Source organism: Aotus nancymaae, unplaced genomic scaffold, assembly GCF_030222135.1.
Source record: "Aotus nancymaae isolate 86718 unplaced genomic scaffold, 86718_ANA_hifiasm-v0.15.2.pri h1tg000003l, whole genome shotgun sequence".
Taxonomy (NCBI): domain Eukaryota; kingdom Metazoa; phylum Chordata; class Mammalia; order Primates; family Aotidae; genus Aotus; species Aotus nancymaae.
Window position 1 is genome coordinate 393,380 of NW_026988414.1, and position 203,485 is coordinate 596,864.

At 48.7% G+C, this 203,485-nt stretch overlaps 2 protein-coding genes across 19 annotated transcripts; one reads left to right on the forward strand and one right to left on the reverse strand.

The window, feature by feature from the left end:
* The first annotated feature begins 14,958 nt into the window (after positions 1-14,958).
* RAPGEF1 (Rap guanine nucleotide exchange factor 1) lies at positions 14,959-171,748 on the forward strand. 17 transcript variants are annotated; one of them, XM_021674091.2, is made up of 27 exons: positions 14,959-15,026; positions 97,752-97,891; positions 98,466-98,579; positions 105,306-105,484; positions 110,072-110,228; positions 118,191-118,279; positions 119,265-119,417; positions 119,838-119,961; positions 120,423-120,606; positions 122,277-122,777; positions 126,777-126,979; positions 129,509-129,667; positions 143,952-144,209; positions 145,023-145,115; positions 146,931-147,019; positions 150,199-150,310; positions 152,197-152,272; positions 156,285-156,369; positions 158,397-158,489; positions 159,385-159,570; positions 160,393-160,477; positions 160,565-160,659; positions 162,356-162,434; positions 164,356-164,457; positions 166,025-166,122; positions 168,240-168,368; positions 168,970-171,748. In XM_021674091.2, the coding sequence occupies exons 1-27, from the start codon at positions 14,966-14,968 to the stop codon at positions 169,118-169,120; spliced, it is 3,795 nt and encodes a 1,264-aa protein (XP_021529766.2). In that variant the 5' UTR covers positions 14,959-14,965; the 3' UTR covers positions 169,121-171,748. The 17 variants fall into 17 exon arrangements, with proteins under 17 accessions (XP_021529766.2, XP_064232873.1, XP_064232884.1 ...); XM_064376803.1 differs by having other exon boundaries at positions 129,512-129,667; XM_012457937.3 differs by lacking the exon at positions 14,959-15,026 and adding an exon at positions 43,338-43,591 and having other exon boundaries at positions 129,512-129,667.
* Positions 171,749-182,870: 11,122 nt separating this feature from the next.
* Positions 182,871-194,810, reverse strand: PRRT1B (proline rich transmembrane protein 1B). Of its 2 annotated transcripts, none has more exons than XM_064375555.1 (4): positions 194,786-194,810; positions 188,789-189,297; positions 187,361-187,504; positions 182,871-186,049 (listed from the first exon to the last, which is right to left on the reverse strand). In XM_064375555.1, exons 1-4 carry the CDS (start codon positions 194,808-194,810, stop codon positions 185,900-185,902), a joined length of 828 nt encoding a protein of 275 aa, XP_064231625.1. In that variant the 3' UTR covers positions 182,871-185,899. The 2 variants fall into 2 exon arrangements, with proteins under 2 accessions (XP_064231625.1, XP_012313304.2); XM_012457881.2 differs by having other exon boundaries at positions 194,771-194,810.
* Between the last annotated feature and the right edge of the window lie 8,675 nt (positions 194,811-203,485).

The window sequence follows — 203,485 nt, forward strand, 5'->3', positions numbered from 1 at the left end:
CAGGTGTGCACTGCCACGCCTGGCTAATTTTGTTTCTCGTATTTTTATTAGAGACGGGGTTTCGCCATGTTGGCCAGGCTGGTCTCGAACTCCTGACCTCAGGTGATCCACCCTCCTCAGCCTCCCAAAGTGCTAGGATTACAGACATGAGCCACCATGCCCAACCAAAACATTTTTTTTTTTTAAGAATGTGCTTTTGTGCATATACATGGGGTCAACTCATAGCAAATAACATTTTCCAAGCTGCACTCCCAGGGGTTTCCCTGAAGGATTCTGAGGGAGTCACTGATTTGGACAAAGCTGAACTCTGTGCCTTTACTTTGCTGATGTGTGATGCTCAGTGAGACGAATGGGATATTTCGACTAAGGAATCCCCCACGTTTTCCCCCTAAGGAGCATTTCTCAGGGCTGGTGTTCAAGGGAACATACTCTGGGAAACTGGTCAGGAAGTCTCTCCACCAAAATGTTAACAGTGGTTATCACAGAACTGTGGGATTCGGAGTGATTTTTACTTTCTCCTTCTAACTTTTTCTGTTAACAGAAAAAAAATCTGTAACAATGTTATTCAATTAAAAAACTAAAAAGGGCTGGGTGCAGTGGGCCATGCTTATAATCCCAGCACTTTGGGAGGCCAAGCAGGGTGGATGGCTTGAATCTAGGAGATCGATACCATCTGGGCAACATAGTGAAACCTTGTCTCTACAAAAAAACACAAAAATTAGCCAGGTGTGATGACGTGCACCTGTAGACAGGAGGATCACTTGAGCCCCAGAGTTCGAGTCCAGCCTGGACAATATAGCAAGACCCATCTCTAAAAAACAAACAAAAGAAGTAACAAGTGTTTCTGTGACAGGGAGAGGGTGAGGGTGGGGGCCACAAGGTGCCAGAGGATAGAGAGGAGGCATAGGAGCAGGAAAGAAAGCCCAGCTGGCCAGAATCCCCAGGAGGAGGGGAGAAGCAGAAAACACACAGCACCTGCAGTTCATTCACAGGAGGGGAAGCAAGGAAAGTAGGGAACAAGCCACACAGGGCTCCACAGCGCCACCCGGTGATGGCGAAGGCTTCATCCACAGCACTCAGACCTCACTGTACTGCCAGGGAAGGCAGCAGGGTTCTAGGGATGAAGAGCTGGTCCTAATGCCACTCACATTGGGGCTGGGGGGTCAGGAAGAAGGGATGTGAAGTCACCTGTAAGGCTGTTGGTGGTTACATCCTGGAGACTTCAAAGAGATTTTTTACTAAGTCCGCGTGTAGAGGAGACTCTTACTAGTTACATTCACAGACCACGCTTTTTTTTTTTTGAGACAGGGTCTTGCTTTCTCCCAGGCTGGAGTGCAGTGGCGCAATCATGGCTCATTACAGCTTTGACTTCCTGGGCTCAGATGATCCTCCTACCTAAGCTTCCCAAGTTGCTGGGACTACAGGCACACTCCACCACATCTGGCTAATTTTTTGTATTTTTAGTAGAGAGGGGGTTTCACCATGTTACCCAGGCTGGTCTTGAACTCCTGGGCCCAAGCAATCTTCCTGCCTCAACTTCCCAAAGGGTTGGGATTACAGGTGTGAGCCACTGTGCCCAGCTCGCTCTTTTGTCAATTTCTCATTTATTTATTTATATCCTCCTTGTTCTGGGAGAAGTAAAACAATTAAGCATGTCTCACAAGTGCTCATAAAAATAAGATAAGAGAGTATAAAATTAAAAGCAGTTGGCAGAAGAGAGCAAGGCTGGGTGCCAACCAGAGCCAGCAACCAGGCATCTTCTCGCCCCTCCTCGCTATCCAGGTGAGCACGAGGCCTTGTTGTTCTGGAATTCCTGGTGGTGGGGGCAGGGAGAGGAATGAAGCAGGAGCTGGGGTCAGCAGGCAGCGCCCCAGCCGGGTGGTCCAGAACAGGCTCTCAGATACATCAAGTAAATGCATATTTAACACTGAAAAGTCCAGATGGCCCCAGGTTTCCACTGATAACTCTCAGGCTAAGGAATTGCTGTTGAGACAGAGCTGAGATTTCCAGTATTGAGATTTGTGTGATTTAAGGGACCAGGGTTGTTGGGGAAGGAGACCCTGCAGAGGTAAAAAGCCAGTCCTCAGAAGCTGGCTTTCCCTCATATCCATTAGGATAGCTGTTATCAAAAAGCAGAAAACAGGCTGGGCACGGTCACTTACACCTGTAATCCCAGCACTTTGGGAGGCTGTGGTGGATAGATCACTTGAGGTCAGGAGTTCAAGACCAGCCTGGCCAACATGGTGAAACCCTGTTTCTACTAAAAATAGAAAAAATAGCTGGATGTGGTGACATACGCTTGTAGTCCCAGCCATTCAGGAGGCTGAAGCAGGAAAATCCTTTGAAACTGGGAGGCGAAGGTTATAGTGAGCCGAGATCATGTTACTGAACTCCAGCCTGGGTGACAGAGACACTGTCTCAAAATAAAAAAAAAAAAAAGGCAGAAAATAGTGTTGATGAGGATGTGGAGAAAATGAAACTCTTATGCACTGTTGATGGGAATATAAATTGGTGCAGCCATTGAGAAAACAGTACTGTGGTTTCTCAAATAATTAAAAATAGAGTAATCTGCCAGACGTGGTGGCTCATGCCTGTAATCTCATCACTTCAGGAGGTCAAGGTGGAAGGATCACCTGAGCCCAGGAGGCTGAGACCCAGCCTGGGCAACATAGCGAGACCCTGTCTTTATAAAAAAATTTAAAAATTAGCTGGGTGTGGTGGCACACACCTATAGTCAGTCCTAGCTACTCAGGAGGCTGAGGCAAGAGGATCACTTGACCCCAGGAGGTTGAGGTTACAACGAGCCAGGATCATGCCACTGCATTCCAGCCTGAGCAACAGAGTGAGACCTTGCCTCAATTAATTAATTAAGGCTGGGCATGGTGGCTCACACCTGTAATCCCAGCACTTTGGGAGGTGGAGGTGAGTGGATCACCTGAGGTCAGGAGTTCGAGACCAGCCTGACCAACATGGAAAAACCCCATCTCCACTAAATACAAAAAATTAGCCAAGTGTGGTAGAGCCTGTAATCCCAGCTACTTGGGAGGCTGAGGCAGGAAAGTTGCTTGAACCTGGGAGGCAGAGGTTGCAGTGAGCTGAGATCATGCCCGTGCACTCTGGCCTGGGCAACAAGAGCAAAACTCTATCTCAAAAAAAATTAATTAATTAAAAATAGAATTATTATATGATCCAGAATTCTACTTCTGTGTGTATAGTCAAAGGAATTGAAAGTTAAGTCTCAAAGAGATATTTGTACATCCATGTCCATAACAGGATTATTTACAGTAGCCAAAAGGTGAAATAACTGAGTGTTCATTGATGGACACATTGATAAACAAACTGTGATCCATCCATCCACGCAAAGGAATATTATTCAGCCTTGAAAAGGGAATGACACTGTGACCCATGCTGTGACAGGGAAGAACCTTGCGGATGTGTGCTGAGTGAAATAAGCCAGTCTCAAAAGGACAAATACTGGATAATTCCATTGAGATGAGGTGCTAGAGTAGTCAAATTTGTAGACACAGGATATAGAATGTAGGTTGCCAGGAACCAGGGAAGGGGAAAATGGGGAGTCAGTGTTTCATGGGGGCAGTCTCCATTTAAGATGATGAAAACGTTCTGGAGATGGATGGTGGTGATGACTGCATAACAATATCAGAGGAGAGAGATCCAAGATGGCTGATCACTAGCAGCTCGGGATTGTAGCTCTCAGTGAAAGTGCAGAGAACGAGAGGATGCCACACTTTTAGACGAATTTTTGTTGCTCACGAACCAGGAGATTCCCAGTGGAGGAGCCCACGGGTCAGCAGCGTGACTCTTGTGGCCGGTGCGGCAGTTCTTGGTGCAGAGTGAGCGGGACTGGGTCCCCTTTTGGCTGATGTTGTTTGGATCTCCGGGAAGGCACAGTTGCCTGTTCAGCTGATTGAAGGACGGACTCAAGAAAGGAGCTAGACCGGAGATTCCCGGGCAGAAAAGCACCATCAATCTTAAGACCTCTGTTTTGGCCGGCGCAGTGGATTGCTCAGATTTTGGCACTGGGAATCAACAAGTTGGACGTCCACTCAGAGACCTAGTTTGAAAGTCGGTAATCACAAAGATGACAGGTGGATAAATTTACAATGATGGGAAGAAACCAGCGTAAAAAGGCTGAGAATACCCAAAATCAGAATGCCCCTCCCTCTACAGGGGATCACAGTTCCTCATCAGCAACGGAACAAGGCCTGATGGAGAACAAGTGTGTTCCATTAACAGAAGTAGGCTTCAGAAGGTGGATGATAAGAAACTTCTGTGAATTAAAAGAACTTGTTCTATCCCAATGCAAAGAAACTAAGAACCTTGAAAAAAGGTTTGACAAAATCCTAACGAGAATAGACAATTTAGAGAGGAATATAAGTGAATTAATGGAGCTGAAAAACACAACACAAGAACTTTGTGAAGTATGCACAAGTTTTAACAGTCGAATTGATCAAGCAGAAGAAAGGATATCAGAGGTCGAAGACCAACTTAATGAAATAAAATGAGAAGTCAAGATTAAAGAAAAAAGGATAAAAAGGAATGAACAAAGTCTCCAGGAAATATGGGACTATGTGAAAAGACCTAATCTACGTTTGATAGGTGTACCTGAATGTGACAAAGAGAATGAATCCAAGCTGGAAGATACTCTTCAGGATATTATTCAGGAAAACTTTCCCAACCTAGTAAGGCAGGACAATATTCAACTCCAGGTAATACAGAGAACACCACAAAGATATTCCTCAAGAAGACCAACCCCAAGGCACATAATCGTCAGATTCATTAGGGTTGAAATGAAGGAGAAAATACTAAGGGCAGCCAGAGAGAAAGGTCAGGTTATCCACAAAGGGAAGCCTATCAGACTTACAGCAGATCTCTCAGCAGAAACCCTACAAGCCAGAAAAGAGTGGGGGCCAATATTCAACATCCTTAAAGAAAAGAACTTTCAACCCAGAATTTCATATCCAGCCAAACTAAGCTTTACAAGCGAAGGAAAAAGAAAATCTTTTGTGAACAAGCAAGCACTTAGAGATTTCACCATCACCAGACCTGCTTTACAATAGCTTCTGAAAGAAGCACTACACATATAAAGGAACAACCAGTATCAGCCTTTCCAAAAATATTCCAAAAATATATCAAAAAGTAAACAGCATTAACATAATGAAGAACTTACATCAACTAATGGGCAAAACAGCCAGCTAGCATCAAATGGCAGTATTAAACTCATATATATTATTAACTGGATAAAAAGCCAAAACCCATCGGTATGCTGTATCCAGACCCATCTCACATGCAATGACACACAAAGACTCAAAACAAACGGACAGAGGAAGATTTACCAACCAAATGGAGAGCAAAAATAAATAAATAAATAAATAAAAAGCAGGAGTTGCAAATCTCACCTCTGAAAAAATAGACTTTAAAGCAAAAAAGATCAAAAGAGGCAAAGAAGGACATTACATAATGGGTAAAAGGATCAATGCAACAAGAAGAGCTAACGATTCTATATATACACGCACCCAATACAGGAGCACCCAGATACATAAGACAAGTTCTTAATGACTTATAAAGAGACTTAGCCTCCCACACAGTAATAGTGGGAGACTGTAACATCACATTATCAATATTAGACTGATTAACGAGATAGAAAATTAACAAGGACATCCAGGACTTGAACTCAGATCCGGAACAAGTAAACTGAATAAACATTTATAGAACTCTCCACTTCAAATACACAAAACACACATTCTTATCAGTACCATATCACACCTATTCCAAAAGTGACTACATAATTGGAAGTTAATCACTCGTCAATAATTGCATAGCATGTCATAGGTTTAAATAAAATATTGGTTAGCTGCTTGTTTGTTATTTTCTTCCCTTATTCCTTCCTGTCTCCATTGTTAAGCACAATTATTGGCATAAAAGAGGTTTTCAATTCCCATTTTTAGACTGCATTCTAGCCTGGGAAATAAAGCAATACTCCCATTCTCTCTCCCTCTTTCTCTTCCTTTTTCTTCCTCTTCTTCATTCTTTTTTTTTCTTTCTCTCTCTGTCTTCCTTTTTTTCTTCTTTAAAAAAAAAATAAAAACAATATCAGTGTACTTAATGCCACTGGACTGTACACTTCAAAATGATTCAAATAGCCAGGCACAGCAGCACGTGCCTGTAATCCCAGCTCTTCTAGAGACTGAGCCAGGAGGATCACTTGAGCCCAGAAGTTTGCGGCTGCAGTGAGCTATGATCACATCACTGGGTGACAGAGGGAGACCCTGCCTCCTCAGAAAAACAAAAGGTTGGCTGGACAAGGAGGCTCACGCCTGTAATTTCAGCACTTTAGGAGGCCGAGGTGGGTGGATCACGAGGTCAGGAGATGGAGACCATCCTGGTCAACATGGTGAAACCTCATCTCTAAAAAAAGGGGGGAGGTTAAGATTGTAAATTTTGGGGGGTTTTTGAGACAGAGTTTCGCTCTTGTCACCCAGGCTGGAGTGCAATGGCACAATCTCAGCTCACTGAAGCCTCTGCCTTCCGGTTTCAAGTGATTCTCCTGCCTCAGCCTCCCAAGTAACTGAGATTACAGGCACCTGCCACCGCGCCCAGCTAATTTTTGTATTTTTAATAGAGATGGGGTTTCACCGTGTTGGCCAGGCTGGTCTCGAAATCCTGACCTTATGATCCACCTGCCTCGGCCTCCCAAAGTGCTGGGATTACAGGTGTGAGCCACCATGCCTGGCCTAAGATAGTAAATTTTATGTTACGTGTACTTTATCACAAGGAAAATTTTTTATTATTAAAAAAAGTGGTTGATTTTCAAAAGGGTGCCTCGTGCTGGGAACTGTGAGCCTAGCAGCTGTTACAGGGATATGAGTGGGAGCGGAAGCCTGGGCACCCCTGAAACAGGGATGTCCAAGAAGACACCGTTTAGTTTTGTTTTGTTTTTGAGACAGGGTCTTGATCTGTCACCCAGGTTGGAGTGCAGTGACGTGATCACAGCTCACTGCAGCCTTGTTCTGGGCTCAAGTGACCCTCCTGCTTCAGCTTCCTGAGTAGCTAGGACTATAGGTATGTACCACTACACTTAGCTAATTTTAAAACTTTTTCATAGGACAAGTTGTCTCCAGGCTGCCCAGGTTGGTCTTAAACCCCTGGGCTAAAGCAACCCTCCCATTTCAACCTCCCAAAGTGCTGGGATTACAAAGTGAGCCATACAACCTGGCCAGAAGGCACTCTCTGCTAGCAAGTTCCTTGTCTCTTAGCTTGCTAAAAAGATCTCCCTGATCCAAATAGCTCCTGCCCCAGATAAACTAAGAGTGAGTATGAATTCACTCAACATGTGTTCACTGAGCAGCTACTATGTGCCAGGCCCTGTGCACAAATGTGCATATGACAGACACTGTGCTTGTGTATCTTACACTATGCTAGGGGAGATACTCAACCCAAGAAATTCTAGAACAGGCTCAGTGGGTCACACCTGTAATCCCAGCACTTTGGGAAGCCAAGGCAGGTGGAACACCTGAGGTCAGGAGTTCAAGACCAGCTTGGCCAACATGGTGAAACTCCACCACTACCAAAAATACCAAAATTAGCCAGGCATGGTGGTGCACACCTGTGGTCCCAGCTACCCAAAAGCCTGAGGCAGGAGAATTCCTTGAACCCGGGAGGCGGAGGTTGCAGTGAGTCGAGATCTCACCACTGCACTCAAGCCTGGGTGGCAGAGTGAGACTGTCTCAAAAAAAAAAAAAAAAATTTTAAATGGAGATATGACCAAAAAAGGGCACACCTGGATGATTCCACGTTGTCACATTCTCAAAGATGCAACTCATCTAGAGTGACAGAAAACACGGCCGTGGTTATCTGGGGCTGGTGGTGGAGGAAGTTTAGGGACCCAAAGACAAGAGGAGACCCTTGGGGAAATGAAATGTTCTACATCTTGAGAGTCAGCGGTGATTTCATCTGTGTAGACATCCGTCAAAATGCATCATGTTGTATACTTTCAATGGATGCCGTTTACTGGCCATAAATTAGACTCTGCTTGATAAAATATTGTTTTGGTTGAGTGATGAGCTAAAGTGATAGGTTTCTCGTTCTTTCTTTTTTCCTCCAACGCTGATCCTTCTGCATAAAGTGATAGGTTTCTCAAAGGTCACCTTTAAAGTGAGCCCTGGCCAGGCACAGTAGCTCATGCCTGTAATCCCAGCACTTTGGGAGTCTGAGGCGGGTGGATCACGAGGTCAAGAGATCAAGACCATCCTGGCCAACATGGTGAAACCACATTTCTACTAAAAACACAAAAATTAGCTGGGCATGGTGGTGTGTGCCTGTAGTCCCAGCTACTCAGGAGGCTGAGGCAGGAGAATTGCCTGAACCCAAGAGGCGGAGGCTGCAGTGAGCCGAGATCGCGCCATTGCACTCCAGCCTGGGTAACAAGAGCAAAACTCCGTCTCAAAAAAAAAAAAAATGTCATAAGTGTGTGCATGGGGCCGGGCACAGTGGCTCACGCCTATAATCCCAGGACTTTGGGAGGCTGAGAAAAGAAGATCACCTTGAGTGCAGGAGTTTGAAACCAGCCTGGGCAACATAGTGGGACCCCTTCTCTATAAAAAATTTAAAAATTAGCTGGGCAGGGTGGCGCACACCTGTAGTCCCAGCTACTCAAGAGGCTGAGATCGGGGGATGACTTGAGCCTAGGAGGTCGAGGCTGCAGTGAGCCAAGATCACACCACTGCGCTCCAGCCTGGGAGACAGAGAAGACCCTGTCTCAAAGGAAAAAAAAAAGCGTACATGGATATATTTTTAATAGAGAAAAATCTGGAAGGATGTACATTAAACTGTTAACTCTCATGAGTGAAAATGGGACTTCCAGTTTCTATATTATATATGTATTTGATTTTATTTTTTAAATAATGAGCACATATTTCCTGTGAGATTTAACAACTTAAAGAATTGTAGAATGATAGTACATTGCAATTTTCTTTAGACTTTAAGCAAATAGAGTTTAGAATACTAAATGTTCACTAGGGGGCAGAAGAGATGCGTGTATGTGTGCGCTCGCTGTTTGCGTCTCATTCTACCAGGTTACTGGCACAATTTCCCCACCCAGCAGATCATCTGTAAGGTTTACAGACGTGTTTAAGGCAATGACAGCACCCAAGCCTCTCGCACTAGTAGACATCAGCTGTGGACCCAATCGTCTGATATTTTCCCCACTTTTTGTTTACTGTGGTAAAATACATATTACATAACATTTGCCGTCTGAGGTTTTTCCTTTGTTTGTTTGGTAGTGATGGGATTCCACTGTATTGCCCAGGATGGCCTTGAACTCCTGGGCTCAAAGGATCCTCTTGCCTCAGCTTCCTAAGTAGCTGGGACTACAGGTGTGCACCACCCCCAGGTTACCTTAGTCATTTTTTTTTTCTTTTTTGAGACAGAGTCTTGCTCTGTCGTCCAGGCTGGGGTGCAGTGGCACAATCTCAGCTCACGGCAACCTCCACCTCCCAGGTTTAAGCAATTCTTCTGCTTCAGCCTCCCGAGAAGCTGGGACTACAGGTGTCTGCCACCACGCGCGGCTAATTTTTGTGTGTTTTTGGGGGGTTTCACCACATTGGTCAGGCTGGTCTCAAACTCCTGACCTCAGGTGATCCGCCCTCCTCGGCCTCCCAAAGTGCTGGGATTACAGGTGTGAGCCACCATGCCCGGCCTACCTTCGTCATTTTTAAGTGTATAGTTCTGTAGTATCAAGTGCACTCGTGTTGTGCAGTCATCACCCCCATCCATCTCTAGAACTCTTCATATCTTGTAAAGTTGGAACTCTGCCCCTGTTAGCCAGTGCCTCACCATAGTCCCATGTCCCCAGCCCTGGACAACTACCAAGTTACTTTCTGTCTCTCTATAGGAATGGGGTAGAATATGTGACCCCCAGGCTTGGACATAACTACAATATTACTTTCTCTCTCCATGAATTTGACTATTCCATTTTAACCTGACCCTCAAGGCTGTGTGGTTGCCTTATGGGTCATTATCAAAAATGTGTCTGTTTCATACCGGCTTTTGAGCACACAGAAATGTAAGAGGTCTTCTAATTGGCCTGAATCCCAACTTGTGAGAAAAAAGGCCAAAGCTACCATGAAGCTGATCTGCTGCCTGTTCTGCTAGAGTCAGCCTGAAAGATCCCACGTTTAGATAGTGGAGAGATGACCCAGACATCTGTCCTGGTCTTTCCTTTGTGTGTGTGTCTGTGTGTGTGTGTGTGTGTGTGTGTGTGTGTGTGTTTTAATTTTACAAAGCTACCATAAATCAATTTTTTTGTTTTGTTTTGGTTTAATTTTACAATGTCCTGGCCTTTCCAAGGCTCTCTGTGGACATCTCCCCAATTTTATGGGCACAGACACCAGATCAGGATTTAGCTGTTTGGAGGCCAAAGCAGGAGGAATGTGGTGGCCTCATACTCTCTATAATAAATAATGAGCAAAATCCCCATAAAAACATAACATCGGTCAGGTATGGAGGCTCATGCCTGTAATCCCAGCACTTTGGGAGCCCGAGGTGGGAGGATCACCTGTGGTCAGGAGTTCGAGACCAGCCTGGCCAACATGGTGAAACCCTGTCTCTACCAAAAATACAGAAATTACCTGGGCATGGTGGTGCACACCTGTAATCTCAGATACTTGGGAGGCTAAGACAGGAGAATCACTTGAACCCAGGAGGCAAAGGTTGCAGTGAGTCAAGATCGTGCCACTACACTCCAGGCTGGGCGACGGAGTGAGATTTTGTCTCAAGCAAACAAACAAAATGACATCACTGATCCTATTTAAAGCCACTGAAACTTTTGCCCTCTCTATTTGAACCTGCCTGGTGCTCCAAATTGAAATGAATATCTGCACACTCAGACAGCACAGCAGGCACCCCCCAGCTGGAACATTCCTCATAGCTGGTTTCCTGGAAGAGTTGGTTGAGACTTGAGAGCTCTGCCGGCAAACCCCCCTGAAGCTCTTGGAGACCAGCATGTAAGTCTTACTGTTTTTCTCATAAGGCCCAATACACTAAAGACATACAGTCTATGCGGATTGAATTGAATTGAACCCAAGATCAAGCATATTTGTAAAACACTGTGGGGAGAGGATATAAAGAGAAGTTTGAGCTGGAGAATTTGTAGTACAGTGGTCAAAACACGAGCTTCGAGTGGCTTGAGCCGTGTGAGTTCCAGCCCCCCCACTTACTAGAAATGTGTCTTCATGTCTCCCCCTCAGTCACGTGGAGTTATGAGCCGTGGAGGATGCAGGTGTACGCCCAGGCTAAGCCCTCCTGTGCTGAGAACTGAACCCGCAAGTGTAGACTCTAGCAGTTGTGTTTGTACTGTGTAACCCCCCCACCTAGCCAGACCCGATTGGACCAGGGGTGGACCACTGACCCCAGCTGGGCCAATTGGCTCATCTCTCCTGGAACCTAGGTTTGGATTGAGCATCCTTAGCAGGTCTGGTCTGACTGCTGAGCTGGGGGAGGAAGCGGCCTGGGGGTGTGTGGGAAAGTGATTGTTGTGTGCAGTTCAGCTTCTGGCAAGGTGTTGAACTTCCTGCCCTTTGGTTCTACCTAGGAGACATTTGTCTGTTTTCCAATAAATTCCTCTTTGCCAACATTAAGTGGTTATCTACAACACGTGACCAAACAAACACTCTCTTATCTAGATCCCGCCCTCCCAGGATTCTAGTAAGGATCGAGGCAGTGACTGAGCAGGGGCCAGCCACGGGCAGCCCTCCAAAAGCATCAGCCCTCATTCCCATGACTCCTGTTAGTAATGGATTCACCTCTCTCTCTGATCTACAACGGTAATGTAATGAAGCAATACTCTCCGTTCACAGGGAACGGGCAGTGGTGTCTGGCAGTTCAGTCAGGTGCATTCTAACAGATCTGATCAATCCAAGCTGAGGTGGGCCCGGGACCACGAGCCTCACTCTGGCTGTTTTCTACCCTAGTCTCGTGGAATTCCTGTCGTCTGAATAGCTGAGTGTTGTCTGCAAATGCAGGAGGACGTGGTGCTTTTTGCAAGGGCCCTATCTAAAACAGGCTCTGTGAGCAGGCTCAGGCCCACTTTGCCGTTTCCTCCACCTTCCACCGTGGAGTCTGATGACCTCATGGAGGGGCCACCTGGCTCACCCCATCCCTCCCCGGAATGTTGGGAAAAAGGCTGACAGCACCTAGCCAAGTGTTGACTGAGCCCTTCCCTCTGCTGGAGTTGGTGCTGCAGCAGTGCAAGAGCCCAGCGTGACCCTGTATTAATAGGGTGTCATTTTCTGTGTCCTACAATTTATTTTGGTTTTAGATACAGCTCTCATTCTATTGCCCAGGCTGGAGTGCAGTAGTGATTCATAGGTGTGATCACAGCACACTACAGGCTTGAACGCCCAGGCTCAAGTGAGTCTCTTGTCTCAGCTTCCTGAGTAGCTAGGCAGTTCCACAGCCTCTGCTCCTAAGCTTTCTTACAATTGGCACAATTCCTAGGCTGGCCAAGTTACATGTTCTTTTTTTTTTTTTTTTTTTTTTTTTTTGAGACAGAGTCTTGCGCTGTCCAGGATGGTGTGCAGGGGTGCAATCTCAGCTCACTGCAACCTCTGCCTTCCAGGTTCAAGTGATTCTCCTGCCTCAGCCTCCTGAGTAGCTGGGATTACAGGTGTGCACCACCACATCCAGCTAATTTTTGTATTTTTAGTAAAGATGGGGTTTCACCACATTGGTCAGGCTGGTCTCAAACTCCTGACCTTGAGATCCGCCTGCCTCGGCCTCCCAAAGTGCTGGGATTACAGGCTTGAGCCACCACGCCCCGCCACCAAGTCACATATTTTACCCCATTTCTGCAGTCATTGGCTTGGGGATAGACGTGTGACTCAAACTGAGCTAATTAGAGTCTGCCATGGAACAATGAGGAAAGAGATCCTCTTTGTCCATTTGGGTTGTTAAGCAGGCAGGTGACAGGCCCAGGACTGCTGGTGCCCAGCTTCACCCTTTGCCACCTTTTAGAGAGAGATGGCCTGAGGATAGAGCCAACACAGAAGACCAATGGGCTTGTTCCAGAGCCTGGGGTTAGCTGCATTTGGACCTAGCTGTATACCTGGTTTACTAATTATGATCTTTCAAAAATTCCTTTCTTGCTCTAACCAAGCAGGGCTAGGTTTCTGACAGTGAAATCAAGCATCCTAACCAGTACAGGAAGCTGGTCCTGCTGGGGCATGTCAGGGAAGGATTCTGAATAGAAGTGACAGTGAAACTGAGAAGTGAAAGATGACTGGGACCAGCCAGGTGGAGAGGAAGGGAGAGAACATTCTAGACAGTGGGAACAGCTCATGAGAAGGCTCCAAGTTGTCAACAACTGGGCTTTTGGAATCCAGTTGCTTCATTACCTTGTGTGTGTTCTACTATAGCTGTAAACATCTTTCATGAATAGCCTTTATTAAATAAGACCTGTGACCCCGATTTACCATAATGTCCATTTGCAAAGTACTTGTTTGCAAATCTCTTGTCATTGGATATGTCATAATTTATTAAACATATTTGACTTTGTTCTCACAAACCCCTGACTGCACTTAGTATTCATGCAGTCTAATTTTCTACTTTTCACCCAGAATTTTGGACTTAAAATATTGACTCTTCTCAGCTCCGAAGTCTAGAAGGACTGGAGGCAGCACTGAAAGTGTTTCGGAGTTGGGCCTCGGGCCAGGGGCCAGTTTTGCCTGGTGATGCAGCTGCCAAGAGGGCAACAGGGCCACCCTTGCTCAGGGCATCCATTCATCAGCTGGAAGAGGGAAATTAATTTGGCCTCCCGAGTAGCTGGAACTATGGGCACGTGCCACCACGCCCAGCTAATTTTTGTATTTTTAGTAGAGACAGGGTTTCACCATGTTGGCCAGGATGGACTCGATCTCTTCACCTCATGACCGGCTCGCTTCGGCCTCCCAAAATGCTAGGATTACAGGCATGAGCCACTGTGCCCAGCCTGCACCCCTTCTTAACTGGAGACCCCACACCAGGGCCTGGGAGTGGCCTCATAGCACCTCCTGCCAGCCCAGAGACTCCAGGCCGGGTAAGGACTCCATTCTGGCATCAAAGGTCTCTGCGGGCCCAGAGTCCATGCCAAGGTAGAGGATGTATTCCCCACCTCCCCACCCCAGCCCCATGCCGATGGCCAGGGCCCAATTCCATCAGGGAAAAAAAAGCGAGGTGCTGCTGGTTTGGGGGAGGGTCAGGACAGGCTCCCAGTCAGCAGAGCTTGTTGAGTGCTGGTGAGGGTGAGTTCCTTGGCGTGGAGCCTTTGGCCCACAGGGGATGCTGGGTCCGGGATGATGGGAGGATGGGGTTAGGCGTCCGTTCCACGTCTTGGGGTGGAAAATCTGGCCCCGCAGTGGTCTCTGTGTCTCGGATGAGGGGACAGGCCAGGCTCTGGGCAACTGAGGGCCCTGGGTTGGAGCTGTCAAGTCCCAGGCCTGGACCTGGTGACTCGGGTCCCACAGCAGAGGAATGCGGAGTCCCGGGTGGAGTCGGCCCCAGGCCCCGGCGTGGGGACTCCGGCTCGGCAGAGGGCGCTGCGTCTTGCGCCTCTCGCGCGAGGCTCGGGCGGCTCCGGGCGGACAGGGGGCGCTGTGGCGGCGCGGCGGGAGCCCGGCAGGTGGCGCTGTGGGCCGTGGCCGCGGCCGAGGCCCGGCGGGCGGGCGGCGGCGCGGCGCTGCGGCCGGCTCGCGGGCCGGGGGAACGGCGGCGGGCGCGCGGGAGGCGGAGCGGCGGCGGCGGGCGCGGCGGGAGCGGCTGGGCCCGGGCGGGCTGGAGCGCGGTCGCCGAGCGCAGGGCCGCGGCCGCGCGGAGCCCGCCATGCCGGCGCGGGTCTGAGGCGTGGCGAGCCAGGGCCGAGGCGAGCGGCGGGCGCGCCGCCCCTGTCGCCCCGCGGCGGCCCGGCCCGGGCCCGATGAGCGGCGGCCTCGGCCTCCGGCGCAGCCCGGAAATGTCCGGCAAGATCGAGAAAGCAGGTGAGGAGCGGGCGCGGGGCGGCTCCCTCCGGCAGGGCCGGGCCCGCGGGCTCCGCTGCTCCACGGCCGAGCGCGAGTCCCCCGGGATGCGCGGCCCTGCGTGCGCCGGGGCGGGGTGAGGCCACCGAGGCCTCGCCGGGGCGCCCGGCAGCTTCTCTTCCAGGCCCATTCCCGGCCGGGCGCAGGGGAAGCGGCCGCTGCGGGGGCGCCGGGGGCCGGGCCGGGCGGGGCCCTGTGACCCGGGGTCGGGCGCGCGAGCCGCTCCGCGGTCCCCGGGAACTTCCGAAAATGGCTCGAGCCCCGGGCAGGGGAAGAGCCGCCCGGGCCGCGTGCTGCGGCGGCTGCGGAGATCCGTGCCCGGCCTGGGCTCGGCGCTCGGAAGGTGAGCCGCGCTGAGCTGTAAAATGTGTCATTTCTTATGAGCCTGAGTTTAAATTTAACCAGAAGCGTCCACTTCGGTTGCTTCAAAGGAAGCAGGCTGGATGTGTGGGGGCGTTTCGAGGACGCAGTCAAGTTTCCCCCCAACCCTCATCAAGCTCAGACGGGCAAGGAGGGCAGGTGGGGGGCCGGTGGGTGTGAGTAGATAAATCTTGATGCAGACCTTATCTCTTTGTGTGTTCCTAGAAATCTCGGGGAGTTGCCTTCTGAGTCCCTGGGTTTGCCTGTCCTGGGAATAGAGCCTCCAAAGATTCAATGACTGTTATGCATATGAGACCCCGGGCTTCATTAGCCTGCGGCACCTTTGGAGTCCAGATGCGAATCCTTGGGTGTAAGGTGAGGTGGGCGGGTGTTCCGGGGGTCCTGTACTGAGGGCATGGCCTGTGGTCATAACCCAGGTACCAGGTTAGCTTGGCGGCTGAATTAGGGAAAGTAGATTTTTAGAGAGCTGCCAGGGAGGTCTGTGGCTTTGATTGTGGAAGTTGCTTATGTTTCCCGGGTTGAGTATGGGATATTTCTGTGGGCTGCACCCCTGCAGCGTACCCACGAGGCAATGTGACATTTACAGGCTGTGGTTGAAGCACAGAAGGACGTATTTGTAGGCTTTTTTGTGGGTTTAGTATATATCTGATTCTTAGTACCTAAAATGCATTGCTTCTTAAATTTTTGAAGCTCATCTGTGGGAAAGAATATGGTCCCAGTTTTACAGGCTCACAGAGGTTCAGTGAGTTCCAGCTGTCTAGCCAGCAAGAGGGTAGCAGGTGGGGTATTGATTCCTGGGCCCTCTGACCAGAAGCCAGGGTGCTTTTCTCAGGGGCAGGACACTTGGATGCAGGTGCCACTTCAGTGAGGGTATTTTTCTCACTGATCTGGAGCGCCCACGGCCTTTCCCAGTGACCATGAGTCGCCATCCTGTACACCTGCTGCTCCAGAAATATCTTGGATTCATCCGTGCAGCATTTCTCAGGAACTTCTTATATAGTGTCTCATCAGAATGTACTGTTGTGAAACTTAGATAACTTATTTTATCCAGTTGCACTGGGCTCTTTGATTATAAGAATATTCGACGTTCATTGTCAAAACTTGGAAATCATGGAAAAGTAAAATGAACTGGATTGAAATATCATCTGTGAGCCCGGCACAGTGGCTCACACCTGTGATCCCCACATTTTGGGAGGCTGAAGCAGGAGGATCGCTTGAGGCCAGGAGTTTGAAAAAAGCGTTGGCAAAATGGCGAGACCTCATCACTACTTAAAAGCAAATGCTGTTTTTTAAAAAAGGAAAATGTTATCTGTCATCCCATGAGCTGCTTTCCACAGCCCAAACCGCTGGGAGTGAAATGACACTTGATTTGCGTTCTCTGCTGTTTGGGAGAAAGACCTGAGGCCAGTTCATTTCAGTGTAGGTTGTCCTTGGGCCTTCTCTGGCCACCGCCTTCTGCTAGGGGTTGTGGATGCAAGTGCCTGCTCCCAGAGAAGCTTGTCTGGCCTAGCACAGTTCCTAGGCTACCCCAGGCTGCCAGACCTAGTGACCGTGCTGCCATGGACACAGGTGAGAGAGGGGGCGTCATCAGTGCAGGAACGAGGAAGACTTTGGAGGGGACAGTGTTTGTGCTAGGCTCTGAAGAGAGGGCTGAGTTACCCCTGGTGGAGACGGGAGAAAGAGGAGAGAGGGGAAGGGGCTGACCAGGGGCTGTGAAAAGTGTGGAAGGAAGATGCATTTTGTGAGAAGCAGAAAAAGTAAGAGAGTTCTGAGATTGTCAAGACCAGAGTTGGGACCTCACCTGGAGATTGGGGATCACAGATGTGCTGCTGGCCAGGGGTCCAGCCTCCTGAAGGTCTTTTGCTGCGGTTCATAGGAATTATAGCAAAAGATTACTCCAACTGCCAAGGAGGACTGGGACCCACCTGGAGTGAGGATGACCTTTCCTAGTGGTCTCTGCTGGTCATTCTGAGTCAACTTCCCTCTGCATTTCAGAGGGAAACCTAACGACGAGATTTCATTAGGTTTCTGTTGGAGTTTTTTAAATGGACCTCCCACTATTAAATCTACAGAGGAATATTTGATTCAGAGGAGAGGCCCTTAGGTGAAGTGGTGACAGAGCCTGACACCTGGCAAACAATTGTTGTGATTAGAGTTTGACTGTCTTCTGTTGTCTCAAAGCAACAGAAATATTGCTTAAATATGTTCATAATCTTTTCTCCCTGAAAGTAGAAGGACCACGTTTTTAGGTCTCAGTGCTTAAGGCATCCAAGATTTTTTGGGTGAGCAGGAGACCCCTTCACATCCTGTATGGTGTGCGGGTCCGGCCTGTTCCTAACCCCGCCTCCTTGCCTTGCCTGATGCCTCCTTGGTGTGCAGGGCTGTCCTTAGCCCCTGGGGGAGATCTTTTGAGTCATTACTGCTTTTTGGGATGGGCATGCTCTTTCTCATGCAGCAGTGCCTGGCTGGGGCAGGCCCTTGAGAGGTTCACCCATACCTATGTACATCCTCAGAGGACACACCAGGTCATAGGCCTTATGTTCCATGGTCCCAAGTGCCATGGGGAATCAAGACAGTCTGGGCCAGAGGGTGGCACAGGGACAACCTGCTGGGCTGGTAGGGGCCTGTCAAGTGAGGCCTGGTGGAGAAAGGTTGAATTTGGAGGGCCAGGAAGAAGCCGGGGTGCCGGGGAGGCTTTTCTAAACTCCACAGCGCTTCCAGAGATGATGAAGAGGTGGGGAGTAGAACAGAGCTGGGTGGATTAGGGAGCACCCGGGATGAGCTTGTGAGCAGGCCTGCCCAGAGGTCTTCCCTAGGAGCTGAGAGGGACTTGTTCTGGAAGACCAATGGGAGATGGGAGATGGATGCAACTGTTTGGAGGCTGCTTTGGAGAACACATGAACATGGTTCTGCTTGGGCAAGCAGCACTGTGCTTCTGTTTGCTCATGTGTCTTTCAGTAAAGACACCGAATGAGGCGAGTTGATACCCTCGTGTTTGTGGAGCTTACATGCAGACTGGCAGCTGCGGGCTGGATTCAGTCCACAGAGGTATTGGGTTGGACCTGTAGGTGTTCTTGAGGAAAAAATAAAAAGAATCGATGGTCAATATTGAAAAATCAGGAAGTTACTCAAAAATCTCAAAAACCAGGTTCCTGGTTCCCTGAGCCCTTGTCCCTGCCTACAAGGCAGCTACGGGCAGGAGTCAGGTGGCGGCCACTCCCATGGAGCCCCTCACCACTCCCACAGCCAGCCACACCTCCGACTGCCTACTTGGACTTTTGACCTTTGTGTTTGCATCCCCTCCTCGGAGAAATGATTCACGTTTGTTTGTTTTTATCTGGACTTGAAAACCTTTGCCCCATCCCTTCATTGACTCATTACTCCATCCTTCATTCATCAGGGATTGAGCACTAGCTCCGTCAGGCTCCATTCAAGGCTCTGGGGACTCGGTGGTGAACTCAGCAGATGTCCCGCTGCCTGCCCTGAATACAGGCTTCCTCTGTGTGTCACAGGGTGAGCAGGAAGGTTGCCAGGGATCAGATTTGTAGTGGGGAGGGATGGTCAGGAAACTCCTATGCTCCTGTGACAAGATGGAACTTAAGGTGAGAGGCAGACTGTGGCTCCAATTAGCTGGGCACAGGCAGTGGGGTAGGGAGTCTCCTGGGGTGGGAGCAGACTGAGGCTGTCTCAGCTGGAGGGAAGAAGGTCCTTGGACTGTACATGTCAGTCAGTCGCTCATTCCTTTCTTCCTTCAGTGGCTTCACTTATCACCTGCTTCATGGAGCAACCTCCTGAGGGCCTGGAGTTGTTCCAGTTCTTGGGACACAGCAAAGATCCCCACCTCCTGGGCCGTCCCTTCTAACTGGGCCGACCATAAATTAGGCAGTTTTGTATATATATTTTTAAAGTCCCTTGCCTCTCTCTCTGTGCTCCCAGCAAATCCCAGGCTGTCTGGGAGTTTCGTCATTTACCGGGGCCTCCTGCCAGCGCTGTAGCTCCCACCACCTTGGAGCAGTTCACTGGGGCTGGTAAAGTGGTTGCAGGCTTGCCCAGCATGCTACCTGAAGACAGAATAAATATGGTGTCTCACACTCAGTGTGCTGTGGGTTCAAATGTGTGAAGCTGCTTTTATTGTAAATTGAAAAGAAATTTACAATGACTGCATTTGTAGTAACATTTTCGTCATGATGTATTTTCTCAGAACAGATACTAAGAATACAAGCCCTATCATGTGGGGCTGCACATTTTCGTGGCCTAAGAAAGAGGTCCTCTTAGATTGGCAGTCACTGTATTTCAATCAACTTTAAACTCTTCAAATTTGTACTTCCTTTTCCCCCCATAGTTAGGAATTTTTGTGGTCAGAGTGTATTCAGTCAAGCAGTGCAACATTTTGATGGCACCTGCTCCTCCTCCTCTTGCTCACCTGTTTTAACACTTACTGAGTACCTCCTCATTGGCAAACACCAACCGACGCCTTGTGGCAGGGAGCCAGCAGTAACCTGTCCCTGGAGGCCACAGTCCAGGGGTAGAATCAAAACAATCTTGAACATTTCTGCAATTTCCAGTGGTTTTCAGAATGTATTTATAGACTACCTCATTTGATTTCATCCTCCACGACAGTCTGGGGATGAGGGCAGGGGTGAGTATCCCTCTTTTGTCCCTGAGGGCAGCTAAGGCCCAGGGAAATTTAGTTGCTTGACCAAGGTCACGCCCTGGAGAAGTGGAGTGGGGAACCAGCCCCCTTTCTTGCCTTTACAGAGCACTGGTTAGAACCTCCCTGGTTGCTGGAGACCCAGTAGCTTTCTATCTTAATTCGTCTTCAGGCTTCTCAATCTCTTTTCTGATCTTTGAAAAAAAGATCTACCAGCTAAATTAAGGGAGGCCCACTACAGTCTTTAGGCTGCATGTGATACTCATAATGCTAATCATATTAACAATGCTGGAGAGAGATAAGAAATAGCACTAACGCCAGTTAAATGTGTTTTTAGAAAAAATCAACCACAGCAACCCCAAATGTTTCCTGGTCTCCAGAGCAGCTGTTGGCAGAGGCGGTTTGAATGGGATTCCTTGTAGCCAAGAGACCTTGTAGGAGGTCTGCAGAGATGAGTCATGTGTGAGCTTGCAGAACAATCATCTCCCAAAGTAGCCCAGATCAGAGATTGCCTGGAGTGCTAGGCTGGGTCTTACCTCAGCCCAGCTGAGCATGTTCTCTGTAGCCAGGATAAGATCACGCTCTGGAAAGAGGAGAGGCCTGATGACCTGCTGCCTGCTCCACCCTGCAGCTGCCTCCCTGCCAGGTCAGGTGTTCCTCTGACTCGTCACCCATCTTGCCCTAAAGGCTATTTTGTGAGTAAATAAATAAAACCCACCATTTGTGAATTATTAAGGCATCTGTCATCCAGCAGGCCAGTCATCTTAGTTTCTGGTCATGTGTTTGAGACAGTCTGGGTTGTGTCCTTAGGTGATTCGTCCCCTTTCCTGGGGATTATTTTCTTTATCAGTGCCAGGAAGGAAGGAGTGGGGCTCTCAAGTTAGTGCTCCTCTGTTTGTGTTTTTAGGCTCCAGACCCCCACCCCTTTTTTTAATTTTAAGTTCTGGAATACATGTACTGAAAGTGCAGTTTTGTTACGTAAGTATCACATGTGCCATGGTGGTTTGCTGCACCTATCAACCCATCATCTAGGTTTTAAGCGCATGCCTGACTGCAGGCCCTTTTTTATACACAAGAAGGCCTTTAGGTAACCACCAATAGGGAAGCCAGTTTGAGCGCAGTCCTTCCTGCTTAGCTGTGGCCCGAGACTCTTCCTTGGACCCTCCGCCCCAAATACAGTGTGAAAACCCACTTCCTGGATGCTCTCACGGGCTCCTCTACCAAAACCAACTTCCTCTGGGCTCTTTGTGCCTTCTTTTCCTCTAACAGAGAGTAAATTCCATGGAAATGCCCCAGATCAGTGCTTGAGTAGAATGTTTAACTCATTCAAAATCAAAGCCCTGGTTTCCTTTCTGCAAGTTAAAAATCAACAAGTGTTAAACAGATCATTAGCTTAGTGAGGGAGTATGCCTGTCTACCACCGTGGTGCCATTACAGTGCCCTGAACACAATAGGTGCTCAATAAATATTTACTAAAAGAATGAGTGAATCGAGTTAATATTATCATAGAACAAATTTCAGTTTCTGGTTCCATATCTCAGCTTATCTTTAGATGTAGCTTATTCTGGTTTTAAACAGCCGATTAGGACGTTTCATGGTGCATTAATCGGACCAATATCTGATCAGTGGTGCTCAGTTAGTTGGGGGTTCTGTGTTAACGATATACCTTGGTCAGTGTTTTCCTGTAGTCCTCTGAAAATTAATGAGGTTAGGATCAAATTCCGAGAACACCGCTGGGAAAACTCTAGGACACCATGAAGGCTAAGCCGCCACTTGGCTCTGACGCTGCATCTGTTGGTCAGTTGATGTTCTTTGAGCTTTCACTTACACGACTGCCTGGTTCTGTGGGATGCGCAGGAGCAAAGCGCTCTTAGGCAATGCTCATTTTGCCCTGTGTTTACAAACCAAGTCATGTGCCAGCTCTGCTCAGCTTGACACTTACAATGAGCACCATCCCAGGAATCCCGGTCCCTACTTGTTATTTTTTTTTCAATTGGCCTTTGAATGAGATTTAGGACTAGCTTCCTGCAGCATTACTCTCTCTTCCTGGGATGACTGTGCGGTGTGTGCTGTCTGGGCCTGGGGCACTGGCTGTTGTGTGCCTCTGGCTCCCCCTTCCTTCTTTGTCCAGGGGCATGGGCAGTCTTTCTTGCTACTTCCCCCTCCTTCGTGAGCTAAGAGACAGGGGAGAGGCTCACCTGAGTGTATTAGAAATCTGCTGTCTGCTGGTCACAATTCCTCTTTCTCCTGCTTTCTTCTTCCAGGCCGTAGTTTGAAAGACAAGTGACAATTCTTTGAACCCACGTCCCACCCTGCAGTCTGGACTGCTGCTTCCCAGAACACCATGACTCCTGTAACAGCTTAGACCTCTGTCCCCATCAGTCCCTTAGCAGCAGGCTTTCTCTTTGCTTTTCACTGGCTTGCTGGAACCACACAGTGACTTGACTGCATGTTAAGTTTTGTGCTCAGACAATTCTGCAGTGTTTTTAAAGCGTAGAAATGAAGCACTGAGCACAGGATGCTGTGTGGTTTGCCCAGGGCTGGGTTCAGAGGTGTGGATTTCAGGCATTTGCCCTATAGCTTTTTAAAATTTGTGCCATTGGTGTGGACCTGACAGATGCAATTCCCAGCCACACGCTATTGTTAAAAATGGAGCAGGAGGCCAGGCGCGGGTGACTCACGCCTGTAATCCCACCACTTGGGGAGGCTGAGGTGGGCAGATCACCTGAGGTTGAGAGTTCAAGACCAGCCTGACCAACATGAAGAAACCCTGTCTCTACTAAAAATGCAAAATTAGCCATGCGCGGTGGCGCATGCCTGTAATCCCAGCTATTTGGGAGGCTGAGACAGGAGAATTGCTTGAACCCGGGAGGTGGAGGCTGCGGTGATCCGAAATCGTGCCATCGTACTCCAGCCTGGGTAACAAGAGTGAAATTCTGTCTCAAAAAAGAAAAAAAAATGGAGCAGGAGTGTGAAGCTGGCAATATTTGAGAGAAGGAAGGACATGGAATTTGAAGAGAGGACAGCTGACATCCAGTGGAATGTGACCGTGTTAAATAGCCACTTAGCTGACCCCAAACAAGCAAACAAACAGAACCCCTGGTTGGAAACAGTGGTTGTATTTATTTGCTGGTTATCACATGCACCCATCCTCCGTCAAGTGATGGTTCTAAGTAAACAGATGGGTGATTGATTGTGCATGGGGCATGGAATTGGCTTCTCTCAACCCCTCCTTTAATCATAAAAATAATAGCAGTAGCTGATGTTGATCAGGCACTTACCACGTTCTGTACCAGGCTCCTTTCTGTGCATTTTACACTAGTGGTTGCATTTAAACCTTACAATAGGAGAAAGGTACTGTTACTGTCCTTGTTCTACAGAGGAGGAAACTAAGACACAGAGCTTTTCTGGGAGATCTGAAAGAGTTAACATTTGCCCACAGTCATATACTGAGTTGGGGCAAAGTTAGGACTAAAGCCTATCTGACTATTCCCTATGCATCTATATTTTCATTGATTCGGATAGTATTCTCTTGGGCTATGTGCCTTGGGTGAAAATGAGCCTCTGCGTTTTCAGGGACCCCTCTGCCACAGAGATGGCTGCTGCACTAACAGGACACCCTATCATCCTGAGGGGTCCTTGGGAAGACTGCTCTCCTGCTGGCTGTCCTGCTGGAGTTCACCGGCGGCTCCAGAAGCCTGACTTCTGGCTTTGACCATGGGCAAATTGCTTGTTTCTCTGAGCCTCAGGTGCCTTTGTTGTTACTTGGTGGGGTGGATCAACCCACCCCAGAGCCCTTTCTAATGCTGGTTCTTTGTGAGTCTAGACTGTAGTATGTGGGGTGGACGTATTAAGGGTTGTTTTGATGATGGTTTTTAATGGCAGTAAATGTTGGACAGCACTTTACTCATCATCAAAATAGCTTTTGAAACACTTTTGTACACAGTTTCTTTGTTGTTTTGGGCTTTGCTAATTTGTTTCTTATCATAAGGTATTGGAGTTGCACAAGATTTTTCCCGGATGAGGACAATGGCAGCTCACGTGTATTATTTCCGTGTGCCAGATACATGTATGATTTAATTAATTATGTTCTTATAAAGCGTCAGCAGTGGCAGGTATTGTGCCCATTTGACAGTTGAGGAAAGGGAGGCATCAAGAGGGAAGTGACTCGCAGAGTTGGGTGGTGTATTGCTGAGAACTGGAGTTTCACTTCTCTTCCCTTCCTGGGGTCTAGGGCTGACTTGGCGGTACCCCACTGCTTTGGAATGTACTCTGGGGTTCCCCTGGGGCTTTCCAGCCTCTGGGCAGGACTGTTAAGGTGGCACCACATCTGTCTACAGATTTACAAAGAAGCCTCTGGTTTCTCCATTATTGAAGTGGTTTAAAAAGTACATTTGCTGAAAATATCGCATGAGAATCTGCTTTGGAGAAACTTTCACAGATGGCACAACAGTGGGAAGTGTCCCTTACAAGTTAAAACAGTTCCATCCACCCACCCACCCAACACTGGCTGTCACTGAGTGTCAAGCAGCCTGCCAGGGCAGAAGAGGGTACTGAGAGGGCTGAGGCATCAGTGCCCTTGGGGAGCTGACAGTCAGCCACCACCTGTGTTGTATGCAGGAAACTTTTGATCTTGGCTCTCACACCCTCACCCATGTTAGAGGTGGCATGAGGCTGAGCTGGGAGGTGGGAGACCTGCCTCATGCCCCCAGGTCTGGACCAACCCTATCTCTCCATCTGTGCAGTGAGCCAGTACAGAGCAGTGACTGAGCGCCTGTGCTTAGGGTCCTCTAGCTGTGGCTTTAGATACCAGTCCTCTGTAATTGTTCTGGGATCTTGGGCATGTCACCCTGTCTTGTCTAAGCCTCAGTTCCTTATCTGTAAAATGGTGAAAATCCTAACAGCACCTACCTTATGGTATTGAGGGAGAATTAAATGAGATGATGTGCATAAAGCACTTTATCAGAGTCAGGACACACAGGTGCTCTGTAAACCTTAGCTTTTGTTCTCTCCTCAGGTCTCCTTCTGCTCTAAAGGGACCATTTCTTTGAAAATGGCAATCTGGTAACTAAAATTCAAACCTCAGCACTCACAGAGAAGGGGAGTTCCCTGGTTATTGAGGTATTTCCTTAGGCTGGTTTGTTCTTCTCTCTCTCTCTCTCTCTCTCTCTCTCTCTCTCTCTCTCTCTCTCTAAGAAGGCTGAAGTCCAGGGCGAAGGTTTTTACAATTAGGTAATAAACATTTGAAGAGATCACTCATAGGAAGAGTAGAGGGCAATTCATTTCAGCTATCTGTGTCCCAGTGCATGCAGGTAGATCAGGAGGCCCTGATTGTAATTAGAGGCTCTCTGGAAGGAATGGGCCTGTGCTCGAAGTCTGTGGTGTCTGTCAGAGCCACAGCAGGGCTGATCCACCAACAGGAGTATTTTTGGACCTGTCCCAAGAGACACCTCCCCAGTTTCTCTTTGCAGGATGACTCTTGAGGATTAATTAAATCATCTCCATTCAGCTCTGGAGGTGAAATGATCACAGGGTTGCTTTTGTGACAGTTAAAACACCATAAGACATTCAAGATCCTCGTGTATAAGTAACTTACAAATTGCATTGAGCGCTGCAAGCAGGGGCATTTCATACCCTTTATTTTTCTTCCTTGATTAACTTTCACAGTTAAGATAAATTCAGAAATCCTGTCGTGGTGTTCTGAGTCTTCCTTAACCCCTGCTCCCCTGGGAATTTCTGATACGTGAAAGTAAATGTGTGTAGTCTCCTTGCAAATTTGTCAGTGCAGCTAGCATGAAGCACAGTGCTATTTGCAGAGAGACCAAAGCCCAGTCAACCCTTTTCACTTTCTGTGTCATTTGGTCCTGGAGCTACACAACCTCTCAATTAGCATAACCACACTAATTTGTGCTTCTGCCTCAGCTTGTCAGGAGTGCCTTACAAATATTAATTCTCTGAGCTCATCAGAAAACCAAAGGCACAGATCAAAAGCGTCCTTTTCTGCATGATCTGTCCTTGTTTTTTCTGTTCATGAGGAGCTTTCTCTATTAATTACCCTAAGTATGCAATGTTATAGAATGAAGCTTTTATATTTGAACAAGATAAGAATTGGGCTAAGGACCTGGATTACAGGGACTCGGGCTAGGGATTGCCCATGCTGCAGGGTGCCAAGTACCCTGGCCTCAGCTTGGCAGGAGAAATGCATTTACTGCTGGAGGAAATTCTGTAGGCTAAAGTCATGGGGAGTGTGAGTCATGATCTCCCGAAATGCTTGGACCTGTGGCATCTTTGGGCAATGAAGAGGGAACCAGCTTGGCACTGCCACAGAAATACCGTGTCCCCTGGGGCAAGCCAGGATTCCTTCCTAGACCTCTGAACCCCACTCCATAATTTGAGAGCCTTGAACTGGAACAGAGGTTCCTGAGCTTTTTCAGATCATAGGTCTCCCGAGAGTCTGATAGAAGCTCTGTGGACCTTGTCCCCAGAGAGAAAGATTCATTATGTATGGACATGTTTCTGCCAAGCCGTAAATTCCCACTACTGTGTGATAAATGAGAATTTGCAAATACCCAGGGTCTTGGAAAGATCAAATAGAATTTTTGTTGTCTGAAACAATCAGGACTTAGTTCAGTCAGATCTGAGCCCAAGTGATAGTAATTGTGCATTCCCGGAGTTTGGTGAGGATTCTGTGAAATGGGGCTTGTTAGTTGCTGGGTGTAATGCCTGCATGGATAAAAGGAGAACTTTTCCCTTATGGGTGAGGTTTAAAAATTTACATAGAGTAAAATTGATGTTTTGGGGATATATAGTTCTATTTTTTGTTTTTAATTTGTGATGGGGTCACATTGTCACCCAGGCTAGAGTGCAGGGTACAGTCACAGCTCACTGCAGCCTCGACCTCCTGAGCCCAAGTAGTCTTCCCACTCAGCCGCTTGAGTAGCTGGGACTTAGTTGCACACCACCATGCCCTGTTCATTTAAAAAATTTATTTTCATAGCGACAGGATCTCCCTATGTTTTCCAGGCTAGTGGAGTATAAAGTTTTGCGCATTTTCATACGTGTAGATTTGTGTGACCACTACTACAGAATGCAGGCCAATTCCATCACTCCAGGGGAAAAGCCTTCTTGCCGCCCCTTTGTAGTCACACCCTTTTCCCACACTGGCAGCATGGATCTGCTTGCTTGCTTGCTTTTTTTTTTTTTCTTGAGATGTAGTCTTGCTCTTTTGCCCAGGCTGGAGTGCAGCAGTGCCATCTCAGCTCATTGCAACCTTCCCTTCCCAGGCTCAAGCAATTCTCCTGCTTCAGCCTCTCAAGCTGAGATTATAGGCACCTGCCAGCCACCCCCTGGCTAATTTTTGTATTTTTAGTAGAGATGGGGTTTCACCATGTTGGCCAGGCTGGTCTTGAATGCCTGACCTCGAGTGATCTGCCCACCTCAGCCTCCCAAAGTGCTGGGATTACAGATGTGAGCCACCCTGCCCGACCAGCATTGATCTATCTATACCTATATATACCTATATATATATTTTCTATCTATACCTATAGATTTGCATTTTCCAGAATACCATGTAAATACAACCATAGAATATGTGTGATTGGCCTTTTTACTCTGTACTGACTTTGAGATTCATCAAGTTGTTCTTTTGATCACTGGTTCATGCCTTTTTATTGCTAAGTAGTACTCTATTGCATGGACAATAACTGCTTATCTGCATGAGAAACTGACCTTGGCTAACTGTATGTCTGTTTGCTAGAAATAGGCAAAGATGGCACAGGACCAACAAAAAGCAACTCAATTTTTAAAATGGGCAAAGGACTTGAATAAGCATTTCTCCAAAGGAGATATACAAATGGCTAATAAACATGTCAAAATGTACTCAACACCACTGATCACTGGGGAAGTGCCAGTGAAAACTGTAGACAGAACTGGGTGCAGTGGTGCATGCCTGCAGTCCCAGTCACTCGGAAGGCTGAGGTGGGAGGACTGCTTTAGCCCGAAAGGTCAAGACTGCAGTGAGCTCTGATTGTATTGCTGCACTCTGGCCTGGGTGATAGAGTGAGATCCCAAAAAAGAAAATTAGCCAGGCACACTGGTGCAAGCCTGCAGTCCCAGCTACTTGGAGGAGGAGAATTGCTTGAGCCCAGGAGTTCTGGGCTGTAGTGCACTGTGCCCATTGGGTGTCTGTACTAAGTTCAGCACCAATATGGTGACCTCTGGGACTACCAAGTTGCTTAACGAGGGGTGAACTGGCACAGGCTAGAAGTGGAGCAGGTCAAAACTCCTGTGCTGATCAGCAGTGGGATCACACCTGTGAATAGCTACTGCACTACAGCCTGGGCAAAATAGTGAGACCCCATCTCATTCATTCACACATACATATAAACGTACCTAAGTACGTAACCTACCTACCACAGGGAGATACCACCTCACACCCATGAGGATGGCTGTTTTCAAAAACATAGAAAATAGAGCTTGTGGATAGCTGAGCAGGTGGAGGCTCCTGAAGGTGGCATACCCAGGGAGGGCTTGGAAGCTCCGCACCCCTTCTCACAGGGCCTGCCCAGTGCATCTCTTCATCTATGTCCTTTGTAATATCCTTTATAATAAATGGGTAAGCATGAGGCAGATGGAATTAACAGACTGTGGCTGCTGTTTTTAAACCGGGTTGGCCAATATCTGTGTGTCTCTTCAGAGGATGGGCTGTCTTTCTGCAACAAGGGAGAACAGAATCACAAGATCTTTTGAAGGGACCTTGATATTTCCTGTGGCAGATTTCAGTGTTGCTGGTCAGAACTCATTTCATCCATCAGGGTTGCTGTGGGCTTTCCTAATTATCTTTAGTCTTCCTTGGATTTACCAGGCCGTGGATGCTGAAAATAACAATCCTGGTGTTTTAGGAGAGGAGTGAGCTTTTCCCCATGAACCCTGTGGGCACTCTGCGACTTCATATGTATATATGGCCTTCCTGAAAGCATGTGTGAAAATTGAGTATCAAACCTGTATCTTAACAATGCACACTCACTGGACACTCACTCAACTGGACACTCACAGTCGGATGAGTTATCTGAGTAAGGATGAAGATCTATAGTTTTGGCATGTCCGCTGAACTCTGTCTTCTCTCGACAGTAGGATTTTATGAAACTTATGTTTTTCACTAGTATCAACTATTCCATTTTCTCACTTTCACTACTTTTTATAAAATATTAATGGCAAAATATAACAAAGCAGTCAGACTCTTTCCACAACAACAGTCACTGCCACCACAAGAAAAACACCCCACAGAAAATAAGTGTTGTTGAGGATGTGGGGAAATCTGAACACTTGTGCACTATTGGCAGGACTGTAAAATGGTGCAGCCTCTGTGGAAAACAGTATGGCGTCTCACCAAAAAACTAAAAATAGAATTACCACGTGATCCAGCAAAGTATATCCCTACCGGTGTATACGCAAAAGAAGTGAATGCGGGGTCTGGAGGGGATGTTCCTGCACCATCTTTGTAGCAGCATCATTCACAACAGCCAAAAGATGGAAGCGACCCAGTTGTCCATGGATGGGTGAATGGATAAGAAAAACGTGGTCTGTTCATACGTGGAATATTATTCAGCCTTAAAAAGGAAGGAAGTTCTGACTTATGTTCCAACGTGGATGGACCTGGAGGACATTATTCTAAGTAAAATAAGCCAGTCACAAAAAGACTGATTGATTTCAGACCATATGATTTCACTAGACACAGAGGTGTGTACACTAGACAAAATTATAGCAACTGAAAGGCGCTGAGGTGGCTGCCAGGGGCTGTGTGGAGGGAGTAATGGAGACTGTTTCAGTTTTGTTTGGTAGAAAAGTTCTGCAGATGGCTGCTGCTGATGGTGGTGGCACATTATGAATGTTACTTATTACCACTGGAGTGTACACTTTAAAATGATTAAGATGGCAAGTCTTATGTTATGTGTATTTTACCATAATTTTAAGAATTTTCTGTGGATTCTAAATATTTTTCAGTGTTTATATAATTACATTATTTAATCTTAAGTATCTTTTTAAATTTTTTGTTTATTTATTTGAGATGGAGTCTCACTCTGTTACCCAGTCTGGAGTGCAATGGTGTGATCTTGGCTCGCTGCAGCCTGTATGTCCTGGGTTCAAGTGATTCTCCTGCCTCAGCCTCCTGAGTAGCTGGGGCTACAGGCATGCATCACCATGCCTGGCTAGTTTTTGTATTTTTAGTAGAGATGGGGTTTAACTATATTGATCAGGCTAGTCTTGAACTCCTGACGTCCAGTGATCTGCCAGCCTCAGCCTCCCAAAGTGCTGGTATTACAGGCATGAGCCACCATGCCCGTCCCCCCTCCTTTTTTAATAGAGATATTGTTTTGCTCTATTATCCAGTCTGGAGTGCAGTGGTGTGATCATGGCTCACTGCAGCCTCAAACTCCTGGGCTCAAGGAATCCTCCTGCCTCAGCCTCCCAAAGTGCTGGGATTATAGGTGGGAGCTGCTGCACTCAGCCCATGAAACTTTTAATCCAGGGCAGATCTTACACCTCTGGATGGGGACCCAGTCATCTTGAACCTGGGCTTTTCAGCTGTGCTGGGTCCCTGCTGTCCCCTGGCAAGGTTCCATTCCCATCAGGGGCTGATGGAAGTCCCTGGGAGCCTAAATGTCTAGTTGAGCTCCAGCCTCTGGTGGTGATGTAGCTTGGCACATAGTGCTTGGCTCACGTCGCTGTTAGTAAAGACTCTCAGGCTCTGCAGTGGCTTCCCTCCGAGGGCTCTGCCTGGATCCATCAGCGGCACTTACTCTCTCCGAGTTGACAACACAGATGGCACTTACTCCAGCGCTGTTTGGCAGGATTCCAGGCTATCGCCACATTCTTGAGAAGGTATCACTGGCTTGGGGGAAGGGAAAAGAGAGGATGATCTAGGCAAAAGCAAGATCAAGTCCCTCTCTGAGAATTTTCCAGCCTGGCAGGCCCTGTTAGGTGGTGTGGTGCCACTGTGTGAGTGCGAGTGCCACCTGGAGATGGCCATGATAGGGTCGCTGTTCCCACACGTCTCTGTACGAATCTGGGTGATAACCAATTACCTTGGGGTTTTTAGACGCTAAGGTACCAACACATGTAAGACATGTTATTGATTTAATGTCTCTCAGGAAACAAAGGAGAAAATATATTAGCAGGTGGGTTATAAAACACACCTTGATTTCAAAAGTGAAGCTGTGAAAAACTACAGTACCCAACAGAAAATGATTTTGAGACCCCTGGCGGATACCAAAATCCGCAGATGCTCAAGTCACTGATAGAAAATGACATAGTACTTGCAGATAACCTATGCACCTCCTCCTGTATACTTTAAATTATCTCTAGATTACTTGCAATGCCTTATACAGTGTAAATGCTACATAAATAGGTGCTATATCATCTTATTTAGGGCATATTGACAAGAAAAAAGTCTGTACCTGTTTAGTTGTAGACACAACCATCCATTTTTTTTCCTTAGTATTTTCAGTCGGTTGGTTGAATCCACAGATGCAGAACCCATGGCTACAGAGGGCCAACTGTATATGACTTAGAATCAGGGAGACACAGTATAAGCCACTGACCCATCTTCGAGCTGATTTCTTAGGCACCTGCTATGTACAGTCAGTGGCAATTGATGCTTGGAACATGGACAAAGAAGTCAGGGCTCCTGCCCTCATGGAGCTCGATGTGACTGGGTCCAAGTGCACCCCTCCAAATGAGACTTAGCCATTGACTAAAGGGTTGGACTCTGGACTTTTCTTGTCAATGCACCTCTATTCTGGCCTCTCAGTTAGATATCTGGACACCAGAGGAAAATTACTATGAGGATCACCGTGCTGACAGAGCGCGTGACAGATGGAGTGATGATCACACTTCCCGGCTTCCGCCTGCTGTCCTGGCATCATTATTAATAGAGCCCTCCCTGCCCCATTCGAAGTGTCCTGGTTTGGATGGGAAAACACTGAGGGAGTGATCATTGATATCTATTACATTCCACAAATTTGCATTGGAGACGGTCTGGGTTTGCAGAGAGAGAACTGCCTCAGGTCCACAGCCTGTTCTAACGCAGGTCAAGCCCATGGAGTCTGCGGGAGGGTTGGTGGGGTCTGGCTGGAGCTCCATTCTCCCATGGGCATCTGCTACTTGGCATGTTCCAATCACTCAGCTCCCAGAAGCATCAAAATCTGGGATGGTTTGGTTCAAGAAACATAAACATGCACATACAGCAACCAGAGCACAATTTTATCCTAAGGTAAAAATCAGATCAGCCAAATCTCAAATTGGCATTTTTTGGAATGGGTGGAAAGGATGTTAGTATTTTTGTCAATTTAAGTTTTATAGAGAAAGTTGGAAAATAATTATATAGGGATATTAGTCTTGGTTAACTTGGACGGAAATTTTTTTTTCTGTTGCTATGGAAGAGGTACAGGCATAGGATTTTTCTAAGAAGTTTCATTTTTTTATGCAAGTGATATACTGTGGAAGGAGGTTAAAGGAAACAGCCAGAAAGACAGGTAGGAAGCTTTATGTTTGTCACAGATTGATAACTTGTGACCTGTGATGTTGGCAGGTGTTGCTGACAGGGTCATCAGGGGCCAGGTGGTCACTGTCCTGAGGACCTGCCGGGTACCCAGAATGCTGCCTGCCTGTTTGGTGGCTCTCAGTCATTAGCACCTGGAGGTTACTGGGCTCCAGTGCCTGGTTTCTGATTCAGTAGGTCTGTGGTTGGGCTGAGAATGGGCATCTCTAGCAAGTTCCCAGGTGACACTGCTGGTGGAGGTGGGAGGTATCTTTGGAACCACCGCTCAAAGTCTGGAGAGGAATTGGAAGGGTCCTAGGGACTTGACCTATGAGATAAAAGTTTGCCCTTATAATGATGATGATGATGATGGTTATGATGATGATGACGACGTTAACAAAAAATGTCTGTGCATTGACAGGTGCTGTGCTACATGTATTTAATCCTCCCAGCAGCACTGGAAGGAGGTAACAGTGGCCTCATTTTACAGATGAGAAAACTAAGGCCTAAGGCTAGGCATGGTGGCTCACGGCTGTAATCCCAGCACTTTGGGAAGCCAAGGCAGGCAGATCACCTGAGATTAGGAGTTTGAGACCAGCTTGGCCAATACGGTGAAACCTTGTCTCTACTAAAAATACAAAAATTAGCTGAGTGTGGTGGCCCGTGCCTGTAGTCCAGCTACTCGGGAGGCTGAGGTGGGAGAATCACTTGAACCCAGGAGGCAGAGGTTGCAGTGAGCCAAGATCATGCCGCTGCACTTCAGCCTGGGGGACAGGGTGAGACTCTTGTCTCAAAAACAAAAAAAAAAAGGAAAGAAGAAAATACAGATGCATGGGGAATAGTCAGATGGGCTATTCCCCTAACTGCCCCAACTCAGTATATGACTATGTGCAAATTTTAACTCTTTTAGATCTCAAAGAAATGCTCTGTGTCTTAGTTTTCTCCTCTGTGGAATGAGAACAGTAACAGTACCTTTCTCTTATTGTGAGGATTTAATGCAACCACAAGTGTAAAATACACAGAAGGGAACCTGGTACTGCCCATGCAAAGTACCTAATGAACATCAGCTACTACTGTCTCTCTGGGCGACAGAGCGAGACTTTGTCTCAGAAAATAAAAAAGGAGAAGGCCCTGAAGGGTTTATGTGACTTATCCATCTGGGTTGAAGAGCTAGGTTAGGAGAGCTAGGCTGAGAGCTAGTATTGAAACAAACACTTATCAAATGGAGAAGTAGCTTAATAATACTCCCAAAAAGACATCACAGACTGAAGATGATTCTGGTAGTATAAGTACATGTGAACAAGAAAGTGTTGACCCTTCTGCTTCCAGTTCATGCTTTTTGTCGGCAGAATTGACAGGGAAAAACAACAGCGATCTAATGGTCCCTGACAAGAGATGGCGAGAAGCCGAGCAGCAGGAAGAAACTCTTTGGTGAATCTCACTCTGAATGTATATTGTGCCTTGGGATATTAGCTGATTAATTTGGGTGACATACTAGACATCGTGATAAGCAACACATGTACAAACTAAGCATCCAGAACATGAAGACAAAACTAAAATTTTGCCAGGCTCTGTGGCATGTGCCTGTTGTTCTAGCTACTCTGGTGGCTGAGGTGGGGGAGGATCACATGAACCCAGGAGTTCAAGTCCAGCCTAGGCAACATGGTGAGACCCTGTCTAAAAAAAAAACAACAGCCCCACAGCCTCTAAAATTTAAATTTTATCTGAAGTCACGCTGTACTTACGTGAGTAATTTTAGAGCATGAAGTATAATTGCTTACAGGGCTTCATCTCAGCCCTCTTTTTCAGGCTGTTTTCTCTCCTGAATTCTCCATTTGGGAACAGGCAATCTAGTCCCGTGGGTCGAAGCCAGCTAGCTCAACACTGGTCATTCTCAAACGCATGTTTCCAGCCCCTCTTTAGGACTTGATGTGCCTGAACAAGAGCTCTTGATTCTCCCCTTCACTCTCTGCCTGGTGACTCCTCTCGGCTTCCCCCATCACAGTAAATAATGCCATTTTTGACCCAGTTGTTCAGGCTCAGAAATCTTGGTTTGGATGAGAAAACAAGAGAGTGTCCTTGCCTCCTTCTCCCAGCACACATCCAGTCCCTCAGTAATCCCCCGCGATTTACTCTGGTAAATCCTGACCGGTCCCTCTCGGCACCTCCTCTGCTGACCCCTTACTCTAGGCCACCACCATTTCTCTCTAGACTGCCCGGTACGCTCCTTACTGGCTTCTTGGTTTCTATTCCCGACTCACAGCCGTCCATTCCGCATTCCACAGCCAAAGCGTGAACTGGATCACATGGATCCTGTTTATGATGATCGTCCAGGGCTTCCCCACACATTTGAAGAGATCTGAGGTCCTCGACGTGGCCTGTGTGTGCCCTGGCCCCTGGCCCTTGGCTCAGTCCCTGACACCTCTCTCTCCTGTTGCTGTGTCCCAGCCACACTGGCTTGTGTGCTCTTCTTCCAGGTGTTATTTGGCCTCAAAGCCTTGGCACTTGCCATTCTCTTACTGGAACATTCATTCCCCAGATACTGTAGGGCACCTGCTGAGAAGCCATGGACAAGATTCAAAGGCTGCTGGCGCCACCGTTTGCTGATCATGTGACCTGGGAAAAGTTGCTCACCCACCTCCTTTTAAAAATCAGTTTCTCATTGATAAGATGGATCCTGTGGCAGGGTTGTGTTGAGTTCATGCTGGGCAGTACTGAATCGTAAGCACTGGGGAAGCATGAGCTCCTCTTCCTGTGTCCTTCGCTTCCTAACTCCCTCATGTCTCTGTTCAGATGCCACCCAGAGAGGCCAGCCCTACCCACTGGGCCCAGAATAGCAAACAGGGCTGCCATCACTTTGTGTCCCTCACCCTGCTCTTTTTCCCCCTTTAAATGTAGCATTTATTTGCTTGTTTTTGGTGTTGTTTTTTTTTAGTTTTTTTAGAGACAGAGTCTTGCTCTGTTGCCCCAGGCTGGAGGGCAGTGGTGCAGTGTCGGCTCACTGCAACCTCTGCACCCAGGTTCAAGCGATTCTCCTACCTCAGCCTCCCGAGTAGCTGGGACTACAGGCATGAGTCACCACACCTGGCTAATTTTGTATTTTTAGTAGAGACGGGGTTTCCCCATGTTGGTCAGGCTGGTCTCGAACTCCTGACCTCAGGTGATCCATCCGCCTCGGCCTCCCAAAGTTCTGGGATTACAAGCGTGAGCCACTGAACCCGTAATATCTTGGTTTTTAGTAGAGATGGGTTTTCACCATGTTGTCCAGACTGTTCTCACGCTCCTGAGCTCAGGCAATCCGCCTACCTTGGCCTCCCAGAGTGCTCGGATTACAGGTGTCAGCCACTGCGCCCGGCCTATTTGCTGCTTTTTTATGATTTTCTCCCTCATTGGGAGGTAAACTCCCTGTGATGATGCTCACTAATTTTTGTTGAATGGTTAGTGAGTATCCATTGGGTATGGACTCCAGACCTCTTAAGGGAGATGGGTACATTTTACAAGCTTGAGGAGCACAGCCAGAGTGCAGGCTGTGACTGTGTTCACACTTGTGCAGCTCAGTGCAGAGGGCCATCGGCAGTGAGCGGCTCTGTCAAGTTCTTCTGGAGGCGGGGAGTTGTAAAGGGCAGGAGGCACCACAGCCTGGAGGCTGAGGTCGGCAGCATCAGGGGGAGAGGGGCTGGAGTCTTCCCCAGCGCGGGCATTGCCTCTTCCAATACTGTCATGGTCCAAGTGAAGCAGAGGCTGTGGGACCCTCAACACTTGTCTTTGAGAGTCCACTGGATGTTGGCTGTTAGGTTCCATTTGACTCTCTGGAGAGGAGGGACGTGAGCTACAGCACAGGCAGGCAGTTGCAGGGCTGTGCAGTGTCCAGTCTTCTTGTGAGGAAGTGGGAGATGAAGGTGGGAAAGGTAGTTTGGGGCCAGACTCCAGAAGGCTTTGAATGCCAATCCATGCACTGAGGACTTCCACCTTTAGTATTATAGGAAGCATCAAGGAGTTTTTATTTTATTTATTTATTTATTTTTTGATGGTTTTAGAAGGCTTTAGTTATTACAGGAGTAGAGAGAAGAATATTTGTGCTTTTGAGGTCAGGGAAGATTTGATAGAGGGCTGGCATTTCTTTCTTTTTTTTTTTAATTGCATTTTAGGTTTTGGGGTATATGTGAAGAACATGCAACAGTGTTGCATAGGTACACACATGGCAGTGTGATTTGCTGCCTTCCTCCCCTTCACGTATATCTGGCATTTCTCCCCATGCTATCTCTCCCCAACTCCCCAAGGAGTTTTTATTTTTTATTTATGTTTTTGAGACAGGGTTTGCCTCTGTCGCTCAGGCTGGAGTGCAGTGGTGCAATCTTGGCTCACTGCAACATCTGCCTCCCAGGCTCAAGCCATTCTCCCACCTCAGCCCCCACCCCCAATGCCCTGAGTAGCTGGGACTACGGACACACGCACCACCATGCTTAGCTAATTATGTTTTTCTTTGTTTTTTAGGGATAGGGGTTTTGCCATGTTGTCCAGTCAGGTCTCAAACTCCTGGGCTCAAGTGATCTACCCCTCCTCCCTCCTAAAGTGCTGGGATTACAGGCATGAGCCACAGTGCCTGGCCATATCAGGGATTTGGGAAGCACTCTCTGTACATATTTAGACTTTCCCCCAAGTCTTCCACATTTCTCCCTTTCCCATACTGAAGGCTATGTTTAGTTCCTGGCTGAGTCCTGACTTTGTAAAGAACAACAAGTAAACAGCTTCTTCAGAAGGCTAGATGCTGAGCCCTGATTGCCCTTCAGTGAACCAGCCTTATCCATGAAGTTACTTGGAAAGCCAGAAGCTGTCTCATTGGAGGTCATTGAAATTTGAAGCAAGGGACAGGTTCTGAGCCCCTGTGTTTTGCAGATTAGGTTAGCGCAAGAAAGATGGGCTGGGTGTCTTTGCAGTTCATTTCTATAGAGTGTCATTCTAAGTCTGCCTGGATAAAGAAACAAAGCAGCCTCATGTGGGATCCATCAGCAGTGGCCAGTGGGAGTCAGCATTTGTAGTTATTGACACATCTCCTGCAGAATTGGGCGGTGGGCTAGCTGTGGGAGAGCACTGCACTGGGAGTCGGTGTCTTGGGGCCTCTAGGCTCCTGTGAAAGGTCTTTTTTCTCTGGCCCTCAGTTTCTCCATTTTGTTATAATGAGCTGGGCTAGCTCAGTAGTTCTTAACCTCTTGACCTCCTTAAGTTCTTAACCTCCTTTAGACTTTCGTGAAAGCTGTAAAGCCGTAGACCTCTATTCCTACAAAAATGAACACACATGGTTTGCCAACACCTTAGGAACCCCCAAAGCCCACGACACAAAACCCTGGATCTGTAAGGCCCTGTCCCATCCAACCCCTGGCCTTCGCCTGGGCGTGTACCTCCAGCTACACAGTGCCTTCATACATGCTGCCCTTTGCCTGGTCCAGCTCTGCTCACCCTTCAAGTCTCACCCTTACCTGACTTCCCAGATTAGATTAGGTCACCCTGCTAAACATGCATCTCCCACCCTGAATTTAGAGCTGATCACAGTAATAACTAAGTGATTCTTCGTGCACATTATCCGACCCTCCCCAAGCTCCATGTTGGTATTTGTTGAATAAATCTCTGAGGCCCCTCCAGATATGACGTTCTGAGACTGATCTGTGAGTTTGCAGATGTATCATAAGAGAGTCCCTGAGCTTGTATTTCCTGTGACACTTGACATGTGGTGGCCTTTGCCTTCGATGATTTCCTCCTGGACTGGACAGGAGAGTCACTTCAAAGCAGTCTAGGCCAGACTCGGTGGCTCATACTTATAATCCTAGGACTTTGGGAGGCTGAGGCTCGAGGATCACTTGAGACCATGGGTTTGAGACCAGCCTGGCAACCAAGCAAGACGCTATCTCTACAAAAGATAATTTAAAAAATTAGCCAGGCATGGTGGCAAGTGTATATATTCATAGCTAGTCAGGAGGCTGAGGCAGGAGGATCGCTTGAGCTTAGCAATTGGAGGCTGCAGTGAGCTGTGATTGCACCACTGTACTCCAGCCTGAACAACAGAGGCTCTGTCTCAAAAAAAAAAAAAAAAAAAAAAAAAAGGCAGAGTCTAGAGGACCCAGAAGATAGAGAGTCTGACCCAGACTTTCTGCCTCAGTGCTCTGCTGGGCCTGACCTCCAAGCTGGTCATCGCCTTTGTTTATGTTCTGGGCTGAGCTGGAACTCCTACTTGGAACATTCCCACAGTGCTTGGCGCTTCCTCTTATTGTTGTATTTTTCTCCAGGAGGGAAGTGACCAACATCAGACTTTCCTCCCAGCAGACAAATTCCATACACAAAGCTTTGTGTCAGCTACCGGGTACCCGCCTGAGAGCCCAGCCTCTGTTTCTTTGGTTCTGGGTGGGTGAATGTCCACATTACAGGGAGCCACCAGCCCTTCCCTTCTGAGCCATTTCTATCTTAAGAAAAAAATCGCCTTCAAGAAGTGAGCAACGCCTTGAAGGATTCTGACTTAGATCAGAGTTCGTCTGAAGCCAACAGCCCCTTGCATGTAGGGGCAGGCATTCCTTTAAATGTTTCATACTTCAGTGGCGGCAATATTACCTCCCTGGCTTATGTCGTGTCCTACAATCAAAATATCATTCCTTCTGTAGTCCAGCTACCTGGGAGGCTGAGGCAAGAGGATCACTTGAGCCCAGTAGTTCGAGGCCAACTGGGCAATGTAAGGAGGCCCTGTCTCTTAAAAAAAAAAAAATCCTGAGGTACAGATATTTGTAAGATAAATTTTATTTTAATTATACTAAGAGAATGAATTATTCACTAGAATATTGCAATGGATCTTACTCTGATATGGGGGAGAAAATCCCTAGTGAGGGTAAATAATTTTTTTCAATGTATTGTATCTAAAGCTTAGAGATTTATAGATAATAATAATAAAAACATCAACAGTAGCTATTCTCATTATCTGCTGTGTACCAACAAATTTTAAACATCTTTATTTTATTTTATTTTTTTAAAGATGGGGTCTCGCTCTGTGGCCCAGACTGGAGTGCAGTGTGCAGTCACAAATCACTGCAGTTCTGACCTCCTGGGCTCAAATGATTTTCCTGCCTCAACCTCCCACATCAGCCTCCCACGTCTAAATATCTTATTTAACCTTTAAACTGCCCTATGAAGTAGATAGTATAATTGTACACATGAATGTATGTGAAAATACATGCGGAGAGGGGAAGATTCTATCTCATAGTTGCTCAGCTAAGAAGGGCCCACACAGATTCAAACCAGGCCAGCTGGCCTTCAAAGCCAGTTCCTTCACATTGCCCTCCTGCCTCCTCTGGTCATGGGGAAATGGGCAGCAGAGGTTTTCCTAGCCAAGGATAAAGATTTGGGAGCTGGATCTGGCCTTCAAACTAAATGTCCAGCCTCGATCCGTACCCTTCTCTGAAGAATCTGTGAAATGGGGGAGGGGCTAGTTGGAGGAGATGTTCTTGTGAATCTGCTTGGGTTTTACAGAGATGTGGGGTTTGTAGTAGTCATACGTGAAGGAGTGACCTTAATAACACATGGTCAAATCGGGTCTGATTGAAGGCAGTTCGTACAGCCACAGCATTCTCTACATATTTGTGCAAGGCTTGGAAACTCATCACAGTGGCTGTGCAATCAGCCTTCTGCTTCTTGTAACAGCTCACTTTTGATTCTTCCCATTTGTGAAGAATCAAAAAAGTCTTGTGTTGTCTCCCTGAAATGTGGGCTGGAGATGGGTCACTTGCCCAGATTGCAAGCATATTGGTCTTGGGGGATGGCTCAATTTTTTTTTTTTTTTTTTTTTTTTTTTTTTTTGCTTAGTCTGGTACATTGCAGAAGGGATGACTATGACTATAAAAGACACTTTCTCAGCTGGGGATTAGAGAGGAATTCTTAAGATTAGATTATTCTGTTCCTCTCTCCCTGAACAATTCCCATTGGAATAAGTGTGTGGGCCAGGGGGATGGGCATGATTACCTGAGAAGTGATTGGACCACAGGGGTCAGTCTTGTTTCAGAGCTGTTCTCTCAGGGAAATGTCCAGTTCATGCTAAAGTTTCGTTTATAAATTAGTTGTTTGGAACCTAGGGTGCATTTTCTCCTGGAAACACCATCACGAATGTGTTGGCCCCCAGCTAAGAAACAACAGAGCACACACCAGAGCCCAGGTTCTCTAACTGTGACCCATTGATCTGTGTGTGCACAGGCACTGAGAGGAGCTGCCCCAGGCACGGCTGCTGACTTCAGGGGCTTCGCACACTGATAGGGAGGAAACTCCAGGGCTGGGGAGGGGTGGGGAAGTGGAGGAAACAGCGCCTGAGCTTCCCACACCCTCTGACTCTTGCTTGGAGAGGAGAGTTTACTTATGGATTAGAAACTCTTGGCTAACACATTCCAGGGGGTCGGGACAATCAGTGTGTGTATGTTGGGGATAATTCTCATTGGTTTATTTCATCACCTATCCACCCATTTGTTCAACAGTTATTAAGTACCTACTGTGTACTCGGTATTCTGCTGTGCAACTGTTAGGTTTCACGGGACCCCTCTGGTGTTGTGGGGGTTCCCTGTGCTTTGTTCCAGTTCGTGGCTGCAGTTTAATCTGGGGAGGAGCCTGGGGGCTCTGTGAGGGAAACGGGGAACCTCTGCACGCGTGCTCTTTCCTGCTGCCTCACTGGCGACGGTGTGACAGACACGTGCTATTTGCTTTGCCAAGTTTGGAATCTGTGACTGTGATTTTGCAAAAATTGTCTCTGTATTGGTAGATCAAAATAGGAAGCCTTTCCTAAGTGAAATAGTTCGTATTTTCATACGAAAATAGGTGGACGTGCAGTGGCTCACATCTGTAATCCTAGCACTTTGGGAGGCTGAGGCAGGAGGGTCACTTGAGGCCAGGAGTTTGAGATCAGCCTGGGCAACATAGGAAGACCCTGTCTCTACAAGAAACTTTAAAAATTAGCCAGGTGAGGTGGCATGCACCTGTAGTCCTAGCTCCTTGGGAGGCTCAGGCAGGAGGATTGCTTGGGCCTGGGAGGTTGAGGTTGCAGCAAGCCATGATTGTGCCACCACACTTCAGCCTGGGTGACACAGCAAGACCCTGTCTCCAAAAAAAAAAAAAAAAAAAAGATAAATATTCACCAAGGACTTCCTGAGTTTCAGGCAGCATGCTAAATACTTCACAAATGTTCTTACAGCTGAGGAGGTGGAATTGGAATTATGCCCAGTTAACAGATAAGGAAACTGAGGCTGCTGTGCTCAGCTGGCAGAGCCAAGGGCAGAGCCAGGATGTGCACTCAGGTGTTTTGGCTCCAGAGCTTGCATTCTTTTTTTTTTTTTTTTCTTGGAGACATAGTCTCGCTCTGCCAGGCTGGAGTGCAGTGGCGTGATCTCAGCTTACTGCAGCCTCCACCTCCTGGGTTCAAGTGATTCTCCTGCCTTAGCCCCTCCATGTAGCTGGGATTACAGCATAGTGCCACCATGCCTGGCTAATTTTTGTGTTGTTAGTAGAGAGGGTTTCACCATGTTGACCAGTCTGGTTTTGAACTCCCAGCTTCAAGTGATCCACCCACCTCGGCCTCCCAGAGTGCTGGGATTACATGCATGAGTCACCTAGCCCGGCCCAGAGCCTGCATTCTTACCCATATTATGCTATGGGGATTCTTTTTTTTTTTTTTTTTAGATGGAGTTTTGCTGTTGTTACCCAGGCTGGAGTGCAGTGGCGTGATCTCGGCTCACTGCAACCTCCGCCTCCTGGGTTAAGGCAATTCTCCTGCCTCATCCTCCTGAGTAGCTGGGATTACAGGCACACGCCACCTTGCCCAGCTAATATTTTGTATTTTTAGTAGAGGCGGAGTTTCACCATGTTGACCAGGATGGTCTCGATCTCTTGACTTTGTGATCCACCCGCCTCGGCCTCCCAAAGTGCTGGGATTACAGGCATGAGTCACCTAGCCTGGCCCAGAGCCTGCATTCTTACCCATATTATGCTATGGGGATTCTTTAGGAGTTTTTATAACCTCAAACTCTGGGACTGAAGTAAATGAAATCTTTTCATCTACCTCGGCATTGTCTTCCTTTTTACCAAGAATATATGATTGATTTCATTCCCTTCTTTTCTTCCAGAAAACCCATTGTTCAGAATTTATGTAGTGTAGCCCTTTCTCCAGCAAAATTGTTCCCCAAGTGCAGTGGAAGTCTGGAACTTGAGGTTACAGATTCTTCGCTGTGTTCGTCCCCGTGTTTTCTTCTGTGGAGTCTGAGGTGTAGCATGTGTTTTGATGTTTTGTTTTGTTTCGTGTTTCCCTTGGAAACACAGTATTAGTGAAATCAGCTTGTTTTCTCTGACAGTTCTTGTTGCGTGGTGCACACTGGTCTGAGCATGGGACTCTGAAATAGAAGGTGTGGCATAAGGGACTGTGTGAAAATGTTTCTCCTGGCATGCCGCAGAATGGTTCATTTATGACTTTCAGCTTTTTGATCACCTGATTCCCCACTTCTCCCATGGGGAAAAGTGGTATTAAAAGTATTTTGAAATAAAATTCACCCTCCGAGCCGCTGCTATGCTGATGAGTAATAAAGTGTCAAAAGAATGCCGAGGAACAGCTTCTTAATATAGACCATTACTGAGACGCACCGGTAGGGCGATAACAAGCCTTTTCTTCTGATTTCCTCCCTGGAGCCAAAGGGATTTTGAAAGGCAAAGACTGTTCACAGTGAAATTCCTCAAGCTTCCCTTGTGAGGGCTGCATGGGCTCTGGTGCTGGGTGGTTTGGGATGTCCAAGAGATGATCCCCTTTCAGCCAGTGACTCGGCCCTCAATTGCCATTCAGGAAAGACGCCGGGCTCGGGAGGGCCCTGTGATCCTCTGGCTTTAAAATGGGCAATGCTATTGAAAAACAGAAGCCCTTGAAACGAAGCCATCTGTACCCCTGGAAACAAGGTAAGAAAGCCCTGGGCTTCCTTTCCAGGAAGAAGCAAGGAGGCAGTCTCCTCTGAGAGACTGGCCGAGCCCCAGAGCCGAAGTGCCTGGGGAATCACCTTCCAAAGCAGAAAGCACTGGCAGTCCAACATGGTTTCAAGAAAATTCACAGTTCTCCTAAGGAATAAGGTGATTCCTCTCTCAATATGATGGCTTGGTTTGGCTGAGGGTTTAGTTCAGCTCGAGATGTTTCATTCAGGGCAATATGTGTCTATTGAAAATACTTACTTTTTATGAAATATGCCAAGTCAGCTGCGTGTAGGGGCTCACATCTGTAATCCCAGCACTTTGGGAAACCGAGGCAGGCAGATCACTTGAGGTCAGGAGTTCAAGTCCAGCCTGGCCAACATGGCGAAACCCTATCTCTACTAATAATACAAAAATTAGTCGGGCATGGTGGTGGGTGCTTTTAGACCCAGCTACTCAGGAGGCTGAGATGGGAGAATCGCTTGAACCTGGAATTTGGAGGTTGCAGTAGCTGAGATCATGCCACTGCACTTTAGCCTGGGTGACAAATTGAAACTGTCTCAAAAAAAATGAAATAAAGTAAAATAAATATTCCAAGTTAAAGTTTTGGTATCTAGGAGTTTGAGGCTTTTGTGATATTTTTGGTTTAGAGAATGCTATTAACAGCTTTTAAATATATAGCACTTCCAAAATTTCCAAAGTACTTTCAAAGTACTTTCTGTAAAATCTTACATTTATCCATCCTGGACACCCAGGAAGTGGGACAGCAGCCTCTCCTAACACCTGCTCTGTCTCTCTAGGGCTTGGGTTCATGTCAGCTGGAGGAGGAGGAAGTTGGCAGGGCCAGAGAGCAGTGCAGTGGTGCATTTGGGAATCCAGGACCTTTAATAGTGTCTCCATGCATGACAGTCTTCTGACCCACTCAGCGGCCTTTTTTCATAGTTATTGACTTATTGACCCAGGAGGCTGGCCGGCCATCAGGCATGCCAGAGATGACATGTGCGAAACTTCGCCAGGTCTTTCCTCCTCTCGCCAGAAGAAGTTGCAGTAGCATTTGATCTGTAGCAAGACAGTTTGTTCACAACTGCATATATTATAGATGTGTTTATGAAAAGAAAAACTAGCTGGAAGAAAATTCATGGAAATGTTAAGAGCAGTTGTTGTTTGTAAAATGATAGATCTTTTTCTTTTAATAAAAGAAGGTAGGTTGGATGCTAATTTACTGTCAGGTTCAAGCCCTTCTGACTGTCCTTGAGTCATTCTTTTGTCTGACATGTTACTTTGGAAAGGGTACTCCTTAGCATTCCTTGATTAGATCCTGGTTTGAACAATTAAAGACAATGGGGGGACAGTTTGGAAAATTTGAATATGAACTCCATGTTGGATTAGAATGAGGAACTGTTGCTCATGTGATTTTGTGTGATATGGTTCTGAGTCATGTAGGAGTATTTGCTTTTTTTGAATAGTCATGCTGAAATATTTAGGGGTGAAGAGCTATACTGTCTATCATTTACTCTCTAAAATCATAATCATTCTCTGGTTTTCTCTGTGTACACCTTAATAAATTTGTATGCCTATTCTCCAATTAAAAACAATACTGTAATCTTAGCACTTTGGGAGGCCAAGGCAGGCAGATCACATGAGGCCAGGAATTTAAGACCAGCCTGGCCAACATGGTGAAACCCTGTCTCTACTAAAATACAAAAATTTGCTGGGCTTGGTGGTGCACATCTGTAATCCCAGCTATTCAGGAGGCTGAGCCCTTACGCAAGAGAATTGCTTGAGCCCAGGAGGCAGAGGTTGCAGTAAGCTAAGGTCATGCCACTGCACTTCAGCCTGGGCAACAGAGTGAGACTCTGTCTTGAAAAAGAAAAAAAATATAAATAAAAAAATAAAATGGTTCAGTAAAATATACCGTATAAATAAATGGGGACCTAAGATAAGCAAAATGGGATAAGTTTAACAAGTGTCAGAGTCCAGATCATCGATATATGAGATTTGTTATACTTTGTTTCAGTATTTTTACACATTAAAATAAAGAACCAGGCCGGGCCTGGTGGCTCATGCCTGTAATCCCAGCACTTTTAATAGTCATACTAAAATAGTAATACCACCTACTCAGGAGACTGAGGTGGGAGGATTGCTTGAACCTAGGAGGCGGAAGTTGCAGTGAGTTGAGATTGCACCACTGCACTCCAGCCTGGTGACAGAGCAAAACCCCCGTTTCAAAAAAAAAAAAAAAAAAAAAAGAATCCCAGGCCACCAGCATGACCCTCCCAAGCACTTTGGGAGGCTGAGGCAGATGAATCACGAGGTCAAGACCAACCTGGCCAACATGGTGAAACTCCGTCTCTACGAAAAAATGCAAAAAAATAGCCGCCTGTAATCCTAGCTACTCAGAAGGCTGAGGCAGGAGAATTGCTGGAACCCGGGAGGCAGAGGTTGCAGTGAGCTGAGATTGCACCACTGCACTCCAGTCTGGGCAACAGAGCAAAACTCTGTCTCAAAAATAAATAAATAACCAGTTCTGACTTAGTCGTAGTACTGTTTCCTTCAGAATGAGCTTTAGCAGACACTGGTATTTACTGAAGCCGACCAAGATGCAGCACGCTTCTGAGTTCAGCACCGTGTGGGCTGGTATCTCCAGCCACCCAGGAGAAAATCAGCGTTGATCCAGCTACTTAAAAGCACCACTTTTCAGATAGAAATTTAATATATTTACTTACTTTTGGATTGTCTCTGGTTCTCCTTCGAAAACCATGAGTTAAAACATCTGAAAATTTTCATTGAAAGCGGCTGGGTGTGCAGACAAAAAGAAAGGTTTTATGTTTCATTTTGTTTTGTTTAGTTGTGTTCAGTAATTTAAATGAGAGGAGTGATAGGACCACTGTTGGTGATTTCAAGATCCCCAGTGAATTGGAGATTAAAAAAAAAAAAAAGAACAGAACAACTCATGGCCCATGGTTTTTTAAATCTTCACAGGTCCCGTTAACCAGGAGCACATCTTTGGCACATAGTGTTTTGTTTATTTGGGCGGATGGACCCAGGGACTGAGTTTGTCTCCCCAGTTCAAAGTCTGTCTCAGAAAGAAAAGCCATTTTTCATATCGTACCATGCCCTGCTGAGGAGTCGAAATAACAGGGCTGGGGAGGGGTCCTTCACAGTTGTTCTGTTTGTCTTTGTCTTGAGAGGTTGCTTACGTTTTGGAAATGGGATTATAAAACAGTGTTTAGGAACTGGAATTAAAGATTCCCAGTAAGGCTGGGTGCGGTGGCTCACACTTGTAATCCCAGCACTTTGGGAGGCTGAGGCAGGCAGATCACTTGAGCTCAAGAGTTTGAGACGAAGACCAGCCTAGGCAACATGGCAAAACCCCATCTCTACCAAAAATACAAAAAATTAGCCAGGCATGGTGGCGTGCATATGTAGTCCCAGCTACTCAGGAGGCTGAGGTAGGAGGATTGCTTGAACCTAGGAGACGGAGATGGCGGTGAGCTGAGATTGCATCACTGCACTCCAGCCTGGTGACAGAGCAAAACCCCCATTTCAAAAAAAAAGAATCCCAGGCCACCAGCATGACCCTGATCTGCATCCCACATTCAACGTGGTTGTGAAATCTTGGTGGATGAATGCTCGCCCCAGGTTTTAGGGCAAGTAGCACTGTCTACTTTAGGGACAAGTACATGGGAATCCCAGGCATATCATCATGTGGATTTGCTACAGGCAGTTGGGGCAGCCCAGGCCGGCCCCTGATTTCTGCTGAGATGCCCCTGTGTTAGGTGCTCCGGAGAATAAGACTTTAACCAGAGCCAAAGATGGTTAAAGGAAGGCAGGCCCAGATTGCATTCCAGAGGCGAATTTAAAGGAAACTGTTAACTGCCATTTAGGTCATTTACGTGTGCTTCCATGTCATACACCTAGGGGGTTGAAAAGCCTCAGAGGCAGAACGCCAGCGTGAAAAACGTGAATCTCACAGCCTCTACCTGCTGTCGCCCTATAGAGTACTTTATGCCTGCTAGAGAAGCTAGACAGTGCGGGACTTGTACCCGATGAGGGGACCATTATGCTGTCTGACTTGTGGTTCTGGTTTTTGTTTTTTGATAGCTCTCAGGACAAACCCCAAACATAAGAAAATGTTTTTTACAATAATGGATGCTTTTCGTGGTCCAGGAATCTGACTCATTTGCATTACCATAGTGAGTTTTAGCAGGCCCCAAACAAAAAAAATTAAGATGAGAAGTGGGATGAGGCAGTGGCTCAAGTGTGATCCTGAGAGTTTCAGCCAGAGTTCTGTCCCAGCCTGCTTTCCGACCTTGAACAAAGGCATTTTCTAATGCCAAATGCTCTCACTTTCCTTGTCCACAGTGGCCTGTTCCAAATGACTGTATCGTATTGTGTTGTTTAATTCACATCCATGGGATTTTTTAATTGATCTGTTTACCACTTGATTGTAAACCACCTAAGGGCTGGCAGTTGTGGGGTTCATTGTTTTGTCCTCAGCACCTGCACAGTGCCTGGCACATGTGCTCTCTGTGAGTGCTCCCTGGCTGCAGTGTTGCCGCTGGTATAAAGGAGGGTAGGCATATGCAGGGTGCACAGTGCACAGTGGACATGCAGTAAGTAGTAGTTACCAGTGCCAGCAGGTGGATTTGGGACTTGGAAGGTGGCAGGTGGTTATTTGGGACCTGGAAATGTTCATTCTTAGCCTTTCACTGCCCAAAGTAGAAATACTGGAGAATGAAAATAGGTATAGTATACCTTTCTCTTTCCCACAGCAATTCTGAGTTTGCAAACAGTAAATACATTGATGATTGTTCAGTTGCAAATATTACTTCACAAAAGCCCCTCTTAAAGAGTCAACATTTAGTTGTTGATTCAGACAGCTGGGAGAAACTGAAATTTAGAGCTAAATTGAACTTCTCTGGAATAGGCTTATAATCCTGCCCTCCCAGAGGCAGGCGGGCAGGCGGGCAGGCGGGCAGGTGGGGCAGGCAGACAACCTGGCTCTTTTCCTTCCTTTCTTTCCTTTTGTTCCTTCCTTTTCTCTCTTTTTCTCTCTTTCAACATAATTTGGAGAATTGCTCACAGTATTCATTTTGGCTCATGGGAGTACAGCACTGACAGAAGTTTCCTTGGGAATTAAAAATTGCAGCAGTAATTGCAAATTGAATTGTTATCTCCTTTAAAAATCCCAGCAGCTCGGGGCCATACTAGCCTGGTAAATGGAAATGTTAATGATTTGCGTGTTTGTACACAGTGTGGGTGTGAACGAATAAAATTAACACCCTTAGTAGAAGAGCTGACTATAAAAAGCTTCAGCCTGCAGACCTTGGCGGACTGTGGGGTTTGCTGTGCTGGCAGCAGATTGGCAGGCCCAGGTGGGACTGGGGGCGGGAGGGTGAGCTGAGGATTTGCCTCACTTCTGAATGCCAGTGTTTGCTCTGCCATAGGGGCAAATTTAGAAATGTTTGGATTCCAGTCAGCAAAGGTGTTTAGACTCGCCTCTGCATGCTAGATTGTGAGGTAGCATCTGGGGCAGCTGGATGCTCGTGTGCTAACTAATTAATATTGATCTGGAATGCATACGGGCTGGGTGCTGCAATAACCACAGGCTCAGTGCCTTCTAGCTAATAAGTAAGGCAAGACAAATTACTTCACATTTCCAGGCCTGTTTCCTGATCTCTAAATGAGATTAATAATAATGCGTACTCTGAAGGACTATTGTGAGCACTAAATGAGATAATTCACAAAAGGGATTATAGCCCTTAGCGTACAGTGAGCATTTAATGAATAATAGTGATTCTTGTTATCATGCATAACATAGTAGAGAGAACCCTGGATTTACCAGGTCCATGGACATAGATCATAGGACTGGCTTCATCGCAATCCCAGTGGCTGTGTGAGTTTGGGTAATTGTCCACCCGTTTCCTTCTCTCAGTTTAAGGTATCACATGCCTATGGTCTTGAAGGACCCCTTGCGGGCTGACCATCAGCATTGGTCACTGGCTTTCATATCTGCAAGCTCCTGGAGCATTCAATACCTGCTTAGATGTCATCGGTTTGGCGGCTGAGCTGAAGGATCACAGGAGTGCTCTTAATTGTGTTGAATTTCTTTGAAAATTTCTTTTGGACTCTGAAGCCCAGATGCCAGGGTTGGAGTCTTTGTTCTCCCACTTTCTAGTTGGCTGACCTTGGGCAAGTTACTTAATTTCTGGGCCTCAATTTCCTTATCTGCAAATAGTGCCCACCTCATAGGGTGATGTGGATGAAGGAGTCTGTACATGTGCAGTGTTAGAACAGTGCCCGGCATGCAGTAAGTATTCAGTAAATGTTTATTATTGTTACTACTATTAGGTCACATATAGAGAAGTTACGTTTAATTTTGGTTGAAATGATGTTACATTATTAAAGAAAAACATTGCAACAAATGGACAAGACAAGAAAATGCATGTTGAGTGGCTAAGCCTAAAAGACATAAAAGAACAGGCATGATGGCTCACACCTGTAATCACAGCACTTTGGGAGGCTGAGGTGGGAGGATCACTTGAGCTCAGGAGTTCAAGACCAGCCTGGACAACATAGTGAGACTCTGTCTACAGAAAATTTTAAAAAATTAAATAAAACTAACTGGGTGTGGTGGCACACATGCAGTAGCATGATCATGACTTACTACAGCCTCTGCCTCCTGGCCTCAGGTGCTCCTCCCTGCATTCCAGCCTGGGCAAAGCGAGACCCTGTCTTAAAATAAATGAATGAAAGAATGACCTAAAACATAGTGAGCCAGCAAAAGTGTTAGTAGGTGTCATTATTCTTTTTCAGAGCTGCTGCACATTATGCGTATTTTTCAGAGTTGTCATGTGCAAATAATTTTGTTTTCTTCTAATTTTATGCCTCTATGTGGTCTTAATAGCTGAACTGACTGTGACATTCCATCATGTTACTGTTCCATAACTTATGAAATCATTTACCTGCTGTTGAATATTGAAATTATTTCCACTTTTTGCTGTTGCAGGTCAGATAGCAGTAAGTAGCTTCATTAATACAGGTTTGTGATTCTGTTGGATGATTTCCTTATGATAAGTTCCCAGTGTAAAGTTCCCAAGCCAGGAACATAGAAATAGCTTTAAGGATCTTGCCTTGTTGTTTTCCAAAAGCAATGCATTTCATGAGTGATGCATGAATTTACCAGTTAGTCACAAGCACATCGGCATTTGAAATATTACCGTTTTGAAATAATTCCTCTTGTCGAACTTAAACTACACTTACAAACACCATTTTGATGAATTATCTGATGGCCTGGGACTCAGAGAAACGGTATGAGAAGTTCAAAAGCCATTATCAGTGTTAAGAATCCATTTTGTTATAAAATTCTAATTTCCCACAGTCATTTGCTTTGAGCTTGACTCACTCTCATTCAAGTGCTGAGTTTCATAGAAAAGAGAAATGAGGCTTTATTTAAGTGTACCCAGTTACCATCACAACTTTTATCTTCTGCCTCCCAGAGAGCAATGATTATTAAATACTTGAATTTCTTCACATGAAAGAGACAGAGTGAGCCGAGAAGTGTTATTAACATTGTTAATGTAATGCTTACTTTAGGCAGCGTGACTAATGACCCTACAATCCCTCTTCCGCTGCGCTTCTGTAGAGGGCAACTGCTTATGTATGACGAGAGCACCAGTTCAGTTGTTAGGAAAATAGAGACATTCAACAGCTTGCTGGGAGGGCTGTTTGAATCAACAAGTGCAGAGCGTCAGGATGGTGGAGTGAATGTAATGGGCAAGGCCATTGGTTCATCAATGACGTTAGAAGCCATATTGGGATGTAATCATAAACTGGTTCAGGGTAGGAGAGAAAGGTAAACAAAAGATTATTTAACATGACTTTGGAATCACATTGACACCTTGAGCTAGAATAGAAGAGTAAACATCTCTCATCATTCCCAATTTTGCCAGTGAAGACACTGAGGCTTATAGAAGTGAAGTAACTTATCTGAAGCCCTGAAGCTAGTGTGTGGCTTTGAGTCTCCTAAGTTAGGATAGCAATATAACAGTGATATAATAATGCGTGTAATAATATAAAACCATACAACATACTGTATATATTATGATTTTATATTTATATTTACATGTTACAGGATATTCAGTACATTGTATATGCAATCCATTATGTATTGTATCGTATGTAATACGTGATATGATACAATAATATATGTAACAAGGATACAATAATGACATATTGGGATACAGTTTTTTGATAATGCCAGTGGCTTCCTGTTTGCTAGGCATGCCACTGAAAGGTCTGTGTATATTAGGAGCTTCCATTTGGGAGCAGTTTTGACATTACTGTAACTAAAGTGTCCCAGAAATTGTTTTTTCTTAAGTGAAAGATCAGATGTTAGAAACTCTAGGTGTGACAGAATTTTTCTCATGAGAAGTGTGGGTGTAGCTTTGGGTGTGGGTAAGAAAAGGGAAGGAAACTTCATTCTGTCATCAGATATCTCCAAATTTAGAACAATATCTATCCTTAGCCATTGGCTTTCAGATATGCTTTGCCCTGGGAACATGCGTAAAATACATTTCCGTGTATGGCTATTTCTTTCCCAGCTGTATAGAGGATGTCACCATTATTTTAGATAATAACCATGGCCAGTGGCCACTTTATCTCTAATTACTTTTCCAATCACTTTTCGCTGATTGCTTCTAAGGTGCACTTGATGTCAGATGTCGCTTTTTGCTGAAATACCTGGGTGACTGTTTCAGGGGGCCTCGTGGACTACCAAGGAGTTTGCCCCCAGGGGTTGGTAAACTTCTACAAGCGCCAAGTCATGAATATTTTATGCTTTGCAGGGCCAAGAACCAAAATTAAGACTATTATGTAGATACTCATAAAACCATTTAAAGTGAAATCATTTAAAAATATGAAAACCATTCTTTACTTGCAGGCTACGAACAAGCAGCCTACACAGACAGGTCCTGGTGGACTTGGGCTGTGGGCAGAAGTTTGCCAACCCCTGACCTGCAGTGTGGCTTTGGTGTTCTGTCATTCTTACTCTAGAAACCAGAAGCAGGTCACTCATCAGTTTAAAAAGGTCAAAGAATCTTGTGATTTACAGGCCAGACAGCACTGAACCATGACTCCCCAACTGCCTTGTGTTTGATTGGGGTTGCTCAGCGCACCTTGCAGCTTGTCCATCACACACACATTCAGGTCTCCGCCTACGCAAATGGAGACCTCCTTCTCCTTCTCACCACCGTAATAAGGAGAAAACAGACAGTGGAAGGTTTGTAGAACCTCATGATTGACTATAGAGGCTTTCAGTATTTTTCCTTTGCCATTAAATGGGACACTGTACTAAAAAAATTCTATTGTTTCTATATTTGTTCATTTATTGATTGGATGTTCATTCATCCAACAAATGTTTATTGAACAGGTCCTGTGTCACCACTGTTCTAGGCACAGGGGATACCTTAATGAGGAAAATAAGACATCTCTGCCCTCTGGAGTTTTTAGTGTACATATAAACATGTAAAATACGTAGGCTTTTGGATGATAGGCATCATATAGAGGAGGCAGTGAAGGACAGGATGTCCAGGGCCTGGGAATGTGGTTGTTAGTTCTGTGTGTGATGCAAAGAGAGGGTGATGAGAAATAAGGAGCAGAAGCCTGCGTTGCAAATGTCTGGGCAGCAGCACTCCAGAGAAGGAAGAGCTGGCGCAGAGGTCCTGAGCTGAGAGTGTGCGATTAGGGCAGAGAACACTGGAGACCCATGGCAGATGAGGTCAGGCCTTGAGGTGACTGTAAGGACTTGGAAGGGAGAGCCAGTGGGATTTGCTGAGGGGTTGAATATGGGGTGCAAGAGAGAAAGAGGAGTCTGGGACGACCCTGGTGGTTTTGACCTGAGCATCAGAAGGTTGGCTTTAGAAGCAGAAGAGCTCCAGTGGCACAGATTGCGGGGGACGATTGAGGGCTGTGTGGGTACAGAGTAAGTTTGAGGTGCCTGTCAGAGATCTACAAGGAGATGGCTGTTAGGCCATTAAAATCTGGAATATGAAAATCTGGAGTTCAGAAAAGAAGTGTAGGCTTTTTTGAGAGTTGTTGACATAAAGATGGCGTTTAAAGCTATGAGACCAGGTGACATTACCAGCAAATAAGTCAGAGAAGAGCAGGGGCCAAGGCCAGAGCCCCAGAGCACTCCAGCATTAGGAGGTGGAGGAGATGAGGGAGCAGCAGCAGAAACCTGGAAAGACCTTCCGGGAAGGTAGCGAGGAAGCAGGAGATGGTGTCCAGAAGCGAACTGCAGAAAGTGTTACTGAGGAGGAGGCAGAGAGGGGGCTGCGGTGGCGCGTAATGATGACTGGGTCGAGTCACATGAGGACCAAGATTTGACCTTGGGATTCAGTAACATAGTGGTCACTGGAGACCTTGACAAGAAGTGTCGGTGGAGGGTTGGGTGTGAAAATGTAAAACGATGAGCGGAGGAGAATTGGCCACAGGGAGCATGGGCCGCTCTTTGAGTTTTGCTGGAAGTGGGAGTGAAGATACAAGGTGGTAGTTGTTAAGGGTATTGGGGTCAAGGGAAAGTATTCAGTAAAGGGTGAAATAATGGCAGGATTGAATGCTGATGGGAGTGACCTGGTAGAGAAGGAAACATGGCTCAAGACCAGAAGAATTGCCGGACAAGAGAGAAGTCCTGATTATCAGCTGCAGTTCATTGAGTATTACTCCTGTCATTGCTGGCAGATCACCCCGGTATTTAGGGAGCTTACATAGCAACTGGGCACCTAGTTTACACTTATGCAGCTGGCAGTTCAGGCTGGGCTGCTGGGCTCCTGGTCTTGCCTACGGTCCCTCAAGTGTCTACCATCAGCTGCTGGGAGGGCTCATCCCTGTGCCTCCAGCAGGCTAGCCCAGGGTCCCTCCCCTGGTGGGGCTGTTCACCTGGAGGCCAGCAGGTTTCCCAGGGAGTGGGAGCCATGCAGGCCCCAGGTCAGAAGCAGCACAGTCACCTCCACTTCATTTCATTGGCTAAAGCAGGCCACAGGCCAGCCCAGATTCAAGGGGGAGGGAGAGAGAGAGACCTGCTCCCTCCCACCTACGGCCGTTCTAACAGGAAAGAGCAAAGTCATCTTGCCAAGCTGTGGATATGAGGAGCAGGGAATCGTTTGGCCATTACTGTAAACAATCTGTCACAGCTGTCTGTGAGCTAAGCATGTTGCTTTTGATTGTCACAAGAGTTCTTTGGGGTAGGTAGTATGATTTTGATTTCACAGATGAGGAAACCAGGTCACTGAGCATCCAGTAACTTGCTCAAGATCATGCAGCTAGTAAATGGCAGAATTGGGACCTAAACCTGGTCTCTGACGTCAAAGCCCCTTTCTTCCCTGTTCTCCCTTCCTGTGAGTGTCTGTTTACAAGGGCAGACTAGAAGGCCCTTCCTCCCTTTGCTTGTTAAGCATGGGAATAATGTTTTTGCGGATGATTATTATCTCATAATCAGGGTGGACTGAGGGAGGTGATCATCTTGTTGTGGCTTGCATGTTTACTGTGTGGGAATTGGACAACTGTATTTATTGGAATCCCATTGAGGTCACAGTGGTATGTTTAATTAGGGCTTTATTGACACAGATTCATGTCTCTGGTCTCAGCTGGTCCCTCGGTGCCCTTTGACAGTCCTTGCCCTTGTCCTTGGTCAGCTGACTCTCCTGTCCAGATAGTCACACACGTTCCCCTTCATGCTCCACTTTGTTCCAGGCCTCTGACTTCCTGTCTTCCTTTACCCTGGCCCCTCTCTTTCTGTCCCTGACACAGGGACACTCAGCCTCTAGTCCAGGTTCCCTCTGCCCAGGTCCTCTTCCCTCTAGAACCTGTCATAATCAACTGTCTTTTCAACCAGCTGGACTTCAAGCTTTCCAAGAGCAGAATCCAGAATGTGGAAACATTTGAATTAGCATCAGGGAACTTTGACTGTGCCACTGGTTGTATAGCCTTGAGCAAGTCCTGTACCCTCAGGTTCACGAATCTGTGAAGAGTGGACACATTGAGCCATCTCCAAATCCATTCAGGGAGAATTGAGATCTCTTTATGTCCACCTAGGAAACCCTGGGCCGAGAGCCTAGTTCTGTGTGCAGTAGCTGCGGGGTGTCCTGGGTGTAGACCTAACAACCCTGCAGTTTGCTGCAAGAGCTGCAGCCTTCTCTCTGCCCTCTCCTAATTCACGTGTCAAAACCTTGCTGCCCCCAGAGCTAGAGCAGCTGCCAGCCACTTACTCATTTAGGAAAGCAGGAGGCAGGTCCTGTGCTGAGTCCACAATCTCAGCAAAGATCTCAGTGAAGGTGTGTTTTAAAACTCTTTGGTTAGAGGGAGCAGATCAGTGAGCAATTAGGTTCAATCACCCATTTCAAGTCTCTTAGACCTTTCTTATATAGAGAGCCTGGAGCCATGCCCTTCTTGGAGTTCCTGGGTTGGGATCCCAGCAGGCTGAGTGGGAGGGAGGGAGGGAGAAAGGATGGAGGAGAAACCTGGCCCAGCGGAGGGCTGCTGTCCCTGCTGTGCTTGCAGCAAGCTGATCTCAGGCGTGACATTCAGGTTGCAGAGTTGCTTTTTATTTTTTTATGTAGTTTGCTAAGAGAAAATAGTCATGCTACTTATGTGTCATGTAATCTTGGGGCGATTACTTAATTTCTGTCAACCCAAATTTGCTCATCTGTAAAATGAAGGCAACTAATTCCACCTGCCTCAGCGTATGAGGCGTGAATGCAAGAATACCTGGCAATACTTGGCATAGAGTTAGCCCTCGATAAATTTCAGCTATCATTGCTGTAAATTATAACACATTCATATTTTGTTGTGTTTAAATTGTAAATCGTTGGTTAAAGTTTTTTTGTTTTGTTTTTATTTTTTTGTTTTTTTGAGACAGAGTCTTGCTCTGTTGCCCAGGCTGGAGTGAAGTGGTGCAATCTCCACTCACTGCAACCTCCGCCTCCCAGGTTCAAGTGATTCTTCTGCTTCAGCCTCCCAAGTAGCTGGGATTACAGGTGCACGCCACTACGCCTGGCTAATTTTTGTATTTTTAGTAAAGACGGGGTTTCACCATATTGGCCAGGCTCGTCTCGAACTCCTGACCTCAGGTAATCCATTTGCCTCTGCCTCCCAAAGTGCTAGGATTATAGACATGAGCCACCGTGCCCAGCCAGTTAAAGATATTTTTATTGTCATGATAGCTCCATACTTTTTTTTTTTTTTGCTTCTTCCAAATTCATGTTGAAATCCTAAGATATTTTTATTGTCATGATAGCTCCATACTTTCAAGATGCGTCCTTGTAGTATTTCTTATTCATTTAGTCATTCACTGAGTTTGTATTTATCAGTCATCTACTTATAGACAAGAAACTGTTGATTATTATCTTTCTGTTCAGGTTATGATGAGCTGTTCATTTCTTAGCATTTGCCACTATAATGGCTACAGTTTGCTGAGCACCTGTCTCAATAGAGTTGTTCATTTGGGAGATTCTAAAGTCAGAGCATAAAGGGAACATTGTACAGAGTCAGAATTAGCCTTGAAAGATTCCTTAAATCATCTGCAAGTACAGTGTACATCAGAGGTCATGAAACTTTTTCTATAAAGACCATATAATAAATATTTTAGGCTTTGAGGCCACTCACATATGCTTCTTTATTTTCCTTTTTATAACGCTTTAAGATGTAAAAACCTTTTGTTAGCTCTGGGCCCTTCAAAAATAGGCCTTGGTCTACACAGACAGACTGTGATATGTATGTCTTCTCAGGGATGGCCCAGGGATCGCCACCTCCTGGTATTCACACGCAGGTGTCATCCTCTCCCTCTCTGGATCAGGACTGGTCCCGTGACTAGTAGAACACAGCAGAGGTCATACAAGATGTTGGGGCTTCCACCAGCCTGTCGCTCTTAGATCCCCTCCTCTAGGGGAGACCAGCTGTCCTGTGGTGAGGCAAGGCCACAGGTGAGGATCTGTGGCTCCAGCCAGCAGTCCACAGGGAAAGGAAGCAGCTCTTCCAACCCCAGTCAGGTCTCGGGTGACTGCAGCTTCATGAGACATCCTTCTGAGCCAGAACTACCCAGCTTGTGTCAGTCACTCTGCCTTTCAGGTCATTAGGGAACGGGGGGATGGTGAGGAATTCTAAAGAATGCCTGCTTGCCTGCAGAGTTACATTGATTTTTTATTTTTTATTATTACTAAGTGTCTGTGCTAGTTATACTTGTCAACAAATCTGTTTATGGAGAGGACGAGATGGGAATGTGTCATCCATGGGTGTTCTCATTATGCATTTCTTGGCGTTTCCATCATTCCAGCCAGAGAGAGAACATTTCCCATTCAGCAGATGGCTGCATGTGGACGTTTAAGTTTCCTGAGGGAGTGATGCACCCTGGGTGAGCCAGACATTGAGGTACACCACTAAGTCCCAGCAGCAGCCCTCACTAAGGTCAGGATTGGGGACTAAATGTCTAGCTTGATCCAACTCGCTCCTGCTTCCACTGATACCCAGTGTGGCCTCTGCTGTAACACAGCAGTGTGCTTGCGATCTGGGGAGAGCTTTTGCTTCCACATCTGAATAGCTCCCGATGTCTTTGCTCTTTTTTGGTTATGCCAAGAGGCCCTTCTGCACTAAATGGCTCATCCATGGGCAGCTGCCATTGACCTCTGTTGCATGGCCTGCTTTGGGAAGATGAGCTGGGTCAACTGGTTTTGCCTCAGGTATTTGAACCAGGACTCAGAGAGGCGTTCTAATCATTGGCAGGCATTTGAGCTAAAGTCTTACAGAATTGGAGCCAGGCAGTCTCTGTGTGCTTCCAAATTATGAGAGAGTAGTAACTCAGAAGAAGCATGTTCATGCATTTAGCTAATAAACATTGATTAGGCACCTGTTGCATGCCAGTCTTGTTCTAGCCACTTGGGTTACAGATCTCCTCATGAAACCAATATTCCTAGTAGGGGAAAATAGACAAACAGTCAACATTATGCACTGATGAATTGCATATAAAGAATGTGTGAGGGTAATAAGTGCTGTAGGAAGGAGGATTAGGGGGGCATCAGGAGTTCCAGGATTAAGGAATCAGGTTGCAGAGTTAACATAGGGTGTCCAGCGTGGCCTCATTGAAAGGTGAGATCTGTGTCAAGTCTTGAGAAGGTGAGGGAGTTGGCCAAGCAGTTACCTGGGGCACAGGCATGCCAGGCAGGGGGACGAGCTGGGTATTGAAGGAATAGCACGAGGCTGGAGTGACTGGAGCAGAGTGAGCAAGAGCGTGCCAGCCTTGGGGGTCATTGCAAGATTACATTTCTGTTTCAATTTAACTGAACAAACCTTTGAGCACCTACTCTGTGTCAAGTAGTATTTGGCACAAAGCTTTTCAAACCTGGGTTTCCCATCTGAACCACAGAACACAGAACTCTGTGACTATATGCTAAGCTCTTCCAGGACTGGGACACAGCTGGTGCCATTCTGGGTGTGTGGGAGAGAAGTTCATTCAGTACATCCGATGCGTGCCCTAGGGTATTAGGCCTTATTCTCTGTTGGAACCCTGATTGAAAAAGGCAGAATTCATCTACCCCCAACCTCTGCCCCATAATTACAGACTAGTAAATACTATGAAAGATCATAGCTGAGATCTGAAGGATAAATCAGAGTTAACTAGGTGAAATGTGAGGTGGGCACTTGGGGATGGAGAGGATACTGTCTAGGTGAGAAAACAGTGGGCAGAGACCTGAGGCAGAGGTGGGAGAAGGGGTGAGATGCCTGAGTTTAAGAGCCTGCCAAAGCCTTGAGTTTAAGAGCACTTAAACTCCACCTCAATAAGCTAAATAGCCATTAAGTGTTTTAAGTGTGGTGTGTGTGTGTGTGTGTGTGTGTGTGTGTGTGAGAGAGAGAGAGAGAGAGAGAGAGAGAGAGAGAGAGATTGAGAGGATGTGAGATTTGTGCTTTGAAAAATTGATAAGATTGCCCTGGCTGCAGTGGGAGAACGCCTTGGAAAGGCAAGAGTGGAATTGGTAGGCTGCCTTGTATTTGCAAGCAGAGGATGGCAGCTTGGATAAGGTTGGTGGCAGTGGGACAGAGTCCCTGGATATTTGGAAGGTAAAATAGAAAGAGGACATGGGAATGGATGGGATCTGGGGTTTGAAAAGGTATTGTCAAAAGACAACATTACAGTAAATTTAAAGATCTGAATTGTCTTTTACCTGTGATTCTAGAATTGGGCAACAGTGGAATAGAATGAGTGTTCTGATGGGCCAGCAGAAGAGGTTGGTTTCATAGAAAGAAAAGGACTGGGGGAAGCAGAAACATAAAATAAAAAGCAGATTGGTTGTTTCAGAGTTATTTCCCTTAGAAAAATTAAAGCAGAGGGGACTTTCTTATTGTGTGAGCTACAACTGGCCTGTTTGGGGAGTTGGCTATTCTCTCTTCTGATTTCTGGGAAGGTCAAATAAAAATCTTGTTTTGGCTTAGTGCTATGGAACTTCAGCTTGAGTGACGCCATTTTGGTTTGGTCTATTGGGTTTATTGCAGGAGCTCAGTTCGAGCCAATGACCTCCTCTAAAATGAATTTAACAATCTTTCCCTTTTGGTCATGCTCTCACCTAGGAGACAGCATGACCAAAACTTAGGGCATCAGTGCTATTCTGTCATCATTATTTTGGGGTTTGAGTCTTAACACATCATTCACAGGTGTCCTCATTGTCATGCATTTCTTGGAGTTTCCATCATTCCAGCCAGAGAGAGAACATTTACCCTTCAGCAGATGGCTGCATGTACACATTTAAGACTTTTTTGAGAGATACAGTGCACCAGGGAGACAACTATTGTGGCTAATGACTTGTAAGGATGATAATACCAAGAGTTTGGAGTATGCCTCTTAGCTGGGGTCCCCGTGAACCAAACTGAAATCATTTAGATCAAATAATGAGCCAGATGGGCAATCTACCTGTTTTAGCCAAGCAGCCTGTTTGTTCTGTTTATCCGTGTGCAACAAGAAGCATTAGCAACTGTGCAGATTATTTCCTGTTCAGCTAGAAGGTAGCATATCTGTTACCTACCATCCCGTGGCTAGGTTTGGCATGACAGATCCATTGTTTCATCAAGTCTCTGATTGTGCAGTTCAGCAATATAGCATTATTCTGCCGAGTGAAAAAGGTAGGCATAAGCAAGGAATAATTAAGAGGAGTAAGAGTCTCATTATGTTAAAGAATCTTGTTCTGATGTCTTGGCAAAAGCTGTCCACAGCATGAAATTGTCAGCTTCTTGTCCTGGTTTGCAGTTTGAGTGCCTCTGATTATAACATCGGATATTTGGGTGAACTCTGTGTGGCCCACGTATCAGGTATGAGGCTTGTCCCTTGTAATGTACATGGAGTTGTCAAGCTCTAGCTTATAGGGCTTTGGGGCCAGAGCAGTTCTTGTTCATATTTGGAGAGTTGTAGCCAGATGTTTCCAGATAGGAAAGTAGAAGAATTCCAGATCCAGTCCAGTCTACAAGTAGTAAAAACTCAAAAACAGTGAACAGGGCTACAATCTAATAACAGGTATACTGTAGATTTTCTCCTGAAACATAATTTTTCTCTGTACAGTTACCCTCATTTCTACTAAAGATAATCAAAGCAAGCTGAATTTTTTTGCAAAATAAGCTTAGTCTTGTCAAATTTGACCTAATTATTTACACAACTGCAGTAAGACTAGTGATTGGTCACAAAGTTTGCTTTGCTGGAACTTTGGATAAGAAATCTCATATTGGACTTTTAAACATAAATATTTCCATTTTTGTTCATAAGAGTATAACTTTACCAAATCGCTGAAAGCTAATAGAAGGAAAAAGGGGTTTTTTTCAGTCTGAGAAATAAAACACCAGCAATGTGTCCAATTAAGAAACTTAAAAACCCACAATTATTATTTATCATTTTATTCAGTCTTATGTAATTAATTTTTGTTCTACTTGATCCTGGTCAGTAGTTTCACAAGCCTATCAATTTCTTTATTAGAGTTCTGGAAATTTTTACCCAGTCCAATGGTATGATCTTAAAGTTTTCAGAGACCTGTTCTTGTCAAAGTCCTTTCCATCCTTACCATGAATCTCCTTGAAAACACATTTTGGGCCGGGTATGGTGGCTCATGCCTGTAATCCCAGCACTTTGGGAGGCTGAGGCAAGTGGATCACGAGGTCAGGTGTTCAAGACCAGCCTGACCAACATGGTGAAACCCCATCTCTACTAAAAATACAAAAATTAGCCAGGCGTAGTGGCACATGCCTGTAATCCCAGCTGATCAGGAGGCTGAGGCAGGAGAATTGCTTGAACCCAAGAGGTGGAGGTTGCAGTGAGCCGAGATTGCATCACTGCACTCCAGCCTGGGCAACAGAGTGAGACTTCATATCAAAAAAAAAAAAAAAGAAAGAAAGAAAGAAAGAAAAGAAGAGAAAACACAATATTTTAGGATTATAGTCGCTTGCAAAGAGCATTGAGAAAAGTATCAGAATAAAGCAATTAACTGGATAACAAGACTTAAAGCAACCATGATTAGAGATCTGATGAGAGTTCATTAAAATAATGATTCAGTTGACAAGGAAATTTGGTTGTTTCTGTGTCATACAGCAATTTAACATGATAACCAAAATTATGACTGACAACATATCTGATGATCAGTTAAGCCTAATTGGAGTAATGTCTGTCTTTTTCAAGGTGAGAGACTCATCCTTTGATGTTTTCTGCTAGCCCAACTGAGAAACCTTAAAGTGAATTTGAGGTCGGAGAGACTTAATCTAAAATTTGATTTTGGGAAGTTGTAAAAAAAAATGTCAAAAAGTGTAAAACATTTAATTAAAATAATATCACAGATCATTGTGGAAATAACAATTATTCATTTAACCAGTAATAATTAAAAGACTTGAGAAGCAAAGTAAGTTACATAGTTGTCAAAGTAAGTTACATAGTTGTCAAAGGCAAATAAAGTTAGTTACATAGTTGTCAAAGGCAAATAAAGTAAGTTACAAAGTTGTCAAAGGCAAATAAAGTAAGTTACAAAGTTGTCAAAGGCAAATAAAGTAAGTTACAAAGTTGTCGAAGGCAAATAAAGTAAGTTACAAAGTTGTCAGCCAAAATTTAGCTCTTTTAATATTGAGAAGACACACTTTTCTTAAGTAATCAAAGGCCTAATAAAAGAAAACACAAAGCACAAGACAAGAAATTGTCTTGATAAAACACAAAATATTTATTTCCTAAGCCAATTACCTAGAAGGAAAGAAAAAGCTTTCACTATTTCTTATTAAGCATACATCAATACTCCAAGAAAGCATTGAGAAAAACATCAGAATAAAGGAATTAACCATAGATAACAAGACTTAAAACAACCGTGATAACCTCGTGTTAACAGAGAGAACCAAATTCTGTTTTGTATTAGCATCTTTTTATTTTACTTATTTATTTTTTCAAGACAGGGTCTTGCTTTGTCACCCAGGCTAGAGTGCAGTGCACAGTCTTGGCTTACTGCAACCTCCACCTCCCAGGCTCCCACTTCTGCCTTCTGAGTAGCTGGGACTAAGACGTACACCACCATGCCTGACTAATTTTGTATACTTTTTTTGGTAGAGATGAGTTTCTGTCATGCTGCCCAGGCGGGTCTCCAACTCCCAGGCTCAAGCGATCTGCCTTCCTTGGCCTCCCAAAGTGCTGGGATTACAGACGTTAGGCACCATGCCTGGCCCATCAGTGTACTTTTGATATTAATGCTCAATTTTTAGGAAAAAAAAAAGTTTTAGAAAAAATTGAATGTTATAAATGATTTTTTTAAAATTATAGCTTGATCAAACATAAACTTCCTTTCACAAGATCAATCTTCCACAAACCTTTTATAATTTCCTAATCTATTCCATTTTTGTCCTTTAATGTTCGTCTTTCTCATTTTGGAACAACCATCACTCTACTTTAGAAAGAAAAAAAATTACTTTCTCTTTCCCTTAACAAAATCTCATACTTTATAACTTCCTATTTAAAACATATCTTTTTTCCCTCACATACAGAGTTATTTCCTTTCTTCTAGTTTTAATGGTCATCTATTAATTAGATTTTTAACTCTTAGTAACCTTAATTTCTATTGAAAACTAGGGAGTGAGCAAATGTAAACTGTTTTATATCAGCACTTTGTACATGAGCACCATTTCTTAACTTTTAGGAACATGTGTCCTAATAATACAGTTTTTTCATGTTTATTCACAGACCCACAAGACCTACATATACTTAATTTATACCATATAAAAACAAGATGCCAAAATACATATACTTTACATTTATATTCAGCAATTAATGTTTCAGTATTTTAACTTATTTAGAAATAACTCAGACCTTTCGTAACTATTACTTAATTTAACATGACTTTGAGATTTCAAGTTACTGAAAAGGATTTTCGAAACTGTGATTTAGCCCAGGTGCAGTGGCTCACACTTGTAATCCCAGCACTTTGGGAGGCCAAGGCAGGCAGATCATGAGGTCAGGAGATTGAAACCATCCTGGCCAACATGGTGAAACCCCATCTCTACTAAAAAATACAAAAAAATTAGCTGGGCATGGTGGCACACGCCTGTAGTCCCAGCTACTCGGAAGGCTGAGGCAGGAGAATTGCTTGAACCCAGGAGGCAGAGATTGCAGTGAGCCGAGATTGTGCTGTTACACTACAGCCTGGGCGAAAGTGTGAGACTCCGTCTCAAAAAAAAAAAGAAAAAAAAGAAAAGAAAAGAAAAAGAAAGTATTTAATTCATCTATAAACCTTTATCCCATTTACATTCACCTAATTTAGTTATTCTTAATATTTATGCTGAAATGTTTCTTAAAACAAATCAGTGAAGGAGTTCAGGAAATGCCATTCCAAAATATGTCGCCTTAGTATATTGCTCACTTCCAGCTGCATGTACTTGAAATATAACAAATGCAAGGAGAGGCATTCTCCAAACTCCTCATCGCTGCCCACAGACAGATTTTCCAGAAGAACTCAGCTGTCATTAGTCCCTCCTCTGCCCCATCATCTGACATTATTTTACTTTTGTTGACAAACAAGACAGGTATAAAAAAATCACAGAAGCAAAGAAACAGAAGTTAAACATTTTTTAAAAATTTATTTCAAACTATTAATCTTTTCATTTTTGTTCCATCACCCTAAGCAGTTGTTAGCTAGGCAACCCTGAATCTGTCCTTCCAAAAAGATGACCCTTGGATGAAATGAGGTTAAAAATTGATGTCTCAGAGGCATAGAATTAAACACCATTACTTGTCAAGACAAAGAAAGGGGTGAGGTAGGAAGCGCAGTTAAGACACAGTGGTCCGAGGCGAGGCTTATTATTTGTTTATTTTAATGTTTATTTTGAGATGGAGTTTTGCTCTGTGGCCCAGGCTGGAGTGCAGTGGCGTGATCTTGGCTCACTTCGACCTCCACCTTCCAGGTTCAAGTGGTTCTCCTGCCTCAGCCTCCCGAGTAGCTGGGATTATATACTACACTCGGCTATATTTTAGGTAGAGACAATTTTGCCGTGTTGCCCAGGCTGTTCTCGAACTCCTGGCCTCAAGCGATCGGCCCACCTTGGCCTCCCAAAGTGTTGGGATTACAGGCGTGAGCCACCACGCCCGGCCACAGGCTTGTTATTTAGATTTGAGTTTTGCCTTCTGCATTGTAATAGTTTCTAGTGATTCGGGGTACAGAGAGGCGGAGCCCTTACAAAATGGAGATTTCCTTTATAGATGTAAATTTCTTACAGAGTTTCAAAATAGCCAGCTGAATACCAGAAATGTAGCCTCTTGTACATTTTATTTATAAAGTGAGTCAAGGATGCCACCAGGTTTCTGGCTTATGTTAATGGGTAGTTAACATCCACTGAGATCAGAAATACAGATGGACACTTGTTGCTGTTTATTTGGTTTATGTGTAAACAGTGAACTGTGGTTCTTTTAGGGCTTTTTCCATTTTTATTAACCACAAGAGTTTAAACCATTGACTGGAGGTGTTCACAGACTCAGAATAATTGACTTCAGTTCTTCCCAAAGTTTTTAACTTGTGGGATTTGGGGTTTTTTAAAGGGAGTGGCTTGGAGGGACAATTCTGCACCTTGAGAGAGGTCTCCCTTTTGTCTGGCACAGCAGTAACTGTGCACAAACTAACCTTGGAAATGAGCTGTGGCTCATTTTTCTTTCTTTTCTTGGGTACTTGGGCTCCTAATGAAAATGCTTCTCATTCAGAGGCTTCAGGAAGCCTCCATCCATGAGCGACTCCCATGATTTCCAGAAGAACTGCTGTGCTATGTATCTTCACGTGGGTAGCACACATTCCACACAGCCTGCAGAGTTTTTTTATTAAGCTATTGGGACCCATGTGATGGTAGAGTATCAAGATTGACAGATTAAGTTTCCATTTATATAGAAAATTACATGAAAATTGATTTTTTAAGGCATGGGGGTGGAGGATCCTGGGATGTGTGGCATGGAGGGAGAGAAGATTGAGCATTAAGTATTTGTCAACTACATGTAAACTTGTCCTCCTTGGCACCAACCTAAGGGCTGCTCTGAGTTCTAAAGGAATCACAGGAGGCTGGTTGTACAAGTGGTTGCAATGCCTCCATGTGTTTCCTTTGCTTCTTCCAATTAAAAGCCAAGGATCATCTCACTCTTGAGTCATTTTAAAAACTGAAATCTAAGGAAAACATACTCAGTTGAGAACAGACTTTTAGGGAGGAGTGAATGGAAATTCTATGCAAGGCTGAGCGTGGTGACTTCTGCCTGTAATCCCAACACCCCAGCAATTTAGAAGGCCAAGGTGTATGGATCACATGAGGTCAGGAGTTCGAGACCAGCCTGGCCAACATGGTGAAACCCCATCTCCACCAAAAATACAAAAAATTAGCCAGGCCTGGTGGCGTGTGCCTATAATCCCAGCTACTTGGGAGGCTCAGGCAGAAGTGCTTGAACCTGGAGGTAGAGGGTGGAGGGTGAAGTGAGCTGAGATGTGCCTGCCACTGCACTGCAGCCTGGGTGACAGAGCAAGACTCTGTCAGAAAAAGAGAGAGAGAAAGAGAGAGAGAGAGGGAGGGAGGGTGGGCGGGAGAGAGAATGCGAATGAATATGAATAAATAAATTCTATGCAAGTTACTTCATTGGCCACTCAGAAACATTACTGATTGATTATGAATTGAGTCTGTTGTCCAGGCTTGCCTTCTCAAATTTTCCAGTCTTGTCAAGAAGCCAGAGGCTGGTATTGATTTGATTTAACATAATGGATCCTATAGGTATTTTATTATCTTCGTATGGTTTTTATTACTTTGCAAGCACCTCAACCGTTGTAATGTTCACTTTATTTTAGATCTTCCCCTTCATCAAAACTCCATTAAAGTTCAACTAAATCCTTACAGTATGAATATGTAGTTACATTTAAGTATTATGAATGTAAAGTGCTTGGGGGCTAAGAAAACATACCCTGAAACCTGGTATCCTACTTCATCAGCACATGTTAATGAGGACTTTCTAAGTCTCTGGCTCTGTGCTAGGCATTGGGGATACAGCAGTGAGCCAAATGGAGGCTTTGCCTGCCTTTTCCAGGAGGCATCCTCTCAGTGCCTGGTGGAAAACAAAGGCAGTAAATGTAACCTGCAATACAGAGAGGTGAGTGCTGTGCAGAAAGCTCTGGCCTAATTACCCAGTTTAGGAGGTCAAGGAAGGTCTGTGGGAGAAGGTAATTATTCAACCAGAGAGGGAACCCAGCATCTTGTGGACGGCCTGGATGGTGACTTTGTGTTGATTTTGGCAACTTCTTGTGTGGCTGCCCAGTTGTGTAGCGGAGCTGCATTCCGTACAGGTGGTGGTAGCGGGGTGGGTCTGCAAAGTCCATGCAGCACCGGTTGCCGATAGTCAAAATCACACAGAGAATCCTTGTCGGAGACCAGCAAAGCCATTTGTCTTTTCAGTGTTGGAACAGAATGCTGTTTCTTAAAAGCGGGGCTAGCAAACTGGCCAAATAGCTGGCTGGCTGTTTTTGTAAATAAAGTTTTGTTGGAACACAGCCATGCCTCTTTAGTTACATATCATTGGTGCTGCTTTCTCACCGAAATGGCAGAGTTGAGCACTTGCAACAGATCGTATGGCCCACGAAGTCCCGTGTTTTTTTATCTTGCCCTTCAAGGAAAGTTTGCTGCCCTCTGCTTTGGAGCAAATGAAGGAATTGGTTTTATATTCAGGTACTATGCTGTAAAAAGAAAATCGTTATCTTTAAACACCATAATCCAATCAGTGAGGTGAGATATTCACACCCCAGAACGCATGAAGGAACTGAGGAAGCAGTCATGTCACCTCTTCATCTGACTCTCACCTAGGATCATAAGCTCTCTGACTAAATCGGAGAGTGATTTCGCTAAAATGTGTCTCCTTCCTCCTTTCCCTGCCCTCTGTCTCTCTGTCCAAATGCATGCAACTGAATTCGCCTGCATTTACTCCATAATCCACTGTATGCTCCTCCTCCTCCTTTAATTGCAGTGGGCAGGTTGATGAGAAGAGAGCAGAGATAGGCTTCATTATGTGGATGAGGCACTTCTTCCAACGGAAAGCTACAACGATGTCTAGTGATTCAATAGAAAAAAGTGGTGAGAGAATGAGTTGTCACTGTGACACACACAGTTAAGCATATTGAACCCCCATATCACTGTAACTCTCCATACTGGATTCACATTGGAACTGACTGTGCAGTCTCAAGAAGACATTGTCCTTATCATCCATAAATTAGCATTGTGAATCAAAATTTGGGGATGAGAGTTAGTTTTAATTGTGTTTAGTTATAACTGTGGTTTGATTTTATAGTTGTAAAGGGGCTGGATGCATATGGCAGACTTTAAGGTGACCCCTAAGATTCTTGCCTCCTGGAGTTGACACTTTTGTCTCATTGTCTCCCCTGGAGTTGGATGTGACCTGGGATTCAGCTTCTAACTCCTCTTCCCAGCTGACTCCCTCTGTGCCATTCTTCCTGGCTAGCTCTGAGGAAGAGGCCCCTGTGGCAGGCAGCTGAAGGTGGCCTCCTGCCTACATCCAGCAAGAAACTGGGGGACCTTAGTCCAACAGCTTCGAGGAAATCAGTTCTTCTGCCCACACCCCGAGTGGGCAGCTTGAATGAAGACCCTTCCCTGGGGGAGTCCCTGCTGTGCAGTACCCTCATTGCAGCCTTGCAGGGACCCACCTAAACTATGCTTGGACTCCTGACTCACAGAAGCTAGGAGAGGATAAATGTGTGTTGGAAGCCATTCAGTTTGTGGACCTCGTTATGCGGCAATACGAAACATTTAAGGACTTACACAAGTTGTTACCAGTACTTATTTCATGTTATTAAAATCCGAGCCAAGTTAGATCACGTTAGGATGGGAACATCTGAATCAGCCTTGGTGAGCTTCTAATCCACTGTTCCCTTTTTCTTCCTATGACGCAAAGCCAAAAGTGACTCCTGGGGTCCTTTTTGTCGCACTGACAGGTTTCCTTGGTCATAGCGGAAGAGAGGGGTATCCCACATCATTTGGTCCAGTGTTCTTTTACAGAAGAACATGTGGAGGACAGGGGCTGGCCCCTTGGGCTTGTCCTCCCTGAAGTCAGCTGCAGCTTCCAAGGAGGTAGCATCTTGAGACATTGTATAATCCATCCTTTATACAGCTGCTTATGGGCCCCCCACCCCTTGTCAATAATGAGTTCCCCATTGGGAGCCTGATTCCTCGTGTGAGTTTCCAGTACCCTGGGGACATATTTGTCCTAGGATTCTTGTCATGTCTTCCCCCCACCCCCAGTCACTGCTGCCTCTTAGCCTTTGCTTCTCTGGGCTGAGGAATTCCTGCGTTTTTGATCTGTCCTGCTCCTGCAGGCCTGTTTTGTCTAGCTACTGCCCTTCTAAACCATATCCAGTTTCACTCATAAAAAGCAGGGGAAAATGGTCAAACCAAACCCTCCAGTCTCCCCTGTGCAGCCCTGGCTCCCGTTTCATTGTTGGTTCTCTGAAGAAAGGTGCTCTGAGGAGGGAGAGGGCTGCCTGTGCCCCCGGCGCCCCCCTCCCCATCACAGAGGCTGGCCTCCTGGTATGTTATTTGATTGGGTATCCTTTTGCACCCCTGAAGTCCTGCTAGTACTTGCAGTGCCAGCAGTCCCTGTGGGCAGGGGTGTGTGTCACGCCTTAGTCATCAGCACTTCAACCACTCTGAGGGGCAAACACAGCTCAGAGCTCAGTGTTGATGTGACCACCATCTTACTTCTGCCAAAAATAGATGGGGAAGAATATATTTCTATTAAGTTCTTGAAGGGTTATATCTATATTAAGTTAGTGCTCCTGAAAACGACACACTGGGCTATATCAGTGGTTTAGATTCTGTAAGAAATACGTATTGATATAAAGTTATCAGACTGTTGATTTTTTTATAGAGCACAAATATTAACTCGTTATTTGAAGAACATCATAGATCTTGTAAAAGCAAAGTTGAAGACCAGATTCACAGTTACTTTACATACTTCTTGAAATTCTTTCTGGAATGTTGTACTAGGAAAAGTCCCTCTTCTGTTAAGTTTATTTACTTTCTTTTAATGGACAAAATTAACCCATCTTATTTAGCTTTTTACCTTTGCCACTAGGAAACTTAGAGCCAAATGAATACAACTCAGTTGTAGTAAATCTTGAGTTCTGAGCTTCTGACTCTGTTTGCTTTTAAAGTGTCTTATTCTATGTGTTTAGTGTTGCCTAAATAAATACCTACCATTACCGGAGGGATTGCTTTGTAACTTTGCACGTTAGTAGCTGTGTGGTTTGCGTTGACCTCGATTCTAAGCAGAAACAGCTGTGTGTATTAGGTGAGTTGTTTTAACTAGTGCAGAGAAGAGCTTGTTGACCTGTGCTCTGGGTGAGAACTCTGATTTCTGCTTCTGCTCGAAAGGGTCAAATCCCATGATGTAGTTTTTGGGAGAATTTAGTTTTGGCTTGGAGTGAAACTTTGCGGGTTTGGTGCAGACCGAGACTCTTGTTAATGCGGAGCTCTGCGGCAGCTGGCTGCTTGTTTGTCTTCTGAGCCTGTTTCGTTTGCCCTCACTGGCCTGCTTGGGCAGAGGAGAGAGGAAGAAAAGCTGTTGGCAGATGTTTTTAGCAAAACCTTTAAGCGTAAGGGAGGAAGCTAATTTTAGTCCTGTTTTTAATATTATGGTAGTTTGGTTGCGTCTTTCCTCTTAGGGTAGAGCGTTTTAGCTTTTGTTTTTGCTTTTGCATTTCCTGTGTGTGTGTCCTGAAGCAAAATGGACTGCTAAAAATGTTACTTGGTGTTTGTTATTTTGTGCCTAGAATAACATTCAAGACCCGTGAGCACTGAGAGTCACTAAAATAGTTTTAGGAGAAAGGAATGTTATCTGTGTTACTCTTCTGTATTTCCTTCTAGAAATTTTCCAGTTGACTTTCTGTGCTTCTGTTAATTGGACATAGATAATCTCTTTCTTTCATCAACAGCAATACAGTAACATTTTATTTACTAGCACATTGCATCTCTACTTGTACGCAGAGCTCTTTAATTTTAAAAGTACAGTAAGTTTTGGGAGAAGATCATGGCTAAAGAGGAAAGTTGCTGGAAAATACAGTTGTGCTGCTAACCCAGTCAACAACCAGCCAGCAAGCTGTGTGCACATTCATTGTGCCGAGTGCTTAAACACAAAGCAGACATGAGTTTATTCCCCTGGTGTCCCCAGTTCCTAGCACATAGTAGAAACTTTGTAAATACGTGTTGGGTAAATGAAGTCAGCATTACAGGTAGGAGACGGTAAGGAAGGATGGTTTATAAAACAATCAAAAGGGACATCAGCTAGGCCAGTGGTCTTCCAACTTAGTGTGTATTAGAATCACAGGGAGAGCTTGTTAAAACAGATTGCTGGGCCTACCCCCAGAGCATCTGCTTCTGTAGGCATGGCATGGGTCCCAAGAATTTGCATTTCTAAGAAGTCTCTGGGTGAGGCTGCCACCAATGCTGGTTCAGGACCACATTTTGAGAACCACTGACTAGGCTAATGCCTGTGGAAGAGAAGAGAGGCTTGGAGAAATGGTGTTTTGCCTAAGTGACAAAACCAATTAGTGGCTGAACCAACACAAAAGGCCAGGTCCTCTCACTTCCTAACTTGGGGACAGAGAAATGTATTCTGATGTCCCAACTGGCAGTCTGCTATGGTAGTGATCACATGCCCCGGTTTCTTTCTTGGGATTTCATCCCAGCCTGACAACCTTGGGACAGAACAAGAGGACAGGAGGTTTTTTCCAGGTATGTGTTAGCTGCACCAGCCACCCTCTGTGACTGGATGGCATCTGCTGCCCATCAAAGGAAGTGGTTGGATTGAGAGCCAAGTTAAGTCTTCTCATTGTTTGGCAGTTGTGTCCCCAGATTTTCTTGCCTATCTTGGAGATCTTAGCACAGCCAGGGTGCTTGGGGTTCAGCTGCCTTGAAGGAGAGTCAGTCCCTCACACAGGTGTTTTCCATGTCCCATGGTGGGCACTGAGATTGGGGTAAGGGGAGCACACTGAGGGACCCTTCTTTTCCTCACTGCCCTTGCCCCTTTCTTGAGGGTGTGCTGGGAAGAACCCCCAGCGGGTGCCCATACCTCAGAAGATGCTCAGTTTGGGCAGAAGGAGGTTCTTGTGGCCGCCTCCTGTCCCCGTTTTTCTTTTCTATCCCTTCCATTGCACTGTTGCTGTCCACCTACCCATTCTAAAAGACATGGCCGCTGTCTCCACTTAAGGAAGGCACTGTAGGGTCATGATTAAGACTGTGAGGCTAGCCTATAATTCCAGCATTTTGGGAGGCCGAGGTGGAAGGATCACTTGATCCCAGGAGTTCAAGGCTGTAGTGAGCTACAACCACACCACTACACTCCAGCCTGGGCCACAGAGCGAGATTAAAAAAAAGACTGAGTTTGTTGTCAAACTGAGCAGTCCAAGTTCAGGCTGTTTCCCAATCACTGTGACTTTACACCTAGTTCTTTTCTCTGAGCTTTAGTTTCTTCATCTGCAAAATGGCAATTAAAATAATGTCTGCCTGTCAAGGCTGGCGTATAGTAAGTGTTCAGTAAATTACAGGCTATCCTTCGAGGAGCAAGAGGTAGACTAGCTCCTGACTAACCTTTGCCTTAAATTCCTCTTCTCTACCCTCACTTCCCAGGGGCTCTCCTGATACTGGGGCAGGATAATGGTGCGTGCATACTTTGGGTTTTGCCTTGTGGCAATTTACCATAAGACAAGGTTGGGGGAGTTCATTTTTATCTAAACGTCAGGACCACCGTACATTAGTTATTTGTCTCTTAGTGGAAGGTGGCTTGTGGGTGGTTGGCTTCTCAGCCTGTTGGGGACCATTTTTACATTTCTGAATTAATCCTTTCTCATGGCTGGTGAAACACATTGTGCACCCTGTGGACGGCAGGTCCCAGCACCCACAGGAAGCCTCCGGACCCTCTGCTCCTGCAGAGCCCTCCTCCACATCCTCGCCCAGCCCCTGGCTCTTGCCCTACCTAAGTCAAGACCTCTGTTTAGCTGACCCTGCTGGGCTGGGGCCTTCCAGACATGCTCATCCCTCGGTCCACACCTCACCCCCACCAGAAATACAGTGCAAATCCAGCCGAGTGCAGCAAATCTTACCAGCTTCCATTTAAGCCAGTTTCCTCCTGGCAGTAGCACAGTTGCCACCACCCTCTGTGGAAAGGGCCGTGACGCTTGCCTTCTCTGCACTCCCTCCCTCCCAGCTGCTTCTCTACAACCCCCAGTGTCCCTGCACCTCCCAGGAGTCTGCTTCGGGGAACTGGGCCAAGGTTTAAGCATTCACCTTGGAGAGGCCACCCCCACCCCTCTCCCCAGACTTGGTTGAGGGGCTTTGGCCTCACTTGTGTAGCGATGCTTCAGGTCTGCTTTCCCAGTGCCTCCACAGGGTTTCTTGCTCTCTGAGGAGTTGAGGGGACAGGACAGAGGTTTTCCTCAGCAGGCAGCCAGCTCAGATTGGACTTTCCTTCTAGGGATCCCTCTTCAGACTGGGATGGTGGGAAGGCAGGAAGGCCATCTGAACTGGAGCAGGTGAGCTGTGTCAGGGAGGCGGTCACCAGACTGGACTCTACCCCCAGTTCCCACCCCCACGTGCCCACCAGGCCCAAGCAGCCAGAGCTATAGCCCTGGCCAGTGAAAATGATGCAGGGGAACATTTTTTCCTGAGCCAAGTGCAGAGACCTAGATCTCCTTGTATCTGAGGGAGAGAGACCACAGTGGTGGCTTCTCACAATTTAGGGAGCTAGACCAGGGCCTGTTCATAACATAGAGGTCTAAGCTCCTTTTCATGTCAGGTTGACTGCTTTGGGTAAGAGGCCAGAATTTTAAAGCGAGACAGTGCTCTGCAAGCCGCCTATTGCAGCATTTCGGACTGGTCTTTCTGTAGTTGGTGTTGGTTCATTGCCATCAGAAATGAATGTTGAAAGTGGCAAGCCCATTTGAAGCAGTCCAGATTTTAACCAAGTTTCAGGACACATAGTTCTGTGCTAACATTTTTGTTTTGATTAAAAATTTAAAAACACTGCTCTCAACCCCACCACAAAGAACACGAAAATATTATTATAACGAAGCTAGATATTTCTCAATCCCTGCTCTGTGGTGGTGCTGCAATTTGTAAAGCAAGTTAGAACCAAAAATGCTTTAAAAGGTGACTTCAAACAATACGCATAACTTTCTGCCCCCATAATTCTGCTTTTTACAGAGTTAGAGACTCTTTTATAGATTCCGTCCAGGGATTGTCATGCATTTGCAAACACATCTACTAGCTCTCTGAGTTCCATATTTTTATTATCAAGGGACCCTTAGATCTGAGCACATGGCGACTGGCAGACACCAGCTGCAGAACACAACTGTCTGTTAGGAAACAGGCCGTGATGAGTACACGGTGGGCCCTTCTGCCTCGTGGAAAATGAAGCGGCATGTTTTTCTTCATGGTCACTTGGTGGCTCTCGGCAATTTCTGACTCAACACCACTGGGCTTTCTGCTGGCCCCTCCTTCCTTCTGTGAGGGAGGGGGCTTTTGCAGCCCCACACAGATGGAGCTGATAGGAATGTCCTGCATACTAACCATCTGGGGAGGACCTGTGCTTTGGGTCCCAGGATCCTTAGCAAATTCCTTTCTCTTCCAATTGATTTACAATTGGTTTACCTGTTTAGAAAATTCAAGGTCCATCTTTTTTTTTTTTTTTTTTTTTTTGAGACAGAGTTTCGCTCTTGTTGCCCAGGCTGGAGTGCAATGGCGCGATCTCGGCTCACCACAACCTCCGCCTCCTGGGTTCAGGCAATTCTCCTGCCTCAACCTCCTAAGTAGCTGGGATTACAGGCACGCACCACCATGCCCAGCTAATTTTTTGTACTTTTAGTAGAGATGGGATTTCACCATGTTGACCAGGATGGTCTCGATCTCTTGACCTCGTGATCCACCCGCCTCAGCCTCCCAAAGTGCTGGGATTACATCAAGGTCCATCTTAAATGTAAAAGGTGGTTATCATCTTAGAATGTCCTCAAAGAACTTTAAAGATACTGCTTTCCACTGAGGACACGGTTCATCCACAGGGCAGGGTCAGCAGTGGAGTTGGGACCCCAAACTCTAGCTTTTGGGCCTGCTCCTAGCAGAGCCAGCCCCTTAGGCCAAGTGGCATGGTGCCTTTTCACCCAGTCCTGATTTGGGACACACTGATGTTTCAGCCCCTCCCTCTTAGAAATTCTGATTGGAAAATCACTGTATCTACTCTGTATTCCCATGAGAGAGACAAAAAGATTTTGTTTAGATTTGCTTTCTTCTGATTGCCAATAGAAACATGTGTGGGTTTTTTTTGGGGGGTGATGTGCTTTCTTGGACCAGACGCCAGGTCATTCTGACCCACCTCCCTCCTCTCCTGAGGATCACTGACTTAGAGCAGTTATTTGAGGGCAAAAAGCACTTTTTTTTTTTTTTTTTTTTGAGGCGGAGTGTCACTCTGTCATCCAGGCTGGAGTGCAGTGGCGAGATCTTGGCTCACTGCAACCTCTTCCCCCGGGTTCAAGCAATTCTCCTGTCTCAACCTCCTGAGTAGCTGGGACTACAGGTGCACACCACCATGCCCAGCTAAGTTTTGTAGTTTTTTTTTTAATAGAGATGGGATTTCCCCCTGTTGGCCAGGATGGTCTCAATTTCTTGACTTCGTGATCCACCTGCCTAGGCCTCCCAAAGCACTGGGATTACAGGCGTGAGCCACCGTGCCCAGCCAAAAAGCACATTTTTTCCAGTACAAAGTAGGTGCTACACAGTCTACAGCCAAATATAAACAAGCAAGCCCTGAAGCAGAAGGAAGAGCAGGGGTGGGTGGTGGCTTTGGCCCCCTGGTTCTTATGTCTGTCTCTCCACCCATGCAGTAGGGCTTCATGAGATACTGACTGACCAGTGCTCTGAGCCTTTTACCAAAAGAGCCTGATTCAGCTAAATTTCCTTGGTAGGGGTGACTGCTTAGTTGGAATTTGGTGGCTGGAACTGGTGATCACCCCCTTTCCCCCTACGTGGGTCGTTTCCGGGTTCAGCATTTACAGATTTGTTTCCCAACCAGGAGGGACTTACCCTGAGGAATGTTCTGATCTGAAATGAGATTAGAACTTCCCCTGCTGTCGAAGTCAAAGGGTCCCACCTGCCTGTCACTTCCCATGTGCCCTTGGCTCTGCCGGGCTTGCCATCAGCCCCTCCCCATCTTTGGCCCGAGATGTGGAAAATCTTAATAGCTCAACCTGTTCCCTCAGACCTTTGTCTTCAGAAACTGCTTCTCATACTGTAGTGCTGCAGGGCCACCTGGGGGACTTGTTAAAGCCCGGTGTCCTGGGCCCCTTCCCGAGAGACCCTAGTTCATCAGATTCATTAGGTTTGGGCCAGGCTAAAGAGCTGGCATCTGGACCCCTCCCACGTGATGCCGATGCCGCCATCCGATGCCCAGCCCTCTCTTCTCAGCTGAACGAAGAATGAAGACACTATGTTGTCCTAAATTCAATTCAGTGAAATAGCAAACAGTGGAAAAGTAAAATAGAATTTAAATCTTTAGATTTTTGATATATTTTGTGTACTTGGTTGTAATATAAAATACGTTTCTTACTGGGGTCGAAAAGGTTATTAGCCTCTGCCTTAACTACTTCTCCTTCTCTGAAATGACCCACCTGTGCCTTTGCACCTGTGCATGGTCCTTAGTTCCAGGCTCAGGAGGGGAGGCTAACCAGTGTCTTGGCAACTTTTGGCTAAGGGCTAGGTTTGCGGTCTTGACCACCATACATGACCCCTAATCTACAGCAGCACCTATTGGCCCAGTGAGGGGGTTTCTGCACCCCACACTCCAGGGAGAAAGGTCTTCAGTGTTTCAAGCTGGTTGTGACTGCAGTAAGTTTCATGAAACGATATTAGGCTTAATGCATGGCCTCTGAGATTTTCTGTTTCATGTTTTCATCTATGACATTGATTTGGGAAACTGCTGAATGGGTTGTACATTGTAAACGTCAGCAATGGGAATAATCCACAAATCCACCCCCTAAGTGGCCAGAACCAGTTCCCACAACTCTCCAGGGTGCTGACCTCCCCTGCCCTACACTTTCACAGCCAGACCCTATGCCGTCTACCAGACTCGGTTCTGGGGCCTCCGCTCATGAACTTTTCCTGCATCTCACACAAAGTGACCCCTGTATGTCCCCAGCATTCGACTCACCCCACAGTGTGCCAGAGCCCTGGGTTTGTGGCTTGACTTCCTTGTCAGCTGTAGACCACCTGAATGCAGGGCCTGCATTCCTGGGCCCCCCGAAACCCCCATGGAAGCAAAGGCCCTGCGTTGTCAGGCTGGTTGGAGGCGCTTAGTCACATTGCACCCCAGTCTTGCAGGCGGACCTAGAGCCTGGACTTGGTTTTTAATTTTGTTTCAAGGGGAAAGTGTGTTCTGACTTGGAAGCAATTGACTCGGAAAAGACAGATCTCTGCTTTGCCTCTCCGCCATGTGGCCAATGCCTCCTCCCCAGCGGGCTGAGATGTAGGCCTTCAGACAGACGGCAGGAGGCTGCCTCCTGTGGGAGGATTTGGGCCTTTAAAATAGAACTTCCATTCCAGGAGACTTAAAGGATACAGCTGCTGACGGAGAGCAATGGAAAGTGAGATTCCCTCTTGAAAAGCGAGCACGGTTTCCTGCTCTGAAGATTCTAGAATGAAGCAACTGAGTTTTTAAAGTTAGGTTGCCCCGATTTTTCCTAAGGGTACTCCCTGGATAGTGTGGGGTTTAGAGAGTGTTAAATGAGAGAGGTAATTTGGGGGGAGTTAGAGGAATGCTATTTGGCTGAGTACAAGATCCAGGGAAGGGGGTGACTGCCTTTTAAAAGCACTTGGTTGAGGAGCCTCTTTAATCAATATGGCGAGGCCGTTTTGTAACTGATCACAGACTGCTAAGGCATAAAGGTGATGAGAACGGGAGGCCTTTCTGACTTAGGAAGATGCCCTTCCCTGCTTTCTAGCCAAATGTCGGCAGTTCCAGGCATCACTGAAATATATGTTCTTCCCCAACCCATTATTTTGGGGGTTGTTTAAAAATAGTGTCTTGGTTCCACCCATAATCCCACCTCCCAAGTTGAGTGAGCCAGTGTGGCGTCTTCCTTGAGGCCAGGAAACTGTCGCGAGGTTTTGCGCTGAGAGTATTTTTAGCCCAGGTGCTATCGCAGCCACAGCTGGAGGTCTTTGATGTGCGCCTGCTGTGAACGAGCCATCTTTCCTGCCCTTTTCCAGAAGGGTGTGATTCACTTTTACAAGCAGTGCTGGCCAGAAAGTCTTGTCTTCTGCTCTTGCAGTGACTTGCTCCCCTGGCGATCAAGGTTGTGAACACACTTAATAAACAGCTTATTTGCTAGGCTTTGACTTCAAAAGAGGGAAGAAGAGCCTACCCCAAGATTGTGGCATCTGCGTCGTCGGAAGCCAGGGTGGGGACAGGGTGGTGGTGATCCTAGCCAAACCCAGCGTCCCATGCTGAGTAGGTGCTGACTTAAGTGGAACACTGACCCGAGGAAATAAGAAAATTCCCCCAGGGACAAGAGCAGACATGAGCCCTCCTTCCTCTGAACTTGGCTTCTGCTTTGTTTGAACCATCCTTAGGGTACTTATTCACCCCTCCCTCTGCTAAATTAGACCATGTGACTGGTGTGTGAAGCAGAACTGATTCAAATCCGGGGTCTGTCACTTACTCCTCAGCCTCACTCTTCCTGTCTGTGGCATGAAGACACTGGTACCTGTATTGGAGGGTCACACTGGGAGGCTTCAGTGAGACGAGGCCTGTTCAGCACCTGCCGTGGTGCTGGGTGCTCGCTACACAAGAAGGGGTCCTAGTCATTGCTGTGCGACCATTGTCATTGCTGCCAGCTCCACGTGAGCAGGGCCTTGTATTACTCAGCACCTGATACAACCCACTGTAATATAGTGGGGGCCAATACATTCGACTGGACATGAAGTGTATTGAATTTTAGGCTCTAAACCATTGAAATTCTGGTTTTGCCTAAATGAGCAGGACCTTTGATTTTAGTCCCAGAACCTCAAGGGCCCTCAGGAGCCTCCCGTGGGGATTAGGCCAGTAACTCCACAGTAAGAGTTGGCAGCTATCAGTAGCATTGCGGTGAGCTCTTCTATCCTGGCCCTCTGCACACTTGGGTGTCACGTCAGAGCTGACTCAGGAGGAGGAGAAAGGGTTGAGGGAGGCAAGTTGATGCTTTCTCAGCCAGTTCAGAGGAAGGAGCCTGGATTGCCCTCGTTTTGGTGGTGGGGGTGGGGGCTGGGTGGTAAACTGGGCTTCCTTCTAATCCTGACACCTTGCAAGTACTCAGCGTGGAAATGTTTATGGAGTGAAGGGGTGGATGAATGAGGATGCCACGCAGTGCCTGCCCTGCACTGTCTGGTGCAGCCTGCTTCCCTAAAGTGATAGGGAGGGAAGGGACTTTTCAGGTGACTCCTGTCCCTTCACTGTCTTCTTTCTCTGCCCATGAGCTCCTGCTGCAGTGTCCCAGGCTGCTGGGGATTATGGCTGCCAGTTCCTTTCCCTGTTGTCTGGGAGATAAATACATGAATATGTGCTCACTGACAAGTGAAAATGTTGTTATTCCTCTGGAGGCCCAGAGGATGGCCTGACGAATTGTGAGTTCTCAGAGTCTCTGAGCAGGGCTAGTGCAGCAAAGGTGGGCTGGTGGCCGTCTGCTGCTCCCTCCTGTCCGCCGTCCCACAGGGCTCCATCACCGTGGCCCAGACCCAGCTAGATAGGCCTTCCCGCCCCCGGACTGGCTGCTTTGCTGGTGGCACTGCACCGGAGAGCAGGAGGCTGTGTCCCCAGCGGAGCACTGTTGGAGTGCTGAGATGGCGTGCCGCCTCCACCTGTCCCTCCCAGGCTGGCAGCCGTCCTAACACGCAGGTTCCTCTGAGCCAGGAGGCTGCCCCAAACAACTCCATCTAAAAGACCAAGGCCGGGGGCGGGCTCTGCCTCCAGGAGATGAGATGTGCCCTGGCCTCTGCTCTGTGGTTTACTCAGAGCAAACTGTTATTTTACCATCACTCTGTTTTTCGTTTTGTCTCTGGAAGTAAAGCTGAGAGATGACTAACTCACATCTCAGGAAGCCTGTGAAGGCTGTGGTTTTCATCTCTAGGTCAGTGCCTAATGGTGATGGAAAAGAAACGCTTCCTTGGGAGTAGGCCACCATGGACACAGGCCGCCTTGAGTGGTGCTGGACACCTGCTGGGGCCGCATCACCTCATCTGTGAAAATGGGAGGGGAGGGGAGGGAAGGTTTAAACTTAACCCTGTGACAGTGGCCAAGGTCCGTGACTCCCCTGTGACTCGGTCTCCTCATCTGTCAAGTGGTATGATAATACCTCCCTCTGGTGTTAGCATGAGGACCGGGCATATGCCTAGAGCTCCCCACATGTTAAAAGCCCTACTCCTGGCTTAAATTGTAAGTTTTTAAAAGTCTAAATTTTTACATCTAATTTAAAAATTTCTGAGGGGAAGTTTAAAAACAACCGCTAATGATTTAACCACTTGATTGGGTTTTAGGAGGGAAGCTGCTCTGAGTCCCGGAGGCTTTCCTGGCAGGTAGGGGAGGGGCACCCAGGATATCATCTTCAGGCTTTGTTCACATAGAAAAGTTTACCTGACAAGGGCTATGGCTTCTGTTTCAATCCTATGAGACACTTAAGTTACTGGAATTTTTCTCTATTTTTAAAGCCAGTTATGTTAAGAAATAACAGCTTTTTACTCAGAATAAACTGTTATTTTACCATCCACTAAAGATGGTGGCATTTATCCCAAAGAGGGGTATATCTCTGAAATATCTGGTGGCAGCAGACGACATTTATAAATGTTTTAACTGAGTGCCAGGACTGGGCTAAGTGACTGTATGTGCAGTACTGTATGATATCCTCCCAACGGTCCAGCGAGGTAAGGATCACGCTCCCATTTTATAGCAGAAAAGCACGAGGCCCAGGGAGGCTAACTGACTCAGCGCCACACAAGATGAGGGCCTTTCCCTTCCATCTGAGACATGAGTGGGGCAGGAATACGTGGGTAGACTGTTGTAAGCCCGTGTAGAGATGATGAGCCCCGCTTCTGTTTGCCACCATCTCATAGCCACAGGACATGGCAGTACCCCCTGAATGATCATGGTCCCTGCCTTCAGAGAAAATCAATTTGCATTGTTGGGAAGCTATGATCGTAGAGATTTCTTCCCTTGAAACAACAGAAGACTGCCTCTTCTTCCATACATTCCATCTCCAGACCTTGCACAGCGACATTTCTTGAGGCCATTGCCCAGCAACCTCTGTCCCTGTACCAGGTACCATGGAGGAGGAAAAGGGGTAATACATCTGTGTAGGAAGAGGGTCCCCTCCATAGCCTGGGACTCCAGTGCTGCCCTGAGCCCTGCCCAAGGCGAGCAGAAAGCCACCTGTCACTCGGTCTCCTCATCTGTTGAGTGGCAATAAGAATGCCTTGGCAGGGCGCAGTGGCTCTCACCTGTAATCCCAGCACTTTGGGGAGGCTGAGGCAGGTGGATCACTGGAGGACAGGAGTTTGAGACCAGCCTGGCTAACATGGTGAAACTCTATCTTTACTAAAAACAGAAAAATTAGCCGGGCGAGGTGGTGAGCACCTGTAGTCCCAGGTACTAGGGAAGCCAAGGCAGGAGAATCACTTGAACCTGGGAGGCAAAGGTCACAGTGAGCCAACTTTGCACCACTACACTTTAGCCTGGGTGACAGAGCGAGACTCTGTCTCAAAAGGAAGGCGAGCAGGAAGCCACCTTCAAGACTTCAGCACACCACCCTGAAGCAGGTAGATCCAACCAGGCCAAGGCTCTTTTCAAGTGACGGCCCTCCCTATCATAGGGGTGAGGGCCCAAGCCATGTGTCTAGTCCAGCAGCACTGGAAATGTGGCCATTGCCATCTGAGATGTGCTGAAGTGTAAAATCCACACCAGATTAATATGAAAGAAAAAGAAGGTAAATAGCTCATTAATTGATTTTATATTACATGTTGAAATAATACTTTAGATAAATAGGGTTAATTTAAAAATATTTTTAAGGCCGGGCACAGTGGCTCACACCTATAATCCCAGCACTTTGGGAGGCTGAAGCGGGCAGATCACTTGAGGTCAGGAGGTCGAGACCAGCCTGGCCAACATGGTGAAATCCTGTCTCTACTAAAAATATAAAAATTAGCAGGACATGGTGGTGCACACCTGTAATCCCAGCTACTTGGGAGGCTGAAGCAGGAGAATCACTTGAACCCAAGAGGTGGAGGTTGCAGTGAGCTGAGATTGTGCCACTGCACTCCAGCCTGGTTAACAGAGTTAAGACTCTGTCTCAAAAAGAAAAAAAAAAGTGTTTTTTTTTTTTTTACATATGTAAAAAAAATTACATATGTGGTTCACGGTGTTTCTGTCGGATAGTACTGGCCCAGAGAGTCCATCATGCTTTAGAACCTAGAGGAGGAAGGTGAACAGTGTAATCTTTCTTGTCTGTTTCCTGGAGGTGGCTTGAACAACAAACGTTCTAATAACCCAGGCTGAAGCATCCCACCAAAGAAAGTTACTGATCAAGTTGTTTCTGACTCATGTGCTTGAACTGCTTAGAGAATTATATTAAAAAATCCATATAAACCATCCTATCTTCATCTCTAATCTGATATTACCCTCTGGTGTAGATTGAATGTCATAGCTGTTCGTTGTTACAAGTTTCATTCATTGATTCTTTTATCTGTGTTTGCTAACAAGCACTTATTTATTTATTTTCATGGTGTGCCAATTATTGGGCTAAGTGCCAGCTTCCAAAATGAATGAGATTTGATCCTCTCATTGGGGTCTCAAAGGACTAGTAAGTAGAACCCTTTTCTCTCCCCTGAATTCTGAAAGTTGAAAAAGAAGACAGTAAGATAGATAGATGGGGATCCAAATAACTCCTTGATTTCTGAAGCCTTGCTTGAAGGATGCAGCTTGTTCTAATAGCCCAGTGAGCTTTCCAGTATTGAATCCCAGGATTAGACCAACATGACCCAACCACTCATAGTGGCTTTGCGTTTGTCAGACCTCCCCACATGGGGGACATCAGAAAACAGGCTTACCATGGAGGGCCTACTCTCAGAGGCGGGGGGGTTGGTTTGGGTGGCACATGGCTGGGTGCAAATCACGCAGGGCCTCTCTGAGGGAGAAGAGATGCCATCAGAGGGTTTCAAACAGAGGGGTGAGGGCTAAGAGCAGGGGACAGTTAGAAAGCCATCGCAGTCATCCAGGTGAGGAATAAAGATGGCCCTGGCCAGGCTGACTGTGGTGCAGGTGGTGAGAAGTGGTGGATTTTGAGTATACCATTAAGGTAGAACTCACAGGATTTGCCAAAGGATTGCAGGATGGACTCGAGCGAGAGAAGAATCAAGGATTTAGACTTGAGCTGCTGGAAGGATGAAATGTCCTGTTTACCAAGATGTGGTCAAAGCAGGTTTGGGAGGAAGCTTCAGGGATACACAGTTTTGGACTTGTGTTTGAGCTGCCTGTCAAATGTCCAAGGGAATCACCAAGAGCTTGTGTGTATAATGAGACCACTCAACAGACCACTCAACAACGAAGTAACCTGGCCCTCTTCTCTGTCTACACATGTCCTTGAGGGTCTCCACTGGTCTTCTAGCTTCCTTTATTTTAGTTTTTTTTTCTTTTTTTCTTTTTTTACTTCAGCTAGCACTGGATTTGCCATCTAACTTCCTATACTGTGTATATGCCAACAGCTCCCAAATATATACCCCTAGCCTTCATCTAGCTCCTTCACTCCCCTTGAACTGCCTGATTCAGGCTCCTGTGGGTGTCTAATATGGTATTTGTAAGAAGAGGAAATAAGGATGGATATACTACTTAGTTCTGTGTAAATAAGGGATAAACCAGAAGTTAATTTAGTTTTTTGACTTTTGAACTGTATAAACGTGTTACAAATTCAAAAAAAAAAAAAAAATCCTGAAACCAGGCGAGGTGGCTCATTCCTGTAATCCTAACACTTTGAGAGGCCAAGGCGGGTGGATCATCTGAAGTCAGGAGTTCAAGACGAGCCTCGCCAACATGGTGAAACCCCATCTCTACTAAAAATATAAAAATTAGCTGGGCATGGTGGCAGGCACCTGTAATCCCAGCTGCTGGGGAGGAGGCTGAGGCAGGAGAATTGCTTAAACCTGGGAGGCAGAGGTTGCAGTGATCCGAGATCATGCCACTGCACTCCATCCTGGGTGGCAAAGCAAGACTGTCTCAAAAAAAAAAAAAAAAATCCTGAAATTGAATATCAGTAGAAACAAACCTAACTCTGTATTTAATGATAATATAAGCCACACAGAAAAAGGAATTAGAATATCTTTTGAACACAGTACTTGCTGTATACCTGTCATAGGATATATTCTAAGGACTAAAGGAATTGCTAAGAGGTCTTGAACTTTTACCTTTAGTAGTTGTTGATAATGATATTGGTGTAGCAATTTTGAAGAAATTTTGTGTTTATTGTAGGATAAAGCAAATGAGTAGATTGATGATATTGGAAACCAGGGTTCTTACTATGGTGAAAGGGAGCTGCAAATATGGAATCGAGGAAGAAGGAAGAACCCAGTGGTGTTGACTTGCAGTAGGAAATAACAGTATTAAGTTATGACTAAATATATATATACACACACATGCACACATACACTCGTATTTATATATATTTACTTTATATATACGTGTGTGTATATATATGTATTTCTCTCCTAGCTGTGTCTACCGAAAAGACATAGAAGAGTGACATCCCAGTGGCAATGAGCACATCTAATGTCCAGGTCTTGTTTTCTAAATACCACTCCCCACCAAAAGGAGCTAGGGCTCATTAAAGAAATGGCAGATTCCAGGCTGATTTCATTGAGAAATGAAGTAGGGAAGGTACAAGGTGATTCTGGAGCTTCTTTTGCATCAAAAACCAAAGAAGTGTTCAAAGATTGATGGAGACTCCTCAATAATACTGGAGATGTGTTGAAAGGGCTCCCTCTGGCCAGGTTTGGAAGTTTGAACACCAAACGGCATAATTATAATAGATTATTACACACTGAATAATAAGTGAACAACCAGGTTCACAGTGATACCAAAAAAAGTGAGGGGTGGGGGCCTATTACTTATAAAGGAATGCCAGCCAATAAATAGAGAGGAAAAATTTAAAATCACCAATGTGTAACCACCAGTAAAAGAAAGATTCACATAAGGACCATCAGTGGATGCCAAACTATTCAGTGAAAATTTGTTAGGGAACAAGATGCTTAAAATCTCAAATTACACTACAGATTACTTATTAGTTACAAAGGAGAAACCGTATCATTGCAGTGGAGACATTTAGCAGATACCACCTTCACCAAGTGATCAAACTTAGCATTATCAATAACTGATATGGTACAGTAGAAAGCACATGCCACCCATGAACTAGTTTTACCAAACATGTATTACCTGAATCTCATGACAGGGAACAGGCAGATCAACTTACGTGGGACCTTCTCCAAGACAACTGGCAGGCTTTTCAAAATAGGTCAGCGTCCAAAAGCCAGCCCCCTCCCTACTGCCATCAGACTAGACAAGGGAAGTTGGAGAGACACGACAACCAAATGTAATGTGTGTTCCTTAATTGGATCTTGAATTAAAAAAATAAAAGCTATAGAGAACATAATTGGAGAAATTTGCTTATGGAGCAAATATTAATATTATGTCAGTATTAAGTATCTTGAGTATGATAATGGTATTATGTTATTTATGCAGGAGAATGTCCTTGTTCCTAGGAGAGAGACAGCTGGTAGTATTTAGAGATGTAGTGTTATAACGTGTGCAACTTTCAATTGCTTTGATAAAAGAAAAATCAATTTGCATGTGTGTATCTGTTATAGTGAGAGAATGAATAGGGAGGGAAAGCGAACATGGTAGAATGTTAACAGTTGGTGAATCTAGGTGAAGGGTATGTGGACATTTGCTTCATAATGTTCTTTCAGCACATCAATAGTTTGATTTTCTTTTTTTTTCTCCCCAAAATACAATGTTGGAACCAGGCGTGGAGGCTCACACCTGTAATCGCAGCACTTTGGGAGGCTGAAGCAAGAGGGTCACTTGAGCCCAGGAGTTCGAGACCAGCATAGGCAACATAGTGAGACCCCATCTCTACAAAATGAACAAAAATTAGCCAGGGCTGGGCGTGGCGGCTCACACCTATAATCTTAGCACTTTGGGAGGCCAAGACAGATGGATCACTTGAGGTCAGCAGTTCAAGACCAGCTTGGCCAACATGGTGAAACCCTGTCTCTACTAAAAATACAAAAAACATTAGCCAGGCATGGTAGTACGCACCTGTATTCCCAACTACTCAGGAGGCTGAGGCAGGAGAATCGCTTGAACCAGAAAGGCAGTGAGCTGAAATCATACCACTGCACTGAGACTCCATCTCAAAAAAATTAAACAAAAAGTGGCCCATGCCTGTAGTCCCAGCTACTCAGGAGGCTGAGGTGGGAGGATCACATGAGCCCCAGAGATCATAGCTACAGTGAGCTGGGATCATACCAGTGTACTCCAGCCTGCGTAACAGAGCAAGACCTTGTCTCAAAAAATGTTGGGGGAAAATAAAGAATAACAGGAAAGGAATTGTAGACAGCGTATAGCCAAGTCTTTCAAATGGTTTTGCTATTTAGAGAAACAAATGTGGGAGTAGCTGAAGGAGAAGGTGGGCTGAAAAGGATTTGGGTTTTTCAGATGGGGGAGATCTACCGTGTGTATGTGCAGACATGAAGTGACACACAGCAGAAGGAAACCTGGTGGTGGGGAGAGGAGAGAATGGCTGGTGCAATGTGTTGAGTAGGCCGGGTGGGTGGGGCCTCACTGCACAGATGAGATGCCCAAAAATTCATTGACTGAGTATTGGTTTTAATTATTAGGTTAACCTCATGAAATAGATACTATTATTAAAAATATATTGATTCAATCTTGGTTAAACATAAAAAATTATAGGATTCTATTGTATTTATATTAAGTTCCTAGAATTTTTCATACAGTAAGGGAGAAGAGATGGAAAATGTTTATTTACTGATGATTTAAGATCCTAAGAATGTATACATTTATGTAGGTGTTATCTTTTATTATTTTTACAAAGATGAAACAAAAGTTTCCTGAGATATTCACAGGCTCTTCCTGAGATAGTCAATACAGTATTCTTTGGGAAGATATTCTTTCTGGAATATTCATGGGTAAATACCTTTGTTTGTTTAAGGGAATGGAATTTCCTCAAGTTGTAAATGAACTTTACAGTTTTTAATCTGACCCATATAAAAATCACGTGGGTGCTGTTTCAGAAGAATCTTAGACCTTTTTTTTTTTTTTTTTTTTGAGACAGAGTCTCACTCTGTCGCCAGGCACCAGGCTGGAGTGCAGTGATGCGATCTTGACTCACTGCAACCTCCGCCTCCTGGGTTCAAGCAATTCTCCTGCCTCAGCCTCCTGAGTAGCTGGAACTACAGGCGCACGCCACCACGCCCAGCTAATTTTTGTATTTTAGTAGAGACGGGGTTTCACCATGTTGGCCAGGATGGTCTTGATCTCTTGACCTCGTGATCCGCCCGCCTTGGCTTCCCAAAGTGCTGGGATTACAGGCGTGAGCCACTGCACCCGGCCAAGAACCTTAGACCTTTGTATCTAGTTTATTTCACCTTTTATAGTATATTCCAATGAATATACTATACATCAGAAAGTGCATACACATATCTTGGCCAGGCTCGGTGGCTCATGCCTGTAATCCCAGCACTTTGGAAGGCTGAGGCAGGCGGATCATCTGAGGTCAGGAGTTTGAGACCAGCCTGACAAACACAGAGAAATCCCATCTCTACTAAAAATACAAAATTAGCCGAGCATGGTGGCGCATGCCTGTAATCTCAGCTACTTGGGAGGCTGAGGTAGGAGAATCGCTTGAACCCGGGAGGTGGATGTTGCGGTGAGCCGAGCTCACACTATTACACTGCAGCCTGGGCAACAAGAGTGAAATTCCGTCTCAGAAAAAAAAAAAAAGGAAAAGAAAATACACAAACATATCTTAAGTATATAACTTGCAGGATTTTCACAAGTTGAACACACTGGTACAGCCAACTCCCAGATCAAGAAACAAGCCATAAACTGTCACCTCAGAAGCCCACTGCCTCACGTCCCCTGCCACTTAACCACCCCACTACTTCCCATTTGAGTGTGGCTTCTCTCTACATTCATGAGAACCATCCATGTCATGTGTGTAGATTGCATGGTATTCCACTGTGTGAAGGTGCCACGGTTCACCCATCCTGCTGTCGACAGGCATTTGCGGAGCGCTGCTGTGATACTCTGGTACGTGTCTGATGGTGAACTCACACAGGCATTCTTTGGAGTGGAGTTATTGGGCTGGAGAGGAAACATGTTCAGCCATAGTGGGTGGCTGTCAGTCAGCAGCAGGGGAGAGAGTCCCCTTCTCTTTGTCCTCACCGATAGTGTTCCCTGTTTTTCTTTTTTTTTTTTATTATTTATTATTTATTTTTTAAAGACGGGGTTTCACCATGTTGGTCAGGCTGGTCTTGAACTCCCGACCGCCCGCCCACCTTGGCCTCCAAAGTGCTTGGATTACAGGCATGAGCCACCACGCCTGGCCTTTTTTTTAAATTTTATTTATTTATTTATTTAGTGTTCCCTGTTTTTTTCCTTTCATCCATTCTGGCATGTTTGTGGTGGTAGCTCTGGTTTTAATGTACTGCTTCCTGATGAAAATGTCATTGAGCACCTTGTTGTATGTTTATTGGCCGTTTGAATGTTGCCTTTTGTGAGGTGTCCAATTCTGAATCTCTTTATAATGCTTACCAGTTATACAAGTAAAATGTAAAGGGTGACTCTGTCAGATCTGAACCCAAATCCAAGGCAAAGCTTGGTTTCCTGCATAGGCAAATAGGCCCCGGGGCTCAGACTCCCTCCTGTGCCTCACTCCTTCTGCCACCATCCAGGGCCCCACTCTTTGGGGCAGGTACTGCTGGCAGCATTCAGCTCAGTGAGGGGCAGTTTGACCATATTGCATCAAGCGCCCCGTGCTCATCCTCTGGACCTAACAACTCCATCCCTAGGAGTCTGTCTCATCTCATCATACGAGGGTGCAGACAGGCCAGGAGGGTGTTTATCAATGCAGCATTGTTCGAAGAGCAGAAGTTAGAATCTATTCAGTTGGGGGCCTGACTGCCTAAATACACTGTGGTCGCCGTCCAGCAGAGCATCATGCAACCATTAACTGCACTCACATGGGAAAATGCCCACAATGGCTTGTTGTTTAAAAAACACAATGTGAAGGCTGGTCACGGTGGCTCACGCCTGTAATCCCAACACTTTGGGAGGCCAAGGCGGGTGGATCATGAGGTCAGGAGATTGAGACCAGCCTGGCCAACATGGCGAAACCCCATCTCTACTAAAAATACAAAAATCAGCCAGATGTGGTGGTGGGCGCCTGTAGTTCCAGCTATTCAGGAGGCTGAGGCAGAAGAATCGCTTGAACCTGGGAGATGGAGGTTGCAGTGAGCCAAGACCACGCCATTAAACTCCAGCCTGGATGACAGAATGAGACTCCATCTCAAAAAAAAAAAAAGGTGAAAAAAATAGTTCTACTGTATGTGGAATTATGAGAAATTTTTACCTTCTACATTATATATTTTTACAATGTTTGGATTTTTATAATGAGATTGAAAAAATTTTTAAAAGATAGGCTTAATATTTCCATTAGCAGTGTCATAAATATCCAGCAGACTTCCTGAACAATTGGGTAGTAGGAGTGGATTTTCATGGCAAAAGACCCTTTGAAATTGCAAAACTTCAAATATTGTTTTCCCTCTGTTTTAACAGGAATAGTTCTATATTAAGTAAGACAGAGGATCTTTTTAATTTGAAAGTCGTTAGAAAAATATAACTCCAGGTTGCTTTTGGCTTGACTAGACTGGGGTTATTTTTAGCTTTTGCCTTTTTAAGTGTTGGCGGAGACCTGGTGAGGTTATCACATGACAATAGTAGCTGCCATTTGTTAAGCATTTGCTATATAGCAGGTCGTTGGCTACACGCTTTACACACTGGTCGTGTTTAATCCCCATTAACCTGGGGAAGGAGCTGAGTCTGTGACTGTGCCTTTTCTCTAGGTGAGGAACCGAAGGCTCAGGTGAAAAACTTGCCCAGGTTAGTGGCCGAGCTCAAGTTAAAACAAAGACACACAGGCCTGGCATGATGGTTCACGCCTGTAGTCTCAGTACTTTGGAAGGCTAAGGCAGGAGGCTCACTTGAGCCCAGGAGTTCAAGACAACCTAGGAAACATGGCCAAACCCTGTCTCTACCAAAAATATAAAAATTAGCCAGTCTCATAACCTGATCTCAAGATAAAATAAATAGATTTAAAACACAACAAAAACAAAAAAACACAGACTTCAACTGTGCTGCCTGCCACGCCCACAGCCCTCTGTCTCCATCTTTATATCACAGTCCACAAAATCCTAGACAAGTGAACTTTTAAAAAATCTGAAATCCTCATCTTTAAGAAAGCCCTTCCTAATGTCCCCAATCACACCACCACTCCGTTTGTCCTTTTTATGCATTTGGAAAATGGAGACTGTGGATTAAGTAAGTGATCTCTAAATCCTTCCCATTGCTCTACTTCTGAGCCCAGTATAACATAGGGAATGAGGAATTAACAGCCACAGCATTTCTTAAGATTGGCTGCCTCAAAGTTGTCCCCCTTGCCCTTGACTTTGTGATCCCGTGTGTAGTTGATGTTTAGAGACCCACCCCCATCCCTGGTGAGAGATTAAGCTGAGACAGAAACCACTGCTAAGTTGGGATCCCAGCTGCTGCTACAAGTGACACAGAAAGAAGGCCAGTTGATAGCCACATTTGTCAGCAACAGGCAGAGACCGTCGTTAAGCCTGGCCGAGGGGCAAGTTAAAAATCTAAGAATGAAATGCTGGCACTTGGCAGACCACTTTGGAAGAAATTGGGTTGGCTTTGGTGTATTTTTATTCTGTTTGGTTTTCTGTTGAGACATGATTCTGTGAGCAGGCTACATCCTCTCCTCCAGCCCATCCTCTTTCTCTCGGTAGAGAAGGACATCCATCCGACAGCCAGATCTGCAGCCTGCGATGGTTGCCCAAGAAAGTGGCCACTGTTGGTAACATCACAGTCATTTATACAGAAATTGTTTGTGAGCTCATGTAAGCCACCCTTCCTCTGGAAGAAATGACTAGCAGATTAGTCATTGGGAGTCTCTGACCTCGGGGTAAATGCCACATAGAGCAAGAGTCTGAGGCCTCATGTTCCTAAGTTCAGGTGAACTGGAAGTTGCTCTCACAGATTGAATAGATCACAATAAAATACACCAGCTTATGGCATTTCCAGGTGAAGCAGGACTTCTGTGTCCTTGCTTAGACATGGCCATGTGGGAAAGTGTACGTGTCTGGCAGCCCCAGGTGCTGGGAGGAATATGGAGTAATTTGGACTCTCCTAACCTTGCTAGTGGGACTGGAAAGTGGGAGAGCCACTTGGGAGAATCGTTTTGCAATATCTGTAAGAATAAATGTGGCATATGCCCTACAGTGCAGCAATTCTGCTCTTAGAGGACTCTTGGCATGTGTTCCAGGAGACATATATGAGACACGTATGAGCAGCATTGTTTATGAAAGCAAAAATGCTGGAAGCAACCCACTGTCCACTGACAGGAGATCAGATAAATAAAGCTGGGATTGAATAAAGCACTGCCTGCTATTGAGTAAAAAAAGCAAGAGCGTGAGAATCTTTACAATACGCCATCACTTACGTAAAGTTCACAAACAGGAATTACAGTGTATATGTCGATAGAAACTATCCTGAAAAGTAAGGGATGGTGAGTCCGAAAGTCAAAGTCAGGCTGCCCATAGGGAAGCGATGTGGCTGCAGAGGAGTTCATGGTGGCACCAGTGGAATCCAGCTGCTTCTCGAGCAGCACCGTCCAGTATGCCAGTCATCAGCTCCGGGGACTGTTTAAATTACACAGTTAACTCACAGTTTGGTGCCTCAGCCACAGCAGCCACGATCAGGCCTCAGTAGCCACCAGTGTCTGTTGTGTTAGACAGTGCAGGTACCAGCCACCTCCATCGCTGCAGAAAGTTCTGTTTGATAGGCCAGATAGTGGATGCATGGATTTTACTCATTCTCTATAACTTGTATATATATTTGCATGAAATCTTTACATTTTTTGTTTTCATTTCAGTTCTAGAGAATTACTAAAAAGGCGCATATACAAAATATGCAGTGTAACTCCCTAAGTGTAAAAAGCAGGGGAATAGCAAGAGAGTGGTCGGTGACACTGCCTGAGATGCTGGAGTCATGTGGGAGCACTCCCTTCGCATCCCCCTCCACCCTAGATGGTTGGGGCAGGGAGACTGCGTCTGTCTGTCTGTGTGTCTGGAGCCGTTGTTAAGATTGCCCTAACAGCAGTGTTCATGTGAGGTCACATGTGTTTCCTCCCACCCTGCTGTCACAAGGCATTAAAGAACCTCCTCAACACTCAGAGGCATAGTGTGAATGACCTTGAAAATCACCTGAAACCTGTGCTGCTAGCCCAAGGTTTCAAGAAGAAGGTGACAAACATACTGTTCTAGTTAGTGCTGTCCTCGATTTCCATCGTTGAGAAGGTTGGTTGTCATTTGAAAGATGTCTTCTCTCTGCCTGATTTATGGCTTCTTGTGCTAGACGTGGCTGCTCTGAGGCTGATACCCTGAGGAGGGAGATTTATTGGTAGGTGCTGACATGGTTTCCAAGCTGTGCCCAAGGCAGACTAGAATTGTGAGTGCAATAATAAACCTCCTGAGTTCCATCAACAGCCCATAGGCAGAGGTGCCCTTAATTGGTCCCTGCCCTTGCATGAACTTGAAAGGATTTTTTGGTGATCGACCTCCACACCTCAGTTGTGTACCCTAGTTCCGCCCTGATCGTGATGGTGCATTTGTGAATCTTGCCAGCTCCTCAGCCCCATGCCTGCCCAGACAGCATCTCATGTCGGCAGACAGTGGAGAAAGCGGAAGTTGGCTTACCCAGCCTGAAGATCTTTGACCACCAGAGAACCCGTGCATCCTGCTCAGACTTCCCCATTTGTGTCTGCTGTCCCTGCTTTTGGGCTTACTTAACAGGGTAGAAGTCGCATGGATTAGGAAATTGCTCTGACAGCCCATCTGACTTGGGAACCTGCCTGGTGAGGGAAGAGGACACTGTGGAGCCGCTATCAGAAGACATGGGGTAGAGACAGCGGTAGGATCCATATGCAAGGAGGCAAGTTAAACCAAAGAGGGAAATAGAGTAATAGGCTAAAGGCCAGACTGAGGCTCTGGTTCAGTGCCAAAGGAAGAGAAGAGTGAGCATTCATAAGGTCCTTATTTACTCAGGATAGTGAGTTAAATGTTCAGTGCTGCAGAATAACTAGATGAAGTTCTGGAAGCAGTTGGGAAGTAAGAATTAGAAACTGATGAACCTTGCTTTGCCTCCAAGCTCCTTGTGTTGAGCAGGCACCATGTGCCAGGCATTTTGTGAAATACCTTACGCATTATCCACAGTCAGTATCTCATTTAACCTCTATCACATCAACCATCTCAAGAAGGATAATGTTATCTCACCCATTTTCCAGACAAAGGAAAGATTTAGAGATGATGTCTAAGTATTTTAATGCAAGCATTCTGACTCCAGTGCACATCCCTCTTTAAAAAACTTTTTTTGAGAGATGGGTTCTTGCTACGTTCCCCAGGCTAGTATCTAGTGGCTGTTCATAGGCATGATGATAGCACACTACAGTCCTGAAATCCTGGACTCAAGCAGTCCTCCTGCCTCAGCCTCCCAAGTAGCTGGGACTACAGGCATATACATCACCAAGCCTGGCTACCAGTGCACGCACTCTTAAGCACCACATGAAGGATTAGACTGTTCACATAAGTGTTGACGTATAAAGAAGGAAGTATAAACTGTAAATGGGACCCACCTTGCTTGGGTAGGGAGAGGAGAGCTGGAGAAGTCATGCCATCCCAGTTTACCTGAATGCCAGGGATGACTGCTGGCACAGGAGGGCTGCTGTTGAGAGCCTCCTGACCCTGTTGAGCTGGTCCAGGTGAGCTAGCCAGGTGCAGCAGCTTCCTGTTGATTTGTGGCCTCATTTGGGGACTAAGACAGGCTTTTTGCAGCTCTGCCCAGCACACAGCTGTGAAGCTGTTTGGTTTGACCACAGGTGAATGCGGGTCAGGCCCTGGCTTTCTCTCTGGTGCAGAATACAGTGGGTGCCTAGGTAATTTGGAAAGGGTAGATAGTTTATCTGATCCTGCCTGGCCACCTGGAAGGTCTTTAACAAAGAAATTGTACTTTGGGCTTGTTAAGTCACCTGCAACAATAGTAGACACAGTGAGAGCCCTGTAGTATGAGACACTATACTGTTTATTCTGAGGGTTGTTTTGGTTTGTTTTGTCTCATTTTCTTCTACTAAATTGCTGAAAAAAACTTGACAGAGGGAGTGCTTTTTATTTTTAAAACTCCAGGTATTTATTTTTCCATTGCGTAGGACAGTGTTTTGTTCCTTAATTTTCTGCCAATTTCAAGTATTTTCTGCTGTTACTAAAAGAAGCCATCTTCTTCCTGGGATGTTTTTGTTGTTGGTTGATTTGTTCATTTGTTGAATATGTGTTTACTGATTATCTTCTATGAGCCAGCTACCGTGTCAGCACTGGGAAAACAGATGTGAACAAGACAGGTACAGTCCTCAGGGAACTTGCCCACCTCCCCCGCCACCTTTTTTTTTGAGACAGGGTCTCACTCTGTTGCCCAGGCTGGAGTGCAGTGCTCACTGTAGCCTCTAACTGCTGGGCTCAAGCAGTCCTCCCGCCTTTTTGTCATTATTTGAGACAAATAAAAACAAAAAGTTAACTGTACAAAAGCCTTGGGCAGGCCCTTTCGGAGGTGTTATAAAAGAAGGCATCGTTATTACGGGAGATGATAGCTTCTTGTATGTTACTGCCCTGAAGACTTTCCAGTGGGACAGATGGGGAGGTCGAAGACGGTGATACTGATGCTCATGGCCCTGTAGACCTAGGCTGATTAACGCCTTCTGTCTTCGTCTTTAATGAAAAGTTTTAAAAGTAAAAAAATAATTTTTAAAATAGAAAAAGCTTAAAGAATAAGGACATAAAGAAAGAAAATATTTTTGCCAACCTGGACAATGTAGTGAAACCTTATTGCTACAAAAAGTTTAAAAATGAGCCCGGCATTTTGGCACTTGTATATAGTCCTAGCTACTTGAGAGGCTGAGGCAGGAAGATGCCTGAGCCCAAGAATTCAAGGCTACAGTGAGCTGTGATCACACCACTGCACTCCAGTCTTAGCAATAGAGTGACACCCTCTCTCAAAAAAAGAAATGAAAAATATTTTATACAGCTGTAGTATGTGCGTATATTTTAAGCTATTACAAAAGAATAAAAATGTTTTTAAAAAATTAAAAGTTGCCGGGTGCGGTGGCTCATGCCTGTAATCCCAGCACTTTGGGAGGCCGAGGCGGGTGGACCACGAGGTCAAGAGATCGAGACCATCCTGGTCAACATGGTGAAACCCCGTCTCTACTAAAAATACAAAAAAATTAGCTGTGCATGGTGGCGTGTGCCTGTAATCCCAGCTACTCAGGAGGCTGAGGCAGGAGAATTGCCTGAACCCAGGAGGCAGAGGTTGCGGTGAGCCGAGATCACGCCATTGCACTCCAGCCTGGGTAATAAGAGCGAAACTCCGTCTCAGAAAAAAAAAAATAAATAAAAAATAAAAGTTTATAAAATAAAAAAGTTACAATAAGCTAAGGTTAACTTAGTAATAAAGAAAATTTTAAAAATCCATTGAGTATATGTTAAATGTGCCATAGTTACGAAGTTTACCTTGGTGTAGAGTAGTGTCCTAGACCTTCACATTCACTCACTGATTCGCTCAGAGCAGCTTCTAGACCTGCAGCCTCTATTCATGATAGTGCCCTTCACAGGTGGAATTTTTAATCTTTTATACCGTATTTTTACTGTACCTTTTCCACATTTTGGTATGGTTGGATACACAAATACTTACCATTGTATTACAGTTGCCTGCAGTACTCAGTACAGTACCATGCTGTACAGGCGTGTAGCCCAGGAGTAGTGGGCTATACCATATAGCCTAGGTGTGTAGTAGGCCATCCCATCTAGGTTCATTTGAGTCTCTGTGACGTTTATACAACCAAGTCACCTAATGATGCATTTCTTAGAACTTATTCCTGTCCTTGAGCAACGCATGACTGTTATTTTCTTGTATCCTGTGGATTTGTTCACTTTTTTAGTAGTAGTATTTGCAGTTCAAAAGTTGTTAATTTTGATGCAGTTCAACTTTCTATTTTTTATTTTGTCACTTGTGCTTTTGGTTTTGTATCTAAGAAAGCATAGTCAAATTCAAGATCACAAAACTCCTGTTTTTTTTTCAGAGAGGTTTACATTTTTAACTCTTACTAGGTCTGATCCAGTTCAGTGTCAAATAGGAGTGGCGAGAACAGATGTCCTGGTCTTAATTCCTGATCTTTGGGGCAAGTCATTCAGTCTTTTACCACGGCCCAGAGGGTTTTAAACAAAACCTTACTTCTAGTTCTAGTTCAGTCACCGCGGCCAACTCTGGAGCCTTGCACATGTCACTTGTTGCAGTTCCCTGAATTAAAGAATGAAGAGGTTGATCCAAAAGGGCCTTCCTCGCAGGTTGCGGTGAGCCAAGATTACACCATTGCACTCCAGCCTGGGCAATAAGAGCAAAACTCCATCTCAAAAAAAAAAGGTGGGGGGGTGTTTCCTTTCCAGTTCTCACATCCTGCACAACTATGATTTGACTGGGTGTTCTTTATTCTTAGCCAGCTCCCTTGGATGTTGGTTAGATCATCACGCAAACTCTGTAAGGACACTTGGGAATATTTGCAAGTTTTCTTTCCATATTTATTTGGACTGCCTTTGATTTCCACAATTCTCAGCAACCCGACCTTGCTGAAAATTGCAAAACTTGAAGCATATAAGCAGAAATGTTTTGTAATGGATCCATATGTCCCTTCTTTTGAAACTCTGAACAGCCAAGAAAAAAAATGAGTTTGGGGACATTGCTCATTTCCACAAATGGTCAATGGGCCATGCGCGGTGGCTCATACCTGTAATCCAGCACTTTTAGGAGGCTGAGGTGGGCAGATCACGAGATCAGGAGATCAAGACCATCCTGACCAACATGGTGAAACCCTGTCTCTACTAAAAGTACAAAAATTAGCTGGGCATGGTGGCGCGTGCCTGTAGTGCCAGCTACTCAGGAGGCTGAGGCAGGAGAATCGCTTGAACCCGAGAGGCGGAGGTTGCAGTGAGCTGAGATCATGCCACTGCACTCCAGCCTGGCGACAGAGACTCCATCTCAAAAAAAAAAAAAAAAAGTTCCATGAACCGTAGCTTCTTCCCACTCCTGTCTAACAGTCAGTACCCTCTTTGTTTTCAGACTCTCAGCGTTCTCATCTCTCTTCCTTCACCATGAAGCTGATGGACAAATTCCACTCACCCAAAATCAAGAGAACACCATCGAAGAAGGGAAAACCAGCTGAGGTGTCCGTTAAGATTCCAGAGAAGCCTGTGAACAAAGTAAGCTGACTCTCGCTAGGTGTTCTCCTGGCCTCACCTGCTTCAAGCAGTGTGAGTTTATGTGATTTGTATGTTCCCTCCCTGGGGATTCAGCTTTCAGTGCATCATACCTACTTCATAATGTTCTATGGGCAGGACCTTCGGTGTCCTTGTAAAATAAGAACCATTAGGACGGTGAGTGCTTGCCATATTAGTCAGCCAAGCTCAGTTGGCTAGGACAGTTCTCCTTTTCCAGCTGTGTCATCCTCTGGGCATTTAAAACAGCTCAGCACATCATGTTCACACCCGAGGCTGCTGCTTCCCTGCCCTGCAGTTCCCTACGTTGCCTTGGCGCACACTCAAACACAGGGAACTTTGCGATGTCCAGAACCTCCGTCATTCAGCTTTAGGGCCTGTGTTCTGAAACGTGCAAACCCCTTGAGACCCAGCCAAAGACGTCCTCAAGAGTTAGTGGCCTCAGAAGGCCCAGTCGAGCCAGATATGTTGAAACAGCTATTGATTTTCATCAACCCCTCCCTTCAGCCTCAAACAGCCATTTCAAGCTCTGTAGGAATCCAGGTTTCCTCTCTTCCAGGAGGCAACAGACAGATTTCTACCAGAGGGCTACCCTCTCCCCTTGGATCTGGAGCAGCAGGCAGTAGAATTTATGTCCACCAGTGCTGTGGCTTCCAGGTCTCAAAGGCAGAAGGTCAGTGTAACATTAAAAACAACTGGGTTTGCCTTGCCTTCTACTGCAGAATCCTGGTCCATGGTTTTGGGGATGGAAAAAAAAATCTATTGCACTATTATTATGTTCAACTGGGTGGTGACCATGGGCTGTTGTTCAGGAAAGAATCCAAGGGACCTTGGATAAAAGTGAGAGTTTATGCAAGGTCCCATGATCTTTGGAGGGAGCTTTGTGGCAAAAGCTCAGGGATTCTTTCTGGGGTTGGTTTGGGTGTGCTGCTTGGGTCCAACGGGTTCCGGGGGATGTGGGCGAGTCTCATCTCAGGACCAGCTGTTCCTTGAATTGCTAAGATGATCTGAATAGTTTAGAAGGGGAAAGGCTTCTGAAGCCTTAGAGTGCTTTCTTAGCCATCTCGCAAGGCTGGTGGAGTGCAGTGAGATCGCCACATAACCAAGTGCCCTCAGAGTCACGGACACCTGTGTCCCTAATATTTATTGAGCCTTTTCTTGGCCCAGTGCTGAGTGCTTTACACGTGTCCTCTGACTTATCTTCATAGCAACCCTGACACGTGAAATCTTATTTTGCCAAAAAAGAAACTGGATTTATAGAAATACTAAGCATTTATCCAAAGTCACACAGCAGAAAGGTGGTGAAGTCAAGATTTGAATGCAGGCTATCCAGTGTCAGAGTCTGAATTCTTGAGATGCTACATTTCCTCCTTATGAAAGACAGAATTTTTAATATCTCACAAATTTAATTATTAATCCCAACTCATTACATAAAAATAAAACTAGGCCAGGTGCAGTGGTTCACACCTATAATTCCAGCGCTTTGGGAGGCCACGGCAGGTGGATCACCTGAGGTCAGGAGCTCGAGACCAGCCTGGCCAACATGGCGAAACTCCATCTCTACTAAAAATACAAAAAAAAAAAAAAAAAAAATTACCCAGGCATGGCAGCAGGTGCCTGTAGTCCCAGCTACTTGGGAGGCTGAGGCAGGAGAATCACTTAAACCCGGGAGGCGGAGGTTGTAGTGAGCCCAGATCGTGCCACTGCCCTCCAGCCTGGATAACAGAGTGAGACTCCGTCTCCAAAAACTTAATAAATAAAGCAAAAATAAACTTAGCAATGTAATAAAACAAACCTTGTAAACAGATATTCTTAATTCTTTAGTAATTATCTGAAGTATAATTTATATGTAGCAGAACTACCATCACAGCCATCAATTTGATGCAGCCGGTAAACGCTAGCCTGTTATTTAAATACATAATTCTTGAATTTTGCAATTCAACTATTTTTGGTTTTTATGTTGACCAGCATAATATCTTACAATTTTAGTTAAAAGTGGAGGAAAATAAAGGACTTAAATCCAGAAGTCTTTTTTTCAAAAATAGCTTTTCCTGCCCCCTCTTTTAACAAAAGGTGGCTGACAAGCAAGAGGGGAATAGTCAGTGTTTGCCAGATTGATCTAAATTCCAGATTGAAGAAGAGTAATACAGTAGATCTGGTCTGTGTCACAGTTATTTTTTATTACAATATGTTTAGTAACCTCTTCTAGCTGAGTTGAGTATTAACTACAAGGAGAGTGTAATTGTCATCCAACACTAGTCCAGGCAGTTTAGAGTAAAATGATTTACTAACAACTTTGTTCTGCTAGTGAACTCTGATATGAAACTGTTCAGCCACTCAATTCTTGGGATTTGCCCCCCTCTTTTGTTGTTGATGTTGTTATCATTGGTTTTTTGTTTTTTTTTTTGTTTATTTTGAGACAGAGTCTCACTCTGTCGCCCAGGCTAGAGTGCAGTGGTGCAATCTCAGCTCACTGCAACCTCCGCCTCCCAGGCTCAAGCAATTCTCCCGCCTCAGCCTCCCGAGTAGCTGGGATTACAGGCACCCACCACCATGCCCAGCTAATTTTTGCATTTTTAGTAGAGACGGGGTTTTGCCATGTTGGACAGGCTGGTCTTGACTCCTGACCTCAAGTGATCTGCCCATCTCATCCTCTCAAAGTGCTGGGGTTACAGGCATGAGCCACCACACCCAGCCGGGATTTTCTCTTTATTTGTTTTTCGAACAGATGTCATGGAGAAAAATTCAGTGCTAAAGTACCCCGTATTTAGTGGGGTGCCTGTAAACCCCAGGGACCATTTGGCAATGTTTGGAGACATTTTTGACTGTTGACATAGGAAGGCAAAGCAAATGTCATTGGCTTCTAGTGGGTAGGGGTTGGGAGGCTGCTAAACATCCTACAATACACAGGACAGCTCCCCCACAACAAAGAATTCTCTGCCCCAAAATGTCAGTAGTGCCAAGACTGAGAAACCTATTCTGTAGCAAGGAGCTGTAGGTGTGATCTTCCCCCAAGGAGGAATGCTATCCCCTTTTTGGTCATTGCCCATTAGGAAGGGTTGGATGATTCTGCTCTGTCCCAAGCCACCTGCATGGGACAAGTAAATGCAAACCTGTTGCTTCATGGAGGCCCATGGACAGAACCAGAAGCATTGAGAAACCTGCCAGAGCATGTGGACTTAGAGGATTATGTCCAAGAAACCTTGCAGTGGGTCTGTCATCTGCTGCCCTCACTTATTATTCATTAGCTCACTTACCACTTAGGAAGTGACCACATCCATTCTTACTTCACTTCAGGTCATATGCCTGGCTTTCCCTGCTCAAATATGAGGGAAATGGAAGTGCCGGGAGATGAAAGTACAGATTCAGATACGCTACCACTTCCCGAGGGGTCCTCCTGGCCCCAGCCCTGTCCTGGGTGGTTTCACACATGCTGTCTTACTTACTCCTCACCATAACTGCATGGGGAAGCTTTTATTATTCCCATTGTGCAGACAGTGTTGGCCCTGGTGCACATTTTCTTAATCAAAATCGATTTTTCTCACTATATTCTGTTGTCTTCACAGACTGATTCCATATTAGCAGTCTCTTGCATCTTCTTAGTGAATTTAAAAATTCAAAGTACATTGCAATGAACTTCTAAACTCTTTTGCAACATTTTAACAAATCTAGCAGTGAGCTGCAGTGTTAAAGTGGTAGAGAAAATTTAGCCACATACTGGGAGTCCAAAGGTAATTACAATCAGCAGCGAGCAGGGGGTCCTGGGACGTGTCAGTGCCCCACCTCTGAGGGCATTTGAACAGAGGTTGGGTCCAAGGGCTCTTGAGTGGATTCCTGAAAGCCTTTCCCTTTCAGCTCTTCAGATCTTAGGATGAAATAGAAGCGGGGAGATGCTGCCGGACAGCCTGGTGGCAGCTAGTGATTTGGAGTTCTCTTTTTACTAGGCCTCACTGTTCTGGTCTAATGGAGAGGAATAATGTTGCATTGCCATTTTTTTTAAATACTGCAATTATAGTTTTTTATCATACTGATTGTGGCATGTCCTCCCGCTCACTCCCTGGCTTAACCCAAATTTTCATGGTACACCGTCCTATAGTGTGGAAATGAGGCTTGCATTACTGTGGAGGAGGGTGGCACCAGGGCTGCAGGTGGGACAAGGAGTAACAGGGCAAGTTGGGGTGTCCCAGATGCTGCTCAGCTGTGGGGAGAGAAGTATCTGGAGAGGAGGGCCAGTTTTCCTCACCCTCTTCCCCGTCTTCTGTGGCAGCACGTGACTGTGGAGCCACAGCCTGGGCATCAGAATGAGCATGGCCCACGAGGCGGAAAAGGCAATGGGGGTTTTCTGTCCACCTCTGCCATCTGGGTCTTATTTTACTCGTATGTAAAATGAGGTCTTTAGACCAGGGGATCTCAAGTAAACTTTTTTATTTCAGCACATTTCTGATCTGGTCTTTCTTTCTTCTCCTCTCCGTCTCTCCAGGCTCTGGACTCAGATAAACCAAGTTCAAATTCCATTTCTGTCCCTACCGCTGTGTGGCCTTGGGCAAGTTGCTTAACCTCCCCCGCATCCTGCCAAGCCTCAGTTTTCCCACCTGCGAAATAATAGTATCCACTTAACAGGATGGTTGTAACCTTTAAACAAAACAGCCTACATAAAATACCTAGCACAGTGGGTGCCTCGATGTCCCCAGTGAGTGACAGCTGTGATCTGGCTTTTCTCCCCTTTCAGATGTTTCCATCGTAGGTCCTCTTTCTTTGTTTTGTTATTGGTAGGTATATGGTCTCTGGTGTTGCACTAGTGCCTGTTAAATGTTGTGAACTACTCCCATATGCATTCTCCTTCAGTCCCCCCAGTTACCTCTTTAGTTACACAGGGAAGATGTTATTCTCCCCTTTTTGTGGGTGACAAGCCCAAAGCCCAGCAGTTGGCCTTGTATCTAAGCCATCCCCAGACACAGACAGCCTCATTTAGTTTCCAGGCTTATGTGGACCAATGAGGCAAACCCATTCCCCACAGCAGGATGGGTGCACAGGTGATGAACACACCTACCCTCAGGTTATGCAACGAGACAGTTGGTCAGCAAAGCCAAATATGGAGTCCCCACTCTGAACCAGTGCTGGGTGTGGGTGTGTGGTTGTGAACTCTGACTGCTTGCTGCATTCACAAGGAGCCTGGTTTGACAGCTGAAGGGCTGGAGAATGCACAACACCCAGAGGCCATTAATTCTGGGAGTGGAATCTCAGTTAATGAAGGCAGCCTGGCTGTGCTACATTGTTGGCTCCTTTAGGAGGAACCCAGGGCAGCCTGACTCTTAAACGGCTGATGTGATCTCTCTGCAATGACAGAAAAACTCTCTTCTCTAAAGTGCCTTGCTGCTTTCGAGTGCCTCCCATCTTCAGATTAGCCACTTTCTCCCCAGCAAACCTGATGACACATTTTCTTCAAATGTTTCCTGTTCCTTACCAAATTTCATCGTTGCTGGTCCAACACTTTCTGATGTGCTAAGGTGGCAGTGTTACTGCCATAGCCTCTTCTTGCCTGGCTAATCGTGGCTTTAGGCACATCTGATCTACATCTGATCTGTTGGCACCACGAACTCCTTCATACTCGGGTTCCTCCCTGCCCCAGGCAGGGGACATGAAGCAGAGAGCTCTTGTCCATGAGGTGGAGAAGCAAACACCCAGCCTCTTGGAAACAGACGTAAACAAATCTGTCAGGTAGTGAAAAGAGAAATAAAGCCAGGGTGCAGGACCCAGGAATAGGGGTGAGGAAGGGACACTTCCCCCACCACTGGAGAATTGTATCTTACGGTGTGTAGGACACCTTCTGGGAAAGACCCGATGAAAGAAATGACTGGGTCTTTTGCACATTGTCTGATTAAAGTAGCTACTTACTTGGTGATACCATCCATTTATATATTTTTCTTTTGATACTCGCATGAAATAAAAGCCTCCACTGTTGAACTTTTTTATATTTAAAATGATATTCTGTACTTTTAAAACTTTATTTTATTTATTTAAATTGAGACGGGGTCTCAGTATCTTGCCCAGGCTGGTCTTGACTCTTGGGCTCAAGTGATCCACCCACCTTGGCCTCCCAAAGTGCTGGAATTACAAGTGTGAGCCACCGCACCTGGCCAACCTGCACTATTTTGGAAGAAAAGAGCTAGTGTTCAGAACCACAAGCACTTTTTATTAATTTCTACCATTTGTTTGTATATGCATATTGTTTAAATTACCTTTTTCTAGAAATGATCTTCCTGCCCTCAGTTGTTTCTGTTTACATCCTCTGGACCTCTGAGAGCTTGCAGGTGGCTATTTGCCTCATACACACCCCTCCTAATTTGTCCTAGACATGTAATCGACTGCTTGAGTACATTGTCCATTTGGGGATTTATCCATTCCGTACACTACTCTTTTTTTTTTTTAAAGGACAGCCTCCCAAACCAGAACAGTTCAGAGACTCCATTTCTGTAGATTACTCTGAGCCTCCTTCTCCTGCCAGCCAGCTGAGACCAGGACCACTGACGTCAGGGCAAGTCAAGGGGAAATTGGAGAGAACGAAAGGGGTGTATAGACCCACCAACTGGATCCAGCGCCTCCCGTAGTCAGGGAGAAAAGCCTGGGGCTGTGGCTTCAACACTGGAAAGTGCAGGGCTCTGTATTTTATTTCTGTCATGTGGGCTTCTCTCAGAAGCAGAGGGCCCATGAGTGCTGTTAGCACCCACTGCATGAGCAGTGATTGACTCTTGAGAATCACTGTCATCTGCTCTGGCTTTTCCCCCTTTTCTCCCCAAATTTCCTGCCCCTTCTAGCCCTGGGAGCTTCCAGGCCCTTTATGAGTAGCGTATCATTTCCTTGAGTGGGGGCTTCACGGGGCTAAACAATCTGGGAACCTAGTGAGGAGTCCTGAGGGAATGGGTTTCGGCCCCTCATGCCCCGCACCGGTCTTACACAGTCCCTCAGATCTTCAAAACAAAAGCCTGGAGTTTCTGGATGTGATTTACAGGATCCAGATGGACCATGGGCCTTGACTGCTGCTTCTCCAAGTCATCAGCAAATTAGTCTTCATTCTACTTAACGGGGTTAGTGGTGGTACATCAGTGTGACTGATGAGGACAGACAGGAGAAGTGGTTTCTAAGACCTCAAGGTCCGGGAAGGGAATTGAGAAATTTCTGAATGACCTTTCTTGGTCCAAGCCCCCTTCTTCTTCCTTTAGCTCTGGCCTCTGTCTCCTGATTGCAGTCCTTAGAAAAATGATCTGGCTTGGTTTCTATAGCAAGAGCCTTTCTATTCCCCTCTAGCTCAGGCTGGTTTAAAGAAAATGTTCCTTTATTTTTTTCAAAATGGCTCCCTTTCATCTCTCTCCTCCTCCTTATGCTTGACATCTCCTTTCAGAACCTGAGCTGGCTGGAGGAGAAAGAGAAGGAAGTTGTCAGTGCCCTGCGCTACTTTAAGACCATTGTGGACAAAATGGCAATTGATAAGAAGGTACTGGAAATGCTTCCAGGGTCAGCCAGCAAGGTGCTGGAGGCCATCTTACCCCTGGTGCAGAGCGACCCTCGAATTCAGCACAGGTGAGTGGCTCTGAAGTCCTTGGCTGTGTCAGAGCAATGGAAGCCTTAGAGGCATCTTGGTTCGGGGGCACTGAAAACTCAAGGTTTCTAGGAACAGTCAGGAAAAGGACTCCATTACCCCTCCTCCTTCCCCCAACCAACCCCCTCACAGCTCTCCCTTGATGCCATCCCAAAATTGAGGTCACTGTTACTCCTGAAGCCCAGGACACACCTCTGCCATCCCTACGGATGTGGCCAGAGTCTAAGTTTGTGGTCATTTCTTTGCTTTAGCTCATTGGCAGTAATCACATTGGTTTGGATACATTTCTCCTGATGCCCCTGAGTCACCTAACATGTCCACTGGATCCTATCAGTGTCCAGCTGCTTAGATGATTAGGTCAAGAGAGGTAGGTAGGGAAGTCTCTGTTAGAGCTCGGGCAGCACAGCACTTAACTGTGTCAAGCCAGGACACCTCCCAAACACGGAGCCTGCATTCAGTGGGTGTGGCAGGAGCTTGTTTGGAATGAAACTCTTTGAGTTTTTGTTTGGAATGAAACTCTTTGAGTTTCGTTATCTATCAGCTGGAAGCTACTGTTTCCAGTCATCGCCAGAGGCCCAGAGTAAGGAGCACCAGCAGGGCCTCCACCTGTATGAGCCTCTTCGCAGGCTTCACTGTCAGGGGCCGGATTACAGGCTGAAAAGTTAAGAGTTTTTTTAGTACCTTAGACCTCGGGGATTACACAGCAGCCTGGAGGCCACACACAGAGGTGAGGAAGCACAAGCTGGGAGAGAGAGAAGGGACCCTATGGACCATGCCATTTTTAGTGTTATTGGGTCCAAGCTGGCCTTATCCAAACAAGCCTCCTGCAGGGAGCTTTAATTGGTAGGTTTAAAGCAGTTAGGCATGAGTTCAAGAGGCGAGGCCTGTGACTAAGAGGCGGTTACTTGAAGTTCTCAGGCAATTGGTCTGTTTAAAGGAGCAGTAGGTAAGCCAGGAGCCAGCCTACTGGCAGGGAGAAAGGCCTGTACGTTTCTCTCTGGCCACCAGCTAGAGCTAGTCGGGTGGGATGTAGTATTAGAAACCTTGTTGAGGGTTCGTGAGCCCTACTTCTGGTATGAGAAAGCTAAACATATTTTAAAACCGATGCTGAGGCAACATAAAATTACAAGCACTCCCTGCAGGGGACATGGAGCCAGCCTTTGCCCCAAGAAGCTTTTGTTGGGTAACGCTTTTATTGCTGGAGTGCACTTTCCTCTTAAAGGTTAGCTAGCAGCTTGTCCTGTGTTTATTGTTCAGTACAAAAAGAAAAGCAGTACCAAATGTAATCTTAAATGAAAGCCTAGCAGGAGCTTTTTCTGAAGAGGCTGGCGCATTTTTTGTTTTTCTTCCATGGTACCTGTTCAGGATAAATGCTTCTCTGTCGCAATTCCCCAAGATGACTTAGTGTTCATTTAGCCCCATGAGGCTAAGCTTTTATGAACTGCTTTCAGACTTGGCAATGAAGTTCATAGTTTTCTTCTTCTGGGGGATAAAGCAAATAGTGTCTTTATTTACAAGAAACTCTCTGCCCTGGGGCTTCCACCCTGGAGTTTCAGCTGACCCGTGGAGATTCTGGCCTTCTGGCCAGAAGCTCGCTGGTGCTGGTTGGTGAGGGGGATGGAGCAGGGCGTGCCTGTCTTCACTCTGTCTTTCCCAGTCAGTCCAGCGCCAGCTTGTAGAAGGGTTCAGTGCTGGGCTCCTGGGAGCGAATGTGCCTGACATCCTGCCGCGGTCAGATGTGTAGGTGGCCTTGTAGAAAATGTTCTTTTGGACCTAGTTTCAGGTGATGGTCTCTACCTTGGAAGAGTTAAAGCCTAGTTGAAACAAATCAGCTCCCTCTGTTCTATGATAAAGCACGTATTTTATGGTACATAGAGGAAGCTCTGTTGGAATTTGAAGAAGGGAGAGTTAACGGGTGTTGGAGTTGGTCTGATGGGAAACCTCCTGGATGAGTAGTTACTGGAGCCCGACCTGAGGGAAAGGCAGTAATTGGATTGGCAGTGGAGGCAGGAGAACAAGAGCAAAGGAACTGAGGCCATTAGGCCTGGTGTGTCCCAGGGAGGGGAGGGCGGCCCTCGGGCAGTCATGGGCAGAAGGTATACGTCCTAGAGCGTGGACGAGACAGGGAACAGTGGGAAGAGGGGACTGATCGCTTCACCCTGCACCCTCAGGCACTGAGCCTCTTTGGGAGAGTCCGGGATAGTGTCCCCTGGACCCTCACACCCAGAGTATGTTGCTGCTAGGAGTGTTGCTTCCCGGAGCCAGGGCTCTGCTTGCGGGTCACCTGCAAACCCTGGGTGAGAATTGGTCAAGTCACATGATAATGGCAGGGTTTTTTTTATCTGTTGAGGGGGTGGCTCTTAATTGACATTGAATGTTTATAACTATTTCCTAGAGGAGAAAATGGGAAGTGCCTGGGTGTGGCTGTAAGGACTTGTGAAATATGGTTTGTTTTCTGGTAGTCCTTTAATCCCATTGAAGGGGTTTTCCTTCTGAAGTTCTTCCGGGCTAGCAGTGGTAGTTTTTTGATCTCCTGCAGTGATTGGAAAGACTTCCTCAGATGCTCCTTTTAAATGCTTTGCATTCTCTCTTTCCTCCTTAAGTGCAGTTTGTGAGCTGAAGGTCCTTTCCTGTTTCTTAGGCGGGGCCGGTCCTTGCAAGCAGGCCCTTTGCTGCGGTAATCTGGGTTCCTGGGACAGTGATAAGCTGACCTCAAACAAGCAGCTGGCTCTTAGCTTGAGCTGTGAATGGAGGATTCTCCTGGGTGAGGCACCACCCACAGGCCCATGTGAGAGCAAGAGTGACAGTCTTCACACACGGAGGGCTTTGCTCCATTGTGGAAACGAGCCAGCAGCTGCGCCTCAGGTGGCATTTTTATAGTCCTCAACCCTCCTTCTTTCTTACATCTTAGCCCCTTGACACAGAAATATTCTGCTTCTAAGCTAATGACGGGAAGGCTGAACATAATTCCAGCACCTCCAGGGAAACATTAGCATCCAGTGCGGATAGAAAGGAAGTAGTGAATGAAAGTGTTTCCCTGCTTTCACCCCACTGTTGCCAGCCCTGTAACAGTGAGATGCTTTCTTCAGTGGAATCTTCCAACAGCACATCAGGGGAAGGCAGCAGGCTTCTTTCAAGAGGCCTCACCTGGCCTTGCGGGAAGCAGAGCGAGGTCCAGCTGTAGAAGCACATTCCCCTGCAGGATGCGGTCAGCCCTGGTCCAACCCCAGGAGAGACTGCAGGCTTTGTTTTCCCCCTCCATCCTCTTTCCTAAGAGAAAAGTTCCAACAACAAATGCTTTTCACCCTTATCGTCTCCTGAAACAGCCCAATCCTGCTTTCTCAGGGCTCCTTTGGGAATGTTGTTTGTTTGTTTCTGATGGGACTTGAGAAGTTTGCTTTCATTCCTGCCGACCCTTTTCTCCTGTTGGAACATGCAGAGTGGAACACCTGGCTAAATGGAAACTTTAGATCCCTTGCAAAAATTGTTTCCTCCTTGCCTGATTCTGAAGAGCTTCTCATTAAAGCACTGTTTGGTTCACGTTTTTGTTTTCAATGGCTTTGTTTTTAGAACCTGTTTTAATCATACTGTACAATAATATATATTTTCCTCAAAGTTATATCTTTGGCTCCTAAATGTCTGCATCATTTTGGGGTTTTGGGGTTTTTTTTGGAGTAGAGGAGAGTGCAGCACATACATTTTCTGTATTTTTGTTCTTCACCTGTTACATGCATAATGTTTGAAATGGAAAAATAATCTTTTCCATAATTCCTAGGGAAAATTATCTTTAGTTATTTAAAAATATGTGGAAGATGTAGAAATTCTCCATTTAGCTGCTACTGTGCAATCATTGAGGCACTCGGGGTTTCTGTTTGTGGGTGCTGGCATCACAGTGTAGCTGGTAGTGTGGTGCCACATACACACACACACACTCACCTGCATTCCCACCCTCATGTCCCCACCTCTATTACAGGCCCCTTGCCCCTGATTTGCTATTCTCAAAGTAGTCTTTATTCATGCGCTCCTGATGTTTCATGGTTATAGTGCAGAGGATGACGAAGCTGGGCTTGTGACGGAAGAATTCTAATAAACTACAGACCTGTTTGAGCTCATGACTGTTAAAATTCCACAAACCTGTTGGCTCCTTGTGGCACATCTGAAATAGATTTTATTCTGATTCTTAACAATAAGTATGCACTGCTTGGACCTAGTCTAGTGATTAGCAGCTAGAAGGAGGGGAAGATGGGGCACTCCTTGAGAGATGTGAACAGAATCCTGTAGTAGGATTTGAAGTTTGAAAAAGCATCTTAACTATCGTGGTAGAATTTTTGTAATGTTATATTTGGGAAATGAAACAAATTTTGTAATGCAGATTAGAATATAAAGCTCCACAAAATCTTTGTTGGATGTAAGGAAAAAGGCTCATGGGAGAAGTTTGCTTATTAAAAGGCAGTATGGATTTTGCAAAAAGAAAGACGGAGAAACACAGCCTGGTCACTGAGAAGCTGGTTCTGTGCTAAGCAATGGTCATGCTTCAGGTTTGTTTTCCATTCTTCTCTTCCCTGTAGCTCAGCCCTCTCTTCCTGCTATAGTCGAGTGTACCAAAGTCTCGCCAACCTCATTCGCTGGTCTGACCAAGTGATGCTGGAAGGTGTGAACTCAGAAGACAAGGAGATGGTGACAACTGTGAAGGGGGTCATCAAGGCTGTCCTGGACGGAGTGAAGGTACCGCTGCAGGTTCCAGACAGTCCCAGTCAGGAACTCAGAGCAGCCTGCCTCATGGTGCTTGTCACATTAGAGCTTGCTCCTAACCTTAAAACGTTAGAATGTCTTTCGATGTCTCTGGTGTTGGTGTGCTTTATCCCATGACTACTTACTTCTCTCGGGACTGGTGCAAATGGCTTTTATAGAAAAGCTGCCCAGAGCAGTCAGCCCTTACTGAGCATTGTATTAAATCTTCAGTGAGTCTTCGTAGCATTGCGCTGGTGGGCATGCTTGCCAACTAGACAAAATGCAATGGAGATCATTTTCACAATGACTTTAAGCAAAGCTTCCAGTATGTCAGCACTACCTTTTCATGTTCTGGAAACTTCTAGGATTCTTGGTAGAAAAGCAGGAGTGAGATGAGTAAGAAATAGAACTTTCTGTATTTACTTGATATCCATGATGTGATCTGTGTATTTGCTATCCAAAGAAGTCAGAAACAGCATAAGAAATTATGAATCACAGTTAAGATGGGAAGCAAAGGCCATAGAGGGTCTGGAATTGGGGTCGGGGGACAAATCCTAATAGAGAAAATAAGTCCTGGTGGATGAGGAGCAAGACAGAATGTTGGACATGAAACAGGTCAGGGCCTTTGGGTCAGGACCAGGGCTGTGGGCAGAAGGACAGTGGGCACCAGGACCCTGCTGTTGCGTGTGGCCATATAATATAGTAGAAAGGGGGCTGACCTCAGCCCCTGGCTAGATTTGAATCCCAGGTTCACCACTTGCTAGTCTATGAACTTGAACAATTTGCTCAACTGCTCTACTCCTTAAGTAACTCATTCATAAAATAGGTATAATACTAGCATCATACATCACAGGGTTATAGGAAGGATTGAACTAGTCATTACACATAATGCTTCTAGAACAGCACCTGGCACATACGGAGCAGTCAGGCCTTAGCTGCTACTTATTATTAATTATGTGGTGCTAGATGCATCTTTGTAAACACATCTCTTGGCTTGAAAAACCTGTGTCTCCCTCCTTTCTAGACTCCTCAGTCCAAAATCATAGCGGAGGTATTTACCCCAGGTCAAAAAAAAGTTCCTTCCCTACTCAACCAGGCTAACAAATTCCTGAAAGCTGCCTCCTTGGCCAAACATTCCCCAGCCACTCTGGAGAGTAGAATAAGGACCCTCAAAGGGCTTAAATTACAGGGAGAAGCTTAGAAAGCATTGCTCAGCATTGCAAATTGCTCCAGAATTAAATATGTGTTTGCTAGGACGTCTGGGTGGCCCTCCACCCCCAGCAGCATTTAAGGGGAGGCTGACGTGCCTGCTGGAGCCATGGAACTCATGTAAAGGGGACTTGCCTAGATGACATCAGTATTTTCCTCTCAATGCCACCATATTCTCTTTTTTTTCTTTGAGACAGAGTCTAGCTCTGTCACCCAAGGCTGGAGTGCAGTGGCGCAATCTCAGCTCACTGCAACCTCTGCCTCCCGGGTTCAAGTGATTCTCCTGTTTCAGCCTCCCAAGATGCTGGGATTACAGGCACATACCACCACACCTGGCTAATTTTATATTTTTAATAGAGATTAGGTTTCACCATGTTGACCAGGCTAGTCTCAAACTCCTGACCTCGGATGATCTGCCTGCCTCCGCCTCTCAAAGTGTTGGGATTACAGGTGTAAGCCACCTCGCCCAGCCTCTCCATGTTCCCTGCATTCCAGAAAGTTACTAGTATCTCTTTAGGGCAGTGAGACTCAAGGGTGTAGCCCAGGGTGGCTGTGGTGATCAGATCTGATGGCTCTTTCCAGAATTTGGAGGACAGGCACATGTCATCCTGTCTGGTCCTCAGTAGCACGTTGGCATCAGCAGGGCCGAGTGGGATGTGGCCTGGGGCTTTATCAGCAGCCCTGAGTCACTCTGGCTCACCCACTGCTATTCCTGTCGAGGCTTCTGAAAATGCCATTATTGAGAATTGTTATTTTTCAGGTAACATTGTTAAGGTTTCCTTATATCAAATTGATTCTGATGAGATGTTCACAGCAAGTTAGAGCAGCCAAAAAAGAGGAGAGTGAGTTTCCACTCATAAAGCTTTGTGACAGTCTCAAGTACGTTTCCTCTATGGAGTCACTACAGCACCACTTTGTTAGTTGAAAGGCATGTATGAAAGAAAAATTTCCTTGATTTTTCAAAGTGACTGGGACAAAAAAAAGAGAGAGAAACCTTTAGATTATGAACCTGTCAATGTCAGAGGGAATAACTTTTCCACAATTGCTTTAAAAGTATTTTAGCTAGAACAGAGATTCTCTAGGTGAGAAGCTTTACAAATTCCGTTTTGCTTCATTTATTCAAGAAGCATTTAGTGAGAACCTTCTATGTGCCAGGCAGTGAGAGATAATCGGGAATATGAGCAAAGCTGTCACAGACCCTGCCCTATGGAGCTTACAGTCTAAGTGGGGAAGGACCCTAAACACAGGCACACCATGTGGTACAGCACTACCAAGGGAGCTGGCACATGGTGAGATGAGAGTGTGCGATGACCTTCCTTTTTCGGGGTGGTCAGAAACGTTTCCCCAAGGAAGAGACAGGCCAGTGTCTGGAGGATGGTTAGGAGCTGCCTGTGGCTGGAAGCTTTTCAGGCTGGAGTCATTACAGGCAGCGAGAATGATTGAGACACTGTGATGTTGGTGTTTGTTGTTATTATCTGATAGTAATAACAGCTAACATTTATTGGGTGCTTTTTGTATGTTATCCGAACTTAATACTCATGACAACCCTCCATAGTAGGCATGAATGGCTGCCCCTTACCCCTTTCATAGGTGTGAAGACTCAGAGACGCAGGCTCAGGTAGACCAGTAGTCAGTGCCAAGGGTGTGTGATTCCCACCCTGCCTGCTGCCCCACTCCCAGCTCCTCCCTGAGCTGCCTTCCACGGGAGGACAGGATTCTCTGTGCCCCCACCTCCAAGCCAACTGGCTTCCAGCCTTTCTCGCCATCTCCATCAGGCCTGAGACACCTTATAAGCCCATGCCCTGGTGGCATGAGAGAGCCTCCTTCAGCTGGAAGGGACTGGAACTGTGCAGAAGGGAATGTACTCATGAAGATGTCGTCACCCCACTTGGAGGAGGGACGTTGGACGTTCCTTTACACTGACTCACCATTGTTTAAGTAACTCATTCAGTTGTTCAAGGGAGTCTTTTCTTTTCCTTTTTTTTTTTTTTGGCCAAATGATTGAAAACGTGTTATAAAACAGGATGGCTTTGGTTTTGTCCCTGAATGAGTAGTAGCATTTATCATTTAAAGCCCCACATAAATGCCACTTGTTCAAGCTGTATAACCTTGGACACGTTCCTTCCCTGAGTTTCAAGTAGGTTTTATAATATTTACCCTGATGATCTGAAGAAAGATTCTGTAAGATAAAGTATGTAAAGTACCTGGTAAGAACTAGGTGACCAGGAGGCCGTGGGGAAACAGTGTTACCTAGAGAAGTGTTCATTGCTAACGGCTCACAGTAACCAGTTTTTGACAGTGATTATGGCTCTTTTCCAGGTAGTCTTATAATCTCAGGTAAAAGATAGACCCCTGTCACCTGGCTCTGGGGCCACTTTTCCACCAGGAACCCGTAGTTCAGAGCTGATTGTAACTCTTGGAGGAAGGATGTCTGAGGAGTTTGAAGACTCTCACTTTTTTCTCTGAGAACCACACCCAGCCTAGCACCCATGCTGGGAGGCTGAGCCACTCAAGGTCAAAGAGATATCCCAGTATGACCTTTTGAAATCAGTTCCCCGCCTCTTCCCAACTTCACCAGTTAATTTCCTCTCTTAAGTGAGCACCAGAGCTGTATTTTAACTTGTCGATGGTCATTTAAGCCTTTCCTTCTCTATGTTTATTTTCCTTTTTTTTTTTTTTTTTTTTTTGAGACAGAGTCTTGTTCTTGTTGCCCAGGCTGGAGTGCAATGGCTGATCTTGGCTCACCGCAACCTCCACCTCCCAGGTTCAAGCGATTCTCCTGCCTCAGCCTCCTAAGTAGCTGGGATTACAGGCACATACCACCACACCTGGCTAATTTTTATATTTTTAGTGGAGACAAGGTTTCACCATGTTGGCCAGGCTGGTCTCAAACTCCTGACCTCAAGTGATCCACCCTCCTAGGCCTCCCAAAGTGCTGGGATTACAGGTGTGAACCACGGCGCCTGGCCTGTGATCATTTTCAATATGAATAAAATGAACATGGAAATAAAGTATTACATATTTGGAGAGATACTTTTCTAAATACCATTTTTGACTTTTGAAGACTGATTTTCAGTGAACCTGTCAGCAGTTTACAGTCACTGCTATAGACATATAGTCTAGAGTAGTCTCTTCCAGTTGTTTTTTTTTTTTCTTTTCTGAGACAGAGTCTCACTCTATCACCCAGGCTAGACTGCAGCAATGGCACAACCTCTGCTCACTGCAGCCTCCACCTCCTGGATTCAAGTGATCCTCTCACCTCAGCCTCCTGAGTAGCTGGGACCACAGGTGCATGCCACCACATCCCACTATTTTTTTGTATTTTTTGTAGAGACAGGGTTTTGCCACGTTGCCCAGGCTGGTCTCAAATTCCTGGGCTCAAGTGATTCATTCACCTCAGCCTCCCAAAGTGCTAGGATTACAGGCATGAGCAGCCATGTCTGGCCTTTTGCAGTGTTTTCTAACTTGTGCTTCAAGACAATTAAAAAGTCTGACGTCCCTCTCAAAAAAATTCTGCCTTCAGTAAGAGGTGTTGGGTCATGCCAAGTTATAAATGGTCAACTTTCAATGAGATTGGGGTGTTAGCACAGTAGCCAGATATGTGCACATGTTAAGATTTCTCCTCTGTAATAGTTAAGGCAAGTTGAGACTAAAGATCTTGTGTTTAGGCAGGAAAATGAGTGGTAAATTTAAAAAGCAGCCCGCCCCTTTTATACGCTTTACAAGCCTAGGCCATGCGAGCTGGCATTAGGGAGCATCACTGGGATCGTGACGTCCTCTTTGAATTCAGGTGCATGCCTGCTCATGTGTGCCTGTCATTCCAGGATTCTTTTGCCATCATTCACTAGTTGAGTTCACAGCTGCCTCTCCAGAAAGATGACGATCTAATTATAATTGCTCATGAATCAACGAAGAATCGGGAATGTTTTCCTATATCAACAGATGCAAACAACGCAGACTTCTCTCTGTTCCTTTTGCCCTGCTTGTAAAGAAGAGTGAATCTGAAAGTGGGGCGTCCAGGGCACTGTGTTCCGGCACCCTTTAACTCGCTCCGAGTCTGTGATGCTCTTCTTTGGGGCCTAGCATTGTGCTTTCAAGAATTGCTGCCTCTCCCACCTTCCTCCTTCCTGCAGGCGATAGGGTGCAAGGGAGCTGCCTCTGTTCTAAGTGCTGTCTTCACTGATTGTGTGGTCTCTCATCCTCCCTCTTGTCCTGTTTGTGATCATCAGCTAGATGGCTGCTCCTTAAATATTAACTTCTAAATTGTGCTAACATGCAAGTATTAAAGTTCTCCTTTCTTGCGAGTACTTGTCTTATAGAGATTTTGCTTCTCCACATTTCTTCAAGAATAGGCATTTGAATGGGGTAACAACTGTCGCAGAGTAGGGTAACACTGAACCTTCTTCTGTGGATATACCTGGCTGGGTGTGGTGGCTCACACCTGTAATCCCAGCACTTTGGGAGGCCACAGTGGAAGGATCACTTGAGCCCAGGAGGTTGATATATGCATTTAGTTTTGAATAATTATTATTTCAGAAGTAATATATGTTCATTTTAGAAAATTTAGAAAATAGAAGAAAAACAAGATGAAGGTGTGTTTCATAGCTGTATTTTTTCTGTTGCATATGTTCTTGATTTGGCTTTGTTTATAAAACATGCAGTGTGTACCAGCATATCACCTAGAACTGTTTTTCCACTCAGTGTATTATAGCATCTTTTCATGATGTAGCATGTATTTTTGTTGTCACTTTGTTTTTAATGACAATGTGATGGCCCATTGTCTGGTTCTATCATGACTTGTATAATCAATACCTATTATCAAATATTTAATTGTGGGATATTGAACTATTCAAAATTGCCACATGAATGATACATAATCTTATGTATATTCTGTGATGACCATCTTCTGTGGCTTAATTTTTGCATACATTCTTGACATTTTTCTTGGGCAAGATTCTTTTTTTAAGAGACAGAGTCTTAAGTCTCTTGCCCAGGCTGGAGGATGGTTGCATGATTACAGTTCACTGCAGCCTCAAATTCCTGGTCTCAAGCCATCCTTCTGCCTCAGCCTTGCAAAGTGCTAGGATATTATAGGCATGAGCCACTGCACCCAGTGCAAAATTCTCTTAATGCAAATATTTAAGGCTCTTGATACATACTGATAAGTCATCCTCTAGAGAGGCTTTCTGAAGCAGTGCTCCCACCTACCATGTCTGGAAGTTTCTATTTTATTACCATCCCAGGTGGTGAATCTCTTATTGACCATTGGTATCTAAATTTCTTGTTTGATCTTTTTTTTTTTGGCATGTTTATCTTTCTTCTAGTTTTTGTGTTTTCAAAAGAACTCTTGCACTAGGAAGGATGGTAACTGACTCTTTGCCTTATTTGCAGCATATGCTGCCATTTTTGTGTGTGGTGCTTTCTGAGTCTGGAAAGGCTTGGCAGCCTTTGGTTCAGGGTCTCTGGTTGCTGTGTTGCCCACTGGCATCTGCTGCCACCTCCTCTGTAACTTGGAAACAGCTTCCTGCTGAAGCCTGGAAGCCCCTCATCACACACACGCAGGCCCTGCCCAGATGTCCATTGCCTGGAAGGTGGAGGGAGAAGTTGTGGCGCATCCACACGTGGGAACACTGCCGGCAGCGAGCAGCAGGAGCCTCATCCACACAAAGCACAGCCATTATGCCGAGCTCAGGGGATGGAGCAGGCAAAGCTGTGTGGACAGGAAGTGGATTGGCGGCTGCTGGGGCTGGGGATCTAGGAGAATACAGAGAGTTTCCTTTTTGGGGTGATGAGAAGTCCTAAAATTGATTATGTTGTCACACAACTCTGTGAACAGACTAAAAACCACTGAATCATACACTTTAAATGGGTGAATTTGATGGCATATGAATTATATATCCATAAAGCTGTTTTTAAAAAGAAGATGGACATAAAAGTGTGTGTATGATATGGTTCCATTTATATCCAGTTCTAGGACAGGCAGAAGTAGTCTATGATAACAGAAGTTAAAAAGCCATTGGGGTGGGACAGACTGGCTGGAAAAGGTGATGGAAGTGTTCTGTGTGTGTTTGTTTTTTTTAGTGCGCTTACTTGGGTATATGCGGTTGTCAAAACTCATCAAACTGGGGGCAAATGTGCTAAGAAAGAAACACATGGGCCCTGATCTCTTCCTTTTTTTTTTCTTTTGCTATGATTTGGAAAAGGCTGGGGTTTTTTTTCTGTTTTTCTCAGTTAATGGTTCTAAAATGATTTCTTTGCTGGGTTATCTCACCTTAACTCCTTCTCCATTGACAAGGATCCCAACCAGCCCCCTTCAGCTAGCAGCTCCACCATACCTGAGGCCAGCTCGCCTTGGGAAACCACCCAGGGCCATCATTGCCTTCAGAGAACTAAAAACAGAGTTCTTCCCCAGCAAACAGACTAGGAATCTGTTCTGCTGGGTATTTTAATTTGTGTGAAAACAATCATTTTGAGACTGTGGGGTTTGCCATTTCCCCTTCCAAGAGGAAGTGCCTTTACGATTTTGAAACTTCTTGACATGCCATGAAGGTACTTTTGGAGACCAAGGGACATTTGGAAAGTCATGCAGATAACCTCAGGCAAGTGATACTTGATTTATGGTACATGGGAAATCTACAGACACAGAAATGAGACTCAGCAGTAGAGGACAGACAGCACCTGCCTGCTTTCTTGTGGAAACTCAGTGGTGACGAGAGCTTTGCTCATTGCCTTTTTCTTGTCGGGTAGGAGCTGGTCAGGCTCACCATCGAGAAGCAGGGACGTCCATCTCCGACGAGCCCCGTGAAGCCCAGTTCCCCTGCCGGCAAGCCTGATGGGTAGGTGATGACTAACCCTCCTGTTGTGGGGGTCACGCCCAGTGGCAAATTCTACACTTGACATGGATAGGGCCTGGGGGTGGGCAGCACAAGGGTGGGCTGCTGGAGGCCCATATTCTTTTTTCTGGGGTGAGCAGTGTGTGTATGTTTCACACAGGCTTGAAGTATTACCCCATCTCAAGTTTCCTCTTCAGGGTGATTGTTTCCAAGGACTGTGTGTGAGCGCGTCCAGTGACACACACCAGTGCTTTTGCTGGGCAGCTTCGTTTCATGATTATAAAGAACTTTAATGGCTTGGGCTTGGGGGCTTTGACTTGAGAGCACTCTTGCTTGATCAAGAGTAAACTGAGGGGGTGACGTGGATGCTTTTTAGGGTTTATATCCATTTCTACTCCAACCTCCTAGTAAAAATAGAAAACATAAATTTGGAGCTTTTTTTTTTTTTTTTTTTTTTTTGAGACAGTCTCTGTTAGCCAGGCTGGAGTGCAGTAGGGCAGTCTGGGCTCATTGTAATCTCCTCCTCTCAGGTTCAAGCGATTCTCCTGCCTCAGCCTTTCAAGTAGTTTGGACTACAGGCATGTGCCACCATGCCCGGCTAATTTTTGTATTTTTAGTAGAGACGTGGTTTCACCATGTTGGCCATGCTGGTCTCAAACTCTTGACCTCAAGTGGTCCGCCCTCCTTGGCCTCCCAAAGTGCTGGGATTACAGGTGTGAGCCACTACTCCTGGCCTAGAGCATTTTAGAGAGTCCTTAGATCATCTTCAGATGAGGAAACTGAGTGCAAAGTTGGGGGCACAGCCAAGCTCCAGTAGCTCATTAGCAACTAAACCAGAACCCCAGAGCTCTGTATCCAGGGAGCCTGCTCCTTAGTCCCACCTCACTCATCGTGTTCTCCCTGGTCACATCCTCACCCTCTCAGGGCCTGTGTATGCTCTGTCCCATCTTTGACCTTTCATAACCCTGAGTTCTTCCCAATTCTCCAGCCCGGCAGAGCTCCCCCTGACAGACCGAGAGGTAGAGATCCTAAACAAGACGACCGGGATGTCGCAGTCAACCGAGCTCCTCCCAGACGCCGCGGATGAAGAGGTCGCGCCCCCCAAGCCCCCTCTGCCTGGCATTCGGGTGGTTGATAATAGGTAATTACCTTCCTGTTTGTCCAGCACCTCCATGGCAGAATGAGCAAGAAAGGGAGGAAGGTAGGGCTCGGGCCCTTGCTCCTTAGCACTAGGGGCTTGGCCCTACTTGGGAGGCTGACTCCGGAGGTGGCCCCACCCCGCCTGGCCCTCCCTGGCCACACTGAGCTCTCCTGAAGGCTTCCTTGTGGCCTCAGCCCAGGGACACCTGGTATGATTTATTGTGAAAGGAAAAGAAAGGATTTTTCTTTTTGGTTTCATTTGGTATTTACAGGTTTTATTTTGGTGGAGGGGAGTGGGCAAGAGTTGAAGTGTGAACATTGGATGTGGAGAATCTAGTAATGAAAGAACCCCACATCCTGTACCCCAGTATCGCTTTGGTGAGTGTGGTTTGGTCTGCCTGGACGTTTTGGTCTGTTTCAGTCCTCCACCGGCGTTGCCACCCAAGAAAAGACAGTCGGCGCCATCCCCTACCCGAGTGGCTGTGGTGGCCCCCATGAGCCGAGCCACCAGTGGCTCCAGTTTGCCTGTTGGAATCAATAGGCAGGTAATGCAGCCCCTGTTCCCTGCATGGGAAGGCAGGGGAGGGGGTGGGGGTGTTCAGGGATTTGGCTCCTGGAGCTGAAAGAAACCCATGGTCTTCAGGCTGGTGTTTGTCACATCGGGGGTGTGAGACCTTGTACCCATCCTTCTCTCTCCGGGACATGGTCATAGTTCCCATATGGGTATGAGGGTCAGTGCAGGGAGGCCAGAGGCAAAGACATCTCCTGGGGACAGCTGGGCCACAGCTGACCCCAGCCCCAGTGCCCTCCCTGGCCACACCCCCCACAAACTCCAAATGGCTGCTTCTCAACTGTACGTGTCCTTTGCTTGCTGACATCAGAGGTGGTTTCTGAGTTGGCCTGCTAGTATTTCCTCCTCTAAGTAAATGCACCAGTTGCCTCAGCCCTGATCTCTGCCACTGGTTCTCAGAAGTGACTTGGCTTTGTTTCTCTTTTTCCACTTGAGGATTTTGACGTTGACTGTTATGCACAGAGGCGACTGTCAGGAGGCAGCCACTCGTACGGTGGAGAGTCGCCCCGCCTGTCACCCTGCAGCAGCATAGGCAAGCTCAGCAAGTCGGATGAGCAGCTTTCCTCTCTGGACAGGGACAGTGGGCAGTGCTCCCGGAACACAAGCTGTGAAACACTAGGTGAGCCGCCAGCGTCCTATTCCATCCTTCTCTGTGGCTTCTTTGGGGCTATACAGTCCTGGGTGGGAGTCCCAGGTCATGCGATCATTGATTGCGTGACTTTGGCCGACTCATTTAAAATCCGAGCCTCAGCTTCCGCATCTGCAAAACGAGGGTAATAGTACCTGCCTCCCAGGGAAGCTGTATAAATGAAATTACAATGTAAAACCACAGCCTGGATATTCAAGTGGTAACTGTTGTTACAGTTCATCTGTCGGTGTGTAATTTGACTCTCTTTACCAAAATTAATAGCCATTTGTGTCAAGAGCTTTAAACGAAGGGATGAGGGGCCTGACAACACTTGACAGAGGCTGAAGGTGAGGAAGCTGCACGAGCCGGCCGTCTCCTTTCGGTGCTGAATGTCTGCTGGGCAGGGGGTTTAGAGAGCAGGAAGCTGTTCGTATCCTGTGAACTAGATATTTCCACTTATGAGCATGTATCCTAGGAGCATAATCAGAGATTAATAGCAAGATTTCACTGGTAGGAAATCAGATGAATTATGGTACACTCATTTGCTGGAATAATCTGTAGCTATTAAAAATCACTCATATTGATAACTAGAATACGTACGAGACCATTTACATAGTATTCACAATTGTTTCTCTTTTTTTTTTTTTTTTGAGACAGACTCTCACTCTGTCACCCAGGCTGAAGTACAGTGACGCAATCTGGGCTCACTGCAACCTCCACCTCCTGGGTTCAAGTGATTCTCCTGCCTCACCCTCCCAAATAGCTGGGATTACAGGCATGCGCCACCGTATCTGGCTAAATTTTTTTTTTTTTTTAGTACAGATGGGGTTTTACCATGTTGGCCAGGCTGGTCTCAAACGCCTGACCTCAGGTGATATGCTTGCCTCAGCCTCCCAAAGTGCTGGGATTATAGGCGTGAGCCACTGCACCCAACCAATTTTTGTATATTTAATAGAGACAAGGTTTCGCCACATTGGCCAGGCTGGTCTCAAACTCCTGGCCTCAAGTGATCAGCCCACCTCGGCCTTGCAAAGTGCTGGAACAACAGGAGTGAACCACCACACCTGGCCCTCAGTTGGGCTTTTTAAAAAAGGAATCCCAGAGGCAAAAAGGGCATTTAAGGAAATACATCAAAATGTACATAGAGGCCGGGCACAGTGGCTTATAGCTGTAATCCCAGCTATTTGGGAGGCCTGAGGCAGGAGAATTGTTTGAACCCAGGAGGCAGTGGTTGCAGTGAGCCGAGGTTGCAGTGAACCGAGATTGCAGCACTGCAGTCCAGCCTTGGCGACAGAGCAAGACTCTGTCTCAAAAAAAAAAAAAGGAAATAGAAAGTACAGTTAGAGTACAGGATTGTGAGTGATTTTTATTTTCCTGATGTAATTTGCCACTGCTTCTGTAATGGTTGTGTATTTTTCTTTTTATTTTTTTTTAAGTAAGAAATGTAAAAAATATAGAAAAGAATAGCAAAACAGCCATATTCCCATCTGGTTTGCTTTTATAATCAGGGAGAAGAATGAAGAATATAACATGTAAATATTAAACCCTGGAGACAGGTCTTTGTCACTCACCTGTGAGCCAGCTGGGGAGAGGTGGGTGGGCCTGGCTGCTCCTGCGGGGCCTGTGGCTAACAGGTCTTTTTTTTCCTGTTGTGACTGCAGACCACTATGATCCCGACTATGAATTCCTCCAGCAAGACCTCTCTAATGCAGACCAGATACCTCAGCAGACGGCCTGGAACCTTAGCCCGTTGCCAGAGTCCTTGGGGGAGTCTGGGTCTCCATTTCTTGGCCATCCTTTCCAGCTGCCTCTTGGCAACCATCCCCAGCCAGACGGAACACTGGCCCCAGGGCAGCAGACAGACATGCCGCCTGCTCTTCCCGAGAAGAAGCGCAGGAGCGCAGCCTCCCAGACAGCGGACAGCTCTGGCTGCAGGGTGTCTTTCGAGCGGCATCCCTCGCAGTACGACAATATCACTGGGGAGGACCTGCAGAGCACAGCCCCAATCCAGCCCGTCACCTACGCACCCTTCGCTGCTATTTTCCCCTTTCAGCATGGAGGTTCCTCAGCCCCTGTAGAATTTGTGGGTGATTTTACTGTGCCTGAATCAACGGGTGATCCAGAAAAACCACCTCCTCTACCAGAGAAGAAAAACAAACACAGTAAGCTTTTGTTGCACCATTGTCAGGAAGTGTATTTTATAGCCTGAAATGGCAGCATGTTTTATTTCAGCATGAGACCAAAATCAAACCAGTGGTTTCATTATTTCATAAAAGATAGGCCAACCAGGTACGTAGACACTTCTGGGAGCCTGGTTTTGTCATTCCAGGTGATCGTTTTTAAAGCCTGATCAGCTAACCTCTCCTTTACACTTTCTATAAAATCTCAGGCCTGGTCTCCACAAAGCCCGAGGGCTTCTCCTCTTTAGATGGCAGCAGTTGACCTTCTGGCCTGATCTCGGTGACAGAGGGGAACGAGTTTCCTGGTCTGCAGGACAGCCTTGCAGCCGTATCTGCATGGAGTGAGGTGGACATGTGAATTTCAGCAGAACTTAACCTAGTGTCCAAGGAGTGATGTCTTAAGGATCCCTGTCTAGAGCACGCTGTCCTCTGTTCATGCTCTCAGAATGACTTGGAAGCTGAGATTGCCCTGCAGGAGTAATTGAGGACACTTCTTGGATCAGACATTTTAATATGTGATATTATTGGAGCCCAGGGGTGGAGCTGAAATTTTGAATATTTTCCAACTGTAAATCTGCCATAAAAGTACTTAAGGAGAGTTCTAGAAATTCTGTTTTCTCCGAGCTCCCCTAACTGCTCCACACTTTGGGGAGTTGCCTGGCTCTCTCTGCCCCCGCCCTCTCCCCGCTTCACTAGCATAGTTCTGCTTCCATTTTCTTGGCAGCACAGCTGTCACCGTTTCAATGTGTGTGGCCACATTAGCCACACAACCCCAGGCTTCCCTGGCCTCAGTTGACACATCCAGCAGAGAACTTCTTTGAACTAGAAATGGAATCTCTACTCCAAATTCCCAAAATGAGAGCATCTGAGCCAGCCTAGAGCTGGGCCCTATTCTCAAAGAAGGGAAGACCTGGCTTGGTTAAATCCAGCAAGGATCACCCTGAGGGCTGGCTGCGTGGTCCACAGAAGGCGGCGGCTACGATGGTGTCATGCATTTCCCAGCTCCTGGGTGGGTGTTACCCAGCTTGTGCGATGGCTTCAGCAGTGTGGCCCCCTAGCTAGAGGGGGAGCTGGCTCTGTGGGACTAATGATGTCATCCCCATCTGTCGTGTACATTTGCTCATCAGAAACCAGGGCTCCCGCAGAGGGGTGTGCAGTGGCCATGCTAGAAGCATTTCCTTCTCTGCCCCTCCCTTTGCATGGACAAGTGTTTAAAGAGCTGTTGGCCTCCCCCTCCACCCCTGTTATCTTGGGCAGCATGCCATTCGGGCTCACCCCTTTCCTTCCCTAGGGGAGGGGTCCTCTGAGCTCAGATACTGGGCAGGATAGCATCCTTGCAAATGCAGCAGATGCCAGAGAGCCTTCCCCTTCCAGCCCCTAGAAGAAGTGTGGGCGTTGATCCTCATGCAGGGTCTCTAGAGAGGAGAAGGAAAGGGAGGGGTAGCCATTGTTTCCTTTCAAGCAGTCTCAAGTGGCTGAAAATGCCTATTAATTTAGGCCACCATTTTGAGGCTTTAGCTCATTCATCAGTGTCTCCAGCACTAGAGCCTGCAAACCTATAAGAAACTCCCGAGCTGCTGGTGTGGCATGCCCTGAGCTAAAGCTTCACATGCCCCATCGAAGGTGGTCCTGACAGCCACCTGCAAGGCAGGCCCTTTTAGCTCTGGTTTCATAGGTAGAGAAACTGGAGCATAGGTAGAGGAACTGAGTATTGCCCAAAATCAAGGAGCAAGTGGGGCACAGATCTGGGACTAAGAGCGCAGCCTGAGTTGTACCAGCCTGTTACGCTTCCTTGCAAGCCGAGGAGGGAGAAGGGATTTTGCCCTCCTTCCTTCAGATCCCATTCAGTTTTCAGTGTTGACCCCTATGCAGGGGGTGGTCTTCTCTGTACCCTGTGAAAGAGCCCCAAACTCAAGGCACCCTGATCCTCAGTCCTCTGACTGCTCTTCACTCCCCAAGGGGACCCTCAAGCGACATTGTGGAAAATACCTCACAGAATTGCTTTGAGGGAAAGAAGGAAAGAATCATCACCCTGGACATGTGGCTAATGCTGGCCTGAGTTCGTGCACATTCAGTCCCAACGTCATGGCGTGTCCTCATCATTTGGGATGCACTGACATCACGAGAGTCCCCAGCCCCTCTTGCCAGGGGCAGCCCCGTGAGTCCCTTGTGCCAGACAAGCCTTGTGATCATTGTCTGCCCCCTGAAATCCCCAGTCGCAGGCCCTGAGCACTGGCGGCTGAGCCTTCCCGGCAGTGCTGGCTGTCTGGTCTCTGGGCTGCCACCGGGCTGCTTTTGAAATGGACCAGGTCCTCATTTCTAGAAGGCTGGGAACATCACTGCTATTCTGTGCTTGGCTAGCAGGTCTCTACAAGGACTTCAACATCAAGAGTTCAGAAAGCCCTCCTGAATAGATCACAGTTTCACAGAAGTCAGGCAGAGGTGGTTGTGTTTAGTCTTTTTTTCTTCATAGTTCACTGCAGCCTTGAACTCCTGGGTTCAAGGGATCCTCCCACCTCAGCCTCTTCAGTAGCTGAGACCATAGGCACATACCAACATTGCTAATTTTTTTCTTTTCTTTTTTCTCTTTAGGGATAGGGATCTCACTATGTTGCCCAGGCTGGTGTCAAACTCCTGGCCTCAAGTGACCCTACTGCCTCAGCCTCCCAAAGCACTGGGATTATAGGCATGAGTCACTGTGCCTGGCCATGTTTAGTCTTTTTAGGGAGCAACTTGTGGGTACTTGGGATCACCTTCCTAGGCTTGCCTCTTCCTCTGGAGCCTGGTGATGTTAGTTGTGCAGCATTAAAGAGGTAGTGTGGGGCTGGGCATGGTGGCTCATGCCTATAATCCCAGCACTTTGGGATGCTGAGCCAGGTGGATCACCTGAGGTCAGGAGTTCGAGACCAGCCTGACCAACATGGCGAAACCCTGTCTCTACTAAAAATACAAAAATTAGCTGGGCATGGTGGCGTGTGTCTGTAATCCCAGCTACTTGAGAGGCTGAGGCAGATGAGTCACTTGAACCCAGGAGGCGGAGGTTGCAGTGAGCTGAGATCACGCCATTGCACTCCAGCCTGGGCAACAAGAGTGAAACCCCATCTCAAAAAAAAAAAAAAGGAAGTGTGGGACAAGCTCAGGGGGCTGTGAGCTGCCCTTTCAGTAGCAGCAGCTGACCCCAGGGGGAAGCATCTCTTCCTGTGCATCTTTTACAACCAAGTTCTGCTCGGTGCTTGTTGGAGCTAGTAAGAAATTCTTTTTACATATTCTTTTAAATAAAAAGGTGACTTTGAACCCTTTTCTTCAGTGACACCACTCTCCCCTGGAGAGGGAGCATCAGAAAGACACCCCTGGAGAGAGAGCATTTCCTGTGTACCTAGACCCCCAATGCAGCTCAGGGAAGAAAGAAACTCCCTACCTCTGTGACTGTCTTCCTCAGCTCAGTGTCTGGCCTTCCTTGATCTGTTGACTAGTTTAGGTTTACAGAGAAGCCTATGACTTTGTGCTTATTTGAAGATACAAAATTTAGCACTGCAGAGCTGCCACTTTTTCTGGGCGTCTGAATGTCAGCTCCACCTGGCAGGTGCTCATGGCACTTGTGTCCTGCCCCGAGGGGAAAGTGCCTGCTCAGGAGGTGGCTGAGACCTGCCGTCCCTGTGCCCACCACGTGCTCTCACTCGAGTCCCGAGTTCGCATTAGGGTTCCCCGTTGGCGTTGTGCATCTGCCAGTCTGGATGTGCCTCCTCTGTTAGCACATCAGAGTTTCATTTCACTGTCTGAGAAGTCCTCTGCACTCCATCTAAGCACCATCAGACAGTTTCATTTCACCGTCTGAGAAGTCCTCTGCACTCCATCTATTCATCCCTCCCTGAGGTGCTTTCAGTGGAAAGCCCCCTAGCTGCTGTGGGAAGAATGTGGGGTCGGGGCTCCCTGCCGTGACAGCCCCCAGCCCTACTGCAGCTTTGTCCCTCGGTTTCACAGTGCTGGCCTACATGCAGCTGCTAGAGGACTACTCAGAGCCGCAGCCCTCCATGTTCTACCAGACGCCGCAAAACGAGCACATCTACCAGCAGAAGAACAAGCTCCTCATGGAGGTATATGGCTTCAGCGACTCCTTCACTGGGGCGGACTCTGTGCAGGAGCTGGCCCCACCGCCTGCCCTCCCCCCCAAGCAGCGGCAGCTGGTAAGTGGCACCCTCCTTTGTGACCAGAACTTCCGATCCTAGCAGATCTCTAGGAGCCAGAATGACCCTCCTCGGGGGCAGGGTTAACCCTCCTCGCAGCCGTGGCAGGGCCCTGGGTTTGGGTATGGAAGGTGCTATCTCCTAAGCAGATGCTTTCTTTTCCTCCTGAGATGCTCACCAGCAGCCCAGCTCCCACTCCGCCACCTCCCCACCCTGGGGTGCAGGGACCTTTCTTTTCCAGAGCAGCCCCACGCAGCAGGGACAGGCTTGTACTCAGGGTGTTTGCCCTCTCTGCTGACAGTCTCTTATAGTTTTTTTTTCTTCTTTGGCTTCAACATAGACCTCCCAGAAAGGAGGGACTCAATCAAAGCACAGGGCATGGTCTGTGCACAGCCATCTGTGGACTTGATTGGCATAATGGGCCTAACTGTGTAGAGTGACTTACATCCCAGCCCTGGCCGGGGAGGGCCCAAGGAAAACAAGCACCATTGAAGCAGAGGATGGCTTTAAACAGAGCCACTCTGTTCCAGACACGTCACCTCCCTCTTCTAGAAAACACTCCTGTGCTGAGGACTCCCGTGCACGTAATGAAGCACGAGTCAGCACAGAAGGCAGGCTGTTCCACCACGGGCACCCTGTGAGGCTCCGGAACTGCCTAGGCACTGGGCGGGTGGGCAGATCAGGGATGCTTGTGGCTTCTCTCTTTGCTGCCAGTTAATGCATGTGGAGGGCCCTAGTCAGGTTTGAGAATCTGAGCCTCCTGTCCAGCCTTGCTCCCCAGGGAGAGTGCACCCCACAGGGAGCTCCAGGCTTGTTCAGAGCTTCCTGGACTCCTGTGCTCTTGTGCTGGCCAGTCTGGTGAGTTCTACCAGGAAGGGACTGGTGTGCACTGGGCCGTCTTTTAGCCATTGTGAGAGGACATCAGGGACCATCTGATTTTTCTGGGAGGCAGCTGCAGACTGGAGGACAAATGTCCCTGGGTTACTCCGTATAACTGAGCCTTCCTACACTCAGTAGGCTCTGGCTGACCAAGCAAGCTGTTTGGTTTCCACTCAAAAACCAACTCAGCCCCTTCAGAGGTGACCATGTCCAGCAGAGAGATGCCAGGCTTGGAGGTGGGAGTCCTGGATTCCAGTCCTGCCGTTCATTAGCTGTGTCACACTTGATGCGTTCAGGGTCTCAGATCTTCACCTGCCCTGCCCACCCCACAGACACAATTGAGAATATGAATCTCACTTGCTCTGAAGACGTCTCAAAAAGGGTCTCCACCATGGAAACATAAATGCCTCATTTAGAGACCCCTTGCCAAAAATGTTTGGTTAAAACCGTTGCCAAGCGCCAGGACTGGTGATGGCACATGCCTGTATTCTCAGCTACTTGGGAGACTGAGGTAGGAGGATCACTTGATCCCAGGAATTCAAGACCAGCCGGGACAACACAGCGAGACCCTCTCTCAAAAAAAAAAAAAAAAAAAAAAGCCATTGCTAAGCCAGATGTATTGAAAGTATTTTCAGCCCATTGCCCATCTTTGGGCAGCTTCTGCATGCTGTGGAGTCCACAGGCTTCTGAATATTTGAGGAGACACCTCTAGTGAGTGCCTGGAATCAGAACCTATTCTACCACACCTGCAGGGCAGTAGTGAGCTCAGCCCCCGTAGACCTGTTAGGAACACCTGTGTTGAACACCTCCCCAGGTAAGCACCAAGGCTTCCATCTGGCTCTACATGGTCCTTGCCACAGCTCCTGGCATCCCCATTATAAATAAATTGAGGCTGACAGAGCCAGAGAGCCTTAATCCAAGCCCACAGCTAGAAACAAAAGACCTGGGAGCCACGCCCAGCCCTAATGGCAGCCCAGGCATACCACCTAACAGGCCCTGCCAGCTGCTGGTCACACCCTCTCTCAAATGCAGATGCAGGAAGCGTTATCCACACTTCACAGACAAAAATGATGCTCATTATACACACCTGTTGGCCCACGTACAGTGTGGTAGGCAAGATTCCAGGTGCTTCATACATATCCTATTTCATCCTCCCAACAGCCCCGTACAGGAGGCGCCAGGGTTACCCCTGTTTTACAGGTGGAAAACCTGAGCGGAGACCTTTAAGTAGTGCCCAAGGCTAAATAGAAATGGCGGGGTCCAGACTCAAACCCAGGCAGCTGGAACCCCATCTTGAGTTCTGAAGATGTGTGAATGACACATGGATCTGCTCCCCACAGAGGAGCAGCTCAGAGTCCAGAGTCAGCCCACGTCTGTGTGACCCCAGCCCCCTCACCTCCTCCTACCCAACCTGCTTCCAGTGGATACAATTTCAGGATACAGTGGAAGGAAGTGAAGGAGGGTGACCTTTCGTGCAGATAGGCTTCAGCAGCTGGTTTAGTCCCTAAACTGAGTCCAGAAGCCGTCCCTCTCCAGGACGTCCCTGCGCAGATGTGGAGAGCAGCCTCCATGGCCTTTCCCTGCACGTACCTGACTGTTCTCTGCTTCTCTCCCTCCTTCCCTGCCTTCTCTCTCCTCCCCTCTGTCCAGCAGGCCTCCTGTGCTGCTGCTTCCTTCTCCTCTGTCTCCTACTGTGTCCAGCAAACTAAAGTGGCCTTCACCCCCGAGGACGGCAGTGCCGCTCAGGGCCTCAGTGTGTCCGTCTCTAACTCCTTTCTCAGCCGGCATGGCAGCTTGCCTGTGCCCTCGGTGAGTCGCTTCCTGCTGTTCTTTACTTGGAAACACGTGAACAGGGCCATTCCTTGGTTGCATGTGCCTCAGCCATGTGTTCTGCTGTCCTTCTGCGGGTCCCTACATAGATGGGAAGGTTATAAATAGTTGGTCCTCTGGGGCCTTAAAGACCATGAGACATGTCCGAGTGAGGCAAGGGTCGGCATGGGAAATGTGAGTGGCCACCGCGGGAGCATCACCAGTCTGGCATAAAGTGACAGAGACATTTTGGTCTCTTTATCCCGATCTCTCTTTGGGCCTTGGATTGGGCTACTATGTTCCAGGATTAAAAAGGAATATAGCCAGGTATGATGGCACTCACCTATGGTCCCCCCTCAGGAGGCTGAGGCAGGAGGATCACTTGATGAGCCCAGGAGCTCAGGTCCAGCCTGGGCAACATAGTGAAACCCTGTCTCAAAATAAGTAAATAGAAAGATAGATTAGATGGGTATGGGTGGGTAGATATATTAGATGGATGGGTAGACGTAGTAAGCCAGGTGAGGAGAGCAGGCTTCACCAGTGCGTGATGCTTTGACTTTGAGGGCTGCATTCGTTTTCTTTTGCTGCATAACAAACCATCCAATACTTGGTGGTTTAATACAGTAGTGACCATTTGGTAGCAGGATGGTTGTCCTGCTCTGGCCCAGACCTGGCCAATTCTGGCTGAACTCACTGACATCCCTGGGACCTGAGCTGGGACAATTGGGCTGATTTGGCTGTGATCCATGTGGTCTGTCACCTCCATCAGGCTGGCCTGGGCTTGTTCACATGGCAGTTGGCAGGATTCAAAAAACAAACAAACAAACAAACAAATGGAAGCATGCAAGGCCCCTTAGAGCCTGAGCTCAGAAGTGGTATGGTGCCTGTTCCATTGCAGGTGCGCAGTTAAGTGACAAGACCAGCCCAGATTCAGGGAGCAGGGAAGCTGGTTCTGCCTCTTGATGGTAGTTGCTGCTAAGTCATGTTGCACAGGGACGTGGATCTAGGAAGGGAAGGGGGTGCAGCCATTTGTATAAACAGTTTACTGCTGAAGCCTGGGGCCACCGACCCTGAAGTAGGCACAGTATTTCACTGGCGTCTGCAAATGTCCAAGAACTTAGTGGCCACCGTTCTCCCTTCCGTCTGTTAGAATGAAACTAAGCACAGGGGAAGGAACTCTAGAATGATTTCGAGTCCTGCCTGAAGGACGTTTGGCCTTGGATGGTGCACTTCTCCCGCCATGGCCCCCGCCAAACCCGCTTCAGCATCTTCCCTTTGGGACTGGATTTTACCTGCCTCGTATTTTGTAATTGTGAGAATTAAGTAAAATTATATGAAATGGCCAGATATGTAGTAATCTTAGAAAGCTTATTACTGTTCTTGATCTCATTACCTTAGTAATAAGACTCCTGGATCTAGTCTTGTTCTGCTTCTAACTTTACACATGAGAGTTGGGCAAACGGCTTAACCTATTTGGCTTTTTCTCGCCCTCTATAAATGATGACTTTGGACCGGGTGGCTTGTAAAGACTTATCCAGACTCAGGTTCCCAGTTTGGTTTTGTCTAGTTTCCATCTGTGCCCAGGGTGGACAGTCTACTGGGTACTGAGGCCTCACACCTTAGAGCCCCCAACAGCCCTACACATGCTGGGGAGGCGGCCTCCCCTCACCCTGCTCTGGCCACACAGAAGCCCCTGGTTTCCTCAGAGGCACCTCTGGCAAGCTCCCTTCACAAATCTTGAGAAACTTGGCCTTTGGACAATCCTGGCTCTTGACTGAGCTAGGTTTTTGTTTTCGTTTTTTTTCCCCCTTAGAGTTTCTACAGTATCCCTTTTGAGCAGTTAGGGGTTAGAGGACTATGAATGAACTGGACTGTTGGCTACAAAATTAAATTTGAGGGCATTTTAATTAAGTTTGGTTATGAATACGTCATAGTTTTTATCCCTGGGACATATAAGAATCTTAAGACATCTTATATCTGAAATACTGCATTATTAGTAACAAGTCCACCAAGGAGCCCGAGGGGAGGACCTAATAAGGTGCTTTATGTCATTAAAAGGAACATGCCTCAGGAACCATTAGTAATGGCCAGGTGTTTAGGACATTCGACATCCAGTATGCTGAAACCTCAGAGAAGTGATTTAGTATAATGCCAACATGTTCTTCATCTGTCCTTTGGTTAAATTCTAAGATGAACCCCAGACATAGGGCTTTGGATTACTATCAGAGCAGAAATTATTCCTGAATTTCTTTGTTCCATTGCTCCTGGGCCTGCGTCATTTGTCCAGCATGGAACTCTGAAGGAGTGCCCCTTGGAAACACAACAGTTGTCAAATCTGAAGACACCTCATCTGGTTCTTGGGGCAGTGGACAGTTATTCTACTAAAAGATTCTAACCACTGGAAACCTCTTGCCAAAGGAATTTGTAGGGCATAAACCTGTACTGAACAATTTAAATGGAAGTGGATACTGAGAAGTATTCTCGTTCACTCCTCCCCTGATCCCTGGGATGGGTTTAATTCAGCAAGCTCAGGACATCAACTTTTCCAGGTCAGGTTGCAAAAGGCATGCAGCTGAGGAAGATGGCCCCGGCCAAAGCAGGGCTGCAGGTCAGCAGGTGGAGGAAGACAGGCACGCAGCCTGCTGCAGAACCAAAGAACATTTGCGCACATACATTTTAATTAATTTTGGGTCTGAATACGTCATGGTTCTGTTGTTGTTGTTGTTTTGGGGTTGTTTTTTTTTTTTTTGAGATGGAGTCTTGCTCTGTCGCCCAGACTGTAGTTCAGTGGCGCCATCTCAGCTCACTGCAACATCCGCCTCCTGGGTTCAAGCGATTCTCCTGCCTCAGCCTCCAGAGTAGCAGGGATTACAGGCATGCACCACCACACCCAGGTAATTTTTTATATTTTTAGCAGAATGGGTTTCACCACATTGGCCATGCTAGTCTTGAACTCCTGACCTCAGGTGATCCACCTACCTCAGCCTCCCAAAGTGCTTGGATTACAGGTGTGAGCCACTGTGCCCAGCCACATCATGGTTTTTATCCATGGAACATACGGGAGTCTTAAGACATCTTGTATGTAAAATACAAGTTCACACCACGTTAAGGCACACATGAGAAATGACATGAGAGTTGTAGTCATAGAAACCTTGTGGTTGGTGGATCAAGGACACAGTCATGGGGACTAGGGGTGGAGCTTGAGCTGTGGCTTGAAGGACAGTTGGGATTTTTAGGAGATAAAGGGGAGAGAAAGCAAATCAAAGATGTTCCAAGCAGAGGTACCTGCCAGAGGCATGGAGGACAGGAAGTCCAGGGTCCATTCAGGGAGGTCATCTCAAATGTAAGCATTTAGAATAAGGTCACAAGAGGGATGATGACAGCCAGCCCTCCCCTGTCTCCCCAGAACCTCCACTCCAGGGAAAGCCAGCCTTCCCCACCCGCAGGCTCTGCCGGCCTTGAACTCTGCCGTTTCTTGGGCTTCTCTCTCATCAGCACCACACACGAGTTGGTCCCAGGGGGTCCCTCCTACCATCCCAGTCTGCTTGGCCCTTCATTCATTGGAGGTGTTAGCTTCTGCTCCCGAGACTCCCCTCTTGCCTGACTTAGGCCTGGACCCCAGGAGACTTTAACACAAACAAAACTCCAAACCTTGACACATGGTCTCGGGGGCATTCAGACCACCTTGTAAAAGAAAGGTGTCAAGAAGAATATATGCATGACTGTGAGGAGGGAAAGATGTGGAGAGGTGGGTGCAGCCTTCACGGTGCCCCCAGGCTGTCTCTGCTGTCCTGATTGGGCCAGGCCCCACGCCTGCCTGCTGTGTGGGGGCGTGGCTCTGTGTCTGAGTGACGGCCTCACTATCCCTCCCGGAAGTAGCGGTGCTGTCTGTGCTTTCTCCCTGGACTGCCCTCCGGGCTCTTGCTCCCTGGGCTGCCTGCTGTATTCTCACGGTGGCCCTGCCTGGTGGCTGCCCATTTCCCTTCTCTGCCCCACTCCTTCCCACCTTCCACGGCTGACTGCCACGGCCCTCTTCTCTGCATGTCCCTTCTCTGGCTTGCATTTTCTCTGCTTCTGCACATATTGAAAGTTTTAGATTAGGTTCCTATTCACGATACCCTTGAATACAAGATATGCAGAATCTCTCAGTAACTATTAGGGCTGCCCGTGTCCTGCCAGTGCCGCAGGGTTGGCATTGGAAGAAACAGCTTCCTCCATTCCCCAGCTGCTTTCTTATATGTTCTTTTTTTGCTAACTGAAAGTTATGGGTACTTACTCTAAGAGATCTATTTGGGTGCTAGAAATCTGTTGAAATATTTCTTTACTATCTTGGCTTCTGGATAATTAAAACTGCTAGCAGACCCAAGTTGTGAGTAGAAGTTATATTGAAATGCCTATAATAACTGTCATCTGTTTTTTTAAATTAAAAAAAAAAAATTCAGGCTAAAAGAGTCAAGTGTTTATCATCTTGAGGACTTTAATTTTTTTTTTAAAGGGTCTGCAGAGCAGCTGGCATCCCATTTTAGGCAAAACAGTCGTTTTCTGAGATGGGCCCAGGTTTCTGTGCGTCAGCACATGTGCTCTCAACAGAAGGCCTGAGCTTCATGCAGACGCTTGGTCCCTGTGCCACAGCATCCCCTCAGCGGGAAATGCCAGGCCAAGCTCCTCAGGACCTGTGGCAGCCTCCCTTCACTCTGCCTGTGCATCTGCCTCTCACTCGCTCGCTCACTCTTGCTCTTTCTCCCCCACCGCCAGCCTCCTAGCCACAAACTGTCCCCGAGGATGAGCCATCACAGAGACTGTGGGCACTCTAATGGGCCTAAAGGCCAAACAGGAAAGGGGAGGAGAGGAGGAGGAAAATGGAGTGGCCCACGGGAGGGAAGTAGAAGACAGTCACATGGGGCTCTCGGCACCTACTGGAAAAAATAAGTTTCTGCCATCCTGGCCTTTGTCCCTTGGTACTCCCTGATGGCATCTTGTCTTACTGGCTTCCTGTCCTGGTCAGAGCTAGATCACACTGAGAGAAAAAGAGCAGAGAGCATCTGTGGCAGAACCCAGTAGCCAGGGGCAGGAGAGGCGTTTCTCAAGGCTGTCCCTCCCTGGGGGGTGTTGGTGCACAGGCCGGTCTGAACCCCCACCTTGCACGGTCTGCATGGAGTGCTCCTCTTTGGGGGAAAGGACAGTGCCCTGTCCCCATCTTACAAAGCCTCCATGAGGCCTCTTCCTCCCACTGGTGCATGTTCCTCCGTGACCTGGCATAGCTCAGTATTACGTGAGTGCTTCAGGCTGTTTCACACTGCTGACTCCTAGACTCTTCTCCATTCTCAGGGGTTTAGCAGCACAGTATAGTCTACATGTCTGTACCTTTAGGGGTGTAGTTTACCACTCCTTGCCCTTAGGGGTGTAGTCTACAGTCCATGTCCCTAGGGGTATAGTCTACCAGTCCATGCCCTTAGGGGTGTGGTCTACAGTCTGTGCCCTTAGGGGTATAGTTACCAGTCCGTGCCCTTAGGGGTGCAGTTTACCAGTCCATGCCCTTAGGGGTGTGGTCTACAGTCTATGCCCTTAGGGGTGTGGTTTACCAGTCCATGCCCTTAGGGGTGTGGTTTACCAGTCCATGCCCTTATGGGTGCAGTTTACCAGTCCATGCCCTTAGGGGTCTATTCTACAGTCTGTGCCCTTAGGGGTACAGTCTACCAGTCCGTGCCCTTAGGGATATAGTCTACATTCCGTGACTTAGGGGTACAGTCTACCAGTCTGTGCCTTTAAGGGTATAGTCTCCCAGTCTGTACCCTTAGGGGTAGCATCTACCAGTTCATGCCCTTATTGGAGAGTCTACAAGTTCATACCCTTGGAGGCAGAATCTGCAAGTCCAAGGCAGTCTCCACAGATCTCCAGCTGTTTGCATGTAGGCTTCTCTCCTCACCAGACCCTGGGCTCCCTGAGGTCAGAAATTAGTCCCCATGCCTGGCACCTAGCAGACAGGCAGGCAGTGCTCATTCACTCTTGTCCTGCCCCTCTTCTCCCCATCCCAGCACGTCCTGCTGATACCACACAGGGCATTAGCCTTGGGCAGCCTGTGGCCACCCGCTTCCTCCCCACCCCCGTGTCTCACCTGGATGGCCACTGTGGCTCCTGACTGGCCTTCCTGCCTCTGCAGTCAGAGGCCCTCCCCGCTTCTCAACCCTGCAGCCAGACTAAAAGTGTCACCACATCCCTGCAGCACCAGGGCCAGCTTCCCTGGCTCTTCTGAGGCCCTGGCACTGCTCCTCCCTACCCTGCCACAAGCCTGTCCCCCACATACCTCCACTGCCTTCCCTTATCCCCTCCCCACATACGAGTTTCTCCCTCTTGCACACCCTCTTCCCCACCCTGTTTTCTCCTTACTTGCTGTATGAACCTAAGCACACCACCCTGCCCCAATGCTTTGGGCCTCCCTTTCCTCATCTGCGAAATGGGAGGGCAAGGTTGTCATAAGGACGAAAACACACATGATGTAGTGTGTGATGCAGAACCAGCATCTCATGAAAAGGGAGGTCTTAGCATCAGATCTGTCACCACATAGGGGAGGCCGCTGCTTTCCTGTGTAATGCTGCAGTGTCCTCAGAATTGCACTTCCTCTGAGGGCAGGGGCTGGGCTGTGAACTCGCGGCTGTGGTGCAGCCTAGCCTCTGGTTCCCATGTAACAGATGCATTAGTCCCAGGCTCTGACTGAGAATCCATTTTCTTCCTCATTTTCCTTCTCTACTGACCTGAGGCTCTGGCTGCTGTGTCTGGCTTGAGACTTTCCCAGGTAGTTCCTGTCTGCAGCGCCCTTGAAACAGTTTGGCTCCTGCAGTGCGTTCCCCCTGCGCTTTTCCACCCTTCCTGAAAGACCCAGTGCTGCTCTGAAGTGTGAAGGCTGGATTAGATCCCACTCAGCGTGACCCGGTCTTGTGGAAGGAGGTACATGCAGACCAGAGCCCTTTTCAGGTCCCTGCAACCCTCAGGGGATAATGTAGAGCCACCCGTAGAGAAGGGCCCAGCTCTGGAGGAGATGGGGTTACCTCCTGAGCCCAGGAGCAAAACTGCCTTGCCTTACTGTGGGCAGCAGGAAGTGTGCCCATCTCAGGAGCAGGAACGGTCACAGCCCTGACAGCAGGAAGAGAGCCTAATGGTGCCTCGCATTGGAGGCTTTCAAATGCAACCACTCTGATGCAGCTGTTTCCACCCCCTGGTTCTAGACTTGGAGAATCTTTGTTGTTTACAGCCTGGCATTTTGGATGGTCATTGCCCCCAGACCAGCTTCAGGCACATTAGTGTCACTGTAGCACCTGGTCGTGGCTGTACTTCTGACTCCATCTGTGACTGTCAAACTGTCAGGTACCGAAAGGACCCCCATTCCTTGCGAAGGTTGTGCGCTGACACGCACCCCAAGGCCCAGTTCCACGTCCAGCGCCTCTTGCCTTTACCTCCATGTCGGGCTGCTGTCTGCCTGTCGAGGGCCTTCCTTACTACTCTGTGATCAAATGGTTCTAGAGATGGAGAAGCCAGGAGAGAAAAGCTGAGCCATTTGTTCCAAGTTAAGCTAGAGCCAGGGTAGAATCCAGATCCCCATCATGAAAAATATAGTGTTTAACATTTTTGAACTGCTTAATTACCAAATAAATTTTGAGACCTCATAAGGCTCAGTCAAAAGAAAAGTGAGTAGGCTGGACGTCGAGAGGCGTGTACTTGTCCTTCACGTTCTGACAAGTTGCAAAGTGTAGCTACAGGCTCTAAATAGAGTTCTAAGAATAAGTGTGAATTAGAGCCCCTGTCGGCCTGTTGAAATGCAAACTGAGTAAAAATAGTTGTCAGACTTCTAGAACTGAATTGGAATCATTTTTCAATCTGTACTAAATCTTTCTATAAAGGGTTGATGCTATTCAGATCAACACTTAGTGAATTACAGAGCATCCTGGAATGTATTGGAGGTTTTTGCAAGAGTGTAATTTGCCATGAGGCCATTGGCCAAAATGTAGTATTTTCAAGGGAGATAATTGTGATTCAGGTCGCAAAAATATGTCACATGAGAAGGAACTTAATAAGGAACTTTTACATTCACCCATCTTCTCCCAAGCAACACATTTTTGTTCTTTTGCATCCATGTTTTCTTAGGATAATCAAGTGGTTTTAAAAAGTAAACTCCATTAAGAAGTTTATTTGAAAAGGAAGAAGATATTTTTTGGACCCAACATAAGACTAATGTGGCCCTTCTTTGATGAGAAGAGTGCCATCTTATCATTCACACAGTGTGACCCACAGGACTGCCTCCTTACCAGGACCAAAGACAAAACAGTCTGTAACAGATCTCAGTTCAGGTGCTGTGGCATTGGCCTCAGAATCTACCACTTGGCTTTGGAGCTCATCTTTTGACACTATGTAAAGTGTAGTTATTGTTATAAATTAATACAAGGTCATCAAAGAAGAGGAGTTGCCCCTGGGCCTGAGGTAGACCCTACCAAAGGAAGGTAGACCCTGCTATCAACCAGTAGTTAATTGGGACCATAAGGAAAGAGAAGACACAGCCAGAAGTCTCCCTAACAGTTTGCCAAGTGGAGTCACAAGGAGTGTTACCTAGCACCTTTCCTGGTGCCCGAGGGTGTCTTGGGAGAGGTCATACTTCATCTCTATAAGAATCAAATCAGATGAGCTTTTCTCCCCAGGCAATCATGTGGGTGTCATCAGCAGTGAAAAGCTCAACTTCTTTCCAGAAGAGATAAATTAGGCCCCACACTGTGGGGCTCACAGTCCCTGGTTGAAGGACGTGTGTGCTCTGAGCCCAGCCCCAGTGCCGAGCTGTGGCTCCTGTTGATTCTCCACTGGGGAAGGAAGCCCAGACCACACTAGAAAAGCAGCTTCCCCTGAATGTGTTTTCTCACAAATGAGGGCTAAAAATTTAAGCCTGCAAACCAGCTGTCCAGTAGCTTATCTGTTTTGCTAAGTAGCATCCAGAAATTCTGAAGTCATAAGCCTTACTTGAGCCAAGATTATGCAGTAATGACCAATTTCTGGCAACTTCTTTTCTTCCCAAACACTTCACCATGCCAGTGAATCCATTCATTTACATGATCACATTTCCCTGTAACTGCTGGAGCTGACAGTTCTCCAGGGCTTGGAGCTCACGTCGCTACGGAACAGCAATTCTGATCAAGGTCCCTCGGCCTGTGTCCCTATCCCTCAGCTGCTGATGAGCAGTCGGCCTCCTCTGGCACACCGTCTTCCTGATCAGAGGAATGAAGTGGAGTGGCTATTATACTGAGGACTCAGAGTTGTTCCTTTAAACATCTACTTTCCTGCTGGGCACAGCGACTCACGCCTGTAATCACAGCACTTTGGAAGGCTGAGGTGGATCACTTGAGCCCAGGAGTTCAAGACCAGCCTGAGTGACACAGCAAGACCCCATCTCTACAAAATCAAAAACATTAGTTGGACCTGGTGACATGTGTCTATAGTCCCCCCATCTAAGAGGCTGAGGCAGGAGAATCGGTTAAGCCCAGGAGGTTGAGGCTACAGTGATACATGATTGCACCACTGCACTCCAACCTAGGTGACAGAGCAAGACCCTGTCTCAAAAAAAAGGAAAAAAAAGATCTTTCCTGCTTTCTTGCCAAGGCAACACAGGGCCCATCCCCAGTCCTTTTTCCATGCCAGGACTATAAAAGACAGAAGGTGTCACTGAAAACTGGTGCCTTTTCTAAGGATTTTACTTGTGAGAAAAAAAAACTAATGCCTGGCCAGCTTCAAGCAGGTTTGCCTTTTAATGAATTGACCACACGCTCATATATGAGGTCATCAGCCTCCCACATCGTTTGGACTCTGGGGCCTGGTGGCGTTCAGGGGTATGTTTCCAAAGGAGCTGGTTACTGTTTCCACCTTTCCCCTGCCTGTCCTTCAGCACCCTGGCCCATGTGCCTCTCTCTACGTCCTGGCCTGTGTATCAAGTCTCAGTTCATTGGGCTTTGCATTCCTGGCATCACAAAGCACTCAGCCAAGGAACTCTCTGAGCAGAATTGGTGAGGCTTTACCCTGAAGAGCTGTGGGATTGCATGGCTAGGGCCTGTCTCATGTCCAGGATACACCTCAGTATTTCAGAAAACATGAACTGGTTGTGATATCAGCCATCCCCACACCACCTCTTGCCAGCTATGTTATTAGGCACGTGGTCTCCCCGCCCAGCCTCAGTATTTTCATCAGTAATAAGCCTCGTAAGGCACTGTGTGTAGGTGAGCTGATACGATCCATGCCTAGCAGGAAGGATACAGTAGGAGTAGTTGTTCTCGTCCTCATGAGCCAGTCCCTGCTGTGTTCTGACTCACTGTGTGACCAGGGCTGACATTGGGGGCCAGGCACTCCCTCTCCTAACTGGCACCCCTGGATCTTCTGCAAAGTTTGCAAGTCTCAGACAGGCAGCCATTCCTGTTCTAAAATCCTCAGCCCAAACAGTCTTATTCTGGCTATAAATAAATGTTCCTGCTGCACAGAGAGCAGCAGCTCATCAGAAGCAAAGCCGGGCACGAGCCAGATCCTAAAATAAACTGCAGGCTGTGGTGAGGTGGTGTTTCTGTGGAATGGCCCGCCCTGCCTTTCTCCTTGCCCTGTGGGTAAGTGTGATCATAAAGTGCTGGAAGTATTCCTCTGGGGAATCGGTAGAGACCGGGCCTGTTGAAAATGGTGTGACATGAGTCCTGATGCAGCTCTTGGCATCCACAGAGCCCAAGGGGCACAACAAGGGCTTCACGGTGATCAGAAGGCTCTCCCTGTGTCTCCCTGCCCCATGAAGGTACCTTTCCGGTTTGGCTCTTGTCCCAGCATGACTGCATAGCTTGAATACCAGAGCATGAGCTCAGAGCTCTAGAGGGAGGGCCAGGGAAGGCCAGGCCAGGCCCCTTTGTCCAAGAGAGGCTGACTCTCCTTCTATTCTCCTTGGTAGCTGCCCCCTCCTTGGCAGTCCACAACCCTGGTTGTTTCCCTGAGCTTCCCTCCTCAGTGCCTAGACCTCAACCCATGCAGTGGGCGAAGTTTGTCTCTTATACGTCCACACTCAAAACTGAGACACTGCTGTGAGTTGGGAATATTCTAGGAACCTTAATTAATAATACGGTGCCTAGAATATGTATTAGGCCCCTACTAAATGCCCCAGCTCTGTTATTTAGAGAGTTCCTGGATTGTTTGTAGGGCAGGAAAGGAGGACTGATGCTGCCCAAGAGGTCGCCCACACCGGCACCATGTGGAGGATTTGCATGCAGTGCTCAGCATCTCACAGAACATCCACAGAAACCTTATGGAGAGGGGCTGTTGTTTTCATCCCCGTTTTAAAGATGAAGAGCCTGAGCTGAGGCTCAAGAACTTCGGTGGCTTGTACTAGGGTGCACAGGCAGAGATGTCATGAGAGGCACCTGGAGAGCGTGCACTCAGCAGCTACCCTGTGCTGTCTCCTGGAAGAGGCACCATGCTGTGGGAGTCTGCCTCTGACCTTGTTGAATTAAAACCTGCTAACCATACCACGTGATCAGTTGGGAAGACACTTCTCCAACTTGGTACGCTTTGTGATGACACAGAAGCCATTTGTGTATGTGTAAATCAGATGCTCAGTTATTGCAGGGCATGTGGAAGCACAAAGTGACTTTACATGGGAGCACTGATGAGGATGTGTCAGGACTTCAGAAGGAGTTGGCACTGAGCATGCCTCTTAAACTAGGCAGCAGCAAGGCAAGGTGAGAGGGCTCTGGTGAGCAAATCTCCCAGCAGTGTTTGGGTGTTGGGAACAAACATCTGGCAGATCTGAGAATTTGGGCTTCTGCAAAAGATTGAGCCACTCCCTGAAACAGTCATGCAAGGGTTCCCTGAAGGCAGCCTCCCGGCAGCACGCCATCCCAGCTCTCGGCCAAGGCATCCTGCTCACTGTCCTCTGTGGACCTTCCCAGCCATCGAGGGAGCCTTGCTATGTGCAGGCATCCTCCAGAGATGCAGTGGAGAACCCAGAAAGCCAAGTCCTTCACCCCAGTGCCATCCCAGGAAGGCCCAGAGTGAGCTCCCAAGCCTGCAGCGTCATCCTGGGTAATTGGTGTGAACCACTGAAGTGTTGCATAGAGCCTGCTGTGAGGGCTTAAGTGAAGGTGGCAAGCCAGGGTGTACTAAGCAGGATGTCTGCCCCCTGAGCTTCTCCTAAAGAAGGATATGAAGGGAACTTCACTTGTGGCAGGTACCCAAGTGTTCAGTGCTGGTCACATGTATGATACTTCCACTGATTCATTCAACCATGGTTGAGGGTTGGCCTTGAGTTTGTAGGTTAGATGGGGTAAGCAGTTGTGTAATTGGTGGTGAGTGCTTGGGGAAGATGTCATGGATCTGGTTTGAGATCCAGCAGCCACTGGAGCTCATATGAGAGGCGGGAGGAGCTTGATACTATGGTCAGTGCAGCCAGGAAGGGCCACAGCTGTACATACAGGTGGAAACGAGAGGGTTGCATGTCCCTCAAGTTGTAGTAGCTCTTTGTACAGGTTAAAGGGTAGCTTTGCCCAACTGCTTAAGGGCCAGGCATGGTGACTCACGCCTGTAATGCCAGCACTTTGGGAGGCTGAGGCAGGCAGATCACTTGAGCTCAGGAGTTTAAGACAAGCCTGGGCAACATAGCAAGACCCCGTTTCTACCCCAAAAAATAAAAAAATTAGCCAGCTGTGGTGGCATGCACCTGTGGTCCCGTCTACTCAGGAGCCTGATGTGGAAGGATTGCTTAAGCCCAGGAAGTCGAGGCTGCAGTGAACTGTGATCACACTACCATACTCGAGCCTGGGTGACAGAGCGAGACCCTGTCTCAAAAGAGAAAGCAAAAAGCTACTTAAGGATGAATGGCTTTGACCCCTTGTTAGTTTAAAACTCCATTTTTCTTCCTCTTTTTCCTCTTTTCCATGGATTCTGAAAAATCTCCTGCCACAGCAAACACAGAATGTTTGAGTGAGTGGCATGCACATTTGCATTGGGCTTGACTTTCCTCACGTCCCAGTCTCTGTAGTGGGCCAGTGAGCCCAGCAAGGTCTTTGTTTTGTTTAATTTTGTGACTCATTCATTCACCCATATCTGCAAGGACTCTGGACGTGGCCGCCCACACTGTGCTCTCCCGGCTCCCCTTGATGGTAGCATCATGGTGGCAGACCTTTGTAGGACACAATGATATCACCTCATTAGGTTCTCTCCATGTGATGGTGGCTAACCAGCAGGCCTAGAGCTCCTCTGTCCCTCCTTCAGCAGCCAAGCCCCAGCCTGGGGTGCTCACTGGACCTCAGAAGCCATGGGCATTTGCTGTCACTTCTCAGGACAGTGTCCGACTTTCCTGTCTGATGAGAATTTGAGAATTGATGCCTTGTGGCTACAAGGTGGCATCAAAGGTGTTGTGAGATCACATTTGTTTTTATTGTATTTTGTTTATTTGAGACAGGGCCTTGCTTTGTCACCCAGGCTAGAGTACAGTGACTCAAGCTCAAGCTATCCTCCCATCTCAGCCTCCTGAGCAGCTGGAACTACAGGCACTTGCCACCCCCAGCTCATTTCTGTATTTTTTGTAGAGATGGTTTTGCCATGTTGCCAGGCTGGTCTTAAACTCCTGAGCTCAAGCTATCCACCCGCCTCGGCCTCCCAAAGTGCTGTGACTACAGGTGTGAGCCACTATGCCCAGCCTACTTCATTTGTTTAAAAAAAAGATTGGGTCAGAGAGAAAGAGACTCAGACATCGTTAGCATGTAGGTAGTGCAGTTTTCCAACCATGCCTAGAGTTTATGCCCCTCCTTTCCAAAAGCATTCAAGGTGGATTTCAATGTTTAAAGGTTGTAGTGTTTGACTGTGAAGGAATAAAACCTGAAGATTCATCCAAAAGATTCAAAATGAGTAATTACAATGACGACATCAAATTTAGCCATGAGGCTCCTGAGCGGGCAATTCAGCGATGGGTCGCGCAGGCTTTATTTTCTGTCGCAGCGAAGCATGTGGCCCCTCAAGCCATTCTCTGTGTCGTGCTGTTTTGACAACGCTGAGGACAGCGCTGTTCACTCTCCAGTCTCAGGGCCCTTCTCAAGGAAGGAGGTGCTGGGTGTGGGTACCACAGTGGCCCGAGGACCAGGGGTTGCTTGGTGTGATTGGTGGCTCCTGTTAGAGTTACTGCAAATGGCCTGTCACTGCTCAGCTACTGCCAGTCTAACCACTTTTTCTCTTTTCTGTTTTCTTCCTGTATTCTCGTTTTTGTTTGTTCTCCACCTGGATTCTGTAGTATAAGTCTGTGTTTAGGTCCTACTCCCAGGATTTCGTGCCTCACCACCAAGCTTCCGTTCCGCCTTTCCTTCCACCTACCTCCTCTTCCTCTCCACATTTCCCACCTGTCCACCAGTCCCAGAGCTCTGACTTAGCCGTGCCAACCATAGCCGGTCCACCTCCCAGCACCGTGGACGGGCCTCTCTCGGCTTCTCAGGAGAGCAGCTTTCATGGGAATACTGTCTGCCTTCCTTCTGAAACCTCTTTCACTGACTCGGTGAGAACTCGGCGCGCACACACACACACACACACACACACACACACACACACACACCTGCACATGGGGCTACACGTTTTTTAAAAAGCGATTTCACTGTTCCTGAAAGACACTGCCTCCCCTTCACTAGCAGTCAGGGGTGCCACCGGCACATGCCTGCTGGCAGCATGGCTGGACTGACAGCTACCGAGGGTCACAAGGTGCAATGGTAGCCCCTCTGCTTCTAGAACACAAGGAATCTTCTCTACAAAGTTTCATGAAACTAGGAATCTGATTTTCCACAAATGGATTAGGGGCCATTTAGAGAGGAAGTTCTCAGATGCATAAGATACAAAATGCTCCTAGCTTTCCCTTTAATTGTCTGTTTTTAGGGAAAGGTACAAACCCCTTTGTGAGTGTAGAGGTGACAGATTCGGGGCAAGTGTCTGTTGGGTTGCACGTGGTGCCGATGACAGAAGCCTGGTTTCCGGACTGTTAAAGTACCCATAGCGCTTCATCTAACTCGGAGAAATGCTGCCCTGCAGATCGGAGCAGACACACGGATGGGGCAAAGGAAGTACAGGCAGCGGGACCCCTGAATCTCCACTGCCACAGGGCCGTCTCTCCAGGATGATTTGGCCCCGGACACCATTGGAGAAGCAGCAGTAGGAGACTCAGGTCCCTTCTAGCGCAAAGGCGAGAGCTGGCCAAAGCAGCTTTGCTGTCTGTGCCTGGGGAGAGCAGAGTGCAGGCCGTGGCATTCCCCTGGCCAGCTGTGAGGGCTGGCTGGAGGGCCTGGCCCATGTGTCTTTCCTCTCGTCCTGTCTCCCCCAGAATGAAAACGCCAGTGAGGAAGCTGGTGAGGGTGAATACGTCAATCTGTATTCCTCTGGCCAGAGCAGCGAGGAGCTGGCTCCCCCTCGAGGAGTAAGTAACCTCGGGCGGCCTCCTGCATGTGGCCTGGCCTGGCGGGGCTTGGGCCCTGCCCTCCCGAGGCCGCTTCCCCCGCACCTGCTTCCATTGGGCTGAGCCCCCTCCTGGTTGCCAGCAGACTGGGCTCCCACAGGCTGGTGGGAGCCAGCTCAGCCCTTGGGAGAGGACGTGGCTTCCAGGTGGAGGTCTGCCCTTTGCTCCTGCTTCAGTGCGTCTGGCACTCATCAGAGCGTGGCCAGATGCGTCTTCTAGAAATCCTGGGAGCAGCATGGCATGGGCCCCGGCTGTGATTCCGGTTGCTTTCTCCGGGGTTCCTTCCTCCCTCTTCTGGTGTTGGCTTCATTTTCCATCCCTCATATAGAGGGAGGGACTCTTCTCCCCATGGGGCCTTTCAGACCCTCATCTCCCACCTCCCCAGCATGTCCCATCGCTCTAATGCTAACTGCTTCTGAGGAAGCGGGATGAGTCTGGCCCATAGCCCCTGCCATGGCTATGCACATCCTCTCCTGAGGGAGCCTCAAGGTACCCGACGTCAGCACCCTCGTGACGCTACTGCCCCAGCTCCCAACCATCAAGGTACAGCAGTTCTATTGAGCAATCCACTTTCCAAGTTTTGCTTCAGCCAAACATGAGCAAGTTCAAAAGCTTCAGAAATTGCTCTCCTCACGAGCTCAAGTGGGACAAGTTCTTGAAGGGAGGCCCATGAGGGCTGGAAGACTCCCAGTGATCCACCAAGGCCGGACCCCACCCATGAAGAGCTTGGTCACACCTGTTAAGGTGGTTCTCTCAGCAGGATCCCTACGGGGGTTCAGAGGCCCACACAGAGCAAGCCCTGTTTCAGGCATTAGTAAATTGTAGAACATTGAGGAGTGTTCACTCCAGTGGGATTTGCCCTTGTCCGTGGGGGCTGTCCCCTCTGCTGACCTGTGCCTCTGGCACCACCCGGCTCAGCCTCCCCATGGTGAGTCCATGCCCAGGGAGAAGCTGGCTTTGCACAGCTCTCTCCCTCCACCCATGATGCTGCCAGGGCTCACTGGCTCCTCATCTCGAAAAACTCTTTCTGTATTTGTGCTGCCCCAGTTCACCATCAGGTCTTGGCAGCAGACCAGGGATGCTGGAGGGCCATGTTGTCACTGAGCAGGGCCAGCCCAAGGACCCAGGAGGAAGTGAGTCTGCTGCGGGAAGAGGAGACTGGCATCCCTGGGCCTGAGCAGCTGGCCTTGGGGTACTGAACCCGGTTGAGCACTGCAGCCCTGAGGACTTCTTTAACTTTCAATTGGCAGAATTTGGTTCATGACAGCAGGGCCCAGTGGTTAAGGGCACGGGCTTTGCAGGTAGATAGCCCTGGGTTCCAATCCAAGCTCTGCGGTTGACGAGCTGTGTGGTCTTGGACAGGGTCCTTGACTTCTGGCCTCTTTGTCTGTGCATGGAGCGGGGACGATGGTGTTAGCTCACTGACGAAGTCAAACAAGGAGAAGCAGGCAGAGCCTTGAGCCCAGTGCCTGGCTGTGCTCGTGTGGAGTGGCTATGGTGACAGTCCTCTTTGAGGAGGTGTTTGAGGTGGCTTTGCCTAGGTTGGCAGCTAACATGTTCCAAATAGTGGCACCTTTCACTCTCTGCAAAGGCCAGATGCTAGTCTCAAGGGCTTGTTTCCTGTGGTTAACAGCATTCATCGTTAATTCGTTCACATCTCAGATTGCTCCATATGAACTTGCACTCCACAGCCACTTGCAGGCAGGAATGCTGGGAAGACAGAGCAGCCCCGCAGCGGGCCCCTGTCCAGAACTCAACACCCACTCCTCTTTCCAGGAACCACCAGCTGGGAAAGATGGACATCCCAGAGATCCCATGGCGGTCGGCAGCGTCCCTGGGAAGGATAGCAGAGACGGCAGTGAGAGGTAAGAAGTGGACCCAGAGGAGCTGGGTCCCCCGAGAGCAGCACGTCCACTCAGTGAGGCCTGCCTGAGTGGCCCCTCCCAGCTGGCCCCTAGGCCTGAGGGTGTGTTTCAAGTTGAAACTCTTTCTTCCTTCTCTTGTTCCCTTTTTTTGTTTTTTAGAGACAGGGTATTGATCAATCACCCAGGCTGGAGTGTAGTGGCACAGTCACAGCTCACTATAACCTTGAAACTCCTGGGCTCAAGCGATCCTCCCACCTCAGCCTCCGAGGTAGCTGGGACTACAGGCATGCACTACCACGCCCAGCTGATTATTTTAATTTTTTTTTTTTTTTTTTTTTTGAGATGGAGTCTCGCTCTTGTTGCCCAGGCTGGAGTGCAATGGCTCAATCTCGGCCCACTGCAACCTCTACCTCCCGGGTTCAAGTGATTCTCCTGCCTCAGCCTCCCGAATAGCTGGGATTATAGGCGCCCGCCACCACGCCTAGCTAATTTTTTGTATTTTTAGTAGAGATGGAGTTTCACTATGTTGCCTAGGCTAGTCACTAACTCCTGGCTTCAAGCAGTCCTCCCACATCAGCCTCCCAAAGTGCTGGGCTTACAGGCATGAGCCACTGTATCTGGCCCTCTTCCTTTTTTTTTCAGATTCTCAAATAATACATGCTGAGGGTAGAAACTGTTGAAAAGCATAGAAAACTGTAAGAAAGCAAGGAAAATCACTAATAATCCCACCCTTCAAAGGCCTTCACATCCAGTTTGCCGTTACTTCTTGATCGTTTGCACCTATATCATCTGCCTTACAAACTACCCACCAGTGTCTTGTCTTTTTTTTTTTTTTTTTTTTTTTCTTGATCTTGGCCTCTTTCAAGTTGGTAGGGAATGTAAAAGACACCCCCCTCCACCTACAAACTTATCGGGGACATTTCTGGACATATGTATGCATATTGTGTTGTAACAAAAATGTCTTGTATATCTTAATTTTTTGCAGCCGAGATCAGGAGCTATGCATTGCATTTAGTCGTTATAGCTCTTTAGTGTCTTATAACATTTTTTCAATATTAGCGCAAACCAAACCTGGCCAAGTGTAGAAATATGTTAGTAAATTTCCCCAATATGCACTTGTAAAATACGATGTGTGGGAGCTGCAAATCGGCCCTCCCACCTTCAACTTCACATTGACTTCGCTGTGTTCCACATGTTCAAGCTTTTCTTCCCTCTTTAGGTCAAGCTTTAGCCACCTCTGGGGTCCTCGGTGACCTTAGAGCAAGGGTGTGCCCTCTTGTCATTATCAGGGCTCAACATGAATGCTTCAAGAGGCAGTTAATAAAGATAGCAAAACAAAGAAAAATCAATGAGAAAGCGTTGATGGGGACCTGTTGAAGAGGGCCACCTGCCCAGACTGAGGTTTCCCCAGGTGTGAAGCTAGGAATGGTGAGGTTTCTAGGTTAATACCTGGAGCGGGGTGTGCGGGCCAAGCAAATGCAGCATGGGAGTGTGCCACCAGCTTCACTGGACCCCAGAGTGTCATCTTCAGAGTCCAACATGGTTCTCGTGAAAGAGAAGGATGAACACTTTGACTGCTGAGAAACAATTGTGGGATGTTGTCCTTCCACCAGGGCCAAACCACAGGCTGGACATTGACGAGACGTGGAGCAAGGTTCTTCACAAGACTGGGCAAGGCCCACTCTGACCCATCCATGTTCTTTTACTGAAGGCACTTTTTTTTTTTTTTTTTTTTTGAGACAGAGTCTCGCTCTGTTTCCCAGGCTGGAGTGCAGTGCTGCAATCTTGGCTCACTGCAGCCTCCACCTCCCAGGTTAAAGTGATTCTTCTGCCTCAGCCTCCAAGTAGCTGGGATTACAGGACAGCACCACCACACCCAGCTAGTTTTTGTATATTTAGTAGAGACGGGGTTTCACCATGTTGACCAGGCTGATCTCAAACTCCTTGACCTCAGGTGATCTGCCCACCTCGGCCTCCCAAAGTGCTGGGATTACAGGCATGAGCCACCGTACCTAGCCTAAAGGCACATATTTTCATATCTCAGATACCTGGGGTTAAAATGTGACCTATGTAAGACTGGCCAGAATAAAAGAGGAATGTGAAAGAAAATGCCAGGGGAAAACCAGGCATATCTGTAGGCACAGCTTCCACTCCCCAGAACACCCTAAGCTGGGAGACACATCTTGGGCACCCCCAGCCATCCCACCTTCCCCTCTGTGGGGAATATCCTCTCCCAAACTTTAGCCAGCAGCTTAGGCTCCATGCTGCAAGCCTCAGCTCACCATCCCATTCCAGAAGGCTCCCGACCTTTAGACGAGGCCAAACCCCCTGCTTGTGCTCCTGGTACTCTTCTGGGCTTCCCCTCTCTCTGTGCTGCCATGATCACTTGTTTTAAATTCTGTCTCAAAAAAAAAAAAAAAAGACAGGCACAGTGGCTATAATCCTAACACTTTGGGAGGCCAAGGTGGGAGGATCATATGAGTCAGGAGTCAAGACCAGCCTGAACAACACAGTGAGACCTTAACTCTACAACATGGACAGAATTACCCAGGCATGGCGGCTTGAGCCCATAGTCCTCACTACTTGGGAGACTAAGATAGGAGGATGGCCTGAGCCCAGGAGGTCACTCTAGCCTGGGCTACAGAGGGAGACCCTTCTAAAAAAAAAATACATAAATTCTGTCTCCTGCTGGACTGAACCCTCAGGGACTAGAAGCTATGTCTGCTTGGTTCACAGCTCTTTCTTAGTGCCAAGCAAAGGGTCCTGTGGTGAGTCGGTCCTTGGAGAGGACTTGGGGAGCAGCCTCAAGAACAGTGCAGCTTTCTCGCGCATTCTGCTTACCCCTTTGCTCTTCCTCTCCCTAAATGCTCTGTGCGGTGGGCCTTGGCAGAGAGTGGCTGAGACCGTCACAGTTTAATGGAGCCTTTTTGTTTTCCCAGCAGAATCACTTCCGTGTACAAATGGGGCATCCGAGGCAGCAGGAAATGTCCTGTGTATGGCCACACAACCAATCTGTAGCAGAGCTGAGGATCCAGTCCATAGTGATGTAGCTGCCATCGGGGCAGGCTTTTTCGGGGAGCAGTTTCGAGCCCGTGCACAGACCAGCACTGCCTTGGCCTCCAGGCCTCAGGAGCCAGGGTCAGTTTGACACTTGCAACACAAACCACTTCTCTCTGCAGGGCCCCAAAGTCACCAGATGCTCTGGAGTCGGCTCAGTCAGAGGAGGAAGTGGACGAGCTGTCCCTCATTGACCACAGTGAAATTATGTCCAGGCTGACGCTCAAGCAGGAGGTGAGGACTTCCCAGGCTGGGGTTTGGCAGCCTGACCCCACAGAGGCGAGCACGTGGGGCTGAGGGGAATGTGATCTTGTCACAAGCAGAACAACCCCAGGAGGCTTCGAGACCAAGTCTCTCAATGCCCCTGCTGGGCCTCTGGGCTGTGGGCTCTGGAGGGTAGGTTCCAGGGTAAGCATGCCGTCTCCTTCTGATGCTTCTAGAAAGTGATCTTAAACAGGTCAAGTTCTGCAGCCTCTGTAGCCTCAGTTGCCAGAACTCCTGAGGGGGTGGGGATGGAACCCAGGTAAATGCTCTGCAGACAGAGCCTGCCTATGGTCAGCCCTCACTAATGGGGAACTTTTTCTGTTGTTGAAAAAATAGCCCCACTGTAGCGTCAGCCTGGGAGGTGTCTCCCTGGGAGGCCAAGGCAGGGGAATGGCTTGAGTCCAGGAGTTCAAGACCAGCCTGGGCAACATAGCGAGACCTAGCTCTTTGAAAAAAAAAAAAGAAAAGAAAATTCAGGCCTGAATGCTGTGGATTCCCTGGTGCTATGCCTTGCCTGTAGAACCTTGTTGGTGAAAACAGGGCCCAAACCTGTGACAGTGAAGAGGAAGCGGGACTGAGAGTGCCCTGCCTCTCCCTCCTGCATGCAGTTCTAGAAGTGCAAAGAACAGCTTCATAAAGCAGCCTTGGCCTGCACCAGGAAGCAACTGTTTTGGGGCTTTGATTTGATGACACACGGACGAAAGGGCAGATAGCGCCCTCTGCGCACTCCCAGGCAAGGATACACTGGCTCTGGCCATGGCAGGGATTAGGCCAGGAAGGTGTCTGCACCTTGGTCCATCACACGCAGGCAGGGGAGGTGGTGGTGCTCACACGGCTGGGCCCTCTGCAGAGAGAAGTATCATTTCATGATCCTTGCCATTAATTTCTTCCTTAAAATCAGGTCAGAGGCATTGCCCCAACTCCTAAGGGTAAACACAAGACAATCTCAGATCTCTAGAGTCAGGAGATAAAATAACAAAACCTAAAAATAAAAATGTGGGTGAGTCTCGGAATGTGTGCCACAGCAGAGAGGGCTGGTTCCATCCAGGATTACAGAGCAGGGAGCATTGAGGGGCCGGGGTGGAAACAGGCCTGGGGTGTTTGTCCTGGACCTCCTTTCCTGGCCCTGGTCACAGCTCTTTTTGGCTCTACACTGGGTGGCAGAAGCCTCTGTTTGCCCACATGGAAGCAAGACTTGCTTCCTAATAGGCAGGTGGGGTTGGTGGAAGATGTGCAGTGTCAGATGTCATTGAATATCTCTGTCTCTGTGATGCTATGCTCTCCTCTAATGAAGGGCCTTATGGAAGAACCTGTGCCCATGCAAGCAACTTCTATTTCCACCTGGGGAAACGGATTTAGATTTAGGGCAGCTTGCTGCAGTTTTGGGGAGCATGAGCATGCTTAGAAATGGTCCTGCTGCTGCCTCGACAGGCATCCTGGGCAAGGCTGAGGACTATCTTGCCTCCCTCCCCGCCCCCCATGGAGTCCTACCTCACCTCTGACTTGTGGTTTGGTGAGCAGGGAAGGATGGATGGTGCTATGTCCCCTGGCCCAAGTTGTGTGCTCAAAACAGTGACATGTCCTGGTGCCTTGGTGCCAGGGCAGCTTCCAGGCCATCCAGTTCCCAGACACGGTCCGATTCGTGCCTGTCACCAGGCATGAGGTGAGGTTGGAGGGCGCCCCTGGCATTGCAGCTCAACCACACTGCTCCTGGGGCGAGGAGCACAGAAGGAGAGGGGACTTGGGGTCCCTGCAGTGCAGCATCTTTGTCATCTCATTCCTGCCTGTTTCTTTCTAAACTGACTCTCTGAAGGCCATACTCTGCCTCATACTTTCCCGGGCTGTTTTCATTACAGGGTGACGACGGGCCGGACGTCCGCGGGGGATCTGGGGACATCTTATTGGTCCATGCTACTGAGACTGACAGGAAAGGTAGGGCACCTTCACCGCAGCGGCCTTTGTCTGTGTCGTGAGCTCACTAGATGGCTCGTCCTGCCCCGGGTGCCACTCGGCCTCCCAGCACTGTCCTGTCCCCTCCTGGCAGCCAGCCCTGAGCAGGTCTGATCAGCAGTCCTGGTACGCCTGAGTCAGAGCAGGGAGAGCCCACCTTGGGAGACAAGTAGATCACGTTCAACTCCAGGCATGCATGGCGTCCATCCTCCACTGGACATCTTGACTGATGGCCTGTCACCCAGTACTACTAAACTTAAGATAACATGCAGGTACCTTTTGATTCCTTTCCTGACTGCTGAGTCACTCTGTTATTCTAGACTATTAGACCGGACTTCACTCACATACTCCACTAGGAAATTCTGGAAAGTTTCTTCTGTCCAGGAACCTTTGATTCCATAGCAGCAGCATCAATTTCACAACACACAGCTGCCCCACCCCACCGCACATTCAGCGTGGTGACTGAGAGGACTAGAAAAGCGGGGAACGTCCCCTAATCCCTAAAATGTCCTGCTGGGTGGACTCAGAACTGCCATTCCCAGTCATGTTCTGGAAAGGAGGCGCCAGTGACCTGGTAGGGGGCGGCCACCGCACCCTTCACTGCCTGCCCTCGAGGGGCCAGCGCCACCCATCCGGCCAGCCTCTCCACATACTGCTTCTCTTTCTACATTAAAAAAAAATTATTTAGGGCCGGGGGCGGTGGCTCACGCCATAATCCCAGCACTTTGGGAGGCCAAGGCAGGCAGATCATGAGGTCAGGAGTTCAAGACCAGCCTGGCCAACATGGTGAAACCCCATCTCTACTAAAAATACAAAAGTTAGCTGGGCATGGTGGCAGATGCCTGTAATCCCAGCTACTCAGGAGGCTGAGGCAGGAGAATCGCTTGAACCCAGGAGGCAGAGGTTGTAGTGAGCCGAGATTGTGGCATTGCACTCCAGCCTGGGTGACAGAGTGAGACTCCATCTCAAAAAAGAAAAATTATTTAAAAGATGATGTAAGAGCAATGGCGAGGTAAATTGTGGAGGGAATGAAAACACCCCCACCTCGAAACCCTAGCCCAGCCCGTTTCATTTCTGTAAAGGACTCTGTCCCTGTGTTTCCACAACAGGTTTCCCAAAACATGTGACCCAGAATGATTCGAGGAATTTCTGAATTATGAAACTAGTACTAAAAATATGTTTACACTGCAAAAAATTAGAGAAAAAGAAGAGATGGCACTGTCCCACCCTCCTGTCACTGTTCCCTCACCCTTTGTGTGTTCCAGCCAGGGCGGGGCCCAGACCTGGCGACACTGCATCCAGCTGCAGCTGTGCGATTTCAGGCTTGGAGGGCCCTGGGCTTCTCGGCCTGAGCCAACTCCACTTGGTGAAGGGGGAGTGGTGCCCCTTGTGCGGATTACATGCGGGAGTGCGAGACCTGCCCGGCATGTCAGCGGTGCTGCGGGCGTGATCAGCACCATCCTGAGCACAGCGCTTGCTTGGCTTCTCTGCAGTGAATCCCCTCCGCGCCTGACACGTGGGGCTCCATCCTAAGCCGGGCACAGGAGCGACTTGCATTTCTTTTTTGTCCAAAGTGAAGGGCCGAAAAATGGGAGCTGGCTTCAGACCTCTGCTCCAAAGGGTGAACTCCACTGTCCTGTTGGGTGCAGCCACCTGTGCCCAAGGCCAGAGTGGGCCCCGAGACAGGACAGCCCAAGAGGCTTCTGGCTTTTTTTGGAGTCTCACTGTTGCCAGGCTGGAATGCAGTGGCACAATCTCAGCTCACTGCATCCTCCACCTCCTGGGTTCAAGCAATTCTCCTGCCTCAGCTTCCCGAGTATCTGGGACTACAGGCATGCGCCACCATGCCCAGCTAATTTTTTGTACTTTTAGTAGAGACGGTGTTTCACCATGTTGGTTAGGATGGTCTCGATCTCTTGTCCTTGTAATCCTCCCACCTCAGCCTCTCAAAGTGCTGGTATTACAGGCGTGAGCCACCATGCCTGGGCGGCTTCTGGCCTTTGCTGGCTGGACCTGCTGAGAGGAGGCTCTGTGACGGCGGGAGGTTTGCGTGATTTTATTAGCAGAAGGGTTGGAGGCTGCACAGAACCAAGGTTGTACCTGGGAAGTATTATTGAGGCAGAAGCCATGGCTCCACTGGGAGGGGTGAACCACCTTGTGGCTGGTAACAAAGCTCCTTGGGTGGGTGCTTCCTACAAGCCAGAGACTGCACCAGTAGCACAAATGGCTGGGAGCCCCCGTGGCTCAGGCCAGTGGAGCCCAGCCTGCCAAGCAGGGCTTAGCAGGGAGAGGCCGTGTGGGGGTGCTTCGTGGTCGCACGGCTCTGCTCTCAGGTGTCAGGACCTGCATGGGAGACGGTCACGTCAGCCTTGAAATCAGGCCTCAGCTTAGATCCTGTCTTTGCCTTGGCCAGGCCTGTCACTTAGCCCCAGAGCTTCCGATTCCTTGGGAGGAAAATGAGGGACAATTTTGGGACTGACTTTTAGGGCTGTCACAGAGAACAGGTGAGCCAGGGAACACAAAGTGCTCAGGGCTGTATTGAGAGTCGTGTGAACACTAGAGGGGCGACACTGACTGCCCATCCCAGAAGCCAAGCTCTGACCCATCTGCCATAACCCAGGGCACAGCAGATGGGGGAGGGCTCTGGAATTGGGCAGATGTCGGCACAGACCCTGCATGCAGGCCGGGCCACACTTGGCCTCATGACCCGGCCACACTTGGCCTCGTGCCTGGGCTCCTCCTCTCTCGGTGGGGTAACAGTCCTTTCTGTCTTCGTGGGATTGCTCTGGGCATTGAAGGATGTGGCATGTGTTCAGGGCGTGACCTAGTGCTCACCAGTGAGTCCCACGATGCACCCACAAAAGCCGGTCAACTTGGACCCTTTCTTCCAGAGGCAGGTGTGGGTCCGTGCTGGTCCCATCTCTGCTTCCTTGCCCAGACACTCTTTGAACAAAAATCCAAGCTTGACAGTTAACTGGGTGGGTTTAGGAGCCCAGTAATGAGCCCGAGCATGGTGCAGATGGGCCCTCCTGTGATTCCCAGCCCTGAGCCTCTCATTAGCCCGGGCTGTACCTCTTCAGCCTATCCTTAGGACTCAAAACGTGGAATTTCCCCAGATTTTAGTGATTGGACCCTACCATTTAAAAGTCTGGCCAGGCACAGTGGCTCACACTGATAATCCCGACACTTCAGGAGGCTGAGGTGAGTGCATCACTTGAGGCCAGGAGTTTGAGACCAGCTTGGCCAACATGGTGAAACCCCGTCTCTACTAAAAATACAAAAATTAGCCAGGTGTGGTGGTGTATGCCTGTAGTCCTAGCTACTCGGGAGACTGCGGCAGGAGAATCACTTGAACCCAGGAGGTGGAGGTTGCAGTGAACCAAGATCTCACCACTGCATTCCAGCCTGTGCAACAGAGTGAGACCCTATCTCAAAAATAAATTTTTTTTAAGTACTGCCTAGGATTTTGTTTCAGGATCCTGCTGACAAGTTTGAACAGATGATTTTCTTTGTGTCCATGATGTCTAAGACCCTCCGAAGCATCAAGCCTTAGGACAGGCATTGCCTCTCAGAGTCTAATCCAGGGGTGGCTTCTACCTCGAACAGGCATGCCGCCAGGTTTTGATGTCTAAGGCAGGCATCACTTATCAGCCTAAGTGCCCTTTTCCACTGGGGTCAGAGTTGGCCTCAGCTCCCACAGCACAGTTCCCCAGGTAGCACATGGGTAGAAAGTGCCCATGAGATAAAACCCATTCCTGTTTCCCCTCTCTGATCTGCCATTCTGCTGTGAGAGATGGACGGAGAGAACGTGTGACTTCTCTGGGACATGCAGGCAGAGGCACCAGAGTGAGTTCCCAGGACCTCGGCCCCCTCACCCGTCGCACTCCCTGTGCCGCCTCCTCTGCCTCTCTCAGAGCAAGGACTCAAATCCAGCCCGGCTCCCACCCCCAGCACTCTGCACCCTGATGAGCAGCTTCGTTGCTTTTCCCTCCAGATTTGGTGTTGTACTGCGAGGCCTTCCTGACCACCTACAGGACCTTCATCTCCCCAGAGGAGCTCATCAAGAAGCTGCAGTACAGATATCCTTTCCTGCCTGACCCACAGCCCCTGTGCCATGGGCCTTTAGGAGAGAGAGGGGCCCTCTTGTCCCTTGGTCCTCATGGGGGAAGCCGAGCAGCATGTTGGGTGGCAGCGTGATTGAAGTGGAGACAGGAGCGCCATGCACCAAGGTTCCCACCCCTACCCTCCTGCATTCCAGCTTTGAGCTCAGGCAAGTTCTTCATCTCTAAAAGGGCTGAGTAAAATGATGTGAAAAGGCTGGAACATAGTTGTGGTCATTGGATGATTCTAAAAAAGAATTAGGAAGAACAGACATGCCCCAGAATGAGAGGGAGCGAGTGTGCCAGTCCCACAGAATCCTCCATGGTCTGCGCCTGCAGCTTCTCAGAGCTGAGCCCCAGGGCATTGGGCACAATGGGTACCAAGACTCAAATAGACAGCTCAGGGCTCAGCACAGCCCCTCCCCCACAGCAGACCCTGCAGCTGCCACATCCACAACTGGAATGGGTTCCTGTCCCCAGATCTACCCCATGGGCCCATCCTCAGTAAATGTCACCCTCTGCAGTAGTGACTGAGGAGGACCCCAGGGGCTTGGAAGGACCCACTTGTATGGCCTGTTGTCTCTTCAAGTCTGAACCTGCCCTCCCTACAAGGCTGAGCTGCAGCTGCTACTCCTGGAGGGCAGCCTGGGTCGGCAGCTCTTCAGCCACCTCTTAGCACATGGCCCACGGTTGCCATCTACTGGGCAACCGCCACTACCTGGGGCAGGAAGTCCGAGTCCTCCAGCGCCCCCGCCCCTTCCTGTATGCCCGGAGCCTTCACTGCTTCTCCACTTGGGGTCTCCTGCAGACCTCTTGGCCTCCTGGTCTCTCCTCGTGGTGACTTTAGAACCCCTGATCTATCAAGATGGACATGGACACCTTCCATTGGCGGAACCTTGGAGCCCTGGCAGGGTCTGTCACTCAGAGTGCCTGACTCAATGAATAGCTGTCACTCACATGTGTCAAGGATTTGCTGGTCAGGTGCTTTCACCTAGCTCTATAACCATTTTGTAATACTTTGTGTGTGTGTGTGTGTGTGTATAAAATTACCATATTATACATGGGACTACTGCTGTATAACTTCCTATTGTGTAATTGAGGAAACTGAGGCTCAGACACGGGAAGGATCTGGCCCAAGTGACTGCTTGATGGGAGAGCGGCCATACGCTACTTGGCCCCCTGCTGCCAGTACTCAGGCTCTCAGCCTCTGCCCGGCTCAGCCATCATGGAAATGTTGCAGCATCAAGGTCTGGGCCCGGCTGACTGGCAAACCTCCCGTGGTGTGAGCCAAGCCACTGTCCCTGGTATGTTGCTCTGTCCTGAACCCCATGACATGGAAGGTCGTGGATCGCTAGAGAGTGAGGAGGAGAGTGTCGGAGAGGTCTGGAGAGTCATTGGTGAGCTCAACAGCCCAGCAGGAAACCCTGACCGCAAAACAGAGCCTGACCTTGGGGCATGAGCTGGAGATGGTTGGGTGCTTTAAGAGCTGCCCTGGAGACAGGCAGCTGATGCGGAGCCTGCTGCAGCTTTGGGAGGAGAGGCCCAGCCCAGTGTCAAAGAGGTGACAGCTCCCCTGCAGAGCCCAGGGAGGCAGCCTCAGGATGGAAACTCACAGAAAGACTGGAGGAAGACACTTCTGGCCTGCACACCTGCCCCGGGGCCTGGGGTTTTGAGGGTGTTTGCTTTGGGCCCACCATTCTCTGCCTAAGGCTCAGCAAAGCATTCTCCACAGGTCTGTAATCTCACGGGCACCTCAGGGTCCTGGACAGTGCAGCAGAGATGGCCCGGCAGAAGAGGGCAGCAGTCAGGGGCATCCCTGTGCTCAAATCCTGGCTTTGCAGTTCTTCCACTGCACTAGTCCCATGCCCTCATTTCTGGATGCCAGTGCTTCCCACTCAGGGAGTCGGGCACATTGTAAGCACTCAGCAAGTGGTCGCCAGGAGTCAGTCTTCCACTCACACCACCCCCAGGCAGCTACGCGGCTATTTCTTTAACCCGTGCTCCACATACGAGAAATTCTCTCCCTTCGCTGACACATTCAAGAAGCGCGTCAGCAAGAACACGTTCTTCGTGCTGGTGCGGGTGGTGGATGAGCTCTGGTGAGTGCTTCACCCTTGGGTTCCTGGGGGAGCCAGTGGGAAGGCAAAGGCTTCTTTCCACCTGCTTCTCCTGCCCACCAGCTCTGGGCAGAGCTGGCTCTTGCCTGCTTTGTCTTGGTCCTTTGAGAGAATGGCTTGTCCCCAATAGACCAGGGTGAGGTGGGTGAGGTATCTCTCTAGTCCAGGCCCTGGATTTCCTCATGAGGTCCCTCCTGGACCCTCAGGAGAGAACCCACCCCACCCACCTGCTCCCATGGGTGTCTCAGGACCAGTCTCCAGCAGGCCATGCTCTCGACCGCCAGCCACAGTGGAGGCTGCGTGGAGGCTGGAATGGGGGAGGCCGCCTCTCCCATGCTCCTCAGCGTTCCTGTGGCTGGCCATCTGATGGGCACGGCACTTGCCATATCCGTTTTGCTAACAAATCTCCATCAAGCGGGCTGCCTTCCTCCTACTGGGGAAGATGACCACAGTCAATGGCCGTGCAGCTGGGAAACAGCCACGTGTGGACAGTGCTTAGCAGGGCAGGTTGGGGAGCATCCCTCAGGCATCTAGTCTGAGAGGCCAGAAAGTCTTGGCATCTCATCACCCAATGAGAGCAGCAGCTCCCCAGGGTGGGATTCGTGTGGGACTTGTCTCTGCAGTCCAGGCCCCGGCAGAGTCCCTGGCGCTTATCCACTCTGAGGCTCAGATGGTTGTTGAGTGCGTGGCAGGAGCTTATGACCTCCAAGAACGCAGGCAGCCATCCCGGGCTCTCGTCTCCTGCTCTCTTCCCATGAGAAGTTTCCCAGCTCTGTGCCGGTCACAATCACATACGCTTTGTATATCCCGAGGCAAAGCCAGACTCTGCCTGGGCCTTGCATTCCTGCCCTTCACCTTGTGCCCTTTGGCCCTTCAGCCTGGTGGAGTTGACAGAAGAGATCCTGAAGCTGCTGATGGAACTGGTCTTCCGCCTGGTGTGCAATGGGGAGCTGAGCCTGGCCCGTGTGCTCCGGAAGAACATCCTGGACAAGGTGGACCAGAAGAAGCTGCTCAGGTGTGCCACCTCCGGCCAGCCCCTGGCGGCCCGGGGAGTAGCAGCCAGGTGAGGAGCCCTCCTCTCCAGCCCCGCCTCTTCCCCAGCAGCCATGCCTTTCTCTTTTTACCCTTCCTCCCTGCCAGCCCCACAGCCCCATCCCGGATCTGCCCAGGCCCTTTGATGATACCTTAGGGACAGCCTCATGGGTTCCTGGGGGCTGGGCCTCTTCTCCAGGAGGCACATATTGGGTGGTGATCCCCTTGTTGCCAGGAAGTGGGCAGCGGGGCAGGGGGCTTCATAGGACAGGGCAGGGGTGCACACGCCCTGGGCTATGGTCACTTCTGGGTTGTCCCAGCACGAACATGGCCATGGTTGATGCTAGCCCAGCCGCCCTGGGCCACCCTGGCCATCCCTAAGAACCTGCATAAAGGTTCCTGTCTGTGGCCTGTCCCCTCTACCTGACTGTCATTTGCAACTATAGATGTCTGTTGAGTAGTGGGCTTCTCAGTGAGCTAAGTTTAGCCTTCGTTTCTTTGGCACCCTCTCTGTTCTTGCTGGCCACCCGGAAGCAGGGTCCAGCTGTGAGTGAGCATTCCCTGGCATCTCAGCTGTCCATAAGCTCACGAGGGAAACTCAGGCTCCTGATTCCAGAAGCTGCTGGACACATCCGGCAGAAATGGGAGAGAAAGGCAGACAGTGCCATCCCAGAAAGAAGCATGAGGCCCATAGGGTCCTAGGGAGCCCTTTGGGGCTTTCCCGCCCCATAGCCTCCACGCTCCTGCTGTCCAGAGAGGCTCTCCTGCCTTGACACCTGCAGCCCGAGCCTGCTCAGCTCTCCCCACTGCCCTCCCCACCCCTGACGGCTCTTCTCATGCCTCTGTCTTCCAGGCCAGGGACCTTGCATGACTTTCACAGCCATGAGATAGCAGAGCAGCTGACACTGCTGGATGCTGAGCTCTTCTATAAAATAGAGGTAATTTATAGTGGTCCCTGAATGAGAGAAACCCCATCACAGGAAAGCTGGTGGCTCCACCTCCATCTGCCTTCTTTCCTTTTGCAGATTCCTGAGGTTTTGCTTTGGGCAAAAGAGCAGAATGAAGAGAAGAGCCCCAACTTGACCCAGTTCACGGAGCACTTCAACAACATGTCCTACTGGTAAGAGGCGCCCAGCGCCAAGCCTGTTGCTCTGGATGGCGGCACGACTGGATGGGCTCTGCGTATTCCTCTGCAGGGAGCTTGAATGGTAGGGGAAGGAGCTGCCTCTTTCATTCCTCTCAGCTCCTGGAGGTCCCGCGAGCATTCACCATGAACAGTCGGCAGAGGACAGGGCAGGGACGGGACAGGGCTTGCTGGAAGTGGCCACCTGGTCGAGGAGGCTCAGCAGGGAAGAGTGTCAGGGTCGAGGAGCGATGTCTGCTGTAGGTGGTGCTGGGAGGGGTGTCAAGTTTGCCCTCCTGCCCTTGTCACTGCCAGGCCATGTCAGATTGATGCTCACACTGGCTCTGCCTGACAGAGAACACTTAGCAAAGGAGTGGGTTCTGTTAGTGTTTGTATTTAGTCTTTATTTCTTAAAGCAAAATGAATCCCAGTAGTGTGTTTATAAACCAGAGCTCTTGTCTCTTCAAGAGGTGACAAAACCCCCACAGCAGCTCAGCGTCAGGCAGGACCCCTCAGAGCTCGGCAGCTGTGCCACGCCCACCCGCCCACTCTTGCCGCCGCGAGAATGGCTGATGTATTTTAAAGGCCCGGAGGTTGTCTCCCCTTTCCCTGCCTTCCCCCCACAGCACGCCATCCTGGGGAAAACATGTTTAGCTGTGGCAACCAGACATCCAGTGTAGGGTTTTGCCCAACAGGATGTGGTTTCTGGGGCAGACGGAAGCTACGCACAGCCCCAAGCCTGGCTCTGACACCAGCCTCCGGCCGGGTGCAGGAAGCTCAGGGGCACACTCCACAGGGCCTGGCTGCACAGAGGTGCAAGTGTGGTGGCTCATGCCTATAATCCCAGGACTCTGGGAGGCCGAGGCAGGAGGATCACTTGAGCGTAGGAGTTCAAGACCAGCTGGGCAACATAGAGAGACCCCCTCTCTACAAAAAATTAAAATTAGCGAGGTACAGTGGTCCATGCCTATAGACTCAGCTACTCTGGAAGCTGGGGCAGGAGGATCAGTTCAGCCCAAGAGTTCAAGACTACAGCAAAATATATTCACAGCTCTGGGCAATAGAACAAGACCCTGTCTCAAAAAAAGGAGGAAGCAGCCATGCAAAGTGTGGCACCTCCTCCAGGTGACCCTGGTGGTGGCCCCTGGGAAACCACAGGAAGGTGAGGCCAGCGTGACGTCCCTGCTGCACACATGGCACAGATGAGACTGGCCTTTGGCTTCGGTCTCAGCTTTTGGTTGCTACTAAGGTTCTGAGAGCTTCCTTCCCTCGTGGCTGGCAAAGGTGACCTCTTACCTCATTCACCAGCTGGTCTCCCCAAGCCAGTCCTGCACCACACAAGGAACTTTCCCAGCCCCCTGCTACTTGGGGTCCATGCTCATCAGGAAAAGCTCTGCTTTGATCCTCCCGCACTCCACCTGCAGATTCAAAGCCCCCTTCAGGCCTTCACCAGATTTCCTTATGGTCACCAGATTTATTGTCACCAGATTTCCTTATGATGTCTTGTCTCTGTCCCGGGATGCTATGAGCTCCTGGAGAGCAGAAACTATGCCTGGGGCAGGCTGCAGGTACTCAGTAGGGGTGGGCTCATGGCCACTGGCATGGGGTCGTACAGGTCCTGTCTCCACCAGGACCCCTGGGGCCTGCAGGGACCGGTCAGCTCAGCTGTTTCTTTTTCCCTTGCTCCATGCAGGGTCCGGTCAATAATCATGTTACAGGAAAAGGCCCAGGACAGGGAACGGCTGCTCTTGAAGTTCATCAAGATCATGAAGGTAATGGTAGCCAGGTCCTCCCCAGACCCCCATCAGTCCCTGCATGGGGAGCTTGGGACTGATCTGCCCTCCCTTCTGTCTTCCTCTCTGCCCTCCCTTCTGTCCTCCTCTCTGCCGTCTCCCCTGCCCTCCCTCCTGCCCTTCCCCCTGCCCTCCCTCCTGCCCTTCCCCCTGCCCTCCCTCCTGCCCTCCCGTCTGCCCTTCCCCCTGCCCTTCCTCCTGCCCGCCCTTCCCCCTGCCCTCCCTCCTGCACTCCCACCTGCCCTTTCCCCTGCACCCCCTCCTGCCCTCCTGCCTGCCCTTCCCCCTGCCCTCTCTCCTGCACTCCCGCCTGCCCTTCCCCCTGCCCTCCCTCCTGCACTCCCACCTGCCCTTTCCCCAGCCCTCCCTCCTGCCCTCCCGCCTGCCCTTCCCCCTGCCCTCCCTCCTGCCCTCCTGCCTGCCCTTCCCCCTGCCCTCCCTCCTGCACTCCCGCCTGCCCTTCCCCCTGCCCTCCCTCCTGCCCTTCCCCCTGCCCTCCCTCCTGCCCTCCTGCCTGCCCTTCCCCCTGCCCTCCCTCCTGCCCTCCCGCCTACCCTTCCCCCTGCCCTCCCTCCTGCACTCCCGCCTGCCCTTTCCCCTGCACCCCCTCCTGCACTCCCGCCTGCCCTTCCCCCTGCCCTCCCTCCTGCACTCCCACCTGCCCTTTCCCCTGCCCTCCCTCCTGCACTCCCACCTGCCCTTTCCCCTGCCCTCCCTCCTGCCTGCCCTTCCCCCTGCCCTCCCTCCTGCCCTTCCCCCTGCCCTCCCTCCTGCCCTCCTGTCTGCCCTTCCCCCTGCCCTCCCTCCTGCCTGCCCTTCCCCTGCCCTCCCTCCTGCACTCCCGCCTGCCCTTTCCCCTGCCCTCCCTCCTGCCCTCCTGCCTGCCCTTCCCCCTGCCCTCCCTCCTGCCCTTCCCCCTGCCCTCCCTCCTGCCCTCCCTCCTGCTCTTCCCCCTGCCTTCCCTCCTGCCCTCCCGCCTGCCCTTCCCCCTGCCCTCCCTCCTGCACTCCCACCTGCCCTTTCCCCTGCCCTCCCTCCTGCACTCCCACCTGCCCTTTCCCCTGCCCTCCCTCCTGCCCTCCTGCCTGCCCTTCCCCCTGCCCTCCCATCTGCCCTTCCCCCTGCCCTCCCTCGTGCCCGCCCTTCCCCCTGCCCTCCCTCCTGCCTGCCCTTCCCCTGCCCTCCCTCCTGCACTCCCGCCTGCCCTTTCCCCTGCCCTCCCTCCTGCCCTCCTGCCTGCCCTTCCCCCTGCCCTCCCTCCTGCCCTTCCCCCTGCCCTCCCTCCTGCACTCCCACCTGCCCTTTCCCCTGCCCTCCCTCCTGCCCTCCCGCCTGCCCTTCCCCCTGCCCTCCCTCCTGCACTCCCACCTGCCCTTTCCCCTGCCCTCCCTCCTGCACTCCCACCTGCCCTTTCCCCTGCCCTCCCTCCTGCCCTCCTGCCTGCCCTTCCCCCTGCCCTCCCATCTGCCCTTCCCCCTGCCCTCCCTCGTGCCCGCCCTTCCCCCTGCCCTCGCTCCTGCACTCTCACCTGCCCTTTTCCCTGCCCTCCCTCCTGCCCTCCTGCCTGCCCTTCCCCCTGCCCTCCCTCCTGCACTCCCACCTGCCCTTTCCCCTGCCCTCCCTCCTGCACTCCCACCTGCCCTTTCCCCTGCCCTCCCTCCTGCCCTCCTGCCTGCCCTTCCCCCTGCCCTCCCATCTGCCCTTCCCCCTGCCCTCCCTCGTGCCCGCCCTTCCCCCTGCCCTCCCTCCTGCACTCTCACCTGCCCTTTCCCCTGCCCTCCCTCCTGCCCTCCTGCCTGCCCTCCCTCCTGCCCTCCTGCCTGCCCTTCCCCCTGCCCTCCCTCCTGTCCTTCCCCCTGCCCTCCCTCCTGCCCTCACAGCACCACCCCTCTCTCCGCAGCACTTGCGGAAGCTGAATAACTTCAACTCCTACTTGGCCATCCTCTCCGCCCTGGACTCAGCGCCCATCCGCAGGCTGGAATGGCAGAAGCAGACTTCAGAGGTGAGTGGCCTTGGGGCGTGGGTGGAGGGAAGCTGGTAAGGGAGCACGAGCTGTGGCAGAAGGTGCTCCAACTGGAGTGAAGGCTGGGGCCTAGGCCCCTGCTCTGCCACCAACTGCTGTGTGGCCAGGACAGCTGCCCTCCCACCTCAGTTTCCTATCTCTGATCCCCAATCTTCAGGCCCCAGGGGGCTTCGAGGTTTGTTCTGGGGTGATCACATTCTGGTGTTCTGCTGCCACCCAGCAGGCCCATCCCTGTGTTCCCGCTTCCCCCGTCCCCCGGCCTCCCTTCAGCCCATCCTTCTGAAGGGTCTGCTTCAGGCCAGGCCCTGCTGGATAAGTGCGAAAAGAAGGGTGGGCAGGTAGGCCAGCCCGGAGGAAGTGTCACTCATGCCACCGCCCATAGCGGAAGAGGAGTTTCCTGGGAAGGGAAGAGAATCAAAGGGGATAAAAGAGTGCGCAACCAGAAGTAGGTGGGGGCTCAGCACCCCCAGAGACAGGAGGAGGCCAGGGGGCCACATCCCCGGAGAAGACTAGCTCTGGGTCACAGGAGCCTCAGGAGGCCTGGTGAGGCGTGGGACCTTTATCCTGTGGAGGGAAATAGTATTGCAAATGGGGGCAAATAGCTTTGAGTGTCAGCCAGGCCATCCAGGGGTCGTGTCAAGGACCCAAGTTCAGGCAGGCCACCCAGAGATTGTATCACGGACCCAGGTATGACCCAGGCCATTCAGAGGTTCTGTCAGGGACCCGAGGGTCAGCCAGGCCCCCACCTGGGGGTTGTGTCGGGGACCCAGGCCACCCAGGGGTCATGCCAAGGTCCTGATTGTCAGCCAGGCCACCCAGGGGTTGTGCCAGAGACCCCAGTGTCAGCCAGGCCACCCAGGGTCTTCTCGTTCAAGGCCATGTTCAGGGATGGTTGTAAGCTAGTGTGTGTGGAGAGGTGGGAAATTGACATAGCCTCTCTGCCTGGGGGTCCTGAGGAGGCAGCAGTTCAGGGAGAGGCACCTAACAGGAGAAGAGTCTGGAGAGGGGCCTTCTGAGCAGGGGCAGGGCTGGCTGAGTCTCCTGGGTGGCAGCTCCCCGCCCCTCCAGGAGGAGAGAAACCGCCCAGCTATGCAGAGGGCGAGGTTGCATGCTGTCTCTGCTTGGTCCCCCGAGTGCAGGGCAGAGCAAATGCAGCTCCGAGCCAGGAGTGACGCTACTCAGTGTGTGCCTGAGAGGCTTCTCTGGCCGCACCACCTATAGGGCCAGGCAGGAGCCCATCTTCCAGGACGTCATGCACACATGGATGCTGACTCCCCAGGCACAATGAGTACCATGGGGTGTTTCTCCACAAAAGGGCCTCAGGTCCCCCTGTGACCAGGGGTTGAGCTGACACTCATTGAAAAGGACAGAATCCCTGCCAGCCAGGGCCTGGGCCCAGGCCTGCACCTGCCTGGGTGTTTGCGGGTGGTGGGACCTGTGGAGGTGGACAGAGGGTGGGTGACCCTCCAGTTAGCAAGGAGGACCAGGGCTCTGCCCCAGCATTGCGCCGGCACTCGCTAACCCCCGTCCTGTCTTGTCCTGCCAGGGCCTGGCTGAGTACTGCACGCTGATCGACAGCTCGTCCTCCTTCCGAGCATACCGGGCCGCCCTCTCGGAGGTAGAGCCTCCGTGCATCCCATACCTGTGAGTAGCAGCCCCTCCGGGCCCCCAGCCCTGCCTGCGTTTGCCTCCGTTGCTCTGGGGAAGATCTGTCAAGCTCCCACAGAGAAATCCTAATTTAGGGGTTTCCAACAGAAACAGTTATACTTCTGTTTTACTTTAAGCTTTAACAGTAAAATGTGCTTCTTGTAGTACAATTTTAACACAAAAGGAGGGCTCTGGTGAAGCATACAAGTTCTCCTTCCCCAGCCGCACTCTCATTTCCTTCTGTTACCTGCCCGTGAGCATGTGCCACCATGCTTGTGGCAGATGTGTGGCTCCTCTCCCTACACATGGCATCACATGGTATTCCAGTGGTCCCCACACCTGGCTGAGCATTAGAACAACCTGAGGATCCACAGCCACCCAGGAACCTCAAGAGCCTTTGTGTAAAGAAGTTCAGAAAGTGCTTCCTGAGTGTGGACCATGGGATGGAGAAATACGTGTTTCATAGAAAAGGAACGTAGCTGAATAACCAAAGCCAGTGTCTGTTGCAGAACTTACAAGAGCCTTTAGTATACTAGTAAACTCCGAGACTCTCCAAGATACCAAACGCTCAGCAGCATCCCAGGGCTGAGTGTTCAGTGGCACTTCCCTTATGGTTAGGGCTGCCCTCAAGGCCTCAACCCTCAGAGATACAGATCCCCAGGCTTTCTGCTCCGAGCGCTAACAGTCTTCCCACTGTGGCCCCACATCTGCTCCCTCAAGCTGAGTTCTCCCTGAGTGGAGGAACTGCCCTCATCTTTTCTCATCTGGCCTGAAGGCCTCTGCGGTCAGAAGCACCTATTAAGTTACTGCACTTCGTTTGTTTGTGACCGAGTCTCACTCTGTCACCAGGCTGGAGTGCAGCGGCATGATCTCGGTTCACTGCAACCTCTGCCTCCTGAGTTCAAGCAATTCTCCCACCTCAGCCTCCTGAGTAGTAGCTGGGATTACAGGCGTGTGCTACTATGCCTGGCTAATTTTTGTGTGTGTGTGTTTTTTTAGTAGAGATGGGGTTTCACCATATTGGCCAGGCTGGTCTCGAACTCCCGACCTCAGGTGATCCACCTGCCTTGGCCTCCCAAAGTGCTGGGGTAAAAGGCATGAGCCACCGTGCCTGGCCTGTTTATTTGTTTAATAAAGACAGGATCTTCTGTCAGGCAGGCTGGAGTGCAGTGGTGCAATCATAGCTCACTGTAGCCTTGAACTCCTGGGCTCAAGTAATCTTCCCACATCAGCCTCCTTAGTAGTGGGGATTACAGGCATACACCATCATGCCCAGCTAATTTTTGTATTTTTCATAGGAATGAGGTCTTGCTCTGTTGCCTAGGCTGGTTTCAAACTCTTTTTTTTTTTTTTTGAGATGGAGTTTTGCTCTTGTCATCCAGGCTGGAGTGCAGTGGTGCAATCTTAGTTCGCTGCAACCTCTGCCTCCCAGTTTCAAGTGATTGTCCTGCCTCAGCCTCCCTAGTAGCTGGGATTACAGGCATGCAACACCATGCCCGGCTAATTTTTTTTGTATTTTTAGTAGAGATGGAGTTTCACCATGTTGGCGAGGCTGATCTTGAACTCTTGACCTCAGGTGATCCTCCAGCCTCAGCTTCCCAAAGTGCTGAGATTACAGGTGTGAACCACTGTGCCTGGCCTAGCTGGTCTCAAGCTCTTGGGCTCAATCCTCCTGCCTCAGCCTCCTATAGTACTAGGATTACAGGCATGAGCCATCACCCCCAGCCTACCACACCTGTTGATAAAAGGAGATCTCTGCCCCTGCCTCCTGGTTTGAGCTTTGTAATTTTTTTACTGCTCATGCGTTGCTTTAGCAGCCCACAGCTCTGCCCGTGTGGGTTGAGCCCTGGCAGCGATGTCTCCCTCAGGCTCCTCATCGGCTGCACTGGCTTCCGAGGGGCCCAGCAGCTGCTTGTGGAGCCAGAGGCCAGAGGCCGTGAGGCGGGAGCTCGTTCTGGGAAAGACAGACACCCCAGACTGGCTCTTTGGTTTGCTCTGGGATGTGGAAGCAGCAAGGGCTGGAGTCATGTGTCAGGTGCTAGGACTCGCACTGAGCAGCTGCCAAACCAACCCCTCTCCGTAGCAGTAATGGGCTTCCTCACCCGTCCTCCCAGGGGGCTGATCCTGCAGGACCTGACCTTCGTCCATCTGGGAAACCCCGACTACATCGACGGGAAAGTGAACTTCTCCAAGCGGTGGCAGCAGTTCAACATCCTTGACAGCATGCGGCGCTTCCAGCAGGCGTGAGTGCCGCCCCGGGACAGCTGGGCAGGGCTGAGCCCCAGGTCACATGCAAGGAGGGGCAGCCTGGGACACAGCAGGAGGGGGATCCACAGAGGACCCAGGGCCCTCCCACCTGCTGAGTCCTGGCCCTTCCAGTTTCTGCCAGGATGACTTGAGAGCATGCCCACCAGGCTCTGTGCCAGGGCTGGCCCTGGGCCTGGGCCCCATGATGGCACAGCTCATCCTCCCATTTTACACACCAGAAGCTGGTGCCCCCTTTGCTATGAGAAGGGCCTGACAAACCCTGGCCTGCCTGACTCAGGCACCAGAGCTCCCCCAGAGCGGTCCCTGGCATGCATTGTTGAGGGCAGTGGGGTCACCTGGGGCCCCTTCCCTGTGAGTAGCTCAGCCTCAGGGCCCTATTTGTGCTCCATGTGCTGGTGGTGCCATCTCTGAGCGCTGGTGTCCCCCTCTGTCACATCGGCTAATGGCAGCCACTGCAGCATCCATTTGCTTCGAGGCTGTGGGGATGGTCCCCGTGGCACCATCCAGGAGGGCAGCGCCATCGGGCCGTGCAGCCCACACAGCTGCTCACTGACTGCTCCCCATCCCCTGCACCAGGCACTATGACATCCGGAGGAACGACGACATCATCAACTTCTTCAATGACTTCAGTGACCACCTGGCTGAGGAGGCCCTATGGGAACTCTCTCTGAAAATTAAACCCAGGAACATAACAAGGAGAAAAACAGACCGGGAAGAAAAGACCTAGGAGCAGCCACCGGGATCTAGGAGAACGCTCGAGGGACGCGGGGGCGGCTCCCAGACCGGACAGGACCTTGGACCTGTTAGGCGCACGGCAGGAGTCCCAGCCTCAGAGCCACGAGGCTGGCCAGGCCTCAGCGGTGCAGTGCCGGGCCGGAGCTGGAGCCTGCTGGCCGCTTCCTGCCTCCTTCCTCTGTGGGAGCAGACCCGTGGGCCTCGGTGCAGCCAGTAGGCAGGTCTTGTTGCCGATTTGCAAACCAGTGGTTTTCTGGTTTGGTTTTGTTTTCTGCTTTCACTTCCATCTCTCCCCGCTTGCCCTCCTACCCACTCCCCTCCAGGGAGAGAGCAGCAGAGACCTCATCAGCAGACCAAGGAAGTGGCGAGTCCTCCCCCTCCCTAAGCCTCAGGGTCCCTGAATCCTCTAAAATGGCAAATGAGTGGAGGCCTTCCAGGGCAGGCTGTCCTCCAGGGGCCCTGGAATGAGGGAAGCTGCTGTGTGGGCAGAAAGCAGAGTAGACTGCGGAAGGGTCCTTTCACTTGCCGTTTCTGCTTCCGATGCATGGAGGATGGTGTGAGCTTTTCAGCAGGCCCAGAAAGGTACGCAGGTGACGCCGTAGCAGCCCCGCAGCTGGTGCTCTGCACCGAGGTACTGGCGCCAGCAGGGCCTCCCTTGCCCGCCTGTGAGCAGCAGTGTCTGTCATCTTGTGGCCCCTTACCTCCCACCCCGCCACTGCGCCTCTCCTACACCATCTAGGGAGCTGAGGAGGCTGGAGTAAGGGAGGACTTGATCATCCAAGAAATACTTTTTATTGCTGGGAGTCGTCTGAACCTCACCAAACTGGGGCCAGAGCTGAGCTCCTGGGGGAGTTAATTCAGAGGGGAGAGGCCTGCCACTCCCTCCTCCATTGCTCGCTGTGTGCCTTAAACTCCATCTCTTGTCCCTCCTCATCCCATGGCCTTCACTCACTCCCTCCTTGCCCCATCCTGGGCTGGCCCTCGGGGCTTCTCGTCTGGCTCTTTCAGCCAGTGCTGTTAGTGCCCCTGGGAGGGAAGGGCATCCCTGAGGCACCGGAATGGTGCAGGCACTCCTCAGGGTCCAGGGAGGCAGAGGCCTGGCCGCGGAGGAGCCTCCTAAGGTGGCAGCTGCAGCAGGCGGCCCTCCCCGCATGCTAGACCATCTAACAGAGCAGATGCTCTTTCCATCCTCCTTGTCAAAACCATTCTCGCTGCTGAGGTTGACAATCTGGGCAAGGCTTGTGGGGCGCTTGGCAAACAGAACCTGCCCTGTGCCACCAGCTCCGTGGCCTCCAGCCTGGGCCTGCGGGCAGGGCACTGCGGGAACCCAGACGTGCTGCCCCAGCCCATGCCTCCGGGTCTGCTTTGCATGAGAGTGCGTGCTTGTCCCGGGTTTGGGACGTGGTCAAGTGAAGAGCAGGGTCTAACTGTGCGTACTTAGCCTAGTTCAAACGGAACAAAGGAAGAACGCAGAAAGCAACATCTGTTGATCATTAAGGTTTTCTTTAAAACAACCATGTCACTTTGAGTCCTTCGTGGGTTTTTGAACAGCATTTATCAAGAAGAAAATGTGGGCTTCTTCCCCTCTCCCGTGTTTTGTTTGTCCTGTAGATGGACGGAGGAGAGCTGTGATGCAGCAGGCGGGACCCCCTCTGGCAGCGGCCCTGCAGGGCCAGCCGGGACCTGTCACTTTATTATTTAAGGAGTGTGTGTGTAGAGTCGCTGGCTTATTAACAGTATTGTGTGTGGGTTGGGTTTTTAGTTTGTTCCTTCTTTTAAAAGTCCCTTCATTTCAATCCTTGCCTCTCTCTCCCCTCCCTTGCCCAGCTCTGTTGAATGCTGCTGTGCGCGTGTGAGGGCCGCTCTGCACACAGGGCCCTTGGGTTGTGCGAATTGAAATTCTCCCTGTATTTGTGAGTCGCCTGCGAATCCCCCTCTGTAGCACAGGCAATGCCAGTGCCAAGCTGCAGCCCCCAAAACCAGGCCTCTCACCCCAGCAGCAGGCGGGTCCACAGCTCTGTCTGCCTTGTTCTCGGGCTTGAGCCAGATGGAAGCGGGTTCACCTTCCCTGAATTCAGAACACCACCCTGTGCCCGGCCCTGGTGTGCCCATGCAATTCCCCAGGCCCTTGTTGGGAGCCCTTGGTGGTCTGAGCAGCAGGGCCCAGGCAGCATGTGGGCAGTGCCCAGGGGCTTCCTGCGTGAGGACAGCGAGGTGTGTCTAAGACTTATTGATGACAGGCATCCCCCTGCGCCCCCTGCGCCTGGCCCTGGCACAGTGCTGCGGCCTGGCTGTGGCTCGTCTGTTCCTTGGGGGGCCGGGTGTGTTGTGGGAGTCAATCTTCACAGACAGACATGAGCCAGGCAGAGGACTCGTTCCCTGCAGAGGTCAGTCCTCACCTGCAGGTGTCAGGGGTGGGGGCCGAGGAGGGACAGGCACACACCATATCTGACCTGAACCTGATTCTGAGGAGTGTCTCCCGCTCCAGCCCCAGGACCTCCACAGGGTTATATTGTAATATATGTGCCCAGCTAACCTGTCTGATGGGTGGCATCTTCCTGCAGACGTTTCAAACATGTAACTTTTATATGAAAAAAATAAATGGATGAAAGCTGCCCGATGCCATGTCTGCGCCGCAGCTGCGTGTGTGCAATTACAGCGACAGCCCAGGCTGCTCCAGGCTGGCCTCGCTGCACAGACAGGGCTCCTGGGAGACTGAGGGTCATTCAGCACCATTCCCAGGCCCACTGGCTGCCGTTGGGGTAGTTGTGGCTGAGTGAAATGGACGTCACCAGAACCTTCCCTCCTAGACCTTGTGCCCTAGAAGCATTCAGCTGGGCAAAGAATTGCTCATGCCTGGAGGTGGGTTCATACCCAAGAGCTCCTCGCCCCAGTGTCCTGGTGAAAAGGCATTCCTTGGGTGGGATGCGGGGGCACAGGCCCTAGAGCTACTCGCCAGGGCCCAGAAGCACTGTCTTTACGGCGTGCCTTTTGCAATGTGTCCTCTGCTACCCAGGAGGCAGTGCACAGACTCAGGCCCAGCCCTGGTGGGAAGCAGCAGAGCCTCTGCACCTACAAGGACTGAGTGAGGAGGCCCTGGGGATTCCAGTCCCTTCTCTGCCCGGAGGTGTGCTGTGTCCCCTCTGTAAAGCACGGGGCCCAACGGCTCTGGGAGGCCATTCACCATCTCCCCATCTTCCTCGTCCTCCCAGAGCCACCGCTACACCACGGCCCACCCGTGCCCCGGCGTTTCCAACCTAGCACCTGAGACCAAGCACCCGGGCATAGCCTCCAGGGATGGTGGGGGTTGGGCCCAGCCCTCATATTCACGCTGGTCCCCAGTCTCCAGCTTTCAGCTCCATGTCAGCACCTGGGGAAGCCCAGGAGCTCTGCATCTCTACCTGGTCGTGCAGAGGTAGGACCTGGTGAGGAGGAGGCATCTCCCCTCATGCACCCCAAAGGGCAGCAGCTTAAGTCTGTCCCTTTAAAGGGAGGGGGGCCAAGTATTCCTGGGCTGATCACAAGATCTGATAGAAGGGACCCCAGCATCAGGTAAGCATCCACCACCCCTCAGTTTTTGGCTGAGCACCTGTGTACCAGGCGGCACCTGAAGCTTCCATGAACCTCGAGGGTGATGGAAGCCCAGGTTCTCGCCTTTGTTCCTCACATCCTCGATGCTCAACCACTTATGCCTCAGGCTTATTATCGCTGTTGTCCGATTTGACCAATGAGTACGCAGAGGCCTGAGAGCGACCAGTCCCCTCCTGAGTCCTCCACCCCCATCCCTCTCCCCTGCCAGCAACGCCAGGAACCTGGTCTGGCCCCAAGAACCCCAAAGAGCAGGAGGTGATGTGCCAGGTATGACCTCAGGCCTCAGCCTTTCCACCAGGGTTGCAGGGCAGCAGCTGCTGCAACCCACCCTGGTCTTTGGTGACCGGCAGACCTCAAGGTTCACCAGGGAGCCGCCACGGTCACTGAGGAAACACCTTGACTTCCACCCCACCCCAGAGCATCCCCACCCAGGGCCTGAGTATGCCTGCTTAGCCAGTAACCCAGGAGGCTCAGATGCCTGCTCCAACCAAGAGCTGTGGTCCCACCTAAAGTGGGCCCCCCACAGTCAGCAGTCTGGGTCCCGCCCCCAGTGGTGCAAGGCTGGAGAATGGGGTATGATGGCTGCTTATTGGTACCCCAGAGGGATGAGAGACAGGCCCAGCATTCATTCAAACCATATTTTTCATTCATTCACTAGGGGTGCATTATTTAGGAAGAGTCAAGGTGGGGCTTGGGCCACTGGAGTCCCTCAGTGACCGGCAGCAGTCTGGGGGAATGTGGCCTTGGCTGCAAAGGACTGTGTCCTGACTCTGCAGCTGATGAGCAAAAGGACCCTGGGTAAGTGCTCTTCTCTGCTTCTCAGTTTCCCCAGCCAGAAGAGGGGTAATACCTCTACTTCCTAAGGTCTCACAGTGTCTGGTGAGCATTTTTGGGTACCAAGCCCTTTGAGACTGCTTTACCTCATTCAGTTCTTTCTCTTAATTGAAAAATCACACAGGCCGGTGCTATGGCTCATGCCTGTAATCCCAGCACTTTGGGTGGGCAGATCACTTGAGGTCAGGAGTTCAAGGCCAGCCTGGCCAACATGATGAAACCCTGTCTCTACTAAAAACACAAAAATTAGCCGGGTGTGATGGTGGGTGCTTGTAATCCCAGCTACTCACTCAGGAGGCTGAGGCAGGAGAATTGCTTGAACGTGGGTGACAGGGGTTGCAGTGAGCTGAGACTGCACCACCGCACTCCAGCCTGGGTGACAGAGGGAGACTCCGTCTCCAAAAAAAAAAGGAAAGAAATAGGGGAAACAACATAACCTTGACACTGAATCAAGACAAGAATGGTACAAGGTAATTACAAGTCAGTCCAATTTGTGAATACTGATACAAAACTTATAAAATCATCTTAGCAACCCCAAACCAGCAACGCATAACAGTTCTTCCTGACCAAGTTGAGCTTATCTCAGAAATGCAAGGATGGAATAATTTCAGCCAGTTAATGGATTAATGGATGTCACTGACCCCATGCTAGATGCTGCTGCTCCACACGGCTGGTTTGCGTCTCCTTCCTGGGCACACAGGACTACACTTCCCAGCCCCCTGCCTGAGATCTGAGAGGCAGACACGTGTCACTGTGCTGTGGGCATTTAAGGACTGTTGTGCAGGTTCATACTTACTCTTTCCTGCCCCCAGTACCCCTGGAGTCTGGGTGTTGAGATGGCAGAGCCCCCCAAGCTGGGGGAGCCTGGACAGGGACCACCCCACTCATCCTGGCTGTGTTTGCTTGATGTGAATGAAGAAATGAAGCCATGGAGACTTCAGGGTTTATTTTCACAGCATGGCCTCACTTCCCCCAAATGTACCACATTAACAAATTAAAGGAAGAAAGCCATAGAATCACTGCAGTAGTCACAGAACAGCCTTTGTTAAAATCCATCCATTATTTTTATTATGAATAATAAAAATTTAGGGTTTCACTTTTGTCACCTAGGCTGGAGTGCAGTGGCACAATCTTGGCACTGCAACCTCAGCCTCCCAGGCTCAAGCGATCCACCTCAGCCTCCCGAGTAGCTGGGACTACAGACACGCACCGCCACACTCAGCTCATTTTTGTATTTTTTGTAGAGACTGGGTTTTACCATGTTGGACAGGCTGGTCTCGAACTCTTGAGTTCAAGCGATCTACTCACCTTGCCCTCCGAAAGTGTAGAGATTACAAGTGCAAGACACAGGCCGGCCAAAAAAAAACCTTTTTGTTAACTAGAAATAGAAAGGCTCTTTAATTTGATAAAGGTCACCTTCCAAAATCCTATATAGACATGCATAATTGTGAAATATTCAAAGTGCTTCTTTTAAAATTAGAAACGAGAAAGATCCCACTAACATCTTGTCTATTCATTGTACTGGGATCCTTGCCAACGTTGTAAGAAAAAAGAACTGAGAAATAAACAAGAAAATCTATCAAGTTCGCTAGCTATACAACCAGATAAAGAGTTAAACATATTCCTGGCCAGGTGCAGTGGCTCATGCCTGTAATCCCAGCACTTTGGGAGGCTGAGGCAGGCGAATCACGAGGTCAGGAGTTTGAGACCAGCCTGCCCAATATGGTGAAACTCCGTTTCTATTAAAAATACAGAAAACTAGCTGGGCATAGTGGTGGGTGCCTGTAATCCCAGCTACTTGGGAGGCTGAGGCAGGAGCATTGCTTAAACCTGGGAGGCAGAGGTTGCAGTGAGCTCGATCACGCCACTGCACTCCAGCCTGGGCCACAGAGTGAGACCCTGTCTCCAAAAAAAAAAAGGACATTCCTATATACAATCAATAAGCAATCAGAAAACGTAATCCTTTTTTGTTTGTTTTTTGAGGATTTTGGTTTGTTTTCTCTGTTGCCCAGGCTAGAGTGCAGTGATGTGATCATAGCTCACTGCAGCCTCAAACTTTTGAGCTCAGGCAATCCTCCCACCTGAACCTCCCAAGTAAGTCAGATTACAGGCACGTGCCACCACACCCAGCTGCAAAAAATGTAGTTCTTAAAGGCCCCCGTTTATACTAGCATCACAAATCTTAAGGTCCTAGACATAACACCAGCAAAAGATGTATGAAATAGGCCGGGCGCGGTGGCTCAAGCCTGTAATCCCAGCACTTTGGGAGGCCGAGGCGGGTGGATCACGAGGTCAAGAGATCGAGACCATCCTGGTCAACATGGTGAAACCCCGTCTCTACTAATACAAAAAATTAGCTGGGCATGGTGGCGCGTGCCTGTAATCCCAGCTACTCAGGAGGCTGAGGCAGGAGAATTGCCTGAACCCAGGAGGGGGAGGTTGCGGTGAGCCGAGATTGCGCCATTGCACTCCAGCCTGGGTATCAAGAGCGAAACTCCGTCTCAAAAAAAAAAAAAAAAAAAAAAAAAGATGTATGAAACCTTTATAGGAAAAATGGTAAGATTGTATTAAAAAGCATTAAAAAAAAACCTTAATAAATTGAGAGATGTGAATGTTTGTGGATAGGAAATTTAACTCTCTGGGAGTTTTTTGGTAGTTTTGTTTGTTAGTTTTCTGAGACAGGGTCTCACTCCCGTCACTCAGGCTGCAGTACAGTGGTGCGATCTTGGCTCAACTGCAGCCTCAAATTCCTGGGCTCAGGCGATCCTCCCACCTCAGCCTCCCCAGTAGCTGGGACTACAGGTGCATGGCACCGTGTCCAGCTAATTTTTTTTTATATGTATATTTTTAGTAGAGACAGGGTCTTGCCATGTTGCCCAGGCTGGTTTCAGACTCCTGGGCTCAAGTAATCCACCTGCCTTGGCCTCCCAAAGTGCTGGGATTACAGGGCATGAGCCACCATGCCCAGCCAACTTCTGTAAAGATGTCACTTCTCCCCCAGATAATGTATAAATTCAAAACTATTCCAAAGGAAATCCCAGAAGGACTGTGTGGTCCTTGATGAAGTTAATTCTAAAATGTGTTAAGAAAGAATTTCCACTCTGGTAATGGCAGATGGGGCAATTCCACCCACCTGTCCTGCTAGGAAAGCTTGATCCGATTTTAAAACCCTGCCTGCAGCCAGGTGAGGTGGCTCTTGCCTGTAATCCCAGCACTTTGGAAGCCTGAGGTGGGTGGATCACTTGAGGTCAAGAGTTCAAGACCAGGCTGACCAACATGGTGAAACCCCATCTCTCCTGAAAAAATACAAAATTAGCCAGGCATGGTGGCACACGCCTGTAATCCCAGCTACTTGGGAGGCTAAGGCAAGAGAATTGCTTGAACCTGGGAGGCGGAGGTTGCAGTGAGTTGAGGTCTCACCACTACACTCCAGCCTGCGCCACAGGAGCGAAACTGTCTCAAAAAATAAAATAAAACATTATAATATAATATAACCCTGCCTGAAGTCATCAGAGAGCTAGGAGAGAAGGAGGAGTTGCTGGGCCAGGATTCAGGAAGAGACACAGGGAGGGAGGCCTGACACTGGGAGCCAGGTAATGTTAAGGACATCTGACAATTCCAGATGAGGTGGCCGAGAAACTGAGCAGCACATCAGACAAAAGGGTAGTGAGGGGGAAAAGGGGACAGTCCAGAACTCACCAGGCTTTGAATGCACCCATACCTTCTCCGGTGACTTCTCAATCCCAGCCACGGATGAGTTTTCCTCCTGGGTGCTCACCTGTAGCCCTAGAGTATTTGTTAGCATCCACAGTTTCTCCTCTTTTTGAATTATTCTTTATATTAACCTTTTCCCATTAAAAATTACTGTCTGTCTCCTGATCAGTCCTTGACAGGAAAGCATCAAGCCTTGGGTTCAAGAAGCCTATGAACCCCAAACAGGATAAGAAGAATACACCAGCCGGGTGCAGTGGCTCATGCCTGTAATCCCAGCACTTTGGGAGGCTGAGGTAGGTGGATCATGAGGTCAGAAGATCGAGACCATCCTGGCCAACATGGTGAAGCCCCATGTCTAGTAAAAATACAAAAAAATTAGCTGAGCATGGTGGCGCACACCTGTAGTCCCAGCTACTCGGGAGGCTGAGGCAGGAGAATTGCTTGAACCCAGGAGGTGGAGATTGCAGTGAGCCGAGATCACACCACTGCACTACAGCCTGGGCAACAGTGCGAGACTCCATCTCAGAAAAAAAAAAAAAAGAAGAAGAATACACCAAAGCATAGCATGGCTAAGCTTTTGAAAACCAAAGAGAAAAAGAAATCTTTAAGCAACCATAAGGGGAAAAAGGGCCTGTTACCTTCAAAGGAGCCACAATTAGACGCCTCAACAGAATCGATTGAGGCCAGAAGATAAGGGAATGGCATCTTCTTCAATGCCGAGAGAATAGGACCACCATCCAGAATTCTGCACTCACTGAAAGTACCTTTCAAGAATGCAGGCAAAATAAAGATACTGTGAGATGAATAAAAACAGAAAACTCACCACCGCAGACCCACACTAAGCAAAGACTAAACTGCCTCAGGCAGAAGGAAAATGATCCCAGATGGAAGATCACACTTGCAGGAGAGAATGAAGGAGCAACAGAAAGAGTAAACAGGTGGGTAAATGAACAGTCGCCGTGTAAAACAGCAACCAGCCTGTAATCCCAGCACTTTGGGAGGCCGAGGTGGGCGGATCACGAGCTCAAGAGATCAAGGCCGGGCGCAGTGGCTCACGCCTGTAATCCCAACACTTTGGGAGGCTGAGGTGGGTGGATCACGAGGTCAAGAGATCGAGACCATCCTGGTCAACATGGTGAAACCCCGTCTCTACTACAAATAAAAAAAAAAAAATTAGCTGGGCATGGTGGCGCGTGCCTGTAATCCCAGCTACTCAGGAGGCTGAGGCAGGAGAATTGCCTGAACCCAGGAGGCGGAGGTTGCGGTGAGCCGAGATCGTGCCATTGCACTCCAGCCTGGGTAACGAGTGAAACTCCGTCTCAAAAAAAAAAAAAAAAAAAAAAAGAGATCAAGACCAGCCTGGCCAACATGGTGAAACCCCGTCTCTACTAATATACAAAAAGTAGCTGGGTGTGGTGGCGCACACCTGTAGTCCCAGCTACTCCAGAGGCTGAGGCAGGAGAATTGCTTGAACCCAGGAGGTGGAGGTTGCAGTGAGCCGAGATTGCGCCACTGCACTCCAGCCTGGCATCTGGTGACAGAGCAAGACTCTGTCTCAAAAAAAAAAAACAGTGATGAAAATGTCTGGTCATGGTGGCTCACACCTGTAACCTCAACACTGGGAGGCTGGGGCAGGTGCGTCACTTGAGCCCAGGAGTTCAAGACCAGCCTGGGCAACATGGCAAAACCCCATCTCTACAAGAAATCGAAAAACTAGCCAGGTGCAGTGGTGAGTGCCTGTAGTCCCAGAGCTACTGGGTAGGCTGAGGTAGGAGGATCACCCAAACCTGGGAAGTCCAGGCTGCAGTGAGCCATGATGGCCACCACCGCACTGCAGCCCGGGCAACAGAGTGAGACCCTGTCTCTAAATAAATAAATATTAAGTTACAAGTACAGAAAAGTTGAAAGTAAAATTTTGGAAAAAGATATACTCCGCAAATAGGACCACCAAAAAACCCAAAGCATAGCTCTATTAATATCAGAAAAAGCAGATTTTAAGGCAAAAGGCATTGCTAGAGTTACAAAGGGAACACTTTGTAAAGATACAAATTATGCTCAACAGATTTAACAATGTCTAAATTTGTATACACCTAGTTAATTACATGTCCTCCAAATACGTAAAGCAAAAGCTGACAGTATTAGCAGGAGAAATGGATAAACCTGTGCTCCTAGTGGGAAGGGCTAACACACCTCTCTCCCAGACATCTGAGGAATAGAAAACGTCAAATCTTACACAACACTTCCAAAGGCGAAAATCAGAAATGTTTGCAACTTTTGTGATGAGACCAACATAACTATGACACCGAAACCATAACAAGAATGAAAATTACAGTCCAATTTCACTCGTGAACACAGTGCAAAAGTCCTAAACAAAATTTTAGCAAACTGAATCAAGTGATATATAGAAAGTACGGTAATACATGCTCATCAAGATGAATTTATTCCAGGAATGAAAAGCTATTTTAACATTTGAAAATCAACATGTTACCAAATTAATGGAATAAATTTGATAATTTTCTCAGTATACATGAAAATAAAATTCAGTATCCATGCATAATTTTTTAAAACTCTTTGTAAACTAGGAATAGAAGGGTACTTCCATAACCTGAAAAAAGAGTCTGTTTTTTAATAAGGTGAAATGTTGAAAGCCTTCATTTTGAGACTGGGAAAACGACAAGTTGCCTTCTGTCAGCACTCCTATTCAGCATTACACTAGGGGTCCCAGCTAGTGCAATAAGGCAAGAAAAATACCCAAGGTGGGCAAGAATTGTAAAAGGAAGACAAGGCCAGGTACAGTGGCTCACGCCTATAATCCCAGCACTTTGGGAGGCCAAGGCGAGCAGATCACAAGGTCAGGAGTTCAAGACCAGCCTGGCCAACATGGTGAAAGCTGGTCTCTACTAAACACACACACACACACACAATTAGCCAGGCATGGTGTCGCACACCTGTACTCCCAGCTACTCGGGAGACTGAGGCAGGAGAATCGCTTGAACCTGTGAGGCGGAGGTTGCAGTGAACCTAGATGGCACCATTGCACTCCAGCCTGGGCATCAGAGCAAGACTCAATCTCAAAAAAAAAAAAAGACAAAAAACTCATTATAAAGAGACAACATTATGTATATAGAAAACCCAACAGAATCTACAGATAAATGATCAGAATTAAGAAGTGAATTTGGGGCTGCGTGCAGTGGCTCACACCTGTAATCCCAGCACTTTGGGAGGCTGAGGTGGGCAGATCACCTGAGGTCAGGAGTTCGAGACCAGCTTGGCCAACATAGCAAAACCCTGTCTCTACTAAAAATACAAAAATTAGCTGGGTGTTGTGGAGCACACCTGTAGTCCCAGCTACTTGGGAGGGTGAGGCGTGAGGATCATCTGAACCCAGGAGTTGAAGGTTGCAGTGAGCCAAGATGGCACCACCCCACTCCAGCCTGGGCAACAGAGTTAGACTCCATCTCAAAAAAAAAAGTGATTTTGGGGCATGGTGGATCATGTCTGTAATCCCAACTGCTTGGGAGACTGAGACAGGAGGATCACCTAAGCCCAGGAGTTTGAGGTTTGAGGCTGCAGTGAGGTACAGTCACACACCACAGTACTCCAGCCTGGACAACAGAGTGACACCCTGTCTTAAAAACAAAACAAAAAAACTTGCAACATAGGGAGACCCCATCTCTAAAAATAAAAAGTTAGCCAAGTGTGGTGGCACACATCTGTGGTCCTAGCTCCTTGGGAGGCTGAGGTGAGAGGATTGCTTAAGCCCAGGAGGCTAAGGATGCAGTGAGCTGTGATCACACCACTGCACTCCAACCTTAGTAACAGAGAAAGACAATGTGTCAAATATTCTTGTGCCCCATAATGAAGTGTGATAGTGGCACAAGAATAGACAAACACAGCCGGGCATGGTGGCTCACACCTGTAATCACAGCATTTTGGGAGGCCAAGGTGGGTGGATCACGAGGTCAAGAGATCAAGACCATCCTGGCTAATGTGGTGAAACCCTGTCTTTACTAAAAATACAAAATTAGCCAAGCATGGTGATGGGCACCTGTAATCCCAGCTATTCGGGAGGCTGAGGCAGGAGAATCGCTTGAGCCTGGGAGGCAGAGGTTGCAGTGAGCTGAGATTGTGCCATTGCACTCCAGCCTGGGCAACAAGAGCAAGACTCCATCTCAAAAAACAAAAAAAAACTGAGAACATTTGATCAGATGACACCATTAAGAGTGAAAAGGGATAGAGGCTGAGGCGGGATAATTGCTTGAACCCAGTAGACGGAGGTTGCAGTGAGATCATGCCATTGCACTCCAGCCTGGGGGATGACAAGAGCGAGACTCCTTCTCAAAAAAAAAAAAGTGAAAAGGGAAGTTACAAAGTGAGAAAGGGTGTTTGCAATACTCTATCTAAAACATAGGACTCATCCCAATTACATACAGAACTGCTCTAAAACAGTCTGACATAAAAATGGCACAAGACTTGAACAGGCACTGCATAAAAAGAGATATCCAAATAGCCGATAAACATGATAAAAGGCTAGGCCAGGTGCAGCGGCTCACACCTGTAATCCTAGCACTTTGGGAGACCAAGACAGGAGGATTGTCTCTATAAAAATAATTTAAAAATCAGCCAGATGTGGCAGTGCACACCTGTGGTCCCAGCTACTTGGGAGACCAAAGCAGGATTGCTTAAGCCCAGGAATTCCAGGTTACAGTGAGCTGTGAACACGCCACTGCACTCCAGCCTGGGGCAATGGAGAACCTTGTCTGTATTAAAAAAAAAAAAGCATGATAAAAGGCTAAACATTGTTAGTCATCAGAGAGATGCAAATTAAAACCACACTGAAATGCCCCTACACACATCCCAGAAGAGTTAAAACGTAAAAGACTGAAAAATACCAGGGGTCGATGAGGATAGGGAGCCGCCGCCAGAACATTCATTCATTTCTGGTGGGAGCGCAGAATGATGCAGCCAATTTGGAATGTCGCTTGGCGCACCTTGTTGGTTTTTAATGTTAATATACTCACAGCCTATGCTCAGAAAGACCTTTTTTCACCACTCTCTCAACCACATGTGAATAATTCTAGGAAATATTTTAGTATCTCTTAAATCAGGATGCACTCTGATGAAGTTTTCTCTCAGCCGCACTCGACATTGCAGATTTGCATGAGCTACCTCCCCAAACAGTTTGCAGCTACATTATCTGCTAAATGTCTGTCTCCCATGTTGGACTGCTAGCTCCAGGAAAACAGACCGTCTTCTTCATGACCGTGAATCCTAAAACTTGTAGTTCTGGGTCAAAAGCCACGCATATTTTTTGTTATGTTTTCTTTTTCTTTTTTTTTTTTTTGAGACAGAGTTTCGCTCTTGTTACCCAGGCTGGAGTGCAATGGTGCAATCTTGGCTCACAGCAACCTCCGCCTCCTGGGTTCAGGCAATTCTCCTGCCTCAGCCTCCTGAGTAGCTGGGATTACAGGCAACGTGCCACCATGCCCAGCTAATTTTTTTTGTATTAGTAGAGACAGGGTTTCACCATGTTGACCAGGATGATCTCGATCTCTTGACCTTGTGATCCACCCGCCTCAGCCTCCCAAAGTGCTGGGATTACAGGCGTGAGCCACTGCACCGGGCCTTGTTATGTTTTCTTTACACAAGACATCCTATTTAAAAATTCAGCAATGCGTTGCAGAAACCCTCCCCATCACATTCTGTCCCCAAAGGCAGCCACTGTCAGTAATTTGGAATAAATCCTTCAGACCCTGTTCTTTGCATGCATATGTCCATAGGTATACGTCCATGCACACATGACAGGAACATTATATGTATATAAATAATAAATGTACAAGTCAATAGTGATAAGCAGTTAAAAGTGCAAAAATTTTAAATTCGTTCCTCTCATATACATACTTTTTTTTTTTAAGATAGGCTCTTGCTCTGTCACCTGGGCTGGAATGCAGTAGCATGATCACAGCTCACTGCAACCTTGACATTGGGCTCAAGTGATCCTCCCACCCAGTCACCCCTGTAGCTAGGACTACAGACCCATGCCACCATACCTGGCTTTTTTTTTTTTTTTTTTTTTTTTTGTAGAGATGATCTCGCCATATTTCCCAGGCTGGTCTCAAACTCCTGAACTCAGGCGCTCCTCTCACCTCGGTCTCCCAAAGTGCCAGGATTACAGGCATGAGCCACCATGCCTAGTCCACACATACATTAGCAACAGATACTATCCGTCCCCTTTCCATTAAGATCATGGCAATACATATCCACCAGTAATAAATGTGAGAGTCAGCAATCCCTCTGCAACTCCAGATGTGTTCAACTTTTCTAATTCTTTCACAGTCCAGTGGGTAAAAATCCTATCTCATGTTTTAAATCTGCATGTCCCTGATATATAGGACTCAAATCAATCAATCTTTCCCTCTATGGTTTTCTAGATTTTAAGAGGCCTCATGTTGCCACACTGCCCCAGCACCCTGAAGTTACACAAATATTTTCCTAAGCTTCTGTTATGATTAGAGCTTCATTTTATACTTAGCTCTTTAATCCACTAATCCATCTTGAATTTATTTTTGCATACAATGTTAGAATAATTATTTTTTTCCAACCAGATAGCAACTCTGCTTATTAGGAATCTTCTTTTACTCAATTAAAATGCCATTTTTAGCAAGTGTTAACTTTCCACATGTACTTGTAATGTTTTCTAGATTTTCAATAATTTTTCACTGATTTAACTCTGTGGCAATGTTGCGATTTTGATTATTATAGCTTTATGGTAAGTTTTAATATCTGGTGAAGAAAGTCCCCTCTCATTCAACTTAAAAAAAAAAAAATTAGCAATCTTTGCATATTTTTCCTTCCAATTAAAATTTAAAATCATTTTTGTCATTTTTTTAAAGCTTGGTTTTCCTGCCAGAATTGTATTAAATCTATCTAAAATATCTATTAAAAATAGATATTTTTATATCTTCTACCCAGATATTTTGTTCAGGTTTTTTGAGGGGGGGGTCTTTTGGTATTTTTTTTTTATTTTATTTTTTTTATTTTGAGATGGAGTCTCACTCAGTCACCCAGGTTGGAGTGCAGTGGTGTGATCTCAGCTCACTGCAACCTCTGCCTCCAAAGTTCAAGCAATTCTCCTGCCTCAGCCTCCCAAGTAGCTAGGATTAAGGCATGTACCACCATGCCCGGATACATTTTGTATTTTTAGTAGAGACGAGGTTTCATGAGTTTGGCCTGGCTGGTTTTGAACTCCTGACCTCCAGTGATCCACCAGCCTCAGCCTCCCAAATTTCTGGGATTACAGGCATGAGCCACCACACATGGCCTTTTGGTAACTTTAAAAAATCATTTTCTTAATTTGGTTTCCAGATATTTTTGCTAAATTATTCCTAAATTTTACTGTTATCACTATTATAAGTTGAATTCTAAATTTTTCCAAGTTTACATGGTTATTACTACAATTGCTTTTGTGTATTTATTTTATATCCAGCCACTTTACTGAGTTATCTCTAACTATTCCATGTTTTTTAATTGACTTTTGGATACTCTAGCTAGGTAAATCATTTTGTCCCTTCTAATTTTCATACTACAAATCTCACTTTTTTATTTTTTGCATTAGCTGGAACTTCCCAACAATGTCAGATAATACAGACACTCGGGGGCATCCATGTCATGATCCTGGTTTTAATTCCTTTTAGTAGTTTTGATAATTTCCCACTTACTTTGCTGTTGGTTTGAGTACCAGCTTTGGCATCACTGGGAAGCTCATTAGAAATCTAGACCTCAGGCCCTGCCTGCTGAACTGGAATCTGCAGTCTCCAGGCTGCTCGTCACTCATTTCCTCATGCCTGCCTCTCCAGCTTTCTGGAGCGGGGCTGGGCTGAGTTGGGCCATTCTCCTGTTTCAGCCCCTGGTGCCAGGTTGCAAGCAGCACACCATGGCTGCTCTGAAAGCAATTGATTTAGTTTAAGCCGTCAATCTTGTGTGGCTCAGCTGGGGGTCCCCTTCCTCCTCTCTCTCTGCAATCGTTTTTTTATTTGTTTGTTTTTGAGACAGAGTCTCAGTCTGTCACCCAGGCTGGAGTACAGTGCCATGATCTCAGCTCACCGCAAGCTCCGCCTACGGATGGGGAAGGGGTAGGGGAACAACCAGGCAGGAGCCACCATGCTCCACTCTCCTGAAGGGAAAGATAATACTGACAGCCCCATCGCCTAAGCTGGGCTGGAGGTTGTGGGGAGGCAGTGGTTGCAATGTCCTTCCAGATGGCTCTGAAGACAGTGAAGGCTTTGGTTCCTACAAGGGCCTCCCAGGGGCACAGATGAAGGCAAGTGTCTAAAGAAGGCCTTGAGAGGAGGCGCCTCTGGTGGCCCCCTATCCCACGACTGGGGCCGGGCTCTGGAGATACCTCGGATTAGGACAGGGACTGGGCTCCGGTGGGCCACCTGTGGAGGCTGAAGAGGCTTAGGCCCAGCCACAAGTCTGCTGAGGGTTGCCAAGCCCGCCCTCCTCCAGCCCCAGATCCCCTCTGCAGGCGAGAACTGGCCACCCACAGGGATCCAAGTCCAGAGAAAGGGTCTGGCCCAGCCAGTTATCCCTGGGCATCCCTGCATCCGACATCCCGGCGGGAGCCACAGCCTCAGGGAAGGTAGAGTGCCACCACCACGTAGATGACCCAGCTGGTGGACACGAAGACCCCAAAGAGCAGGCTGAAGAGCACCAGCGAGCGGGCCTTCCGCGAGGCTTCCTCAGCCTGGGCCAGGTCGCCCCTGCCCAGGGCTGCGCGGGTCTGCAACAAGACAGGGTGGGAGAGGGTGGTAGGACAACCAAGGAGCTCCCACTCCCTCCCAGTGTGACTGAGGCCCAGTTCCACAAACTGAAACACTGACACGCTGAGAGGTTCAGGAGCCTGCCAGGCCCACAGCTCGAAAGGCGGCAGGAGTGATGGCAGTGGCGGCCGCCAGCTCTTGGGTGCTTGTCATGCCCAGCACTGACGCATGCCCTCAGCTTCAACCTCTGCCATCCTCGCAGCAGCCCTGAGGCTGACCCCACTTTGCAGATATGGAAACAAAGGCTCAGAGAGGTTAAGTGACCTACCCAGGGTCACACCACTAGCGGTGGAGCCAGAATTCACCAGCAGGTGAGTCCCATCTCTGAGCTGTCCTGAGAGCTGCCTTCTGCTTATGGCTGGGAGCTTGAGCAGCAGAGTGAAGCCAGGCCCGAGACCAGGTCCACCCTCAGCACAGGCTTCCAGATGCTTGCTTGCTTTTTTTTTTTTTTCTTGAGTTGGAGTCTTGCTCCGTCTCCCAGGCTGGAGTGCAGTGGCACAATCTCAGCTCACTGCAACCTCTGCCTCCCAGGTTCAAGTGATTCTCAGCTGGTGGTGTGCACCCTCATCTCTCTGCTCTCCATCCATCCATCCCTCTATTTGGTCATCTCTTTATTAGGCCCTGGGGATTCAAAGATGCCAATGTGATGACACTCTAATAGAGAGTGTAGAAGTAGGGCCAGGCCTGGTGGCTCACACCTGTAATCTCAGCACTTTGGGAGGCCCAGGCTGGCGGATCACAAGGTCAAGAGATCAAGAACAGCCTGGCCAACATGGTGAAACCTCATCTCTACTAAAAATCCAAAAATTAGCTGGGCATGGTGGCACATGCCTGTAGTCCCAGCTGCTTGGGAGGCTGAAGCAGGAGAATTGCTTCAACCCACGAGGCAGAAGTTGCACTGAGCCAAGATTGCACCACTCTGCACTCCAGCCTGGATGACAGAGTGAGACTTACCTGAAAAAAAAAAAAAAAAAAAAACCCACAAGCCCCCACTGGAATGGGCAGCATGTTGGGCCTTATCAGTCATTCACACCTTTACTGCAAATTGTTTTGGCCAAACTTCCCACAGCACATTTTGAGTAGTTGGGGGCAGAGACAGGAGGGGCAAGGACCCCACAAACGACTGGGCTCTGACTTCCCAATTCCCACGCCTCTCCAGAGGGAGAAACACCAAAGACGGTGTGGCTGGAAGAGGGGCTCTGTGGACTCCTACCTGGGCACCACTGGCTGCGTGCCAGAAGAGGCTGTGCCAAGGCCACCCCCATACCTACCTCATGGGAGTACACGATGGCGATGAGGCCAGTGAGCAGGCAGCAGAACAGGGTCACCAGCACTGACTCCATCATGTAGTCCTTGGGCAGGGCTCTGTGCTCGACCGTGGCAGGGCCTGGCACGCCAGCCATGGGGCCATTGTACTGTGGGGGCAGAGCCACAGTGGTGAGGGAGCCGACCCAGCCTCGGGACAGCAGAGTGAGTGAGAAGGCCAGCCAGGCCGGGCAAGCTCAGTCACTCGGTCCTCCCAGTCCCCACCCAGTGAGGCTGCAAATCACAGAGGAGCCGGGTCAGGGTGCCCCTCTGCCCTCTCCCTCCTGCACCCCTGGCCATTCAGCCCCACCCCCCCCCCCCCGGAGTCTTCAGTCCTGCCCTCTACTATTGGCTCCATCCAGGGTCCAGCCTCCGTGGCACTTCCATCCTCACGGGGCTCACAACCCCATTCTGGGAGACCTCCAATCTTCCCACGGGCAGCCCAGGATTTTTGTTTGGTTTCATTTTTATTTTTATTTTGGAGGCAGAGTCTTGCTCTGTCACTCAGACTGGAATGCAATGGTGTGATCTCAGCTCACTGCAGCATCGACCTCCCAGGCTCAAGTGATCCTCCTGCCTCAGCCTCATGAATAGCTGGGGCTACAGGCGCCTGCCACCATGCCCAGCTAATTTGTTTTTATTTTTAGTAAAGATGAGGGCTCTGTTGCCTAGGCTGGTCTGGAACTCCTGAGCCCAAGCTATCTGCCCATCTTGGCCTCCCAAAGTGCTGGGATTACACGTATATGAGCACACCCGGACTGTTTTGTTTGTTTGTTTTTGAGAGGAGTCTCGCTCTGTTGCCCAGGCTTGAGTGCGAGATCTCACTGTAACCTCCACCTCAAGCGATTCTCCTGCCTCACCCTCCCAAGCAGCTAGGACTCCAGGTACGTGCCTCCATGCCCGGCTAATTTTTGTATTTTTAGTAGACCGGGCGTTTCACCATGTTGGACAGGCTGGACTCGAACCCCTGACCTCGTGATCCAGCCACCTCGGACTCCCAAAGTGCTGGGATTACAGGTGTAAGCCACTGTGCCCGGCTGTTTTGTTTTAAAGGAAAATCTAAATCACCTCCTGCCCAAAGTCCCTGGGGTCCCTCGCCATGGGTCCCACCTTCCTCCCCTCCCCACCAAGCCAAACAGGCCTCACCATCCCCAGAACACCCAGTCTCGGCCCCTCCGCACCTGTGCGGCGCTCTCTGCCCAGGGTGCCCGTCCTTCTCTTTCCTTAGCCCTCCTATTCATCCTCCAGAACCCCGCCCAAATGCCCCCAACTCCAAGGAGCCCCCGGATTCGCCGGCCCCCACGACAGAAGTGACCTCTCGGCCTCCACACGGGCGCCCGCGACCACGTGCAGACAGCACGGAGGGGAGCGCGCCCAGGGCGGCGGCCACTCACCACGGGGAAGGGGAAGGCGGCCCCGGGGGGCGGCGGGAAGAGCGCGGGCGGCGTGGGCGCGGCCGGGTAGAGCGGGGCGGGCGGCGGGAAGAGCGCGGACGCCGTGGGCTGCAGGAGCACGGGCACCTGCGGGAAGGGCGGGTACAGCAGCGGCGCGGCCTTGGGGTCCGGCGGCGCGTAGGGCGGGGGCTCCTCCACGAAGCCGATGTGGGGGGCGCCTCCGGCCACCGCCTTGGAACCAGGCCCAGCCTCGCCTGCCGCCTGGGCCGGGGCGTCCTCCCGGGCGGGCTCGCTGCCCCCTGCAGCCCCAACCTCGCTGGGCGCTCCTTCCTCGTCCAGGGGCCGCGGGCGGCGTGGGAGCTGCGGGAGCGCGGGCTGCGCGGGAATCCGGGGGTCCTCGGGGGCGGCAGACTGCGCGGGAATCCGGGGGTCCTCGGGGGCGGCGGGCTGCGCAGGGCCCCGGGGGTTTTCGGGGGTGGCGGGGCTGCCGCCCCCTTTCGTGTCTGACCCTAGAAAAAAATGAGTCTGCTGTGAGCAAGAGGCCACTGGGCTAGGTGGGACCCCTCCCCTACCCCAAACAGATCTTCGAAGGACGTCGCTGGTCCCAAAGCTCCCATGAACCAAGTGCCCAGGCCTCTGCAGCTGGGCCTCATAGGTTATTGACCCAAAGGGACTAGAAAACAGGCCCAGAGGGGCCACCTGCCGTGCTGGGGTCGTACAGACCAAGCAGCCCATCTGGGTGGGAACCCAGGCTGCTGGCCCCGCCCCTCCCCGCGCTGCCCCTCCCCCTTTCTTGGCAGATGGCCTCTACTGGGAGGTAGTTTCACCCCCAACTAAGGCCCTTATGTCAAAGCTAATTGGACCAGAGAAGGAGAATCAGCCCAGGGAAGCCCCTGATTGGCTGTCCTGAGATACACCTCCACCTGGGGGTGGCTGACCTGAGGAGATGAGCTGAACCAACTAGATTCTTGGCTTGGAGTTGTAGGAGAGGGCTGAGGTGCCCAGGAGCTGCCAAGCTATAGCTAAAGTAACATGGTGGAGACAGGAGGTCACACTGAGGCACTGAGAGAATGGACACCAGAATATACGGGGCCCAGCAGCTTGAAGCCAGGGCTCAGAGCCCCAAAGCTGCCCAGCTGCCTTGCTCTCAACGCAGGCCCTGGCCTACAGCACCCACAGATGAGCCCTGGTGGTGCTTGGTCAGGTCCCACCAAGTCCTTAAGGTCCCCGGCACCTCCTGAGAGCATCCTGACCAGCTGAGTACCCGAGGGCCTCGGGCAAGGGTGCAAGGAAGGCCCTGGAAGAGAATCGCAGGGTGGGCTCCCCTGACCTGGGTGGGCATTCAGGCCTCACCACAGGAGTGGGCAGCCCAGAGCCAGGGGTCTGGCATTTCCTAAGTGTCCTTGAGGGTTACAGAAGGCAGAGGGATGACTGAAACAGACATCACAAGGACATCTCAGTGGGAGTGAGAAGACCCTTGCTGAAGTCCCCCATGTGTGGAAGCAGGGATCCTTGCCAGAGGTATCCTAGTGGCAGGGAATGCGGAGCCCCTGGGCGCTTCCTGCCTCAGCCCCCTCCCAGCAGCCAGGGGCTCACTCATGGCCCCCGCTCCCCATACACCTGCCATGCTGTTTATACCGCCACACCTTTACCTGTGACGTTCCCGCCGTTCCTCCACCCCTTGGATCTGGGCTTGGCCATGTGACTTGCTTTGGATAATGGGACATTGACAAACATTTTGTAAGCAGACGCTTTAAAAACCTTTCTCTCCAGGTTAACAGGGGCTGAGGCTGGGGAGTTAGTGTTTCATGGGTGTAGAGTTTCTGTTTGGGAAGATGAGAAAACGTTCTGAAGATGGATGGTGGTGATGATCACACAACAGTGTGAGTGTACTTCATGCCACCGAGTTACACTTAGAAGTGGTTAAAATGGTAAATTGTATGTTATGCATATTTAGCACAATTTCTAAAAGTCTATCTCTCCAGATGATGACAACTGAGAAGTCTAGACAAAATACAAAAAGCAACCATCTAACCGGGAGCGGTGGTTCACACCTGTAATCCCAGCACTTTGGGAGGCTGAAGCAGGCGGATCCTGAGGTCAGGAGATCAAGGCCAGCCTTGCCAACATGGAGAAACCCTGCCTCTACTAAAAAAAAAAAAAAAAAAAAAAAAAAAGTTAAGTGGGCATGGTGGCGAGTGCCTGTAATGCCAGCTACTTGGGAGGTTGAGGTAGGAGAATCACTTGAACCCGGGAGACAGAGGTTGCAGTGAACCGAGATTGCATCACTGCACTCCAGCCTGGGCAACAAGAGCAAAACTCCGTTAAAAAAAAAAAAAAGCGACTATCTGAGGTCACTGAAAAGCAAACAAAAGCTGGCAGGTTGTGGAGTGGCATCAGAACTTGGAGAAATGGGCCAGGCATGGTGGCTCACGCCTGGGAGGCCAAGGCGGTCAGGAGTTTGAGACCAGCTTGGCCAATATGGTGAAACCCCATCTCTACTAAAAATACAAAAAAAAAAAAAAGAATTGGCTGAGCATGGTGGTGAGTGCATGTAATCCCCGCTACTAGGGAGGCTGAGGCAGGAGAATGGCTTGAACCCAAGAGACAGAGGTTGCGATGAGCCCAGATCACGCCACTGCACTGCAACAGTGAGACTCCATCTCAGAAACCAAAACAAAACAAAAAAATACAGAGAAACGGACTTCCAGGGGGTGAGTTTTCTGCTTTTCCCCTCTCATTGCCCTCGCAGCTCAGAGCACCAGCGCCGGACCGCACTGGCAGCAGAACAGGAAAGTAAAAGTTCAGTAGAAACCCTGTCGGCCAGGCACGGTGGCTCACACCTGTAATCCCAACATTTGGGAGGCCGAGACAGGCAGATCACAAGGTCAGGAGTTCAAGACCAGCCTGGCCAACATGGTGAAACCCTGTCTCAAAATACAAAAATTAGCCTGGCATGGTAGTGGGCACCTGTAGCCCCAGATACTCAGGAGGCTGAGACAGGAGAATCGCTTGAACTCGGAAGGTGGAGGTTGCAATGAGCTGAGATCCTGCCACTGCACTCCAGCTTTGACAACAGGGAGAGACTTCATCTCAAGAAAAAAAAAGAAGAAGAAGAAAGAAAAGAAACCCTGTTATTCCAACCAGATGGACCAGGAAAGAAAAGGGCTTCCCACTCTCTGCAGAGTGACAAGAGGGGGGCAGTCCTAAAAGAGACAGAGCTAGAGAAGGGGGTCCCCTGATTCTATGTGTGAGCTGGGGTGACCACCATATCACTGTCTGCCCAGGACTTTCTTGGATTTACTGTTGAAAGTCTCACATCCTGGGAAACTCCTTAGTCCCAAACTGGGATGGTTGGACTCCCTAGAATGAATTCACACACGTCTTGGGCTCCCGGCTGAACTGCATGTGCAGGAGACAAACCCAGACCAGCCTAACAAAACTCCGAAAACTGACCCAAGTTTGGAAATGCCACTCATAGCAGGTGAAACAGAACTTGTGGTCTGAAACTAACCAGCCTGATTGCCAGCTGAAACCAAACAAACCCACCTTCTCTGCGGAATTGTTAACAGGACTAAGAATCTACACAACATACTATTCACAATGTCCAGGAGCCGAGATCGTTACCATACAAATGTGGAAATTTGACCAATGCTCAAAGGAAAAGACAGTCAACAGATGCCAACCCTGAGATGACCCGATATTGGAACTTTCAGAAAAAGCAGCTGTTATGACTATACTCCGTGAGGGCAGACGCGGTGGCCTCCTCACAGGAGGGTGCGTGAGCTGTGATCGAACCACTGCACGCCATCCTGAGCTGCAGAGTGAGACCCTGTCCTCCCCAAAAGGGAGGGGTGGCATGTGATAAACTTTCTGTGCCTCCATTTCCTCATCTGTAAAGTGAAGATAAATCACAGTCATAATCATTTTTAGAGGTAAACATGGCCGGGCACAGTAGCTCACACCTGTAATCCCAGCACTTTGAGAGGCCAAGGTGGGTGGATCACTTAAGGTCAGGAGTTCCAGGCCAGTCTGGCCAACACAGTGAAACCCCATCTCTACTAAAAATACAAAAATTAGCCAGCATGGTGGTGGGTGCCTGTAATCCTAGCTACTTGGTAGACTGAGGGAGAAGAATCCCTTAAACCTGGGAGGAGGAGGTTGCAGTGAGCCGAGATCGCACCACTGCACTCCAGCCTGGGCAATAGAGCAAGACTCAGTCTCAAAAAAAAAGGCCGGGCGCAGTGGCTCATGCCTGTAATCCCAGCACTTGGGAGGCTGAGACCGGCGGATCATGAGGTCAGGAGATTGAGACCATCCTGGCCAACATGGTGAAACCCCTTCTCTACCAAAAAAAATTAGCTGGGCGTGGTGGTGCGTGCCTGTAGTCCCAGCTACTGGGGAGGCTGAGGCAGGAGAGTTGCCTGAACCCAGGAGGCGGAGGTTGCGGTGAGCCGAGATCACACCACTGCACTACAGCCTGGGCGACAGTGCGAGACTCCATCACAAAAAAAAAAAAAAAAAAAAGGCCAACGTGGGGCCAGGCTCTGTCCTGAGAGCTTCGCTTCCTTAACCCGGGTCATCCTCGGTCGCGCTTTTGTTTTTATGCTCCCCATTTTACAGATGAGGGAACCGAGGCTCCCAGCAGAAAACCTGGGTCTCAGTGAGTCAGCTCTCCACCCGAGACAGGTCTCTCGGGGATGCTGTCCCTGCCCCAGCTATCATAACAAAAACCGCAGTTTCCCTGGATCCCGCCAGGGCAAATACCTGGCCCGATGGCGCGGAGATAGGGCCGCAGAATAAATAAATCTGCTGGCGGCGCTGCCTGGCGGGGGCCTCGGGCGGGTTCTCGGGTTCTCAGGCTTTTGACACCTGAGCCTCTCCCAGGCATTCCAGCTGGGAAGTGGGGTCCGGGCTGCCCGCCGGGGCAAGTGCTCGAGGGTCTGGGGGAAATCCTAAGGAAATTCTGAAGCGGGGCTGGGGGGAGGAGTCAGCACCCCAACATCTCCAGGAGCTGCTTGCAGATGGAACAGGGTGCCCCCATTCCCAGGCTCTCGACATCAGCCGGGCTGGGGAATGCGGGGACGGGAGTGCGCGGGACTGTGCAGGGGTCCCGCTGCCACCGCCCCACCGCCCCCTGCCAGCCCGAGACTCCCAGGGCAGAGATGAGGTCTCGGTTCCCTGTCCCCCGCACCTTCCAGAGCCTGGCTCCTGGGGCTGGGGGACGTCGGGTTGGTCGAAGCCTTGGCCTGGACCTCTCTCCAGCTCTGCCCCACCCAAATTCTCTCGGTCCCCGTCCTCAGCTCTCCCACTACATGCTCTGTCTCCACCCCACCCTGGCCAGGGTCGCCCACTCCCCTGCTGCGAGGACTTCAGCCTGGCGAGGACGGTGAGTGGAACTGCCAGAGCGGGGACCGGCGGGAGGGGGCAAAATGCTCAGAGAATGAAGGGCCGCGACCCCCTCCCCGACTTGCTCGCAGGGGCGCCCCCAGAGCTCCCAAACTTTCCACAACAGCTTCCTGGACCTCCCCAGCCTGGCTCAGGTGGGGTGTCATGGGTGGGCCGGGCATTCTCCCCCGTCTTGCTGCTGCTGGCCTCCCGGGAACCACAACCCAGGGCCTGGGCCCGCCATGCCTATCCCTGCGCCTCCAGCACCTACCCCACAAGTATCTTCCCCTACATCCCCTCCAGCACCCGCCCCGCCGGTATCTACCCCCTACACTCCCTACACCCCCTCCAGCACCCGCCCCTCCTGCACCGGCCCCGCCGCTGTCTTCCCCCTACACCCCCTCCATCACCTACCCCTCCAGCACCCGCCCCCCTACACTCCCTACACCCCCTCCAGCACCGGACCCGCCTGCACCTGCCCCTCCAGCATCTGCCCCTCCAGTACTCGCCTCACCTGCGCCTGCCCAGCCTGCACCTGGTCGCCCAGCACCTGCCCCACCTGCACCTGCCCCGCAGGCATCTGCCCCGCCATACCTGCCCCTCCAGCACCTGCGCCTCCAGCTCCTGCCTCCATGGCCCGAGCCCGCGGCAGCTGCGGAGGCTGAGCGGCTCGCTGGCCCTGCGCCTCCCGTCGGGCCGGCTCGGCTTGCGCCGCGGGATCGGGTTTCCTGGTGCCTGCCGCGCGGCCGGTTAATAATTGACTGCCTTGTTTGCCCACGGCTGGGTCAACAGTCGCTCCCTGGCGCCCTGCGCTCCGCGGGACCTGACTCTCCTCCTGGCAGGGGGAGACTCCGCAGGGTTGTGCAGGGCTGGAGGGGTTGGGGTAGGAGGGGGAGCCAGCCAGGTAGGACTAGAGAAGTCAGGGTGGCACACGAGAGGGCCCGAAAGGCCAGCCAGCCAGCGTCAGACAATGAGGAGCGGTGGGGACTTGGACACCTGGACGGATGTGACCTGCACGGAGGCGGAGTCACAGTGGCTGTGGCTTTCTTTTAATTTTCCAGCAAAAGAAGCCAGAAATGTCGGTTTCTGTGTGGAATCTCTTTTGCTGTTGTTGCCGTTTGTTTGTTTTGAGACGGAGTCTTGCCCAGGCTGGAGTGCAGTGGCGAGATCTTTGCTCACTGCAACGTCCACCTCCTGGATTCAAGCGATTCCACCGCCTCAGCCTCCCTGGTAGCTGGGATTACAGGTGCTCGCCACCACGCCCAGCTAATTTTTTATGTTTTTGCCAGAGACAGGGTTTCACCATGTTGGCCAGGCTGGTCTTGAACTCCTGACCTCAAGTGACCCACCCCCCTCAGCCTCCCAAAGTACTGGTATTACGGGTTTGAGCCACTGCGCTCAGCCATGAAATCTCTTGAGTTTTTATTGTTGTTTGTTTGTTTTTGAGGCGGAGTTTCGCTCTTGTCGCCCAGGCTGGAGTGCAATGGTGTGATCTCAGCTCACTGCAGCCTTCACCTCCGAGGTTCAAGCGATTCTCCTGCCTCAGCCTCCTGATAGCTGGAATTACAGGCGCCCACCACCACGCCTGGCTAATTTTATATTTTTGGTAGAGACGGGATTTTGCCACTTTGGCCAGGCTGGTCTCGAACTCCTGACAAGTGATCCACCTGCCTCGGCCTCCCAAAGTGCCGGGGTTACAGGCATGAGACACCTCACCTGGCCAAAATCTCTTCAGTTTTAAAAACATTTGTGTGGGATTTTTATTCTCTCCGACTGGAGAATCTGAGGCAGGTCCCAACCCAACCACCTAGAAATGCTAGAGACACACACCAGCATGCCAGGCAGTCTTTTATGTTCGTAGCTGAGCTCCCAGGTAGCCAGGAGAATCTTCAGGGACTAGCAATGAAGATGGAGGGACAGAGATGCCCAAGAAGTGTGTGCCCCCAGGGGCTTCGCTCTCAGTGTCTCGGGCTTGAGTTTTCCATCCAGATATGGACAGGAGGTGAAGCCTTGGGTCTGTGAAAGGGAGTTAGGATGAAAGAGATGAACAGAAAACAAAATCTGCCCATGGCTCACAGAGGTGACAAGGAAGCTGGTGTGACGCAGCCTGGAATCTGATTGTGGAAATAAAATCTCCCTGGGAGTTGTAGCCCTGGGCCTGTTCCTCACATGAATATGGGGTTCAAATTCAGCCTATCTGGTAGTCTAGATGCCCTTACACTAAAAATTGTCATTTAATTGGATACCTCTTTGTAGCAAAAAGAAAAAAAAATTGTCATTTAAAAAAAAATTGGCTCTAGGAAAGAGCTCTGGTTCAAAGCAAATGTAAAACTACTCTGGTGAGACATGACCCTCATCCAGGCTGACGTGATTCCCACGGAGGCCCAGCACGGTGGCTCAGCCTATAATCCCAGTACTTTGGGAGGCCAAGGTGGGTGGATTGCTTGAGCCCAGGAGTTCAAGATTAGCCTGGCCAACATGACGAAACCCTGTGTCTACAAAAAATACAAAAATTAACCAGGTGTAGTGACGCACGCTTGTAATTCTAGCTATTTGGTTGACTGAGGCATGAGAACTCCTTGAACCCAAGACGTGGAGGTTGCAGTGAGCTGAGACCATGCCACTGCATTCCAGCCTGGGTGACAGAGCAAGACTCTGTCTCAAAAAAAAGAAAAAGAAAAAGAAAAAAGAAAAAAAAGAACCCAAGAAAATTTCCCAGAACTAAAGGCCACAAATCTTCAGAAAGAGGTCACTGAGGGCCCAGCATAACGGGGGAAATACCCTCCAAAGGGACATGATTGTGAAATTGCAAGATTCTAGGAGCAAAGAAAGATTCTATAAATGTCCACAGGAAACAAAGTCAGTTTTATCCACCAGATCAAGAATCAGAACGAAATGGAATTATCAATGGGAATATTGAGGCCGGGTGTGATGGCTCACCCACCAAAGTGGCAATCTCAGCACTTTGGGAGGCTGAGGCAAGAGAATTGCTCGAGCCCAAGAGCTCGAAACCAGCCTGGACCACATAGTGAGACCACATGTCTACAAAAAGTAAAAAATAAAATAAAAAAATTAGCCAGATGTGATGATGTGCCTGTGGGTCCCAGCTAGGCAGGAGGCTGAGGTGGGAGGATTACTTGAACTAGGGAAGTCAAGGCTACGGTGACTGCCGTGGAGGTGCAGGTTGCAGCGAGCCAAGGTCGTGCCACCACACTCCAGCCTGAGCAACAGAGTGAGACTCCACCTCAAAAGCAATAATAATAATAACAATAATATGATGGTGAGCACATGTTATTATAAATTTTTCTGAACCCAGAGAATGTATACCAAGAGTGACCTCTAATGTAGCTACGGGTGTTGGTAATAATGGTGTGTCCATATAGGTTCACGCTGGTGTGGGATGTTCAAAATGGGGGAGACTGTGCACGTGGGGCGGCAGGGAGTATGTGGGAAAATCATTGCACCTTCTGCTCAACTTTCCTGTGAGCCTAAAACTGCTCTCAAAAGATAAGGTGGCCTGACGTGGTGCCTCACACCTGTAATCCCAGCACTTTGGGAGTCCAAGGTGGGCAGATCACGAGGTCAGGGGATGGAGACCATCTGGCCAACATGGTGAAAACCTGGCTCTACTAAAAATGCAAAAATTAGCTAGGTGTAGTGGCACACAGCTGTAGTCCCAGCTACTCAGGAGGTTGAGGCAGGAGAATCGCTTGAACCTGGGAGGCAAAGGTTGCAGTGAGCCGAGATTGCACCACTGCACTCCAGCCTGGCAACAGAGCGAGACTCTGTCTCAAAAAAGAAAAAAAGATAAAGTCTATTACAATTCTTTTTTGAAAATAAAAGTAATTTCTCATCCAAAATAAACAAAAACAACAGAGAAAGTTCATTCAGGCAGAATAAATAAAAAAAACGAAAGCAAAGCCCAGGCACAGTGGCTCATGCCTGTAATCCTAGCACTTTGGGAAGCCAAGGTAGCCAGATCACTTGAGGTCAGGAGTTCAAAACCAGCCTGGCCAATATGGTGAAAACCCATCTTTTCTAAAAATTAAAAAAAAAAAGAAAATTAGCCAGGCATGGTGGCAGGTGCCTATAATCCCAGGAGGCCGAGGAAGGCAAATCGCTTGAACTCAGGAGGCGGAGGTTGCAGTGAGCCAAGATCATGCCACTGCACTCCAGCCTGGGTGGCAGAGCAGGACTCTGTCTCAAACAACAACAACAAAAACTAAAGCAAAAATAGGAATTTATCTATAGCATACTAAAAAATAGATTAGGACAGGCACAGTGGCTCATGCCTGTAATCCCAACACTTTGGGAGACCAAGGTGGGTAGATTACTTGAACTCATGAGTTCAAGACCAGCCTGGGAAACATGGCAAAACTCTGTCTCTACGAAAAAATACAAAAATTAGCTGGGCTTGGTGGTGTGTGCCTAAAGTCCCAGCTACGCAGGAGGCTGAACTGGGAGGGTCGCCTGAGCATGGGAGGCAAAGGCTGCAGTGAGGTGAGATCACACTGACCCACTGCACTGCAGCCTGGGAGACACGCCTTGTTTCAAAAATCAATTCACTTTTAATTATGTGAAGCAATAGAACAAGTGGGGGGAGGAACTGGCAATGCACTGCTCTGAAGCCCTTACCCTGTGCGCTGGCAATAGAACGGTATTTGAAGATAAATTGATTAATTCAATACATATGTTGTAAACCCTAGGGCAATCACTAGATTTTTATTGAAAAGATATCAACAATAATGTAATAAAAGAGATAAATGGAAACATAAACAATTTTCTTTTTTTTTTTTTTTGAGACAGAGTCTTGTTCCATTGCCAGGCTGGAGCACAGTGGCACAGTCTCGGCTCACTGCAACCTCCGCCTCCCGGGTTCAAGTGATTCTTCCGCCTCAGCCTCCCAAGTAGCTGGGACTACAGGCGCACGCCAAACACCTGGCTAATTTTTGTATTTTTAGTAGAGACGGGGTTTCACCATGTTGGCCAGGATGGTCTCGATCTCTTGACCTCATGATCCATCTGCCTCGGCCTCCCAAAGTGCTGGGATTACAGGTGTGAGCCACCACGCCCGGCTTTTTTTTATTTGTTTATTTTAAGACAGAGTCTCTGTCACCCAGGTTGGAGTGAGTCCATCCTAGCTCACTGAATCCTTGAACTCCTGGGCTTAACTCCTAGGAGTTAAGTCCCACCTCAGTCTCCCTAGTAAGTGCGACTGTAGGTGTGTGTCACCACACTGCCTGCTGTTTTTTTGTTTTGTTTTGTTTGGTTGCTTTATGTTTTCTAAAGACAAGGTCTCACTGGCCAGGCATGATGGCTCACACCTGTAATTCCAGCACTTTGGGAGGCCGGCTGAGCTGGGCAGATCACCTGAGGTCAGGAGTTCGAGACCAGCCTGGCCAACATGGCAAAACCTCATCTCTACAAATATAAAAATTAGCTGGGCCTTGTGGCACACACCTGTAATCCCAGCTACTTGGGAGGCTGAGGCAGGAGAAACACTTGAACCCAGGAGGCGGAGCTGCAGTGAGCTGAGATCACGCCACTGCACTCCAGCCTGGGTGACAGAGTGAGACTCCATCTCAAAAAAAAAAAAAAAAAAAAAAAAAAAGACAGTCTCACTATGTTGCCCAGGCTAGTCTTGAACTCTTGGCCTCAATGAATCCTCCCACCTTGGCCTCCCAAAGTACTGGGTTTACAGGTACGCATCACCGTATCTTTCCTGAACAATTTTTATGTCAGTTTGTTAGCTTGGAGTTTCTGTCCCCTGTGGGTGGCCCAGGTGTAGCACAGGCCCCAGGTTCCACTTTCTTAGAGATGACTCTGTTTACCCAGAGCTTGAGTGCTGCAATGGTTTCTCCAGCTGTCTGCAGAAGGCCAGTTCCAGAACCTCCTGCTGTGTGTGAGGCTGCGGCTTTGATTCCCACCGCTAAGACACATACCTGGTCCTGGACCCTTCATGGGCAACTCAGCTTCAAACCGCTGGCTATGGGGCCTTCATGCCAAGGGCCTAGCTCCCATGCTTCCCCGTCTTGTCTTTGAACAGGGAGGCGGTGCGGTTCTGTGTGTGTGTGGAGCGTGTATGCGTGGATATGTACATTGGCTTCCTACACTTGCTGGCTCAGCCAACTTGACTGCAAGCCTTGGGCTAGCCACATACTCTCTCTGTGCTTCAGTTTACCCATCAGGAAAATGGGATCACAATGGTACCCATATCACAGGGTGGTTGTGAGGCTTTAATGCTATTTAATATACACAGCCAGCCGGGCACAGTGGCTCACGCCTGTAATCCCAGCACTCTGGGAGGCCGAAGGGGGCAGATCACCTGAAGTCAGGAGTTCAAGAACAGTCTGGCCAACATGGTGAAACCCTGTCTCTATTAAAAATACAAAAATTAGCCAGGCATAGTGACAGCATCTGTAATCCCAGGTATTCGGGAGACTGAGGCAGGAGAATTGTTTGAACCCAGGAGGTAGAGGTTGCAGTGTGCCAAGATCGTGCCACTGCACTCCAGCCTGGGTGACAGAGTGAGATTATATCTCAAAAAAAAAAAAAAAAGATACATAACCAAACCTTGTTTAGCCTCTCAATCCTGTTACTGTAACAGCCATCTCAGACCAGAGAGCAGACCCCAGAACTCAAAATCATGCTTTTCCCTGGGTGAGGAATTATGGGTGGTTCTAGTTTCGGTTGTGTGTTTGTGTGTATACATTTTCGGCAATCAACAGGAGTTACTTTTACGATTAGAGGGAAAGTGGCAATCAGTATTTAAAACAGCAGGTACCTGCTTAATTCTTTAGGCCCTGACAGCCAGCTAGCGTTCAATAAAAGCTTCAGGACGTGCTTGGCATGAGCTGACATTTTTGCAGGGGTCAGGCTGGCTTGGGGGAGGAGGAAGGCAGCCATGGAGAGCAGCATTTCCTGTGCCCGCATGTGTTTGAGGGGGTAGGGGAAACAGTGTCAGGTTCACAGAAAAATTGAGCAGAAAGTGCAGAGATTTCCCATATACTCCCTGCTCCCCCACACGCACGGCCTCCCCCATTTTCAACATCCCACACAAGAGTGTAGGTAAGAGAGCAAATCCACAGGGTAGACAGCAGTCACTCTTAGGAGTCTACCTCAGCTGGCTCTGGCAAACTCTGAGGGCTCTAAGCCTCCACCCAACTCTCCCCCTACCCTCACCTCCCAATTCAGCAACAGCACTTTTTTTTTTTTTTGAGACAGAGTCTTGCTCTGTCGCCCAGGCTAGAGTGCAGTGGCACGATTTCTGCTCACTGCAACCTCTGCCCCTCGAGCTCAAGCATTTATCCCACCTCTCAACCTCCCCAGTAGCTGGGACCACAGGCCTTATGCCACCAACCCCAGCTAGTTTTTGTTTTTGTTTTTTTTCGAGACTGAGTAGCTGGGATTACAGGCATGTGCCACCATGCTTGGCTAACTTTTTTATTTTTAGTAGAGACGAGGGTTTCACCATGTAGGCCAGGCTGGTCTCGAACTCCTGACCTCAGGTGATCCGCCTGCTTCAGCCTCCCAAAGTGCTGAAATTACAGGCATGAGCCACCATGCCTAGCCTAATTTTTAAATTTTTTGTAGAGACAGTCTTGCTATATTGCCCAGGCTGGTCTCAAACTCCTGAGCTCAAGTGATCCTTCCACCTTGGCCTCCCAAAGTGCTGGGATCACAGGTGTGAGCCACTGTGCCCACTTACGCATTTCTTAGGCACGGCAGAGACTTCGCTGTGTGGGCAGCCACAGCCCTGTCAGCATGGTGCTTCGAGGCTCAGGGCAGCCATCAAGCAGGCGACTGCAGAATCATCTGCTGTACTGCCTCTGTGTTAGCGGCTTCGGTGACAAAGGGTTGGGATGAGAGGATCCCTGCGGACAGGCAGGCGTCCTGGCCGGGGCTTGGTGGGCCTGAGGAAGCGAGCGCAGGCTGGGAGGCAGGAGCAGCCCTGGGAGACTCCTTGGCCCTGTTGTCTCCATCTCTGTGACCCACAGTGTGTCTTGTGCAGGACCAGGCCTCTGCACACGTCCATAAAGGTCCAACAAACTCTTGAACGCACCAGGAATTCCTTCCATCCACTCACACTTCTTTCTTTTTTTGAGATGGAGTCTCGCCCTGTCACCCAGACTGGAGTGCAGTGGTGCGATCTCGGCTCACTGCAACCTCCACCTTCCAAGTTCAAGTGATTCTCCTGCCTCCGCTTCCTGAGCAGCTGAGGCTACGGGTGTGCACCACCATGCCTGGCTTTTTGTATTTTTAGTAGAGATAGGGTTTCACCATGTTAGCCAGGATGGTTGCCATCTCCTGACCACGTGATCTGCCCACCTCAGCCTCCCAAAGTGCTGGGATTACAGGCGTGAGCCACCGCACCAGGCCTCACTCACACTTCTTTAAGGTCACTCTTCAGCCAGGCACAGTGGCTCACACCTGTAATCCCAGCACTTTGGGAAGCCGAGGCAGGTGGCTCACCTGAGGTCAGGAGTTCGAGACCAGCCTGGGCAACATGGCGAAAACCCGTCTCTACTAAAAATACAAAAAAATTAGCTGGGTGTGGTGGCAGGCACCTGTAGTACCAGCTACTCGGGGAGGTGGAGGCAGGAGAATCGCTTGAACTTGGGAGGCGGAGGTTGCAGTGAGCCAAGATCGCACCACTGCACTCCAGCCTGGGCGACAGAGTGAGACTCCGTCTCAACAACAATGAAAAAAGTCACTCTTCTTTATACTATGGGGAGGTGGGGACCAGATGGAGGTTTGGGGCTGGCCCTCTGCTTGGTGGTGGTTGGGATGGTCCCACAGGGGAGCCACTGTGGCCCAGAGGCCTGAGCTGTGTGGACCGGGGCCTTGCTTCCTGGACTGTGGGCTTCCTGGGCGCTGGGCCTGCTCTCAGGGACTGGCTCCTCCCTGAACTGTCCCTTTGCCTTTGGAACAGAACCAGGCCATAGCCTGATTGGCCCTGACAGCTCGTGCCTTGTGTCTAGTCCCCAGAGAGGGCACATGAGACAGAGGCCAGGAGTATCAGGGACAGCCCCGGTCAGACTCTGCTAGTTTCTCTCCTGCCTTTCACTACGTGGCTGGACCACAGGGGGAGAAATGGCAAGAAACCATGTCTAAGTCTCCCCTGATACAAATTCAAAGCTGGCTTGGGGCATGGTCACCTCTTGGGCACACACCTAGACAGATCTAAGCCAGCACCGTGGCTGTTTGCTAGACAATGGTCTGTGCCTGGGGTTTAATTTACAGATGTATGGCTGAGTGGCGTCGTTGTGAGACCAAAGCCCTCGCAAGGTTGATTGCCTTTCCCGAGAG

What these genes read in the sequence shown, in the direction of transcription:
- RAPGEF1 (XM_012457936.3), top strand. Translation starts at nt 43,528, where the DNA reads ATGGGCAATGCTATTGAAAAACAGAAGCCCTTGAAACGAAGCCATCTG. An exon ending in GCAGCTTGCCTGTGCCCTCG is followed by an intron (nt 129,668 to 143,951) that starts GTGAGTCGCTTC and finishes TGGATTCTGTAG; the next exon opens with TATAAGTCTGTGTTTAGGTC. An exon ending in GGCTGACGCTCAAGCAGGAG is followed by an intron (nt 150,311 to 152,196) that starts GTGAGGACTTCC and finishes TTTTCATTACAG; the next exon opens with GGTGACGACGGGCCGGACGT.
- PRRT1B (XM_012457881.2), bottom strand. Translation starts at nt 194,810, where the DNA reads ATGGAGGCAGGAGCTGGAGGCGCAGGTGCTGGAGGGGCAG. An exon ending in CGCAGGTGCTGGAGGGGCAG is followed by an intron (nt 189,298 to 194,770) that starts GTATGGCGGGGC and finishes ATTTTTTTCTAG; the next exon opens with GGTCAGACACGAAAGGGGGC. An exon ending in CCGCCTTCCCCTTCCCCGTG is followed by an intron (nt 187,505 to 188,788) that starts GTGAGTGGCCGC and finishes CTGCCCCCACAG; the next exon opens with TACAATGGCCCCATGGCTGG.